This window comes from Trichomycterus rosablanca, chromosome 6 (assembly GCF_030014385.1).
Source record: "Trichomycterus rosablanca isolate fTriRos1 chromosome 6, fTriRos1.hap1, whole genome shotgun sequence".
Classification (NCBI taxonomy): domain Eukaryota; kingdom Metazoa; phylum Chordata; class Actinopteri; order Siluriformes; family Trichomycteridae; genus Trichomycterus; species Trichomycterus rosablanca.
Window position 1 is genome coordinate 40,247,009 of NC_085993.1, and position 288,358 is coordinate 40,535,366.

At 38.9% G+C, this 288,358-nt stretch overlaps 10 protein-coding genes, 1 long non-coding RNA gene and 3 pseudogenes across 16 annotated transcripts; 7 read left to right on the forward strand and 7 right to left on the reverse strand.

The window, feature by feature from the left end:
• Window positions 1-3,145: 3,145 nt before the first annotated feature.
• aanat1 (arylalkylamine N-acetyltransferase 1) lies at window positions 3,146-6,111 on the reverse strand. Its single transcript, XM_062996952.1, has 3 exons — window positions 5,964-6,111; window positions 4,040-4,194; window positions 3,146-3,451 (listed from the first exon to the last, which is right to left on the reverse strand). Exons 1-3 carry the CDS (start codon window positions 6,109-6,111, stop codon window positions 3,146-3,148), a joined length of 609 nt encoding a protein of 202 aa, XP_062853022.1.
• A 2,458-nt stretch (window positions 6,112-8,569) lies between these two features.
• On the forward strand, window positions 8,570-10,878 carry LOC134317309 (uncharacterized; annotated as a pseudogene).
• A 7,113-nt stretch (window positions 10,879-17,991) lies between these two features.
• Window positions 17,992-22,005, forward strand: LOC134317310 (ADP/ATP translocase 3-like). The gene is made up of 4 exons (XM_062998124.1): window positions 17,992-18,108; window positions 20,284-20,770; window positions 20,846-20,986; window positions 21,723-22,005. The coding sequence occupies exons 1-4, from the start codon at window positions 17,992-17,994 to the stop codon at window positions 21,878-21,880; spliced, it is 903 nt and encodes a 300-aa protein (XP_062854194.1). The 3' UTR covers window positions 21,881-22,005.
• Window positions 22,006-24,321: 2,316 nt separating this feature from the next.
• On the forward strand, window positions 24,322-78,367 carry ube2o (ubiquitin-conjugating enzyme E2O). Of its 3 annotated transcripts, none has more exons than XM_062997842.1 (21): window positions 24,322-24,388; window positions 28,393-28,856; window positions 53,079-53,138; window positions 53,387-53,497; window positions 54,851-54,948; window positions 56,741-56,804; window positions 57,080-57,223; window positions 58,227-58,336; window positions 60,070-60,220; window positions 61,186-61,288; window positions 63,665-64,007; window positions 66,529-66,683; window positions 68,166-68,278; window positions 68,536-68,658; window positions 68,917-69,006; window positions 69,129-69,393; window positions 70,877-71,335; window positions 74,344-74,480; window positions 74,979-75,182; window positions 76,055-76,112; window positions 76,206-78,367. In XM_062997842.1, exons 2-21 carry the CDS (start codon window positions 28,410-28,412, stop codon window positions 76,880-76,882), a joined length of 3,912 nt encoding a protein of 1,303 aa, XP_062853912.1. In that variant the 5' UTR covers window positions 24,322-24,388; window positions 28,393-28,409; the 3' UTR covers window positions 76,883-78,367. The 3 variants fall into 3 exon arrangements, with proteins under 3 accessions (XP_062853912.1, XP_062853913.1, XP_062853914.1); XM_062997843.1 differs by having other exon boundaries at window positions 63,668-64,007; XM_062997844.1 differs by having other exon boundaries at window positions 63,749-64,007.
• Window positions 46,214-50,955, forward strand: LOC134317129 (zinc finger MYM-type protein 1-like). Of its 2 annotated transcripts, XM_062997840.1 has the most exons (3): window positions 46,214-46,477; window positions 47,887-48,231; window positions 48,669-50,955. In XM_062997840.1, exons 2-3 carry the CDS (start codon window positions 47,889-47,891, stop codon window positions 50,828-50,830), a joined length of 2,505 nt encoding a protein of 834 aa, XP_062853910.1. In that variant the 5' UTR covers window positions 46,214-46,477; window positions 47,887-47,888; the 3' UTR covers window positions 50,831-50,955. The 2 variants fall into 2 exon arrangements, with proteins under 2 accessions (XP_062853910.1, XP_062853911.1); XM_062997841.1 differs by lacking the exon at window positions 47,887-48,231 and having other exon boundaries at window positions 46,216-46,477.
• A 12,863-nt stretch (window positions 78,368-91,230) lies between the features above and the next one.
• On the reverse strand, window positions 91,231-111,127 carry LOC134316557 (sphingosine kinase 1-like). Its single transcript, XM_062996953.1, has 5 exons — window positions 110,734-111,127; window positions 99,325-99,474; window positions 94,626-94,720; window positions 93,943-94,058; window positions 91,231-91,942 (listed from the first exon to the last, which is right to left on the reverse strand). The coding sequence occupies exons 1-5, from the start codon at window positions 111,104-111,106 to the stop codon at window positions 91,231-91,233; spliced, it is 1,446 nt and encodes a 481-aa protein (XP_062853023.1). The 5' UTR covers window positions 111,107-111,127.
• Window positions 111,128-147,128: 36,001 nt separating this feature from the next.
• Window positions 147,129-171,268, reverse strand: cygb2 (cytoglobin 2). The gene is made up of 4 exons (XM_062998126.1): window positions 171,083-171,268; window positions 162,685-163,043; window positions 150,197-150,428; window positions 147,129-147,378 (listed from the first exon to the last, which is right to left on the reverse strand). Exons 1-4 carry the CDS (start codon window positions 171,266-171,268, stop codon window positions 147,214-147,216), a joined length of 942 nt encoding a protein of 313 aa, XP_062854196.1. The 3' UTR covers window positions 147,129-147,213.
• A 4,887-nt stretch (window positions 171,269-176,155) lies between these two features.
• Window positions 176,156-179,513, forward strand: si:dkey-45d16.4 (uncharacterized). Its single transcript, XM_062998127.1, has 3 exons — window positions 176,156-176,160; window positions 176,199-176,311; window positions 178,490-179,513. Exons 1-3 carry the CDS (start codon window positions 176,156-176,158, stop codon window positions 178,828-178,830), a joined length of 459 nt encoding a protein of 152 aa, XP_062854197.1. The 3' UTR covers window positions 178,831-179,513.
• A 3,686-nt stretch (window positions 179,514-183,199) lies between these two features.
• LOC134317132 (phosphoribosyl pyrophosphate synthase-associated protein 1-like) lies at window positions 183,200-198,542 on the forward strand. 3 transcript variants are annotated; one of them, XM_062997846.1, is made up of 11 exons: window positions 183,200-183,654; window positions 183,902-184,059; window positions 187,844-187,896; window positions 188,492-188,558; window positions 189,699-189,871; window positions 190,507-190,619; window positions 192,186-192,241; window positions 192,450-192,592; window positions 195,385-195,455; window positions 195,990-196,136; window positions 197,545-198,542. In XM_062997846.1, the coding sequence occupies exons 2-11, from the start codon at window positions 183,977-183,979 to the stop codon at window positions 197,701-197,703; spliced, it is 1,065 nt and encodes a 354-aa protein (XP_062853916.1). In that variant the 5' UTR covers window positions 183,200-183,654; window positions 183,902-183,976; the 3' UTR covers window positions 197,704-198,542. The 3 variants fall into 3 exon arrangements, with proteins under 3 accessions (XP_062853916.1, XP_062853915.1, XP_062853917.1); XM_062997845.1 differs by lacking the exon at window positions 183,200-183,654 and having other exon boundaries at window positions 183,663-184,059; XM_062997847.1 differs by lacking the exons at window positions 183,200-183,654; window positions 183,902-184,059 and adding an exon at window positions 188,688-188,825 and having other exon boundaries at window positions 187,874-187,896.
• Window positions 198,543-207,276: 8,734 nt separating this feature from the next.
• On the reverse strand, window positions 207,277-208,369 carry LOC134316558 (ras-related protein Rap-1b-like). The gene has a single exon (XM_062996954.1). The coding sequence runs from the start codon at window positions 208,188-208,190 to the stop codon at window positions 207,564-207,566; it is 627 nt and encodes a 208-aa protein (XP_062853024.1). The 5' UTR covers window positions 208,191-208,369; the 3' UTR covers window positions 207,277-207,563.
• Window positions 208,370-245,471: 37,102 nt separating this feature from the next.
• Window positions 245,472-247,199, forward strand: LOC134316559 (uncharacterized). The gene is made up of 2 exons (XR_010013107.1): window positions 245,472-245,521; window positions 246,747-247,199. It is a non-coding gene; the product is annotated as an uncharacterized LOC134316559 (long non-coding RNA).
• A 3,530-nt stretch (window positions 247,200-250,729) lies between these two features.
• Window positions 250,730-255,248, reverse strand: LOC134317313 (tubulin monoglycylase TTLL3-like; annotated as a pseudogene).
• A 2,937-nt stretch (window positions 255,249-258,185) lies between these two features.
• On the reverse strand, window positions 258,186-265,087 carry LOC134317314 (tubulin monoglycylase TTLL3-like; annotated as a pseudogene).
• A 6,517-nt stretch (window positions 265,088-271,604) lies between these two features.
• On the reverse strand, window positions 271,605-283,733 carry LOC134316560 (V-set and transmembrane domain-containing protein 2-like protein). Its single transcript, XM_062996955.1, has 4 exons — window positions 283,550-283,733; window positions 274,472-274,641; window positions 273,714-273,758; window positions 271,605-272,150 (listed from the first exon to the last, which is right to left on the reverse strand). The coding sequence occupies exons 1-4, from the start codon at window positions 283,653-283,655 to the stop codon at window positions 271,623-271,625; spliced, it is 849 nt and encodes a 282-aa protein (XP_062853025.1). The 5' UTR covers window positions 283,656-283,733; the 3' UTR covers window positions 271,605-271,622.
• Between the last annotated feature and the right edge of the window lie 4,625 nt (window positions 283,734-288,358).

Consider the following 288,358-nt stretch of genomic DNA (forward strand, 5'->3'; position numbering starts at 1 on the left):
GAGAATATAAACGCCACTACTTACAGACGATGCTTTGGTATTATACTGAAAGATAATTGTTTATATTTATTATTATTGTTTACATTACTACCCGCGTTCTTTTGCCGTAAAAGTCACATGGCTTCACAGAAGGTCAAAGTTAGTTGCCATGACTACGATGTCACCGGTTGCCGTTTAAAGGCGCAGGTGTCTCATTAAATTATAACTGCGTCTCTGTAACGACTCGAACCATCACAACAATCCTACAGTCGTTTAAGCTCTCGCGGGCCACATAAAATGACGTGGCGGGCCGGATCTGGCCCGCGGGCTGTGAGTTTGACACCCCTGGTCTAGAAGATGACCAATTCAAACAGCAGCAATAGATGAGCGATCGTCTCTGACTTTACATCTACAAGGTGGACCAACTAGGTAGGAGTGTCTAATAGAGTGGGCAGTGAGTGGACACGGTATTTAAAAACTCCAGCAGTGCTGCTGTGTCTGATCCACTCATACCAGCACAACACACACTAACACACCACCAGCATGTCAGTGTCACTGCAGTGCTGAGAATCATCCACCACCTAAATAATACCTGCTCTGTGGGGGGTCCTGACCATTGGTGAACAAGGTGAAATCAGGTTAAAAGTGTGCAGAGAAACAGATGGACTACAGTCAGTAATTGTAGAACTACAAAGTGTTTCTATATGGTCAGTGGAGCTGATAAAATGGACAGTGAGTGCAGAAACAAGGAGGTGGTTTTAATGTTATGACTGATCAGTGTAAATGAATCGTTCTTGATTTTTTTTTTAGTTACAAAATATGTGCAAAATGAAAGATGTCTTGATTCAAGACTTAATAGAGGCAGAGGTGGTTGGTGGATTTGTTTCTACTAGGCAGGGCTGTTTAATGTTACCTGATGGGACCACAGGAACAGATTTTGAAGAGCTTATTTAAGGTAAACAGGTGCTCAGTTAAACCCAACTGTGTTTCCATCCTGTAATGCTTCTTAATGCTGATAAAGCCGTCTATGACTGCATGATCCTGTACCAGAGTCCTTCACCTGAGCGTCAACTAATGTGGCTTACCGTAACTCATTGTTAGCAGTTAGCATGTGTACATTGCTAGAACTTTATTTAGTTCACTGTCTTGTTAAAAAGGAATGTAATGCACTGAAATATGTTCTGTCCTTCACAAGACTTTGAGTAACAGGATTTGTCTTGTCCATGTGTTGTCTTTTACTGAGATCTTGTTAGACTTGCTTTGTGAAAATCAGTGTTTCTGGGCATTTGATCATATAACAACACAGTAACAGGGTGTTTAATTGATGATGGTTTAATGTACAAACATGATCAGCCACAAGACACTTAAAAAAACAATAGAGCTTAAGTATGACATACAGCTGAAGTCAAACGTTTACATACACTTAGGAACATAGGATGCATGAAATGGCAGTATTGGGATTTCAGTGATTTTGTATACTTTATACAAAGTACTTAATACTTTAACACAGCATTTTAACATAGTACATGGCTATGGTGGCACAGAAGCTCTATGATGCCATTTAACTTTATGATAAGCTAAGTTTGCATGAATGTGTACTTTATGAGGTTTGTGTTTTAATCATACTACCAAAAAACTACAGTAACAGACATTATTGAAATCCTAAGACCATGTTTTGTACAACTATAGTAAACTTCTGACTTTAAGTGTAAATAGCCTAACAACTGGCCAATCCACCACTTTATAACCTTACAGCACAGAATTGATTCTTTATTTATAGTAAAATAAAATAGATCCCCTACCCCTCAACTAAAAGATTGATAAAAAAAATTAATGATAGAAAAATAAAGCAAACATGTTTAATTGAGATCAATAAATAAAGTTTTTCAATATAAACAATGTACAGATAAATACTCTGTTTGAATAACTAAACATAGAATGAGATTAAAAGTCTAACTTGGTTCTGATGTCATTTAAAGTGCAGTGTTCTCAGAGTGGAATGATTACACACGGTGGCTAAGTGGGTAGCACTGTCACCTCACAGCAAGAAGGTCCTGGGTTCGATCCCCAAGTGGGGCAGTCCGGGTCCTTTCTGTGTGGAGTTTGCATGTTCTTCCCGCGTCCGCGTGGGTTTCCTCCGGAGCTCCGGATTCCTCCCACAGACTACAGATATGCAAGTGAGGTGAACTGGAGACACTAAATTGTCCATGACTGTGTTTAATACTGTATAACCTTGTGACCTGATGAATCTTGTAACCAAAGTGTAAAACATGACGTTAAAATCCTAATAAACAAACAGAATGATTACATGGTGTTGGAACAAACCTTACAGTGCTTACTGTTTAGCACAGGAGTCTGCAATGTTTGTGTTTGAGGAATGCAGGGCCCTTGGGGACGTGCATAAAATGTGACTGTAAACAGAACATGGATTCAGCACGAATTCAACATTCAACCTGTAATTTCAGGTGCTATTCTCTGACCGATTTATCTTGGTCTGGGTCGCACTGCCATCTGGAAACACATGGCATTATCCAGGAATAAACCCAGGCCAAAAAGCCAATCCACCAAAGGGTACACCACACTCACTTAAATCTGGGGGTAATTCAAAACACCACTTTACATTATAAAAACAGGTGAACATTACAACCTCGTTACACACAGTGGTTCACATATTTTCACATTAGTTGTGATAGTAATAACAAAACAATAGTGATCAGTGTCCCTCTAACTGAAAGATAACATGAAAATGTGGATGGTTTCTTAATGTTTCCATTCATTTCTTCTTTATTTTAATGCTATCTTAAGGACACAAACCAACAAAACATTGTTTAGTTTAGTTTTTTGTTAAGCAATTTTAAATATGGAATATTGGGATAGTTGCACTAGTTTTATACCATATGAAAATCAGAAGTGTTTTATAATTTCGGAGCATATCAGGATGTATAGAAGGCTACGTATCAGATATCCTCTTATACCATGGGGCCAAAAAAGGGCAAATCAGAGAAAATCGTGTTATGTACACCCAGCTTCACAAAAGGCAAAAAACCCTGCAAAGTGCCACAATGTTACCTACACCAAACGCTGACACAAAATATGGCCACACATTAACCCCCTCCCTCTACTGCCTGCTTTGGCCTTTGGGGTAACAAAAAAACCCCCAGAGAATTCAGCAGCCGCTGTTACGGCGCATGAAGGCGTGCCCACGGACAGCGTAGTGCATCTCCATGAAGGTCAGTGGCCCCACTGTGATCTCACAAGGGCCCTGCACCTTAAAACCGGACTTCTGGTAGAAGGGTACGAGGAAGTCCTCACACATGAGGACGGCACGGCGCACGTATGGTAGGCAGCGCAGGTACTGCAGGTAGCGCCACATCAGGATGGAGCCACGGCCCTGCTGTCGGAAGGTACGGTGCACGGCAAGGACATGGATGTGGACTGTTGTTCCATTTGGCTTGTGTAGAGTTAGGGCTTCCTAAAAAGAGACAATTGAGGGTGTTGGTACATTTCATACCTTATATGATCTCAAGCTGAGAAATGTTGACTACACATGTCAACAATATTAGAATTTTGAATGCTTTAAAAGGACCTTTAATTTTGAAGGAGGCTGTCTAGTTATGAGCAAATCAGTCAAGCAAAGCACTGAGAGATATAAGGTGTGATATAGTGTGTTCTTTACATTAGAGTTTCATACAGCTGAACTTTATCAATAAGTTTTGTAATAATTATATACATATCAATGAAATAAATTACACTGCGTATTGTGTCTACATGTGTCAAGTTAACTTTAATATAAAACTCAATAATATAGACATTGAAGTAAGGTCGCAGTCATTAATTGAACAATGGAGGGAAGACCCTGACTCCAGCCTCACTGCCCAGCAATACAAAAGCTATTTTGACCAAACAGGCACAAATTTCCACAGACATATGATTATTACACGTTAATAGTTAGAAGTAATGTCTACATACTTTTGGCTGAATAGTGTATATGATAAAATAACATGACAGCTCTGTGACTGTAAAGTTTGTTTTTAACTGTTAAATGTGAGTGTGTTCTTACATTGGTGAGGCGCTCCTGGTCCCACAGTGAGCCGATGATGAAGGCGACCAGCCGACCCTCCACAAACCAGCCGAGGGAGAGCTCAGGGCACAGTGTGAGGAAGTGGCGCACCTCGTCCAGGTGTAGTGGGCACTCACCGGACACAGAGATAAATGCTAAGAGGATACAGAAAATGGTCAGGGTTACATATCTGTTTGTGGCTTAGAATTTTCTCACACTGGATAGGCTCCACATCCCACAAACTTTTGAGGAGAAATTGTGTTTGGTTTTATTGTTACGTTTATAAACAAACTGTTATTTCAGTGGCGTCGTAAACTTTTAATTTCTTCTTAAAATCTAAACCTGGGACCTTCTTTCTGTGAGGCGACAGGGCTACCCACCAAGCCACATTGCCGCCCTGACAAAAACTTACTGGTAAAAAATTAACAAAAAGCAGTGGTTAGCTTATTTATTTTGTGATATGTTGTGGTCTGTTTGTGGTAAGTTTTGTAGTATTATGTAGTATTACTAATGTGCTGATTCCTCATGGGTGATTATAAATAACTACACCTGGTAATTCTTTGTCTATGTAAATAAGGATAGTTTGACAAAATCTATTAAAAAGTACATGGAACTGTGCTCTCCTGCCAAGGATTCAATCCAAGGAACACAAAGCTCAGGTGACTGTGTTCACAGTCAGACGTGAATGGGAGTAGATCCTGATCCTGCTTTTTCTCTGTCCATGTGATCAGCAGCAAATTTCAGTTAATCTTATATGTGTTGTGCCAATGTCCCTGCATGACAGATCTTAAGCCCATAGTAATGTAAAGCTTATTTAAATGTTGACAGTCACATGTTGTCCAACAATTCTAATTTACATTTTAGGTGGTTCTGTATGTATATTTTGGATAAATAAGTTGCTGTGTGTATAGGGCTATTTTTCCCAGCAAATTTAGCCATTAAAAGCCCACAATAAATGTATAAAAGTGAAGTTTATGCAAGTATTTTTAACAAATGTGCTTTAGTCATTTAGTTAATCTTATATGTGCTGTGCCAATGTCCCTGTATGACAGCTCTTAAGCCCATGGTAATGTAAAGCTCACTTGAATGTTGACAGTCACTTGTGTTCCAACAGCTTCTAATTCATGTTTAAGGAGGTTCTGTATGTATAGCTTGTGTGGAAAAAGTTGCTATGTGTATAGGCTCATTTTTTCCCAGCAAACCTAGCCATTAGAAGTCCCCACTTTGTGGTGGTTCACACTGTCGCCTCACAGCAAGAAGGTCCTTGGTTCGATCACCAGGTGGGGCTCCAGTTTCCTCCCACAGTCCATAAACATGCAGTCAAGTTAACTGGAGATTAACCTTGTGAAATGATGAATTTCACATTAAACTTGTGAAACGAGTAACTACGGTTTCTGTCATGAATGTAACCAAAGTGTAAAACATGACGTTAAAATCCTAATAAATAAATAAATAAAATCCTAATAAATAAATAAATAAAATCCTAATAAATAAATAAAATTCTGATAAATAAATAAATAAAATCCTAATAAATAAATAAATAGAATTCTAATAAATAAATAAATAAAATCCTAATAAATAAATAAAATCCTAATAAATAAATAAATAAAATCCTGATAAATAAATAAATGAAATCCTAATAAATAAATAAATAAATAAATAAAATCCTGATAAATAAATAAATAAAATACTAATAAATAAATAAATAAATAAAATCCTAATAAATAAATAAATAAATAAATAAAATCCTGATAAATAAATAAATAAAATCCTAATAAATAAATAAATAAATAAATAAATAAATAAATAAATAAATAAATAAATAAATAAATAAAATCCTGATAAATAAATAAATGTTTCTACAGGTGTGTATAAACGTTTGACTTAAGTAAATGTGCATGTAGAATGTAGGTGTGTAACTCACCCTCTCTCTCGATCTCGAACACACTGATTGCATCCTCGGTATTTAGGGATCGGAACTCGCTGGCCGGCAGGGTGTGTCGCCGCTGGCGCCCGGGCAGCACCGGGGTGTGGAGAGGCTTCAGGAACGGTAGCGCGCTCATAACCGACATGATTTATTATTCTCCAAAAACACAAAAACTGGTTTTAAACGACACTGGTCTAACCTTCACTTTCACTACACTGATCACAGATGAGATAGATTAAGTTTAGCTCTTATATGGTACAGGCTGGATGAGCGCGTGATGACCCGGTCGGTGCGCGTGAGCAGAATGAACGCGCTGCTGCAGGTGAATTTATATCCTGATCTGATTAAGCACCGTTAGTCACCCGTGATAACAGCCTGATGCCTTTTAGAAAAACGTGCCTGGGTTGCCAGATTTTTTCCATTATGTTTTGTCTGTTTTGCTTTTAACTGCTGTCTTATGTTAATTTACACTAGAAGTATTAATACATAATCAATTACTACTTAGAAAATAAATGTAGATATGCTTAGGGCATTTTTGCCAGTAGTCATATTCCAAGAATACTGCTACATTAGAATGTTACTGAATGTATACATGGTGTATGTGATAAGAAGTGCTTAAATTACATTGTATGACCTCCAAAACCCAGTTCTAGCTGATTTAGACCAGCTCCTATGTTAACTGTGGAATCTTCTTATACATCTCTTTCAGTGGCGGCTCCTGCCAAATCTCTCAGGGGGGGCAATTGTTGCGATGATGGCCAAGGTGACCCATTCAATGTGTAAATTAAAGCTTAAATAATTAACATCTTAAGTCATGTTAGTTTGCCCTTACAAATAACTTTGAACATGGAGAGAGACCAGCTTTACCATTAATCATAAAATGAAGTAAAGCCTTCACACTAACAATTTAAGTCTTAATCAGATAGCATTTTATTTTAGGTGCAGCAGATCCAGAATAAAGATTGGCATCGGGGCTGATGTGCAATGAATAAAGAAGTACAATTAAACAATTGGGGAGATACAATAAGTGCAATCACAATTCACAATTTAAAAATTACATTACATACTTGTAATTTACTTGTAACTTATATGATTTTTCCCCTTTGTAGATACTTGATGTTTAAATTTGGTCTGGGTGGCCCTAATTCTTAAGTTGCTACTTTATCCTGATTACACGATGGAGTTGCTCCAAACTGAGGTGATGGTAGTCATGGTGACGAGATCGCGACACCAGGTTACGTGTGACGCAAGCACGTAAGTGCGAGCCCTCCCGGAACCCATTCAGAATGTATTGCAGCGCCTGCAGTTTGAAAAAAAGAGCCTAACATATGAGTCTATGAGAGCAATCTGGGGCGATTTTCAGTTAGGCTGAAGTCGCCCCGAAAGGAGCGGTACTGTACGGAACACAACTCGACGCTGATTGGACTACGATATTCTGAGGCAGGACTGACTCTAGAACAGTCACAGCTGTGATAGAAAAATTTCTTCCCTTTCGTCCTTTGGTGGTGCGTCGCCCGATCGCCCTAAGGAACGAGCCGCCCCTGATCTCTTTATACAACAGTATAAAAAGATGTTTAGTTTATTATTTGTTATCACATACACAGAACCTCTGTGTGAGAGTCTGTCTGTGTGATCCTTCTCTGCAGACAAGATTAAAACTCTTTACTACTTACAATCCAGTCTTTTAGGTATTTTATTAAGGGGTTTTCCACCACACTGCTTCAAAAACGTTTATAACATTTATAAACTGCATTTTAATTAAACCATGATAATAAATATTCATTTATACTCAAAATGAAGAGTTTTTGCATTGTTGTGCTGGAGACTATAGTGATTAAATGCGCAAACACCAAAAATTACTATATCAGTGTCTATTAATATATTGGATTAAACTGATTCACTAAAGTGAATACAAAGAAAATAGTAAAATCTTAAAATGTAATTGAATGTAGTAAATGTAATTGAAAATAAAGACTAATAAAATTACAAAAATGTGTAAATTTTTTTATTTTAAAGTCAAGTTTTACACACTGTGGTTACATTCATGGTAGAAATGGTAGTTACTCACCACACCGGATTCATCATTCCACAAGTTTAACGTCAAACACAGTCATGGACAATTTTGTATCTTTAGTTCATCTTACTTGCGTGTCTTTGGACTGTGGGAGGAAACCGGAGCTCCCAGAGGAAACCCACACAGAAAGGACCCAGACTGCCCCATCTGGGGATCGAACCCAAGACCTTCTTGCTGTGAGGCGACAGTGCTATACCCACTAAACCATCGTGCCGCCCAAAATGCGTAAAAATAATAAAAATGCAAGGCAAGACTTCTGATTCACTAGGGTTAAGTGATCCGATTTTTTCTAACTGTTTAAGTGAATCTCACAACTTTATTCATTTTGTTTACTTCTCAATTGTTGTTAACATAAGACAGTCAGCAGAAAATATAAACAATGCCTCCATAAAAGATCCAAGTTTGGTTCCATAAAGAACGTTTAAATTAATTTTTCCTTTGTTCCACTTTCTGTGTGTTTGTGCACATGTTCTTGATGTGTTTGTGTAGGTTTCCTCTAGATAGTCCTGTTTCAGCCTACCACGCAAAAATGATGGGTGGAGTGATTGAGTAGTAAATGTTATAGTGTGTGCTGCAAAGAATTGGTGTACTGACCCACCAAGAATCTGACCAAGATTGGACAATCAGTGAAAATAAATGAATAAATATACAATGTCATTTACAATTTTGCAAACAGATGTAGCCTGTTGAGTCTCAAGCTTCATTACATGAAGCATTCATTACAAGTATTACTATATTATAATAATAATATAATTGGAATGTATTTTTATAATATTATATTATATTATATATTCCTAGGAGGTGTAGAGACCTCATCGCTGATTACTACAACAACTTCAGGATGAGGGTGTCTTCTGGAGCAACTACATCTAGTTGGCACAAGGTGGAGATCGGTATTATCACAGGGTGTACTATCTCTGTGACACTGTTCTCCCTGGCCATGAATATGCTCACCAAGTCCGCTGAGCCAGAGTGTAGAGGGCCCTGAACGAATTCCGGTCAACGGCAGCCACCGATCAGGGCGTTCATGGATGACCTTACAGTCACGACAGAATCAGTCCCAGGCTGCCGGTGGATTCTGAAGGGACTCGAGAAATTGATGGAGTGGGCACGGATAAAGGACGTTTAAATTAATTTTAAACCTGCAAAATCAAGATCAATGGTGCTGAGGAAAGGAAAGGTAGAGGACAAGTTCCGGTTTAACATTGCAGGCATAGCCATCCCAACGATCACAGAGAAGCCAGTCAAGAGTTTGGGTAAGGTTTTTGACAGCTCTCTGAGAGACACAACATCTATTCAGTTAACTTGCGCTGAGCTGGAGGGCTGGCTGAAATCCGTGGACAAGTCCGGTCTACCTGGAAAGTTCAAAGCCTGGGTCTACCAGCATGGCGTTCTTCCCAGGATCCTGTGGCCCCTCCTCGCCTATGCTGTCCCAATCTCTACAGTTGAGATCTTAGAGAGGAAGGTCAGCAACCACCTACGGAGATGGCTCGGGTTACCAAAGAGCCTGAGCAGCATCGCACTCTATGGGCGTAACAACAAATTGCAGCTGCCCATCAAATCCTTGGAAGAGGAATTTAAGGTTACAAGAGCTAGAGAAGTGATGCAGTACAGGGATTCTAGTGATCCGAAGGTGGCCAAAGCTGGAATCCAAGTGAGGACGGGCAGGAAGTGGAGGGCGGAGGAAGCTGTTTAAGAGGCTGAGGCAAGACTGCGTCACAGGAGCCTGGTGGGAGTGGTCACAAGAGGCAGAGCCGGGGTAGGATCCTTTCCAACTCCCCAACTGAACATCAGAGGGAAGGAAAGACGGCGCCTTGTTCAAGAGGAAGTGAGAGCAGCTGTGGAGGAAGTAAGAAGGCAGTGGGAATGAGGCAACAGGGGGCTTGGACAAGATGGGAGAACGCGGTTGAGAGGAAAGTGACCTGGACTGAGATTTGGAAAGCCGAGCCTCACCGCATTAAGTTCCTCATTGAAGCGGTGTATGATGTGCTTCCAAGCCCATCTAACCTGCACACATGGGGTATAGCAGAAACACCAGCATGTCCTTTGTGTTCTAAGAGAGGTACCCTAGAGCACATCCTCAGCTGCTGTACGATGGCACTTGGAGAAGGACGATACCGATGGAGGCATGACCAAGTCCTTAAGCCCATCACGGAAGCCATCAGCACTGGACTTGTGTGGGCAAAGCAGTTTCGTTCCTCCAAGAAAACCATGGCCTTCGTTAGAGCTGGGGAGCAGGCAGCTCCGGTCAAAAGATCACCGGCAGGCATCTTGACTTCTGCTGGAGACTGGCAGCTGTTGGTGGACCTCGAACGACAGCTGAAGTTCCCCAGCCACATTGCTGTTACCACCCTTCGACCAGACATTGTCCTCGTGTCTGAATCGACAAAGCAAGCTGTGCTGCTGGAGCTGACAGTCCCATGGGAAGATCGCTTGGAAGAAGCATCTGAGAGGAAGCTTTCCAAGTATGCGGGACTGGTCAGCGACTGTCAGCAGGCTGGATGGAGAGTGAGGTGCCTCCCAGTGGAGGTTGGATGCAGAGGATTTGCGGCCCGTTCCTTGGTCAGAGCCTTAAGTAGTTTAGGCATCGAGGGAGTGCGGAAGAGGAGAGCCATCCGCAATACCACCAAAGCGGCAGAGAGGGCCTCAAGATGGCTGTGGCTCAAGAGAGGAGAACCATGGACTTGTGGTAGCTAGTAAGCCTTCTGGACACAAGCTGGGGTCTGATCAACCCCGGCTGGGTGACCTGGAGGAGGGTGTATGATGTTGAAAGACCCGAAACACCCAGTGATTCCAGGAACATCACTGATGATGTGTCCATATGCATCTGCAGATGTATTTATACAGTATAATAATAATATAATTATTAATATTACTGTATAATTAATTATAATATTATCATTAGTAATACTATTATTATTAATATTATTATAATTATTATAATGTATTATAAAATAATTAATAAAGTATTATATTCATTACATTAAGTATTATAACCATGCCTACTTAATCTATCAGTGCGTCCTGCGTCACTGAGCAAGCTCTCTCTCTCTCTCTTTTACATTGATTAAGAGACAGTGGTAGCCTAGTGGGTAGAGCTTTGGGCTATCAACCGGAAGATTGGCGGTTCAAATCCAGGCTCTGCTATGCAGCCACTGTTGGGTCCTTGAGCAAGGCCCTTAACCCTGTCTGCTCCAGGGGCTCCGTACGATGGCTGACCCTGCGCTCTGACCCCAGCTTCCAAACAAGCTGGGATATGTGAAGAAAGAATTACATTGTACTGTACATGTATATATGACAAATGAAGTATATCTTCTTCTTCTTCTTAACTTTAGTCTACACATCAGTATTTAGCCTTATCAGCTTGAACTAGAACATGTGTATATGTATTTGTGGAAAAGTATGTGTGTATGTGTGTGTGTAAAAGCTACGTTTAAGAGTCTACACAAACACACACACACAGACACTACACAAACACACACAGACCCCAAACAAACACACACAGACACTACACAAACACACACAGACCCCACACAAACACACACAGACACTACACAAACACACACAGACCCCACACAAACACACATTACACAAACACACACAGACACAAACACATAGACCCCACACAAAAACACACAGACACTACACAAACACACATTACACAAACACACAGACACAAACACACACAGACACTACACAAACACACACCGACACACATTACACAAACACACAAAGACTCTACACAAACAGACACTACACAAACACACAGACACTACACAAACACACATTACACAAACACACAAAGACTCTACACAAACAGACACTACACAAACAAACAGACTCCACACAAACACACACAGACATTACACAAACACACACAGACACCACACAAACACACACAAACACACATGGACACCACACAAACACTACACAAACACACACAGACACTACACAACCACACACATTACACAAACACACATTACACAAACACACACAGACACCACACAAACACACACAAACACACACACACAGACACCACACAAACACACACACACAAACACTACACAAACACACAGACACTACACAAACATACACATTACTCAAACACACACAGACACCACACAAACACACATAGGCACCACACAAACACACACATACAAACACAACACAAACACACACAGACACTACACAAACACACACAAACACTACACAAACCCACATTACACAAACACACACAGACACCATACAAACCCACAGACACCACACAAACACACACAGACACTACACAAACACACATTACACAAACACACAGACACAAACACACACAGACACTACACAAACACACACCGACACACATTACACAAACACACAAAGACTCTACACAAACAGACACTACACAAACACACAGACACTACACAAACACACATTACACAAACACACAAAGACTCTACACAAACAGACACTACACAAACAAACAGACTCCACACAAACACACACAGACATTACACAAACACACACAGACACCACACAAACACACACAAACACACATGGACACCACACAAACACACACACACACAAACACTACACAAACACACACAGACACTACACAACCACACACATTACACAAACACACATTACACAAACATACATTACACAAACACACACAGACACCACACAAACACACACAAACACACACACAGACACCACACAAACACACACACACAAACACTACACAAACACACAGACACAACACAAACATACACATTACACAAACACACACAGACACCACACACACACATAGACACCACACAAACACACACATACAAACACAACACAAACACACACAGACACTACACAAACACACACAAACACTACACAAACCCACATTACACAAACACACACAGACACCATACAAACACACATAGACACCACACAAACACACACAGACACTACACAAACACACTTTACACAAACACACACAGACCCCACACAAACAGACACTACACAAACACACACAGACATTACACAAACACACATTACACAAACACACACAGACACCACACAAACACACACAAACACACATGGACATCACACAAACACACACACACAAACACTATACAAACACACACAGACACTACACAAACACACACATTACACAAACACACATTACACAAACACACACAGACACCACACAAACACACACAAACACACACACAGACACCACACAAACACACACACACAAACACTACACAAACACACACAAACACTACTTAAACATACACATTACACAAACACACACAGACACCACACAAACACACACATACAAACACAACACAAACACACACAGACACTACACAAACACACACAGACACTACACAAACACACACAAACACTACACAAACACACATTACACAAACACACACAGACACCATACAAACACACATAGACACCACACAAACACACACAGACACTACACAAACACACACAGACCCCACACAAACACACACTACACAAACACACACACAAACACACATAGACACCACACAAACACACACAAACACACATTACACAAACACACACAGACACCATACAAACACAAATAGACACCACACAAACACACACAGACACTACACAAACACACTTTACACAAACACACACAAACCCCACACATACAAACACTACACAAACACACACTACACAAACACACACACAAACACACATAGACACCACACAAACACACACAAACACTACACAAACACACATTACACAAACACACACAGACACCATACAAACACACATAGACACCACACAAACACACACAGAAACTACACAAACACACTTTACACAAACACACACAGACCCCACACAAACAGACACTACACAAACACACACAGACACTACACAAACACACATTACACAAACACACACAGACTCTACACAAACACACATTACACAAACACACACAGACTCTACACAAACACACACAGACACTACACAACAAACACAGACTTCACACAAGAACACACAGACTCCACACACAGACTCTACACAAACACACACAGACACTACACAAACAAACACAGACTTCACACAAACACACACAGACTCCACACACAGACACTACACAAACACACACAGACACCACACAAACACACACATTACACAAACACACACAGACACCACACAAACACACATAGACACCACACAAACACTACACAAACACACACTACACAAACACACACAGACACTACACAAACACACACACAAACACTACCCAAACACACATAGACACCACACAAACACTACACAAACACACATTACACAAACACACACAGACACCATACAAAAACACATAGACACCACACAAACACACACAGACACTACACAAACACACTTTACACAAACACACACAGACCCCACACAAACAGACACTACACAAACACACACAGACACTACACAAACACACAGACACTACACAAACACACACAGACACTACACAAACAAACAGACTCCACACAAACACACACAGACTCCACACACAGACACTACACAAACACACACAGACACCACACAAACACACATTACACAAACACACACAGACACCACAAACACACATAGACACCACACAAACACACACATACAAACACTACACAAACACACACAGACACTACACAAACACACACAGACACTACACAAACACACAAACACTACACAAACACACATTACACAAACACACACAGACACCATACAAACACACATAGACACTACACAAACACACACAGACACTACACAAACACACAAACACTACACAAACACACATTACACAAACACACACAGACACCATACAAACACACATAGACACCACACAAACACACACAGACACTACACAAACACACTTTACACAAACACACTTTACACACACACACACATACCCCACACAAACAGACACTTCACAAACACACACAGACACTACACAAACACACATTACACAAACACACATTACACAGACTCTACACAAACACACATTACACAAACAGACTCTACACAAACAAACACAGACTCCACACAAACACACACAGACTCCACACACAGACACTACACAAACACACACAGACACCACACAAACACACACATTACACAAACACACACAGACACCACACAAACACACATAGACACCACACAAACACACACACACAAACACACAGACACTACACAAACACACACACACAAACACTACACAAACACACAGAGACACCCCACAAACACACACAAACACACATTACACAAACACACACAGACACTACACAAACACACTTTACACAAACACACACAGACCCCACACAGACACTACACAAACACACTTTACACAAACACACACAGACCCCACACAAACAGACACTACACAAACACACACAGACACTACACAAACACACACAGACTCTACACAAACACACACAGGCACTACACAAACAAACACAGATTCCACACAAACACACACAGACTCCACACACAGACACTACACAAACACACACAGACTCTACACAAACACACACAGACACTACACAAACACACACAGACTCTACACAAACACACACAGACACTACACAAACAAACACAGATTCCACACAAACACACACAGACTCCACACACAGACACTACACAAACACACACAGACTCTACACAAACACACACAGACACTACACAAACAAACACAGATTCCACACAAACACACACAGACACCACACAAACACACATTACACAAACACACACACACACACCACACAAACACACAGACACCACACAAACACAAACATACAAACACTACACAAACACACACAGACACTACACAAACACACAGACACTACACAAACACACTAACACCACACAAACACACAGACACCACACACACAAACACTACACAAACACACATTACACAAACACACAGACACCATACAAACACACATAGACACCACACAAACACACAAAGACACTACACAAACACACTTTACACAAACAGACCCCACACAAACAGATACTACACAAACACACACAAACACTACACAAACACACACAGACACTACACAAACAAACACAGACTCCACACAAACACACAGACTCCACACACAGACACTACACAAACACACACACAGACACCACACAAACACACATTACACAAACACACACACACCACACAAACACACATAGACACCACACAAACACACACATACAAACACTACACAAACACACAGACACTACACAAACACACACAGACACTACACAAACACACAAACACTACACAAACACACATAGACACTACACAAACACACAAACACTACACAAACACACATAGACACCACACAAACACACACAAACACACATTACACAAACACACACAGACACCATACAAACACACAGACACCCCACAAACACACACAGACACTACACAAACACACATTACACAAACACACACAGACTCTACACAAACACACACACACAGACACTACACAAACACAGACACCACACAAACACTGCACAAACACACACAGTCACCGCACCGCATCACTGTAGCTGATTACCTGAGTACAGGGACTGACATCAAACACAGAACCACACTGACAAAGTACAGACTCAGTGCTCACAAGCTGGCCATCGAGACCGGACGCTACAAGAACTCCTGGCTCCCCACACAACAAAGAGTGTGTACACAGTGCAACACCAACACCACAGAGACTGAGCTGCACTTCTTAACTGAGTGTCCAAAATACACTCACATATGGGAGGTGTACTACAAAACATTTCAGAAACTTCACACTTCACTCAGCCAAAACTGTTCATCATGTTGGAGGAGGAGAAGAAGAGCAGCACTGTAGCAGCTCAGTATGTATCTGCCTGCAACAATCTGAGAGACACGGACTGATCCACCCAAACACAAGAACAGCCCTGATGGACCTTTGATTTGTACATCTGTTTTTATTCTATTTTTAATTTATGTTTCTTTTTTAAATTTTATATTTTCCTAAAATTCTTTATATATATATATATATATATATATATATATATATATATATATATATATATATATATATATATATATATATACAGTATATATATTAGGGCTGTCAAACGATTAAAATTTTTTATCGCGATTAATCTCAGAATTTCATATAGTTAATCGCGATTAATCGCATTAAAAGAAAACAAGGATTTTTAAGTGAAATGTTACAATTAAAATGGTGAACACATTTTATGCTAAATGTACTTATGTTAAAAACTGCTGTGAATATACCGTGTATTTATTTCTTTATTAAAAAAGTGCATTACTACGACGCTCGGTTACATTATGTTAACAAACCCCAAATGAAAAACGGTGGCAAGTCTCAACATGAACTACGGATGACTCGCAGGGCCAAATAGAATTTGCGTTTTTGTACTTTTTTGGTGATGTGAAATGTACCCCAAATTATAGAATGACCCATATATATATATATTATAAGCCATGGGTAAATAATTTATGTGTAAATATGAACAAAATAGCACTTAAATTTGGATAAAAAAAGACAGACAGTGCTGTAATGAAATAATGCTTAAATTTTCCTGCAGGTACAACATGCCAGTAAATATATTCCAGCAAACAAGCGCTACAATGGCTTCATCGACTGCTTCATGCGTATATATATATATATATATACATATATATATATATATATGTCTTTTCAATGCTTTGGCAACACTGTAACCACTACAACAGTCATGCTAATAAAGCTCCTTGAATTGAATTGGGTGTGTGTGCGTGCGCGTGCGCGTCTGTGTGTGAATGTGCGCGTGCATGCGATATGGACTCTCTCTCTCTCTCTCTGTTTTGGGAGGTTCTTGCACCACCGTATCCAGGTGATCGTGCTGGTGTGTGGTCTGGGAGTGAGATGATCCTCACTGTGATATCTGTAGCTGAAGATGAGTGGGTCGGGTGAGGGTCGATCAGTGGTGAAGGACTTTGCGGCGGTGTGTATCGCAGCAGTGGTATCTGAGACCGCTGTAGCTCCATTAGAGAGAGTCAAACTGCTGCTGCAGGTAAGTAGAGCTCTTCTAAAACTCACACCCTCATGCTAAACCATGTCTACAAATCACAGGACTATTTGCTTAGGGATTAATGACTTGGATCAACAGAGGAGAAGGAAGTCTATAGAGGGTAAAGCAGTGTTTATGGTTACGATGTGCACGTGACTGTAGAACTGGTCAGGTGACGTGCAGCGCATTCAAAAGTAAAGTCATCACAGCAGCACCTGTGTAAGTGGCGCATGATCATACATAATTAAGCGGCCCAAACCTTGTGTGGCTATAAAATAGGTTTACTGTATACTGGTTTCCAAAAAAAAGAGGACACTTGTAGAGGAAAATAGGCAGCACTAGGCAGACACATTAGTCCATGGTGGCGTGTAGGTTGGGGCTAACTGGTGGCACCATGGCAATGTGAACATTTACATTTTTGGCATTTAGCAGACGCTTTTATCCAAAGTACTGTGACAGTATATTGTCTAAGCAATTGAGCCTTGCTCAAGGGCCCAACAGTGGCAACCTGGCAACCAGTAACCTTTTGATTACTAGTCCAGTTCCTTAACTGCTAGGCCACAAATGCCCTATTGCCAACTGCCCTGCATGTATGTGGCTGGTTAAATGGATTGTGACCTGGACTAGTGTTCAGAATGTGGTAGTCTAAGCCCCATCACAGTCAAGATGCTACCTTTGGGCCCCTGAGCAAGGCCCCAAACCGTCAATTGATTTGATTGGGGTTGGTCACTTTGTCTATGTCGACACACGGCCAGCTGATATCCCCATTGAGATTAAGGCTGTGCCACCTCTGCGTCCTGAACTGAAGTAATAAATATGCATTAAGATGAGGATTAGTTTTGATATAGAGGTCACACTACATTTTACACAAGTTACACATTGACAGAATTTGTATTGTAAACTTTTTTTGTTAGAATCTGCTGATTGATAAGACCTGTGGTTTTAGATGTTGAACCAATCAGGTTATAGCCACCTATAGTTATTTGTGAGTATACGTAGTGCCTGTGACAGGGCAGATTAACAAAAATCCTTAAATTAGTAAACCAAAAAGATGTTTTAGTGTTGATGTATAGTAATTGTACTATAAATGTGCTGTCATTGTGGTATAAAAAGGCTTAGGACCGTTTGAAATGGTTAGGACAGAAAGATTTAGGCAGAAAATGACTGTAGATGTTTAACTGAATATAGTAAATGCATAACTTTAACTGAGCACTGTACACATATAGCTTTATGAAATTCAAGACAGAAATAAAAATAAGGTTTTGACTTTACACCTGTAAAAGGTGTGTGTATGTAGTAGTAGTAGTAGTAGTAGTAGTAGTAGTAGTAGTAGTAGTAGTTGTAATGGTTGTAGTAGGGTTTTAGTGTCTGAGGCACTAGTTTAATAATCCATGCACAGAAATTGGAAACCAGGCTAAAGTATTAATGACAACAGTAAATGCTTATCTTCATGTAAACACCTTAACTCAGCAGATTGTGCAGTCATGACCTTGCACAGAAAGTCTCCTTTCTTTTGATTTTGGAAAGAAATTGGCTTGTAATAATAATATTGTATATTATATATATACACATTTATATATGATGTTATTAGGTCATTTCCAGATTTACTGGTATTTAGGTGTTTTCTATGCTTGAACACAGGGGTAGGGATATGTTTGCATGTACACAACCTTTCTTAGAAAAGCTTAAAAAGCTTTTTTTTAAATAAAATTTTACTCATCTTTTTTCATCAATATTTTTGGAGATCAGAGTCTAACCTGTTGTGCATCCATCATACAAGATATCACTGGTAGATTATAACAAACATCATGCTTGCTAAATTGTCCACAGCTCATACTAGCCAGTACACTGATCAGGTTACTGTGCGTCATGAATAGGGCAGAGGAACAAAGCTGACGTACTAGTTACCATGGCAGCCAGGGATGGGCACTATAGACATTGATACACCTCAACAGGTGCAGACAGTGAAAGAATGATTGAATGCTTATAACTAGTTTTCTTACTGCTGTTAGAATGTTAATTATTTAACTAAATTTATGTAAAGGCCCAATTGTATCTTGTCATTTAAGCCATGGGTAAATAATTTATAATGTGTAAATATGAACAAAATAGCACTTAAATTTGGATAAATAAAGACAGGCAGTGCTGTAATGAAATAATGCTTAAACTTTCCTGCAGGTACAACATGCCAGTAAATATATTCCAGCAAACAAGCACTACAATGGCTTCATCGACTGCTTCATGCGTATCCCGAAAGAGCAGGGTGTCCTCTCATACTGGAGAGGCAATCTGGCCAACGTGATTCGATACCTTCCCACCCAGGCCCTCAACTTCACCTTTAAAGACAGATACAAGATGCTTTTTCTGAATGGCGTGGACCAGCACACACAATTCTGGCGCTACTTTGCAGGGAACCTGGCATCACGGGGTGCAGCTGGTGCCACCTCGCTTTGCTTTGTCTACCCGCTTGACTTTGCTCGTACCCGTCTGGCAGCCGATATTGGCAAGGCAAGAGCGGAGAGAGAGTTCACGGGTCTGTATGACTGTTTTAGAAAAATACTAAAGGCTGACGGGCCCAGAGGTGTTTACAGAGGTTTCAGTGCGTCGATACAGGGCATCATCATCTACAGAGCTGCCTACTTTGGACTCTACGATACAGTTAAAAGTGAGTTAAATAAAAGATTGGAGAAGTTACAGCTAGCTTTAGATGTGTGGTACTAAATGCCCTGTTTTGTTGCAGGTAGGTTACCAGATCCAGAGAATATCCAGTTTGTAGTAAGCTGGATGATCGCGCAGAGCGTGACCACATTTGCTGGATTCATTGCATACCCATTTGATACAGTACGCCGCCGTATGATGATGCAGTCTGGACTTAACAGTGGTAAGTCAATACAATATATATCCGATACCGATACTGCAATTTGAGTATCTGCCGGTACCGATATCAATCCGATACTGTCATTTCTCCTCTCAAACAACTAAGCAGTAATAATACATGTCTCAATGCACCATGGTTAAAGTAGCTATCTAAATAACAATGCTCAGCCTGTGAAACAAATATTCTAAAGGAATAAATACAAAACCTACAACATCACACTTATACAAAACTGCTGTTTTTATTTTAACTTTTACACACAGAACATTTAGCAGCATTTTTGTCTTGTTTAACAAAAGTGTCTACAATTGGATGATGTGGATGTCAATCAAACGCGATGGACCAATTAGAACCTGGACAGACCATGGCTTTTAGACTTGTTCCTTTAACGGTCTGGATGGTCCTTTCGTCTTTGGTCCGGAGCACATGGTGTTTATGGCGCACCTATCCCAACTTTTTTCAAAATGTTTTGCAGACCTGAAATGCAGGAATGGATGTATAGTAACAAATTAAATGACGTTGACCACACAGAACATAAAATATCCTGGGTTTGTACTGTGAGCAATGAAATAAAAGTCAAAGTACATGTCAGAAACACTGACACATTTTTCTTTTATTTGCATTGTCCATACTGTCCCAAACTTTATGATTTGGTGTTGTAAAATCATGTATGCTTTTGCTAATCAACTATATTTTAAATAAACCTTTTTAATCAATGGCTTTTGTGTTTTTGGAATCGCAGCGGATGTCCTGTATTCAAGTACGATGGAATGCTGGAGGAGGATTGCTCGTGATGAAGGAATGAGTGCCTTTTTCAAAGGAACTTGGTCTAACGTCCTCAGAGGAATAGGGGGTGCACTAGTCCTGGTCTTGTATGATGAAATGAGGAAGATCCTGTGAAGGCAATCCTACTACTGATGTTATGGGAAACAAGACTTAACAATAGAGACCAAAAACACTAAAATGCAGACAAAAATACAGATGTTGACCTGAGTAATGTCTACACTCGGAACTGTAATGTACAAGCTGACCTCTCAGTTTTATTTAGATTGTTGAATACTTGATACAAGAAAAATACTTGATACAAGAAAACTACTTGAAAAGTTTATGAAATATGCTTAACTTTTAACTATTATGCTTAGTTATAGTAGATACACATTTAAGAATAAAATCTTTATATATACCTGAATAGGACAGCCCAAATTCTGAGACCACTAGTACAATTTTGTTTCAATTTTGCACTTTAATAGAATGTTTTACATGAAAACTCATATAATCAGTATAACAATTTAAATGCAATATTAAATCTTTGAAAAAATTAGCATGAATTTCAGAAATTCTTAGTATTTGGTATGTCCATATTAATAATGGGTGAAAATGCCTCTGCATACTTAATACACAAGGTTCTTCAATGGAAATTAAATCTGAACTTTTGTACAAAGGAATCAACATGGTCAGTGCCAAATTCTAAGAAAATCAGTTTTTTTTTCCATAAAGATTTAACTTTTTAACATTTTTATGGATTCACTTGAATAAAAATGCAAAAGCATTTTATAAGTGGTCTTAGACTTTTGGCACCCACAATGTGTCATAGCAGTCTAGAAATTTGAATGACTTTGGAATTGTTCTTTGTTTGTGACAGAATAGTTGGAACACATATTGTGTGCAGTGATATAACTTGTAACTTCTAAGTGTACCTAATCTTAATATTGTCAATGTTGTGAACATTTATTGCTGTTTGTAATAATGACAGGCATGGTCTTCCTAGGAAATATGAACAAAATAGGCTGTAAAAACATCTATCTTTTTTGCTTATCCTTTTAATTGTTCATTCAAATACAAACACAAATCTCTTTTTATTAGAAGTGCAATTATTGTAAGAAAAAAATCTTATAATAAAAAAATTATATATATACATTTAATATAAAATACATAGTATAAAATATATTTCTCTAATCTATCTTCCACACTTGTTGGCATTCCTAGACATGTTTGAGGTGTTTAAAGACAATCTAAGGTATATTCGTATATAAGTTTTATGTTTTGTAGTTTCTGTTTTACTGTGGTAAAAATATGAGGTGACTCCACCCGATCAACTGGCACAGCCTGCACTCAGCATGTACAAATGTGGGGCCCTTTTTCTTTAACTCTTTGCTGGATGTTGGCCAGTCAAAGAAAGACATATCATTTCCACACCCTGTGAAGCTGTTAGTGACTTAACATAGGTCACACTAACACCATTTTGCGTATACAATTGGAAAGATTACTAAAAGTGGAAAGTCAAAATTAAAAAGGACAAAATAATGAATGTGCCTTTAAGTGAACAAAGACAAGCTGTGTTTTTAAAATATCTGGTGCAATTTAAATGATGTTAAAAAACTTTGTGTGACTAAAAGAGACCAGAATATTTTTTATTAAAAATATCTGGTCTGTTTTGGTGGCTTAATTGCTGTATTAGGCTCATGTTATCTATATTATATTTATATTATTTTATATCAGACTAATATTATTTTCATTTTTTCTAACTGTTTCTTTATTTCTTTACCATTTAAGGTATCTTTAAAAATACATTGTGATTTATTTGAAACAACTGTGATTATTTAAAAATAAAAAATAAAAACACCTGTTACTTCTTTCTCTCTTTATTGAGTTGCTTCAAGTGACACCAACTTTTTTCAAGTGACACTTGCTTTTTAAGTGACACCAACACTACCTGCAGACCACCTCAAAAACTACATGCTCATTACTCATTTATTCGGTTTAATAACCGCTGTATCCGGTCAGGGTCGCGGTGGGCTATATGCCATCTTCAAACACTGGCGCAAGGCAGGAACACACCCTAAGTGTGATTCATGTAGCCATCAGATGGGCAAATCTGAATATCTGCTGATTGTTTTAAATTTAAAAAATATCAGTATTTTAAGTCCCTTCTTAAATTTCTACCACCTGCAACGGAAAAGGAGTCGAAACATTTAATATTTTTAAATCGACTCTGAAGCATAGAATCAACTTCTAAGAAAACACCCTTAAATTTGCCGTTACTGACGCCTGGTGGAATGTCGGTGAAAAACAACATATTTACACTTTGCTATATTCACACTTACACAACAGTTAGTTCCGACCTTACAATCTGATTGGTTGAGCGCTGCTCCGTGCTGCTCTTACAGACAGAGGAGATACTTCCATACTCAATAGTACGCGAAATGAGGACGCGAGAGCGGTTAGTATGTCCGAATACATAGTATACACAAAGAGGTATGCGAGAAGTACCCGGATGACCTACTTATTGGGCAGCCATGTTTGAGTATGCAAGCGGTCCGCTAATGTATCCCATAATGCAACTGGAGCTGCGTAGGCGTTCGAAGCGTAATAAGAAACAAGAAAGACAGCGGTCCTCTGTTTACAAGTGTAAGTAAGATAAATAAAATAAAACATTTTAAAGACGAATTAATAACAAAAACACGATAAATATCCAAAAGTTTGGCGAGTGGGGTTTGTAATGAGTCTGTAACCATGGTGATATTACGTCATCACGTCCCACGTCATCACTTGATGTTGGAAAGATGGCGGATGTAGTGCGTAGCAGTGTTGTGTGCATACTGCATACTTCTGTACTGGAAGTATGTACTTTTTTACCGGCAGAGTAGTGCATACTTCCTCCAATCTAGTACATACTCTCTAAGTATGCGATTCCGGACGCAGCTAGAGAGTAGACTTTGATGAATCCGTGTGCGCAGCAGTCAGTGCGTGCGGGAGAGAAAAAAAGCTTGAGTATCGATCTTTTTACACGAGTATTGCTCAATATCAATACCAGCGTTGGTATCGATATTATCGATATTTGGATCGATCCGCCCACCTCTAGTTGAGAAGCGTTCTAACCGTGCTGATATTTGTGATAACAGCACGGCCTTTTCACACCACAACTGTATTACTCCGCTGACGCGTTGCCAGTAACAACAAGCTTCATGCACACAAACGCTCACGCAGGGACACAGACCGTATTCCAGATCGCGTTTTAAATCCGTTATCTGATACACAATCTAGTGCACTATATAGGGAACTTTAATGTGTTTGTAACGCGAACAGTTAGCTTAATAGCCCAGTTAGCAGCTCCTAAGAGTTCTGTTATCACCCATATCTTTTGGTGTGAGTGAGAGGTTTTTTATTTCTTTTTTACCCTTCGGAGGTTCTTGACTTTTTCTTCTTGTTGTTCTTACCTCCCTGAAATGAGTTTTTGCAACTTGGGATGTCTGCTTTGTAGTGTTAAACTTTATATTCGTTGTGGAACTACTTTTTGGCGGAAGGTATTGTCAATATTAAAGCATATATTCAGGGATTCTTTGATTTATTTTCTTTCTTTATTTTGTAAAAACTGTTGTATAAAAGCAATAGAACACTTGAGGTCGTGTGTTATATTGCTTAATTAGCCTTAAATTATAAAATATGAGGTTGATATTTTATTGACAATACAGTTTGGATTTTTAAGATGTATTAAAATAACGGTTTAGAGTAAGTTAACAGCGATTAGCAGATTAGCTAGCTAGGATTAGAGAAGAACATGCAGGTTTGATATTTTATTTAAGCTTTATTTAACCAGGCAAGTCATTAAGAACTGCGTCTTATTTACAATGGCGGCCTGGCAAAAGGCAAAGCCTCTTGAGGAACAATCATACAAACAAATTTACATAATCACAATACAATACACAACACATAGTCGAATCACCCAGCAACAGTATAAAAGAAGAATCAATTTGTCATACAGCTGCATGTATCTCTTAAGACATCTGTAATTTGTTTTTTAAAAGATGTCTTAGAAATAAATGTATCCAGCCTTAGAGTTTCTTGCAGTTTGTTCCAGTCTATGGCTGCAGCCACTTGAAATGATGACTTACCAAAAATGGTGTTCGTTTTAGGAACCTTCAGTGAAATACGATGAGCAGCACGAGTATAATAAACTGAAGACGAGGTTTGCAATAAATGACACAAATAGGGAGGAGACAAACCAAGCAGGGTTTTGTATATGAGCATAAACCAATTAATAGCACGACGAGTGTGTCAAGATGGCCAGTTCACAGTAGAATAAAGGGTACAGTGATGTGTTTTATATGGAGCATTTATCGCAAACCGAATGGCAGAGTGATAAAGTACGTCAAGTTTCAGAAGATCACTTTTTCGAGCTGACCTGTATATAACATCACCAAAATCTAACAAGGGAAGGATGGTCATTTGTACAAGTTTCAGTTTAGCAGACCGGCTAAGAGAGGCCCGCATTGATATGATGAGTATCATACTCTAATAATTGCATGTAAAATACTAATAAGAAAGATGTGTAAATCATTATGTATATTTAAATGCGTAAAATTCATTCAGACAATTGTTGAGACTAGAGGTGAAAAAACATCTAAAGTGCAGGGTACTCTTGTGATTTTTGCAGACGAATTGACTCTTTAAAATGAATCTTTTAACTGAACACTGGGAGTCGACTCACATATTTGATTTGGTTACTAGGGTAAATAAAGCATGAATTCGTTTTGATTCACAGTTTCATCCACACACTTATTTACGTAACTACTTATACTTAGGGGCAATTTAGAGCAGCCAGACTACCTTCTGCATGTTTTGGAAAGTGAAAGGAAATCGGATTACCCATGGCAAATCCTCACAGGCACTAAAAGGATATGTGAAACTCCTCAGACAAACCTGACCAGAGACAGATCTTAAAGTTGGATGATACTGTAGCATATGTCAAAATAAATGAAGGTTTAATACAGGCTACCTAATGTTATTTTTATAATAGTGTTTTTAATCAGACAACCAGTTCACCTGCAGTCTTCTGACAAATTCGTCTTTCTCCCAACACTATTCCCCTGTAAGGAGGATGTAAATAATTAATATAAGCTATAATATAATGATCATTAATAAAATTGCCAAGGTTTGTTCTGGGAGATTCTTAGGAAACAGCCATGTTTGGCTGTTAAAACAGCAAATAATGTTGTATAATACAAGAGCGTTAGAGAGCCATTAGATTAGATTAGATAGATAACTTTTTATATATACTTATTATTATAATATACTTTTTAAATAACTATTTGTCATACATACATATACAGGTGTACAGTACAATGAAATTCTTTCTTCGCATATCCCAGCTTGTTTGGAAGCTGGGGTCAGAGCGCAGGGTCAGCCATCATACGGCGCCCCTGGAGCAGACAGGGTTAAGGGCCTTGCTCAAGGACCCAACAGTGGCTGCATAGCAGAGCCTGGATTTGAACCGCCAATCCTCTGGTTGATAGCCCAAAGCTCTACCCACTAGGCTACCCTAGTCTGTTATACACCCTATTATACATCCTATATACCTCAAATATATTTTACAGATGTAATTATGTCTGTGTGAAGCAGTGCAAGACCCTAAATCCCATAAAACAATACAAAGTTGCATGGTTTTCAATGTGGTATTGAGTCTTTAGAAACAACAACAAAAAACAGTACAGTACCTTAAAAGTAATTACAAAGATTCCAGTCATTCCGATCATTTTGACCCTGCGCTCTGACCCCAGCTTCCAAAACAAGCTGGGATATGCAAAGAGATAATTTTGTTGTACTGTTTACCTGTATATGTATAACAATGGCATTGTGTGTGTGTGTATATATATATATATATATATATATATATATACACACACACACACACACCGATCAACCATAACATCAAAACCACTTCATGGTTTCTACACTCACTGTCCATTTTATCAGCTCCACTTACCATATAGAAGCACTTTGTAGTTCTACAGTTACTGACTGTAGTCCATCTGTTTCTCTGCATACTTTTTAGCCCCCTTTCACCCTGTTCTTCAATGGTCAGGACCACCACAGAGCAGGAATTATTTAGGTGGTGGAGCACTGCAGTGACAATGACATGGTGGTGGTGTGTTAGTGTGCGTTGTGCTGGTATGAGTGGATAAGACACAGCAGCACTGATGGGGTTTTTAAACACCTCACCGTCACTGCTGGACTGAAAATAGTCCACCAACCAGAACAGCATGAAAGGGGGCTAACAAAGCATGCAGAGAAACAGATGGACTACAGTCAGTAATAGTAGAACTACAAAGTGCTTCTATATGGTAAGTATATGTATAATTTAAAAGACATTTCTGAATCAAATCTGTCTATAATAAACAACATAAATGTAACAGAGATGAGATGTTATATCCTGCAGGTGCGGCCGGTGGCGCTGTGTCGCTGTGCGGTGTTAATGAGGCGGGTCGGTGCGGTGCGCTCCCAACGCTCAGCACTACGTACAGACGTAAACACGTGTCGGTGCCCCGGTTACGGGTTTCTTTTAGCATTATTCTCCTCATCCATCCGTCCATACCCTTTTATCTCCGCTTCTCTTTATTCTCTGCCTGTAGCAGCAGTAACGGCAGTAGTGATGGCGGACTCTGAACCTGTAGCAGCAGCAGAAGCAGCATCCTCTCCGTGCCCGACACCGGGCCTTTCTCCGGCAATGAGCCCAGGCTCGGAGCCTCCCTCCGCGGCTCTGTCTCCGTCTGCGGGCGGCGCACAGCGGCTCCTCTTTTCGCATGACCTGGTCTCTGGTCGGCACCGGGGTTCGCTGCGCTTCGGCCTCGTGCGGATGATCCACGGCGAGGAAGATTTTGAGGACGAGGATGAGGATGATGATCTCGGCGGAGGTAGAGACAGCGGCGGCGGCGGTGGTGGTGATGGCGGAGGAGGAGGAGGCGGCGGAGGGCGCGTCCCAGGCAGCTTGGACACCGAAAACGGTGCACCTGATTCCCGGACGTGGCCTCTCGGTAGGGGATTCGTGCGTGTCCAGTGGTATCCCGAGGGGACCAAGCAGGATGTTCGGGAAACGAAGGTGATTACATTAAATAAGCCGCGATTATTTCAGGAAGCGTTTGTTTCATTGTTTGCATCATCGATGCTTCGTTGTTGGTTGATGTGTTTGTATCAAGGCCAGTTTAAATGGCTTTGTCGCATTATTTTTGATATGAACATTTATATATGTATATATATATATTTATATATTTAATTCTGTGCTATATTTATAGCCTTCTGAGGATGAATAAATAATTCGATTAATTCGAAGGCAGCATCCATTCGCAGTTTATTCGACCCGCCCGAGGATGACGTTTTCTTACCTTAACCCACGTCTCAATTGGATTTAAGGGTGTCATTAAACATCTTGGCTTCTCTTTGGGTCCCAACGTGAATTTCTTTTTTTTTTTAAATTTTTTTATTGTGAACCATTTTAAACTGATTTAGGTACATTTTATGAACAATTCGAGTAGACTAAATTTCCAATTTGCAATTTATTCACCCACCCTAAAGCTGATGTTTCCAACCTTTACTGCCTGACTTAAATAATTTAGGATTGTCGTTATATAACAGCTTACCTGCTTTTTTTTTTTTTTTAAACAAACAGTTTATCTTGGTTATAACCATAGCTAGCTAACGATTGTTTATTGATTCAATTAATTCCAGACCACCTATCAGTTTGTAATTTTTCGACCCGCCCTAAACAGTTCTTTTTCACCCTACAATTTGACTCAAACTATTTAAACATTCGGATTGTTTGCCTAAATTAACAATTTGCTTGATTTTGTAATTATTCATAACATTTGATTATTTTGAGATTTATTTATTCGACACGCCCTAAGATGTCTCCTAAGATGTTTCCTTCCTTGCTGCATAATGATAAGCATTTAAGCAGCCATAGAAATGGTCAGTCTGTTTCTTTTTCTTTGCTTATTACATTATTTACTTCACAAATCATTTATTAAATTAATTATTCCACTAGTTTACAAATTATTCAGCCAACCTACGATGACTCAAAGCATTCAGTAGCACCCTTGCTGTTGAATACAATTTACTTACTGCATTTAAAATTTATGTTTGTTTTTGCTCTTACCATGTAAGTTTAGGTAGCCAACAATTTATCAAGTTTAATTCATTAGTAGTTCATTTATCACAGCCCATGGCTGACATTTTTTATCTTACTGTCTTAAGTCATTACTTACTTAAGTCATTCAATCATATAATCGAACCTCACATCAATGGACCACCTTTGCCCCTTTTTGCTTTCTAAATGAAGCCTTGAAGATTTCATTCTTGCATATGTTAATTTAATTGATTTGCCATTTACTCAGCATACCCACCCTAACCTTGTCTTACAGTGTACATAGACAGTACTTCACTTGTAATTGCTTTCCATATGTATATACTATATATATATATATATATATATATATATATATATATATATATATATATATATATATATATATATATATATATATATATGGTGCATAATTTTTCCATCAGTGACCAATGTGCAATTCAACCAACCCTACTGCCTAAGCATTCTGCCCCATCATATGTAATTTGCTCATTAATATGGAGAAGCATATGGTAGCATTTGGCATTGGTGATTATAAGATTAACCACAACATGTTTTCCCTTTGCAAACATAGTACCATGATTTTATTTGTGAGTAGTTAAGATTATTGTGGAGTAAAGGAATCTAGTGCCTTTTTCTGTATTGTGACTTGCAGTAGTAATGTAAACATGCTTTTAGATGCTGTTTTCTCTGTGATATTGTACTCTTGCTTTAAGGTGCTAGGCTGGCACAGTGGCAAAATACACTAGCCCACTACTGCTAAGATCCAGAGTTAAGCAACCTTCTGATTAGTAGTCCAGTACCTCAACCACTGAGCTACCAAAAGAATTAGTCACCTAAAATATGCATTTATTCTTGCTAATGCAGTTAAATGCTTTAGGCAGCGGGTCTTTAAATCTTAACTTAGTATTTACTTTTATACTCAACAAGTCTAAATTAAAGCAAACAAAACCTGGTGGCTTGTTTTAGTAGACCTATTACTATAGAAAATTGGCATTTGCTGATTTCATTGTTAGTGTTGTTAAAGCTAAGCTGTTTTGGTTATAAAATCATAATTTCTGTTTTTGGCCATGTATGGCAATGTTACTTTTAAATAATGAATTAATTCAATGATGATGATTATTTCAAGATTCACAGTCAAACTGCTTTTTATTTGACCTGCCCAAAGCAGACATTTCCATTGCAGGCTAATCCTGGTTACTTAGCTAATAATAATTGATTAATGTAGAACTGATCTGAGCTCTCTTTAGATGACCATTTACACCCTTCCACCTGACTCCAATGCAAAATAATATGAAAATGCCAAATTTAAATCTTTTTGCAATATTCTTTGTTTTCACGCTGCTTAATTGAAAGCATTTAAAAATAAAATTTTTATATTTTATATTTTAACCAATGCAAATCTAAGTTATAAATCTAATCAATGTGCCTCTCTGAGGTGACAATTCTTACCTTGCTGACTCGTGCTTGCTGACCTTTACTATTTTGTATGCCTCGTGATTACATTTAATTAAGCCAGTCATCAAATAATTGGCAGTTCATTTGACACCCTTAGTTAACGTTTACAACCTTACTGCCTTACTGACTGTAAACTTATATATTGCAATACACTGTTGCTACCCAATAATGCATTTGATGCTCAGCTATGTAGTTAATAAAACATACTGGATTCAGCAAGTGACTAAATGAATGGTGTGAATTGATGACCCTCGTAAAAGCAAATGCGTTCTTGTTTGTTTGGTTCTGGTTTGTTATATTGTGTTTAATAATTCTAAAGAATTGGCTGTAGGCAGAGAACCCCCTTTAGGCCTATTGTTAGAGGAAATGCTCATGATGTCAGCGGGTTACAGCCCATCCCCACTGAGAGACCTGGTATTGATGTCTTTCTCTATGCCATTCTACCCCCAGTTCAGTCTGAAATGATCTAGAGAGTGTAGAATAGTATGTTTAGACAATGTGCATTAACATGTGCATGTGTCCAGTTTTTTTTTTTGTATGCAGTGCACAAAACAATGATTATTCCAGACCAGGCTTAACCAGAAATCACCAGGTTGCAAAGCCCATCAGAGCTCATTATGACCCATATTGCTTGGTGTTAAAACTAAGGCAGTGGTATGGTAGTAGAGCAGGTTATAGGACAACCATCCTATAGTACCAAATTCTTGGTACAGATTGAATGCCACAGCCTAGTTTTTATTTGTATTTTTCTAAACACATTTGCGAGTACTGCTAAGATAATGCAGTGTCTGTAATGGTTTTAATTTCTATGTCCCAGAGAACATGTCTGTTATTTTAAAAATGTCAGGCAAAGTCACTCTCTAACTAGAAGTGCCTTAAACAGCATCCAGCCACTGAGTGCTGCTTGGTGAGGAAAGATGTATAAATGAATGTGGGTGGTATTCCAGTGTCACCCAGATCAGAGATATGCCTGGCATGACTGTGTTGGAAGCAGATACAGATGTCCAATCTACTTTACATATAAGGCTAATGATGTAAAATGTGCAGAATGTAGCTAGACATTGTCTTGCTGAAACAAGCCTGGGTGTCCCTGAAAAAGACATGTTCTAGATGGAATATGCTACTTTTAAATATGTATGTCCCCTTTAGCTTTAATGGTGTGTGTATATACTGTATATACAGTGTATCACAAAAGTGAGTACACCCCTCACATTTCTGCAGATATTTAAGTATATCTTTTCATGGGACAACACTGACAAAATGACACTTTGACACAACGAAAAGTAGTCTGTGTGCAGCTTATATAACAGTGTAAATTTATTCTTCCCTCAAAATAACTCAATATACAGCCATTAATGTCGAAACCACCGGCAACAAAAGTGAGTACACCCCTAAGAGACTAAACCCCTAAATGTCCAAATTGAGCACTGCTTGTCATTTTCCCTCCAAAATGTCATGTGACTCGTTAGTGTTACTAGGTCTCAGGTGTGCATAGGGAGCAGGTGTGTTCAATTTAGTAGTACAGCTCTCACACTCTCTCATACTGGTCACTGAAAGTTCCAACATGGCACCTCATGGCAAAGAACTCTCTGAGGATCTTAAAAGACGAATTGTTGCGCTACATGAAGATGGCCAAGGCTACAAGAAGATTGCCAACACCCTGAAACTGAGCTGCAGCACAGTGGCCAAGATCATCCAGCGTTTTAAAAGAGCAGGGTCCACTCAGAACAGACCTCGCGTTGGTCGTCCAAAGAAGCTGAGTGCACGTGCTCAGCGTCACATCCAACTGCTGTCTTTGAAAGATAGGCGCAGGAGTGCTGTCAGCATTGCTGCAGAGATTGAAAAGGTGGGGGGTCAGCCTGTCAGTGCTCAGACCATACGCTGCACACTACATCAAATTAGTCTTCATGGCTGTCACCCCAGAAGGAAGCCTCTTCTGAAGTCTCTACACAAGAAAGCCCGCAAACAGTTTGCTGAAGACATGTCAACAAAGGGCATGGATTACTGGAACCATGTCCTATGGTCTGATGAGACCAAGATTAATTTGTTTGGTTCAGATGGTCTCAAGCATGTGTGGCGGCAATCAGGTGAGGAGTACAAAGATAAGTGTGTCATGCCTACAGTCAAGCATGGTGGTGGGAATGCCATGGTCTGGGGCTGCATGAGTGCAGCAGGTGTTGGGGAGTTACATTTCATTGAGGGACACATGAACTCCAATATGTACTGTGAAATACTGAAGCAGAGCATGATCCCCTCCCTCCGGAAACTGGGTCGCAGGGCAGTGTTCCAGCATGATAATGACCCCAAACACACCTCTAAGACGACCACTGCTTTATTGAAGAGGCTGAGGGTAAAGGTGATGGACTGGCCAAGCATGTCTCCAGACCTAAACCCAATAGAACATCTTTGGGGCATCCTCAAGCGGAAGGTGGAGGAGCGCAAAGTCTCGAATATCCGCCAGCTCCGTGGTGTCGTCATGGAGGAGTGGAAAAGCATTCCAGTGGCAACCTGTGAAGCTCTGGTAAACTCCATGCCCAGGAGAGTTAAGGCAGTTTTGGGAAATAATGGTGGCCACACAAAATATTGACACTTCAGGAACTTTCACTAAGGGGTGTACTCACTTTTGTTGCCGGTGGTTTAGACATTAATGGCTGTATATTGAGTTATTTTGAGGGAAGAATAAATTTACACTGTTATATAAGCTGCACACAGACTACTTTTCGTTATATACAGTGTATCACAAAAGTGAGTACACCCCTCACATTTCTGCAGATATTTAAGTATATCTTTTCATGGGACAACACTGACAAAATGACACTTTGACACAATGAAAAGTAGTCTGTGTGCAGCTTATATAACAGTGTAAATTTATTCTTCCCTCAAAATAACTCAATATACAGCCATTAATGTCTAAACCACCGGCAACAAAAGTGAGTACACCCCTTAGTGAAAGTTCCTGAAGTGTCAATATTTTGTGTGGCCACCATTATTTCCCAGAACTGCCTTAACTCTCCTGGGCATGGAGTTTACCAGAGCTTCACAGGTTGCCACTGGAATGCTTTTCCACTCCTCCATGACGACATCACGGAGCTGGCGGATATTCGAGACTTTGCGCTCCTCCACCTTCCGCTTGAGGATGCCCCAAAGATGTTCTATTGGGTTTAGGTCTGGAGACATGCTTGGCCAGTCCATCACCTTTACCCTCAGCCTCTTCAATAAAGCAGTGGTCGTCTTAGAGGTGTGTTTGGGGTCATTATCATGCTGGAACACTGCCCTGCGACCCAGTTTCCGGAGGTAGGGGATCATGCTCTGCTTCAGTATTTCACAGTACATATTGGAGTTCATGTGTCCCTCAATGAAATGTAACTCCCCAACACCTGCTGCACTCATGCAGCCCCAGACCATGGCATTCCCACCACCATGCTTGACTGTAGGCATGACACACTTACCTTTGTACTCCTCACCTGATTGCCGCCACACATGCTTGAGACCATCTGAACCAAACAAATTAATCTTGGTCTCATCAGACCATAGGACATGGTTCCAGTAATCCATGTCCTTTGTTGACATGTCTTCAGCAAACTGTTTGTGGGCTTTCTTGTGTAGAGACTTCAGAAGAGGCTTCCTTCTGGGGTGACAGCCATGCAGACCAATTTGATGTAGTGTGCGGCGTATGGTCTGAGCACTGACAGGCTGACCCCCCACCTTTTCAATCTCTGCACCAATGCTGACAGCACTCCTGTGCCTATCTTTCAAAGACAGCAGTTGGATGTGATGCTGAGCACGTGCACTCAGCTTCTTTGGACGACCAACGCGAGGTCTGTTCTGAGTGGACCCTGCTCTTTTAAAACGCTGGATGATCTTGGCCACTGTGCTGCAGCTCAGTTTCAGGGTGTTGGCAATCTTCTTGTAGCCTTGGCCATCTTCATGTAGCGCAACAATTCGTCTTTTAAGATCCTCAGAGAGTTCTTTGCCATGAGGTGCCATATTGGAACTTTCAGTTACCAGTATGAGAGAGTGTGAGAGCTGTACTACAAAATTGAACACACCTGCTCCCTATGCACACCTGAGACCTAGTAACACTAACAAATCACATGACATTTTGGAGGGAAAATGACAAGCAGTGCTCAATTTGGACATTTAGGGGTGTAGTCTCTTAGGGGTGTACTCACTTTTGTTGCCGGTGGTTTAGACATTAATGGCTGGATATTGAGTTATTTTGAGGGAAGAATAAATTTACACTGTTATATAAGCTGCACACAGACTACTTTTCATTGTGTCAAAGTGTCATTTTGTCAGTGTTGTCCCATGAAAAGATATACTTAAATATCTGCAGAAATGTGAGGGGTGTACTCACTTTTGTGATACACTGTATATATATATATATATATATATAATTTATCCACTCCTATACACTGGCTTTTGAATTTATTTCACTAAAAATCTGGATGGTCCCGTTCCTCTTTGGCCAGAAATCATAACGTCCATTATTTCCAAAAACTACAGGCAACCTACTGCTAACTGGTCTAGTACCTTAATCGCTAAGCTACCACTGCCCCAAAGAGGGTCCTGGGTTCGATCCCCAGGTGGGGCGGTCCGGGTCCTTTCTGTGTGGAGTTTGTATGTTCTCCCCGTGTCTGCGTGGGTTTACTCCGGGTACTCCGGTTTCCTCCCACAGTCCAAAGACAAAAATGCAAGTGAGGTGAATTGGAGACACTAAATTGTCCATGACTGTGTTCGATATAACCTTGTGTGAACTGATGAATCTTGTGTAATGAGTAACTACCGTTCCTGTCATGAATGTGACCAAAGTGTAAAACATGATGTTAAAATCCTAATAAACAAACACCACTGCCCCAAGTTTACCAATTGTGTATGTTTTTTAGTTGAGCTTGAGCCCAGATAAATCAGCATCATTTCCAGATGTTGTTCTAGATGGTTTCTGCTGTATGTGATGGAGCCTTAATTTGTATTTGCAAATACAGCAATCTGCTGTATTTGCAAAGTTTTTTCAAAAGTGTTTCCCATCCCATGGGTTTATATGAAGTTATATTTATAACAGAAGCTTGTCTGTTTTAATGCAGTGCCATCTTAGATAGTTGAAGGTCACTGCCATTGTTTAATTTTTTATTTTTGTCTTGTGTCGGTTGTTTATGCACAGGGATTTCTTAGAATGTTTAGAATTTTGACAGTGGATCAAAATATGGAAATGAAATAAGATTAGTTATTGTATACATTTGTAATTCTGATTAAAGATTAAGCATGACATTCATAAGTCAAGTAATTCAGCAGGTGAAAAGAAGCGTTCGGTGGCAGTGTACGTATCTGAGGGGGTGAGTGAATGGTCGAAGGTGGGGGTGGCAGCAGCAGGAGCCTGGTGGCAATTGAATATGATTAGATTAAGTGGAAAAGGTAAAATGAGTAAATAAAAATCAGCTCAGTAATTAAGGTACTAGGCTAGTAATCAGAAAGTCCCTGGTTCAAGCTCCACAGTAATCAGGTTACCATGGTTGGGCCCTTAAGCAAGATCCTTAACGTTTGATTGCCTGCCTTATATAAGTTGCAATTTGGATAAAAGCATCTGTCAGTAGTGTTGTTCTTTACATCAGCGTAGTCTTACCAGTACTCTTACTGTCAAATATTGTTGGCTAGTTTTTAAGGCTCTGACAAAACATCATGTTTGAAATTTGGCAATGCCCCATCTGTTGAGTTACGTGGTAGACAGCTCCTTTCTTATTGTTGTTGCTTTTTGCATCTCATTCTCAAAGTTAAATATAATCATACTCATCATAAATATTCATCACTTTTATTTATGGTCCTTTTAGAGTCTTGTATTTAGTCTTTGGTTTTCCATGTAGACGAAGATGTAAAGTCAGGATTTCAACACTGTAGACTGATAAGAAGTGGCTTTAGATTGGATGACTTTTTTGCTTCACCGGTTAATCATTAACATCAATAATGCAAAGTGGTGAATGGTTTTTGTACTTTACCAAATAAAAGCAGTTCTACCAGTTTTACTACATTTTGGAAAGGAAATTGCTGTTTTTACTCCAAAGTTGGCAAGCTGAATAGGACACTCTGACAACAAACAAACTTAAGAGTCATCCGATCATTAACAATAAACCATGGACACAATAAAGAAGACAGGCGTACCAAGTTATATACACAAGGTGTAGAATTGGTCATACCAAAATAACTCATAAATACACAATAATCCACCAACCTGTGAAAGTTTTAAAAACAGATCACGATAAAATACATCTTGATAGAATGTCCCAAATATATTGCAGAGAGAGACAGCAATTATGCATACCTGAAACTATAAAAGAAACCTTTACCCAGGAAAACCCTAGAAAATCCTAAATTTTAAATTGCAATTATTAAAATAAAAATAAAAATATAAAATTGATAGTGACCAGCAGTAATAAAATAGACTGACTACTGTTCTAAACACTGGTCATGTCATAATGACACAGTCATGTGAATAAGTTGGTGTAAAACCCAAACAAAAAAAATTTACTCCAAAATGCAATAATTCTAACAATTAAATTATAATTTTTAGGTACAGTGATACATTTCACACATCATAAATGTTTAGACAGCCTTCTAGCCAGATAGTAAGTTTGGGCTTTTTATATATGTGGTCAGAAATGAGTACAATAAGCTGTGCAGTCTGTCCAGTATGTTTGTACAGTAAGATAAGGTTACATAATTTGGGCCACCTTCAGCCAACCAAGTATGTGAGTAGTGTGATCCGAGACAAACTTGGCACTTTTGGCAGGTGTAATCAGCATTGTACGTCATGATTCGGGAGCCAGTAGTGAGCTCAGGGTCAGTGGTTGCTGTGTCATCACCTGCTGAGCTGGACGTGTGTTGAATTATGGAGCGCTGAAGGCTGGCGATTTAGCTATTAACCTAGCAGCAGTGTGTCATCAGTCCTGCGCCCTTAATGAGATGCGGGTCTGACATCAGCCTCATGTTTCCTCTTTCAGCAGCTTTAATTAATGGTTTAAATATTAGATTAAAATAATTGAACAGGCTTAAATGTGCTTTTAAAGGTGGCTTCAAATTAAGGTAGCTCAGCATGTTTTAAGAAGCCTAAGCTCTGGTGCGCTATAGATTTTTAATGATATAAAATTAGATTTTTTTTTTGTGACAATTCAAATGGTTTAGTTTTTGTCATTTAATGTACCACTGATGCAGATATTCACTTTACATTTACATGTATGATCTCTTTTGGCATATTTATAAATATAGCCATATGCTAAAGTTTGCACACCTCTTGTCTAAATCAATATTTTGTTAACTTGTAAGTGAAAATAAGTTACCACATCTTGAAAGCTTTTTTTTATTGTGCAACGTCTGTTTATTTTCTGAATTTATTAACTAAATGTAGCATGTCAAATTAGTTTTTATAAACTTGTTAAATTCAGCACTTCCCTATTGATGTTATTTATACGTAAAAATTAACAGAACATAAAAATTGACTGCAGTGTCCAAACCTTTTGCTTAAAATTGTCCGGCTGGGCCCGGCTGGGCTGAGCAACCACATGAACAACGATTGGCCTGTTGTTCAGATAGGGGTGGGTTATTTAACCCGGATAGGGACTCTCTCATAACTAATGCAATTACAACCTCTGCTGGCTGATTGATGGTGCCTGCACAGGGTGTGTCTCTCCGTACACAGTCCTGATCCGCATTGCACTCGTCAAAGTGTAGGTGACAAAATGCATACGGCTGCTGCCCACGTGTCGGTGGGGGCATGGGTTAGCTTCGTTCTCCTCAATCAGAGCGGAGATCGGCATTGGTGGCGAGGAAGCATGACGCAATCGGGCAATTGGATGCACTAAAAGGGGAGAAAAAGGAGAGAAAATGCATAAACAAGATATAAGAAATAATAATAATAATATGCAATACACTGCAACGCATTCATCTCCACTTTATAAGCATTACATTGGAGCTAGACTAATGTATCATACAAAATTGAATGCCAAATCTTTTGTATTGGTTGGCCATTTTGTAGCAATTACATTTTTAGCATTTTTATTTATGGCCATTACGCATATTAAAACTGAATCCTGACTTTGAATAATAAACATCCAACAGAAGAATGAATGTATGACAGTATGGCGCAGCGGTAAAACGCACTAGCACACCAGAGCTGACATTTTGAACTCATCAGTTCGAAACTCAGTTCTGCCATCCAGCTGGGCTGGGCATCTACATGAACAACGATTGGCTGCTGTTCATACAGATGGGATAGGGACTCTCTCATAACTGATGCAATTACGACCTCTGCTGGCTGGTCGATGGCGCCTGCACAGAATCGAGAAAGAATGTGTTGATCAGGGTGTGGCTCTCTGTACACAAAGCTGATCCGCATATGAACTCGCTGTCGGCTACTGCACACACGTGTCGGAGGGGGCATGTGTTAGTTTCATTCTCATTAATCAGAGCGGGGATCGGCATCAGTGTGGAGGAAGCACAATGCAACTGGACACGCTAAAAGTCAGGTGAAAAAGGGAGAAAATGCATAAACAAAATATAATAAAAGAAACAAAAAAGATAACCCACATCTACCATTGGGCTGCAATTTCAGTTATTGTTTCCAAAGGGCCTGCTACCAAATATAGAGTTGAGGGTATCAATAAATTTTGTCCACTCCATTTCTGATGTGCACGGTTGTATGTGCTATAGCTGTATGTACACCAAAGGCCACAAAGACTACATTGAATTTGGGGACAGAACATACATAATAACCATGATGTGTGACAACCATGACCCAAAAAGTACTGTGAATCAGTTTAGTTTACAGGTAATCAGCTAAAGCTAGCCACTTCTCACATAGCTTGCCATGTTCACTTCCCCTATAGTTATGACTGGCATAATAATTTACGGTGTGTGGAACAGTCACAGCCTGTATTAGCTGCGATTCTGTAAGTTACTTGCAATAACATATTTTGACCAGAGGGGTCTCTAACCTTGATTGATACTACTTTGAAAACCATGGGGTCCAGCTGTCCCTAATATACATTTGCTGAGTTCTGGACATCCTTTCCGATGGACTACAGTCTACCATGTTTTACACATGAAAAATTGAAGATTAAATATACAGTATTGCACAGAGGGTCTAAGTGATTTGTCGTCTTTGTAGAGGCTGGGTTTTGTAGGTGTGCATGTCGTGTGTGGGTGTGGTGCCAGCATAAGGTGTGGCTCTGTCTGTGCTGCAGTCCACTGCTGCAGTCCCTTTCTGTGCCATTCTCTTGCTCTGAGAAGTGTGTAGCGTGTACCTCATTAGCGCAGCAAGGGAAAACAAACAGAACTGCCAAGCATTTTCTGTAATCAATCCCTACGTCCTAATTTTGAGCTCAGTCAGGCCAAAAATATTTTAGTTTCTTTCTCTCACCAGGGTTTTCAACATTATCTGTGTTGAAAAGAATGGCAAATGATGACTGGATTGAGTGCTTCTCTTTTATTTGTTTGGTTTAAAACATTATTGTATTGTAGTGAAGCTGCTGATTTATTAGTAATGGACCTCAAGGCGTCAAATTGCTTATAGTGCTTCATCAGTTTTCCGGTGTGTGTGACTGTAATGCAAGGTGTTCAGTGCTATGCAACTGAAATTCTGTTACATCAACATATTGCATGTGCAGTATGTTGTCTAATCGGTTCAGACTCCAGCAGTAAAGCCTTGTTGATCGTGCTTTAAAGCTTGTCTGCATTATTTAGACTGGGGCAGTGCATTATTTAAGAAAATAATTGAAACAAATTATTCCTGCAGAATTGAAGGTTATTCAGCTTATGTGCATTTTGTTGCTTTATAGAAAGCTGTTGGCTGTTTGCATTAGAGCCTTTATTGATACCAGTAAAAATGATTAACCAGTTGGGAGTATTTCATTCCTATTGTGTTTCATGTGTTTTTTTTTTATCCCTCCTTTTTTTTATCTTTTGTGAATTAGGCTGTAAACTGCAGCCCCTATATAAAGTCACAAGTGCCTAACATGTTTATGATTGGTATTAATTGTTTTTTTTTTTATTATAAACAGATATTAAGCTTAGTAACTTATATTTACTAAATTTAAATTATGTTGGATACAGGCTGGACAGGTGCACTAAGAGTGCACTGATATGTGTCCTCCCAATGGCAAGGTTCATGTAATGCCATGCACCTTCAGTACTTGTGGCTTTTAGGGATTTGAGTCCTGAACTAGGCTCTCATTAGCTCACTACCCAATATATATAATTATTTATATATGTGTAAGTATTTTAAAGACTTTGGCACAGTGTAAGAAGAAACACTAATTGAAATGCTGCATCTAGCACCTATTGTCTGTGACTGCAGTTTGGGGCGTATTTCAAGTTATGACTAATCCTTTTTTATTGAATGGCACAGGGGCACCATCAGCCCTCACCTACTTCACTATCACCTGATTACGATGTGATAAAATCCAGAAGGCATTGCTGGATGGAGCTTCCCTAAGGCATCAAAGCAGATTTTACCTTTGCTTTTAGGAATCTGGACCTTTAGCAAAAATGCTGACACACATTTATTTAAGATGCAGCCAGGCTGAAGATAGCCATATGAGCTAAATTTAGAGTTAATGCCATTTTACAGGCTACAGAGAGCAATCACACACACACACACACACCCCAAGCATTATCTTTCTCCATCCATACTCGCACTGGGAGACAGATCAATCAGAGCCAGGCCATTTCTAAAGTGGAGGATGTGTCACTATTAATAGCCTCCAGAGGACCAGGCAACACCCTAAATCTCATCAACATACTCTAGCCTCAGCTCTGGCTGGGACAAGATGATTGGATGGAGATGATGTCATTCATGCAGCCCAGCTGATGAGGGGTGAGGCGTTGCTCTGCTTATTGCCTGGATACAATGGATGGAGCTCTGTTATCAGTGCATCAGGCATCGTTAAGCTAACCTTTTTATTCATTTGCTTTTACAGATTTATACACATTTAACAAATTCTTTCAACATCTGCAGGACTTGCTAAATTGTCCAATTGCAGCACTGTTTGTGCAGTAAATGCTTTTATTATTGCAAAAGTGCAACTAGGCCAGGAATAATGCTGAGAATATAACAAAGAAACACATCAATTTAAGCCACGTCATGAAAGATGTATAAGTACCATGTTTTATTTTACTACTTATCTTGACTTTTGCAGGGTGTAATCAATAACTGCAAACACAATTATGTTTACTCAAGCATATCATTACAGTGGTACCTTATAACTAAACGTCCCCTAAACTTGAAATCTTTGAAGCTGGACGCCCGTTGTTGAGAAATTTGTACCCTTAAACTCAGCGTTTACCTTAAACTCGACATGTGTGCGACCGTCGCTTTGTTCAGCGCTTAGCTTGGGTGGTGTGGTAAAACATCAAGTCAATGCCATTATTTTACATAAGCCTAAAATATATGCAATTCCATGGGACCAGGTTTCACCATACATCCTAATGGGAAAAAATACCTTGAAACTCAACACTTGACGCCAGTTTCGACACGCGATGCCAGTTTCAAAACCAATTGACGTCAAGTTTCAAGGTAACACTAGTATTATTATTGTACTGTAAATAACATAACATAAGCCAGTGTCCTTTACTGGACCACTGATCACACCAGTATGTAGCTCAGTGGACTAGTAATAGGAAGGTTGCTGATTCAAACCCCACGTCTGCCAGGTCGCCACTGTTGGACTGTAAAGCAAGGCCCTTAATTCTCCATTGCTTAAATTGTATAGAATGACAATTGTATGTCACTTTGGATGAAAGTGTCTGCTAAATGATGTCAATAAATGATAGTAATAATAAGGTGCTTTGCAGCCCACTTGTTCTAGTATGTTATTTTGGTTCAAAGGATGCAACTGGCTTTTTTCAGCACAAAGTTGCCACGCAGACTTATGATACAGCAGTAAATGTAATTTTCTTTGAATGCTCTTACAGTTCACATTTGCATTTTATATAATAATAAGATTACATATGTTTAAATATAGTGCTTGTTTTAAATATAGTGGTGTATTACTCTAGTCCAGGGGTCACCAACCTTTTCAAGACCGAGAGCTACTTTAAGGGTACTGAATAATACGAAAGGCTACTTGTTTGATACAAACTTCCAGATTAACATAACGTTGCATGGTTCACCTTTAATGATATTATTATTAGTATTATTATTATCAAATCAATATTCATATGTGTATATGTGTATATGTTTGTGTATATATATACAGTCCTGCTCACCATTATTGGCACCCCTTAATTTTTTGCATAACCTGTACAATATCTTCAGAAATAAATGGAAATGTACCAAATTTATATTATCAGGATTTTTTAATTGGAGGTCCAAAGTAATATAACGAAGAACATTGTTTTTCAGCTTACATGTTGTCATTTCAAAGAAGAAACAGAAAAAAACAGCATGTGCAGTAATAAAGGCACCTCTCCTTAATATTTGGTTGCACACCCTTTGGCAGTGATGACAGCCTCCAAACGTTTCTTGTAGCCATCTATAAGCTTCTTGCACTTCTCAGCTGGTATTTTCTCCCACTCTTCCTTTGCAGTTTGTTCGAGCTCTTGAATGTTTGCAGGGTTCTTTTTCCCAATGGCAGATTTCAGCTGAGCCCACAGATTTTCAATGGGATTGAGATCAGGACTCATTGCTGGCCATTTTAAAACAGTCCATTTCTTCCTTTTCAACCATTCCTGCGTGCTTTTGGATGTGTGCTTTGGGTCTTTGTCTTGCTGGAGGACCCATGATCTTCGACTCAAACCAAGTTTTCTTACACTGGGTAGGACATTTTGCTCTAAAATCTCTTGGTAATTCTCCGATTTCATGATTCCTGTGATACGGTCGAGGCCCCCAGTACCAGACGCAGCAAAACAGCCCCACAGCATTATGGATCCTCCACCATGCTTAACTGTAGGTAGGGTGTTCTTTTCCTTATACGCTTCATTGCGCCGTCTGTAAACAAACTGTTGGTGTGCATTGCCAAAAAGCTCTATTTTTGTTTCATCGGTCCACAGAACATTTTCCCAGAAGGATTGTGGTTTGTCCAGGTACTCTTTGGCAAAGTTGAGTCGTTCCTTTTTATGTCTTTTCTTCAGCAATGGTTTCTTTCTTGGCCTTCGCCCATAAAGCTCTGCTTGGTTTAGTGTGCGCCGTATGGTACTTGTTGAAACCAAGACCCCAGACTGTTCCAGGTTGGCCTTCAGGTCTTTGGATGTTTGACATGGTGTTTTTTCCACCATTCGCACCAACCTTCGAAGACATCTCTCATCAATTTTCCTCTTCCCTCCACGTCCAGGGAGGTTCTTGACTGTTCCATGCTTGGCAAACTTCTTAATAACATTGCGCACTGTTGAAACAGGGATACCAAGGTCTTTGGAGATGGCCTTATACCCTTTGGAGGTCTTGTGTTTGCTAATAATAGCACTTCTGATGTCCTCAGACAGCTCCTTTGTCTTCACCATTGTGACAAAGGAACAGGGAATAACTTGTGGCTTTTTAAAACACTGAAGTCATCATTCATTGGGTAATTAATGTCACATGGGCACTGACAATTTATCACAGGTGATTCTCATTTGTGATTTAGCACAGGTGAGTCAAAATGTGTTTCCATACTGATTTACTGTAAAGGGTGCCAATACCAGTGCCACAGCAAGCTTTAGGTTTTTCTATTTTTTCTCTCCCATTGTTTTTAGTTTTAAATGTTGTTTATCATTTGCTCTCTTGTATCAAACACAAGTTCTCTATAGAAAAAAGCTGTTACACTTGATTCATTTTTTTCCAGGAGATATTCCACATTATGTACTTAAACTTCATGGGTGCCAATAATGGTGAGCAGGACTATATATATATATGATCATATGTTAATGATTCCTCAGAAAAACTTAACAATGATTTACCATGGTAGGAAACATATATTTCAACATGTAACATTATTTATCTCTATTAATCAAAATCTGTTTCAATATTTGAAAGATATTTTTGTAAATATCTTTCTTGACAGTTTTGTATGAATGAACACATGTAGCATGTTGATCAAAATCACACTTGAGATCTTTATAGATGTGTTCATCTGCATTATAAATTTTTGACGAATGTTTTTATACTTTATTGATACTTTAAAATTAATGGAAAATAAATGTTATTTTTTTTAAAATATGGTTTATAGTATTTAATGTGTTTGTATAAAATAGTTTGACATTAATCCATCAATACATTACAAAACTTGAATGGATTTATTTCTCTGTAATAAGTGCAGAATAAATGTTTCCTACGTTTTTCTGTTAGTTTGATGACGCTCCCTAACGCCTTAGCTGACGTGGGAGCTTGATTAACGGTTTTATTTTAAGCTTTCTTTAAATAAATGTCATCTTAGAATTATCATAAGTATGTTGTAGTATGTTGCCTATTTTTATCTGTGTAAGAAATTATAAATGAAGTAGGTTAGGTGTATTTTCAACCATTTTTATAGATCGGAATGGCGAATGTCAAACGAATGTTGAATATTAAACTTTACCGCAGTCAAATACTGTCCTGTTTGTACTTATCACCTTTACAACATTTTAGAACAAATCATGTTTATTATCAGTTATGCACGATTTAAAAAAGCTGTGATGTACAGGGAAGTTTTAGTGACACGCACTGAAGCGTCTCTGCACGTTCCTCTCAATCACTGAAAATATGAAGTTTTCTTTCTCTTGTGTGTTTTTTCATTATTATTATTTCGGGGTAAAACCCGCATCTCGCTCAGTGTAGTAGCTGCGCATGCGTAGCTCGCTTGTCTCAGCATTATGCGCACTGAAACTCCGCACCCAGACAAGATCAGAGCTCATATAACCATCCAACCATGGGCGGATCTACCGGGGTGGCATAGGGTGGCACATGCCACCCTAAAAGAAAGCCTTGCCACCCCTGCTGCCACCCCAGTTGGCAGCAACGAATTAAAAGAAAAGTTATGGCCAATTTGACATTTACGAGCGCGAATCTCCAATGTCCGACTGCAGTGAACGCTGCACGAGATAACGTCAGAGAGGCGCGGTGCGTCAGATTGGCGCGAAGCGAGGGAGCCAGGAGTCGCGAGGAAAGGAGACACGGGAGGAAAGAGGTAAAAACTGAGTAACTGTCTATCAAGAAATTAAATTATAATTAAAGCACAGTGCTAGTATAGTTGCGATGCTGATTTTGAGATGATAAAAATCAGGTTGAAGAACGTTATTTCGCTAACTATACACAGACATCCCAAGTTGCAAAAACTAATTTCAGTGAGGTACCCCCGGACCTCGACCCCGACCCCCCAAGCCCCCCAAAAAAAAGCTAAAAAAGCCTCTGCACACATGAAAGTATATGGGTGATAACAGAACTTTTAGGAGCTGCTAACTGAGCTACTAAGCTAACTGTTCGCGTCACAAACACATTAATGTGTACTGTAGTGCACTAGATTGTGTGAAAGATAATAGATTTATGTTCCCTACATAGTGCACTAGATTGTATAGCAGATCACGGATTTATGTTCCCTACATAGTGCACTAGATAGTGTATTAGATAACGCATTCATGTTCACTACATAGTGCACTAGAAAGTATAACTAGATAATGATTTGTGTTCCTTACATAGTGCACTAGATAGTGTATTACATAATTAATTATGTTCCCTACATAGTGCACTAGATTGTATATCAGATAGCGGATTTATGTTCCCTACTTAGTGCACTAGACAGTATATTAGACAATTGATTTATGTTCCCTACACAGTGCGCTAGATTGTGTATTATAAAACGGATAGTTCCGGTCCTAAAATCTGATTGGCTGAGCCGCGCTCTAAGCCGTTGTAAAATCCCCGATAAACGCACACCTAGGACCACCTTACATCATTCCATATTAATACGCCACTGAATAGAAAAAGTTAATGTTATTTTCGCCCTCATGTTGCCTAGCAACACTGTTAATCGAACTATTTTGCGTCGCGGAAGAATGCTTTATTGTAAGTTTATACACAATAAATACATTTATGAATTAAACATTGTTGTATTTATTGTATTTTATGTTGACCGCCGTTTTATAAAAGCAATAAGCCACTCGAGACCGTGCGTTACTGCTATGATTTTAGCACGGGAAAGAAGTTTTAGGCACTCTGCTTCGCGTCGTGCCAAAACGTCATCCCCGTGCTAAAATCACAGTAACGCACGGCCTCTCGTGGCTTATTGCTTTATCAGATAACGGATTTAATACGCGATCGGGGAAAAAAGTTTGTCGCCTGCATGCACGTGTGTGTTTGTGTGTGCGTGCTCTTGGCCGCTCGTTCTGGATTCCGGGAGATTTTATCTGACTTGCGGGCATCAGGGAGCCGCTATGTATATACGGGAGACTCCCGGAACTTCCAGGAGACTTGGGATGTCTGTTAACATGTAATGTTAGCTAGGTCTGACGTTAGTTCTGTGTAAAGTAGGCTATAAAAGCTAATATTGATTCAACGTCTGTCAAGGAAAACATTGTAAAGTTACTTTGAATCTTACAGAAATGAAGAGGAAGGGTAGCATACATAGTTTTTTCTCACCAAAGAGAGAGGTGACCGAAATAGAAAATGAACAACTGAGCAAGGTAAACAGTAAAGATGAGGTGGAAGGAGAGAGAGAAGAGAAGGATAAGGTGGAAGGAGAGAGAGGAGGGCAACAGAAACGTGACAGAGATAGAATAGGCCAAGGCAACCAGGGACAGGAGGAGGTAGGAGAACACCATAGCGGTGAAGATATGGAGGAGGGAGAAAGCGAGAGACAAGATAACACACAGGGCTCAGACAGTGAAAGGGAAAGGAGAGTGCCTGAGCCATCACCAACGATCTCCAGTCGAGTTGGTCCACATGGTATGGAAATTGTTGCTGCATAGTTTACTAAGTTACATATGAATAAGAACAACAAATGACAAAAACGGACATTTTGCTGTAAGGTGTATTTAAGAGACATTGCTTAGACTTCTTCAAATAAATATAAATATTCATGTTTGCTTAAATATGAATAATTGGGGAAACTTGTAAGTGTGAAAGTGTGATGAGATGGGGACAGAGTTTTAATATTTTGTGTACAATGTATTTTAGATCTATTGCTAAGGTTAAATTCCAAAATTACACAAATAAACCTAAAAATACTCTCCAGGCAAAAATGTTAGTGTGTGCTAACACAGTCTGATAGTTATAACTAATCAATGACAGTTCCAAATTGATTATGTTTTTACTAGTTGTTATATTGTATTATTAGTTCAGATGTAATGCAGTTTGAATCTTTCCTCCCCTCCATCTTCTAGACGTATCCAAGTCCAGGTGTGAGGTGCCAGTGCAGCCAATGCGAGAGAGTTTCCCTAAGACCCTTCAGGGAGGAGCCAGGAGAAGCTTCCGTAGCGACTGGTACAAATCTCATCCCTGGTTAGAATACTCGCAATCCAAAGATGCAGCTTACTGTTTTGCTTGTAGGCATTTTTCCCTCCCCGATGCTCCAAGGACTGTTTTCACCTCATTCGAGGGTTATCGTAACTGGAAAAAGGCTACAATGAAAGACAGTGGTTTCTGTTCTCATGCCAGATCTGAAGGCCATGTAAATGCAATGTTTGCATGGACAGAGAACAAGAAAATTATGGATAAAAATACCTCAATGTTTGGACTAATGGATGAGCAAAAAAAGAAGCAGGTGGCTGAAAATCAATACTACATTAAAACATTAGCTGAAATTTTAGTTCTAACAGCCACAGAAAACATAGCACAGCGGGGTCACAGGGAGTCTCTCGACTCAGAAAAAAAGGGTGTTTTTCTGTCTATGTTAGACTTGCTGGGTAACCATAACCCCATCATTAAAAAAAGACTTGAACAACAAGTTAAAAATGCAAAATACACCAGTAAAACAATACAGAATGAAATACTTGAGTGCTTGGCTGCAATGGTCAAAGAGGAAATCATCCAGGAAGTTAAAACGAGCAAGCAGTTTTCAGTTATTGTTGATGAAACTAAAGATGTTAAGAAAAAAGAGCAAATATCATTTGTTCTGAGATATTTTTACAACGGTGTGGTTCATGAGAGTTTTCTGGAGTTTGAAGTGGCAGAACACCTGGATGCTGCCAGCTTAAGTGACAAGATTATATGCTTCCTTGAGAAGCATGGGCTGGAGTACAAGAAAAACCTTGTAGGCCAGGGCTATGATGGCGCGGCAGTGATGCGCGGGGCACATGCAGGTGTTCAAGCAAAAATAAAAGAAGTAGCCAAACATGCCTTCTATGTTCACTGTAGTGCACACTGCTTGAACTTAGTTATAGTAGACGCTGTAAAAAGTGTGGCAGATGCAGGAAACTTCTTCTCATTATTGGAACGACTGTATGTATTCATGTCTGGGTCTTATGTACATAACAAATGGCTGGAAGTGCAGCGGGAGATGTTTGATGGTGCACCAAGGGAACTCCAACAGCTAAGTGATACACGTTGGGCCTGTAGGCACATAGCATGTCGCAATGTTATGGACAGGTTGCCTGCAATAGTACAGGTGCTTGAAGAGATCGCATCTGAGAACCATCCACAAAGAGCTGTTGAAGCAAGAGGGATATTGGCTCAAATTGATCTGAATTTTGCTGGATCTCTTGTTCTGTTCAAAAAGGTCCTGAGTGACTCCAAATTTTTATCAGACATGCTCCAGTCTAAAACAGTGGACTATGCCAAGGCTGTTGAACTTATTGAAGCACTTAAAGAGACACTGATCCAGTACCGTAGTCAAGCGTCTTTTGAGGAAATGTGGAGTGAAACACTAGATTTATGTCAGCGAAGTAACATTGATACAACTCAGCGAAAACCAAAGAGGCCAAGACAGACAGCAAAGGTGCTTCAGGATACTGTCATCCACTCCACCTTGGGACAGCATGTAGTTCCAGATAGCAAACACACCTTTTGTGTCTCTGTGTACTATCCAGTTCTGGATAACATGATTGGAGAAATAGGAAGAAGATTTTCTAACACAAATTGTCAAATTATGCAGGGTGTCCAGGCACTAAATCCGTCAAGTCCAACTTTTTTGAGGGAGGAGGCTGTTCTGTTATTGGCTGAAGCTTATGATTCAAATATTGAGGATCTCAAACACGAGTTACATCAGACAAAAAGAGTACTAGACAGAAAAAAGGGGGAAAAGGAGAGTCCTACCACTTTAATGGAGTTCACTCAGTTTTTGGACCCATACCAGGATGTTTTTTATGAGTTGTTCAGGTTGTGTAAAATAGCAGTTGTTTTACCTGTGAGCAGTGCATCCTGTGAACGAAGTTTTTCATCTCTCAGGCTCATAAAGACTTATTTGCGGTCTACTATGACAGAAAAGAGACTATCAAGTTTGGCTGTACTCAGCATTGAATCAAAACGCACAAAAGCATTAGACCTAGATAAATTTGTTAAGCGTTTTGCTGAGCAAAATGGAAATCGCCGCATTCAGCTGTTATAGTGTTGTTGTTATTGTTGTTGTTTTTAATGTCTCTTTCGTATATACAGTATAAATCTGTTCAAGCTACTAAGGGACAAATGGGGAGAATGTGTGTTTCGAGTAAAAAATAAAAGCAATGTCCAGTACCTTGTTTGAGTGCCATGACCCATTTATTTCCACAGTGTATTTATGCTCACCTTAGTACAGCTCAGTCCATAGATCTTCATGGGTACGTTTTTCTTTGGATAGTTTCTTCTTGTACAAATGCTGGCTGCAACGCTGCCACTCTGACCCTTTTGAAGTGTGTACATACTATTTCTCATCAAACTGTGATTAAATTCAGTATAAATACGTCTGCCATATGTTGCCACCCCTCAAAAATTCCTGCCCCCCTCTCGCCACCCCATGAATATTTTTCTAGATCCGCCCCTGCATCCAACATTTCTGTTTTTAACATTTTATATTCAGTTTTATCATTTTCAAATCGACCACAATGCAAGTGCCATTGATTCAAAAAGATCAGCAACACAAATGTATATTTTTAGACGGAGCACTAAAGTCATTATAGTACTATTTAAGAACATGCCCTGCGGGTGACTCACGTGGTCCCTGCCGGCGACCAGGTGCCCGCGGGCACCGTGTTGGTGACCCCTGCTCTAGTCGGTTCTTAATCTCATCTGTGCTATTGACCGACTGGGCATCTACACAGCTGTGATTGGCTATGTCTAAATCTTCTTGAAAATAACATGAATATGTATTAAATGCTGCTCAAAATGAAGATAAAAAACCAGCAGCACATTTATACTTCATACTCGTTGTGTTAATGTAACAACTCCTTAGCAACATCATGGACAGTGAGAATAAAAATTTGCACTAAATAAAAATGAGTTCACCTTTACTCTGTAACAGTCTGTTTCTGTGATGGAAGGTTTTGATGATGTAAATAGCAGAGCTGCTTCGCTGAGTTGACTGTGTGCTTATTGTGGCTGAGTCAAACCAGAGCCTAGTGGTTAAGGTACTGGACTAGTAATCACAAGGTCACTGGTTCTAGCCCAACCACTGCCAGGTTGCTGCTGTTGGGCCCTTGAGCAAGGCCCTTAACCCTCAATTGCTCAGACTGTATACTGTAACTGTAATGTAAGTCGCTTTGGATAAAGGTGTCTGCTAAATGTCGAATATGTAAGTGTAATGTAAATGAGTCAGCTTAGTTTGGCATCAACTGACTGACTGGTTTTCAAATTCCTAAAGATGCATGTTGGACAGATTCTTCAGATTTAATCTCAGAAAGCTAATTTGCATTTAAGAAGCAGACAAAAATGAAATGAACTCCTAAATTCTAAGTTAGCTACAGGTAGCTATGCTGGTTGACACTTGTATTCATGCCATACATATTTTTTGTGTTTTAAAGAGCAAAATGTTTGCAATTTTGGAGTTTTTTTTTTACATTATTGTTTATGCATTTTCTCCTCTTTATCCAATTACCCAATAGCATTACACTTCCTCTTTACTGACACTGATCCCCGCTGATTGAGGAAAGCGAGATTGACACACACCCCCTCTGACACATATGCAGAAGCCGACTGCATCCTTTAACCTGCACAAGGCGAGTTTATATGTGGATCAGCTTTGTGAGCGGAGAGCCACACCCTGATCAATGCATTATCCCTCGACTCTGTGCAGACGACATCAATCAGCCATCAGAGGTCGTAATTGCATCAGCTATCCGGTTCCCACCCTGTATGAACAACAGCCAATCATTGTTCATGTAGGAACCCAGCCCAGTCGGATGGCAGAGCTGAGTTTTGAACCAACGAGTTTGAAATGTCAGTTCTGGTGTGCTTGCATGTTTTAATGCTGTGCCACCTGAGTAAATTTTTTTTTTTGCTGGATTAAATTCTGCCTTTTGTAAAAGCCTTTGTCCCCTAATAATTCTGACCTTCACTCCGTCATCCTTTTAACTCTTTCTATCCCTGTTCATTGATTTTCTTGTGCACTGTTTCCCATGGCAACAAGCAGTTCCCATATGTAAATCAAAATTCTGGTCATTTTTCACATTGTTAAAACAAAACCACTTCTGGACTTGGCAGTAAATTCTGATGTTTGAGCTCCATTGTACGTTTATTTCTTCTGTAGACACTACAGTGAAGATAAAATAGTCTAATATGGCCTTGATTCCAGTCGTACCTCACAGTTTAATCTGATAAAAACTGCATAATGCAATAAACGGTGACTATATGTATCTCTCTCTCTTTCTCTCGCTCACATACAGCTGAAACTTGAGGATCGATCCATTGTGCCTCGAGACTTTGTCCGTCGAATGGATTCAAATGTAAGTCACTTAGTTATCACCTCTGATTGTTAATTACATCGTTCAGGGCTCTCCGACTCCATGTCGACTCTACTCTCAGTTCACGCTTTATTAATCAAGCTATTGGCTTTTCAGATGTTAATAGAGCTTATTGAATCCACTTCGGCTAACGGATAGAAATGCTCTGAACTCATTTGTGCACAGCTATTAACGTGCAAGTGCGAAAGGTTCCAGTTATGGATAATCCTGCAATCTTTCTGTCCTTGCAGGATAAGCAGTGTGGTATAGTCACCAACATTAACACTGAGTGTGCGGTAAAGCTGGTGGGGACCAACTGCTGTCTTTATCCTGTAAACAGTCGAGACCTTCAGCACATCTGGGTACGTTTTCTATGTTGACGAAATATACACTGCTTAGATTTTATGGACTAGGACACTTTATAGCGAAGACACTTTCTCAGCATACACAAATGTTTATATCAGCAGGCATCTTTATTTTTTCTAATGTTTAGGAAAGATCACAATGTTGGCTAGAGAACAGTACTCAGGTTGCTTAAAAGTAATAGAGTATTCATTGTTAAAACAGTAACTACATCATGAACTCAACTGAACCTTCCACAGGACTTTTGTATCCATGAATAAAATGTTAAAAAGCTTGATATATACTGATCAGCCATAACATTAAAACCACCTCCTTGTTTCAACACTCACTGTCCACTTTATCAGCTCCACTTACCATATAGAAGCACTTTGTAGTTCTACAATTACTGACTGTAGTCCATCTGTTTCTCTGCATGCTTTGTTAGCCCCCTTTCATGCTGTTCTTCAGTGGCCAGGACTCTCCCAAGACCACTATAGAGCAGGTGTTATTTAGGTGGTGGATCATTCTCAGCACTGCAGTAACACTGACATGGTGGTGGTGTGTTAGTGTGTGTTGTGCTGGTATGAGTGGATCAGACACAGCAGCGCTGCTGGAGTTTTTAAACACTTCACTGTCACTGCTGGACTGAGAATAGTCCACCAACCAAAAATATTCAGCCAACAGCGCCCTGTGGGCAGCGTCCTATGACCACTGATGAAGGTCTAGAAGATGACCAACTCAAACAGCAGCAATAGATGAGTGATCGTCTCTGACTTTACATCTACAAGGTGAACCAACTAGGTAGGAGTGTCTAATAGAGTGGACAGTGAGTGGACACGGTATTTAAAAATTTCTGATCCACTCATACCAGCACAACACACACTAACACACCACCACCATGTCATTGTCACTGCAGTGCTGAGAATCACACCACCACCTAAATAATACCTACTCTGTAGTGGTCCTGTAAAAGCAGGGTAAAAAAGTATGTAGAGAAACAGATGGACAGTGGGTAATTGTAGAACTACAAAGTGCTTCTATATGGTATGTGGAGCTGATAAAATGGACAGTGAGTGTAGCAATAAGGAGGTGGTTTAAATGTTATGGCTGATCAGTGTATAACTGGAACACATAATGCATTAGTACACAAGCTAAAATTTAGAGTAATGTTTTTCCATTATCTGCATTTTAGAGTCTACGCATTTTAAAATACAGTGCTTGTTGTACATTTAAACAAGGTTTAAACAATTAACAAGGTTTTTTTCAGAGCTCTTCAGAATTGCAGCATCTCTTAGAGACCAACAACATACTGGTAATGCTGTAATCACTGACCTGGATTTTTTTTTCTTTCTGTTTTTTTTTTTCTCCTGTAGTCTTTTATGTATGGTGATTACATTGTTTATGACTTCTGGTTGGGGAAGGTGTATGACCTCAGCAATCGCATTATCCTGAAGCTGTCCAACGGAGCACGGTATTCATCTATTTATCTTCATAAACACATTGTGAATTTATGCCTAGATGGCTACAGGAATTAAAAAACACAGAACAACCTGTACTGTTTTATAAATACATATTGAACTGTACACCTCCACCTCAAGGCCCTACAGTACATCAGGACCCACAGTGAAACCAACTTAAACTGTTTTGCTTTATTTTTAAGTATTAATATTTTACTGGTGCTGACACTAAATGCTGTATTGCATGTCCTAAGCAACAAAATAGAATGTAAACATGAATTTCTTTGTCTTGGCTATGACTGTCAACAGGTTTTAGTTTTGGCTAAGCTGGCCTTTGTGCTCCTTTGGCCCACCAAAACAATCCTAGCCCATCGTCAAGACCTTAGTTTTGAGTTTCTGGTTCAGTTTTGCTGGTGCCTTCCAGTCTGACCAGGCGTCCATCAGACACAATCAACCGTGTTTGAGGGAGAGAATGTTGGATAGGGAATTGCCTTCCTTCTGCAACAGTGACTCCCTAGGGTCTGTTTGAAAACCTAGTGAGCTGTCTTACTGCCTACATAGGCAGATGCCTAAGTAGAGAGGATTCTAATAAGTCATTGACTTATTTATGAGGTGGCACAACGCACTAGCATGTCAACTAGTCATCTCCCTCCGTATACCAAAAACGCTTACATTCGCTGACAAGCCCGAATTTGCAAATACATGACACTTGTGCACATTTTTACTTAATAAAAATCAATGATCATTTATTTACATTTGAAAATAACTCGTTAATAAGTTAAAATAAGTTCGTTGCTCCACATCCGTCCACAATATTTTTTAATTTTTCTGTGAGAAAAGTTGTGCTGCACTGAATGCTGGGATTGCCTTTACCCCTAAGGCAGCTTCAGATGCTCCCTAGTTATTCTGTCAAAATACCGTTCAGATTTAAGGTGCCTTACTAGGCAGCATTTTAAGGTATCTAAGAATTCAAACAGCCTCCTTCTCGAGAGCATGCGTAGGATGACGTTAAATGCTGCCTTTGTAGAGAGCTCACTAGGTTTTCGAAGGCCCTGGCTTGAGCGGCAGAATGAGGAGAAAGTAGACGTATACTTTGAACCTGTCATTAAAAATCCACCTGTTTAAAGATGCGATCAGTGGCTGGAGGAGGTGTGTGCCTGCCTGTCTCCCTCCTCGGCCTTGAGAGTGTTGTGCAACCCACTAAAAGAAGGAATTGAGCCAAATTTAATTAAATATAAAATGCACTGTTTGCTCTTTTTAAAAATGTTTGTTTTTCTGTCAAAAAATGTAAAAAGCAGTTATCTGCTGACACTGTTACACAGTTATGTTTTGATGCTTTTACAATTAGTGCTGTGTGGCATAAGTAAAACTGTTAATTTCGACAACCAGGCTAGAGCCTCCACATGGCATGTGCCAGCTGCATGGCAGGAGGTGCACCTAGAATCTAGTCCAAAAGACCCTACGCTGTGTCTGTTTTCTTGTGTGCCTTTCTGTCCCAGTTACCGTCGGTGCACTTGCAACACCGGCAGGAATTTTTCATTATAGATTGATTTTCCCATGCATGTGGGACAACAGATGCAACACTTACATGCTCCATCTGGTGTAAATCCAATTATTCCAAGCTGTATTGGCTTGATTACACTGGCTTGATTGTCTGTATGTCTGTTTTTTCCTCAAGTCCTCACTATGTTTGTGTCTGTAACACTCACTGATATTCCTCTGTAGTTTGATAGCTGGTGGGTCACGGATGTTCTTGTCTTTGGCTTTCACTTCATGTGTGATGAACTTTTTATCATCTCTGTGCAGATGTTCTATGAGCGAAGAAGATGGTTCAAAACTCTATGATGTTTACCCACATGTCAGTGATTCGGTAAGATGTTATGAAAATCTCTTTGAATGGTATTTCACACCTGTGACTTTGATGTGAGGAAGTGAAAACTGCTGTTAGTGAAACGACAGATGCAGTCGTTACATATAGCATTAACACATAAAATGCAACTTTTCAGATGAAAACAGATGGTTTATCAGCATTGTAAAACTCACCAACTTGAAACTCTACTATACAGAGAAGAGGATGAAGTTTTAGGTTTTGAATGTCTCCTTGCCCTAGTTCCAACATTCTTTTTCTCCTTCTATGTCCATTAGGGGCTGTTCTTTGATGAGGCATACGGCTTTTACCCTGGTCAGGTCCTTATTGGGCCGGCTAAAGTCTTCTCCAGTGTGCAGTGGCTGTATGGAGTGAAACCTGTGCTCAGCAAGAAGAGCAAATTCAGGGTGGTGGTGGAGGAGGTAGGTCTTACATCTAGGTTAATATTAAACATTTCAGTGGCCATTATACATTTTCATTGGTTTATTATCATTAATTAAAGTTATGCACCAATCCTGTCTGTAGGAACACTGACCACATAAGCTTTACATGCAGGGACTATCCTGAATACAGTTAACAAACTAGTCAACTGGTAAAAATATGGTTAGACTTACAGACTGACAGAATGAACAATTAATGATTGTTTAATCAAGGTTGCTTACCTTTTGTTAAATGCTCGATTCTGTATAAAAATATAAGTAAAAATACATCTGAATAAATAAATTTATAAATTAGTCATGACCGCATGACTAATTTCTAATAATCCTGGTGCCTGCATGAAAGGGGAGGTGGGCAATGTGGGGATGGACTAGAGTTGCATGGAGCTTAGCCTGGCTCTGTGTGGGAACCCAACACTGGCAGATGATCAGAAGGCTCAGCAGGTTGGACACATTCACAGTTGGGATTTGGAAATGAGTAGATTGGGAGATAAAAGTTCCAAATAAAGTCCAGAAAAATAAAAAAAAAGGTCTGGGCTGACTTGTTTACATGCCTTCTGTCATTCTTCTTACAGACAGTGTTAATGCATTTCTGTGCTACCCAAACCATGAGAGAAATTTTAGAGTTAGAAGTTAGTTAGCGAGTTAAAGTTAGAACAGTACTCGAACTCTTCATGAATTTAAAACTAAGGACACACATATGAAGATAGACAAAACAAAAACAGGACAAAAAGACTGACTTAATCTTAAAAAAAAAAAAAAAGAATTATCCTGCCATGAATGTAACCAATGTGTTGGCATGGCGTTAAACCAATAAATAAAAAAAACATTCCTGTGCTAAATGCCCAGTATTTGTAGATAGTATCAGATCTGATATTACATATAAGAAAGTATTACTTATTATTGATGAATATGAATGTGGCATGGCAAACACTACTGTGGAGTTAGTGTTGACTAATCACTCAAATGTTGCTTATTGTATTTCTAGGTGCAGGTTGTGGAACTGAAAGTGACATGGATCACTAAGAGTTATTCTTTTCAAGGCTCGGACAGCGTCTTCCCTCCGCCATCCACCATCGCGCAGGAGAACCTCTGCAGGTCCTACACATATAGTACCTCTTCCAAGTGATGTAAAATTTCACACACAGTGTATCCAGCAGTGGCCAAATTCTATGGACACCCCTTATCATCTGGTTTCAGTGTTTGAGCATTGCTAATCGCTAACAAGTTTGTCAAATGGATTTCTTCAAATAAATCTCTGTGAACAAAGTAAGGTTCATAAAGACATGGTTTAATGAGGAACTCTGCAACAGTTACTACACAACAGTAACTCATACTGTCTGGAGAAATACAGAGGGCATAGCATGTTTCTTTGAATCTGCACTTACATGTGTCGAAGGAGGCATGCTCTAGCTCTGCTGACTTCCACGGCTGACGAGGGCATCATCGAAATTGCATAGAGGAGCTGGATATATCCAAACGTGTGTTACACATTGGGGAAAAATGTGAAGAAAAAAAGGGAAAACAATATGTTTTGTAAAAAAATTACTTATTAAAGGAACAAAGTTCAATAAATATAATACATTTTATATGATTGACATATTTAGGTATTACTTAGTCAAACAATGTTTGAGGATTTGGGCAGGTAGTTTATACAGTGCTTAACATCCTGTCTAAGCCTTCATAACTTGAAGCCAGCTAAAGTCACCAGTCACACTGGATGATCAATATTTGGTGCAGAAGAAACATTACCATAATTTATTGCTTTTTATTTACTAAGTGAGCTTCACATAAACTTTTATACCCAATTATGATTCCCTTACCTGTTACCAATTCACTTTCTTATTGTGGAACACAGTAACTTGAACATTCTGTAAATGTTTCACTCTTATTTTGCCTCTGTCCCAACTTTTTTGGAGTGTGTTGCATGCATCGGATTCCTGATGTGTTTCTATTTCCAAAACACAATGAAAAATACAATGAGGTTGCTCAGTGAAAACATTGGAAATCTTTACTGACTAAAAAATCAGTTAAATTAAATAAATACAAATCATCAAAGCTTGTCAACTGAGCTTGTGTGGCATAATCCACAGAAGCCACTGAGTCCCAGGGGTTTGAATCCCAGGCTGGGCTCACAAATACAAAGGAGCATAGTGGTATGTGAACCTAGCTATTGAAAGGATATAACAGTGACCCTTAGTGTTGGTCCCAAACCTTGGATAAATAGGAGGGTTGCGTCAGGAAGGCCACCCGGTGTAAAAATCTAATATAGCGACAAATGATCCGCTGTGGTGACCCCTAACAGGAGCAGTCGAAAATGATCATTCAGTCATTATTTTATTTACCACATTGTGAATCCAAATGAGGTCTTTACTCTAAATTCCACCTACACTAGAAGCAAGTTTTATATGCTGTGTGCTCTGACACACTAAAGTTGAGATGCACTAACGCTCATAATTGGTGATTGTGATTCAAATCAGCGATGACCTTCATCACAGGTGCTACACTGTGTACTGTTATATTCATCCATTAAACATGACAACACCTTGGGTGCATTGCAGATATCTTCAGCACAGTTCAGGTGATGTTTTGCTAGACATTCCTCTCTGCAGCACTGCAGTAATACAGGATCTTCTCTTTTATATAAATTAAAGCTATTAGAGATTTAGCTGTGCAGAGATTTGCAGTCTGATCCTCTGATGCTGAGCTTTAACAATATTTCAGAGTGCAGCATTGTCTGATCTAGACTGGTGAGAACAGATCACTGTTAGAGCTGAGCTTTTCCTCTGTGGTAACTCTAATCACTTTATTATTTGATCTCTCTTGCTTAGAGTAAAGCGCCTGGGATATTTTGACCACACGCAGAGGCAGCTGGGTGAGAGAGCTCTCTATGTCTTTCCTGCCAAAGGAGACGCAACCCGAATCACTTGCGAAGGGCCAGAGGGGGCGCCAGTACTGCCTGAGGACCCAGTCATTCGCAAGGTGGGGGTTTCAGCACTTTTACATTAATTCCTTTTGATTGCATGTTTTCTTCCAAATGCATCTGGCCAAATGAGCCCAATGAGCACTGTGCTTAAAACATAATTAATAAATGTAAATACCAGAAAGCTGTACCTAATACAAAGTGGTGATCCACCACCTATTACTGCTTATACAGACTGAGCGTTTGGTGGATCCTCCTTGTAGACCCAATCATGATTCACTCTCCTGCTAATAATTCACCTTAACAGTCTAGTCTAGGCGTCGTTGTGAGCGGCAGCCTCTCCAGTAGCTCCGTCAGTGTTATGTTTCTGTAGTGTTTATACTTTTATTCTTCATTTTGTGTAAATATAGTACATTAACTTTTACTTAGCTTAAACTTGGTTTTGAGCTAAACCTCTAATGCCATGGACATAGCCTAATTGAGCTGGAATGGCAATAAACGCAAACAAACAAACAAACACAAAATTATTGTGTCGCTTTTTCTATCAATATTTTCCCTCTGGATATCTGTCTGTCTATGTTGGAACACAGTAACTTGAACATTCTATAAATGTTTCACTCTTATTTCACCTCTGTCCCAGGTTTTTACAGATGCTGTTTCAGGCATCATATTCAAAATTTTATCCTATTTCCAAAACACAATGAAGTTGTTCATTAAAAACATTAGAAATATTTTCTTTCTACTTTTGTCAGTTAAGTAAAGATTCAAGAGGACAACAGCGAACAGATTCTTCTTTTTACTGCATTTTACACAGTGCCCCAATTATTTTGGAAATAGGGGTTCTATTTCCCTAAACATTTGAAATTTGTTCATTAAATTAAAATAGAAAGTCTGCCCAGTTACAGATCTGATACTGATCCTACACCTTTTCTAGTGTGAGTATGATGTGAGGATGATTAACACTTCTTGTTAGCAGCCCTGCTAAGAGTCAGTGACATCATTCTTCTTCTTTCTCTTTTTTTAGGTTAAACGAATGTTTAAAAAGCATCCTGGAAAGAAAGCTGCAGAGAGCGCAGACGTGCATTCCAACAGCATACAGCTGGCCATGAAAGCAGATGAGGCTGAAGGTGCAGTACTGACTGGATGCTGCTGACCTAACTTGATGTTTAATTTATTGAGAAAAAAATTCAGGGCAGAACAGCATTTGCACTGTAAACATTTAAAACACAACCATAAAACATTCACACATTTTAACATGCGTGTATAAACTATAGGTGTAAATCATTATTGACAGAAAATGTATTTTGTGGCTTCAACCTTTTGGCAACAGATTGAGGAAGGTCCTTTGACTGTGCACAAAGCAAGATGTAGTAAAGACATGGTTTAATGAGTTTGGTGTGAAGGAGCTTCGGTGGATTTAATAAAGCCCTGACCTCAGTGCTGCTGAACACCATAGGAGAAAATCAAACCATCAGTTGTGGGCCAAACCCTTTTGTCCAGCATCAATGCTTGACTTCACAGGTGCTCTTACCTCATGGACACAATTCTTACAGACACACTTTATGATGTTGTGTAAAGCTTTCTTAGAATAGAGTAAGCTGTAACATCTGCAGAACATCTGGGGGACAATACTATACGTATGCCCATGATTTTAGAATGGGATGGACATGGTTTTGTGTTTGTGTGTTTGTGTGTGTTTGTGTGTGTTTGTGTGTGTTTGTGTGTGTTTGTGTGTGTGTGTGTGTGTGTGTGTGTGTGTGTGTGTGTGTGTGTGTGTGTGTGTGTGTGTGATAGAAAGAGAGAGAACATACAGGGGTTGGACAAAATAACTGAAACACCTGTCATTTTAGTGTGGGAGGTTTCATGGCTAAATTGGACCAGTCTGGTGGCCAATCTTCATTAATTGCACATTGCACCAGTAAGAGCAGAGTGCGAAGGTTCAATTAGCAGGGTAAGAGCACAGTTTTGCTCAAAATATTGCAATGCACACAACATTATGGGTGACATACCAGAGTTCAAAAGATGACAAATTGTTGGTGCACGTCTTGCTGGCACATCTGTGACCAAGACAGCAAGTCTTTGTGATGTATCAAGAGCCACGGTATCCAGGGTAATGTCAGCATACCACCAAGAAGGACAAACCACATCCAACAGGATTAACTGTGGACGCAAGAGGAAGCTGTCTGAAAGGAATGTTCGGGTGCTAACCCGGATTGTATCCAAAAAACATAAAACCACGGCTGCCCAAATTACGGCAGAATTAAATGTGCACCTCAACTCTCCTGTTTCCACCAGAACTGTCCGTCGGGAGCTCCACAGGGTCAATATACACGGCCGGGCTGCTATAGCCAAACCTTTGGTCACTCGTGCCAATGCCAAACGTCGGTTTCAATGGTGCAAGGAGCGCAAATCTTGGGCTGTGGACAATGTGAAACATGTATTGTTCTCTGATGAGTGCACCTTTACTGTTTTCCCCACATCCGGGAGAGTTACGGTGTGGAGAAGCCGCAAAGAAGCGTACCACCCAGACTGTTGCATGCCCAGAGTGAAGCATGGGGGTGGATCAGTGATGGTTTGGGCTGCCATATCATGGCATTCCCTTGGCCCAATACTTGTGCTAGATGGGCGCGTCACTGCCAAGGACTACCGAACCATTCTGGAGGACCATGTGCATCCAATGGTTCAAACATTGTATCCTGAAGGCGGTGCCGTGTATCAGGATGACAATGCACCAATACACACAGCAAGACTGGTGAAAGATTGGTTTGATGAACATGAAAGTGAAGTTGAACATCTCCCATGGCCTGCACAGTCACCAGATCTAAATATTATTGAGCCACTTTGGGGTGTTTTGGAGAAGCGAGTCAGGAAACGTTTTCCTCCACCAGCATCACGTAGTGACCTGGCCACTATCCTGCAAGAAGAATGGCTTAAAATCCCTCTGACCACTGTGCAGGACTTGTATATGTCATTTCCAAGACGAATTGACGCTGTATTGGCCGCAAAAGGAGGCCCTACACCATACTAATAAATTATTGTGGTCTAAAACCAGGTGTTTCAGTTATTTTGTCCAACCCCTGTATATGTGTATGTATATATGTGTGTAGAACTCAATTGAGTCCACCTGTTTCAATTTCTATTGATTGGAGATAATATCCAAGGAATTGTGGATCTCCACGATCAAATTGAGGCAATGCACAAATCGGGCCAATTATATAAAACAAAATTTAAGATTTTAAATGTTCCAAGGACCACAGATTTTCCAATGATTTCTAAAAAGTTTTTACTTTGTCATTATAGGTGACTATGTGTACATTGATCGGTAAAATGCTAATTAGATACCTTTAAAATGCAATCCAGAACACCAGTGATGTTGAGATTCTGTTAATATATATATATATATTTCTGGAATGATTTTCAGATTAGGTGTTAAATTGTGCTGGAAAATATTTGAATATCACATTTTTTAAAAACTGAATGTAACTGTTGCTGTCATTATCCAGTAGAGCAGCAGACGGAGGAACGTCAGGATAACACGGAGGAGGATGTGGCACCATGTTCCAATAATGGCTCTGTTTCAAACTCAGAGACAGCGGAGGAGGAAAAGGAGCAGGTGGCAGAAGTTCCCCAGAGTCAATGGCCTGTTCTTGGTGACCTCGAATCAGACGAGGATGCGGCAGAGGACACGGATGACACCAGCTCCATCACATCGTCGGCCAGCTCCACGGCATCGTTGCAAAGTGGCCCAACCAGAAAGAAGAGCATTCCATTGTCTATCCGCAACCTGAAGAGAAAACACAAAAAGAAGAAAACCAAGTTCTCCAGAGAGTTCAAACCAGGAGATAGGTACGTGACATTTAATCTTATTAGTGGATTTCAAAATATGAACGTACCCAAATAAGGACAAACTTAATTTAAAAAAAATTTGGGACAATTATAGCAGAAAGTAATAATCTGTAAACTAATTTAATTTCTGCAACTCCTACATTAGGACAGAAGTGAATTAAGACCATATTAATGTTTAAAAAAAAAGTCATGAATGGCTACGAAAGGAGTTTTAAGCTCAGGCTCATTTGTTTATGTGTGGGTTGAATGGGTTCAATTTTCTCACACAGTTTTTCACCAATGTTTTTCAATGCACAAATGCGAGGAATTTGGGGATTTCACCATTTATACTAACAATATTAAACAAAACAAGAACAAATACATTTTTGAAATGTCAATTACATTTGGAAATACTATTAATAAACCCTTGTCTGTTAACTTGCATTTGTAGACGCAGCATCGAACAGTGTTAAGTCTACTAGTCTACAAGTCTGTTGTGCTAAGTAAAAGTCATTGATCAACAACATCCAGAAACGCCCAAAATTTCTATGGGCTCATGTTGATCTGTTCATTAATTTATTCATTTTCATATTTTACCACTATTTCACCTGGTCAGGGTCACAATGGGTCCAATCCATTGTAGAGCCTCAGCCAAAACATAGCCAATCATGATTTTTTGTAGATGCCTGTCCAACCAAAAGCACCACAGGGAATTCGAACCCTGAATCCTGGTGGAAGTGGGTTAGTGTAATTTACCATGGCACCACTTGGAGAGCACCTGCATTGCTCTCCAAATGGTTCCTGTACTCGTGGTAAGATTTATTACAGAAGCCGGATGGGACGGTGGCTCAGTGGGTAGCACTGTCGTCTCACAGCAAGAAGGTCCTGGGTTTGATCATCCCATATGGGGGAGTTTGCATGTTCTCCCGGTGTCTGCGTGGGTTTCCTCCAGGAGCTCCAGTTTCCTCCCACAGGCCAAAGACGTGCAGGGGAGGTTAATTGTAGTTACAAAATTGTCCATGACTGTGTTTGACATTAAACTTGTGAATTGATGAATCTTGTGTAACAGGTGGCTACCGTTTCTGTCATGAATGTAACCAAGGTGTGTAAAACATGACGTTAAAATCCTAATAAAATAAATAAATAATTTAATCACCACTATTTTATTATATCTTTATTATGGGGATCCTATCAGGGTCACAGTGGGTCTAAGCCTTGGCCAAAACATAGCCTATCATGATTGTATGTAGTCGCCTGTCCGGGCAATAGCACCATTGTGGATTTGAGCCGTGGATCCTAGTGGTAGTGGGCTAGTGTAATTTACCACTGCACCACCCAAGTGCCTGCACTGCTCTCCAAATGGTTTACAGAAGCTTTACAGAACACTTTCTTTTTGGGTGTCAGATGCCTTTATCTAAAGTGACTTACAGTAATGGGACAGTATACAGTCTAAGCAATTGAGGGTAAAGGGCCTTGCTCAAGGGCCCAACAGCAGCAACCTGGCAGTGGTGGTGCTTGAACCAGAAATCTTCTGATTATTAGTTCAGTACAAATCAATGCTTGTTTTATGTGTTTTATTTGCTTTATACCTAATGCCCAACTGTCCCAGCATTTTTAAAATTGGGTTTGTACAGAGGGAAAGCAGCTAATTATAATTTTAGTGCTGATGTGTTAAAACTCCAACACAGTTCCTTCAGTTCATTCCCTGAGGGAAAATATATTGCTGTCAACATCAGTACCTGACCTCCACTCAACTTGCTGATGAGAATAGTTGCCTGCTGCAGCATTATTCTTAAAATTACATCAAATGCAATATCCAACAAACCCCATCTTTGCTTATTTGTGTCTGGATTTATATTTGGAGCTAGAGAAGATGGGGTTGGGGTGTTTGAATATCATGCACTATAAATGGTCTATTTTCTCATTATATCATTTTAATAATTTTTATAATGTTTGCATATTTTTAGTACCATTAATACATTTAGATGCTGAAGGTAACTGCGCACACTTAGCTTGAACCCGGTGTGTTAATCATCCTGGTTTTTCTAGCTGGTGCAGAATCTTCTGATCTGCTGCAGTATGGGACTATAACACCCAGTGCGCGCGCGCGCACACACACACACACACACACACACACACACACACACACTTACACACACCCTGTTGTGTTTATTGACCACTTGCTCTTGCTCTCTTTGTGGCTTACAACATCTCTGCTATTGTCTGACATCTTAGTAAGTGTCTCGACACAGAATATACTGTACCTGTTGGAGTGCTGCTACATGACAGTACAGCATGTTTTCATAGGTTTGCATTTCATGGTTCTGATGCATTAGATACATGAAAATCCAAAGCACTGAGCACTTAAGGGGGGGGGTGTTAAAAAAAAGAAAACATTTAGGATGATAACAGCCGAGCCGAAGCTTGTCTTTTGGCTGTATTTTATATACAGTAATAAGGTAACACTTTAACCAGCCATCTGAATATATGGCTGATTCAAAGCAAACAGATAAAAACCCAAATCTGATGTGTTTGTGTGTAGGGTGGCTGTCGAGGTGGTTTCCACGGTAACCTCAGCTGATGTTATGTGGAAGGATGGCAGGTTGGAGACAGGAATACGTTCTAATGACCTCATCCCCATCCAGCACCTTGACAACCACGAGTTCTGCCCCGGAGACTACGTAGTGGACAAACGCTGTGAGTGTCCACAACTCATTTTTCAGAGATGACCTTTTGCGATATAGAGAGGGCTTGATGCATAGGACAGGGGGTTTTTATCTTGCACCCTCCTTCATTTTTCTGATTTAAAGTTGCACTCCCTAATTGCCATCCCAGACCTTTTAGATAAAATATGCTAAAAAGAGTAAACTAATAAAACTAGGTTTTAGCAGCTGCACTAACAAAGTAAGTCATGTAAATTAGGTTATGTATGCTATTTATGCTAATGCATTTTATTATTATTTTTTTTAGCTTTAATACAGGACATAGCAACTCTTAGGATTTTTCCCCCTTTCTGCATTTCCATCTCTCTCTAAGCTGAAGCTCAGCCAAAATTGACTGATACACTGAATTGTAGTCTGAAGAGTCAACCTTTATAGAATCTATTTTTATGACATTATATTACTGTGTCAGGCCACATTCTGCAAATGTTACAACTGGCTGCTTGGTGTTCTGATCTGTCTCTTTATAAAATGTGTAATGCATTTTTAAGTGTAAAATATAAAAATTAAAGTCCTGCAGACTTCCATAATGAAAGAATGGTAGTAAAATTGTCTGATTGATCATTTCTTTAATTGTCGAGAAAATTATTAGTGATGAGTGAAGTACAAGAAAATGTTGTTCATTTGGTAAATCATTAAATATTGTCTGTTATATTTCCAATGTATTAAGAAAATAATTTACAAATCACTCTTAACCATAAAAGAACTCACAGAGGAAAAAGTTCAATAGTAGACTATGCTGGATACCTGGACATTGTAGACATTGCCGAATATCAGGAAATGAAGAAGCTGACCAGTTGGCAAGAGGAAGAACACTACAAAAAAAAATCATCAACCTCAAACTTTCACCAGCAGACATCAAACCCCTTATAAATGACTACATTTAAAAACAAATGGCAACTTTAATGGAACACACAAACAAACAATAAACTGCATGAGGATTAGACAAAAAAAATACATTATGGAAAACGTACAGATCGTTATATACACTAATAGACCATTCCAAATTGACACACAAACACTTAATACTAGGAGAAGACCCCACACTTTGCGAGAACTGTCACATACCAATCACCATAAAACACATCTTGATCGAATGGCCAAAGTACAACAGTGAAAGACAAAGTCTACATATGCTCAATACATTAAAAGAAACGCTCACACAGAATAATACCAAAATAATCATCAATTTCTTTAATAATATAAGTCTGAAAACATATATATAATACAAGATAATAAAACTAGCATAAATCACTGATTCCTGCAGAGAATAAAACTAGCATAAATCACTGATATCATAAATATGACAACATGGCGTTATGAAAACAAACAAATCACTCTTTACTTTTATCAGCACTTTTCCATACTGTTGTATAATGGTCGTAAAAGGTGTCAATACAGTTTGTAATTCATTAAAATGAAAATTATTTTATTAAATGTTGTTGTGATTGTTTGGTAGCTCAAGCTCTGCAGGACCCGAATGTGTATGGCGTGATCCAAAGAGGAGATCACAAAGCAAGGACGTGTGTGGTAAAGTGGATCAAACTAAACGCTGCAGGAGACGACGTAGAGGTGAGAGAACCCGGCTGAAATGTAGCCTTATTGTAAATGGGGACAAGAAAATAGAAACAGGAGAGCCTCTGTAGAGGATGTGCAGTCACGTGAGAATTAAGTTATTTACTTTGACAGTATGGATGGTTAAACAAAAGGCAAGAATGTATTAGACCACAAGATCTGTTGATTGCACCTCACCTGAGTCTCATCTGTGTATGTCTCTTTAATTAAGGGCAGAGATAGCTTGAACCCATGTTCTTTATTGCTTTGCTCAGGTAATTGGCGAAGAAGAAGACGTCAGTGTTTACGATATCTCTGATCATCCAGACTTTCACTTTCACACCACAGACATTGTGATCCGGATTGGAAACTCTGATTCAGAGGACTTTAGTGATGAGGTACATTTTTTGTTTACTTTCTTAGTGTGTTTTTAGTGCTATCTTGAAGCTCACTGGAAATTTAAAGTAGGGTTTTTTTATCATATCAAACATGAAAATGTAAGGTACAAGACCAGGACAACTATAATATCACTGACTTCTTAATCTTCAGTGAGCTCACAGCATCCTTCCAAACAAAGAAAGCTATTACTCAACCAAGTTTATTGATATCACTCACTGAAAATAGAACGTTTGTAATTTGTGTGATTGTGTGTGCAGAGGACGGTGGGTCAGGTCTGCAGAGTCGACGTCAGCAGTAAGGTGGAGGTGGTGTGGGCCGATAACTCCAAATCTGTCGTCTTGCCTCAGGTATTTATTGTGTCCATGTATCAAATACATTTATTACTTTATCTGTATTATCATTCATATCATGTCATGTTATAGTTAGAAAATAGAATAACATGATATTTGTTGGAACATGTTCTCTTTAGCACCTCTATAATGTAGAGTCAGAGATTGAGGAGACTTATTACGACTCGGGTGAAGGCAGCACCAGCGGCTCGTCCTCAGAGGAATGGGAGGATGAGAGTGATAGCTGGGAGACCGATAACGGCCAGGCGGAAGAGGAGGGAGGGCCAGGTGGAGTAGGCTCCGCCCCTAAAACGGAAGCAGTGCCTGAGGGTAAAGCTGCAACTCCCAATGCCATAGCTGGCACAGATGCACAGGTGGTGCCATCCATGCCTGACCAGCCTTCAGGTATGAAAAAGAGAATACTTTCAGTGGTTCTGCTTAAATGAGTAATGAAATAAAATGTGCAGTGTACTCAATAATGTAGAAAGCAGTAAAAACACTAAGTATACTAACTAGTGGAATAGCTTTCCTGTATACAGTATACAATGACTATAATAATTTGTTTACATAAAATAAACCACCTCCATTGATGTGAGTGACTGTTCAAACAACTTTAGTGGAATCAGTACATTTTAAACAGATATTGTCTGATTTAAATGCAGTGGAAGTCATTTGTTCAGGGTCCGAGTATTTCCGAAGCCACCCTGTGTACAACACTGTGTACAAGGCATGAATAAACTTTGTTGCCAATCCGTAGCATGATATTACTCACTTATACTGAGGGCCAATTTGCTGTAGCAGATTTACCAACTGGCACCCACTTGGTGAGAGAAAACCTTAGTACCTAGAGGAAGCCCACATGGACACAGAATATTCCAAACATAGTGGCAGTGGCTGACCGCTCCAGGGTTCTGGATACAGTGTGGCATGCACACTTCCTCCTGTGCCACAGTCCCGCTTTTATAGAAATCTGTAAACATTGCTTACAGCAATGAAGAACATAGCAATGCGCTAAGTGTTTTCAGGAAGACAGCTAATCGTAAATGCCATCTCATTACCAGAAGCAGGTCTGACCAAATGACCAAATTATGAAAATCCACCCATTTAATATAATTATACAATTCCAGTCATTGCTTGCAGGATGGTGCTAATAGTTTTAAGGTGAAGGGTCTAAAAGAATTAAAAAATTCCTGTCATATATGGTACCAGGACATTACCAGCAGGGCCTTCAGTTTCTGTATGTCGCAAAATGAATAATCATACAGTGCATCCTATGCCAGGTCATCCACGTGATCTTGAAGGAAACTCTTTATGAAAACTTTATGAATTAATCACACCACTTGTCCAGTTCGAATGTCTGCGTGTCCACTGTAGGTGCTTTTGACAGTGGACGGGTGATCCCATTAACAGATGGGTTCAAGCAGTGTGTGAGACTTTCATCCCTACAGTATTATAATTAGAAGTTTGAGCTGCAGATTCCTTTCCGTTGATTTGTACCAGATGCTACAGCCTTCATGCTCACTGTTGGTGGGTAACCACCATGGTTGCCTATGAGCAACCGTTGGCGTTTCATTTACAGAGTTACACTGGCCATAATGATTTGGCCCTTTTAGAATTCACCACATTGTTTATGCCTGATTAGATCTGCTGCATTTAACACAATAATTACCATCAAACCAACATTTAAAACATCCCTGACTGTGACATGCACATATTTTGAAAGGGGAGGTTCCTAATGTTTTGGCTCATCAGTGTATGCAACAACATATGGAATCGTCTTCTGTTCTATATGTAAGTTCTTAAATACTGGAATTGCACTAAGATGAATTATTTTTCAGCTTAATTCTTAATAAAAATATTAACCTTTGAGGATCTTCAATTCTTTCAGGTGGGATCGGGATGCCGGGGTCCGAGGATAAACCCAGCAAGGAGACCCCACGACTGGCCTTCCGCGAGCTAAAGGAAGCCCTGAAGATCCTGGAGAGCCTGAAGAACATGACTGTAGAGCAGCTGTGGACTGGCTCACCCACCTCGCCGACTGCAGAACCTTCAGGCGCCACAGGCCCGACTACACCAGCCGACGCCAAGCCCACGAAGGAGAAGCGCTTTTTGGATGATATTAAAAAGTTGCAGGAGAACCTGAAAAAGACGCTAGACAACGTGGCCATCGCCGAGGAGGAGAAGATGGAGGAGGAGCGGGCGACGGCGCTGCCTGAGCCACAGACGCCTGTACGCTCAGAGTGGCCTAGTGATACGCCTGTCTTGTGCCAACAGAGCGGTGGCAAACCCGGCGTCACTTTTACCAGTGCCAAGGGGGAGGTGTTCTCCGTTCTAGAGTGGGCACCAGGTAAGATTTTGCAAAGTCTATTAATTATAAAATATAACAGATTCAAATGTAGTCTCTAAAGGCTGTGTTGCTTTTGCGCTGGCTGTGCCGTTGTTTCCGATGGAGTAAGGTGGTGCCGCTTATGCTGGGTTCACACTACACGACTTTCAAGGTGTTCAGATTGCTGTATAGTTCACACTACACTACTTGATCTCTTGTAATCGAGAGTATTTATGTCGGTGTGGTTTTCACACTACACGATTGATCGGTGATATGGGGTCACACACTACACAATCTATCACCAGGAGGACTTGCAGATGAGTTTGTTTGGTCTCCCAAACTATGTTTTGTCACAAAAACACATGCAAGAAGTGACAAGGGGTGTAATGATACCATGTCCAAAAATGCACGTCAACAAGAAGCGAGCGATCAAAGTTGTTTGAGCACTGATGTGTAGCGTAAAAGTAAGTAGGAAAAAGAAAAGAATCTGGGTGGATTTGGCAACACAGCCAGCAGGGATTGTCTGTTCTGCAGAGAGATTTGGAGATAAATAAATATTTTGCAATGAAAACGTTGGTATTATGGTTTGACGTGGACTATAAGGTCACACAATACTGTAAAGCTTGTGTGTGAGCTGATATATTCTGATAGAAACTATATACAGGTGCTGGTCATAAAATTAGAATATCATGAAAAAGTTGATTTATTTCAGTAATTCCATTCAAAAAGTGAAACTTGTATATTATATTCATTCATTACAAATAGACTGATATATTTCAAATGTTTATTTCTTTTAATGTTGATGATTATAACTGACAACTAATGAAAACCCCAAATTCAGTATCTCAGAAAATTAGAATATTGTGACAAGGTACAATATTGAAGACACCTGGTGCCACACTCTAATCAGCTAATTAACTCAAAACACCTGCAAAGGCCTTTAAATGGTCTCTCAGTCTAGTTCTGTAGGCTACACAATCATGGGGAAGACTGCTGACTTGACAGTTGTCCAAAAGACGACCATTGACACCTTGCACAAGGAGGGCAAGACACAAAAGGTCATTGCTAAAGAGGCTGGCTGTTCACAGAGCTCTGTGTCCAAGCACATTAATAGAGAGGCAAAGGGAAGGAAAAGTTGTGGTAGAAAAAAGTGTACAAGCAATAGGGATAACCGCACCCTGGAGAGGATTGTGAAACAAAACCCATTCAAAAATGTGGGGGAGATTCACAAAGAGTGGCACAGAATCCACGTTGCTTGAGGTCCAGTGTAAAGTTTCCACAGTCAGTGATGGTTTGGAGTGCCATGTTATCTGCTGGTGTTGGTCCACTGTGTTTTCTGAGGTCCAAGGTCAACGCAGCCGTCTACCAGGAAGTTTTAGAGCACTTCATGCTTCCTGCTGCTGACCAACTTTATGGAGATGCAGATTTCATTTTCCAACAGGACTTGGCACCTGCACACAGTGCCAAAGTTACCAGTACCTGGTTTAAGGACCATGGTATCCCTGTTCTTAATTGGCCAGCAAACTCGCCTGACCTTAACCCCATAGAAAATCTATGGGGTATTGTGAAGAGGAAGATGCGATATGCCAGACACAACAATTCAGAAGAGCTGAAGGCCACTATCAGAGCAACCTGGGCTCTCATAACACCTGAGCAGTGCCACAGACTGATGGACTCCATGCCACGCCGCATTGCTGCAGTAATCCAGGCAAAAGGAGCCCCAACTAAGTATTGAGTGCTGTACATGCTCATACTTTTCATGTTCATACTTTTCAGTTGGCCAACATTTCTAAAAATCCTTTTTTTGTATTGGTCTTAAGTAATATTCAAATTTTCTGAGATACTGAATTTGGGGTTTTCATTAGTTGTCAGTTCTAATCATCAACATTAAAAGAAATAAACATTTGAAACAATCAGTCTGTGTGTAATGAATGAATATAATATACAAGTTTCACTGTTTGAATGGAATTACTGAAAAAAATTAACTTTTTCATGATATTCTAATTTTATGACCAGCACCTGTATACCCCTGCCCACAAATTTACAACTCCTCCCCCAGGTTTCCCCTTACTCTGAATCTTGCATTGTCATTGGTTGTAGTTCGACACTGCACTCACCACCAATCACAACCTGATCGCAACACTTTTCATACTTCCTGATTTAAATTTGCTGACAGGTCCAGATATTTAACACGCTAGATATTTTCCTTGAGTCTGCAAGTGATCGACGAGCTGCTTGGATCGAGCTGTTGAACAGTTTACACATAGCGATGGAGAGCTGGTTTTCGAGCCCTGCTGACGTTTTTTTTTTTTTAATCCCTTGCCACTGCTCTTAAAGTTCACTCTGATTTAAAGAGCCAACCATGCAAGGTCTTCACACAAGGAAAAATGTATGCAGTCGGGGACATAATTATATGTAGTGCATTTTATATAACATCAGTGGCATAAGGAGCTCAAAATAAAATGCACCCTGTGGAACTCTACATGCCTGCACATAACCCTTATCTTAACACTATTAACCATCTCTGGGATAAATTGGAAGGTCAACTGTGAGCCAGACCTACATGTCCAACATATGTACCTGACCCCACAAGTGCTCCTCTTTCTGGGCACACATCCCTACAGACACGCTCAAAAATCATGTGGAACACTATCCCACAAGAGTAGAGACTCAAAGATTTATTGGCTTAAAGAGTGGCCAGTCATTGACATACTACAGAGTCACATTATTGCATGCTGACAGTTAAATATGTCTATATCGGATCCCGAGGCATTTAAATCTGTCACTTTCTTCACCAGTGCTGAATTTGTTCGGCTGTGTGGCAAGTTGACGTTTATGTTTTTGATGAGAAATGTGTTCTGTAGGTGTCTGGCCCTGACAGTTTTTTATATGCACAAGTACATCCATTAAACCAGAAGCCTCTGCATGTTCCTGTAACTATAATGGAAGATTTAAAACAGATATGAAATACATTTAAGCCTGGTGGTGAACATTTGCCCTGAGTATTAATGTGTTGTTCTGTTTTCCAGACACCCACACATTCAAAAAGATGGAGTTCCAGCCGGCTGAAGCTAAGAAGTTCTTCAGCACAGTAAGGAAGGAGATGGCTTTGCTGGCTACATCATTACCTGATGGCATCATGGTCAAGACATTTGAGGACCGCATGGTGAGTGCATGACAGCTTTATTCCTCCAGGGGTTCAACACCAAGTGTTTGGGTGCTTGGGTGGTGTAGCTTTTGAGCTCTCGGGTATAAATCTGAGCAGTACTGTTGACATGGACAGGCATCCATCCGGCACACTTGACCATGTTGATGCAGAAAGGCAATCTTTACTTTCTGATTGGTATGCAATATGATTCAGTGGGAATCCATTGCGGCCAGGTAGTGGTGTAACAGATCGGGGATAATCTGTGATTCGTACAGATCTACCCTACAGTTCAGGATGTATGTGAACCGCAGATTGTTCACCAAAGTTTAACCAAATCAGTGTGAAGTACAGTATGTATACAACCAGGTTTCCAGGACATACATATTTCAGTTGGAAACTTGTCTTTTACTGTATATAAACTTTTTATGAATCTCCAAAATGTGTTTTTCTCAGTTGTGTGTTTGAGTTTTTATTTCTACTTTAAAACATTTTTATATTTTGCTCGATCTCTTGCAGGACCTGTTCTCAGCTCTAATCAAGGGTCCTACACGTACACCCTATGAAGATGGGCTCTTCCTGTTTGACATCCAGCTACCCAATATTTACCCTGCTGTACCTCCTTTGTTCCGGTATCTGTCACAATGCAGTGGCCGCCTCAACCCAAACCTGTATGACAATGGAAAAGTGTGCGTAAGTCTGCTGGGCACCTGGATTGGCAAGGTATCGGCACTACCACTCTTTCTGCTCCTGCCGGCTTTTTTTGTTTGTGACGGGTACAGACCAGTTTAAAGACCAGTTTAAAAAAAACAAAAACATTTAGCACCACATTGATCACCTTTTAACATTAAGCCTTTAATGTTTACCGTGCTGCTAAAAATCTTCACTTGGCTGATGGTTAAGTAGATCTATGTTTCTGTATATACTAATATCTAAGTTTGAAGTAGCCTAGTCAAGGTCCTGACTTAAACCCAAAATGCACAGTTTCAGTGCCTAACAACCAACAGTGTGCAAAGCAGTTCTTCAAAGAAGTGAAATTTAACAATCGTTCATGTGTTTATTTGCAGTAAGTGCTGCTAAAGTTAGTGTAGCCACTTAAGTAAACTCCGACACCTATGCAATACCGACTGCATCTTTTCACCTACATGAGGCGAGTCCATATGAGGATCAGCTTTTTTGTGTATGGAGAGCCACACCCTGATCAACGCATTTCTCGACTTAGCAGAGGCCATAACTGCATCAGTTTTGAGGAGTCCCTGGTCCGGCTTCCCACCCTGTATGAACAACAGCCAATTGTTGTTCATGTAGGTGCCCAGCCGGATGGCCGAGCTGAGATTTGAAACAACATGTTCGAAATCCCAGCTATGGTGTGCTAGTGTGTTTTACCGCTGCACCACCTGAGCGCCCCAATTTAAACTGAACCACATGTGCAAAAGTGACAGAGTTGCACTGCTAAGACATTTTGCAGACCAATTCTGTTTATTTAAAATAATGTAGTATTTTATGTGATTATTGCTCCAATTCTGTTTTAATCAGATTTATTTAAAAAGTATAGCTTCACTCAGCTTCACATTTTGTGTGCTTTGTAACCTCAGGGAACAGAGCGATGGACGAGTAAGTCGAGTCTCCTGCAGGTGCTCATCTCAATCCAAGGTCTGTTAATTCTCCTGAGTTAAATGTTTTTACAGAGCACTGATCTAAATCCAGAACCTTTAAAACATTAGATGCTTGGTTTCTGTGCTGTAGGCCTGATTCTGGTCAACGAGCCCTACTACAACGAGGCGGGCTTCGACAGCGACCGCGGCCTTCAGGAGGGCTATGAGAACAGCCGCTGCTATAACGAGATGGCCCTAATCAAGATGGTGCAGTCCATGACGCAGATGTTGGCACAACCAGTCGAGGTCTTTCAGCAGGAGATCCGTGAGCACTTCTGCTCCAGTGGCTGGAGGCTCGTTCACCGCCTGGAGTCGTGGCTGGAACTGGACTCTGCCGCTTCGGAACGCAGCTCTCGATCCTCCGGCTCCATGCGTGCCGAGCCTCTGGACGAGGAGGCCCCCGAGGCTTTGGCACACAGCAGCCCTACAGGTAAACCAGAGTCAAGAGGTGAGGGCGAGCTGGAGGATTCAGGGCTCGGTGCTTCTAAGGACCTGAACCACAGCTCAGATTTGGATGTCTCTAAAGTGGCGGAATCAGCACCTCAGCCGCAGCAGCAGGGTGGAAAAGCGGCACAGGAGTCTCAAATATCCGTCAGGCCAAAGAAGCGGAGACGGAGCTATCGTAGTTTCCTTCCTGAGCGTAGCGGCTACCCGGACATCGGATTCCCACTCTTTCCCCTCTCGAAGGGATTTGTGAAGAGCGTACGTGGTGTTTTGCTGCAGTATCGCGCTGCACTGAATGCCGCCGGCATAATCGAGGACAAATGAAATCTTACTAATTATACCTTCATCTTTCATCTTTTTTCCACCATCAACTTGAGAGCTGCACTCGACCCCTTAAAGTCAAAGCTACGCTCGCTCTGCTAGCTAGTGCTAATCATGTCTTGTCTTTAGATGTTCTGGATCAGCTTTTTGTTCTGTCCTGTTAGTTCGACCATTCCACTTTCGTTACAACTGGTCTCTCAGGGAGATATAGATGCCTGAAGCTTGGAGGATAATTAAGATTATGGGGACTTTTCAAAGCATGTTTGGACATTTTGCTTAAAAACACATTTAGTGACCCATACGGTGGAGATGGTTTCTAAAACCTGGGTCAGTTTTGCCACCCTAGTGCCACCTTTGTGCCGTGAGACCAAATCTAACCATTTGTTACACTACTGACACCAAAACCAAGGGTTTTAAACAAACAGTGGCTGGATGATCTGGTAAACATATATATTTTGATGCACCCAAACCCTTCCAATGTTTGGAGAGTGCTAATTTCTGGAAAGCGACATCTATTGTGCATTGTTTTTGATGGTAAGTTTTGTGTTCCAAATCTAGACTTGAAAATTAAGATAATGCTCTGTAGACCCTTTAAAACACTTATAGACTGTTAGTGATCTGAAGGGTAGAATCTGTGCCAAAAAGCTGGGTCAGATATGACAACCAGGCACCGTCTTTGTGTTGTGAAACCAAACCTCAGCCGTTATCACACTGCTGACACCCTATTAAGGATTTACTACAAACCAAACAAAAATGATACATAATGATAAATCTGAACCCCACTCTTTCATATGTGATCTATTACCTAATGAGATCTGTCACCATCCTTGTGGTATATGTTCAAACCTAAGCTCTCATAGGATAAACTGGCAAAAACCCTGATCAAATCTATTCCATAATACTAAATCTATTGGGAATTTAAGAAGTAGGGGTCTGCTACTGAAAACATTCTATGGAAAAGATTATAATGTGTTCCAAACCTATCTGGACTTACTAGAATATCTAAAATAGTCCTAAAACACCAAAATATTGATAAAATGCACTAATAATAGTAGTAGGAATAATCATAGATGCTCTCAGATTGATTTTGGTCACTTTAATTTTAACCTAACCCTTTGCATTCATTTTTCAGTCTTTTTGGGAATCTGTTTACAATATCACAATACATTCCTCACCTCCCACTTATCATGCTTTCCTTTCAGTACTGTACTTTAGTTTTTTAGTGAGTGAGTGAATGAATGCATTATTATGTTGCACTGTGATGTACTAGCACCATGTCTAGGCTGTATTTTGCCTCTGGATCATTACAATCCTGACCAAGAAACTCTGGTCAGCCATGGTGGTGGTACATTAGTGCCATCTGGAGGTCAAGTTCACTTAATATGCCTTGAACAGTGGATGTTTGCAGTTTTCATCTTATCCTAAGACACTAGAACTATGTATAAGTAATTTAATTAACCTAAAATAAAATAAATGTAATATTTCTGTGATGGGACCTTTTATTTCATGGTCAGTACAGCTATCATCAGTTGAATCATGCTGAACTTACTGTTTACTGCTTTATCAAGTTTGAACCGATAATGCTATCAGCCGACCAGGCGCCTACACAGACGCACGATTGGCTAAAACGGGGTTTCTTGTTACTGTGACAATTACCATGTATGATGACCAGTCGAGGCACTAGGGAAGAAACTAATAAATATAAAATAATTTTTTTTTTTAATTCCTGATACAGACTTGTAGCATACAGAACGTTTTACAAAACTACATTAATTTGTTTAAAATCCTGACCGCTCAATTCAGAACAGCAGATACCAAGTTACTATGCAAAAGCAAACAAAACACAGCTTTTGATTTTTATCAGAAAAGTAAAACTCAATTCTTGTTACCCAATTAGTTTATTGTAACTTGAGGTATTTGTGATTTTTACAGTCCTTGTGTTGGGAAAGAAATGGTGTGTAACGGCAGAAAATAAGTTAGTGTTGTTAAACTACATTACCCAGCATGCTTTGCTTTGGGGTCCTTGATTTCATCGTACTGCTTAATTTTAACTTTTGAGCTGATGACTTGGTGTTTTTCAACTTAATATTTCTAAATGTTGAATAGTGAAATGTGGGAATTTGCAAATTCACAATATAGACTAATGTTTTTTTGCACATTTGCATATTATTCTCCAGACTCCAGTACTTTGTTGCTTTCCCATCTCTTGTTCATTTTGTCCTATACATTGCTGCTCTGTTTTATCATAACATTCGAGCATTTGAGCCAATCACGCCACTATGCTACTTTTTAAAAAAATTGATGTTGATAAATACAGTTTTTTACACCCCCACACACATCCCAAAATAAAGATGTGAAACTGCCCAAATGTGGTTGCGGGCCTGTAGTCCTGCTGGTTACCAAGTTTACATTCAAACAAAGAAGACACATTAAAAATATTGATTAGTGATTATTAGAATGTCTGTGAATACATGACTACAGTTATGCACTTTTTCACCTCTACCTAGCTGTACCTTGTACACTTTTTTTCATTTAAATACAGTGTTTTGATACATGAGGTCTTGGTAACTCGTGAGCATATGTCCATACAGGTGCTAAATGTTTCGGCATTAAGTTACATGACGTGATATTTCACAATTTTGATGGAGGACAGACAGATTTATTCCTGTTCATGGTTCGAAGACACAATCTTTCCCTGTCTAAGTGTCTGAGCCGTTTTCCCTTCCTCTGTATAAAGCTGTACACTCTCAACACCTTATCCTGTATCATGTTTCTATAATGCTACACTGCCCTACTTTAAGCTTGTTATTGGACAGTAAAAGGTTCATACACTGGATCTTTTCAGAAGCACAATAGAAATGTTTTCTCAACTGTGAAACATCTGATTTGAGTGTATTTTAGTTATGTTAGTTCATTCAACACTTTCACTCATTGTGTATGGAAGTGTTAATTAGATACAACTAGTTTTGTGTTGGCATTTCAAACTCCTGGCATGCACTGAAAAGACACTGCTGCAGACGTGAGCAATTCTGAACCATAAATTGCCTGCTGTATTTACAGTTAAGGTCAAACGTTTGCAGAAACTTGTAATGGACAAGTATGCCATGTCAGTCCTGGAAATTTTGACAGCACTATGTATTCCAATCATTCAGTAAAAGAAAGAGAACTGTTGTCATACTTATTCCTTACATGTCAATGTGAACTTTGAACCTTAACCATATAATTATTAAACTACTGTCACAGGGTAAAATCTGATAATATAGGATAATATAGGACATGGGTTAAAAAAAACGTATCTGTGCCAACTAATTTACATGAGATGGTATAGTATCACCATACATTTTATCAATAAACACTGTCTGGATTAAACACGCATGGAGACAGCTTTCATTCTTCTCTTTATAGTTTCAATTTCTGTCCTTGTTTTCTTGCTGATCTGAATGTACACTTAACTGATCTCTGCTTGCTGGTTAAATTATTTTTTATTTTGAATCAGTGCTAAGTGCCATGTATCCATACTTAAGTTCATTAAACAAAGAAGTATTAGATTAAACTAACTTTTCCCTCTTTGATATTATTTAGGATGTGTTTATATGTCAGGATTTCAGTTTATCATGTTTAACTATTCTGACTTATGTTTAAGGCTTCATAATTCATTATTCATTAGTCCTAAATGGTCAGAAACTCACACTGCCTGCTCTTATGCACTAAAATAATTAATATTGGGTTTATTGTCCCTAAATCTGGTCTGGTAGACTGTAAAAACACCAGGCTGTGCACCCCAGTGTCCTCCAAGACTTAATTAGGGTGTGCCTCTTATTGTGAATGCCTTTGTCCTCTAATTATATCTGATTATTGAACTTCTTAACAATGTTAATTTAAGCTCTGCATGTGCAGCAGCTTTGAATATCAAGCAGATTCTTAAGAGGTTTGTGATTTTTTTGTTTGTTTGTTTGTTTGTTTGTTTGTTTGTTTAACATTTGTTGTGTGAAACTTTGGGGTCTGTTTCGTATGCACCTTTTGTGTTTCTGCTGTAAAAAACAAATGTGAAGCTGAACCTTTGGTGAAACTAGTCGAACACTAAGTACATGAAGCTCGGCTCATTTTCCACTGTGTAAAATATCCAGCGCTTAGTCCCTTCCACTGGACACAACAGCCAAAGCATGTACCATTACGCTTTAAGCCTTACCGGCTGCTCACAGACTTTACTGTATGATGTGTAAACCAGTTCCACAGTGGCCTGAACTGGTAAATGATTTGTAGCTTGATTTGCTCTGTACAGAAGTCATGACTATATATAAATATTATAGATAATATATATATTTAACTATCATGAGTTAAAGTGGTAATGAGAATGCTTGGGGCATATTAACTGCTGATTGTGTACTGTATTTTCTTTTGGTTTCTTTGTATTTTTTTTTAACTTTTTGTTTTGGTTGCATTAAAAAGACATGTATAAAGTAAAACATTAAACTCTTGGTGAGTAAAACCGGTAAACTGTCCATCATTATTTGTTATTAATATTATTAGTTATTGTTACTTTTCTTCTATCATGTTAACAAATGCACAACTTCAGTACATATATTGCATCTAAACAAACTAAACTTGTATTCAAACTTAAAAGAACTACATACAAATACTTCTGCAATCTAAACTATGTATAAAGCAAGTTGAAAAATAACACTTCGGTTTTAAATGTTTATTTATTTTAACTGTTCAAAACAGTTTTTATTAAGAAAAGTTAGCAATGAGAAAAAAATCAATTCTTATTTGTTAAAAATTTTTTTAAAGTGCAAAATTATGTATACAGTATAAAAATGCTAAAAAAAAAAAAAAAAAAAAAGTCGATTTACAAAGTCAACAATTGTGGACCGTTTTTTAAATTAATTGGTTAATTTTACTTCTCTTCTTTAAGTTGTCTATAAGCACATGCACTTGCAGTTAGCAATACTATGGGAAAGAATGCACACACAGTATGGGTACATTTTGTGTTTCACAAATTCATTTACATTTATTCAAGGTGATGACCCTGTGTCAAAAAAAGTAACTGACACCACAGCCTAACCCTCCCAAACTGGTTGTGTCACCTTTAGCAGCAACAACTGCAACCAATTGCATTCAATAACTTAAGATCAGCCTTTAATATCCCTGTAAAAAATTTTCATCTTACATTAAATTTAGCTTGAAAACCCCTCAGCTATTAAGTGTGACATTGAAAAACAAAAAGAGTGAGGGGTCAGAGTACTGTGAAATGACATTAAATAACTACCAAAACTACAGAGCTGATTGATGGTGCCTGCACAGAGTCGAGGAATAATGTGTTAATCAGGGTGTGTCTCTCCGTACACAAAGCTGATCCGCATATGAACTCGCCTCGTGCAAGTGAAAAGATGCAGTCGGCTACTGCACACGTGTCGGAGGGGGCGTGTGTCAGTCTTGCTCTCCTCAATCAGGGCGGGGATTGGCATCAGTAGAGAGGAAGCGTAATGCAATTGGGTAACTGGATAGTATACGCTAAAAACGGGCGCAACGAAAGAGTGAAGTGTTTATAAGATATTAAGTTACATCACTTTGGAACACTCCTACCTCATCCAAAACATAATACTTAACATCTTACAATTTTCCCTTTTTGCCCTCAACTAATAACACATGGAACACCAAATCTCGACAATTATTTATGTTCCTCTAATTCATAATGCAGCTCATCCATGGTAACTGTTTTAAAACGGATCCTTCACAGCTTGCAATATCAAGTAGTCATTATTTATAAATGTACCATGCCAAAAGATTTAAATGATTTTATTCAAATAATAAAATCTCAATATGTATTTTATTAAAACACGTATACGTCTCACAGCGAAGGTTGTCGGGAATCCGTGTAACCTTCGTTATTTGGCCAATAGAGTGTCAGACAGCTCAATATAACGAATATTTACTGCAGTAATGTAAAGTTAAATGCTCGGGTGGATTTTTGATGAACAGTGTTGTGAACTGAGTGGTAACAGTGAAGATGCTGAAAAAAAACAAGCACAAAAAACGGAGCTTAGAAGCAAAAAATAAGAACAACTGGAAGAATAAGCAAACTTCCTAAACTGGATAGTTACTTCCGAGGCCAATGTAACCAGTGAAGTACTGGCGTTGTGAACTGTTCATTTAACTGAATCAATAAAGAAGAATAAAGAGGCAGTGACTCTCCAAATCAGTTCATTATGCAATTCTGAATCTGACGATTGTTTTCTTTAAGCTCATGGGTCAGGAAAGACTTAATGGTTTGGCTGTTCTGTCCACTGAAAATGCCAGAGCCAGGAATTTGGACTTGAAGGCGATTGTGGATTGTTTTGCTGAGCACGTCGCATGAACATCTGAGTACTGAGTGAGTTTCTTTACCTTTAACTCTCAGCTGTATTCTGTAGATCTTTATGGTTTAAGATGAGGTGGAGTGAATTAAGTGCATCAACTTGGTTAAGACACAGAACGAATAAAATTGTCATTAATAGGAGAGGTGATGTAACAGTGGTAAATATGCCGTTGTTCCAACTTTTCTGTGTTGCATGCATGCATCCAATGCATTAATGATTTGTGTTTTACTGCATCTTAAAAAATGTCCCAATTTTTCAGAAATGTAGTTTGTAGTCCTCTCAATTCCCAATTATGCCTAAATTAAATACTTAGCAGAATAATAGATTCATTTAATCGTATGGATCAGTAAACGCTTTGTGTACTGTCAGTTGCAATTCTCACGTTTTACCACTTGAGGTCGCTGTCACAACATTTATGTAGTTACAGTTCTTTGAGTGTGTATAGACAACTTTGCGTATTTTTTTATTTATATATTTCTACCAAACAGGGTAGAAATATTATATTAAATATTATGTTAACATGTTAAATATTGGATTATAAAGTGAAACTACATTGAATACCAAACAAACATAAAAAATGTGATGGAACATTTTGTAAACTGGGTCTGCATATCGATTAAACTAAAGTAGTCGTATGCAATGGTTTTAACACTTCAAGTTAGGCCTATTTATTTGCTAAAGTAACATACTGTGAAAATAAAATAAAAAGCATATAATATTAAATTTATCGTAACTATACAAACATATTTTTCACTATATTAAGTTTTGAGTCAAATTAAATTCACAATTTTTTTCATTTTTTGCTAATTTATTCCAAGTTTTAGTTGGTGTACTTAGTTTGCCCTAAAGCTACAGTACAAGGCTAATGTAGCTAATAAATAACTACCCAGGATCTTCAAGTAAATCAATGACGACACATTAATTTATTTGCTTTAATCAACATTGTTGATACATAAGATACATAATTTGGTTTTGGGCCCCTACTTGCTTCTTAAGAAAGAAGTGGTAAAAATGTGCTGTTAAACTGTTCAAAATTATATGGAACCTGTGGTGGTCCCTTAAAAGGATTAAATAAATAAACAACTCATTTTTGTTATGAATACAAATTTTCATAACATCCCACCTTTTCTGGGAAATGGGTTTGTAGAAAGCCATGCCATTAAGAGACATTAAATAGGGTGACCATACGTCCTCTTTTTCCCGGACATGTCCTCTTTTTGAGACCTAAAAAATGCGTTCGGCCGGGATTTTTAAATCACCAAAAATGTCAGCTTTTCTAGTCTGCACTCGCTGTTCTGTGTGTATGTTTTTGCATTGGTTTGTTTTTAGGTCTTTTTAGGAGTGCATGTGTTTTGTTAAAATAAGTCTGATTTTCTAACACAGAGGCGCTTGTCAACGCCGTGATGAGTCGTTCGTGAACGATCCGATTCTATTGAACGGCTCGTTGAAATGAACGAAAGGATATATACGTATATATCAGTGGCGATTTCTCTAAGACTGCAAGGGAAGCTCAGCTTCCCCTAAAATGTCAAAAATTAAATGGTCAAATATGTACAGTTGTGTTAACATTTCATCGACTACAAATGCGTTAGAACACGTTCATCTCGAAGACGAGTTCGTTCAGAATCAGCTACTTATCATACTTTCCCTTAGCGTCAATGCATTTGCCCGCAGAAGCTGAGCGTCTCTTCACTTCTATGGGGCTGCATGGTTTTTTTTTTCTTCATTGCTTCGAAACTCGCCAGTCATTGGATAAATGCCGTGATTTTGTCCCGCCCCCGGACGCTGAGCGTTTCTGGGGGTGAATGGAGCTGTGGGTGGGTCTGGACGCTGAGCTTCTGCAAGATGATTGGAGGATCAGTCGAAAGGCTAAATCCCGTTTTGATTTACAGCTATCACTTAAAGCTTCAGTCCCATCGTGGATTTTGTGAGTGAAGTCGAAAGACAAACTGCATCCCATTTCAGGACATTTTCTTGAAAAGGAACGGAGGGCAGAATTTATGTATAAATAAATTGACAAATTTTATAATGTAAGCCGACAATGAGCTTCCCCTCTTTGAAAGACCAGCAGCCGCCACTGATATATATATATTATAACGGCTCCCTGAGGCGCGACTCGGTTCCTTTCGTTCATTTCAAAGAGCCGTTCAATAGAATCGGCAGAAATAAAATATATTTCTGCTTAGTTCTTATCGGCTGTAATCCACGCATTCCGCTTCCATCAGTAGAGGGAATTAATCAGTCATAATGAGAGCTGTTTATTACTTTCAGTATCGCGGAGAGTGAGCGAGACACACACACACACACACACACACAGAACGCTAGTAGTATTATGACAAGTATAGTAGTATTATGACATTGAGAAATGAAGTATAAACTTGTTTAATTATGTTAAATCTGATTATTTCATGGCACTTATGTTTTAAAGCAGAAACAAACACAGACACATCTCTGCACAAGAGAGGATTTTTCTGAAACTTAATGCAATGCAACCAAGGACGGATTAAGGATAGTCTGGGCCCCTGGGCAAAGACTGGGACCCAGTGAGCTCACTGTTGGACATATTGTCAGGCATGAAAAGAACATCAAATAGCTCAGTTAAGTGTGTGTATGCATTCAAACTTAATTAACAAAATGTAAATAATTGCAAAATTGCTAAATTAATTTGTGTCTCTGTGCTTAAGAGAAATTGAACATAATAATTTTGAAACAATACAAATTCAGAAACATTAAGTAAGGGCCTGAATCGCATATTTGCAACAAAACGTCTGTTATGAAATATGGTAGCTTGCCTGGCAATTTGTAGGTCCCTAGAAAGTCAAGGAGCCATGGTAAACGACTTCTATGGAAGTCAAGGGCCCCATAGCAGGGGCCCTCGTGATCAAGGGCCCTCTAATGGTATGCCCTGCTCTTCTCTAGGGCCCCCTGGTAGGGGCTCTCATAACCAGGGCCCTCTAAAAATATGCCCCCCTCTTTCCTAGGACCCCTAATAGCCAGAAGTCGAAGTCAGAGCAGTGCCACAACGCCTCATCCATTTTCATAAGGGGCCCAAAAGCATAGCTAGGGCCCAAAAGCATGGCTAGGGGCCCCAAAAGCATGGCTAGGGGCCCCAAAAGCATGGCTAGGGGCCCCAAGAGGCCCTGGGGTCAAAGTCCCTAATAGTCAGAGGATCCTTAAAATGGAGGTCCCTCGGAAATAAAAATATATTGTATCATAAATGTTGATAGGCATCGCAGAATGTTTTGGGCCAGGGCCCCCCCGGGGCCCCCTGACCTCAAGGGCCCCTGGGCGCTGGCCCCACTGGCCCGGTCAGTAATCCAGCCATGAATGCAACCACAGTATGTCTCTTCCCTGTAGTTTTTACTCAGTAGCGCCTCCCGAAGAACGAAGAGCCATTTTTTTCTCTTTAAAAGGAACCGAGCCAAAAGATCCAACTCCCTTCAAGGAGCCATATATATCATCAATATTGTCAACACCGTGATGGCACTGTATTCTGTGGAAATTGCTCAGCAAGCTCTAGAAGACACATCTTACTGCTGGGTTTCTACTGATGGGAGCAAGTTAAATCAAATTAAAGTTAAAAACCCTCCTAATAAGTCGGCTGATACGATTGTACAGTACATCAAAGAAACTAAAAAATAAAGGGATTTTTATTTATAGGTGACAACTGTTTTTTTAATTTGTTGTTATTATTGTTTAGGGCTTAACGCTGAATGTGAAGGAATAAGATTATCTGACCATAAAGGTCCTTGTTAACGAGCAGCTGTACATTTATTAAAGTTCAGTAACACAGCTGGATGGTTATTGACTCGTCAACTATTTAAACCTCTACCCCATACACATTGCCATGGTGTCACCAACGACATGAAATAACCCCCCCCCCCCTTCCTTCCCCGAACCAGGCGTCCTCTTTTTTAAAAACCCAAATATGGTCACCCTACATTAAATAACTTTTTGTTGTTAAGCTGCTGTTAACCACACACATTTTAATAAAACCCAGAATAAATTTAAACTTATTTGTCATTTAATCAGAGAAAAAAGAACAGTTGCAAAAATGTACCATGGCAATGTACTGTATTTTCACTTTTAACCTTATTTTTTAATTGTAAACTTTACAATTAAAAGTATTTGTCCAATGGAATTTAAAGGGACTATCAGCCAAACATTCCACATAGAGTTTTCTATTGACTCATCAACTGTAACAAAAGCTACACCATTGTTGGCTCAGGTACACGTACACCCATCAAAACTGAGATGTGATATTCTGAGTTTGATATGTAGCCGAAAACTGATTTGTAATATTGCACAAACAAATAAACCCCCTCACTTTCTGCTGAAAGGATTAGATAATTCCCAAAGGAATATCTTAGGCCGTGACCTCTGATCGATCCCATGATGAAGTGCATCAATATGTCCTCATCTTCCTTTCTCAGTGAATGTAGCTGTGTTTCAGTCCTTAATACAAACAGACTTAGCCAGATAGCCTGTTTCTTTACATGAAAACAATTGTAATAAATGTGGTAGAAAAGCTAGAACGCATTACAAGTCTATAGTGTTGTAAACTATATTTTTTTGTAGCATAGTGCATAACCAGTGCACTGCTAGCATATGTCAGTTTAACAAAAAAGACATCTGTCACCTAACACGAGGATTAAAGCTGAGATAAACCTTGATTGCCATGACTCCCATTTTCAACTATAGGGGCTAAAAAAACAAGGGAGAAAAAGTCAGTGCAGCACTTATGAATGAATTTAAAACTACCATTGTGTGCATTAGCAGATGAACTGTTTATCAGGAACCTCAGGCATTTGGTTTCCATGTCTGAGTGGCTGCACACAAGCCTAATTATCATTTTGGACAATGCCAAGTGTCTGCTAAAGAGGTATTGAGCAGTCTATCTTTGGATTTTGGATCTGGGTTTGGCATATTCTAAAAAAAAATACTTAGCAAGTTACCATAGTAAAATCTTTAATATGTATCAGAGGAGGATGAGCTAGGTCTAGGCCTAGTTGTTATGATTTGTGCCCATTGGTTCCACTAAAAGAAAACTATTTGAAGTGGAACAACTTCAGGTGTGTGCATTAACTGTAAAACTGTAAACCACACCATGCTTAATATCAGTGCCTTCACTCGTGTCTTAAGTAAATCCCTGGAGTCATATTTTAAAATAGTAGATAGTTTGGAGAAATAATAAACGCTCAAAACAATGTTGTTTGAGCCAGGATTCAGTTTCTATTCTCTTATTAAGAACTTAGTGGATGGTGGTTTCTTATGGTAGCCTTTATTGAGTCCTCCTCCCATGTGAGGTGACCAGCTGCCTCCATGTTCAGTCGTTCTTTTGAGATCTAATATAAAAATGATCAGCAAACATCCCAGCTGCATGAGAGGATGTGCATCCCACCAGCAAAACTGATTCCCAAATCCTTTTAAACAACAACAAAAAAATAACAATGTTTCTAATGATATTATGTATTGTTAATAAATTACTATCTTATCTTTTAGAACAGAAGGTGCATGCTGGGATCAATGTTTGGGAAAGTGGGGTTTTAATCAGTACCAAGCAGCTGGGTCTCCAGACAGGGTGGAGCTGTTTGGGGGAGTAAACATGGACTGCTGCAGTGCAGAGTGCTGGCTAAGAGAACGTGAATCAATACAAGCATCCTACAACATTTTTTAAAATGCGTAATAGAAAATAACTATCCAGATTTCCAAGAAATTAACGCATGTGTGTAATCACTGTGGAATGTGGGTTTATATATGAGCATAAACAGTGAATTAGTAATGTTGGCAGCCTTGACCAATCGAAAACTGACCTTGTATGGAGAAATTAATGGGATGACAGCAGGCCTCTCAGTGCTGACTCACGTGGAGTTAATGCTAATCGTTAACCAGCTTTAAGTGGTTGTTCTACAATTACCTCTTTTACTCACCTTACATTCACACTGGTACTGCTCTAATCTTTGCCCTCATTATACATAACAGTTATAATTATACAAACTGTTCCAAAATAGCATGTTCATTTTACTCCTTGATATACACAATATTGCCAAAAGTATATAGACATCTGAGCATAAGCTTGTTAGACGTTCCATTACAAATCAATTGTGTCTAAGAGGAATGTCTGTGATTAACCGGTTAAGCAATAATTTGATTGTTGTTTGATTAATGGTGTCGTTTAAAAATGCCATTCAAATTTATTTCCGACAGCTGAGGCTGGATTCAAATTGAGAGTGGAGCTACAGCCTGTACAGAGAAACAGTGCTGATTTGAAACACTATTACCCACTGCGTGAGCATGTGCCAGCTCTGTGCCAGAACTCAACCTACTTTTGTGCAAAGAGACAGTAGCACATTGGTACAGTACAGAAAGTTATTCATTTGGATGTGTACAGCAGTGTACTGTAAGGTAACATGCAATGGAAAAGGGGCTTCATATTGGTCTGTTGATTTGTTCTTACAAGTTGTTTTAGTAAAAATATACTATACTATAATATACTATATATATAATATTTTGAGCATTTTAGTAGATGGTGTCATAGCTCAGCTTGAAATATTGTGCTTCTGCATAGTATCCCTACAACTTTTGGGACATGAGCATATAATTTGCATTTTTAGGCAACTGTCAGTCAGAAAGGAAACTTATAATAACACTATTAGAACGGGGAAATCTGATTTCTACTTGTATTTCTACACTTCGACTGGATAGCAATAAAAAGGTTGTTAACCACTGTAAAATGAACAAATGAATATTGTTACAAATATTCAAATATACAAATAAGTCACGAATACAATCACTGTATGTTTCCTTTTATTACAATTTGCTGTGTAAGCCTGAGGCATCTTGTATGCTGTCCAGAAAAGGCGGGATTACCTGTATACTGAGATAATCATTTAGTTCACTTTTCACATCAGCCAATCAGCAGTGCAGAAACTCTGCTCTTAGGGTAGCAAGAAATTTGACCTTTAGCCAACTGAGTTCTGTTGTCTGACTTGTTTTGAAATCAAGCAACGAGCAAACCAATGTTAAAAGAAGCTACACACCATGCAGCACAGGCTTTAAGTATTAACACACTGCATAGAAGTTCAAAGAAACAAATTTAGAAATTCACAGCACACACTGTATTGTGTAAAAACACAGTCTGCATATTAATATGAATGTGAAAGTACCCACGCTGGTAGACATCTCATTGCTTGTCCACATTTTTCAAAGAAGAAATTAAAACCTTAAAATTAAATGTGAAAAATTAACAAACCAGTATTACTGTGATTAAGAAAAGGAATCAGAACTGCCAGAATCACAGGGATTTGTCGATCTCCACTGTCTTTCTGTACAAAACCCAGTATGAAAGAGCCTCAAGCAGATATGAAAATAAGATTCTCTATTTGTATAATACAATATGTAGCACTTCAAATACAGCAGCAGTTGTTAATCACAGATAAACCCATTAGTACCACTAAACAGTACCAGTTCTTCATTCTCTGAATGCTTCGATAAGTTGCTAATAAAAAATCTATTAATATTATTAAATAGACTATTATATTAGTCTATCATAAAATTCTCACCAAAGAAGAAGACAGCAAATCTAGCAAGTAATAACGGCTAAAAGCTAACAAGTCATGTTACAGAAGAATTAGCAAAATGCTAACTAATTCCTCTAACTTTCATTCACTGCATTAGCACACCTGGTCTAGCCTTTTATGTAATAATCAAAGATAGACAGTATAGTGTTAACCAAAATCAGCCTTATCCTTCCTGGCATCAATTGATATAATCTGAGAATTTAAATTATGCTTACTAAATTTGCTAGCTATCATTTAGTCTACTTTTGAACCAATTCTGGTCAACCTATCATTTATGTATAATCCTACCTAACTATGGTTCTGACTAAAAAGCAAGGCATGAAATCTACCAAACAGCATTATGATAACTGTTACTGATCTTATATAAATTCTGTATCAGCTATAAAAACAACCTGACCTTCTATGTCTAATCCTATCCAGCTATAATTCTGGCCAGACTATGATATATCTGTGCTTGTACTGGCCCGTATTCCACCAGCTCCCCATCCACAGTGATAGTCCCTTGTGGTGAGTAGGGTTCCAGTCGTAGTGCCCGCACTTTGACGTACACCACAAATGGGCAGTTTGTATTTAGGTGGGTGCCCTTCTTCATTGCCAGGAAGAGGCGCAAGAGAGATGTCCGTGAGATGCCTGCTTTCACGTAGATTAAATGTATATTTCCATCATCAAGTCTCGAATCAGGGGCACCAATCAAGTCTTCTGCAAGATGTGACTGGTACAAAGCCAGAACCAGAACAAAGTCCTCCTCCCTTACCACAGTCCAGTGTGCAGGAACTGGATGGTCAGATGAGTTAAATAATGTATAATTATCACTTAAGGATGTTCTTGAGGGCTCTTGATTTTGGGATTCCTCAACTGGAAGGTATGCCAGCTTCCCTTGGTATACCCTAAGTGAGGCAAGGCGCACTAGTGTACCCATAGTGAAACGGGCACCTCCTATGTGGCGATACTTCTCACTCTCGATGTCCACATCAGCCACGAAGCCCCAGGCGAGGGACAGAAAGGAGAACAGGCGCTGGTTGGATGCTATGCAGACTGAGGTCAGGTCCAGACGTGACACCAGTCCTTTACACAGCATAAAGCCACAGCTCATTAGCAAGTCCTCACCTGACACTGGCTGTGCCCTGAGAAAGAAATTAACAGATGGTGACTTCTCCAGGTCTATATAAACAAGACTGGTTTGACTGCACTTATTACACAGTATGTAACAGTAAAAAAAAATGTCCAGATTGATCTCCAAAGGAAAAATGCAGAGTTACAGCAGCAATTCACAAACATCACAAGTATCACACAAAAACATGTCGATGTAGTGCAAGGAAATAAACTTTTGGATTATCTCTAGACATTAGACAATTACATCCCCAGCATAAAGTGATGGATTTAATTTCAATCTCAGCAAGAGACCACTGTTCCATTAACTTTTTAAGAGGGTGCAATCAGATTAGAACTATTTATTTATTTAGCTGGCTCATTATTTGTGTACTACTGTATATCCATTTTTGTTTTCTACAAAGAATCTCCATGTTTTTGATTTTCATAATCTAGAACCATCTTTTGGCACACGGAAAAGCCCAAGATCAAAGCAACTGTGTACACATGGTGGAGGAGGGCAAGTTAAAATCTTCCTTCCCCCTCATATGTCCATTACATGTGCTCATGGGGCGATTAGACCATTGTCCTCAGGGTTTCACTTAAACTGTCATCACAATGTCGTCAACTGATTCTGAGATCCAGACTATGATTAAAGGATTAAAGGATGTTTATTTGTCATTGTATTTCTACAACGAAATTTAGTATGAGGCCTCATTTAATATGAGGCTATTATGTAATGTTCTGCTCTATATATTTCTAATTAATAATATATCTGCCCGTTTAGTACATTAGTGTTTGTTCCCTTGTGTTTTTAAGCAAAGGCAAAATATTAAATATATAAATGTCATTAATTAATAAATTATGCTTCTCTATTTTTATCTAAAAACTTAAAACATGCTTAAAACAGTGTGGTTAACATCTAATCATGCATAACTGACATATTTGTATTAGCATCCTTAAAAGTCTCAAGAAGAATACCCCAATATTTTAATCCATTCACTGTACCAGTACTAAAAAATTTTAATGGTTTTATTGAAATGTAATAATAATAATTCTCCGAAACACATTTTAAATGCTTTTAATAATGTATCTGAAAAATGACCATTGCAAAACCATTCACCACCCCACCTTTGCAGCTATTACAACCTTCTCTCTTGTGAAAAGGCTTTGCCCAATATTTTGTTGTCTGTGGGAAATTGTGCCTATTTTGTTACAGATAACTAACTTTAATGGCTTGCAATTAAAGTTCCAATTCATCCCAAAGTTATTAATGGGGGTAAGGTCTGGCCCTTATGCAGACCTCTGGAGGTTCTTCAAATGTAACTCATTAAATCAGGTATTTTTTGAACCTTGGAATGACCATGCTGAAACAAAGAAGGGGCCATTCCCAAATTATTGCCAGCATACTATTTATTTAGTATTACTGATTTTACACACCTGCCAATAGGTGAAACAACTGAAGTTAATAATTAGGGGTGTCCATATACATTTGCCATTTATTGTTATGCCAGTACAAATAGTCAGAATTTTTGTTTTTTGACCTTGGGATTCTGTCTCTCCCAGTAGGTCTCTTGGATGTTTTATTTTACTGTCGAATCTTAAAAGATATTATAAATAATCTAAATATTCTATAAACATTTGGCTTACATAAATACAACTAAAATTTCCAACTGTGGAAATTTGTTCTGACAATGAATAAGGGTTACTAGTGTTTTTAGAATACACAGATAAACCATCATTGAGTTCTAGCTTAAAACAAAAGTTGAGTTTATTTCCAATTTCCAAAACAGACTATATTGCCATGTCCATCCATTATGTAAGCATTATTAGAATCAGAGTGGGAATAGATCTGGTTCTTTATTCTTTTATGTGCCATTTTCTAGAAAAGCTAGAGACTGGATTGCCATCTGCTTAAATATTTTAATATAGTAGAATTTGTAGTTTTGTGAGATTATTACATAATCCAGATTTATTGATCTTGCAGTCCCATTTGCTTATCTGAAGTGAGCCAGAGGTTCTGTCTATATCTTACCCAGTGTAGTAGTGAATGGAAGCAGCTACTGCATTTCCAGAACCTCCAGGCAGGACCCCGAGCGGAGTCCGAATAGCTTTCTCCCAATCCTCCCTTTCCATAAGACCATTCACCACCTGTGGACATACTACAATTATACTGGGATAGTACTCTTAATGGTGTCTATTGAAATGTTCAAGGTATTGGAAATCTTCTTATACCCACTGCCCTTTGGTGCAATTAAATAATTTCTCTCAGCTTTTGTGACAGCTCCATAGTTTTCACTATAGTCCCTATACTGTGCTGTAGCTTTCCATAGTACATTGCAGCTGAAGCAAATTAAGGGTGGTTAATAAGTTCCAAATGGTTTAATCATGTTGTAACCCAACTTGTAAGATCAGCAATATAATGTAGTGGTTGAATTATTGTGACATGGCAGTATGAACAAAATATCCAGCTACTCAAATACTACATCTTTCATTTTGTTCATTTAAAGCAAAACAATTACTCCTGATTGCAACTTGATCTGCCTATATGTATGTACAGACAGACACACACATTTTGAAACGTTGTTCCTTAAGCTTGACCTGTTCATTTTTGGATATTCAGACATTTGCTAGCAAAAAATGCAGCAGTTAGCTCACTGCAAGATGAGGAATGTACTGAATTACATTCACGGGCTTTGAGAATAACAATGATCTGACCTCAAACAGCAGCCCGTCTCCAGACATGATCACCAGGGCATCCAACTGAGACAAATCTGCCTTCTGAACAATCTCACGGGCATGGTTCTGAAACTCTGCAAAAAGAGGAGAGAAACATCAGAAAAGCAGAATAAAAAATTGGTAACCGTAGGTCTGCTGCACCATTGCGGCCAGTTAAAAGTACACAATATATTTAATATCAATCTTTACTGGTCTAGCTGGGCCCAAGTGCAGAAATTGGCTTTATCTTCCATACCAGTTATGGCACACAGAGGGAGCAAGGAGACACATGATTGACTTGTCAGTGCCTCTTAACAGGTCGGAATGTTTCTATGTGTCACAGTTTCACTCTCACCGGCTCGCCAGTACATAATACTGGCAGCCTAGTTTTTCCTGGAACTATGATGCCAAGCAAATTTTTTTCATCTTGTCATGGGAACCTGGTCATGGTCACAGTGTTTTCGTTTCTTACTAATTGCCCCGGGAAAACAAATTGCCCCAGAGGCAGTGTGACGTCCCTTTTCCTGAGAGGAACCACCTTTAAATCTACAGTACATCGCTTGGCTGTGGTTGTGGTACAGCTTTTGCATTGACAGCCCTAGTTTGTTTGGTGGGTTCCGAGAACTGGTTTGTTACAAATGGCCAGAAAAGCCTGGCATAGTTCTCATCTCTTTGCTATTCCCTTTTTATCCACTTTTTCATTTCGGACTGATACAAATGTTTTTCTGTGCTTTTTCTGTTGTTTCCATTATTTTAGCTACTTTATTTATTTGCATTAATCCCTTTTTTAGTGTCTATTCTAACTAGGTTAAGCATCCTGCACTTGGGTTTATTTTCATTTTTTGCTAGTGCAGGGTTTTACCTTGAGCTTTAGTAGTGAGACGCGACCTACCCTGTTACAATAAATTATAAATATAAATTTTTTTTGACTGTGTGCTTTTGTTTGCAATGGGTATGACTAAAACACTTAAACTCAATAATTAGAAACATGTTTCACATATTTTGGCCAAATTATGTATTTTACATTGTCTGTAACTGTTCTGTATAACTATAAAACAAAAGTAATAACATAATAATACTATTTGTATTATTACAATTAATGACAATTTGTCCATACAGGTTTCAGCTGGCAGCTATCTACTCTTAGCTAAACTTTCTTCAGCTCTGTCTCATACTGAAGTCTGACTTTCAAAGCATCTTATGTCAGGTCAGGGTATGTTTCCGCTTGTTATGTCTAAGAGGGTTCGGTTCGGTGGTGAGGGAGATTGTGTTTTTCCATGAGTCCCTGAGGGAGGCATCGGATTTTCCTGTCTTTTCAAGACTATGTCTCTCCAAGCAGGAGGGGAAGTGATACAGCCTTTATCAGGTCTCATCACATTTTCTGATGCTGAGAAGCTACTAAATACCAGACTGTGAGAAACTCAATTTGAAGCAAGACAAGTATTGTAAACTGGCTATTGAAAGTAGGTTGTACAGTATTAAAAGCTGTGTTCTCTGTAGTATCAGTTACGGGGTAAGTTACATGGTAACCTGAATTTGTGTCCAGCAGTTTTATGGCCCCTGTCACACTAGGCACTAGAGCTACTATAGCAGCTCTCAGAAAAGTATGGATGGTCAGTTCAGTACTAGTGCTTGATAATGAACTATATAGTAAGTGCTTCTACCAATCGGGTGACACGGTGGGTAGCACTGTTGCCTCAAAGCAAGAAGGTCCTGGGTTTGATCCCCAAGTGGGTTGGTCCGGGTCCTTTCTGTGTGGAGTTTGCATGTTCTCCTCGTGTCTGTGTGGGTTACTCCGGGTGCTCCGGTTTCCTCCCCACAGTCCAAAGACATGCAAGTGAGGTGAATTGGAGACACTAAATTGTCCATGACTGTGTTCGATATAACCTTGTGAACTGATGAACCTTGTGTAATGAGTGGCTATTGTTTCTGTTATATAGTAACCAAAGTGTGTAGAGCTTGACATTAAAATCCTAATAAAACAAACTACCAATTTGGATCAAAAGTTTTTAAAAAATGTAAAACACCACTTTCTCAGAGGTCAACACAGCAGACCAGTTGTCACTGATTCGAATTTGTGAAAAAATGCTAATCAGATTTGAACATTTATTATTATGGATGCATGTAAATGTATCCTGTTTGCCTAAATGTAAACAGAGTAGTCACCACCCACAAAAAAATTACAGTATAGAACATTTACACCACCAATTTTTTTTATTCTGCTGATTGAAGTATGCATATTTTCCCGAACATATTTTTAGAACCGCTATATATCCAATATACCCACAAATATTACATTAAAACACTTGTTTTTAGATGTTTTAATCTTTTAGTTATAGAAAAAAGACAATTATGCCAAACCACACCGTCATATGGTACATGTCCCTTACAGATGTATGTACACTTTTACTATACCACTATAACGTGAGCAAGCCTGCTCTGTTAATCCACATTCAACATTTCTCTTTATTGGTAGATAACAAGCGTTTTGCTAGCTAAACAAATGTTAAGATCTCTTAAGCTAAAGCACATGCTGTATTTTAAAAGGAACTTTTTTTAGTTTGCTCCAGTCAAATGTTTAATTTTCAGTCAGACACTAGGACACTAGAAAATGTTTTCTGGAGGTTTAGAAATTCCTGCTTGTCTGGCGCCAAGCGAAGCTGACCAAAAATGTCACAGTATTATATCAATTTACTGTTTGATAGCAAACACTGAAATAGCGAGTGTGCTCAGAGTTAGCCTAATGAGATTAAATAATTCAGACCATGCCTTGTGGTATGTACTTTATTTCAATGATGGTTTGGTGGTGTGAATTACATATTTATATAAGAACTGTCATTAAACTTGAATGTAAATACTGCACAGAAGTGTCTGATTCACACATCTTGTTTTACCTCTAGTGTTTGTCTCTTATATTTCAAACCTTGTGGCTCAGTGCACTAATAAGACTCACATACTTAAGCTTGTGGGTAATTTAACCAGTAGTGAATAGTCAATTCACCATCTGCCAGGTTTTTATGAAGTGGAACAAGGAGTACTTAAATAAAACTTATGTAGACACAGACGGTCACCAGAAGTGGGACTCAAAACCATGACCTCAGGAAAAATGCCTCTGTACACTTATTTACTAGCTTCGCCACTGCGCCACCCTTATTTATTTTGTCTGCATTATTAAAAAAAATCTTACTTTACTAATTAGCTTGTGGTCCATTGCAGGGCATCACTCACTCAATCACCCATCCAATCACTTTCTCTCTCTCTCTCACTCACTCATTAAACAAGAGGCATTTAAGATTTGTCAGTCCATTGATTTTTGGGAGATGGGAGGAAACCAGAATACTTAAAAAAAAAAAACCACAAATGTGAAGGTGGTGATCCTAAGTCCTCAAAACCCAGATGCTATTTAGTATCTACTTTGCCAGCTGTACCGCCATACCATCCATATTTAGCTTTTATGGCGGCACAGTGGCTCAGTGGGTAGCACTGTCGCCTCACAGCAAGAAGGTCCTGGGTTCTGTCCTGGGTCCGGGTCCTTTCTGTGTGGAGTTTGCACTTTCTCCCAGTGTCTGTGTGGGTTTCCTCCAGGAGCTCCGGTTTCCTCCCACAGTCCAAAGACGTGCAAGTGAGGTGAATTGGAGGTCTTGTGTAACGAGTAACTCACATTTCTGTCATGAATGTAACCAAAGTGTGTAAAACATGTTGTTAAAAAATAAATAAATAAATTTAGCTTTTATAATTATAGACGTCAAACCCCTTGCCTTAACTCCACTGTCAACCATGCTGGCCAAATAAGATCACACACTAAGACCACTCTCTGACAAGGATGAAGCCATCAGGTCCTTCTTTTTACCAGCCAGTAAAGCCTTAACACAAACAAAGATTAAGCTAAGCTCAAGCATTGCTCACCTACAATGTCTACACCTAAACCAGACAGTAGGTGTTGCTCTTGTGGTGGCAGAGCAGCGGTTTTTGCAAAGCACCGGTCAAACTAGTCCAGGTCTCAATGTTGGTGGGCTAGCCTGATGTGCCAAGCGAGCACCATTTCCTTCTTAATATCATTCTGTATTAAACCATTTGACATCACCCAACATACACCCAAAGACTTGATGAAGTGACTTTGAAAACAACCCATCAGTAAAACTAGGGGCTGTATTAAACAAAGTGGTGCTTCAGTTTGCAATGGCTCTGTGCAGTTACTGTGCAGTATTATGTAACGGAGCGAGGACGAGCTCTGATTACATTCATTCTTCCCAGTGAAAGAAAAGACCTAAAGTGTGAATGCGGGATATGTTACTTACTGTTTATTCCAAAACAGCAGAACAAAGCCTTTACTGTTTGACTGATTCCAGGTAAATAACTGAAACCTCACAACTGGCAACCTGTTTTAAACTGATCTATATTTGTATGGATTTTGTTTGGTTTGTTAGATTTTAAATATTGATGGACCTAAATAAGTGACCTTTTTAGCACAAAACAGGTGTGGCAAAACTACAGTTATGCTACATTTCTCTAAAAATGAAGATCATACATACAGTATATAGCCCCCATTACCAGCATTACATATTGGTTTTGTGATAGAAGACTCCAGGCATGTGGGTATGAATTTAGAGGAACTACTAAAAAACTACAAGTAAATAAACCAATATGGCATCATTTTAAGCCTAGTAAATTTAAAACAAAGTATGTTACTGGTTCTTACCTGTAACAACGAGTGTGTAGGTGATACCAGCTTCCTGTAGCATGTGCTGCACATGGTTGTTGAAGAGAGAGAGGGCCTGACCTTTACCACTGTGAGGATTTAAGAGGACCAGAAGTCTACGCAGCCTCCTAATTTCACCAACCACAACACCTGAAACAATCAGAGGGACTGTCATTATGTCATGTCTTATGAAATGTATATTACCTAATATATATTATCTAATAATACATCCAATACAATGTTCTGATGTGCAAAAGCAAAATGCTTGTGATACTCACTAATAAAAATATGTACCTGAACAAAAACACAATGCTGCATAGCTCCTACTTACATTGAGGGAAGACAAGTATTTAACCTTTGTTTTTAATATTTTATATTCACTATATGTCCGAAAGCATATGGATGTCAAAGGTGTTTTAGCCACATTGTTTTAGCCACTAATTTGTGTATAATCACTTATGAAGGCCCGTTAAGGTCAATAAAAACATGGTATTACAAATGTAGTGTGGCCTGCACTGAGCACTAACCTCAACCCCAATGAACTCTTTGGGAAGAATTGGAACGGTGATTGTGATTAAGTGTGAGATCACTAACTTTTTTTTGCTTTTTTGTGACTGAATAGGAACAAATTCCCACAAAAGCCAGTCTTCACAGAAGAGTGAGGGCAACTTTTAAAGTCTATGGTTTTAGAACAACAAGTCTGAAATGCTAATGGTCAGGTGTCCACATACTTTTAGCCATATAATTTATACATCAAAACAAAAGATGATGTGTTTATTAGTGGAGACAGTTGCCAACAAGGTATTAAAATTAGTACTTTGTGGCATCTTACCCTATGATATGTCACATTTAATGACTCCCAGATTAAAAATCACTAATAGAGTTTAAATGTGATCACTGTCAGCATTTTTTCAAAGCCAGTCTTGAGTTTTTCTAAGTTTTTGGCTCAAATGCTGCCAAAGTTCCGGCTAGTGTTACAGCTTTACTAACCTTTTAATTCACAGAGACTCTAATTTACTACGGTGTTACACTGAATCTTTTAAAACTGCTTAGCGCTTTCATAATAGAACTGACATAAATAACTTACAATTACAAAGCTATAGATTTTATTAAAATAAATAAAAGTTAAATAAAACATACTTGAATGCAATGCCAAAACCGTATGCATCATGCTTTAATGTTAAACTGTGTAATGTGTATAGGTATTGTGTGGGTCCTGTTGTGATTGAATGATAAACTGTGTTATGTGTATAGGTATTGTGTGGGTCCTGTCATGCTTTAATGTTAAACTGTGTAATGTGTATAGGTATTGTGTAGGCCCTGTTGTGATTGAATGTTAAACTGTGTTATGTGTACAGGTATTGTGTAGGCCCTGTTGTGATTGAATGTTAAACTGTGTTATGTGTACAGGTATTGTGTAGGCCCTGTTGTGATTGAATGTTAAACTGTGTAATGTGTACAGTAATCCCTCGCTATATCGCGCCTCGACTTTTGCGGCTTCACTCTATCGCGGATTTTATTTGCAAGCATGTCTAAATATAAATCGCGGATTTTTCGCTGGTTCGCGGATTTCTGCAGACAAGGGGTGTGTTTGAAAAGCTAGCTCTCTCTCTACATAGACGCATTTTACATCATCCTGTGCGCGCTCCTGATTAGGATGCTGTTCCAAATCCTAGATGCCTTAATATCCTCACTTCTTAACGTTTCAACGTTATTTTCACTCAAAAATGAGTGTGCATCCGACGCTTCCTTAGTGATCAAGACAATCCCAGAATTCATTGCGGGTCAGGTGCTCCTCTCTCGCAGAAAAATAAACATGGCTGAAGGTACGGACAAACGAATGGAGTTCTTTTCAAACGTAAAATAAAATATTACTGATTTTTAACTTGTATAAACTTGTACCGAGTGTTTTTATTTGCAAGTTCGGACTTGTCAGGAAATGTAACTGTTATCGTTACATGAAGAGAGATGTTATATTGACGTTAGCATGCTGTGCTACCTCAATCCATTGGTTTTAATGACAAGATGCTAAATGCTAAAGCCGATGGAATCGGGTTATAAAAATAACCATATAAACACATGTTTTTACTTTGCGGATTTTCACCTTTCGCGGAGGGTTCTGGAACGCAACCCCCGCGATCGAGGAGGGATTACTGTATAGGTATTGTGTGGGTCCTGTCATGCTTTAATGTTAAACTGTGTAATGTGTATAGGTATTGTGTAGGCCCTGTTGTGATTGAATATTAAACTGTGTTATGTGTATAGGTATTGTGTAGGCCCTGTTGTGATTGAATATTAAACTGTGTTATGTGTATAGGTATTGTGTAGGTCCTGTTGGGCTGGTTTGTTGAACTGAATTATGGGTATAATTATTGTGTAGGTTTTGTCATGCTTGAATATTATGTTTATGCACACAATCACTCCCTTAAAACCAACACAAATAAAAATAAAATCAAACCAGAAACCCATTATTCATTTTGTCTAGAATGATTCTCACCCCATGTCCAGTATTGTTTCAACACCCACAATAGCCATTTTGTGTGGTACAGGAAGGATCTATGCTATGTTCTGCAGTAAGAGCAGATGAAACCAGTAAGTGCTGTGTGAAAATATTTCCCCTCCTCTCTGTTTCATAATATGGAAGTTTTCACTGTGTTTCTGTGGGTCCAGGTCTTTCTACACCAACTGATTTTTTTGTTTCTAGTTGGCACCAAACACACCACAGCTTTGACCAGTATAATTAATGCTGATATTAATTTACACTAAATGCCAGCCAGGTTTCTACACAGACATGAGTGGTATGCCTGAGGATAGGGTATGGCTGAAACCGTGCAATAGATTGGCACCCTGTCTAGGTTATTCCTGCCTTGTGCTCAGTATTTTCCGATGGAACTGGATCTGCCAGTGGCTGATTAAAATAAAATAAAATAAAAAAAATCCTAAAAGAAAGATTTATTTAAATTAGCATTAATAATAGTGTAATATGTTTATTTAATGCAATGTGTTTTAAAATATTTGCTCAGTATTTTGGAAGAATGTATGATTTTATACATAAACCCCATTTCCAGAAAGTTGGGATGTTACAATAAAAAAATACAATAAAAAGAAGGATCTGTAATTTGTTAATTTTCTTAAATCTTTAACTGATAAAAGTAGAAAGAAAAGATTGTCAATGTTTTCACTGATCAATTAATATAAACACATTAGAACTAAATCCCTTTTTTCTTTTTTACTGTAACGTCCCAACTTTTTTGGAAAAAGGTTTTGTACCCGTCACCTCTTTTGATTTGAGTGACTTCAAATTCCACCCACACTTGTTGGTGAATATGTGACATTTATACACTATTACGACATCACAGTAACTGCACTGGTGGGGTTGTTTTATTTATTATACACAATATATAACTTATACATAATTTATAAGACACTGCAGAAGAAACCAAAAAAACAATTTTTTTAACTTGCTGAATTAAACATTTAGCAGTAATTCTGATTCAGGAACACCAAACCACAGTGAAGTCTGAATGAAAAATGTGTGGCTTATCCTAATTAATACAGAATAACATGTGTTTTACAGCACTGAACCTTCGACCTGTAGCTGTTCTAAATCTTATCTAGTTTATTAATCTTATTGGAGCTGGCAGCTGCTGCTGTTTTACAGAGTTATAGAGTTAAATAACACACACAACCTAATCCGCATTAAGTTACATGATTGCACCTGAAACTTAAGTAAGACTTTATTGTATCACTTTCACTTTATCAAACCCTGAAGCTTGAAACTAAGTACATCAATATTTCATCAGCTGTTCTTATAAATGTCAGATACTGGAATAACTAAATGCATAATTAATATAAAAACATTTATACCTGTGTTTTCTTTCTGTAAAAGAGCAGCATTACCCTCCCCATGTCTTCTGTCTGTGTATATATATATACACCGATTAGCCATAACATAACCTGCTTTCACCCTGTTCTTCAATGGTCAGGATCCCCACAGGACCACCACAGAGCAGGTATTATTTAGGTGGTGGATGATTCTCAGCACTGCAGTGACAATGACATGGTGGTGGTGTGTTAGTGTGTGTTGTGCTGGTCTGTCTTCTAGACCTTCATCAGTGGTCACAGGACGCTTCCACATAGGCGCTGTTGGCTGGACATATTTGGTTGGTGGACTATTCTCAGTCCAGCAATGACAGTGAGGTGTTGTAAAACTCCACCAGCATTGCTGTGTCTTATCCACTCATACCAGCACAACACACACTAACACACCACCACCATGTCAGTGTCACTGAAGTGCTAAGAATGATCCACCACCCAAATAATACCTACTCTGTGGTGGTCCTGTGGGGTCCTGACCATTGAAGAACTGCACCAAAGGGGGCTAACAAAGCATGCAGAGAAACTGATGGACTACAGTCAATAATTGTAGAATTACAAAGTGCTTCTATATGGTAAGTGGAGCTGATAAAATGGACAGTGTGTGTAGAAACAAGGAGGTGGTTTTAATGTTACGGCTGATCGGTGTGTGTGTGTGTTAAAAAGATTTTGAGACGATACCTTTAAAATGTATATTTTTTCATGAGAAAGTACATTGTGCATTTAAGTTTATTACAATGCAAAGTTAAAAGCTGTACACTTAGGAGTTACAGTATATTCCAAATAGTGAAGTGAAAAAAAATCTGGGAGAGTAAAGGCTGTTATAGCAAAAGTGGACCAACTTGTCCATGGTTTCACAGGTTCCATTTGCCACAGTAAAGCCATTGCAATTCAAAACAAAGACACAATATAGGCGTTTTAATGAATTGAGAATATTCGTTACATTCCTTTCAGGGAAGAAAACTGATACTCTGGAATGTACACACAGACACACACCCCTGTTGGCTTTATGCACTCAGTTATGCAGCATTACAGGTTTTTAGTAGCCTTGAAAAAACCTCATATAACGTCAGGAATTACTAATTACAATTATTCAGAAGAATTTATGTTTTATACACACACGATTACACACACTCCCACTTAAGGAAAGCCTGCCTGCTCCTTTTATCTTAACGTCAAATATCATGCAGTGATAATCCACAAATGTTCTGCCCAACAATGAGGCAAAGAAAACCGTATCTCTTTCAGCTTCTTCTGCAGTAAACTAAACCTCTGATTCTTACAGCTCAAATAATCTTTACTGATACCCGGAAATTAAGTTCCACTTAAAGGCCACTGCAACAAGCCTGTAAAGCTTAAAAGAGTATTTTTTAGAAACCGTAAGATTTTGTTTACATAATAATGTTTTTTATGCTATTTTATCAGTACATTGCAATAAATGCCAACCAATGCAGGAATTAAGCTATTCCAAGACCACTGGTGTTTTTAGTTCCCACCCCTCTCCCCGTGCAGCTGTAACAACCTCTGTTCTTCTGAGAAGGCTTTTCACAAGACTTGAAGTGTGTTTGTGGGAATTTGTGCCCATTCAGACATCAGGCAGTGATGCTGAACAAGGCCTTAATCACTATCGACTTTCCTATTTCTTTTTGAGGTGTTTATTAAAGTCAGAGCTCTCTGAAGGCGATCTGAGATCCTGTTCGGCACCCACTTTACCAGCTGCACCACCTTGTTTTCCACTACATTTATATTTTCAGCATTTAGCAGACACTTTTTTTTATCCAAAGCAATTGTGGGTTGAGAGCCTTGCTCAGGGGCCCAATAGTGGCAACTTGGTGGTGATGGGGCAGAAAAAAGTGTTCTAAAAACCTAACCTTTAATTTGGGGTTGTCCATCATTTGCAGTTATAACAAACATCTCAAGATTTACAGTGTGACGGAATTTGTGCTCGTTTAGTCTGTTCCAATTCATCCCAAGGATGCTGGTTTCAGGGCTTTCAGGAGGCTACTGGAGTTTTCCTCACAAGAAACTCTATAAACCATATCTGTATGGCTTTGTGCATAGACACAGTCATGCTGAAACAGCAAGTGTCTTGGCTGTGTCTGTAGGGAGACTTTACTGCTGCGATCTAGGCCTCTGCAGGCTGGACAAAGGTGGCTGCGAAGAGATTGTTAATAATGGAGGAGAGTGTGACTATCTGTAACTGATACTACCCTCTGTGTGAGTATATCATTTGCAGGTTTAAAGAAGCTATAGGCTACTGCTTATACATACTAGGTACACTGCTAGGTACAATGTTAGCTACTATTACTTTTTTGGTAAGGGAAGTGCAACATTGGATGAAAGACACAACTTGGTAAATTGGAAAACTTTGAGAGAAAAATAGAGAAAACACAAATGAAGATAGTTTGTATTATGTTGAGGTAATGGGTTTTATATCTGCAGTGTAAAAGTGAAGTGTTTTTATTATTTTATGAGCTGGTGGAAATCACACATGAAAATGAATATTGTATAACCAGCTAGAGTACAACAGCGGCACATCTGTTCTGCTCAGCCAGTGTAAGCAGTCTGGGGTTTCACTCTGAATTTGGATCAAAGAAACCTCAACGCGAGAGAGGCAGATGTAAACACACCGAGATATTTCCATCCTCACTAAACTGTGATATTTTTATCCTCTGCAACACTGCAGCATTTCATTCAGTAAAAAGGGAGTGGAAGGAAGATCATTTACTGTTTCTAAGCCGAGTCTCACCCTGTAGTGTGAAAATCAAAAGCTTATTAATTCATTAATTCATTCATTTACCGTTTTATCAACTCTTTATCCCGGTCAGGGTTGCCGTAGGTCTAAATCATTGGACGAAAGGCAGGGAAATGAGATTCAGTTATAACACAGCATTAAGAGCAAAGCTAATAAAGTGGATCTGCTTTCCTACAAAAGGGTTAGCCAATGCCTAGTTTACACGACACGATTTTTGCCCTGATTTTCGCTCGCCGACTGGTCGGCACTAGATTTGTCGGCTCGGGAGCAACTCGGTGTTGGCTCTCAATTGCTATGCGTGAACTACTCAACAACTCCATCTGAGCGGCTGAAGAAATATATCTAGCTTGTCAAATATCTGGATCTGAGTTGCCCGACTGGCAATGAGTGCTATGTTGAACAGCCAATGAGGACGCAAGACATGGTGTGAGGGGAAGCGCAGGGGAGGAGTTGTAAAAAGGTAGGACAGGGCATAATATAGTTTCTATCAGAATACATCAGCACACACACAAGTTTTACAGTATTTCTGACCTTATTGTTCTGTACAAAACATAACACCAACGTTGCATTGCAAAAATATTTATTAACCTCCAACTTACTATATCCATGTAGCTCGCGTAGCCAAATCCACTCAGATTCATTTACTTTTCTCTTTGTTTTTACACTGTACATCAGCGCACAAACTTTGATTGCTCGCTACTCGTTGACGTGCATTTTTGGACGTGGTGTCATTAAACGCGTTTGTTTTCGTGAGAAGCTCGTCTGCGATTCCAGTTGGTGATAGATGGTGTGGTGTGAAACCCCCTTATCGCCGATCAGTCGTGTAGTGTGAAATACACACTGACTTGAAAGACTCCCGATTACAAGAGATCCAGTCATGTAGTGTGAACTGTACAGTGACCTGACGACTTGGAAAGTGGTGTAGTGTGAACTTGGCATAAGCTGATCTCACTGATGTCTGGAGTTTCTGATGTTGGCGAGTCATTTCCTCTTGTGCAGGTAAGTGCATACTTGTATGCAAAAAACACCTTTTAAAACCATTCATTCATGTCATAGGCAAATAAAAGGTAGACTGTTGGAAAGGGAAGGGACCATGGCACAATGGCACAGCTGTTAGAACATAGGTTTAATCCTCAGGTCAGGTCATTGTCTGTGAGACAACACACAGACAACATGATAGATAGAACATGCACCTCAAAGTTCTCAGTTTTCCTTTCATCTTCCAAAAATGACATGCAGTAGATGGATTTGCTGTTGTAAATTGGCCCTTAGCGTGAGAACACAAGTCAGTCATTAATTGTGTGTGTGTTGCACTGGGATGGATTAGATTCCATATGAATATACACTATATGGCTAAAATTACATAGACACCACAACTTGTTTTTGCTAACAGGTGTGTAAAACATTATATACAGCTAATTATATGCTTGCAACTTTGTGTCCATAGTTTAGGAATTGCCCATGACTGGGTCTTTGCGCATAAAATTTGTTTGTTTGTTTGTTTATTAGGATTTTAACGTCATGTTTTACACTTTGGTTACATTCATGACAGGAATGGTAGTCACTCATTACACAACATTCATCAGTGCACAAGGTTATATCAAACACAGTCATGGACAATTTAGTGTCTCCAATTCACCTCACTTGCATGTCTTTGGACTGTGGGAGGAAACCGGAGCTCCCGGAGGAAACCCACGCGGACACGGGGAGAACATGCAAACTCCACACAGAAAGGACCTGGACCGCCCCACCTGGGGAATGAATCAAGGACCTTCTTGCTGTGAGGCGACAGTGCTACCCACTTAGCCACCGTGCCGCCCTTGCGCATAAAGAAAGCTCCGTATAGACATGGTTTAAACAGATTGGTGTGGAGGAACCACAGTGGCCTGCAGAGACCTAATCTGAATCTCACTGAACATCTTGGTAAAAACTGTATTGTCAGTGCTCAACCATACAAATACTGTTCATTAAATGGACAAAAATAAAATCCACACACACTTTAAAGTCAGGAGAAAAGCCTTCCCAGATGAGTGCAGGCTGTTACAGTCACAAGTAAGGGGTCTGACTCTATTCTAATGTCCATGGGATATTCAAACAAGCTTATAATTACAGTGGATATAAAAAGTCTAGACAGCCTTGCAAAAATGCCAGATTTTTGTAACCAAAAATCAGACCAATACGAATCATTTAAGAACCCTTTCCGCCTTTGTGACCCATAATCTGTACAATTAAATTAAAAAACAAACTGAAATCTTTTAGAACACTGGTTACATTAATATACAAACCCTTAAACTAATACTTTGTCGAGGCACATTTTAATCATATGACAGCGTTCAGTATTTTTGGGTAGGAGTCTATCAGCATGGCACATCTTGACTTGGCAATCTTTGCCCACTCTTCTTTGCAAAAGTGCTCCAAATACGTCAGATTGCAAGGACATCTCCTGTACACAGCCCTCATCAGGTCACCTCGCAGATTTTGAATTGTGTTCAGGTCTGGGCTCTGGCTGGGCCATCCCAAAACTTTCATCTTCTTTTAATCAAGTTATTCTTTTGTTGATGTAGAGGTATGCTTCGGGTCATTATTGTGCTAAAAGGTGAACTTCATCTGAAGGCCTGAATACCTTGTGTCAAAACTAACTGATATTTGGAGCTGTTTAAAATTCCCTCTACCTTGACTAAAGGCCCAGTTTCTGCTGAGAAAAAACAGCCCCAAAGCATAATGCTGCCAACCCCAGGGATGTAATCCAAAGACCACCAAATGTAAGTCTGCCATGTATTAGAAGTTTCTGGAGCATATTTCACCATGGGTCTGTCCGACAACCTAGTGAGCTCTCTACACAGACAGCATTTTACATCATCCTATGCTCACTAGCAAAGAGAAGATTGTCTAAATTCTTAGATGTCTTAAATTCTGAATGACATTCTGACTGATTATGATGAATATTATGACTGAATGGATGCTCCCTTAGCGGCATTTAGTGCGGCACAACTTTTCTCAGAAAAAAATTCAAATGCGGAGCAAAGAACAGAGGTCTTTTTAAATGTAAATACATTCTAAATGATTTTAAATTTGTATAAAGGTGCAGAAGTGTAATTTATTTGCAAATCTGGGCGTGTCAGTGAGAATGTAATTGTTTTTGGTGCACTGAGGGACACGCTGGCATGCTAGTGGGTCGTGTCTCCTCAACCCATTGGTTTGAAAGGCCTGAGGCTAACTATATTAGCTGTCTAATTAGTAATCCTCTTTACTTAAGCAAATGCCTAGGTGGGCAGCAAGGCAGCTCACTAAGCTTTCAGACAGACCCCGTAAGTGTAGTGGCTGTTTAACAAGAAACCCAGAGCCAGCAACCAACAAAAACATTTAAAACAACACAGAAAACACTTAAGTCTCTTGATAAGCATGTATGTAAAGTTTGGGCATTTACCAGTCAGCTCTGACTTAACACACGCTCTCTGTTTTTCCACTAAAGCACTGTGATTATTCAGCAACCACAAACCATAAAACAACGTGGCATGGTGACCTCAGCACTAAAATCAGTACCACTCAGTGACTTCCGATCCACTCTCTCAGACTAATCATGGCAAAGTTTGTGAACACCACATAATAACTTGTTTTCATTCTGTAAAACCCCATGGCTTGTATTTTTAGATCTACTGGGTGTTGTACCTTGACGCAATGGGATGCAATGCTTCAACGTCTCTGTTTCGAATACAGATTCATTTTACCTGCATTTCAAATTGATAGATGACTTGATAGATAATGAAATAAGTTCAGGAGAAAACAACATGGCTGAAACTCCTCCTGACTTATAATTGACTGTCTGTATATTAACCCATCATCTACTACTTAATGAGGTTTTGCACCGACCTCCGCGCTGTCAAGCCAAGCTGTCATCCATCCTGGACATCACCACACATCCACTACATGAGTCTGTAGGGGACCTAACAAGCTCCTTCAGTACCAGACTCCTCCACCCCATGTGTAAGAAGGAGCGCTACCGCAGGTCCTTCATTCCAGCAGCCATCAGGGCTTACAACAGTAATAATATGTAATATCTCACTCATACCTAATCTTACATGTTCATGGTGGAATAAGAGGTGCAATATGTAACTTATTTTACAATAAGTGCAATACTTAATATATTTTGCATATCTGAATGTATATATTATTATTTTTTTTTTTTAGATATTTTTAGAGTAAATTACTACACACTATGTGTGCAATATTTTAACTTTGTTGTATTTCTTTCTGTTTTTTCCTGTCTTCATACTGCTGTAACAAGTTAATTTCCCAAAGGGGATCAATAAAGTCTTATCTTATCTTATCTTATGGTCTGCAGTCAATGTTTTATTCATCTTAAAGGTGTTCAGTGAGGTTGGTGTCTGGGTTCTATGTCACTGGTGTTTTTTCCACACCAAACTCATTTATTTAGGGACCTTGCTAGAACTTAAAAGAACTTTCCCTTAACTGTTGCCTCAAAGTTGGAAGTGTATAATTTATTTTATATAATTAGCAACTGATGTCCCTGAAACACCTGAACTTAATAATTAGGAGGTGTTCATATATCCTTTTGGCTGTATAGTATACTTCAAACATCAACTTAGATTAATACATATGGTGATGTCGAAAGTATTTGGACAATAATAATGACTCTCACGATTCTATGGTAACTTTTGACTACAATAACCCCCAACAGCTTTTGACGTGTGTAGAGTAAATAGGAAGAATAATATGATTGGTATGGAAGTAAGCAAAAACAATGTAAGAGCGCTCACCTGTTCTTCCATTTCGGTACGACCCTTCTCTAATAGCTTGTGCCCACCGGTGCGCCACCTCCAGGTTACCCCGTGGGTCGGTGCTCTGTGTGACCCGAAACCGACGCTCCACTCTGCGGCGGCTCGGTGCGGCTGAACAAGTCCAGCGGCTTCGCACCGGGTACAAGTACACCGAGAAACAAGCACCAGCGTCCGGCGCGTCCTCAGCACCGTGTACGCGGCACCCGATACAGTCTGCTAGACCAATCACAGTGACCGCGCGCGCTCCTGAATTCCGTCTCCCCGCGAGCCTCTGTACGGTCAGTTCGCGCTCCGTCAGTTCCAGCGCGTACCGGACCCTGGAGTCTCGCGCCGCTGTAAACTCACCGCGCATCGGGAGCGCGCGCGCGGTTGTTTCCAGTCCCAGTCCCGCGCCTCCTTCCATCAGCTCCGCGGCCGCAGGTGAAGCACTACAACCGAGAGTCCTGCATAGAGCTCGAGCTCGTGTGTTTAAAGAGTGGACAAAAGTGTACGCATGTGTGCGCGCGCGTTTATTAAGCGCACTTCGGGACTATTAAGGCTTCACTTGCGGAAGGTATCGTGACGCCACCTAGTGACCATTTGTTGCAATTACATAATATATGAAGTGAGTTTTTAGACATGTTTTCATTTACATTTTCGACATTTAGCAGACGCTTTTATCCAAAGCGACTTACAATGGTGTGACAGTATACACTGCCTGGCCAAAAAAAAGGTCACCACCTGGATTTAACTAAGCAAATAGGTAAGAGCCTCTCATTGCATAAATACTGCATGGGTGATTATGTTTCAGCTGGCAACAAGTTATTTAACCCTAACTGATGCAGTGAGTAGCTTCTCATTTGTTAAACAACCATGTTGAAAGACACATCCTGTGGTCGTGGAAAAGATGTTAATCTGTTTCAGAAGGGTCAAATTATTGGCATGCATCAAGCAGAGAAAACATCTAAGAAGATTGCCAAAACTACTAAAATCGGGTTAAGTGTCCAACGCATTATTAAAAAGTGGAAGGACAGTGGGGAAACATCATCTTCGAGGAAGGAATGTGGTCAGAAAAAAATCTTGAATGATCGGCGTAATCGGCGATCACTTAAACGTTTGGTGAAATCAAATGGTAGAAAAACTACAGTAGAACTCAGGGAAATGTTTAATAGTGAAAGTAAGAGCATTTCCACACGCACAATGCGAAGGGAACTTAAGGGATTGGGACTAAACAGCTGTGTAGCCTTAAGAAAACCACTTGTCAGTGAGGCTAACCAGCAAAAATGGCTTCAATTTGCTAGGGAGCATAAAGATTGGACTCTGGAGCAATGGAAGAAGGTCATGTGGTCTGATGAGTCCAGATTTACCCTGTTCCAGAGGGATGGGCGCATCAGGGTAAGAAGAAAGGAGTGGGGGCAGTGCTATGATCTGGGGTTGCTGAAGTTGGTCAGGTCTAGGTTCAGCAACGTTATTTGCCCAAAGAATGAGGTCAGCTGACTACCTGAATATACTGAACAACCAGGTTATTCCATCAATGGATTTTTTTTTCCCTGATGGCACGGGCATATTCCAAGATGACAATGCCAGGATTCATCAGGCTTCAACTGTGAAAGAGTGGTTCAGGGTGCATGAGACATCATTTTCACACATGGATTGGCCACCACAGAGTCCAGACCTGAACCCCATTGAGAATCTTTGGGATGTGCTGGAGAAGACTTTGCGCAGTGGTCCAAATCTCCCATCATCAATACAAGATCTTGGGGAAAAGTTAATGCAACTCTGGGCAGAAATAAATGTTGTGACATTGCAGAAGCTTGTGGAAATGATGCCACAGCGAATGCGTGCCGTAATCAAAGCTAAAGGCGGTCCAACGAAATATTAGTGTGTGACCTTTTTTTTGGCTAGGCAGTGTATTTTCTAAGCAATTGAGGGTTAAGGGTCTTGCTTAGAGGCCCAATAGCAACCTGGCAGTGGTGGGGCTTGAACCAGCGACCTTTCCATTACGAGTCCAGTACCGTAACTACTTGGCTACAACTGCCCCATGGTTCATCCTGTAACTGCTTCATTTTAATTAGCTAGTTTACATACTGGCATATTTTAATTGTGGGAGTGAACTCAGACACGTAGAGAACTTTATTAAGAGTAGACAGTCCACATACTAGCATGTTTTGCAAAATGGGAAAAATATTTGCACAATTCTGAAATAAACATTTGGGGATGAAACATTGTAACTGGAGCTGTACAGAATCAACACTGTTACTGTATTGCTGCATCACTGTCAGAGATGCAGTGGGTCCAGAGCCTATTCTTGACACATTGACCCAGTATATGGAAAATGTCCCTCTTTGCCAATGTCCTCGTGTCTGTGTTGCTCTAATTTGATTATTCAATTTAAGTAAGCACTTTATCTTAGTCAGGGTCATCACAAGTCAGGAGCCTCTCCTGAAAACACTATGCATTAGGCATAAATACACTCATTCAAAACACTGGCCGATTGCAGGGCATTACACACTTACTTATATACTATGATCACACTCACGCAAACACACACAGTACCCAAAGGTGAGGCTTGAACTTAAAAATGAGCATTTAGTTAAATCAGTTGAAGTGGTCTGATGATAGAGATAAGACCTGCCAGAAATGAGTTTTAGTAGTCCAGTTTGAGGTGACAGATGACTGGATAAGCATCTGTGTGGCCTCCTTGGACGCCCCCTAATGGAAATGTACATACTCTTACCCACGTGGTAAGAGACATTCTTGACACATTGACCCAGTAAATGGAAAATGTCCCTCTTTGCCAATGTCCTCGTGTCTGTGTTGCTCTAATTTGATTATTCAATTTAAGTAAGCACTTTATCTTAGTCAGGGTCATCACAAGTCAGGAGCCTCTCCTGAAAACACTATGCATTAGGCATAAATACACTCATTTAGAACACTGGCCGATTGCAGGACATTACACATATACATAAGACCTATCAGAAATGAGTATCAGTAGTTCAGTCTGAGGTGACAGATGACTGGATAAGCATCTGTGTGGCTTCATTGGACGCTCCGTAATGGAAATGTACATACAATTACCCACGGGATGTTCTGTGATTTCCTGTGGTCTGGGGCTTAGATTCCACAGCCACTCTGAAAAATCAATTTATGATCCATGTCTGACTGTCCTAATTACATGCTATTACTACATAAATAGTTGGTGGTGGGGTATGCTGAGGATGGCATCATGTTTTTTAAAAAGTTGGGACAGTGGACAAAAAAACAGAAAGCCTCAATTTGTAAACTGTCCATTATGGGTTCAGCACAAAGAAGAGATATTTAATGTTATATATTATTGACATCATTGATTTTATAAAAAGTAGTGGCAGGGACGGTGTAAGAATGAGATGTTTGTTGAATGACTAATTCTGGAACTTTCCACAGGTAAATACGTAAAAGAAGATGTTATCATTATTGGCAGTAAGAGAATCAAATCATGTGTATATTTGCAAACAACTGTGTAAGCGAATAGTCTAGCAGTTTAAGAACAATGCATGATTGCTTGTAATCTTGAAAAAATCTATGTGCATAAAGGGCAAGACTGAAAAACATTATTACATGTCTGTAATCCTCAATGACTCAATAATAACCAGCATATGTGTAAAATAACTTAACCACATGGGCTCTGTTCCAAAAACAGTTCATCACTGTGTAAACAGGGCGGCACGGTGGCTAAGTGGGTAGCACTATCGCCTCACAGCAAGAAGGTCCTGGGTTCGATCCCCAGATGGGGCAGTCTGGGTCCTTTCTGTGTGGAGTTTGCATGTTCACCCCGTGTCTGCGTGAGTTTACTCCGGGTGCTCCGGTTTCCTCCCACAGTCCAAAGACATGCAAGTGAGGTGAATTGGAGACATTAAATTGTCTATGACTGTGCTCGATATAACCTTGTGTAATGAGTAACTACCGTTTCTGTCATGAACAGTGGCGGTTCCTGCCAAATCTCTCAGGGGGGGCAATTGTTGCGATGATGGCCGAGGTGACCCATTCAATGGGTAAATTAAAGCTTAAATAATTAACATCTTAAGTCATCTGTCAGTTTGCCCTCACAAATAACTTTGAACATGGAGAGAGACCAGCTTTACCATTAATCATAAAATTAAGTAAAGCCTTCACACTAACAATTTAATTCAGTCTTCCTCAGCATTTTATTTTAGGTGCTAGCTGCTCCAATTAGGGATGTCAACTTTCAGAACTGGAAATAAGGAACACCCTGGGCTGACGGGCTGACGGAAGGCAGTTAGGGTTGCACCTATAAAAAATATAACGGGTCTTACACAGTCATGGGAACATTATCAAAATGTTTTATTTAGGCTGTTTAACATTTATTATTTTCATTCTTTTTAATAATAAATCAGAACCATATTTTAGACAAAACAACATAAAGAACATCATGTAAAATTTTTTCTCAATAGTGCAAACAATATTTTTACATAATCCATCTTCACACTGACATGCAGCCCCGGTTCTGGACTGCGTTGCTTAGGGGGCAGTGAGAAAAGTGCCGGCCCTGCTTGTGTTACTTTACTTTCGCCCTACACACGGTGTTACTAAGACTAAAAGTGAATACTACTTAAAATAATAACCAAACGCTTTCTAATTCCCACGGTAGCAGCAGTTTCCTTCTGTTTCATGTATATACTGTATATATATCGCCCTGTCTCAGTCTCTCCCATTGATTAAAATACGAAACATCACGCTTAGTTTCCAAATAAGGAACGATTACGTGTGATGCAGGCACGTAAGTGCGTGCCCCTCCGGAAGTCATTCAAAATGCATTGCAGTGCCTAAAGTACGAAAAAAAGAGCTTTAACATGAGAGTCTATGAGAGCGATCTGGGGCGATTTTCAGTTAGACTACAGTTGCCCCAAAAGAGGCGGTACTGTACGGAACACAGCTCGACGCTGATTGGACTACGATATTCCGAGGCAAGACAGACTCCAGAACAGTCACAGCTAGTTTAACACCGGTTAAAAATTTCTTCCCTTTCGCCCTTTGGTGGTGCGTCGCCCGATCCCCCTAATGAACGAGCCGCCCCTGGTCATGAATGTAACCAAAGTGTAAAACATGACGTTAAAATCCTAATAAACAAACAAACACTGTGTATACAAATGCAAGTTACGTCTTCTCTGAACTTCATCTTTTTTTATTTATATTTTTCCCCTCTTTTTCCCCCTCTTTTTTCCCCCAATTTTTATCCCCCAATTTTTATCCTCCAGTCTAGTCGTGTCCAGAGCCGTAGAGAGAGAGTTGCGACACTCCTTGATCTCGCTGCCATGCGGTCACGTGGTTCATGTAACCCTCCAATAGTTCCAAACAAACCCCGCGCTGTCATGTTCTCATATGGGACCGGCAGCAGTGAATGAAATATTCAACAGTAAATAATATACATTTGTAACATTTCTGGGTATTTTCAACTGCGTTTACATTTACTGCATCTTCTTTAATGTCAATTTGGTATATGAAGTGGAAGATTGATGTTTATAATGACTTGTTAATAGGTCGTTCTTGTTAACACACAGTACATTATATTAGCATACAATACATAATGCCATATCATTAAGTAGTAGAGACAATATACAGTACAGAGATTAAAGAGTTTTTTTGTATTGTTTTTAGCATAAACTAATCTCCCTTCACTTTCCTGAGGATTCATAATAATAATCATTTTGGCTAAACACTAAGCCATGTGGCTGGATTCATAAGGTTTACCTGCACTGAATGAACAGATTGATAAACACACTACTGTACCTTTAACATTATAGGGCCAGTGATAGCTCAGTGGTTAAGGTACTGGACTAGTAAACAGAAGGTTGCCGGTTCAAGCCCCGCCACCACCAAGTTGCCACTGTTGGGTCCTTGAGCAAGGCCCTTAACCCTTAATTGCTCATTGTGTAAGTCGCTTTGGATAAAAGCGTCTGCTAAATGCTGAAAATGTAAATGTAGTGCAGGTACATGAAATAACATGAATTAATGTCTTATTTCATGAGTGATTATTGATTCCTACATGTAATACATTAATGAATTCATTATGAATATGCACAAGTTCATTTTGTCTAATGTAATTGGTGGACAAGGTACACAAACCATGTAGTTAAGTTAAGGTAGAGATATCCAAGGTAAAATATTACTCCAGTAAAAGTAGTAGTAAAAGTAAAATACTCTAGTAAAGTACTTACCTTAAAATACTTAAAGTATTTACCTTCAAATGTACTTAAGTATGAAAGTCAAAGTAGCATGATTTTTTATGGCTCTAATGTTTTATTATCATTTCTGTAACAAGATTCTTGATTAATCAACTCATTTTAGGTGAAAAGACTCTAGTGTCATTAATTTTGCTTAACTGACCAAGCTAAATTCGGTTATACCTATTAATTAAGATAAACATGTAACATTTAGTGCTGAGCAAATGCTAAACAATAACTGTTAAGTATATTAATGACATCAAATTCATTATTTATTTTTAAACAAAGCAACATACAGCTGAAAATGCTTGCTAAGTAGTGGAAATGAATGGGGCTCTATGGGATGTTTGGAACTTTTCAGAGCTCCACAACCCGGAAGCTGCGCAAAAAAATGTCCCGCCCCCGTTACAACGGTTCCCTATGGGAGTGTCACCACTCTGTTCTCTCTACCGCTCTGGTCATGTCCAATTACCCTGAATGTGTCCTCTATACTGATTCGACTCTTCACCGCTGACTGAGGACGCCTCTCAACTGACATGCGCCCCCTCCGGTACGTACAGTCAGTACAGACTGCATTTTTCACCTGCACGAGTCAAGTTCATATACTTGACAGGCACTGTGTACGGAGGGCCACACCCCCATCAGCATTATTACTCAGCCCTGTGCAGGTGCCATCAGTCAGCCAGCAGGGGCCGCAGTCACACCAGTTATGAGGACCTATGATCCGACTTTCTTACCCCTAACCCTGAACAACAGCCAAACGTTGTTCATACTGCCGCCCAGCCTAGTCGGAGAGGCAGAGCTGAGGTTCGATATGATGTATTCGAAACCCCTGAACTGCAAGTTTATCTAATTATACAAGGCTAATTTGGCTAATAAGCAAGGGAAGCTAAAGTGTCCAGTTTAGCACCCTGCAAAATCATCACAAACCCATCTCAAAGGACAAAAGATTTTAAATTGTAAGAATTTTAATAATTAAACATAATTGTTAAACATATTATTCAAGCCAGTATAAGCTTAAAATAGAGAAACAACGTTTTTTTTTTTACATTCACACATTTACTCATAAATTCTGACTTAGATGCAGTTTATAACACCATATTCCCTTCTGCATTTTAGAGGTGGGTATAAAAGTACTAAAAAAACAGACAGACACAAATCCTGCCATTTTTTAGACAGTGTCCAATGACCAAGTCGCCATGACCCATGCTGCTGCGCTACACCCGCACTACCTGTATGTGCACCTTTACTGTCCAAACAGCATCATGAAACAATGAGAACCAGGCTTGTCACATGGTGGTTTCTAGTGCCACCCAGTGGACAAAAAGTTAATCAGACACCTAAATGTTTTACCATCTTTGGGCTGCTCCTGTATTAGGGGTCGCCTCAGCCGATACCTGATTAGGGACTAGTGGTGTGCGATACTGCAAAATTTGGTATCGATCCGATAGCAAGTAAATACAAGGCCAGTATCGCCGATATCGATCCGATACGATACTTTTTAATAATTAAGGTAGATGCATCATCAAATTGCTAAATCTGAATGAATTTTCATGACCTTTAGGTGTATTATTTTAATACATATTTTTTGTAAGTAGCTGCTCTCAGTAAAGTTGTAAGTAAATTCAGTTGTTTAAAGGGGTCTGATTTCTTGTTTCTTGTGCTTTACTTTCTCACAACATTACCATCATGGTGTATCACCACAAAGCGGCAAACTCATACCACATAATTCTGTTTGCTGGGTTAATACATTTGTAAATTTTTAATAGTGACCGAATACATGTGTCCTTGTTAATTTAAAATAAAAAATCGATGCTATTCTGTTTACATTCATAAGCACAAAGTCAACAGAAAAGAGCTCTCCTTCACCAAAACATGGAATAAGAGCCTCACTGCGCATGCTCCGATTCATTTGCGTATGGTGCGCAAAGTGCCTAAGGTGCGCCCGTACTTTACGTACGTATTGTTTACACTATTATTTCCATAACATTGCCCCAATTTCTGTATCTGCAAAGCACAGTATTCAAAAACTTACAATCTTCCAATGCCTACCAGTGTACTGATGTCTGTTAGGATTATCACAACAGAACTTGACGGTGCCACAACAAAACACAGCAGAGCAGGAAGGGAGGAGCAAGGTGAGCATGTAAGATGTGAGAGGAGCGGAGTCTGTACACACATGGTCTTTACTTTCTGGCGACATGGAAGAAACGTGCTGAATGTAGCGGAGAAAAAGTAAAACTAAAGTATGGATCCCATCACACTAGTATCGATCCGATACCAATACCAACGTTGGTATCGATAATATCGATATTTGGATCAATCCGCCCACCACTATTAGGGACAGTTTTTCGCCGGATGTTTTTCCTCACGCAACCCTTCTTATTTTATCAGGGATAGGGACTGGCATGGAGCACACTTGCAAATGCACCTTCCAATGGCTAGGCTGTTTGGCCACCTCTACTGCCAATCATTTGTGTTGACACCTGGCACATATAGCGTGAGCTAGCGTGTTTTAGCACTGCACCATTCGAGCTTCTAAATTACACCAAAATAAGCAATTTAAACCAACTGTAGTGTCGTCTGATTAAAATGCGATATTTCAGATCAAAGAAACAAAGCAGTTAGTTAGCTTTTGTCTTGCTTGAAGTCAGACTTACTTTTCTGCTACTAAATCACCTCACATTACTGATGATACCACCACCACAGTTTGCCAAGCTAATGGAGTATCCTGAGTCTAACATCAGAACTTGTTAGATAAAAAATTATTGGTCTCCAAGTGACATTCTTTACATGAAAAGTAAAAGCTTTAGTCACAGTCACTGACTTATCCAGCTCGGAGTGATGGCTAGTTTCACAGGGTCTATGTAGTTTCAAATAATATAGACTTGTGTATCTTTTTGTACCCAGTCGAGGGAATGAGAACTGAAAGTAGTAAAATGTCAAGACGAGGTCATAAGAATGAAAGGGAGCGGATGCAGACAAGGAAGTGTGCATATAGAGACAGACATACTTAGATCAGCAAAAATGTGTGTGTGTCTGGTAATCTACAGTTTATTAGTAAACCTAAAAGATGACCATACAAGGAGCTGAGACTGATAGAGCTAGAATCAGAAAGATGGTTACAGGGAAGGGTGGAGAGGAAGTATAAATACCTGAGTCCCGATCTCAGATCTGGGCCTTTTCTTATTGCTCAGATAGCTGACTGTGACAGGGAAAAGGTCCCTGGCCGGGTTTATCCTGTTCGATCTTCTTACTATCTTTGTAATAAATACTTGTGTTTGAACTCACTAATTGAGTTGCTCATTTCTTTCATAAAAGAATGTGACACTAGCGTCACAATAGACTTTCTCTTCACTTACTATTTAGTACTGGCGAGGGTCATGGAGGGTCCAGTGCCACCTTGATACACTAAGCACAAGACAGCAAAACACGATGGATAGGGTAATTTATTTCACATATCAATTTCTTCATTATTAAGGTGGGAGCAAAGTACTATGATAAACCCCATGCAAACACAGGGACTGCAGGCAAGGATTCTCGAGACCTATGTTGCTGTGTGGCATCCACTCCAGCAGCTGTCGCACTGTGCATTCAAGTCTTAGACAGTTCAGTATAGTAGTTAAGAGGTTAAATACTTTTTAAGGCACTGTATGTCTATGCTAGTTTATGCATAAGAGAGATATAGATATGTAGCGGAAGGCAGGATGGTGAGAGTAAGAAAGGAAAAAATGGCCTGGCATGGTGGCCCAAAGGCTAATGTGGGTGCCACAAAACTGCAGAATCTTGAGGACCTGAAAACCTACTTTCTATGTCCTGTTGTGCCTGTCTGGTAAGTTCAGTGTCTTGCTATCTGAGTGCATACTAATAGAAGGATTGGCCACTCTAAATAGCTATTAGGTGTAAGTAAGTGAATAGGTGAGTGTGATATGCTCTGTGTTGGAATGCCACCCTGTCCAGACTTTATACCTGTTTTGCTTCCAGTTTTTTTCATGTAGGCTCTGGACTTAACCACGATGATGAGACAATAATTAATGAATGATTAAATGACTAAATTAATGAATAAGTAATAAGAAAAGGAAGATAGACAGTAGCTGTCTAATTACAATTGTCTGATGACGCCCCCAATCAGAGTGAACTAATAAAGCAGTGCTACATTGGGGTGAGGTCTAATAAAGACTGGGTTCTGCAGTCTATTAAAGTTGTTTGTGTGCAGCCTTAGGCTTGTTCAGCATCAGTGCACACCTGGATTAAATTGTTAGCCTAATCAGTTAATGCAGAGAATTGAGTTTAAATTAGTAAATTATAAAAGTGGCTGCTATAACTGAAAATATCACATAAAGGTCACTCTATTTTAGTACCCCTTGCATATGCCCAACTGGTTAATAGCACTGCTCAGATTCAAACCCTGGATCCCACTCTGGTGACTATATAGAGAGCGTTTCTCCAGAATATCATGTTAGCACCTTTATAATGGTGTGCTGTTATGAGTCTAGTTTGTTTAGTCACCTCTACCTATCACAGAACTATAGTGCTACCGATGCCCAGAAGTTGTACATCAACACAGAGAAAACTCAATTGCACTTCTTTCCACTAGATGGCATCTAATGATTTAAAATATATCCAGAGGGGTCTATTGTATGAATCTTTAATACCGTTACTGATACGCACATGAGCACACATATACAGCAAACATCAGTGATGTATAAAGTACCGGAAGGCCATACTTGAGTAAAAGTACAAGCATCTTACCAGAAATTTACTTTGATAGAAGTAAAAGTCACCTTTTAAAATATTACTTAAGCAAAAGTCTAAAAGTATCTGATGTTTAATGTACTTAAGTATCAAAAGTAATTTAATATTAAATGTACTTAAGTATTAAAAGTAGAAGTAAAAGTAAATGCTGTTAGTATAAATGGAAGCGGTCATTTTAAATATAAAGATTGTTCTTTTAAGCCTGTAAACCACCTTAACAATTAACCTGTTTTCTCCCTCCCATCTGAACATGATTTGTGCCAATTCATGATCATAATCAACTGTTGACATCACCTGTTTGAAATCATGACATTATTTAGTTGTTTTTTTTTAACTTATTACTAGCCCTAAATGTTCCTGTTCCAACGTTTTTAGAATGTGAGTCGATGTAAATGTAAGAAACACTGCATCTATTTTATTTGCATTTTCTACACTGTCCCATTTTTGTATTTGGGTAGTATATTTCAATAACAAAAAATAATTTTGGCATAATTAATTTAAAGCAAAACTCAAGAGAGTTTAACAAAACGTGTGGCACTTTTATGATCTGTTCAACCATTAATTTAAATCAAAATATTTGAGTAAAATAAGCTGTATTTAAATAATATTCTTTGGGGCTGTATCTACTCACTGAATGGCATGTGTTAAACTAAAAAAAATATTGGTATTCTTACTTTAAGAAAACACCATTTCTAACTTGAAGCCAACAGCTGAAAAATCATTAATAATAAGTTGGATAAGTTGAGTTCTTGTTGAGATCATTAAAGGGTTAAAGACGTGCTGCATGTTCCTCAGCACCATGAATCTCTCCTCTGTCAGTGTGATACAGAAGTATCAGGAAATATTTAGTAGGAGGAAATATTTGTCCGCAGGTGAGTTTTTAAAAATAATGGACGTGTGTTCATGAGTTTTGCAGTCAATGAATTCCAAACAAATTTAATGCTTTATGAAACGTTTTATTTGTGGTTCGAACGTAATTGGTAAAAATGGTAGGTAGATAGCCTATCTGAACAATGTTAATGCTAATAATATAATAAAAACGCTGATGCTGCAGCTTTACTTTGTTAATCACTGTTAACTTACAGTACATCATTGTGTTGGAGCTTCTGAAATCTCCATATTTGCGTGTCTTTGGGTGAACGACGCACTCTGATAGCTTTTAGAGAACGTTTGCACATGCGCATTAATGTGTTTAACCACCGTCTAACTCAGGGGTCTTCAACCTGTGGGGCGCGCCCCCCTGGGGGGGGTGCGAGTACTTGCCCGAGGGGGCGCGAGCGGCTGTCCGGGGGGGGCGTGGCACTACGAGATTATTATTATGAACCGGTGGCACACGAGACTGGCGGAGGACGCGGCAGGCATCCGCGATTGAGCCGTGGTCCACTAAGGGGAGGGGCGCGTGGCGAAAGCCGTGCTTGGCATCCGTGCTCGAGCCGTGCCCCTTATCCAGGGGAGGGGGGCGTGGCGGAAGAAGCGCTTGGTACACGCGACCGAGTGCTGGTCCACCAAGGGGAGGGGGGCGTGATGTGAGGGGGGGCGTAAGTCATGCTCGGCACACGAAGGGGGGCGCATGCCTAAAAAGGTTGAAAACCCCTGGTCTAACTTACAAGCGCAGATTCAGCAAACCAGCGTGCAGTCTGTCACACATCTCACATCATTTAACTTTCATTCTGTAGTAACGAGTAACGAATTTACAGCGAATGTATCGGAGTAAAAGTACACAATTTCTTTAAAAAATGTAGTGGAGTAAAAGTCAAAGTTGCCGAAAATGTTTATACTCCAGTAAAGTACAAATACTTCAAAAACTACTTCGTAACTATACACCACTGGCAAACATATATAACCAAAAGTACGCTTTAAGCTTGTTGAACATCCCACACAATGGAACTGTATCTCTTTGGGGCTACAACAGACTCAACTCTTTTGGGTTAGACTTTTTATACAAGTTTTTAAAAGTGTGTCTGTGGGAATTAGTGCCCATTCAGTAAAATACCCCAAGTACTGATGTTGAATAATTTGGCCTAGCTTGCCATTGATGTTCCAGTTCATGTCAAAGGTGGTCAGTGGGGTCAGTGAAGTCGGGGCTTTGTGTCGGCCTCTGCCTCCACCCAAATCTTTCCAAACAAATTTTTATGGACCTTTTTTTTTGTGCACAAGACCACAGCCATGATGGTAAACAAAAGAGCTTTCTCCTAACTGTTGCTATGAACCTTCTGTTATAAAGTTTATTATAATTATAAATGGTTATGTATCAGCAGGATCCTTGTCCAGCAAGGCCCCAAGCATGTAATACAATTTGGGGAACTTACTTAGTCAAAAAATATTAACACTTTTCATTCCAGTTAACAGGTTACTGTTGAAGTGCAATTAACTATTAAAGTAATTAAAACTATTCTATAAAACTCATGCAAAATAGAAAGAGTGACAACAAAAAGGCATGCTGTATATCACAAATTAAATTCTCTAAGGAAATGCAAAGTAATTGTGCAAATTTTCTGATTTTCCCCTCATAATTTCTTGGTATTTTTAGAGTGTTGCTAGATCGTTGCTAGCTCTTGGAAGCAAAATCATTTGGCAGAAAGAAATCAGCCAGCCAGACTATGTTTTCAGATGCATTTCTATTGTTAGATACAAGACTTTAGCTGCTCAAAAGTCTGCAGTTGCCGTTGTCTGATTCTCTTCTGCAGGATGTACCATACATTTCAACAGTATTAAGTGACAATAATTTTCTGAAGTACTCTCAAATCTAGAAGTACCCTTAAAGACTAGAAGGTCATGCACATTTAACAACGGTTTTTCTCTGAATTCCATGAATCTTTCCACAATGTCACATATGGCAGATGGTGAAACCTAAATTATTTGCGATCTTGCATTGAGATATGTTCTTTTTAAACTCACTGACGATTTTCTCATGAACTGTGGCACAAATTGGTGAGCTTGTGGTTTATGGTATTGGAATGACATGGAATGCTAATGGTTTTGTATTGGCATATCCAACAAGCACATGGTCAGGTGTCCGCTTACATTTGGCATCAGCATCCTACCAGCTTAATGGAGGTTTTTTTTTTGCCCCATAGTGTAAATGTTCTATATGTGGAACCTTCACTGTGCACATTTGAGCCTACTACAACCTAGTAAACAACCTTTCCACACATGTATTCATCTGTGCTCATCTATTCATCTGTCCCTGTTGTGCATCTTCATGTTAAAAGGTCAGGATAATTTACCTTGGGCTAATGAAGAGCTCTCCAAGAGCTGAGGAGCCTCAGAGGCCTTCAGATAGCACTGAGAAGACAGCTTATGTTTCATTAAAGAAAGCATCGGCTTTTATATTTTTAAACATTTTATTTCTTAATTCATTCAGTCCTCTGTTCTCATCTGATCTCACCAAAAGTCAGCCAAAAACCTCCCCTTGACAGACTGATTGTGTTTGAAACCTTGTCATCAGCCCACGTCTGATTATTCTGGGATCATTACTCTCAGAGCTTGAGATCCTACTCCGGGATATACCACATCACTGACGCCTTAATTAACTGCTCACCTCTTCACAGTTTAAAAACCATGCACTGAATTATTCATAGACTAATCCACTCATACTAAAAAGATGAAGATAAAATTTCAACATAGATATGCTATATGGCCAAAAGTATGTAGACACCACTCTATAATTAAGTTCATGTGTTTTAGCCACACCTGTTGCTAACAGCTGTATAAAACCAATCCTATAAAACATAAACAGTAAGGCACTATCATGCTTGAACAAGAAAAGGCCTTCCACAAACTTCAGATAAAAAAAAACACATTCTGACAAGTTTACAGTGGAGAAACCTCAGTAGCCTACACAGAGCCCTGACCTCTAACCCACTAAAACACATTTGGGATGAATTGGAATATCATCTCTGAGCCATAACTGTCTGCCAGCACCTGTATCTGCAACCACACATGCTATTTTGACTAAATGGGCACAAATTTTGACCACACACTTACAATTTTCTGCATTTAGTGGACACTTTTATCCAAAGCGACTAACAGAACTGTGACAGTATACAATCTAAGCAACTGAGTGTTAAGGGCCTTGCCTAAGCGCCCAACAGTGGCAACCTGGCAGTGGTGGGGTTTGAACCAGTATTACTAATTCCAATTACTAATTCAGTACCTTAAACTGTAGGCTACAACCACCACACACTTTCAGTGAAAGCCTGCCAAGGCTCTCTCATTAAATTAACTTAGCACTCTGCAGGGCCTTGGGCTAGATGACAGAGGCAGCATCACTAATGACTAAGCCTCACTTCACTCACAAAACAAGGGTTTTATCACGACATCGGGGCTTTGATCGGAAACCAGAGAATGTCCTCTTTGCATCAGTCTCTATCTTCAGCACTTCAGACATTTAAACTCTTTATCTTTATGGTTGCTGGAGTGCACAACCACATCATGTGCATTCCACATCAAATCACCAATCAGATGAACAGTGTTTTGACTGTAATAGCTTCAGCACTGTTTTCTGAGAATACTGGGTACAACAAGTTTATCCGATTTCTAACCAAATGCATTTAATACTGGTTTCCATCAGAACTCTCATCTCCATCCCAAACGACATAAACAAAACTCAAATAAAATCAATGGCCATGGCAATATGGTAAACATCAACCTCAGGGACCACACAGATCAGATCAGTTTTAAATTTAATCAGCCATTGTCTCATTTGTGGTGCAATGAAAAAGAGAGAGCAGTCAGTAATGTCCAAAACTCAAAGGTCATGTCTTAATCCTGTAATATCATTTCATTTTTAGAATAAAGATGTCCTGGATCAAGAGTAAAACTTGGTATTTGAAGTACAGACATTCGGCCAAGTAAATATTGCTTAACCAACCTCAAGACGATGTCACAGACATCAGTATGTAGTTTTTAGGATGAAGCAGCATCATCACAAGTTTATTGACAAACTATAGAGCAACACTTAGAAATTATTTAAAATCTAACAAAAATATTAACTAAGTCACCAGTAATAAATCACACTGAGATTTGTTGAATGGATATGTCAGGCTAACTTGTAGAACTGCTGTAAACTGTTGGCATTGATGATTTTGGAAGGTCGTTGAAGCGTTGAAGCCCTTAAATGAGAAGGCAGTCTCTGTCTGATGTAAGAGGATGAAAATCTGTCATGATGCTCTTGTCTTGGGTATTTCTCCAAAGAATCATGCTGTGGAACATTTGTATTAAAGAATAAAAAATCAAATCCTGCATTTTAGACTGATAATCAAGTCATCAGGGATTTATGGTGTGCTGGATAACCAGCAGTTAGGAATAATAAGCAAATTAATATTTGATAATTCAATCAGTTCCGGTGTAGAACAAACGTGATTTGAAACAGATGTGAACATTAGTGCTCATTAGTGATATTTAATGGGCAATTAGCAATGTAATGGACTTGCCAGCTGTCTGGCTATAGAGTCGAGGACATTCTCTGCGTCTAATACCCACATCTGCAACAAGAAAAAGAGAAAAGAAAAGAAAGACTTTATCAAACTATCTAATACTACTGATCATCATAATGTTTGTAATGTTTGTTTTTACTGCATTTTATAAAATGTCCCAACTTTTCTGTAAATGAGATTAATAATAATAAACTTTATATACTAAAAATAATATATATTTTTTAATATTTTTTAAATAATAAATCTAATATAAATAATGTCTGATTATAATAACACCAACAATAATTATACATTTAATATAATATTTATAATGATGTTTAAAGGGTTTATAAGGGTTGCATGTTAATACAATTTATTAAGGGTTTATGAAAATTACTACTAATTAATGCAACAAGAAAAATACAAAATAAAAACAAAATAATTTATTAATTTATTAATATTACTACTACTTCTAATGGACGGCTCGGTGGGTAGCACTGTCGCCTCACAGCAAGAAGGCCCTGGGTTCGATCCCCAGGGGTGGTCAGGGTCCTTTCTGTGCGGAGTTTGCATGTTCTTCCCGTGTCTGCGTGGGTTTCCTCCCACAGTTCAAAAATACGCAGTTAGGTTAATTGGAGACACTGAATTGCCCTATAGGTGAATGGGTGTGTGTGTGTGTGTGTCTGCCCTGCGATGTTATTGTGTGCCTTGCGCCCATTGAAAAGCTGGGATAGGCTCCAGCACCCCAACCACCTCTACTTCTAATACTTCTACTACTACTACTACTACTACTACTACTACTACTAATAATAATAATAATAATAATAATGATGATGACTGATGCTACAGTATCTTACCCACTACTTTTGTAAAGAACATAGCTTCAACCAAGCAGAAACAAAGCTACATCATGCCTCAGACACCAGAACATGCTGTTTTCATGTTTTCTATTGTTTCACACTGATCAAATCATATTCATATATTTACATTTCAGTATGAACAAAAACTTTTGAAAAATGCACTGAAATTGCTGCTGTGGTCGAAGCATTTAAAAGCTGGTGTTAATGTGAAATACGCTAAACACAAAGGTAACTGTGGTAACAAACACTTGAGAGCATAAATCATTTAGAAGGAAATGGATCCTCAACCCCCTGTGAGTCACTGCACATACTGTTTACTCTGTACTAACATGCTTAGTCACGTCCCTGCAATTCCCTTAAACCCCTTCACTCAAATAAACAACCAGACTAGGAAAACTGCAGAGAGAGCTCCTTAAAATGTTTTTGACTTTTTAATATTGTAATTACACACACACACACACAAAAACCCTTAAAGCATTAGATTTAAGTGAGTGATTTAGCAGGAAATCTCACTTTTAAAATGTTACTATTACCTCCAAATGTCTGCTTGCCACTGTTTGTCTTCTGATCACCACCACTATGTTTAGTTGCCTGGATTGTGTCTGTCGCTCTGGGAGTGTAATGAATTTTATGAAGGTCCAGTTGGTCAAGTGAATTTGTCACGACTTGCTCCAAATATTTAGTTTTCCTTGAAATTTATGCCCCCCCCCCAAAAAAAAAAGTTCTTATCAGCACTCAAATTGAAGCATCCGCCAAATGTAATTGAAACACATATTTCAAGGTAAATTAAATATTTGGTGCAAGTTGTGTCAAATTCACATCTCCACATCGACCTTTATACAGTTCATTACACTCTTAATGAAGGGACAGATTTTCTAAAAGCACTTTGGAATAATAAGAAATTTTCAAGTGTTTCCCAGTGCTCACTTGAGTGTTAAACTCATTGTTGAATCAAGTAGCTTTTCATTAGTTGAAAGTGGATGTGTGGACCAGTGGTAACACTAGACAGTGCACACAAGAACTGCAGGACTGAGAATCTTTATAATCTATGCAGAGTAATGTTTTTTAATGCATTTTCCCCTTTTCTCCTGATCTTTAGCGTGTCCAATTTTTATTCAATTGAATTATGCTTTCTCTCTACTGGTGCTGACCCCCGCCCCGATTGAGGAGAGTGAACTAACACACGCCCCCTTCGACACGTGTGCAGTAGCCGACTGCATCTTTTCACCTGCATGAGGCGAGTTCATATGCAGATCAGTGTTGTGTACGGAGAGCCACACCCTGATCGCATTATTCCTCAACTCTCAGAGGTCGTAATTGCATCAGTTATGAGGTTCCTATCCAGCTATTCCCTCCCTGTATGAACAACAAGCCAATCGTTGCTTATATTGCCGCCCAGCCCAGCTGGATGGCAGAGCTGAGTTTCGAACCGATGAGTCCGAAATGTCAGCTCTGGTGTGCTAGTGTGTTTTTACCACTGTGCCACCTGAGCGGCAGAGTAATGTTAAGATGCAAGCAGCAAAAGCTTTATTTAGCTAACAGAAATTAGCATCGACACAATAAGAATGACAAGAAATGACATATTTTACACTTGTAAAACTAAATGGATTTCACTGAATTCTTGGGTTTTTAATGTTTTTTTTTACAACTGTTCATTTTCTGTGACGCCAAACAAACATGTTTTACATAGCTTTGATTATTTTTAGATTATTATATATCCTTTAATCTGTAGACAACATTAGACATTACCATTACCTAAATCCCATGATGTGGGATGTCCAACAAGCTTAAAGTCTGGTATCCACATATGTATTTTTTTTTAAATCTCATCATAGTCTAACAACACCAACCCATCTGAGCCTAAATAATTTGACACATCCTGTTCTGTCACAATGCATCTGTGCATGTTTGGCTGAAAAAAAAGCATGATACCTTGTCACACACTTATGCTTATCCATTGCAGTCTTTCTCTGCTTGATGTGCTGCTAATTGCAAACCTAGGAGATAAAAAAAATCACAACAGATTTTAAATGTATTAAGAGATGTCCTTGCTAACCTCTGTATGCAGAGGTGTGGTCTTACAAAACGCCAGAGTATGGCAGCATGATGCAACAACATTTGTATAGTTTATACCCTAACTTAAAATCCTGCATCATACTAAAACACGGTAATGACATCATATATCCATGTACCACTTTATTGTCCAATTCCAAAAACTTTGTGGTGTTTAAATTAATTTTTAGTAACCGCTTCATGGGATCATGGCCACTTGGACAGGAATACATCCAACACAAGACGGCAATCCATTGCAGGACGACACACTTGTACCTGGGTAAATTAGATAAACCACTCCACCCTCTGCATGTTTTTTTATGGTAGAAGGAAATTAAAAAGAAAATGTGTAAGAAAGTGTAAACAGTAGATTATAAGAACCAGAACAGGATCTAAGGGTTAAGTTGTGTTAAGTTAGCCCTAGCAGCGTGAGGCTCGGTAGTGGGTACCTGTTCCTGGCACACACACACACACAGAGTGCATGCCAGGGCTCATACATCACCATGGCAACTCCAGCGATGGTTAGAGAGACAGGTCTGTTCAGAGCCTGTCTGTCTACAAAAAGCAATAGGCACATTGCAGCGGCATGTTTCTTATATATGATATACATACATGGTGTAAAGTAATTGCTCCTTATTGCATATTACACAAAAGAAGCTTTACCAACTCACATCACCGCTGTGAGACAAGAAAAGTCTGCAGTTTATTAGATCTTTCATGACTTTCTGAGTAAGTTGTTGATTAGCCCTTTAACTGGCTGGTTAGACTCATCACTTTTTTAATGCATTTTCTCTCTTTTTTTCCCCGATTTTAATCACGTCCAATTTTTACCCTATTGCATTATGCTTCCTCTCTACTGGTGCTGACTCCCGCCCCGATTGAGGAGAGCGAACTAACACACGCCCCCTTCGACACGTTTGCAGTAGCCGACTGCATCTTTTCACCTGCACGAGGCGAGTTCATATGCGGATCAGTTTACGGAGAGCCACACCCCGATCAATGCATTATTCCTCTGTGAAGACGCCATCAATCAGGCAGCAGAGGTTGTAATTGCATCAGTTATGACGTCCCTATCCGGCTATTCACTCCCTGTATGAACAACAGCCAAAAGTTGTTCATATTGCTTCCCAGCCCAGCCGGATGGCAGAGCTTGATTTTATACTATGTATTCGATATCCCAGCTCTGGTGTGCTAGCATATTTTAGTCTCATCACTTTTGGAGATAATAGTGCTCATCATGGTTGGGTGCTTATAATGAGAGTTTTTCTTGGCATAGTGTTCCTGTAGAAACTTTAAGTGGATGATATCACCCACATGTAAGCATAAATTGATTAGGATTACGAAGCATTAACATGTTTAATGACATTGCACATCTATTTATATTAATGTATTTTTATCATTTTAGATTATTTAATTTGTATAGAAAATTTTCCAGTGCAATTATGGAATGTACGAGGGTTCTTCAAAAAGTTTTTGCACTTTTAAAAAAAAACTCTATTTATTAAGAATTTCAAAAACAAATGACATCACTTTTTTACATTGTCACCTTCTGATGCATTTTTCCCAGCATTGTACCAACTTTTTAATGCCATCAGCAAAAATGTTTTTGGTTGAGCGTGTAGCCACTGATGCACCACTGTTTTTACTTTATCATCACATGAAAATCTTCTTCCCCTTAAAGCTTCGAGCGTCCAAAAAGGTGGAAATCAGATGGTGCTAATTCCGGACTATAAGCTCTTTCTCAGTCTCTCAGACATGACCAATTACTACTCCTCCCACCCTCACCATTTCCAACCAAAATATAAAAGTGTGGAAACTTTTTAAAAATCTCTCATATTAATTAATGTGACAGTAAATGTTAGGAATGGTGTTTGGCAAGAAAATGAAACACAAATGCAATTACACAGCATGGACAACATATTGCAAAACATATTGCTTGGGAATGTGCTATATATATGGGTACCTTACAACACTTGGTGCTGAAACAGGGAAGGGCCTCCTCTAAACTGTTGCAATAATGTTAAAAATATATTTAATAGAGTTGATTTTTTGTATGTATACACCTGTTAGTAACTAGGCAAATCATCTGAACAAATCATTAGCAGGGGTGTCTACATACTTTTTGGGGCAGCACGGTGGTAGTGTCGCCTCACAGCAAAAAGGTCCTGGGTTTGATCCCCAGGTGGGGTGGTCCGGGTCCTTTCTGTGTGGAGTTTGCATGTTCTCCCCGTGTCTGCGTAAGTTTACTCCAGGTGCTCCGGTTTCCTTCCACAGGTAAATGGGAGATACTAAATTGTCCATGACTGTGTTTGATATAACCTTGTGAACTGCTGAATCTTGTGTAATGAGTAACTACAGTTCCTGTCATGACTGTAACCAAAGTGTAAAACATGACATTAAAATCCTAATAAACAAATATACTTTTGGGTAGGTAGTGTATATGTCACAATCTCTGTGCCATATGTGGACGATTGACAATTTGCATTCTTTTTGAGTACTTGACTTGAGGTTAAAGTTCTAAATAATTTAAACATTTTTCATTTGATGATGTTTATTTCCCCGTCTCAGCTCTTTTAAAAATACAAAAAGAAATCAATACAATGAAAACATGAACTGCAAGTTCAGTCGAGAAACATACATAATGAAAAGACGTTCACTTGTTTACAGCTGTGCTGTTACTCTGTATGTATGCCGTGTCCTTTTCGTGATGCTCCTCTTGAAGCCTGGCAGGGAAAAGAAAAAGGGATGAAAACAGAGAGAAAATAGAGTATGTCAAAATGGATTAGTCAAATAATGAATAAAAGTTACTGACAGGTCGTTATGGATTTTAGTGCAGCGTCTGTGAGGATGATGAAAAATCGTGGGGGTGTCTCTCACCCCAAGGAAGAATGATTTCAGCATCATTCTATCTTTATCAGCTGTTTTCTCATTCGTGAAAATCTGCTTTACATAACGCATGCACGCACAGGCTGAAGAAACTACAAAATTTTTCATATTTCTAATTTTTAATAATCTAGTTTTTTATAGACTGATGCACTGATGTGATTATTGAATTTATTGAGCTTGGGGTGGATGTTTACCCTTTTTTCTTCTGTAACACAGAGATTTTCTTGCCATCATAACTTGTGGCAAGAAATTGTAAACATAGAGTTTGAATCTGATAAATCTGCCCTTTCCAGATGTTTTGCTTATGTGAGGAAATTGTGATAGAAATTAATATGAGTAAGGGACTTTTTATAATCATATACTGTATTTTCACATATTTAGTAATCATTAAGTGTAGGATGTAAAACACATATTCAGTTAGATGGTTTTTAGAGCGCTGCGACCTAGGTCACAAAGAGAACAGAACAATCAGATAGAACGTGCAAACATAAACATAACAAGGAGGAAAAAATAAAGTAAATCTAAGAAAGACAAGCTATCACATCACAAGACCAGAATTTTTTTGAGCATAGCAGATTCTATGGTGCCAGATGTATTTTCTTATTTTGATGTTTCATGCCATCTTCCTGATTCTCTTTGTGTGTCCGACTCTGGGGGGGTGGGGGGGGGGGGGGGCTGTTGTTGGCGATGAGGTATATAAGACCTATGTAAAATTACTAGTTGTTCTTGCGGTATGCTTCTATGCTGTATGTAAGAATCCACAATTGTGCTTTCATTAAACTTCAATCCAGAAAAGAATCTTGTGTCTGAGTTTGCTTTCTGACAGAAAGTTCCACTACAAAATAATCAGTGAGTAATTGGGTTTGGAAAATATAGTTATACAGAAATGTTCTTAGAGGAAACTAGGTTTTAGTATTTACAGAACAGATAGGTAGCCAGCTGCACCAGTGGAAGGTTTATTGCTGCTCACGCCTCCTTCGACGTGTGCGCAGTCCTAGTGGACCCCTTCTTTTCCGGTTATCCCGCCATAGGAGACACAGTGGCCAATTAGTGTCTGCTGCAGGCACTGCCAATTATGCCCGCTAGATGGCGCCCAGCCGGCTGAGTTTTGAACTGAGGAGTTCAGAATCTCGGCGCTGGTGCGCTAGTGGAATATCCTGCTGTGCCACCTGGGCGCCAGCCTGTGTTTTTAATATTTACTTAGATTTTTTGTGTGCCAAGTTTCAGTGTGACAAGTTTGCTGGGCCCAGACCCAACTCATAAATGTGTGTTGTGGCCAGATAAGTCCACTGAACTGGTCAGATCCAAGATCCACCAAAACTGGTCTACCATGAATTAAGCTGTTAAAACACAGGATCAAACACGATTTACATGGGCTTGACTCTGCCATGCAAAAACAAGCATCTAATATTTATAAGCCCACATTTAAACCCAACATCACTGTAATTACTGTAAAGCATAGTAGTAGAACTACCAGGGGCTGTCTTGCTGCCAGTAGAACATTTGTAGTGAAACAGTGCTAAAATGACCCGAAACGCATGGAAACTGCTAATTCAAGCTAGAATTAAACCTTACCAAAGTCCTGATCTTAACCCTCTCTTAAGATTTTCGGACTGTTCTAAAAAATCAACAACAACTAAAACGTTGCTCAGCCATTCACAGTTGCCATGCACAGCATTTGCTTTATTGTGGCTGCATAAGAACCCGCATAGAAGAGCCGTTTATGTAGCACATTAAACATAACATATTAAAAGCCATTAGCTAAAATCAGACCTTAATTAATCTGAACTCCTAACCTGCCACCACTAACAGGAATGTAAAATCCTCCGGTCTGTGTCAGGTACAGACTGGCTCTACACACTCTACACACAAACCCTGATATTAAAAGCAGCCAGCCGGATGTTTGCACATTCCCAAAATATTATCAGAAATGCCACCAGCATGCTCTCTGCTCCCTCAAAGCAAAAAAGAATGTTAAAGGTGGTTACGGGAGTTAAGGCACCAGAGCTTGAGCAGAACCCTGATTCATGTTGATGATGCCAGTGCTGTGAGCATGAATATTTAGCATCTTATTCATTGCTCACTGTTTAACCTTTTGATTTGCATGGAGCCAGTGGTGGGTCCAAAATGTTATCATACATTATTTAATATATATAAGAATATTTAAAGAACTATATATGACATATAGATACATGGGCCATTGTTTTAAAGCCTAGTATATTTATCAAGCATTTAAGCCTTTATTATATTTGGATTACAAATATCTTATTAAAAATATGGTTATTATGAATATTAAGGCATGGTAGTGTAAGCAGTGTAAAAATGTAAATGTAAATATTTATTGTACAAAAAAAATGGGAATTATTAAAAAGAAGCTATAAATACAATAATAATAATAATAATAATAATAATAATAATAATAATAATAATAATAATAAAAAAACAAAATTAAGGAAGAAGAAAAGAAGTTAAGATTAATAAATTAAAACAATTAGAGAAATATAGAAAAGAAAGAAGGAAATCAAGTAATTAGGAAAAGTTACAAGACTATTGTAGGAAAAAAAGGTGAACAAAACTTTAGGAATAATAGAGGGCATAAAAGAAAAAAAGAAGAAAAGCAAAAAGAAAAAATACAGTTAAGAACATAAAGTAAAAATAAACAAATCACCAACACACTTCACAAACCGCAATATTAGAAATACAGTGGTACCTTGTAACTCAACGTCCCCTAAACTCGAAATTTTTGAAACTCAACACCTTTGTTCAGTTTGTTTTTTAAAAATGTATTCATTTAATTTTAAATTAACAATGAACAGTTGTTTTGTTCAGCGCTTGGTTTGAGCGGTGTGGTAAAACGTCATCAAAGTGTGAATATGAGACGAAACTGCATTTGTGTGAAATAACCGTCAAATTTACTCTAAAAGCTCCACATGTATCTGTGTTTAGCTGGATTGTCCTTACTGTTTCACTTTTAAACTTGTGTTACAGCTCAGAGGTTCTGAGAAACTGTAAGAATCAGCTTTTTATTTCAGTGTTTTTATATTATATTTGAGTTATTTTCAGTGTATAAGTGTCAAAAACAACCCCATTACTTTACATTAGCCTAAAATATATGCAAGTCCATGGGACCATGGAACGCATTAACAGGTTTTCCATGCATCCTAATGTGAAAAAAATACCTTGAAACACAATGGCTTTTAAACTCAACGCCACTCCCAGAACCAATCACCATTGAATTTCAAGGTACCACTGTAATAAAATGCAGATTTAATAAATAGATGAAATCGGTGCTACTCACGGTTTGACCTTGTTGGAAAAGCGTCTATGCAGTATAACGGCCACTGTGGTAAGCACCATGATGGTAGTGCACATGATGTTGTGCCCCTGGGACCCTGTCCACCGTTCTTTCTGGTCACCTACTCACAGTCATTATACACAGCGACCAAACTAGCAGCATCTTAGTTGACCAATACACTACATGGTACTTTTTGTTCAAGATCCCAGATTAGCAGTGAGATTAACTCTATGTGTGTGTGTGTGTGTGTGTGTGTGTGTGTGTGTGTGTGTGTGTGTGTGTGTGTGTGATATAACAGTAAGCTTGAGTAATAATCAGCCTGATTTACGTTACAGGTATGGTCTTATTGATGATAGCTTAAATGCTGCAGTGTGGCTGTGTGTTGAACAGTGAGCAGTCTTATTCTGTACTAAAAATAAATGTGAGAAAAATAAAAAACAAAACATACATTGTCCCTTACTGTTGTTCTAACCAAACGAGCAGTTAAAAACACCTTTCAATAAAGAGCTGTGGGGCACAGTCATGTTGGCCCCATACTGAGAGCAGCCAATACATTGTCCAAAATTGTCCATTATGGTGTTTGACTTTGAACTTGAACTGATGAATCTTGAGTAACCAGTAATTACCTGTTCTCTCATAAATTTAACCAAAGTGTGTAAAAAATAATGTTAAAAATCCTAATAAAAATTTAAAAAATACTCAGCTAACCATAATCATCACACTTCTGTTAGCCCTTACTAATAGCAAGGCAATACAATCAAGTCGATCAATTTATCATTTTAAAATGAATTCATTCATGGATTGGTGGACTTCGACAGACAAGTTATCAACAAGTTTTCCCAGATGAAAGATCGTCATGCATCTTCTCTTTTTAAGCAATGAACATCATTGGTGAGTGTTTTGCATTATTACAAGCCATGTTATTTTAAATGTAGAATTGTGTTTCCCTGCTCTAAATTGTAGATGTGTTATGGACATGTTATTGCAGACCACATAACTGTTAGTGCTTGACAACTTTGGATTTGTAATGTTTGTTTGTTTATTAGGACTTTAACGTCATGTTTTACACTTTGGTTACATTCATGACAGGAGGGGTAGTTACTCATTACACAATATTCATCAGTTCACAAGGTTATATCCAACACAGTCATGAACAATTTAGCATCTTCAATTCACCTCACCTGCATGTCTTTGGACTGTGGGATGAAACCGGAGCACCCAGAGGAAACCCACGCGGACACGGGGAGAACATACAAACTCCACACAGAAAGGACCCGGACCGCCCCACCTGGGGATCGAACCCAGGACCTTCTTGCTGTGAGGCGACAGTGCTACCCACTTAGCCACCGTGCCGCAGATTTGTAATGTGATGCTCTATAGCAAGGTAATACACCAGTTGTGTGAGATGAAATGCTGTTATGGTGATGTCACTCATATTTCAGTCTTTATGTGTGCATTTGTGACTTCTCTAATGAGGTGGGATTGTGTTTGGATTCACTGAGCAAGTAGATTCAAGTGTAGTTTCACTGATGAGTCTGATACTGCTCAATGAGACACTGTCCTACAGAATTTATTGTGCTCCACCAGGCCTTCTGTGCCAGAGATGTAACTGCTTACAAAAGTAATATCTATTTACACAAAAGTCTACATATGAGCCTTTGAGCATGGTCTAGCTGCTATTTTACATTTTATAACTTGCCCACTGTTTTTAGTTTTTGTGGAAGATGGAAAAATAAGTGTGACATTCCATTATGTTGTATTAGTTTATAACTCAGCCTCATGTTACACTCATCCAATTCCAATTAAAACCAGGATTACAACAAATAGTGACCTAGCTTTAGGTGCTCAGGTGGCTCAGCGGTGGAACATGCTAGCACACCAGAGCTGACATCTCCAACTCGTTGGTTCGAATCTCAGCTCTGCCACCCAGCAGACTGGGTACCTACATGAACAACAATTGGCTTGTTTGAGGGAGATTTCTCATAAGTGATGCAATTATGACCGATGCTGGCTAATTGATTGCACCTGCACAGAGACGAGAGATAATCAGGGTGAGGGTGTGTGTCTCTGTTCACAAAGCTAATCCACACATGAACTCACCTCAAGCAGGTGAAAAGATGCAGTTGGCTACTGCACATGTGTTAGAGGGGGCATGTGTTAGTCACTGCTCTTCTCAGTCAGAGTGGAGATCAACATCAGTAGAAGGAAGCGTAATACAATTGGATAATTAGATACGACTACATTGGGAGGAAAATTGGAAAAAATGCAAGAAAAGTGACCTGTCTTTCTACATTGTGGGAGATTTGTCAGAACAATAATAAGAATAATAATAATAACAAAGAAGATGTCATGCTCTATATCCATATAAAGCTTTACATAGACCTTGGCATCCATGCTAAAAAAACATCGAATAACAACATATAAACAAATCAATGTATTTCAGCTCTTTGGTATAGCTAATGTTTAATTGGCTGATAGAAATGCAGAAAATACATCCAAATCATATAATATATAATAAGATAATAACAACAACAACAATAATTAATTATCCAGGTTACAATCACAGTAGGCCATAGGCACACTTTTTTTATTTAAATGTATATGTCTTATTCATTGTTCTAGCTAATAATAATTTATTTGGAATGTAAATTTAGGGAGTTCTCATGGTGCTAAGGCGTAGAAGTCCAGTACACACAAAAATGACCACGTTCACTTCATGCTTTGAGACTGCAGGCAGATAAGGCATGATGATCCTTAGCTAATGTCTTCAGCTAATCTTGAAGTCTTGCTTTAATTTATTCTCTCAGTGCACATAAAGGGACAGGAAACAGAATTAGGAAGGAGAGGATGTAAAAGCCTGGATCTTCAGCTCTTTGTCTGCAGCTTCCAGACTCTCATTAGCAACATTAGCTGGCAGGGTCTTGTTAGCAATGGGATGCCACTCATTAAACGACACTGTGAGACACAATTACTGATAAATGTATTCTTTTATTCTTTAGGCACCCTCAGGTTAAATAACCCAAATTCCTCGCTAGTCTGTGTCTCACTTTAGTAGAAATGTCTTATTATGTCGGAAGATGTCTCATTATGACGTGCCTCTTGCTGTTCAAACAACTTTGAAGATTTTGAAAAGCACAAAGGGTTGTGTGGCAACAAAAGCCTAAAGATTTGGTAAAGGTTAAGGGATTTAAAAAATAGCACACTGATATTGTTTAATATGGAATAGGAAACCTGTGTTTGCCACTCTACTTTGTGTTCAATATGTCAAGTAGCCATCTCAAAGTAAAATGACAAGTGATCCAGAAACTGAACTTTTATTCTATTTTTATTGTTCAAAAATATCACATTGCTGTATATATATATATATATACTGTTTATGCATTTTTCCCCTTTTTCTCCCTTTTTAGCGCGTCCAATTGCCTGACTGCGTCATGCTTCCTCTCCACCAATGCCAATCCCTGCTCTGATTGAGGAGAACGAAGCTAAACCATGCCCCCTCCAGACACGTGGGCAGCATGCCGTATGCATCTTGTCACCTACACTTTGACGAGTGCAATGCGGATCAGCACTGTGTACGGAGAGACACACCCTGACAGCACTCTTTTCCCATCTCTGTGCAGGTGCCATCAATCAGCCAGCAGAGGTCGTAATTGCATCAGTTATGAGAGAGTCTCTATACGGCTTTTTTAAAAATATCCCACCCCTATCTAAAAAACAGGCCAGTCGTTGTTCATGTGGCTGCTCAGCCCAGCCGGCAGGCAGAGCTGAGACTCAATACGATGTGTTTTTACCACTGCGCCACCTGAGCGGCCTTTACATTGCTTTTTTTTAATAGTTTTGATACTACTACTACTACTACTTAATTGTCGCTTCATCCAGGTTATATGTATCTCAAATATACAGTTATGGCAATAATGAAAAACTTCCAATCAACTGGAACTGTGACAAAATCCCCAACGATCACTGTTGCAGAGTTGCAAAAATGCATTCTGGGGTCACCAGTTATCCTACCAAGCTATCAACAGACACCACCAATGTGTCATCAGATTATTTGGAAGGCTTGCCAAGAAAAAAAGCCTTTTCCATCATCTAACCACAAACATAAATGTCTGGCGTATGCTGGACACTACTGGGACTTGGAATGTAACCATGTTCTATAATCAGATGAAGCAAAAATGTAACTTTTGCCAAAAAGCTCAATGTGAGTTTGGCAGAAAAAGGAAAAGAATTGAAAATTGAAAAGAACCTGATGCCCACTATTAAATACGGTGTCATGTTGTTGGACTGTTTTTCCTCCAAATGCCATGGGAACTTTGTTAGGGTTTTTTTAAACAAAAAAATTGGTCATCAGTGGATCTTCCAGCAGGACAGTGATCCAAAACTTATGTTCAGATCAATAAAAAATGCTAATAAATAAATAAATATATTACAGGGGATCGGGTGGCTCAGCAGTCTATTATGTTAGCCCACCAGCACTACATGACTGATTGTGTCGTGTGTCAGTAACCAGAGATAATTCTAGTCTATGTGCTTACAATATTAATAGTACTGGTGCTAATCTCTGTACCACTTCAGTCAGCAGTAATGCGTAGGTGGCACTGCAGGTCATGTACAGTAGATGAGGACTTGGTCTGAGCAGTGTGTGTTTGTGATGCACTTTGCTTAATTATTTAAGAATCATCTATTTGTGTTGTTACATACACTAAATTACCAAAAGTATGTGGACACTCTTCATAATTATTGAATTTGAGTGCTTTTGTCACACCCATTGATTATTAAAGCTGCAAAGGAGCTGCAGAGGAGGCAAGAACTCCATATTATTGCCCATGTTCAACAACCAAACAAGGGTATTTAATAAATTGTTAAACATTCTTGCACCCTGTGATTTGTTGATTTTCTGGAACCGTTTTTAACTGACAGATGTACTGTGACCCATATGGATATATTTATAATAGTAGCATAATGATTTCTGATGCAGTGCCTTCTAAGGGCTTGAAGGTTACACACAAAAGTGGTTTCTGGTCCTGTGATTTACAGTACTGTGGCAGTATATAGATTTATAAATGTTTACAAGTATTTGGTATGTTCTTATTTTGCTGTAATAATAAGATATACCCAGGCCGGTATGGACTTAGGTATAGATTGTAATGACCCAACAATTGCAACCCAAACCAGTGCATCTGTAGGTGGTGTACTCCAAGTTTTTCATCCCTAAAAATATGCACAAGATGGATTAGCTGCTCTAAATTGCACATAGGAGTGAGAAAGGGTTCCCCTATAATGCTGTTGGTAGTAATTGTTTATACACTAGAGACATGATGGATGTAAATCCCATCAGGCTTTCGGCACAGTCCTTAAAGCTGGTTTGTTAAATTATTTACAATGCCATTTATTATATGACTTATAAAATTTTCCCTGTAAACTATATGAAGTGACTTTGTATTTAAATTAGAAACTAATATCAACTTTAATCTTTGTATTAATATCAAACAGAAAGAATGACATAATTCAGAGATTAATGAGACACTACACAGTCATGGAGATTGTGTTATAACTTTATCATATTTTATATTTATTTAGCACTAGGCATTACTGTATTCAACATCAGCATTGTACATACAAAGAAAACAACAGTTAAATTCATAACCAATATTCAAGGACATTAATTCACAATTTGCTTAGATGTTCAAAGATCCAAGCTTTGAAAAGACAAGAATTGTGTGTGTGTGTGTGTGTGTGTGTGTGTGTGTGTGTGTGTGTGTGCGTGTGTGTTTGTGATTGATTTCTGGTACAAGATGTTTCTCACAGACAGCACTTAAGTCCACCAGCAGGTGGGCATTTCCTGTTCATGAATCATTTGTCAAAAAACATAAAACATAGCACATAGCTACAGATATAGAGAAAGATGAAGCTATAGATGAAGAGATTGGGAAATATATATGCTCAGATAGTTAAGATATAGGTATAAATGAAGGTATAGATGGAGAGAAATAAAGGTATAAATGAAGGTATAGATGGAGAGAAATAAAGGTATAAATAAAGGTATAAATTAAGGTATAGATGGAGAGAAATTAAGGTATAAATGAAGGTATAAATGAAGGTATAGATGGAGAGAAATAAAGGTATAAATAAAGGTATAAATTAAGGTATAGATGGAGAGAAATTAAGGTATAAATGAAGGTATAAATGAAGGTATAGATGGAGAGAAATAAAGGTATAAATGAAGGTATAGATGGACAGAAATAAAGGTATAAATGAAGGTAAAGATGGAGAGAAATAAAGGTATGAATGAAGGTATAAATGAAGGTATAGATGGAGAGAAATAACGGTATAGATGAAGGTATAGATGGAGAGAAATAAAGGTATAAATGAAGGTATAAATGAAGGTATAGATGGAGAGCAATGAAGGTATAAATGAAGGTCTAGATGGGGAGAAATGAAGGTATAAGTGGAGGTATAGATGGAGAGAAATAAAGGTATAAATGAAGGTATAAATGAAGGTATAGATGGAGAGCAATGAAGGTATAAATGAAGGTCTAGATGGGGAGAAATGAAGGTATAAGTGGAGGTATAGATGGAGAGAAATAAAGGTATAAATAAAGGTATAGATGGAGAGAAATAAAGGTATAAATGAAAGTATAAATGGAGGTATAGATAGAGAGAAATAAAGGTATAAATGAAGGTATAGATGGAGGTATAGATAGAGAGAAATAAAGGTATAAATGAAAGTATAAATGGAGAGAAATAAAGGTATAAATGAAGGTATAGATGGAGAGAAATAAAGGTATAAATGGAGGTATAGCTAAAAAAAAATTTAGGTATTATAGAAAGACATAAATAGAGGTATAACAATAGATATGGAGGCATTGATAGAAAGATGTGAAGATATAAATAGAGGTATAACTGGAGAGAAATGGAGGTATTGATAAAAATATATGAAGCTATAGAAAGATGTATAGATGGAGGGTGTAGATAAAGAGAGTTGGAGTTATTGATGAAGGTACAGATGGCTGAAGAACAGTACGTTGCCAGATTATAAGTTGTGGATAGAAAAGAGGTATTTAATAAACAAGCTGTCAGGAGAAGCTCACTATTAAGACACACACACACACATTCACAGAGAAAAAGCAAGTAACACAAAGAGCCGCCACACATAATACACCAGGGATGTTACACACAGCTATACATAACAGTAAAACAGTCCATCAACAGGGCTAACACCCCGTCTACACAAATATGATATCACACCAAACTGTTTTCAAAAATGTCTCAATCTGCACAAAAACTCCAGAACGCTGATATAAACCCTAAATAATAATGATACATAATCATATTTTATATAAAACTTACAAAACATTCTGAGCATGCTAACTGTGAAATATACACTACATGGCTAAAAGTATGTGGACACCTGACCTGGAAACATAAGCTTGTTTTACTTTCCATTCCAAAACCATGGTAAAATGGAGTTGACCCCAATTTGCAGCATTAACAGCCTTTTGAAATGTCTTTCTACAAGATTTTGGAATGTGTCAGTGGGAATTTAAGTCCCTTTAATTAAACAAACATTTGTGATGTCGGGTACTAAAGGTGCACAAAAAGGTTCTTACAATCAACACTCCAGTTGACCCCAGGTCGTTCAAAGGGGTTTAAGGGCAGGGCTCTGTGCAGACCACTTGTGTACGTACACACCTGGTGTGTTTGCACCAAAAATGTCAAGAACTCACAACGGACTTTATCACAGACTGGACTGAATTATGAAGAACTCCAATTGTTTACATTATTATTATTATTTTGCTAGTTATAACATTTGGCTCAATTTAATTTTGTGTATGTATGATTTGTGTAAATCCTATTCATTCAGATTATTCTCCAGGCCACCCAAGGACGATGGGGGCCCTTACGATGGGGGCCCTTGCTGAGTCTGGTTCCTCTTAGGGTTTTTTCTTGCTCAACAGGGGTTTTTGGTCTGTCGGTCATGGATTCTGTAAAGCTGCTTGAAGACAACGTCTATTATAAAAAGCGCTATACAAATAAATTTGACTTGACTTGTTAAACCATGTCATTACGAACTTCAATCTGTGCACTGAGGCAATGTCAACCTAAGTTGTAAGCATGTAATCTGTTTTATTTAACTGATACGCCTGCAGTTGTTGGGTCTAAAACACCTGAGCTATATAATTTGGAGGGGTGTCCACATTTCTTTAGCCGTAAAGTGTATGAACCTGCACACATACAACAAAGACGTGTTAAAATGTACGTGTGATATTAAAATTAAAATGTATGATCATAAAAAATATATATATATATATACACTGACCAGGCATAACATTATGACCACTGACAGGTGAAGCGAATAACACTGATTATCTCTTCATCACGGCACCTGTTAGTGAGTGGGATATATTAGGCAGCAAGTGAACATTTTATCCTCAAAGTTGATGTGCTAGAAGCAGGAAAAATTATCAAGCGTAAGGATTTGAGTGAGTTTGACAAGGGCCAAATTGTAATAGCTAGACGACTGGGTCAGAGCATCTCCAAAACTGCAGCTCTTGTGGGGTGTTCCTGGTTTGCCGTGGTCAGTATCTATTAAAAGTGGTCCAAGGAAGGAACAGTGGTAAACCGGTGACAGGGTCATGGGCGGCCAAGGCTCATTGATGCACGAGGGGAGCGAAGGCTGGCCTGTGTGGCCAACAGATAAGGTACTGTAGCTCGAATTGCTGAAGAAGTTAATGCTGGTTCTGATAGAAAGGTGTCAGAATACACAGTGCATCACAGTTTGTTGCGTATGGGGAAGCAAAAGGGGGACCAACACAATATTTGGAAGGTAGTCATAATGTTATGCCTGATCGGTGTATTCATGTGGACTGGCCTATATTTGTTATTGCTCTACTGATGACACTAACATTTTAATGTCAGCTTCTTAGGTGGAAATTTTTTGTGGGCTAATTAACACTGGTGTCACTGAAGTCTTTTGCTGTGTCTTATGCTTGTTTATTACATAGTGAACTGTTTTAGGAGTCTGCCGCCTTGTGGTCTGGTGTACAACCAGTGTGCAACAGAGGGCACATAATTCACTGAAGTATTTTCATTATTTTTTATTTATTTATTTATTTTGCATTTTAACCCCCTTTTTCTTCCAATTTAACGTAGCCAAATCGCTGCTGGGGACCCCAACGTTGTCCAAGGAGGGGGTGTCTTGACTGACACACACTCCCTCTGATGTGTGTGCAGTCTTACTGATCCCTTCTTATTCACCCACACTTCGGTGAATTTGTGCACGAGGTCAGCTTCGCGCATGCAGAGCCACGCCCCAACCTCCACATTCTTCCACTTCTGTGCAGGCGCCCTGGGCAACCAGGGTCTTTACACAGCCCCACCCCTCTTTCCCACACAGCAGACTGGATGCCAATTTTGTCTGCTGCAGGCATTAGCCAATTATGCCTGCTCGAGGACGCCCAGCCGACTAGTAGCAGTTTATTGTTTTTTAATATGGCCTTTATATTAAATAGATGTGGTTTGGGTCTGTGGTTTGTGAGTGTATCACAGTGTGCAACTGGTGAGATGTGGGACTGGTGGGCAATTGTGATCATGAAATAAAAAGTGACTGTCATTTTAATTTACAAATATCTGTGTTGGTGTGTCCTGTATAATCCCATATTAACCCTTTTTCCTATAACATTGTGTTATGTAGTGCTAATAATTCAACCTACACATTGAGGACACACAGTATTGAGAGCCAGAGGGCTGCTTTTTTGGACACAGCTTCAGTTTTCTAATTGTTGTTTCTAATGTATGCTAGTCTTGCAAAGCTAGCCATCATCTCTAACAAGATTAGATGTTTGAAAAAACACAGTCGCAATAGCAGCACTGACACACAACACACAAAACAACATCTCAAGCTGTAGTAAACAAGTAAAGTCTCCAATATTAACGTTTCAAAATTAGGCTCATCATTTAATCAGGTCTCTTGAAGGTGTTTCTGTGCATTGTTGGATTTTTCATTAGTGACAGTACACAGTTTAGCTACAATGCAAAGAACTCTAGTTACTTTCACCTCAAACACAAAGATTTCCACTGATGCTACAGTACAGACTGATTTACTAAAACAGGCTATGCTTCATTTGTGAGACACAATTTTAAATGACATTACCTACTTATCTAGTGATTTTAATCATGCCAGCTAACATCCGTGATGACAGGCACACAATGATTACACAGATCACAAAGGTGAATTCTGTATTGCGTCCCGAACAACATGTGTGCTACATAGTGTGTAACTATACCATTTCTAGAACACATACTATTAAGTAGTGTGCAATTTGGGATACAACCCACATTAACTGTTTTTACAAATATTATTAGAGAAAATGTCTGGCCCTACATGTCTACATTTATCTAAATAAAGAACATTAATAACTTGTGCTGCAATATTGCACCATTTTGCTGACTGAATAATTAGGTTATTATTTTATACATTATTATATTAATGTACAGTATAAATGTTCATGTTAACATTTTCTTTCCATCCATCTGCTTTAAGTTTGTATATTGAAACTGGCATGATTAATTAATGTCTACAAGTGGTAAAATAACCAATGATAGTAAGTGTGTGGGGTGGCATGGTAGCACAGTGAGTAGCGCTGTTGCCTTACAGCAAAAAGGGCCTGGGTGCGAGTCCTTTCTGTGTGGAGTTTGCATGTTTTCACCATGTCCATGTGGGTTTCCTCTGTGTTCTCTGCTTTCCTTCCATAGTTCAAAGACATTCAGTCCAAATCAGCCCAATCGGAGTCACTAAAATTGCCCTAAGTGTGAATGTGTGTGTGTCTCTGCCCTTTGATGGACTGGCGACCTATCTTGGGTGTTTCCTGTTTTTCGCCCAAAAGAGCAGACCAACTGTGATCCCGACCAAGATAAAACGGCAGTAAAACAAACAATGAATAAATAAAGCTTCTCTTTAGAATGTGTAGATGGAAATGCACTTTCTTGGTTCTTTAGACAGCTGAGCTGGACAGTTTGACCCAGCCCACCTCTTGGTATGCTCCAGTGATGTGCCAGTAAAGCAGTGCCATGAGTTTGGTCCAGGCAGTCTGTACCTCAGTGGTGAAACAGTCACCCAAGTCCTCAGACAGGACCTCCAGAATCACACCACTCAGAATCTGAAACAGAAAGTGGAAAAAAGAAGATAAATTGTCTTAATCATATTGTAGAGTTTTAAAGCTTGGAATTTTCACTTACAACTTTTTAAAAAAAATAAGCAAAATAAATAAAGACTTTTTTGAAAAGCACTATTAAACCTAAAGTGCTGCACATACAGTAAAAAAAACTACAGAAACAGATACATTATGAAAATAAAAACGAGATACAAAGAACAGTGATCTCTAACAGTCGATTTTCCTCAAGGTCTGGGAGAAAACACAAATCTTAAACAATGCCAGTTTACATTAATAGGAAATGTATTGTATGCAATCCTTGAACAGCCCAAAACAGGTCTGCATAAATTAGAAGCTTCAGTCACACAGATGTTTCTGTCTACATTAAAGCAAGCTTGACATCAAACATAAAGACAGCCATGCAGAAAAGGAAATTAGCATGGACTTTTCTTGCACAACAGCCTCTTAGCCTGTGGTGATGTTTGACTTTATAAAGTGACAACTGTGATTAAATTATAGTATATCTTACCATCCAGACATTTTTTTTCCTTTTTAATCACGGTTACAGTCCAGACATTATCAAAGAGACAGCTGTTCTAGGTATTTGGTTCTTAAGGACAATACGTTTATCCAGATTATCTAAAAAACGAAACTTTTTAAAAGTAAATGCAGGGGGCACGGTGGCTCGCGGACAGCAAGAAGGTCCTGGGTTTGATTCCCAGGAGGAGCATTCCGGGTCCTTTCTATGTGGAGTTGTGTGGACTGTGTTTGACATTAAATTTGTGAACTGATGAATCTTGAGTAACGAGTAATTACCTGTCCTGTCATGAATGTAACCAAACTGTGTAAAACATGACATTAAAATTCTAATAAATAAATAAATTAATAATTCCTAATCAACTATCTGAGATCTGTACAGAGCTTCCTAGTTTATAGATTATGGCTAATTGTGATAAATATAATTAAACTAGCCCTAATTCTATGAACACAAGGAAATCTGCAGCTCAAACAAGAATTAAGAATCCATGTCACATTAATTAACCTTCATAAAACCCTCAATAGGCTTCAACAATAAACTTTTAGAAGAACCTAAATTGAAGGAAATTGTTTTGATCCAATTAAAACAGCAGATGCAAGAATTCTTGTAATCTCAAAACTGCTATAACATACAGTGTATCACAAAAGTGAGTACACCCCTCACATTTCTGCAAATATTTTATTATATCTTTTCATGAGACAACACTATAGAAATAAAACTTGGATATAACTTAGAGTAGTCAGTGTACAACTTGTATAGCAGTGTAGATTTACTGTCTTCTGAAAATAACTCAACACACAGCCATTAATGTCTAAATGGCTGGCAACATAAGTGAGTACACCCCACAGTGAACATGTCCAAATTGTGCCCAAAGTGTCAATATTTTGTGTGACCACCATTATTATCCAGCACTGCCTTAACCCTCCTGGGCATGGAATTCACCAGAGCTGCACTGGTTGCTACTGGAATCCTCTTCCACTCCTCCATGATGACATCACGGAGCTGGTGGATGTTAGACACCTTGAACTCCTCCACCTTCCACTTGAGGATGCGCCACAGGTGCTCAATTGGGTTTAGTCCATCACCTTTACCTTCAGCTTCCTCAGCAAGGCAGTTGTCATCTTGGAGGTTGTGTTTGGGGTCGTTATCCTGTTGGAAAACTGCCATGAGGCCCAGTTTTCGAAGGGAGGGGATCATGCTCTGTTTCAGAATGTCACAGTACATGTTGGAATTCATGTTTCCCTCAATGAACCGCAGCTCCCCAGTGCCAGCAACACTCATGCAGCCCCAGACCATGATGCTACCACCACCATGCTTGACTGTAGGCAAGATACAGTTGTCTTGGTACTTCTCACCAGGGCGCCGCCACACATGCTGGACACCATCTGAGCCAAACAAGTTTATCTTGGTCTCGTCAGACCACAGGGCATTCCAGTAATCCATGTTCTTGGACTGCTTGTCTTCAGAAAACTGTTTGCGGGCTTTCTTGTGCGTCAGCTTCCTTCTGGGATGACGACCATGCAGACCGAGTCGATGCAGTGTGCGGCGTATGGTCTGAGCACTGACAGGCTGACCTCCCACGTCTTCAACCTCTGCAGCAATGCTGGCAGCACTCATGTGTCTATTTTTTAAAGCCAACCTCTGGATATGACGCCGAACACGTGGACTCGACTTCTTTGGTCGACCCTGGCGAAGCCTGTTCCGAGTGGAACCTGTCCTGGAAAACCGCTGTATGACCTTGGCCACCATGCTGTAGCTCAGTTTCAGGGTGTTAGCAATCTTCTTATAGCCCAGGCCATCTTTGTGGAGAGCAACAATTCTATTTCTCACATCCTCAGAGAGTTCTTTGCCATGAGGTGCCATGTTGAATATCCAGTGGCCAGTATGAGAGAATTGTACCCAAAACACCAAATTTAACAGCCCTGCTCCCCATTTACACCTGGGACCTTGACACATGACACCAGGGAGGGACATCGACACATTTGGGCACAATTTGAACATGTTCACTGTGGGGTGTACTCACTTATGTTGCAGCTATTTAGACATTAATGGCTGTGTGTTGAGTTATTTTCAGAAGACAGTAAATCTACACTGCTATACAAGCTGTACACTGACTACTCTAAGTTATATCCAAGTTTCATGTCTATAGTGTTGTCCCATGAAAAGATATAATGAAATATTTGCAGAAATGTGAGGGGTGTACTCACTTTCGTGATACACTGTACATTCACTTATAGGTGTATGTTAACTTTTGCCTACGACAGGAACTTTAAATTAATATCTTACCTTAAAGTACATGGGCTCCACTTTGTGTTTGACAGCGTGAGCTTTGCCTACCAGCTCCAGCACAGACGACACTTTTTCTGAGTCATGGAGGTTCTCCACTACTGTGTTGATGGCGTTCATGACGCGACATGCGTGCTTCCTCAGCTGGGAGCTTTTCTCCATCTCCTCAGGGTCATCCATGTCACGAAACTGACTAAAGTACTGCTTCGCTGATGGAAAGTTCACAAAGAACCTGAAGAGGAAAAGACAACAGATTTAATTTATCTTGTCTTTCTAGCAGAATGGAAATCGGAAAAGGATTAACTAATATTTGGCTAGTCCTTTATTAATAGGTTTAATATTAATTAATATTATATATACGTACACACATATGTCTACATTTATCAAGGGATCTTTAAAAACTTTTATATTTTGGCTGGAAACAGTGAGGGCGAGAGGAGTAGTAATTGGTTGTGTCTGAGAGACTGAGAGATGCTTATAGTCCGGATTTAGCACCATCTGATTTCCACCTTTTTGGACCACTTAAAGAAGCTTTAAGGGGAAGAAAATGTTCATGTGATGATGATGTGAAAGCAGTGGCGCATCAGTGGCTACACGCTCAACCAAAAACATTATTCCTGATGGCTTTAGTTTGTAAGATGCTGGAAAAAATGCATCGGAAGGTGACTATGTAGAAAAGTGATGTCATTTGTTTTTAAAAATATATATAAATCGTTTTCAAAAGTGTGAAAACTTTTTGAAGAACCCTTCAAACAGGAATCAGGAAACTGGAACCAGGAAGCACACATAGAACTAGGCTGAACTATCTTATGTCAGTAAGTACATAAAAAATTCTGTCGCATAAGATGTAAAGGGAATGTAAACTTTTGAGCTTAGCCATAATCTAGGCCATGCTGTGCAAAGGATTTAGATCTGCTTTCTGAAGGAGGAAATGTGGAATGGTACCAAAGTACCAGAGGCAAATATAAACTAATTAATATGCATGCACGGTTCGGATGGACGGAAAAAGATGGCAGAGAGAAAGACCACTCAGTCTGAGAAAGTGCGGGTATAAGAGAGGTAAAGAGGGGTAGAAGAAACAGAAAGATAAAGGGCAAAGTGCTGAATGATCGCACTGCATATCTAAAGTGGATTTGCTGCTCGGATGAGAGGGATGTCATTAAACCACAGCAGGGAAAATGAGAGGCAGGTGCAGAAAGACAGAAAGAAAGAAAAAACAGAGAGAGAGAGAGACATGAAACTGCCAACATTTCACTCTGTCTTTCTGCCTGCCAGAATGCCTTAGCCTTGATTATGAACATCCCATAATAAGCACGGCGAGCGGGAACTGAACTAATAAAGCACAAATTGTGTATCCCTGTTTCTCTGCCAGATTTAGCATGGTGCGTTCTGGTTTTTTTTTTGGATTTACGTTCATCATGCTAATTATTCTGCTCTTATCAAAAGGAGACAGGAATCAGCAGGAAGCAGACGCAGAACTAGTCTCTCTATTAGAACCAATTTATATCAACAGTGACTTTTGAAGACCTATTCCCTGCGTATTACTCAGGGATTAAACGCTTTCAAGTTGTTTACATGAAAGACTCTCTGACAAAATGAAATCCTACAGGAATGTTTACGTTTATACCAACTGTGCCAACGCTTAAGCCTTTCAACCTGTCTCCTGTAAATGGAGTTTACACGAACCTCTAACTGAACTCTTTTCCTGAAACACTGTTTATGTGGGAAGTTATTTAAGTGTCATCTTAACATGCCTGCTCTTCAGAAAGCTTAATGAGCCCCAAGTGATCCACTTCCAGGATTCACTTCACCATGCCATGCCATGCCAGGTTCACGTGTTCAAGCTTAAATGACCGATACAGGAAAAAGTCCATGAATCTAAATGACAGGTTTATAAAGCTTTGATGAATCCATAAATCAGTTCTGTTTAAAAACATTCAACTCAAAAACTGACTTAAATAAATAATCTGTGACCAAAAGTATATGGATGTCTGACCATAAGCTTATTAAACATCCTCCTTTTAGGGAAAGGCTTTACACAAAAGTTTGGAGAGTGTCTGTGGAAATTTGTGCCTATTAACATTTGTGTAGTCGGAATGTCAAAATAACCCAGAATACCTATTTGATAATCCATGTGGAAATGGATTGGTGAGAACATATAAAACTCCTTAAATGCAATAAACAAAGATGAAGATCTGATCTTACCCATTTGCCAAAGACCCACAATGATGTGTTGTCCATTTATTGTTTAAAGAGCTGTGATACTCAAAATCCAACCTGTGTGCAAACATGTGTGCTAAGCTAAGCTAGTTCATACTTACATTTATATTTTCAACATTTAGCAGACACTTTTATCCAAAGCGACTTCCAGTACTGTGACAGTATATTGTCTAAGCAATTGAAGATTAAGGGCCTTGCTCAAGGGCCCAACAGCAGCAACCTGGCAATGGTGGGGCTTGAAACAGTGACTTTTCAATTACTAGTCCCGTACCTAACCCGATAGGCTACAACTGCCTTTTTAATTTTAGTATTGAATAGTGGTAATAATATTTAGGTATATTTGTCTACTTTTAAATATAGTGTTAGAAATGAAATGAACATGTCTAGGTGATAAACTTCTGTGGGAGCTCTGGTTTCCTCCCACAGTACAAAGACATGTAAGTTAGGTGAACTGAAGATACAAAATTGTCCATCATGGTGTTTGACATTGAACTTGAACTGATGAATCTTGTGTAACCAGTAATTACCTGTCATGCCATGAATGTAACCAAAGTGTGTAAAACATGACGCTGAAATTCTAATAAATACTAAAATAATAAAGGTAGATGCTAAAGGCAAATAATATGAACACTGTTTGCTTGTGTTATGGATTAAACTCCACCAGTGTTTAAAAGTGGGTTTTCAAAAGCATGTGGGTAAGTCCTTGCTTGAAGTTGTTCAAGATCCTTAATTAAAGTGCAAAACTTTGATGAATTTTAAAACTCACGTTGTTTTCATTTAAGACTAAAGCACTGTTGTAAGGTCATGTTAACACTTTTGTCTTTTATTGCTTTAGTAATATAGAACATCATGTGCATCCCTCATAATAACTTTTCCAAATATGAGCGATCTTCAAAAAGTTTCTGCACTTTTATATATTATTTATATATTTTGGTAATGGTGAGGGTGGGAGGAGTAGTAATTGGTTGTGTCTGAGAGACTGAGAGAGAGCTTATAGTCCAGATTTAGCACCATCTGATTTTCACCTTTTTGGATGCTCAAAAAAGCTTTAAGGAGAAAAAGATTTTCGTGTGATAATGATGTGAAAGCAGTGGTGCATCAGTGGCTACGCGCTCAATCAAAAACCTTTTTTTGCTGATGGCATTAAAAAGTTGGTAGACGCTGGGAAAAATGCATCGGAATGTGACTAGGTAGAAAAGTGATGTCATAACTCTTTAAAATTCTTAATAAATAGAGTTAGAAAAGTGCAAAAACTTTTTAAAGAACCCTCGTATAATAAATATTTCTCCCCAAAGATGGCAAAGAACAGAATTTTCAGTTTTGTTCTCATGGGTTTTATTGCCGCAAGTGGTCTAATTGCATTTACATGCTTTGATGACCAGCAGTTCAGTCACTTGTATGAACATAATGAGTTCTTATATTTGGTTCTTTTCATTTGTGCATTTTCAATTTAGGCACATTTTCACTATTAGGCACATGTCTAATCATTTAACGTGTGTTAATGTTTTTTTATATAATTGATGCTTTTCAGAAAAGAAAATTAACAGGAAACGTTTGGCAGGTTAGTCATTTTGGGTTTTTTTTAAATATGAGAAATGGGAGCACAGTTCCCTACAGGCTGCTAAAATGCTTCACAGCAGCAAACTGAGCAGCACAGTAATTTAGATGATTACATTAGGAGCACATTTTTTCCAAAACCCAGTCACAGAATGCATCAAATGAACAAAATGACTTTCTACGATTTGAATTATTCATCCGCAAGTCTATTGTTTTGTTTTAGGTCCTATTACATACATTTGGTTGAACTTATCAACATCTTCAAGAAAGACGTTGTGACTTTGCATGTACATTTACATTTTAATTTACTCCACTTATCCAGAGCGACTTACAGAAGTGCTTCCATAGTAAACATTACCTTACTCTAGTTTAAGTAGACAACAGTCCAATAATATAAATCTGCTGAAACCTAGTCTGAATTCCAAAAGCAAGGCTGTTGGGGCAGCAAAGAGGTCTGACTCCATATTAATGACCATATTTTTGTTTAATTTCTGTAGGGTTTTCCTGATGCGTGGTCAGTGGATGGCACTTCAAATGAGTAAAACTAAACATTTTAATAAAAAAAAAACTTTCATTATTATTATTTTTATCCAGAGAAATCCATATACTTCCTATAAAGCTAAAAAGTTATTGTACAGTATGTAAAAAATATATATGTTTCCTACAGCATGGTGTTAAAATTCATAGCTATAAGGAGTGGGTGTATATATGAGTGCGATGCATGAAAAGCCTGCTGTCTGGACCGACGTGTTTCTGTAGTAACCACCCACGCTTGATGGTACAGATACTTTAGGCTGTGGCTAGATTCAGTGCTTTCAAAAATGCCTTATGCCTACATTACAAACCAAACAGATTTATTGCTATACAGGTACAACTTACATATACTGCACTCCGTACACTTGCTTATTGGTGTAATTATCCAATCAGGCATTCAAGAGCTTCAGTTAATGTTCATAATGATTCATTTCAGTCTTGACAGACAAATACAGCAAAAACTGACTGTAACATCTGTATATCATATATTATTTAATTCATAGTTAGCTATAAATTAGCAATTTTAAGTTATACTGGGTAACCTTTACACACTGTACTTTCAAATTACTGTTGTTGACTGACAGGAGTGGAACCCAGGGGTCTTGTGTCGTTAAAGCCCACTCACATCAGGACTAGATGTGCATTCTGCCTAACTGTTTTTTTCTTTTATTCTAATGTTTGATATGAACATTAATTAAAGCTCTTAGCTTATGTCTGTATGAATTAATGTCTGTATGAATTGTGCTACTGCCACATGACTGGCTAATTGGATAATTACACGACTAAGCAGGTTAAATAGATGTAGAATAGCAAGTATGCTATTAAGTGTGTGTGTTTGTGTGTGTAAAATTTAATAGGCATGGTGATTCATTTAAACTGAGATGAGCATTAAATTATTCATTCACTCTTCTTTGATGAGCTTTATTTTGTGCAGGGTCAGAGTTGGTCAGATGTCTATTCTGCAAAAGCTTGGTACATGTTGAGAACACCAGACCATTTCAGGGCATCGTACACTCAGTTATTTACTTGCATATTTTTTAGGAACTGTAAAGAAACCACCAAACATGGCTCAGACAGTTAATTAGAGCAGGGCTTAAAACCTGTGTAGCAAGGGCTACAGCACCAACCCTAAAATAACCTTTTATTTGTCCTTCTAGATTATTAAGTATTAAGACATATAACCACTTATACTCCCTTTTTAACTCACAAAGAGCTAATACAGTGATCAGCCATAACATTAAAACCACCTCCTTGTTTCTACACAAATTGTCCATTTTATCAGCTCCACTTACCATATAGAAGCCCTTTGTAGTTCTACAATTACTGACTGTAGTTCATCTGTTTCTCTGCATGCTTTGTTAGCCACCTTTCATGCTGTTCTTCAATGGTCAGGACTCTCCCAGAAACACTACAGAGTAGCTATTATTTGGGTGGTGGATCATTCTCAGCACTGCAGTGACACTGACATGGTGGTGGTGTGTTAGTGTGTGTTGTGCTGGTATGAGTGGATCAGACACAGCAATGCTGATGGAGTTTTTAAACACCTCACTGTCACTGCTGCACTGAGAATAGTCCACCAACCAAAAATATATCCAGCCAACAGCGCCCCGTGGGCAGCGTCCTGTGACCACTGATGAAGGTCTGATGAAGATGACCAACTCAAACAGCATCAATAGATGAGTGATCATCTCTGACTTTACATCTACAAGGTGGAGCAATAAGGTAGGTGTGTCTAATAGAATAGACAGTAAGTGGACACGGTATTTAAAAACTCCAGCAGCGCTGCTGTGTCTGATCCACTCATACCAGCACAACACACACTAACACACCACCACCATGTCAGAGTCACTGCAGTGCTGAGAATGATCCACCATATAATAATACCTGCTCTGTAGTGGTCCTGGGAGAGTCCTGACCATTGAAGAACAGCATGAAAGGAGGCTAACAAAGCATGCAGAGAAACAGATGGACTACAGTCAGTAATTGTAGAACAACAAATTGCTCGTATATGGTAAGTGAGCTGATAAAATGGACAGTGAGTATAGAAACAAGGAGGTTGTTTTAATGTTATGGCTGATTGATGTAAGCTACAACATGGACAACAACATGTTTAACTACTATTGTTCACCATAGATCACCCACAGAAAACCCAAATAATAGATCTCATATAGTTTGATAACAGTTAAAAAGAAGACGATTAAAAGTTGTTTTTTTTTTACATTTAAAGTACTTTAAAGTTTTAAGTTTAGTACTGGTCAAATTATGAGTTAATAAAATACATTTGATCTATTATATTATATTATATACTGGCGGTTCCACTCATGTTAGCAGTGAAGGGGGCGGCACGGTGGCTCAGTGGGTAGCACTGTCGCCTCACAGCAAGAAGGTCCTGGGTTCGACCCCCAGGTGGGACGGTCCGGGTCCTTTCTGTGTGGAGTTTGCATGTTCTCCCTGTGTCTGCGTGGGTTTCCTCCAGGAGCTCCGGTTTCCTTCCACAGTCCAAAGACATGCAAGCAAGGTGAATTGGAAATATAAAATTGTCCATGACTGTGTTTGACAATAAACTTGTAAACTTGTGTGACAAATAACTACCATTTCTGTCATGAATGTAACCAAAGTGTGTAAAACATGATGTAAAAATCCAAATAAATAAATAAATAGCAGTGAAGGCAAATCAAAGCCTTGAACAATGATATATTTTTGTATTCATTTATTAGGATTTTAACGTCATGTTTTACACACTTTGGTTACATTCATGACAGAAACAGTAGTTACAAGATTGATCATTTCACAAGTTTTAATGTTAATTTGTCTCCAATTTACCTCACTTGCATGTCTTTGGACTGCGGGAGGAAACCCACACAGACACGGGGAAAACATGCAAACTCTACACATGGGGATCGAACCCAGGACCTTTTTGCTGTAAGGCGACAGTGCTACCCACTGAGCCACCGTGCCACCCGAAAACGATATATTTCAACACCTCCCTCTCGAGGGAAAGCACATCCATGGTACCATTCCAGATGCCTGGAGACACCATAAACACAAACACATTATGATTTAACACACCAGATCAAAACACCTCTGATGGTGCCAACGCAGACTACTGCCATGCACAGATAAGACACACAAGACACAGTGAAGAGACCACAAGGATTTGCTTATCACCTCTAATCCAAAATCACACCATTGTTCCTGACAGTTGTCCTGGCAACCCAAAGATTTCTATTTTAACAAGTCCTCTGTGTTTTACTCATTTAGAATGGATGTATGTGTGTTTTTAATGTCCAGTGGTGTTATCACCCTCCAGACCATAATACACAGGATCTTCAATAAGTTTCTACACTTTTATATTTTGATTGAAAACGGTGAGGGAGGGAGGAGTAGTAATTGGTCGTGTCTGAGAGACTGAGAGAGACGCTTATAGTCCGGATTTAACAAAATCTGATTTCCACCTTTTTGGACGCTCAAAGAAGCTTTAAGGGAAAGAAGATTTTCATGTGATGATGTGAAAGCAGTGGTGCATCAGTGACTACACACTCAACCAAAAAATTTTTTTGCTGATGCCATTAAAAAGTTGGTACGACGCTGGGAAAAATGCATCGGAAAGTGACTGTAGAAAAGTGATGTCATTTGTTTTTGAAATTCTTAATAAATAGAGTTAAATAAAAGTGCGGAAACTTAAAGAACTCTTGTATATTATTTTAGAGGAGTAAACCAACTTTTATTTATTTCTTTTCACTAGCCGCTTAATCCTGGTCAGTATTTTGATATCTCCAGTCCACCCAGGTATACACTCTGGACAGGGTGGCAGTACTTTACATCTCACACCTAGAGGCAACTATTGTATGTTTTGAGAGGAGTACCCAGAGGAAACTCACATGAACATGGAATGAACATGTCAAACTACTAACAGACAGTGACTGGAGTGACTTTGGTGCCAAATAAACTGGGTAGGCAATTGCCACAGGAATACTACATGACCAAATTAATAAACCAAGTGTTATGTTTGGTGGGGGAGTAATAGTGGTCTTGTATTGTTGCTGTAGTCAGAGACTATTAGTTTTAGACAAGGGTACAACATTAAACAAAAGTAAAATTCTATAGAATTGTGTACTTCCAACCTTTTGGCAGTGTAGGAAAACCAGTTTCTGTTTTACTTTGGTAATGCTGCTGTGCAATAAAATGAGGTCCATAAAGGACTGGTTTGACTATGGTGTAGAATAACTTGAGAACTGACCTCATCCTAATTCATCACTGTTGGAATTAATTGGAACACCAATTGTGAGCTCTTACTTAGGCCAACAGCAGTCAGAACACAGCAGGACTTGCTAACTGGAAGAGAATCTCCATAATCATATTCCAAAATTACTTTAAAACCTTTACTGAAAAGTGGAGGCTGTTATAGCACCAAAAGAAACGTTCCTATATAAATGCACGTTTTTGAAAATTGAAATTCTCATATAGATTTGACTTTTGAAAAGTAGTATTTTTTTTCTTTCTCAACTTTAGTTCTGACTTTTGATTACATGTGGTTCCTGTGTTGGAAAACAATCATGCATTGTGTCTTCCCTCTACCTACAGCGCAACGTTCAGTCAGACGAGCATTAAAAACAGCGTGAGACATGATGAGTTTTTGGCATGGCACTCCACGCTACCCGAAATTGTGTGGAAATTTTCTCTAGAGAGCTGAGAGAAAATGTGTGATGGCACATCCCTCTTTGACGGGCACATTTTTTTCCTGATTAAACTATTTCAGGAAGCTATACTGCAAGGGAAAACTTGCATGCTTCGTTTTTAATACTGTACCTCTATTAGTTTGGGAGTTCTTACACTCTAAAATAGACAAAGTATAAATTCAAAATGATTTTGGATATAGAATTGTACCTTATTGTACTGTTGAAGCTTTAATGATTTTTAAAGGTAGACCATTTGCACTTTCCCAGCTAAAGTTTTAAAAATATATTTTAATGGTTTCATCGCACTGACAAAATAATGGCAGATAGTGCATTATTTTATTAATTTATATGGCTGAAGATTTATTTTTGGATAATAATTTATTTTGTTTATTTATTTATTTATTTTTTCCCCAGTTTTTTCCCCCTAATCTAGTCGTGTCTAATTACCCTGATTGCGTCCTCTATGCTGATTCGACCCTTCACCGCTGACTGAGGATGCCTCTCAACTGACATACGCCCCCTCCGGCAAGTACAGTCATTTTTCACCTGCACAAGTCAAGTTCATACACTTGACGGGCACTGTGTATGGAGGGCCTCACCCCCATCAGCATTATTCCTCAGCCCTGTGCAAGCGCCATCAGTCAGCCAGAAGGGGCCGCAGTTGCACCAGTTATGAGGACCTATGATCCGACTTTCTTACCCTCTAACCCTGAACAACAGCCAATCGTTGTTCATGCTGCCGCCCAGCCTAGTCGGAAAGGCAGAGCTGAGGTTCGATACGATGTATTCAAAACCCCAACGCTGGTGCGCTAGCGTACTTTACTGCTGCGCCACCTGCTATTTTAATTATATGTGCAAATGTATCTGTGCCCAAAATGCATCTACAGTGTATCACGAAAGTGAGTACACCCCTCACATTTCTGCAAATATTTCATTATATCTTTTCATGGGACAACACTATAGACATGAAACTTGGATATAACTAAGAGTAGTCAGTGTACAACTTGTATAGCAGTGTAGATTTACTGTCTTCTGAAAATAACTCAACACACAGCCATTAATGTCTAAATAGCTGGCAACATAAGTGAGTACACCCCACAGTGAACATGTCCAAATTGTGCCTAAAGTGTCAATATTTTGTGTGACCACCATTATTATCACTGCCTTAACCCTCCTGGGCATGGAATTCACCAGAGCTGCACAGGTTGCTACTGGAATCCTCTTCCACTCCTCCGTGATGACATCACGGAGCTGGTGGATGTTAGACACCTTAAACTCCTCCACCTTCCACTTGAGGATGCGCCACAGGTGCTCAATTGGGTTTAGTCCATCACCTTTACCTTCAGCTTCCTCAGCAAGGCAGTTGTCATCTTGGAGGTTGTGTTTGGGGTCGTTATCCTGTTGGAAAACTGCCATGAGGCCCAGTTTTCGAAGGGAGGGGATCATGCTCTGTTTCAGAATGTCACAGTACATGTTGGAATTCATGTTTCCCTCAATGAACTGCAGCTCCCCAGTGCCAGCAACACTCATGCAGCCCAAGACCATGATGCTACCACCACCATGCTTGACTGTAGGCAAGATACAGTTGTCTTGGTACTTCTCACCAGGGCGCCGCCACACATGCTGGACACCATCTGAGCCAAACAAGTTTATCTTGGTCTCGTCAGACCACAGGGCATTCCAGTAATCCATGTTCTTGGACTGCTTGTCTTCAGCAAACTGTTTGCTGGCTTTCTTGTGCGTCAGCTTCCTTCTGGGATGACGACCATGCAGACCGAGTTGATGCAGTGTGCGGCGTATGGTCTGAGCACTGACAGGCTGACCTCCCACGTCTTCAACCTCTGCAGCAATGCTGGCAGCACTCATGTGTCTATTTTTTAAAGCCAACCTCTGGATATGACGCCGAACACGTGGACTCAACTTCTTTGGTCGACCCTGGCGAAGCCTGTTCCGAGTGGAACCTGTCCTGGAAAACCGCTGTATGACCTTGGCCACCATGCTGTAGCTCAGTTTCAGGGTGTTAGCAATCTTCTTATAGCCCAGGCCATCTTTGTGGAGAGCAACAATTATATTTCTCACATCCTCAGAGAGTTCTTTGCCATGAGGTGCCATGTTGAATATCCAGTGGCCAGTATGAGAAAATTGTACCCAAAACACCAAATTTAACAGCCCTGCTCCCCATTTACACCTGGGACCTTGACACATGACACCAGGGAGGGACAACGACACATTTGGGCACAATTTGGACATGTTCACTGTGGGGTGTACTCACTTATGTTGCCAGCTATTTAGACATTAATGGCTGTGTGTTGAGTTATTTTCAGAAGACAGTAAATCTACACTGCTATACAAGCTGTACACTGACTACTCTAAGTTATATCCAAGTTTCATGTCTATAGTGTTGTCCCATGAAAAGATATAATGAAATATTTGCAGAAATGTGAGGGGTGTACTCACTTTCGTGATACACTGTATACATACAACAATTGGCTCAACCGAGGGGTGAGGATGCCGGAGAGTATTCCTCATAACTGCTGTAATTACGACCTCTGCTGGCTGAGGCACTTGCACACAGACAGGGGATAATATAGATCAGTGCATGACTCTCTATGCACGATTCATATATTCACATAAACTCGCCTCATGCAGGTAAAAGAAAAATGGTTGGCTACCGCACACGTGTCAGAGGGCATGTGGATCTTAATTTAATCTACAAAAGTAGCATGAAAAGATTTCCGATGTTTTTACTGCACTTTATTTTAGTTTGATAGCAACACATTTAGGATTTGATGTCTGCAACACACTCCAAAAAAGTTGGGACAGAGGCATGCTGAAAAAAACATGAACTTCCCGGGAAAAGACATAACCTTGACCACATGTGTCAATCAAAATCCCAATATACACCCCCTGAGATTTTTGATACCGCGACAGATGTTGGTTTTGCATCTTTGGATGGTTCCTTTCATTTTTGGCAAGTTGTCTAAGGGTTTAAAGGTAACACACTTTCAACAGTGGTTTCAAAGCGTCTTTTAACAATATTTTGTACAGTAAATGGTAAAAAATAGCTCTCTCATATGTTTGGTACAAAGTGTTACCGACCCATCATTGCTTATAATAGAAGAGCCTTTGATGGATCCTCCTTTTAAACACAATCATAATTCCTTCACTTTACCAGTTCACCTTCTTATTGTGGAATGTTTCAGAACATTGTAACTTTTTACTCTTTTTTTTCCCATTAAATTCTACATATGTTTACAAAATTCAATGAAGTTGATAAGTGAAAAACATTTTTCAAACCTTTTCTTTCTGCTTTTGTCAGTTAAATAAAGATTTAGGAAAATTAACAAATCACAGATTCTTCTTTTTACTGCATTTTACAAAACGTCCCAACTGTGTAAAAGCCTTAGTTGTAAGAGAACATTTGTGTGACAGGTGTGTGACAGATGTTTGAGGAACAGGTGCGTGTGTGTGAGACGGATGTTTGAAAGGTGGGCGTACCTGATTAGCACGGCCACGCCCACGTCCTCACAGCTCCCATACACACGTGCCCAGGTGTTCTGCACGATGGCGCGCTCCATGCTACTTAATGGCTCGGCCCGCTCCCGTTGTTCCGGCTGGTCCAGGTCACGCTCCGACTCCATGCTGCACACGCACCACGGTGTGGTGGCCAGTGAAGGGGAGCAGAGGAGGGCTGCTTGGGGTGGTGGAGAGGGGCAGATGAGTGGGACAGGGGGAGGAGAAGAGCGGCGGAGGGGGCAACAGAAGCGCAGGGCGAGAGAGCAGAGAGCGTTGAGCCACCCCGCTCTCAGCCCTCGCCCCTCGCGACCCCCACGGGGAGGCAGTGTGCCCTCCGGGTCCTACTCACAAGTACACCCTGGCACTCACACTTGTACACTGGCACTCAAACACTCATGGGTATTTGCTATAAAGTCCTGTATGTCTGTCTGTCTGTCTGTCTTGTGGTCTGTCTGTCTGTCTGTGTATCCTGTTCTTGCTGATGCTCTGTTATGCTGTCCTCTCTCTGTTCCTTGTGCTCCGCTCACACGTCTGCTCTCGCGCAGATGTTGTTGCCTCTCTGAAGTTGAAGCTGCAGAGAGGAACTGAAATATGGAGGAGGAGGAGGAGAAAGATGGAGATGAGTGGGCGTGCAAGAGAGAAATAGTGTGTGTGTGTGAGAGAGAGAGATGGTAGGATGAGAATTCCTATGTTACTAATGAATCTTTTTTCCTCTGTTCTTTGTCATGAATATTTTTTCACTCTTTCATCATCAGTACAACACATTTTTCAGGGAAACTGGAAAATACTGCACAATACTGCTGAGCATCTTACTTCATGGAAAAAGTCACAATGGAAAATGAAGAGGACACAGAGGTGCACATGTGAATACTTAATCGCATGTGTCATGGCTGTAATTACAAATCATGCTTCAAGTCAGCCTTCTGTCAGGAGCCAAAGTTGCACAGGTGATGCCAACACTTCCAACACACACTCTATGCCAGATATATAGTGTAAAAAAATCCACTTGCCTGTAGGTACAAAAGGTTATCAGATGCTGGTGGGACCAGTTTGATAAGTAGCAAACTGGATCACCCAGCAAGATGTTGGGGTGAATTAATGGGTGTGTTCCAAAACCTAGTGAGCTCTTTACATAGAAAGCATTTTACGTCATCCTACGCATGCTCCCGACAAGGAGGCTGTTCGAATTCTTAGATTACTTAAAATGCTGTCTAATAAGACACCTTAAATCTGAACGGTATTTTGACAGAATAACGAGGGAGCATCCAATGCTACAATCCCAGCATTCAGTGCGGCACAACTTTTCTCACAGAAAAATAAAAAATATGGCAGACGGTGCAGAGAAAGGAACGGAGTTATTTTCAAACGTAAATAAATTATTATTGATTTTTAATTTGTATAAACGTGTACAAGTGTCATTTATTTGCAAATTCAGGCTTGTCAGCGAATTTAACCGTTTTCGGTACACGCAGGGCGATGTTAGTTGACATGTTAGCTCGTTGTGCCACCCCATCCCATTGGTTTGAATGGCATGAGGCTAACTGCGTTAGCTTAGTAAGCGAAAACTGATGGAATCGCTGTCTAAGTAGTGCGTTCCAATAATCTGCCTTATAAGTCAATGACTTATTAGAATCCTCTCTACTAAGGCAGCTGCCTATGTAGGCAGATAGACAGCAAGGCAGCTCACTAGGTTTTCAAACACACTCATTCTAAGCAAAATAAGTTATTAGAAAGATGCGCTGCTATCAGAGCATCTTTTGCTGGAAAGTCGGTGGTTATTTCATTAAGGCCTCATTCTGTATGCACTACAAGAGCATGGCTTCATAGACACAGACTGCATGTGCTTGACTGGCCTGACTGCAGTCCAGATCTGTCTTCTATTGTAAATGTATAGTGCAGCATAAAGTGAAGAATCAGACAGTGGCGACTACAGACTGTTGAGTAGCTGAAGTCTCGTAACAAGCAAGAATGGAAAAAATTTGCACTCACAAAACTGCAACAATTAGTGTCCTTAGTTCCCTAACTATTTAAAATATCATAAATAGAAAAGCTGATGGTGTGAACACAGTGTGAATGTGTTGCAGGCATTACATTTGTGGCTGAATGTGGTTCTGGTCAAAATTTACCAACGAGTTTAACTACCGGCTGAAGTTTTACAGGTTAGTCAAGTCCTAGTGGATAAAAACCAAAGAGTCCAGTCAGATTTGTTTTTCACAATCAGGAAACTGATCAGACTGCTGTGAACAAAAAAAACGTTTAGTGAGCTAATGCTACCAGAAAGCACACAAACGGGGTAATAAATTAACAGGTAAGTGTTATATGACACGCCGAACCCTAATCTATTTTCTGTGTACAGAAGGTCATACTTGGAAATGAGAACATATTCCAGCTACCCCTGTTAGTCACCACAGTACACAGAACACAGCACATTTAGAATTAAAGAACTGAGCATACCTGTTTAACTGCACACATAGAAATTAATTTAGTCTCAACTCACAAATCAGTGGCTGGTGGGGCTGTGCTTTAATTATTTATTATTGTGGGATATGTAATTATTGATATAGTTTTGGTATAGTTTTATGCATATTGTGGACGACCCTGGTCAAATTCCATGTTCCCGTATATTTAAAATCCATCCACAATAAATAGAAATTGTGCATTCTAATGTAACAAGGTTGATAAAAAAGATAACTGTTATATTTACATTTGTTTTTGTAGAATATTTATTTACTGATTCCACTAAGAGATCAAAATATGGCATTTGATTACTGGTCAATTTAAATTAAAACATTGGCAGTGCACAACATGAACCCCCACCCAAAGTACAATGAATTGGGGTTAATTTACAAATCAGTGACCTGTGGTTCAATTTCTGTTCTCTTAATTAAACCTTATATATATATTTAAGGTTTTAATTCATTCACAGTTTCAAAAGTCAAACAATGCCGTTATGGACCTCACTTTCCCCAAACTGTTGCCACAAAGTTGAAAGAAGCACTGTCGCCTCACAGCAAGAAGGTCCTGGGTTCGATCCCCAGGTGGGGCAGTCCGGGTCCTTTCTGTGTGGAGTTTGCATGTTCTCCCCGTGTTTGCGTGGGTTTCCTCTGGGAGCTCCGGTTTCCTCCCCCAGTCCAAAGACATGCAAGTGAGTAAATATAAACTTATTAAGTAAATATAAACATTTAATTGTTACTAGGTTGTTATGGTATAAATAAAAAAAAATCTCAAATAAAGGGGGCATATTTATTTAAAAAATCATAAATTTTAAGTATTTAGCTCATCACACCATCCTGTTGTACAATATTTTTATAGCAGCATGCACAGTAATGATCAGTTTAACTGGTGTGTATGAATAAAGCTTTACATGACAGGATTTTATTTCAACGCAGTTAAAAAGCAGTAGCAGACATTCATATCCAGCAGCATAAACAGTTCCTGTCCACTGTTTGGTTGGCATGGTGTTTTATTATTAGAGTCCAGCAGTCTGGCAAACAAGAGTCAGTGCCATCTCTGGGGAAAATTTCAATTGCCGTGCATAGATGTGCATGAGCTTCGGCTTGTGTGTCTTCTGTGCTTGTCTAGGTATGTTCTTTCCATATTTGCATCTCTGTGGGAGTTGAGGGTTATTAAATTGTAAATTCAAATGACAGGAAGTTGTGTGTGTAAGCGATAGTTATAAAAGTGCATTTGCATGCAGGTTCTCTTTAATATAGTCACTACTTCAAGTAGAATTCCGAAATGTGTCTTTTATGCTAATAATTCAGCTCTTGTACTGCCTTAAGTGTTCAGGAATGTGCCATTTATGTTCATGTGTTTCATCTTTTTACTTTCTACTAAGAGAAAAAAATATTATGGGTTAAAATATGCATATAGCAAATCTTCATTTATAATTCCTTGTGTGTGATTACAATTAACAACAGTTGTGATTTCTCTGTGCCCATATTAGCAGGTGTAGATTGACTATCTGTATTAACATTGCTCACAAGTGTGAGGTACTTAGAACAGTGTCTCTTTGCCAAGGTAAGGAAGAAAATTAGTCCAGATAGTCAGGCCTGTTAAGAAAAAAAATATGCTGGTTTACCGGTGTCACTGTTCGCAGTCAAGTGAGCATCACGTCACCATCGGTTTTAAAGAGTGTCATGCAAGAAATAAGAAGAATGCCTTAATTTGTCTATGTGCATATACACATGTACAGTACAGTGAAATTATTTTTCTGCATTTCCTACTTTTTGTGCCCCTGGAGCAGACAGGGTTGAGGGCTTTTCTTAAGGGCCCAACAGTGGCTGCATAGCAGAGGCAGGATTTGAACCAACAATCTTCCACTTGATAGCCCAAAACTCTACCCACTAGGCTACTACTGTCCCACTAGGCTACCATAAGCCCCTGCTCCAGTTTTTTCTTTGTCCAAGTGTTAAGCCCCAAAGCTCAGTTTAGCTTCAAGGTGCCAGTTTTGTAGGAAAGTGTTTTTGCCCTGCTGCCTCTACTTCCATAGTAATGTCAAGCTTGCTAGACTCGGGGCTGTGACATCTGTGTTTCAGCTTTTTTAAATTTATGGCAGACATTTATGTTGTTTTTCCAGCCATTCAGGCAAATTTTTCATAAGGTGACAGTTTGGGACTTTGTAATGACTGAAGTCTACATAATAGAACTTTCTACACCACTAAATCAATCGACTAAATGGCATATTTTGTCATATTTTAAAAAACTTAACATAATAAAATGTACCTAACCCCCCAACTGTTTTCTCCCCAGTATACTTGTATCCAATTTGTAATGGGGCAGGTCGCCAGATGGAACCCAGTACTTGCAGGATGTTTAATCAATGCAAAACAATACTGTAGCCACATAAGAACAACATACAAAATGGTCAAACTAAAAGTTTCAAAAGAAAACCAAATTAAAATCTGCAGGCCGAAGTGTAGAGAGGACAGGAAAAGAGTAGACAGAGAAATGGTCGTCACAAATGTAACAGCTACTCAGTCCACCAGTGTGTGACAAGCCAAGTTCTTTTAAAACGAATAAAGAGAGAAAACGTATTAAAAGCCAGCAGCATCTATAAAATATTCTGAGAAGAAGTGGAGCAGCAACTCCACCAACTCTATCTCAGTTTGTGTCCAGCGTGAAATTATTTGGTGTTGCATCCTCTGAACGAAAAAGCAGACCAGCCTGAGCTGAGCCTGGCATCTCAGTGATAGTAGTGCAGGACACACAGAGAAACCCTGAGGCCACTATTATAAAAAGGAACTACTCCAGCTGCAGCAAATTACTGTCTAATGAAGCACAGAGACTGCTGATTAAAGGAAATGACCCTGTCAGGAATCTGCGCCTGCTGGTCATTTAGGGCATGGCAGTTGAGCCTTATTTTTTAATCTGTGCCCTCCTGCTGGTGAGCCTGTTACACAATTTCTCCAGATGGCCTTTTGCCTGCTTCAAGACACACGTGACTCTATCAACCGCTTCTTTTCACCTGCTCTGGTCCCACACAGCGGAGTACACATGATTTATCATCACTTATGCAGGCACCTCACCCAGAGGCTGTAATTGTAGCATCAACAGTGAACGCCTGCTCGACCATTTTCCTCCCACAGTGCTTGTTCAGAGGGTGTTATATATTCCATACATGTCTGTGAATTTTATTAGGTAATTATGTGTGCTTTGCCTCTCCAAAAATACTTTTCAAAATGCTATCACATGCCTAAGTGCTTGTCGCAAACCCCATGATGATGAGCCCTCACTGTTGTTTTAGTTGTCAATCAAATCTGCAGGAGGTTCAAACCCATCCAGCACTAGGTCTCTGAACCTTTTTGTTTTTTCTAGATTGTCTCAGTTGCACAAAGATTCATACTGGTTAAGCTAATATTACATTGCAACATGACTTTATATCAATAACATTTTTCTCCTGTTCTGTTTATAAACCAGGAGTTGAAAGACATCTCTTTTACAGGTTTCATATCTTAATTAAAGCAGTTCTAGATGGACATGTTCATGATGCTCAATTAAATTTTTAATACATATACAGTGAACTATTTAACTACTTTTGTTTTTTATTTCATGTTCACGTTTTAACACTGCTTTATCCCGTTATCCACTAGGGGCAAGACAATAACACACTCTGGACTGGACAGAAATCCTTGTACATCCCCTCCTCAGACATAGTGAATCATGTGTGTATGTAGGCACCTGACCACACCACTGGGGATTTGAACCCTGTATCCCTAGAGTAATTTATGGCTTGCACCACCTGAGCACCCTTACTTTTGTTTTTGTTAGTTAATATAGTTCCAGTGCATTTATTAATTTAAATAAATAATGTATTTTACTTGTGTATAGTGTAAAAATACCACAGATAGCTTATAGTTGGCTTTCTACAAAATATTGGAGTGTTTGTGGGAATTTGTGCCCATTCAGTAAAAACAGCAATTGTGATGTTGGTGGTGGATGGTGGCATGGAAGAAAAGGGCTAGGATAGCTCGCAGTTGACGTTCCCATGTTTCCAAAAAGTGTTTTAGTGGGTTGTGGCCGGATAGGGGTCTCTCTCTGTAGGACTAGTGCAAACCGACCTCTGCTGGCTGATTAGAGGCGCCTACACAAAGATGAGGAAAGATTGCTCTTAGGGTGTGTCTCCCCGTACACAACGCTAGGTGGCACAACACTCATCAATGTGTGGGTGATAAGATGCATACGGCTTGCTGCCCACATGTCGGAGGGGGCGTGTGTTAGCTTTGATCTCCTTGGTCAGAGCAGGGATTGGCATAGGCGGAGAGGAAGCATGATGCAATTGGGCAATTGGACGCGCTAAAGGGGGAGAAAAAGGGGAGAAAATGCATTAAAAAATTTTACATTTGGCAGGATGGCAGCATGGGCCCGACGGACACCTGCAGTGGATGAAAGGTTTGATTTGGAGAAAGAGGGGGCATCAATAACCATGCAATTATGTTAATAAACTTAATAAATAAGCAGCTACTTACTAACAAATTCATTAATGGTCAGATAATCTTTCAATTTAGCATTTATTCATTTCATGTTCAGCATACGCTTTTATCCAAAGCGACTTACAATACTACGACAGTATAGAGTCTAGGCAATTGAGGGTTAAGGACCTTGATCAAGGGCCCAACAGTGGCAACCTGGCAGTGGTGGGGTTTGAACCAACAACCTTTTGCTTACTAGTCCAGTACCTTAACTGCTAGGCTACAACTACCCATTTTTTAGCCCTAAACAATAATAATAACAAATAAAATAGTCCATCAGTAGAGCTATTTAGACAAAATGCATCTTACCCGGTCTTTACCTGACGGACTTTTTGCTTTAGCTGCAGTTTTGTGTTTTGCTGAACTGGCACCTTTATTTGACACCAACACATACTGTACATGCCAGCTTTGCAGGTCATGAATTCTGCTTCCCAAGGATACCAACCAAGACAATTCATCTGTAATTTCTGTAATTCCTCTGTAAATTTTTATTTGCGCTTGGGCATTTTCAAGAGAAGTTTAAGATCCTTAAAGAGAAAGGTTAAATTGGTGCAAAAACACACAAAGAATACCGCACACAGGCTACAAAAGCCTTTTAGGTCCAAAAAAGCGGACATGTCTGGGTAAAAGAATTTGGAATTGTGTGGTACTGCTTCTCATCAAAAAGCACATTTATGGACCATGCTTTGTGCACAGGGGCATATCTATGCTGCGTCAGACAAATGCCACTATGTTAGAAGCATATATTTAATTTGATATAATTGAGTTAATACACCTTTTAGCAATGGATATGGCAAACAACGCATAAGCTCAATTATTAAAAGGGTTGTCCACATTTTATGGCCATATGGTGTATCACTGCAGTGGTATAACTACTTATAGGCTTCCTAAAAACCTAATGGTGGTTACATTTATGGATTTTTTTATTCTGGAATGCCCAGTGTGGTTGACCCATCCAGTTCCCCTTGCACTTCTAAAAAGGAGCTGCCAGGACAGTCGGATCTTAACCAGAAAACCCCAGGTTAGCAACATGGCTCATATCTGGTTTGATCCTCTATTGCCATCTTGTGGTCATTCACTCATTGATCAGCAGTATGGTGGCCAGAAGTTGAGCTACACGTCAGAGAGCAGTCGGTACTGCTGACAGGACGTGTGCGGTGACCTCAGCAGTTTGTGTGCATCAGCTGACGCTCTTTAACACCGGAAGACATGCAGAGGAAGGTGGAGGCGCAGATTAGCGAAGGTAAATCATTAAACGCTCACATCTCACAAAGCTACACGCTCAGATGGGTCTCCATACGTGTTAATGAGCTAACGGCTACGTCCAGCGCGCTCTCCTCCTAGCGTGTCTCTAACGGTCGCTCCTTATTGGTCGCCATGGTTACACCTCAGTTCTCATACTATACTACCGTACTAAGCAGTATACCGCCGCTGGAGTTGTTAAGTATACTATGTAGTAAGCTAGTGTGAAAGATGAGGCGTTGGGATTGCTGGCTCATCATGGACAGATGTGCGGTTGCGTAGTAACGGGACGGCACGCGCACGTGGATCAGGTGCCTGCATTCCCACGCCTCGCGCAACAGCGTGTCCGTCATACTTATTATTTAGTATAACATATTGATACATTTTCATTATTCTGGTAGGGGTTGTGGTGGGTCCGTATTTGGAACATGGCAGGAACACACACACATAAGGCCCCATTCCATCGTAAGGCACTCCACAGTCCCGCTCTTAAGTGCAACCAATCCACCTTCTGCATGTTATTAGGACGTAAAAAGGAACCAGAGTTGCTAAAACTTCTCCACAGATTGCTGATGTCCCGAGGACCTGGATAAGATTTTCACATATGGGTTCTTTTTGTGCAGAGTTTAGTATGTTCTCCCTATTTCCTGGGGTGCTATGTTCAGTATTTGCAAATTGTAAATTCGGATTGTTAAGTGTTGCAGGTTTGTCCAGTATTACTACTGCCTACTATCTCTACAGAGTTTTTGGCATGTCCTTGGAGCCCTGGTGACCAGAGTTTGGCATGTTCTTCCAGTGGCATGTTCTTCCAGTGTGCTGGGTAGTTTGGGGTCCTAAGTTTCCAGGTACTTCTGTATATGGTTTGGCATGTTCTTTTAATGCACCTAGCGACAAGGGTACGATATTTGCCCCTGGTTACTCTCTGTAGAGTTTGGCATGTTCTTCTAGAGCTATAGAGTCCTGGTGGTCCTGGATTAATCCTTCCTTCATTTGCTTTAGTGTTCAGGGACCCAGATTTAATTCTGGTCTTCAGTCACTGAGTTTAGCACGTTCTTTGCATGTTCTGACAGAGGATCAGACCTCTGGTTACTATATGTGTGATATTTAGCTTGTTCATTTTCTAAAGTTTGGTTATTCCTTTGCTTTAGGGCCCTGAGGACCTGGAATTAATATTCATTAACTATCTGTGCAGTGTTTGGTGTTTTCTCCCTACGTCTGGGTGACCCTAATTGAAAAATGGGTCCAAAAAACTTGTTTGACCTCGTTTACACTTCTATTTTTGCATTGAAATGTTTCCACATCTTCATGAGCTTCTGTAAAGCTCTTCTTCTAGCTCCTAAAACACACCAGTAGATATATTATTACTTTATATGTATAACCCCTAATTGTGAGTGTGTGTAAACGAGAGTAATACTATGTGACGGACTGGTACCATTTTAGACTCAATTCCCGCTTTGTACCCAGCTTTTCTGAGGAAGGCTCTGGACCCACTATGACCCTGAACATGAGTTAGAGATCAATGGTGTAATTTAGCCTGCGACAACAGAATGAATCAACATAATTAAAATGTTATTGGCTATTATATAGAACATCATTGTAAATAACCCACCTGTTTGTTTATAAGTAAACATTGACTGCATTCACACTGCATGATTCAGCATTTGGTTCAGAATTTCGCTTAGATCTGATTTTGTTGTAGATTGTTTATATGCTCTAGATGTGCTCTAGATGGACAATAATCTAAACAGATCTTAACACTTATAAATTTACCCAAACATGCAGACCAACATCCAACAGAAACTATACAGGCTCTTCATTCATTTTCACCATGGGTTTTATTATTTTCCTAATACAATATATTTAATCATACTTCCTCTTATTCCCATTTTTTGTCCCATTTTTTGTCCCATTTTTTGATTACGGGGTCGGCATTTCCGGCTTCTTCCCGTTAGGGGTCACCGGCGGGATTTGGCACAGTTTTTATGCCAGATGCCCTTCCTGACACAACCCTCCCTATTAATCCGGGCTTGGGACCGGCATTACAGTGCACTGGTTTGTGCATCTAGTGGCTAGGTATCTATAGGACAATTCAGTGTTTCCAATTAGCCTGGTGGCACGTTTTTGAACTGTGGGAGGAAACCAGAGCACCCGGAGGAAACCCACGCGGACACGGGGAGAACATGCAAACTCCGCACAGAAAGGACCTGGACCGCCCCACCTGGGGATCGAACCCAGGACCTTCTTGCTGTGAGGCGACAGTGCTACCATTAAGCCACCGTGCCGCCTACAATATATTTAATCATACATATAGTATATAATAAATAGCAAAAAAAGAAATAGTAATAAGGGATTTTGGCTATAACACTCAGCTTTAGGGATGTCCCGATCACGTTTTTTTGTTCCCGATACCGATCCCGATTATTAATTTTGATCCCGATCCGATACCGATTCTCAAACCGATACTTGTATTTTCTAGATATTGTCTAGATAAGAACTGGATAATACTGTTCACACAGTGCACACTTCAAGTATATTACAATTATTCAAATTAATCCAGTGTATATGTTTAACAACTAAATAGCTCTGCAGTGCTGAAGGGAAAAATGCTGCATCCAAACTATTGGCTTAATGTTTTTGTATTTTTACAAAATCAATCAAAATGAGTGAGATAATTAGTTTTACTTTAAACTTTACATTCAAAGAAAAAAATGTTTAATGCAGTGATGCACTAAAAATAAACAGAAATCTGTGTAGCAGCTTAACTTGAATATAAGAAAAAAAGTTACTTAAAAGCATTAAAACCAGTAAAACCTGAATACCAAAATAAAATGGAAAGCCTCTTTTCTTATGAAGAAAAGCCAGTTCTTAAAGTGCTTGTATTGTGACAATGGTTTGATGGACGTTTGTACACGAAGTGAGTGTGTTTTGACCCTTTAGGCCTTCCATAGAACATGAAATAGCGTGCTTGACTCAACTGTCGGCTATTCGGTACCGTAACAGAAGAAGTTCTGCTCCCGACAATATGTGAATATACCGTGCATTTATTTCTTTATTAAACGAGTGCATCACTACGTTGTTTTGTAAACCGGTGTGATCCTTAACTCACACACACTCTCACACGTGAACGCAGCTCTGCTCCCACCGCCTCGTGAAACGCTCACACTGCAGACGTTACACTTCACTGTTGGACTTGTTTTACTTTTCAATTTAAACAATTTCCACACAGCGGACATGCTGATGTAACACAAAAGATCGGGATTAAGATCGGGTTTAGTAAAGCCGATTCCGATCAATTAAAAAATGCCTTGATCGGCCCCGATCCCGATCCTTGAGATCGGATCGGGACATCCCTACTCAGCTTTGCTAAATTATAACATAAAAAGTTGTATAGCTGTGTGTATTTTCTATTTATATTAGTGTGCACTTACAGTGATATAATTAAATTATTTTCATTAAGAATTTTGAAATTGCCAGTACTCATAGCACTGACCTTTCTTTATTCTATTAGGGTACTCCATTGCTGGTCCTTCTACTGTTCCACGAAAACGACAGGTTCGTTTCTCCGCTCGCCATGACATTCTACTGCTGCGGGAAGTTATCGCTCAGAATCCCTTTATCTCCAAAGAGTCGGGTCGCATTTGGGGTAAGGTGGGTGAGATCGTCACAGCTGCATTGCAGGACGAGAACTTTGAGGTGGACGGACGGAGATGCAGGGAACGAACCATGCTGTTACTAGACTACTACAAAAAGCAGGACTTTCCCAGTCTGCGCAGGTTATAATCTTTTAATAATAATCTTTGTTTATGAAGCAACTTTCATACAGCAGCAGTTTAAAATGCTTCACTAGACATAAGATTATGCAGATACAACAATTAAAAAAAAAGAATAAAAAAAATCAAATTAAAAGAAATTCTGCTCAGGTGGCGCTGCGGTAAAGCGCACGCTGTTCACCAGAGCTAAGATCTCGAATACATCGTATCGAATCTCGCCTCTGCCTTGCCGGCTGAGGCTGAGTGGCTACATGAACAATGATTGGCCTGTTGTTCAGATAAGGGGCGGGACTAAAAGCCGGATGGGGACTCTCTCTCTCAGACTAGTGCGATTACGACCTCTGCTGGCTGGTTGGTGGCGCCTGCACGGAGATGGGGAAGGAGTGCAGTAGGGGGTGTGGCCCTCTGCCCACTGACCGCACTGCGCTCATCAAGTGTGGGTGGTAAGATGTTCGATTGCTGTGCATGTTTCGGAGGGGGCGTGGAGCAGCCTCGTCCTCCCTAATCAGGAGCGGGGACCAGCATTTGTGAGAGGATGATTGACGGGTAGAAATTGGATGCGCCAAAAGTGGGAGAAAAAGGGGTAAAAAAAAATTTCTTTTTAAGAAATGCTTGATTAAAATGGAAAGAAAGAAAGAAAGAAAGAAAGAAAGAAAGAAAGAAAGAAAGAAAGAAAGAAAGAAAGAAAGAAAGAAAGAAAGAAAGAAAGAAAGAATAGACTGTGCTCCACAGAGCAGCAGGGTTCAGTTCAGTTTGGTCTAGGGCAGAGGTTTTAAACTCAATAACAGAAACCAGGACTATGTCAATTGCCAAACAGGTTCAAAATTATTTAAACAGGATAAACAGGATATTGGATAAAGTGCAAAAGGAAAATATATTTAGCTAAGCTACATTAGCGTAATTAACTTCTGACCTCAAATAAATGTGAAACAGAGTGGGGAAAAGGTGCAGCTGGGCGTGCAGATCTTGGCATGCTCGCTGTTGCAATGCATTCTGGAACTTGTAGTGTGCATCCAATATACTGGCAGGCCGGATAAAGTTGTACCTCGGGTTGGATGTGGCCTGCGAGCCTTAAATTTGACATGTCTGGTCTAGGGTATGCTCACGCTTATGAGTGGGTCCTGACACATACTGTATAAGATCAAAAGACTTCCTAAGATCAAAAGCAACCTAATATATTTAGCAGGTTAGCATTAACAGGTTAGCTAATAATGATAACAACTATGACAACAACAACAACAACAACAATAATAATAATAATAATAATAATAATAATAACTGATACACGGTAGCTACAATGCAGGCTGTGTGTTTGAACATGCAAAATTGACATTTTAGGCAATCATATTTCTATATGACTAAAAACCTTTTATTGCTTGACAGGAGTTTGAACAGAAGCTAACTGATATTGTGTAAATATGTGGAGGTTTGGCACAGAGAGGCTCTACGCTCAGAAGGAGGATTTGCTGCATGAGGTTTTGGAGCTTGAGGCTGAGAAGAACCTGATTGCCAGTGGTGAAGGCAAATACCAGGATGGAGAAATTAAGAAAAGAACATTGGAGGAGCTGGCACTGCCTGAGCCAGACAAACCATCTGTGCTGCTGGTGACAGCAGCGCCTACTGCAGGTAAGGAGTGGTACTATTTATTTATTTTGTTAAGGCTAGGCATTTCACATGCTTTCTTAAAAGTATGTTTGTATTGTAGTAGCAAACTAATAGCCTGACAGCTAACTGGATGGTGATTCATGAGCTGCAAGTGAATTGAAAGGGCATTGGGTACAATTTTCTATTGTGGTTAGAAGGTGAACTACAGCAGTAGATGTAGTAGTGTGATTTCGCGAAGGAACATTGAGGGAACGTTCGTGTGGAAACGTTGAGGGAACGTTCGTGTGGAAACGTTGAGGGAACGTTCGTGAAGGAACGTTGAGGAACGTTCGTGGGGAAACGTTTTGGGAACGTTTGTGAAGGAACATTGCGGGAACGTTCGTGGGGGAACGTTGAGGGAACGTTCGTGGGGAAACGTTGGGGGAACATTTGTGAAGGAACGTTGCGGGAACGTTCGTGGGGGAACGTTGAGGGAACGTTCGTGGGGGAACGTTGAGGGAACGTTCGTGGGGAAACGTTGGGGGAACGTTCGCGAAAGAACGTTGAGGGAACGTTCGGGGGGAACGTTCGCGAAGGAACGTTGAGAGAACTTTCAGGGGGAACATTGGGGGAACGTTCGTGGAACGTTCGGGGGGGAACGTTGAGGGAACGTTCGTGGGGGAACGTTGAGGGAACGTTCGGGGGGAACATTGGGGGAACGTTCGTGGGGGAACGTTCGTGGGGGAACGTTCGGGTGGAACGTTGAGGGAACGTTCGTGGTGAAACGTTGGGGGAATGTTCATGAAGGAACGTTGAGGGAACGTTCGTGTGGAAACGTTTGGGGAACGTTCAGGGGAACGTTTGGGGGGAATGTTGAAGGAACGTGAGGGGGAAACGTGAGGGGGAACCTTGAGGGAACGTTTGGGTAGATTGTTGGGAATGGTTGGGTGAATTGTTGAGGTAATGGTTGGGTGGATCGTTGAGAAAACGTTTGGGTTTTCAACAATTCACCCAAACATTCCCTTAACAATCCACCCAAATGTTCCCTCAACAATCCACCCAAACGTTCCCTCAACAATTCACCCAAACGTTCCCTTAACGATCCACCCAAACGTTCCCTCAACGATCCACCCAAACGTTCCCTCAACAATCCACCCAAACGTTCCCTCAACGATTCACCCAAACGTTCCCAATTCACCCAAACGTTCCCTCAACAATCCACCCAAACGTTCCCTCAACAATTCACCCAAACGTTCCCTCAACAATTCACCCAAACGTTCCCTCAACAATTCACCCAAACGTTCCCTCAACAATCCACCCAAACGTTCCCTCAACAATTCACCCAAACGTTCCCTCAACAATTCACCCAAACGTTCCCTCAACAATTCACCCAAACGTTCCCTCAACAATTCACCCAAACGTTCCCTCAACAATTCACCCAAACGTTCCCTCAACAATTCACCCAAACGTTCCCTTAACAATCCACCCAAATGTTCCCTCAACTGTTGAGAAAACGTTTGGATGGATTTTTGAGAAAACGTTTACATTACACAACAGGAGATACCTTAGAAACAACTTTCTTTTTCTTAGAATAGCTCTTTTTTTTTTTTTTTAAGTAAAAATAGTTTTGTGTGAAGCTTCCCCAGCATGAATTTTAATAAAAGTGCCTGTAAAAAATTTGGAACGTGTAGCTTTGTCTCAGAAGTGTCTTTTTGTTATTACCTTATGGGATAAAAAAATATCGAGATATATTGTATATCGCCGTTCAGCGAAAAAATATCGAGATATAATTTTTTATCCATATCGCCCAGCCCTATTTAGCAGGATGAATGTAAACAAAGCAGTCAGAGTATGTGTAATTTATAGTTATTTCTATATTTACATATACATATTTGGCATTTAGCAGACGCTTTTATCCAAAGCGACTTACAGTACTGTAACAGTATATTGTCTAAGCAATTGAGGGTTAGAGGCCTTGCCCAAGGGCCCATCAGCGACAACCTGGCAGTGGTGGGGCTTGAACCAGTGATCTTTTGATTACTAGTCTTGCAACTTAACCATTAGGCTACAACTGCCCACACTTTGTCACTTTATGTGACTAAACAATCCAAAATAGTCTGGAATGGCCTTTTTCTGAACAACCTTTCTGCACTACATAATATTTTCAACATCTACAGTATATGATTAAGATTATATAATACAACATCCTCTCTCTTACAGTGTCCACCTCGTTGGAACCGGAGGAGCATGAGGACCTGACTGAGCTTTCTGCACCCACAGCTAAGCGTCCATGCCAGTGCTGCTGCCAGACGTACTCTGAAATCCTTAGCTTCCTAGAAAAGCGATCAGAAGCCGAGCAGCGCCTGCGGGAGGAGGAGATGGCTCTCCGTCGGGAGGAGCTGGAGATCCAGAGAAGCAAAATCGCTTTGGAGCGTGAGCGGCTCGGGGCTGAGAAGAAGGAGCGGGAAAGGCGGTTTGAACTGGAGAGCCAAGAGAGGCAGGTCATCCTTGACTTGCTCAAGGAGAAAGTTCTTAAAAGTGAGAAGAACTCAGAGTGCTGACCCATCCTGTCAGAAAATGACCACATTTTAGTCTTATGATGGAGTGTTGACTGACGTTTCTGACAACCTGTCCTTTTTTGGACTCATCTTAAACACTAGTGATTGAGAGAAGAGTTTGTAAAATTTATTTTATTAGGTAATAGCCCAATATTTGGGACAGTGTACAGAGTCACAATGAAGAAGTGACTACAAATGTAAACATTACATCTTTTCACAGTTGTAACTACAGTCTAGTTGACTAGTGAAATATGCTTAGAGTTGCCAGTTAATTTAAAGTGTTTGCGGTAGAAGTTTAGCTTTAGTGGTCACAAGGTGAATTACAGCAACAGGTATTGCTGCACTCATAATTTAATAATATAGTAACCATTTAGATAGACAGTCTACCATGTTTCCATTTGTGAGCAGCAAAGATTATGGTAATGGCTCATAGGGATGTGTCTATAATGTGACCAGTAGAGGAAATGTGAACAAATGTGAACAAATTCTGATTTTTAGTCTTAAGATACACTTGTTTTAAGTGTTGATAAACTTTTTTCTGTTTTATTGTGTTATCCATGTATTATATGTAACAGAACCTTTAAGTACCTACTTAGTGCCTAATAACTTTACGACATATTTTGCAAGATACACCATATGACCAAAATTGTATATACATTGTATAAAACAAATCTAAGCAAATTAAATACTCCTAATTCTAAGCAATAAAAGTGCATTTGTCGTACAAGGCACTTTTTGTTTAAGATTCTTCTGCTTTTTCTGCTTTTAACTCCACCACATAAACTCACATGCAATATAGACCACACAAAGGCATACTGTACAAGGTGTAAAGTACTTTAAGGTAATGTATTAAACAGAGTGCAGCAATTTCATTTATCATGTTACTATGTAAGTTCATTGAGTGGGTGCCTTATAACACCTCTGGGCACCTATCTCGCCTTCAGTCATTGTCTGTAGGGAGTTTGGCATGTTATACTTCACAAACACATGTATGACGATGACTCTTTACAAGAGAACAATATGGACATGGAAACAATTATCATGAATCAGAATTATCTGTTCATGAAGGTCGGCAACTTTTTTAATACATGGAGCAGGTTTGTGTAGAGCTAAATGCTGTAAATTTAAATATGTAAACAGAAGTGGGGAGCAGCTGCAAGAGCTGGTCTGGGGAGGAAGGGGGACATATGTCTGATCAAATCTGTCGAGGAAGGTGTTATGGTCATTTGCACAAGCTCTCCTCAGATCAATGCAAACAGCTGTCTCCAAAACAGCTAAAAAAAAAAGTGTATATGTCTATGATTCACTAACAGATAAAAGGTAAGTGAATTTTTTTTATTATTTTAGTAGCTTTAGCAGTCTTCCTCCATTCAGAACAACCAGATCCTTTATGAGAAAAAGTTAAACATGACATCTGTACATGAATTTTGCTCCTCCTCCCCAGCCAATTAATATATAGGGAGTTTTTGCTCGCCACAGTTGCCATTGGCTCTCTCATCAGGGATTTTGGAACCTGAAATCTGTTGCTTCAAGACTATTTAAAAGAAAGACCACAAGATGAGATTTGACATTTAGTTTGACCATTTGCATGTTTTTTGGTAGAAATTAGGAAACTGAAGTACCTGCAGGAAATCCACATGAACACAGAGAGAACAAGCAAAACCCCTAACAAGGCAGTAACAAGGGACAAGGATTGTATCTGGATTCACTTAGTTCACACTACATGATTTTAGCCCCGATTTTCTGCTCGTCGACAGATTTTGGAGGTCGCTGACTGGTGTCAGCTATGAGGCAAATCATCCTTTGCTTGGGGCTTGAAAATTGACTCTTGATTGCTATGTGTAAATTGTTTAAAGAGACTACTGAAAAATATCTAGCATGCTAAATATCTGGACCTGTAGTGTCAAAAAGTGTTGTGACAGGTTATGACTGGCAGTAAGTGTGGTGTTAAGCTACAGCCAATGAGAATGCAAGATACAGAGTGAGAGGAAATCCATGGAAAAGAGTTGTATAAATGTCAACAAGTTTATCGTCAATGCCAAACTATAACTATATTAACTATAACTATATTACAAACTGTATTCATTATCATACTCCTTCCCGTAGCCTTTGCTCTTCTGACGCTAATCTACTGTCCATACCCACTAGGACTAAGCACCGGACCTGGGGAGACAGGGCCTTTTCTATAGCTGCTCCCTCCCTATGGAACTCTCTCCCTAAACACATACGAGACTGTCCTGATATGTCCAATTTTAAGTCACTTCTCAAAACCCACCTGTTTAGAGCTGCATTTAACAATGTAATTGTTTTTATTTATACATTTTCTATTCTTTTTGATATGTTTTAGTGTTTGTTTTACTGCTGTTTGTTTTTCTACTCTCCCCCACTTCTATCTATACCGCTCATATTCTTGCTTATATGTTTTAATGAAATGTCTTAATGCTGTTTTTTCTTTTTTCTCCTAGTATGTTTTAATTATTATCTTGATGCTGATTAATGTGGTGTGTGAATTTTGTACTATGATTTGTACGGTTTGTGTTGTTTTTATGATTATTTGCTTTTTATGTAAAATGTAAAGTGTCTTTGAGTATCTTGGAATCCGCTTTATAAATAAAATGTATTATTATTATTCATAACACCCACGTATTCATTGCAAAAATGTATTTATCTCCAACTTTCTTTGCAGAACAGACAATCCAAGCTGGTCATGTATCCCAATCCACTAATGAATCTCTTTTGTCCTTGAGGACAACTGGTTTTTGCAAATGCACTTCATGTTTAGGCAGAGTAGGCAGATTTATTATTTTATTTTCTTCATCAGTGTTAAGAATTCATAATGAAAATAAGTCGTGATGACGCCATGCAGCATCTACACTACCAGTTCGCTACCATGCTTCTCTCTTTCAAGCATGGACGTCACGAAATCATTGAGATGAATCGACTCTTTGACTAGACTCCTTTGGATTCAGAATTAGAGCTGACTCCAAAATTCTGGACGTGACCAGAGCGGTAGAGAGAACAGAGTGGCGACACTCTCATAGGGAACCGTTGGAAAGGGGGCGGGACATATTTTCTGCGCAGCTTCCGGGTTGTGGAGCTCTGAATAGTTCCAAACATCCCATAGAGCCTCATTCATTTCCACTACTTATCAAGCATTTTTAGCTGTATGTTGCTTTGTTTTAAAAAAATAATGAATTTAATGTCATTAATATACTTAATACTGTTATTGTTTAGCATTTGCTCAGCACTAAATGTTACATGTTTATCTTAATTAATAGGTATAACCCAATTTAGCTCAGTCAGTTAAGATTAATTAATGACACTAGAGTCTTTTCACCTAAAATTAGTTGATTAATCAAGAGTCTTGTTACAGAAATGATCATAAAACATTAGAACCACAATAAATCATTATACTTTTACTTTCATACTTAAGTACATTTGAAGGTAAATTTAGTTTAGTACTTTAGTGGAGGTAAAGAGTATTTTTACTTTTACTACTACTTTTGCTGGAGTAATATGTTACCTTGGATATCTCTACTTTAACTCAACTACATGGTTTGTGTTCCTTCTCCACCACTTACATTAGACAAAATGAACTAGTGCATATTCATAATGAATTCATTAATGTATTACATGTAGGAATCAATGATTAATCACTCATGAAATAAGAGATGAATGAAGCTTTTTCATGTACCTGCACTATAATGTTAAAGGTACGGTAGTGTGTTTATCAATCTGTTCATTCAGTGCAGGTAAACCTTATGAATCCAGCACATGACTTAGTGTTTAGCCAAAATGATTATTATTATGAATCCTCAGGAAAGTGAAGGGAGATTAGTTTATGCAAAAAACAAAACATAAAAAACTCTTTAATCCCTGTACTGTATATTGTCTCTACTACTTGATGATATGGCATTATGTAATGTATGCTAATATAATGTACTGTGTGTTAACAAGAACGACCTATTAACAAGTCATTATAAACATCAATCTTCCACTTCATATACCAAATTGACATTAAAGCAGATGCAGTAAATGTAAACGCAGTTGAAAATCCCCAGAAATTGTACAAATGTTTATTATTTAGCGTTTAATATTTAATTCACTGCTGCCTGTCCCATATGAGAACATGACAGCGCCGGGTTTGTTTGGAACTATTGGAGGGTTACATGAACCACGTGACCGCGTGGCGGCGAGATCAAGGAGTGTCGCAACTCTCTCTATCTACGGCTCTGGACGTGACTAAAGCAACGACCCAAATCAACACAAGGCGGATATGATTGGTTAAAAATCCAATCGAGCACCGCCTTTGTTCTGTAATGCTCAGATCGGATTGGTCGCTCGAAATGTCATTTATGGGAATAAGGGCAGTACGTTGAACAATCCGCGGCTCGATGTGTCTCTTTAGGACCTGCATTGCAACGAAGTTTACAGTGATACAAATAGTTTTATTGATATAGAGCTGCTTTATTGATATGGTGCTGTTTATGAGTTATATGAATGGCTTTAATATTTTAGATAGCTCAAATTTAGTCGGTTGGCATTGAAACTAGTATGTCGGAGAGAATCGACGTCCTGAATGAAAACACAGCCAGCGGCTAATAGTCTGTTTTTGCCGTTAAATTTTGAATTTTTGAGTCTGAGACACGTGCGATAAAGATAAAACATTACCGTCACAGTCAGGCTGCTCTTTATATACGTTTTTGTATAAATAGTACGGTTGGCACTGTATTGCTATATGTATTTTGATATTGTTTGCTACAAGTAATAGTGTAATACAAGATATTATTACACCTTTTCATTCTTTCTTTTTTAACTCATCTGCCGGTAAGTCCGTATGTGTTTGGTTTGTCACTGTTTTGTTAACAAATAAACTAGATTAAAACAGCTGCTGGGTGTTAAATCCTGCAAACCTTTCCTTTGTGTTGGGCTTTTACTAAACCTTACCTGGCTTATTCCTCTGTTTGGATTGTTATTGTTTGTATCACTGTATACTGTGTTGCCTGTTGCTAGTGAAAGAACCACATTTAGCCTAAAAAGCACCCTTTTGAACTTGTGTGTAAACATGCCAAAGAGTCGAGCAGGAATCCAGAAGTTCTCTCTGGCTCGCCCCCAAATCTCGAAGCTGTCCTATGGTTATAACTTCAACATGAACGCTGGAAAAGGTGGATACAGAGTCTTCTCAGCTAATTCAAACCCAGCATGCACTGAACTGGCTAGGAAGATCACCGAGTGAGTATCAACATCATTTTGCTCGCATTCATATATGGGGTTGGGATGGTATGACAACCATCAACACAATTTTACGTTTTCATCATGTCTTGGTTTCTTCTTATGCTGACATCTCGGCAAAATCTGTTCTAGGTAAACAGTTAAAAATTAAAGACATAATTCATTTATTTTCATAACCTAATTAGAACTGAAGGTTTGGAAACACCTGAAAATGAGTCATAAGGCAGGAATAAACTGATCAGATCAACAGTTTAAAATAGTCCTTTCTAAGAAGTAACTATTTTTCATAAGAAAGACTTTGTATGTAATGTAGTCATAGTCAACAACATTTTTTAGCCATTTGCCCTGTGGATTTTCTCTGTGGACTAACATGAAGCAATGCTGGACAGGCTAGCACATTTCTTGTACTTTTGAACAGTTACAAGTACATTAAATGTACAAGTACAAGAAAAGTACAAGTTGTCTTTAATAAATAATAACCATGTTTAAAAACACTCTAGAGTTTTTGCTCTCATGTTTAACATGTAAAACCAGCAACATTACACAATAATTCATTATTTACCCCAACATTGCTAACTAATAAACACAAAATAAAAAAAAAAAAATCATTTTTATCACCTGCTTAATCCTGGTCAGGGTTGCATCGGGTCTGGTTCCACCAGGAAACACCGGGTGCAAGGCAGTACCCACCAAAGTCAGGTCTGTGTAGACACCTGGCCAACCAATAGTACTGCTGAGATTCAAACCCAGATCTCAGTGGAAGTGATCTAGTGTAATAGGCACTGCACCACTTGGGCACTCTAATAATATAATAATAATAATAATAATAATAATAATAATAATAAATACACTCGTTTAAAAAAAACCTTCAGATTATGGTCTTGGCTCATTCTGATTGATTTCTGGTACTGTTTGTTACATGGTGTGTCCAATTACTATTACAATGCATTTGTAACCTGTTTTCTTTCCTATAAATATTCGTTCACTTTTTCCTAAACATTTAAGACAATCATCCTGTTGGTGATGAAGTATTGCACCACAGCTGTGTACTTGTAAGCTGCTTATAAAACAACTCTTGTCATAGTGATCTGGTTCAACTGTCAGCACTATTTAATATCACAGTAGGCCTGGCACATAGCAGAAAATAATAGATGCACACACCACTGCTTAACATCTTGAGTTCATGTGAGGACGTTAGTACTGTGACTAAAATGGCTGATGTAGCGAAATGATGTGAACAATTTCATAATATCGTTACTACAATATGTAGGTTTGATAGCAATGAAGTAGTCAAAAAATGATAAATATTTTATTTAAACATAACAAATAAATAACATGCAAATATATCATGACAATTTATTGACACATGAGTGTTATCATACTGGCTTGTTGTACCTATGACCAGGATGACAACAAAAAGTGATGCCTATTAGCCTTTCCTATGTAGTCAATAGAGTTGTCATGGCATCAACATTTTAAAGATGATTGTTGTTTGCTCCCAGTCCAATCATCTTCAATCTATCCACCCTAACACCTCACGCCCCCACGGGCCCCCAAATTGGAGTCTTGCCACAGGTACCACTCTCCCTGCACTGGCCAAAGAGTTCTAAGACTTATGCACCCTCTCTGACACGTACATAGTCGGTCAGGTCGATAGCACTGCCTGGAATTCGACCTAACCATTCTGAGATTTGCAAACTCATTATGCATATTTAAGTGAACAGTTTTTTGTTAACAAATTGACCAAATGAAGTATCAGCAATATAATATGCCTAATTTGCCACCCTTTTTTCTGTTTTACTATTTGTGTAAATGCTAAAGAGCTGTAGGGGTTCAGAGTAAACATAGCTGATGTTACTTCAATGTTGTTGATGTTTGCAGTTCTGTGTGGTGATCTCAAACAGTGTGTGGGTGGTCTCTTCACATGCTGTTACAGAATACCAATGGAGGTTTTCTACAAACACAGGCTTTGTGAGCTGAACTAATTACAAATTGTCCTATAGCTTTAAGAAGATTTGGAACTTAGCTGCTCAGGAACTGCTGCAGTACCGACTGAGAGAAAAGAAATACCCTGAATAGTTGACCTTGATAAAGGATAAAGTAAATTACAGCTGTCTGCGTATAACTTCTTTTAATAAGAGAACATAAAATGCAGCATAATTTAATTGAGTTTGGTGCCATTTCTCATGTGTTTAGGTGTTTTTCAGCCAATTACTATTATAATGCATTTGTAACCTGTTTTCTTTCCTATAAATGTTCATTTACTTTTTCCTAAACATTTAAGACAATCATCCTGTTGGTGATGAAGTATTGAACCACAGCTGTGTACTTGTAAGTTAGTTATAAAACAACTCTTGTCATAGTGATCTGGTTCAACTGTCAGCACTATTTAATATCACAGTAGGCCTGGCACATAGCAGAAAATAATAGATGCACACACCACTGCTTAACATCTTGAGTTCATAAGAGTTAATAAGAGAACATAAATAAGAGAACATAAAATGCAGCATAATTTAATTGAGTTCGGTGCCATTTCTCATGTGTTTAGGTGTTTTTCAGCCTTCACCTAAATGAAGTCTATATTTGTCATGAAATGTCAACAGTTTCTTTAGTGACTTGATAATAAACACGCACTTCTTTGCTCAGCCCCCCATACCCAATGAAATTTGAGTTCTCTCATTATTATTGTCAGTGCTTTTTTGCAAATCTAATCGGCCAAAATATCACATAGATCAATAGATTTTTTTGTCTGTGTGGATTATTATTTGTAGGTCTAACAAGTTCTATAATGTAATTGAACTTTGTGGCATAAACCTAATTGCCTTTTGACTTTGAATGATAATTGTATGAAGTGCGGTTTGTGCCTATTTGGTACGAAGCCTGGAGCCACCCCACCCCATTGTGGGTTTGTGACCCTTGTGCTTGTTAAATTTAGCACAACCAGGTCTGTAGTGCTGTTGTTCACACAGGTAAAGTAGTTTGATATGGAGAGTTTGATATGTGATCCAGTCCTCTCAGCTGAAGAGAGTGAAGTGTAATTGTACAAAACCTCTTACTCTTTACTCTATGTTGTGTGTGTGCACGTGTGTGTGTGTTCATAAAGTAAAGGAAGGTTCAGTCCATATCAGTGTGTCCCAAGTGAAACATTTGTCATTATAGGTGCTATAATGTCCAACATTGCTCTTACAGTTTCAACCCTAATAACAGACACACCTAATCCAGTTAATCAAGGTCTTCTGGGACATTAAAATATTATATCGAAGTCAGATCTTTGCTTATTTAATTTAAGTCCACATATTTTTGCAGAGGAGTTTAATCCAAAGATCATTAACTCTTCGTTAGGCTGGTACTGCTTCACTGTTCTGTTGTATTGTGGACACTTGCGCAGCAGTCTGGTTCAAGAGAGTTTAAGAGTGGCTTTATTGTCATTTCAGCTATATACAAGTACATATTGAAACGAAACAACGTTCCTCCAGGACCAGGGTGTAACATAGAACAAAACGTGCAAAACAATACAATACACAATACAATATGCAGATAAACAACAGTACAATAAATACAAAAATACATTTCTAATCTAAAAAAAGTAATTAAGGGAGACAAGACCGTGGTGCAACCGTGAAACACTGTGAGCATAAGGCAGGAATACCCTGGTCATACCCCAATCCATTGCAGAGCTTTGGCCTGAATATAATAATGTGAATATAGTTATGTGTGGACAGTTATAAACTGATGCGTTTAAAAGTAAAAATAATTCTTCTACTTATGCCTTTTTTCTTCCTAGGCGACTTGGTGTAGAGTTGGGCAAATCAGTGGTGTATCAAGAGGCAAACACAGGTGAGTTTAATATCAGCTACTGTTTTTCTATTTTACTGTTGCATATGCACTTTAATCTGTGCTCTGGGTTCACTGAGCATATGAGTTCAAAGTTCAAACCCACTCAAAACCCACACTTCAAATCTCACTGTTCAAATGTTTCTTAAAATAATCTAATAACAAAGTCATGCAATAGAGTTTGTCATAGTATATACTTTACTGTGATTACAAAATGTTAAACCACAAAGTTTCTACGCATTTACAAAGTTGTTTAGTGTGCATTGGGTTTTATATTACTTAAGATCATAAATGTGGAAAAATTTGTGCAGTCTATGTGACTTGCTGCCATATTTTGAGACAAATGCTATTCCTATTAGCCAGAGAGCAGGGCCATTCATATTCAAGCTCCTTGCCATTAACAGTTAGACAGAGTTAAAGTCTGGGTCTCAGCTGGTGAGCTCTGGATTATAAAGCAAGCTTTATTTTGCTGCGCAATCCTGAATGGGAGGTTTGCCTCTTAAATGAAAAATATTGTCAGGATGTATATTAAAATTTCTTTCTAATTTTTCTACTATCAACTGTTTATTGCATGATTGATGTCTGTCTGTTTTTACAGAGACCAGAGTGGAGGTGAAGGAGTCCGTGAGAGGACAGGACATCTTCATCATTCAGACCATGCACAGGTAGATGTCTGTAATTTATTACTACAGTTAAAGCCCCTGTCTGGTGTAACATACATGTATGTGCGCCTTAGGGTGTGTTTGCAGTTCATCAGTTCTTTATCAGTTCTTTTGCTGCTTGTTTTTTTCTAGTTGTGTGACCTGACCAAGTTGGCATAAAGCACAGCTATAAACAAAACAAGCCTGACATTTTCTATGATTGACTCATGGTTCCATGAAGGTGTGGCAAAAAATGGGCAATTCTACTCGTGTGTCATTCCTGCCAATCAGGTTTGCTCAGAGCTAATCAGGTTTTTTTGTATGACTCCAGCATATCACATAATTGCATCTTTCAGGCCTAAAAACTATTGTGTTTTCCAGCTAGTAAATACAACTTGATTACAGAACTGTATAGAATATCTAGAAGCCTAGCGATTCTAGCAATCCCTTCTTTAGCTGCTGGCACTTGATAAATTAGCACAATTTCAAAACAATTACACTAGGTTTTAACTAAAGAACGAGCAGTAATTTGTGAATATATGGAATGCATTTGTGCAGGATTCTGTGAGCAGGAGCAGGGCTTTATATGCATTTCCACCAAATTCATCCGCCGGGTGGTATAGTTCTCAGGCACTACATATTTTGTGTCTTTCAGAATACCTTTACTAAGATAAAATACAGAATTATAAAACGGATAGTTCCGGTCCTAAAATCTGATTGGCTGAGCCGCGTTCGAAGCCGTTGTAAAATCCCCGATAAACGCACACCTAGGACCACCTCACATCATTCCATATTAATACGCCACTGAATACAAAAGTTAATGTTATTTTCGCCCTCATGTTGACTAGCAACACTGTTAATCGAACTATTTTGCGTCGCGGAAGAATGCTTTATTGTTAGTTTATACACAATAAATACATTTATGAATTAAACATTGTTGTATTTATTATATTTTATGTTGACCGCCGTTTTATAAAAGCAATAAGCCACTCGAGACCGTGCATTACTGCTATGATTTTAGCACGGGGAAAGAAGTTTTAGGCACTCCGCTTCACGTCGTGCCAAAAACGTCATCCCCGTGCTAAAATCACAGTAATGCACGGCCTCTCGTGGCTTATTGCTTTAATCGATAATCTGTGCTTTTGTTTGTCTTTCTTGTTTCAGAGACGTGAACACAGCGATCATGGAGCTGCTGGTGATGGCGTATGCATTGAAGACATCCTGCGCTAAGAACATCATTGGTGTCATTCCGTATTTCCCCTACAGCAAGCAGTGCAAGATGAGGAAGAGAGGATCTATTGTCTGCAAGCTGCTGGCATCCATGCTGGCTAAAGCAGGTAAAAACATACACACATTGCATATATTCACCCAATCACAGCAATAATGGATTGAAATTAGATTTTGAGTACAGGAAGGCACAGTTCTCATTGCAAGAACATTGGCTCAATAATGTTTGGTTTGCTAGTACTTATAAGCCAGACAAGCAATGCAAATACCTTTTGGTGCACTGGTCAATAATTTTTTAATGGACAACTTAAATAAACAAAAGAACCCACGTTGGTAACATTATGCATCACATACTTTTGCTGATTTGACATGCTGGTTTGTAAAAAAAATAATTAGAGGGTGGTTTCAAATGTTACTATTAATAATTGTGATAAATAAATAATGCTACTATATTTTGAGGATACTAGTTTAAAAATCTAACCTGAGAGTAATTAATACAGGGTTACATACACACCTTAATCCACCAGCTCTAAGGACAGTGCCACAATACAGAAACTGCATTCCTGTTTTACTACCTGCACCTCAGGTTTACAGCCAGATTTATTCTAAACACAAGGAGCACAATTATACCTTTCCAATCAATATATAGTTTACTTGTGTTAAAACTAGTTAAACTTGTCTGTCTGGCTGTGTGTGTGTGTGTGGGGGTGTTTTTTTGTTTGTTTGTTTTTTTTTTTTTTAACAGGACTTACTCACATCATTACTATGGATCTGCACCAGAAAGAGATCCAAGGCTTCTTTAACTTTCCTGTGGACAACTTGCGCGCTTCACCCTTCTTGCTGCAGTACATCCAAGAGGTTGTAATTTGAGCACACACATAGAGGCACTCTAAAATTAAAAGATAATATGGACAAAACTGGGCATAACATGATTTCTATATTGTTGGAGGTGTCAAGTCACATGTGGCTAGTCACATTGTAATGAAAATGTGAAACACCAAGAAAGAACTATTAGCTCTAGTGAGGTACTCACAGTTATTAGTATGCTAGATATTTATCATTAAAAAATTCATGTTTTTGACCAGCCTTTGCTCTGCTTTGGAGAACGAGGCAAAGGCCTATGAATAAGAAAAGGCCGCAAGTTAAAGTTAATGCAAAACCTTGCCTGTAAGATTTTTGCTATCATACATTTGCAATGCAAAGCCCTTGTCACAGCAATTTTTATGTAAATGAATGTATTGCTGGCTGCAAATATTTTTCAAAAACTGGTGTGGCCACAGGCTTTATTTGATTTATGTTTTATAATCAAGCCTCCAGCTGCTCCTAAGGGTCTAGAGCAGGGGTGTCAAACTCATTTTCACCGAGGGCCACATCAGCATTATTGTGGCCCTCAAAGGGCCGGTTGTAACGTATCCTGCTGTGATTGCAGTCTGTTGTTTTTCTTGGAGGCCGAATTCTGCATTTATATTGTCCTCCTTTACCACAGACACAGCCTCGTAACACAAGAGACGCACCGGTTTCTCTTCCTGAAGCACAAACTTGTTTTCACTTTCATTACATTACCTCCTTATGCTTAATTTTCTTACTTATATTCTTGTACATTTTAGGATCATGTGTAAATATGTGTAACATCATCTACTGGCGGGATGCGTCACTTTGCAAATCACAAAATCAGCCTGCATTTTGAAAGATGCAGTTTATTTAGGATTTTACAGTGTATTTTTAAGACAATTGTTCTGCCCTCACTAATAGTTTATCCCCCTTGCTCAGCTAGACAGACAGACAGACAGCTCCCTTCAGAATACAGTCGGTTTTATTTGCTTCCCAGCTGTGTGATACACTGTGTGCATCAAAATGAAGTAAAAATACAAACAATAAAAACAATAAAGAACTTATTAAAAGCACACAGCTGTAGTCAGGTGTTACATCTGGTACAATATGAGATTTAACCAAACGTAAAATAGCGCTAACGAGTTTGTAACTAAGCGCTGTGATATACTCACTAAACAATTACAAACAACTGAGAATATAAACGCCACTACTTACAGACGATGCTTTGGTATTATACTGCAAGATAATTATTTGTATTTATTTATTATTGTTTACGTTACTGACTACGCTACCCCGCGTTCTTTTGCCGTAAAAGTCACATGGCTACTCGGCGAGGTCAAAGTTAGTTGCCATGATTACGAAGTCACCAGTTGAATTTAAAGGCGCAGGAGTCCCATTAAATTATAAGCGCGTCTCTGTAACGACTCGAACCATCACAACAATCGTACAGTCGTTTAAGCTCTCGCGGGCCGGATCAAATGACATGGCGGGCCGGATCTGGCTCGCGCGCCTTGAGTTTGACACCTCTGGTCTAGAGAGATGACTTTAAAAAGTGAAGCTGTAAAAATGCTTTATTTTTTCTATCTTCTTTAGATTCCTGACTTCAGAAATGCTGTTATTGTGGCAAAGTCCCCCTCGGCTGCTAAGAGGTAAAACAAAGGTTGGCAATTGTTTGGCATTGCAGACCTAGATTTTATTTCCCTTTTTTTGGGGGAGTGTAAAAGTACGCTTTTGTAGAAACATTGTTTTGTTAAAAACTCTTACTGTGACCTTTAACATGTTTATATGTACATATTTGTGTTTTGTGTATTTGTTATGTGTGTTTGATATGTTTGTTTTTTTCTCAAACTCTTTTAGAGCTCAGTCATACGCAGAACGCCTGAGGCTCGGTTTGGCCGTAATTCATGGTGAAGCTCAGGCTGAGTCCGATTTGGCCGACGGTCGTCAATCTCCTCCTGCATTCAAACCTTTGTGTGGGCCTTCAGGTCTTGAGCTGCCCTGTAAGAATGTCTCCACACACACACACATACACACAAACTGAGTGGAATTACGTGTACACTAAGTAAAACAGGCTCAACATTATCAAATGTTACAGACTGTTTGTGTTGCACAGTTTTGGCAAAAATTTTCTAACCTTCTATTTTGCCAATTTTTGTGTACATACTCCTCTCTCTCACTCTCACTCTCTCTCTCTCTCTCTCTCTCTCTCTCTCTCTATCATTGTGTGAGTGAAACGTCTGGATGCACAGTTATATAAAACCTCTAAATCAGTATATTTTAGATTGTGCACTGGCTGAATACATTTACTGTCTGCACATGCTTTTTTTAAACCAGTCCTTTTTTTGTCGGCGACACAGGGAGACAAGTTTCGTTTCCTGGAATTGAGCTTCCAAGTACGGCAGCTATTCTCTTGCTTATTTGTGCTGTGCTAAACTCCTGGTCCTGGTGCTTTAACCTATGGGTTTTATTTAATAATGCATTTGGTTCCTTTTCACTAAACCAGGATTGTTGCTGTTCCTAATGAATAGTTATTTATACTGTAGTACAATTTAAAGTAGTTCATTTATTTTTAATATAGGCTAAATTGCATTTTCATTGTAATGATAAAATATGAGTACCGTATTTTCCGCACTATAAGGCGCACCTAAAAGCCTTAAATTTTCTCAAAAATCTGCCGTGCGCCTAATAATCCGGTGCGCCTTATGTGTGCACTGAGTTCCAAAATCTGTAAAAATGTTGTTGTTGACTTTGGTAAGCGCTCCTCTTGATTGACTATCGGACCATTTCCCGCTGACACAGGGACGTAATACGTACACTACAAACGCTGGCAGCGATAAACCAATCAGAGAACATTACGTAATACGTACAGTACGTACGCTTACCTCCGCCACGCCACCTTTGCTTCCGTTACCTTTTTTTTGTAGACCGTATGTTTTAGCATGCGCCTTATAATACGGTGCGCCTTATGTATGTGTTAAGTACAGAAATAGACCCCGTAATTGAGACTGCGCCTTATAATCCGGTGCGCCTTATAGTGCGGAAAATACGGTAGCTGTTACAATTTATTTATTTATTAGATTTGGTTTAAAAGCATGATAAAAAATGTGATTGGAGATGGCATGAAACAATATGGCATGTATCTGGCTTTAAATATAAATTGTAAATATTTAACTATAGTTTTGAATACTATTTTTGTTAGCTAACTTGTTAGTATAATCAGATAACTATGTTTGGACCAGATACTCGGGACTATACAAATTTTTTAGATGTCTTAGTTTGTATAAATAAACCAGCGTTTGTGCCTCCTTTTTAACCTTTGGGTTTTTTCTTTACTAATTTTTCTTTTACTAATTCCTAGCAATACTGTTTTGGTAGGACTGGTATTTTGGGATTCTCAGTGATGGTTGTATGGAAATGGGGCTTGTGTTTATATATGTTTATGTATTTATGTTAGCCCAGTGAATCTTGGCATTGTTGTCCTGGAAAATGCCCATACCATTAAGAAACAAAAAAAACCCCCAGTGATGGGATAACCTGGTCAATTAGTGCGTTTAGGTAGTCAGCGGACTTCAGCAAGTAAATTAACCCAAGAGACTTTCAGTGGGCACTATGCATGATGGGTGCATCATTTAATTATGCTGTTCCATTCTTACCTTGATATTCCCTTTACTCTGGAATCTGGTCTTATTAGATCACATGACCATTTTCCATTGCTCCAGAAGCTTTATGTTCCATAGCAAACTGACACATTTTTCCGTAGAGTAACACATTTTCCACATCCATAGGATATGTTTGACAATATGGTTAACAAATAAAAAGCTGCTTTCTACACCAGTTAGGGTTTAATGAATTGTTGCCAGCTGAAACAGATCAGTCACTGCAATAAATATCCAATCCAAAGCTCTTAAGTATTTGCTTATTCAAGTCCAAATGGCCACTTTTTTGGCCAGGCAAATATGACATACACTGTTGTGAGAAAGTTGTATTAACACATTCTTTCCTGTATCAAATATGTTATTTATTTTTATTTATCAGTGTCCAAACATTTGCATAAGACTACATAAACATCTGCTTATTTGCCCTTATTATTGTTTAAAGAGACAATCATTTTTGTTTCTTATTGACCATGATATATGTTGATCTTAAAGTGCATGCTTGAGTGTATGGTATGGTTTGGTTTCAGTTCTTGGCATGGTTTGGCAAGGTGTGAGTTTCTTGATGCTGATTGCTTTGTTTATAAAGCAGGTGTTAGCTTGTTAAGGCCTAATCCACACAGCTCAAAATGCACACCTCTCTACCAGAACTCTTTTCTTACACGTGTTTATTAGTTTATTTAGTGCACCAACCACTATACAGGTATAATTTGTCTGGTGGATTGTTCAGAGCAGAGCAATGGTAATGTGTGTTCCTGTTATAGAAGAGGTGTAACACGTTGTACATTTACAGCTTGCTATAAGACACACCTACTTTTTTGGAGTTAACAGCTTGTAGGAATAAAGTCCATCTGTATAGCTGGTTTATCTGATAATCAGTCAAGATACAAGGTGGGAGGTACTTAAACTGGCAACCAGGTGTATATTGACATGTTGCATTATATTCATTGTCATTCAAATACAGTTGGCATTTATCCACAAATTAATAAACAAAGTTCCTGGGTATTTATTAAAAGGAAGACTGCTGGAGCAGTAGCGAGTGTGAGCAGCTGAGCTGTGTGGTTAAGGCAGCTTAAATCTGTTTATTTTGTTGCATCAGTGTGAGACATGTTTAATCTCTGTTTGATGTTTTCACACAGTGATGATGGCCAAGGAAAAACCTCCCATTACTGTAGTTGGAGATGTTGGGGGTCGAATTGCCATAATTATTGTAAGTACTATATACTTCCCACACAAACGACAGCATTATTAGTGTTTTGTTAAATTAGTTTATCAATTTTAATGTACGGAATTGTGTGTTTAACTAAAATACATGCGTTTCACACTGTTGGTAAATGCTAAATCACATTTTCAATCACAATCACGTTCAAAGATTTTTATGCCCAAATCACCAATATACTAGATGGGTTTTCCTGGTCAGGCTACACCATGATAAAACAGTGAGTTTGATCATGTTGATGTATGTTAGTTTTATCAGTTAGTTATTAAAGGGGTGCTGATGATCAGTTATTAAAGGGCTACTGATGTATATTTAATTGCTTTTACTTTTGCAGATTTGCTAAAAATGTGCCACAGACTCAGTAAGACTGAATTGTTCAAACGGTTTGATTAAATCAAGAGTATCATAAGCTGAGAGAACAGCACCTGCAAAACTGGAACAGGTCTGTTTAATTAGACTTGTAAAACAGGACAGAAGAGCACATTTACGCAGTGATTTTGTTATGTTTTTGTGTTCCTGTTGTAGGATGACATTATTGATGATGTTGGAGAATTTGTAGCAGCTGCTGAAGGTCTGAAGGAAAGAGGAGCATATAAGATCTATGTCATGGCCACTCATGGCTTGCTTTCGGCTGATGCTCCACGCCTCATAGAGGACTCTGTCATTGATGAGGTGAGGACATTTGATCAGTTCTACAAAATTATTAAGGATTAGTGAAGCTAGCCATTTCAGGGACACATTAGTCCACCTTTAGTGCAGGTCCCAAGTCTGGGTAAATAGGGGGGTTGCAAAAGGTAGAGCATCTGGTAGGTCAACCTGTTAGGACAAACTGTGCCAAATCAAATATGTGGTCAAATGACCTGATGTGGTGACCCCCTAACAGGAGCAGCCAAAAGGAATCATTCAAAGGTAATAATTTCTTGTGAAACATGTGCCTGACCTCATGAATGCTTTTTTGACTGTCATAGGCCATCTGTAAATAAATAAATAACAGGTTGCACTCATCTAGCGCTGATGCTTTTATATATACTGTAGTTTAGTGTTGTACTGACACCTAGTGCTCAATGCAGGAATTCCTTTTAATTTTATAGCAGAGGTACTGTACATTTCAATAGCTGTACCAATAAGGGGTAATATAAAGTTAGAAAATTATGGAATAATTGATCAGTAAGCATTATTGAAACAATCTTTATTAATAATTCAATCATTATCACCTCTTTATCCTGGTCTGAGTTGTGGTGGGCCTGGTTTCCTCCGAATCAATGGTCACAATGCAGTAATACACTTCGGTCAGGACACCAAACCATTGAGGGTCCTCAGCCACCTGCACCCTCCCTTCCCTCAGACACAGCCAATTAATTATTATTAGGGTTACCCATTGAAAAGACAGATTTTTGATTGTTTTAAGTGCATTTGTGTGATGAAGTAAGGGTAGCTTACCCATCACTATAACATGTACTTATGTTAATCTTACCTCGTTTGAACCATCCTCTGTTAAAGACCAGTAAGAGAGAGAAAAGCGTACACTTAAATGTAATGTAAATAATAGTTTGTAGGTTGAGGTGCCAAGGCCAGGAATGTGGTTAAATAAGTCAATATATTGATATATTTAACATTGTAAAATATTGAAATGTGTTTGTATATTGTACCCTAGGTTTCCCTGTAAATATATCGGCTCAGCCGAGGGGGAGGGGCTACGAGGATGAAAGCAATGTGCAGGTAGACAATGGGGAGTTCAGTCTTTCAATTAGAGAGAGATACCACAACAGCATTAATGACCTAGTAGTCAGAGTTGTATGTACATTCCCAGGAGTGTCTAGAGTATGTTTGTGTACTTTTCCTTTTGTTTTCATCCAGTATACGCGCGTTTGTATGTTTGTAAATAGCGTTGTGTTTGTATGTGTAAATAAATGAGGGGGGAAAAGAAGCACACGTGTCCTCAACTTTTATTCTGGTTTCCAGACCAGTCCCCCGACACTACCCACGGGGTTCGCCCCATCACAATTTGCATTTTATATGTAATGAATTAAAAACTCTGAACTTCTGAATTTCTTACTTAAGTCTTTTTTTTATGTTTTAGGTGGTCGTGACCAACACCATCCCTCATGAGGTCCAAAAGCTTCAGTGTCCCAAGATTAAGACGGTGGATGTCAGTATGATTCTAGCCGAGGCCATTCGACGCATCCATAACGGGGAGTCCATGGCCTACCTTTTCCGAAACATCACTGTGGACGACTAGTAAAACGTCATTGTCGCTTTGTCTTTAGGCTGATTAGGACCAGTCTGACACCTTTTCCTGTGGTGGTTGGCATTTTTATGGTGGTTTTGGGCCTGTTTTTTAAGCATGGGAATCTTAAGATCCTTGTTGATGAGAACTCATGCTTGTAATCCCAATAGAAAACAGCTCAAATATAAAATTAAAAACAATCTTGGCATGCCGGATAGTGGTCTTGATAAAAGCAGCTCAAAATAATGCATCATTTCTTTTTGTTTAGGAGAATGACCTTGCAGTGTTATACACATTAGAGAACATGAAACATCTGCATGTGTTCTGTTTGTTTTCAAAGAGGAATATACACACTTGCGACAACACTAAGTTACTACACACTGCCTCTAGCAGTATTCAGTTTCCTTTTGTCTGTCTGACATTGTATAAAAAAGTGGACCAATAAAGAAAACTGACAAATATGTTCTGCATTTGCTTTGTAATGTGACCACCAACTTAAAGGTGACAGATTTGACCTCTACTGACACATTAGCTAATTTGCTTGCTGATATACTCACTGCAAATGTGTGACCCACCCCCACTTATGGTATGTTTAAGGTAATAATCTTGGCCAATGTTAATGTTTAAGGTAATAATCTTGGCCAGCGCATGTTATTAAGTTTATCAAAGAGATCCTTTTAACCTGACAAGACTGGTCTGTCTGTGCATGATTTTGCCTACAAAGATCATATCTTGCCTTACAAGAAGGCACTTAAGAACGCCAAGACTGACCTCTACACCACTGTCATTAATCGGTTAGGGTGATTGTAGAGCTCTTTTCTCCACTGTTAATAAACTGCTGCAATCTGCTATCAGTTTTCTGCTAACTCCTTTGCCAGAATTTGAATTTAATGAAAAAAATTTAAGAAATTTATATGCATCTTTATCAACCCCTGCAAATGGGACAGATTTCCTTTTACCTTAGATCAACAAACATTTTCTGCTTTTAGACTCCTGGAGCAGAGTTCAGTTGAAAAGCTAATCAAGTCAACAACTTGATCCCATGTCTACTTACTCCTCTTGTTAAAGCATGTGTTTCCTCATTATGCCCACTTGTAATATGGACTCTCAATGCATCTCTTAGCTCTGGTGTCCCTCCCACAAACTTGAAACTGGCAGCAATTGTTCCAGTTTTGAAGTAGCCTGGATTTGACGTTGAAAATCTCAGCGACTATTAGAATTTTTGAAACCCTGGGTGAGCCGAAAAAATGGGTCATGGAGAAAAATAATAATAATTAAATAAACTTGTATGTGAATGTCCCCTTGTGGAGGCCTTGTTAAATTGTATATTGCCTGGGTCGTGTAAAAATATCATGGACAAAATGTGGGTCTCCTAAAAAAAAAAGTTTGAAAACCTTGTATTGGACTAATAATTTGCTGGAAGAGTTGCAGTCTGGGTTTGTGAGAAATTGCTGTTGAAAGTAGTTTTTATAACTATTCTAGATTTACTGTATTTAATGTGCTGTTATTTATATGTACAGTGCCCTTGAATTTCAAAAGAGCACTTATGAACAAGGTTTATTATTATTCTTTCGTAGTTTTGTTAAGAGAAATGGACCAAAATCCAATACTGCAAAAAAGCAGAAATGCATAGTTTGCTGTAAAAAGCACAAAATGTTTAGCCTGGAGTCTTGAGCATTGGAAAACACAAATGAAATGATTTGTGCAGCAATTATTGCTCTACACGGTTGTTTAAAGGCAACCAATCAAGAGGCAATTTTACAGGAGCAGCTGCCGCTCACTAATGATGATGACATATTCCAGGATGATATTGACCTTTTATTTACTGCTTTACTATAGAGTGGTCTAATAAACAATGATAAGTTTGTGTTTTTTCCCCACACCCATCTTACCCAGTAACCAGATTAAAACGTGACCTTTCCTTGACGGTGAGTAATGATTAGCAGACTGTAAAGTAGATCTCCAGCTCTTTAAATCCAAAAATAACTGAAATATATTTATTCTTTATGATGCACAAATATACCACCACAAACCATCCAGGACTTAAATGATATTATTTGGAGAAAGACCAAAGCGGTTCTGGAGAATGAGCTTAGTACTCCCTTCAGTCTGATTCATGTTTTATAAATGCCAGAAATGCATTATGGGTAGATTGTAGCTGCTTCAGAGACTCTGTACTTGTTCAAAACTCCGCAGGTTTAATATAAGCTGCTGTGGAGCTTAGACCAAGTCCAGAGTCAATGACTAACAACAGTGTGGTAAGTAGGTCATGATTATCAAAATTTACTCACACATATATTTTATTGCAAAAGGCATTTGTTTATTACTAATTGTACAGATGTACTCTGATATATCCACTTGCAAGATATTACATTAAATGATTTACTAATTTAACTAATCATTTATTTGTTTGTCCAGCAACAATAATCACTTCTATTGGATTTAAGTCACAGTGGGTTTAGGGCTACCTAAAAACTCTGGGTATGGGATAGAAAAACACCTTGAACATGCAATCAGGTCAGCTGGATTTCCCTTGGTTTAAGTGTTTGTGTAAATGTGTGTGTGTATGTGAGAGTGTGTGCACTGTGGTGAACTGGAATCAGTAAGACAGGAATACACCCTGAACATGCAGTCGGGCTAATTGGATATGTTGGAAATTGCCCTGTGGTGGACTGGAGACCTGTCAGGGGTGTTTCCTGTCTTTTGCCTGGTGAATCGGACCCACTATATCTTTGTATGTATGTACGTACGTACGTATGTATGCATGTATTTATGTATGTATGTACATATTAAAATATAAAAAGATTTTCTTTTGGGACAAATAAGTATATTTTCAATCATTTGAATTTGGGTAGCACTGTTGCCTCACAGCAAGAAGGTCCTGGGTTTGATTCCAAGATTGAGCGGTCTGGGTCTTTTCTGTGTGGAGTTTGCATGTTCTCCCCGTGTCTGCGTGGGTTTCCTCCAGGTGCTCCGGTTTTCTTTCACAGTTCAAAAACATGCAAGTGAAGTGAATTGGAGATACTAAATTGTCTGTGACTGTTTTCCAATTTGTGAAATGATGAATTTTGTGTAACCAGTAACTACAGTTCCTGTCATGAAGGTAACCAAAGTGTGTACATCATGATGATAATAAATAAATACATAAATACAAGGCCCATTGTGGCAGCTGACTGATGTGTCATAATGAGAATAAATATGAAAGCAAACAGGTGTTCCATCTGGCAGTCAGACTGTGAGTAGGAGGTGCACATGGTGGCATTGCTTTTTTTTTCTAGTGGCAGAATCATACATGCTACTGCACTGAATATATAGAGGAAGCTTAAATATATACACACTGTACTATATGTTATTTATGGACATTTTCAAAGTAACAGTATAGTACAGTTACATTACACTAGCAATGTGTAGTATGATGTTTAACGGTGACATATTCATTCATGATGTGTATAAATTTAGTATTACAGTTAACTTTTATACAGTTTTTATTCTTTTGTTAAAGTGTGTATACATTTTGCCCCCCTCTGTATATTACCCAACTGACTTAACTTTTCGATTATGCATTCAGAAACCATGCTAAATGGGCATAAAAATGCAGATGGTGATTTAAATATAGCCAAAGGATTTAAACAGATCTCAACTGACATGCAGTCATATGGGAAATGCAACTGCAAACACATAACAGAATTAGCATTTGCTAATGGGAATGTACATTTGCATAAGGACTTAACCACCTCAACAATCTGTGGCTTAGTGCTTGAGATTTGCAGCAGCTGACATTACAATCAGTATCACAATATTATACTGGGCCCACTTCACGTTTAGGTGTCAAGGCAATCTACAGCTGCACAACCTACACAGTTTACCTCTGGGACGAATACATATTTTATTGAAGTTTGAGCTAAAAAGAAGTAAACAATAGTTTCTGTTAAATATCAAGAAAGAAGAAAGTATCAGTTTCTTATTAAGGTTAGAAAGTAAAAGAATACTGTGACGTGTAGAAGTGTGGACAATAATTCAGCTGTAAAATAATAGAACTTAATTAACTCTTATGGGTGGCACGGTGGCTAAGTGGGTAGCGCTGTCGCCTCACATCAAGAAGGTCCTGGGTTCGATCCCCAGGTGAGGCGGTCCAGGTCCTTTCTGTGTGGAGTTTGCATGTTCTCCCCGTGTCTGCGTGGTGTGCTCCGGTTTCCTCCCACAGTCCAAAGACATGCAAGTGAGGTGAACTGGAAACACTAAATTGTCCATGACTGTGTTTGACATTAAAATTGTGAACTGATGAACCTTGTGTAACAAGTATATACCGTTCCTGTCATGAATGTAACCAAAGAGTAAAACATGACATTAAAATCCTAATAAACAAATTTATGGGCCCTTATGATTATTTCTAATATACTTGTTAGGACTAGTCTTGTAGACAGGAACCAAATGTGATCATGCCAGTTTCAGGTTGATGCAAGAACTCATTTCACTAAATATCAGCAAATTCTGATAGCATATTTAATATACAGTAGTAAATGTATTTATTCATTAGGACTTTAACGTCATGTTTTACACAATTTGGTTACATTCAGGACAGGACAGGTCAAAACATGCTTTTACTGTTATATTCACATGAACTCCCTCAAGAAAATGCAAGTTGAAGCATTTGGAATAGCCCTTTTCATCCCCTGTCTTTAACATAAAACAAAATCTGTGGGAGTTTTAGCATGCTGTGCATACGAGATCAACAAAATAATATCTTTTTATACTGTTTCTTGGGTATAGTTGTCAAAAACAAGACTGAGTCCTCCTAGCTGACTTATAGTGGTGGTAGGTTGTAACATCTGTAAAGTCCTCTCAGTGACTTGTAAACCCTAATAAACGTTTTGAGACTGGAAACCTGTTTGATGTTACAAAAACATTTAACACATTAGTTATGATCTGTACCACTCTAATGTGCAAATTAATCTCATGAGCACTTCTTGAATGCTGATTAAAAAGTAGGGCATCATGATAGTAAATTTTTTTTCTTACTGTAAATTTAAATCTAAAGTAACGTGCACCTACCTGACGAGAGTTGAGGTTGTCTGTATCAGCTCTGTGCTGTGCACTGCATTATGCATTTGTACGTACACTAAAGATGAAGTGAGTATATGCATTAGCCAAAGAGGAACTAGACAGCAACTGCCTTTCGGCCACTTCCTCATGTCAGACAATGCTCTTCTTTTATAGATGAGAGAGGAAATGGGAAACACACAGACAGTGTACGCTTTGCTTGTAGGTATCTGCTTGTATTAAAATTAATGGCCGATTCAGATACTACAGATACACATTAAGCTACAACTTAATATAAATGTATGTTGTATGATGGTATGCTCTTATGGTTTCCATGTGGTATGCAGTTTAAAACTATTAAAATATTTAATGTGTGATTTGAAATATGTACTGAACAACCAAAATGTCCCACAAACACCTCTATATCTTTGGCTTAATTAAAATACCAGGAACTAATGTTTAAGAACATGCAGAGCTGTGTTAAACACTTTACATACACATCTGACAATGTCTTGCTGAAATAACTATAGAATCCCCAGGAAATTCCCAATAAATGCTTCCACATCAATTATAACTTCACACTCAGATTCAAAGGGAAGACAATCAGAAAGCAACTTCAAATCAGAAGACAAGGAAAATGAAGAAAAAGCTGGATTGATATCATCACAACATGGATTGTGTTATCAGGGACTAATCTGATATAGACAACACAAGACAGAAGGTACTGTAGAAAGCTGACCTATTTGTGCAGCCAACCATTGCAAAGAGATGGTGGCGTAGTGACATGACAAGTCATTCATAGAGAATTGTATGGTGTTTTTAGAATTGATGGATGGCTTTTTTTTAGGGCTGTCAAACGATTAAATTTTTTAATCGCGATTAATCTCAGAATTTCATATAGTTAATCGCGATTAATCTCATTAAAAAAAATCTGTGTAAATGATATAGAAAACAAGGATTTTTAAGTGAAATGTTACAATTAAAATGATGAACACATTTTATGCTAAATGTACTTATGTTAAAAACTGCTGGGACAAGAGAAAACTGTAAGGGAGTTTATTCACTCACATACTAGGCAGTAAATGTCAGATTGTAGGTTAGAATTTCTCCATCAGCAAACATTGTAGATCAGCGGTGCTTTAGGTGGGATAAGGCGTAGTTATTGTATCAGACTTGTCTGTGGTTGTATCGTGACGATGGTTTGATGGACGTTTCTACACGAAGTGAGTGTGTTTTGACCCTTTGGGGCTTCCATAGTTCATGAACTAACGTGCTCGACTCAGCTTTCCGGTATTCGGTACAGAAGAAGAAGTTAATTAAGTGTAATAAAGTGTTCTGCTCCCGACAACTTGTGAATATAGCGTGTATTTATTTCTTTATTATGCAAGTGCATCACTACCACGATCGGTTACATTATGTTAACAAACCGCAAATGAAAAACGGTGGCAAGTCCGACATTAAAACGTTTGTTCTACCAGTCAAGTGTCAACATGAACTAGAATTTGCGTTAATGGCACAAATTTTTTTAATCGCGTTAAATTGAGGTCGCGTTAATGCGTTATTATCGCGTTAACTTCGACAGCCCTACTTTTTTTGCATAACTTGGTTTTGCATTGCACTTGATGCGGTAGATTTAGCTTTTCACAATGATTTTCCGAAGTACACTTGAGCCTGTGTGGCTATAATTAATCACAGTAGCATGACAGTTTCTAATGCAATACAGTCTGAGGGCTCTAAGATCACACACATTCACTTTCATGAGCCATTGGTAGATTACCCTTTTATACTCAATCAAGTGAGTGTTTTTCAGGCATCATATTCCAAACCTGTTTATATTTTAAAAATACAGGCAGGTTGGTCAACCGAAACATTTCTTTGTACTGTGTGCTTAAAGAAAGTATAAATCACATATACTTGATTTGTATTGCATTGTACATGTCCCAACTTTTCTGGAAATGGGGTTTATATATAAAAAAATATGAATCTTTTATTTGATTTTAAAATGAAATGACAGTCCATAACTTTCATGAATTAAATATAATTTAAAAGCTGTCAGTTTACATGCTTGGTTTTTTAAAATCTTTATTTGTATTTGCACAATATGACCAGTAGAGGGCAGTACTAATTAAACAAAATTGTTGGTGCTGAAACATACGTGCACTATCTAAACCTGGTTATTTCACTTATCAAAACATTTCACCTAGATGATTAGAAAAATTAACAATTACACAATTTCCAGCCACTGTGTTACCTTCACCTACTTTAAACATACACTTATTTGTCATTTACAATTACCACATTAACAAACATTATGTAAATATACTGTAGTTGGTGACTGCTGCCCACCTGTTGCTCTGTCCACTTGGTCACACCCTACATTTAGCCTATCCAAATGCAGAACCTTTACTGACAAGATATGATTTGGGTGGTGGAGAATTTTTTGCACTGAAATGACAACGTGATAATGACATGGTATTGTGTGTTGTTCTGGATTGTGTTTTTCAGTATAGCGTAATCTTTCTGACCTCCCAAATAGGAATACATTTTTAACTAAGAACTCTTTTAGTACTTGTTGTAGCTCAGTTAAAGACTAGAGCTTTTTCATTGCTCAAATTACGTCAATTGTTTTCTAGCCTTTTATTAGTGGACAGTTTTTTTTAATCTCAGGACAATGTTGGCTGTATATTTTTGGCTGGAGCAATAATTCTCTCCCAGAATTAATACTAAGGTGTTTAAAAATCCTGCTGCACCGAATGCACTCGTACCAATACCAAACACATTATCATATCATTCCCAAGGTCTGATGTTGTGTGTTCTATGATAGTTTTCTGCTCACAATGGTTGTAAAGAGTGGTTACCATAAACTTTCTGTCTGCCCAAACCAATCTGGCCATTTTAATCTGACCTCTCTCATTACAAGGTGTATTCATCTGGCACTACCAACCATGACATGATCAAAGTCAAGCAGTGGTGGCTCAGTGGTTAAAGTGGTGTACTAGCAGATAAAAGGTTGTAGGTTTAAGCCCTTCCACTGCCAAGATGCCACTGCTGGGCCCCTAACCTGACTGACCTATTGAATAATTACATTAGTTAGTAGGTAGATGTTTTAATAAAGAAGCCCATAAGTGTGATCAGATTTTTATTATTATCATTATTATTATTTTAAAGACATTTCATACAATGATTGTAAAAAAAACAAATACATAAAATGTAGAAAGTGTAAATACTGAAGAAATAATGGTAAAAAACTAAAAATAAAAAAGTGCATGAGAATAAATACAACTCACTAGTAAGTATTGAAGTAAATTCTTCACATTTTGTATACAAATACATAAACCCCTGTGTTGTGTGTATGTTAACATGGAGGATTCTTTTCTTATCATTGAGTGATGGTGCTTCTATACCCTGTACTAATAAATGCTAAAATGATTAAATGTCAAAGTTCATAATCACTCTTTAATTTACATAAAATAGAAAATTGCAACTATACAACTTACTCTTACAGTTTCCTAGTCTGAAAATAATTTTTCAGCAACATAAGACAAAATTCCTTTTTTTTTGCTTTTATTAGAGCTTTATTCTATTATGGTGTTGCTGTCTGAAGACTATCCCGAAAACACTAGACACTGACCAGGTTTTTACCCTAAACTTGGCACCAGTTCAAAGAAGGTAAATTTCTAACACATAGTTGGTTCCAAAAAACTGTATTTGTTAAGTTAACAGTATATAACCATAGGCCAAAAGCAAATTGGTTTGAATGGTCTGATGTTAATAAAGAACTACCCTAAAGAAGGTTTGTATTAATTAAAAGCAGTTGGAAAGTTGTGACAGTGTCCACAGTCAAGCAACCTTCACATTGCTATGGGCTTAAGACACTGCCACTGTGAAAAAAAACCTCTGTTCTAAAATTGCCACCTTAGAGCTCAACTGAAGCTTGTTGCTGAAGCAGGAGCTTCTTTCTAGCATGACAGTCCATGGCAAGGTCATAGCTATGAATTAAACATTTGGGAGGACCAAATTCACTGTGGGAAGGAACATTTCTGCCATATCAACATCTGATGGGAACACTGAGTGGAATATGTTTATTTATAATGTTACATTCATACATTAGAGGATGGTGGCACATTTTGATCTGGATATTGTAATTACAGCCGTTGTCCATTGCAATGTACAGCTGGTTTGACTGTAAACAGCGCCAACCATATATTAGCAGCTTTTACCATTCAGATCAATTTCCTCCAAGCATAAAGTAACATTTTGGGTTTTTCTGAACATCTTAAGCTATTTCTGAGAACACTGGACACAAGTCAAGAACACATTCTGAACAATACAGACCCTTATACAATATACACGTTTTTAAATAATAGAGTTCTGTGTTATACAATTTATATATGTATGTAAATCCACTTGTGTTTAAATATTTTGACAGATATTCACATTGGTCCATACATTTAATGATTCTAATATATATTTATACCATTTTACAATATGGATTTTATTTCTTCAAGTAACATAAATGTTTTTTAGCACAATATATGGTACAAGTTTTTCTCAGTTCTTTACATCTAAATATATAAATTCATAAATTAATTTGATGTTGATTTACTCATTCACTAGTGCTTACAGTCTCACCTGCAGTCCATAAGCAAATGTTTGCTCAATATTGTAAATATATATGGTCTAGGCTCTTTTTCATGTTTTCTTCTTCTCACATGGTACACAGCAACGAAAGTGAGAGGTAAAGAAGTTCTCATCCATCCTTTCGGATCAACATTCTCTATTTTATTCATCAGTACCGCTGACCTCAGGTTGAAGGTTCATCCTTATCTGTTCTAGGACACGGTACAGCTGTTTGTTTTATTCATGGGAGGCCTGAATCCTGTGTCTTTGGGAAATGTCTCTCGGCGACGTCTCAGTGCAGGGCTTAGTCGTCTGGGTAGGTTGGTCTGCTGTAGAAGCTCTTTGAATACCTCCAGGACATTGTCATTGTCTTTTGCTGAAGCCTCCAAGAACAAGTTGTTCCAATCCAACTCTACCATAGCCAGCACGTCTTCAGAATTCACCTTCCTCTGATCTTCAAGATCACTCTTGTTCCCAATTACCACAATAGGTGTGAACTTGTCCTCCTTGACCTCCAGGATTTCCTCTCGCAGGTTTTTGACCGTCTCGAGTGACTCAGAGTCATCAACAGCGTAGACAAGCGCAAAGGCATCACTGTTTTGGATGGAAAGCTTGCGCATGGCTGGGAATGAGTAACTCCCGCTGGTGTCCAATATCTCAACGGTCACCTTAACACCAGAGAACTCGTACTCTTTGCTGTGCATCTCCTCCACAGTGCGCTTGTGTTTGGATTCAAATGAGTCATGAAGGAAGCGGTGGATCAGCGACGTCTTGCCCACACCGGCTGCTCCCATGAATACCAAACGCACCTGGGTTTTCTCCTTTACTTCCAGAGACATAGCTGTGCTTTTTCGTATGGATCTTCGTCTGCTTGCTTTTTCTGATGCTCCTGAAGCCTCTTCTGATTGCACAGTGCACTTCAGTCTGACTTCACTTCTCCTCCTCTTTTGTCAACACACAATTTATGTATTTAACACATTCTGCTCCGATGCTCTGATTCTGGGTAGTGCTAGCAATACAGCTCGTGGATGCCTGCGTCTCCTAGCAGCAGGTGCTCAGTTTTATATGCACTTTACTCTCTTGGAAGCCACGCCCCCTATATCCATCAGCCAATCAGGCACCTACATGAAGTCAAAGAGAAAGGTCTGTAAGGTTCATGCAGACTGCTTGCAGAATGTGTACAAGGAGTGTGTGCATGAGTGTGTCTGTGTGTAGATATGAGTCAAAAGAAACACAGCAGCATTTTTTGATTTGCTGCTTCTATAAATAAAAAATATAAAGAAATAAAAAGAATCTACCACCCAACAAGCCATCTACTTTCTGCAAGGCACCAGTTCCACTGACAACGAATCAGTAGCAGAGCTTAATACTGCAACCAACATTTATCTATTAATTCCTTGTCTGTTTTACCACTGTTTATGACTGGGTGAAAGGAAGGAAATATGTACAGTGGGGTCAAAAAGTATTTAGTCAGCCACTGATTGTGCAAGTTCTCCTACTTAGAAAGATGAGAGAGGTCTGTAATTTTCATCATAGGTACACTTCAACTATGAGAGACAAAATGAGAAAAAAAAAAATCCAGGAAATCACATTGTAGGATTTTTCAAGAATTTATTTGTAAATTATGGTGGAAAATAAGTATTTGGTCAATAACAAACAAGCAAGATTTCTGGCTCTCACAGACCTGTAACTTCTTCTTTAAGAGGCTCTTCTGTCCTCCACTCGTTACATGTATTAATGGCACCTGTTTGACCTCGTTATCTGTAAAAAAGACACCTGTCCACAGCCTCAAACAGTCAGACTCCAAACTCAACCATGGCCAAGACCAAAGAGCTGTCGAAGGACACCAGGAAGAAAATTGTAGACCTGCACCAGGCTGGGAAGAGTGAATCTACTGTACAATAGGCAAGCAGGTTGGTGTGAATACATCAACTGTGGGAGCAATTGTAAGAAAATGGAAGACATACAAGACCATTGATAATCTCCCTTGGGGTCAAGATCTCATCCTGTGGGGTCAAAATGATCATGAGAACGGTGAGCAAAAATCCCAGAACTACACGGAGGGACCTGATGAATGACCTGCAGAGAGCTGGGACCAAAGTAACAAAGGCTACCATCAGTAAACACACTACGCCGAGAGGGACTCAAATCCTGCAGTGCCAGGCGTGTCCCCCTGCTTAATCCAGTACATGTCCAGGCCCGTCTGAAGTTTGCCAGAGAGCATATGGATGATCCAGAAGAGGATTGGGAGAATATCATGTGGTCAGATGAAACCAAAATGGAACTTTTTGGTAAAAACTCAACTCGTCGTGTTTGGAGGAAGAAGAAAAACCCAAGAACACCATACCTACTGTGAAGCATGGGGGTGGAAACATCATGCTTTGGGGCTGTTTTTCTGCAAAGGGGACAGGACGACTGATCCGTGTTAAGGCAAAAATGAACGGGGCCATGTATCGTGAGATTTTAAGCCAAAACCTCCTTCCATCAGTGAGAGCATTGAAGATGGAACGTGGCTGGGTCTTCCAGCATGACAATGATCCCAAACACACCGCTCGGGCAACGAAGGAGTGGCTCCGTAAAAAGCATTTCAAGGTCCTGGAGTGGCCTAGCCAGTCTCCAGACCTCAACCCCATAGAAAATTTGTGGAGTCCGTGTTGCCCAGCGACAGCCCCAAAACATCACTGCTCTAGAGGAGATCTGCATGGAGGAATGGGCCAAAATACCAGCTACAGTGTGTGCAAACCTGGTGAAGACTTACAGGAAACGTTTGACCTCTGTCATTGCCAACAAAGGTTATGTTACAAAGTATTGAGTTGAACTTTTGTTATTGACCAAATACTTATTTTCCACCATAATTTACAAATAAATTCTTTAAAAATCCTACAATGTGATTTCCTGGATTTTTTTTCTCATTTTGTCTCTCATAGTTGAAGTGTACCTATGATGAAAATTACAGACCTTTCTCATCTTTCTAAATAGGAGAACTTGCACAATCAGTGGCTGACTAAATACTTTTTGGCCCCACTGTATGTAATGTAATCTAAGATTAATCACTTTTATCTCAAATGGTTAATGTTATAACCCTACTTTAGGACCATCCAGAGTAGCACTAGAAATAATGACTAGCACAGAAATAATGTTTGTTTGTTGATTAGGATTTTAACGTCATGTTTTACACTTTGGTTACCTTCATGACAGGACAGGTAGTTACTCATTACACAAGGTTCATCAGTACACAAGGTTATATCACACAGTCATGGACAATTTAGTATCTCCACTTCACCTCACTTGCATGTCATTGGACTGTAGGAGGAAACTGGAGCACCCGGAGTAAACCCACACAGACATGGGGACAACATGCAAACTTCACACAGAAAGGGCCCGGACCGCCCCACCTGGGGATCGAACCCAGGACGTTCTTGCTGTGAGGTGACAGTGCTACCCACTTAGCCACCATGCCGCCCAGATCAGAAATAATAACTGAATAATTGTGAAAGAGCAGTACCAACTAAATGTCCTAAATGTGCAAATACTACATAGGTCATTTTTTGTTTATTTGCCCTTTCAACTATTAAAGACTTCATTTAAAGCAAAATCTATCTCTGCAGTAAAATTTGAGGATGACTAGTAGCATGGTTGCACTGCTGGTAGAGTGGGTTCTGGACAGCAACTAAGTTATTCAAAACTTCCATTTATCAATTCCCTTTTGTCACGGTCTGTGAGAAGTTTAGCATGATTTGACTGTGTCTATGTAGATTTTAGAGCACTCTGTTGTTCACCTACTTCAAGATGCTACAGATGACTAGACTGTTTTTATATGTTCCTTGGCATGTATATGCATTGACTAATCTAGAATGTTTAAACTGATCCTTGACAAATCATCTTCATATGACTTTGGGGTGCTGATGAAGTCTGGATATTAATGTCTAAACACATAAAATGCACGAACTGAGTGGGAGTGAATGTTATTTAGAATCGTTTTGGTCTTGCTGTGACCCAGATCTCAGAGAACATGAGTTCATCTCTGAGTCAGATTTCCCCCGAGATACCAGCTGAAATGCAGCAAAAATGTTTTTGTATCTGTACTCTGCTGGAATTGTAGTTGTATTTATATTCCAGGTATAACAGGTATTTTATTTATTAATTTTAATAATTAGCAATTTAATTTTTACTGTAAATACGTAATGCATATGTTATGGCCAAAAGTATGTGGACACTTGTCCATGGGTTTGTTGGACATCCCAGAGGACCGTGGTTTAAGAGTCATGGTTTGCTACTGAGCTAAATATTGTTACATGTGATTTAATGAAATGTTTCTATCTGATACATTGCACCATTACAAACAAGTTTTTATGTTTTCTTACAGAAAATCTCATCTGTAGTTGGGGTCTTGCTTCTCTCAGCTGTAACACTAAACTGGAGACTACTGCAGGATAAAAATCTATACCATTTTGGTTAAATATGGGCAGTTGTAGCCTAGCGGTTAAGGTACTGGACTAGTAACCGAAAGCTTGCCGGTTCAAGCCCCACCACTGCCAGGTTGCCACTGTTGGGAGCTTGAGCAAGGCCCTTAACCCTCAATTGCTCAGACTGTATACTGTCACAATACTGTAAGTTACTTTGGATAAAAGCATCTGCTAAATGCCGTAAATGTAAATAAAAACAAACATTATGAAAAATATGAATATTTTCTTCTGATGTGTTGCTAAATTATCAATCCTAATAGCACCCAGCTGGCACAGCGGGACATTCCGCTAGCACACCAGCACCGAGATTTTGAACACCTCGGTTCGAAACTCAGCGTTGCCATCGGTCAGCTGGACGCCATCTAGCGGGCATAATTGGCAGTGCCTGCAGCAGACAGGTTTCTGCCAGGGCAGGATGACCAGACTATGTGGGTGGGGTCTTCAAACGCTGTGTAAGGACCCTGATTAGCAGATAGAGAGGCGCCTGTGCAGAATGCATGGGTGAAAAAGGGTTCCACTAAGGGCTGTGTGCAGGTCGACTGCAATCAGGGATCCCCCAGCAGCGGAAGACAAATCGACTATGCTAAATTGGGGGAAAGTAGGAGAAAATGCATAAATAAAATAGACAAAATAAAATTATTAACCCTTGTGTGGTGTTCAGTCTGTTTCCATTTTCAGTGTCTACCAAAATAAATATTATAAGATTTATTATTATTTAAACTTTAGACTCCTTGGCCTTGGCTAATTTTCTGTAAAAAAAAACATATAAATTAACACATTTTTAATGATTTCACACTACATCTCATCTACACATTTAAATTAATCACACCTTATCAACACATTAATGTAATAAAAGAAGGGAGGTGTCCTGTCACTCCGTCTTCCTCCTACATGTCCTGCTGTTGGTGTGTGTTATATTTCCAGCACAGAAACCTGTCTGCTCCCACACTCTTGCACATTTTACCCTCGGTCTTGAGGGAACCATTCTCTATTTTCTTGCACTATCCTACCTGCAAACTGGGCTGAAACACAACAAATAAATAGCTTTGCCGCGGCCCTGCATTGCAGTCAGTCAAGATGATAAAAAGGATATGTGCTCAGAGGGCCTTAGAGATTATTTCCGATGAGAGAGAAGCTTGGGAAGATAATGAACAGGAAGAATTTGAAGATCACATTTCTGTCAATTGTTCAGTCTGACTGTGAGTTAAAAAAAAAAGGATGAAATTGATCTTTTGCCAGCTGAAAACGACCCCTCAGCAGCAAGACACACAACCAACTAATCAGCAGCCAGATACAGGATCGGATCAGCAGCCAGTCAGAGAATCAGCCCATTAGCAGCCCACCACAGCACCAGTGAATCAGCACAGTCGCTCAGCAGCCAGCAAGTAGAGAAATATGAATGTGAAAAATGGTGAAATTGAATGGTCTCATTAACCAAGGAAAGAGCCACCTGACAGGGCTACCAATGTGATAGATGCAACCAGGGCCATCCTGGATGGCAGTTACTCACATGCAGGACATTTTTGAACTTTTCATCCTAGATGAAATCATTCTGGATTGCCCAAGTTTAGATAGAAGGCATGTTTTTGGAAAGGTGTGAAAGCAGTTGGAACAAACCCATCTACATGCATACCTTGGGTTTCCTAACCTTGCTGGAGTTTCCAGATCCACAGAAAGGGGGACCCACAAAATGCCTTTGGGGTGTTGAAACTGGCAGAGAACTTTTCTGTGCCACAATGTCCCTGAAAAACGTTTACATTTTTTCCAGGATAATTTGGTTTGGTGACCAGATAACAAACTAGTTTGCTTGCAGAAAGACAGGCTAGCTGCCATCAAGACCTGATCAAATCCTGATCTAAGTATTTATCATTCTAGGTTGCGGACAGTGGCAACAAAAAGAAGTGCTGTGAAGTGTGTGGACCCAAGATGAATAGAAAGACACAGCATACATTCATCAAGTGCAAGAAATACACATGTAACACACACACACAGTAAAACTATGGCATGAATAGACTGTGTTCAGTGAAGCTGGTGTGTAGACTAATATTGTGATGGAAAAAAAACCTTAAATGATTACCTCGAAGATTTGGTTGTAAGTAGAAAAGAGGTTTATTCTCATCTTGAACAGCACAATTCAAGGAAAGGAAACAATCACTTATATATACAAGGTAATAATTGACATTGTGGGATGGTAGGAAATTTCACTGGTAACAAATATTTCTTAGGAAACAGGAACTGTTTGAGGAAAGCTAGAACAGGATCTGGGTCTGAGTCATATAATTGCAAGAAAAGCACCTTTTGTTATATATGAATTAACATTCTCTCACACAATATGAATACATTGTTTCAGTTACATTTGTTTAAAATAAACATTTTTACCTATAAATGCCACGATGAAGAGTTAATCAGTGTTATTCACTTCACCTGTTAGTGGTCATAATTTTATGTATTTCCATCCAACCTGTAAATGGCTACAATTATGATTGTTAGTTTACAATTCCATCTAATTAATAATAATTCTTTGCAACAATGTATGTTTTATTAATTCAACCACCTTCTATACAAACTTCTGTTAATTACTCATCACCACAAATCATATCAATGTAAGCTTTCTAAAAAAATAATTTTTCATATATTCATTCATTCATTTATAAAAATGTCTATTTATCTATCATGTTTACTAACTATTTTTTAGCTTATTTACCCAGCAGTCATTACACCATGTGACTTTCTGTCAAAATCTACACGACCAGCTGTAATGTCTGCAGATGTTGACATGGAAATTGTATTTAATCCCCATAATGACATGTGATATGTGGTGTTTCCTATAATGACCATCTCTAAAGAACACATCTAAATGCTCCATTTCCCATTCTTATCAGTCCATTGACCCAGGGCTTTCCTAATATGGAAACCAGTGTGTTTTTACTAGCCGATACTGTGATAGCCGATAATCAAACAAGCTGGAGTGTCTTATTTGTTAGGGGAATCAAATTGGTTCTCGTAAAAGAGGAATGAAAAATACTTCAGCCATTTGAGGGCTGTGTTTACTGGAGGTGCCAGGATGTTTAAGTATACAGCCAAGCTAAAAACAAAACATAGATACCCGGAGTATACACAGATGAGCAAGAGCAAACAGTGATTCTTAAACCTCTGCCCCCCCCACTGCATCATAAAAGCTTAGAATGCCTACTTGTCAGCAACATAAATACTTTTTAATTTTTATTTATTTTATTTATATTATCTAACAAAAAAGGACATTGTGCTACATTACAGTATTTACATTTTATAATATTTCAAGGCTGTATTTGTATTAGTATTGGCAATATTTACATCAAACTAATCACATTTAAATTGGCCATTATGCTTCAACCAATCCTTTAACTATCACAAAAGCTTAAAGTTCAGTATTTCATAATGATATTTCATAAAGCAAGCAGCAAATCACAGCACCAAAATAAAATGAAAAGAAGTACAAGAGCTTATCGTAGCTTATGTTTCTTAAGATGAGAATTTATATCCTTGTCTCATTTCATTAGGAATATAAAAGGACAAAAATTATGGTTAAAGTTCAGCCCTAGACGTGGAACGATCACACAAGTTCTGTTTTGGGCCAAAGTTCAGAACACATTACAGTCACGCTTACATGGTTAATCAGACAGATACTACTGCAGCTGGCACTGTGGGCGAAACTTGTCATAAAGTTTGCAAAAAGAAAGCCAATATGATTGGTCAATATTACTGTTATTGGCCTTTAATTAAATTCCTTGATTTATGTTTAATGATTATGGTAAATGATCATTTTGATTTATGAAGATTTTGTTCTAAATGGGCAATGATTGGAAAGTCATTGGTTCAGACCCTGCCACTGCTGGGATCTTGAGCAAGGCCCTTAACCCTCAGTTGCTTGCACTGAATTCAGTCACAATTTTACATCGCTTTGGATAAAAAAACATCTACTAGACAAAACAAATCCAAACCAAATCTATTCATCTTGTTCATCATGTTATAATTAAAATTTTGTTTTCTGTCTGAAATCTAATTGCAGTGACTTATCTTTTCCATTTTTGTTTACACATAAAATATCACATCCTTATCCATTGTTTGTGGTTTACAGATAAGACCTTTAGCTCTGATAAAGCTTCACTGAATCATATCAAATTCTAAACTAAGTATGTTTCACTATACTTGGCTGATCATTTTGCATAAGTAATAGTGAAACTGAAAACTGATACACACTACATAGCCAAAAGTATTTGTACATCTGAGCAGCAGCTTGTTGTGCTGAATCATAGAACTAGAACTGTTCCTACAAAATTAAAAGCATTTATTTCTATAATTGTATGTCTTTTAGAAATAGGCCTGGCTATAGCAATACACAGATCATGGTGTCTGAGGGTGACCTTTCTGAATAAGCCAGACTGATGGGCTAATGGAGGGGACTAAAGATAGGATGACATCCTTTTCATGAAGAAGAACAAAAGTGCAAGATATGCTTGCAGTAAAAGAACTGAAATGGGCTGTCATCCTCCATCAGCCATTAGTAGATGACAGAATGATTAAAAGGGCAGAGGAAAGAGACTGGAGCTGCAAGTATTCCAGTTTGATTTTATTTAGGGCACTTACAGCTGGTTAATGGCCAGAATGCAAAAAAATCTTAAATGAAAAAGTTGTGTAAGCACTATTATGGGCAAAATATACAAAATATTTAAGTTTAGTTGTCTTTATATAAAATACTTCAAACAGGTTATTTTCAGAACAGTCCATAAAATCTCCTAATTGTGACAACAGGCTCAACTGGATAACTGGAAAAAGTCAAGAGGCAGATGTACACATGTAGACATTCTACACACAGTTAATTTGTAGGTACAAGAAACAAGACAAAGCAGAACAGAACAGCAACACACTAATAAACTTATGGTAATGGATAAATGCTAAACTAATATCAGGTATAACAATGATCACTGCAATAACCTTTACAGACTAGGAATTGGAACAGTGGCGGCTCCTGCCAAATCTCTCAGGGAGGGCAATTGTTGCGATGATGGCCAAGGTGACCCTTTCAATGGGTAAATTAAAGCTTAAATAATTAACATCTTTAGTCATCTGTCAGTTTGCCCTCACAAATAACTTTGAACATGGAGAGAGACCAGCTTTACCATTAATCATAAAATTAAGTAAAGCCTTCACACTAACAATTTAATTCAGTCTTCATCAGATAGCATTTTATTTTAGGTGCAGCAGATCCAATTAGGGTTGTCAACTTTCAGAACTGTAAATAAGGAACACCCTGGGCTGACAGGCTGACGGAAGGCATAGGGTGGGGGTGGTATGGGGGGTGTTTACCTGAGCGGGAGGGGGGGGGGGTAGGCGGTTAGGGTTGCACCTATAAAAAATATAACGGGTCTTACACCGTCATGGGAACATTATCAAAATGTTTTATTTAGGCTGTTTAACATTTATTATTTTCATTCTTTATAATAATAAATCAGAACCATATTTTAGACAAAACAACATAAAGAACATCATGTCACATTTTTTCTCAATAGTGCAAACAATATTTTTACATAATCCATCTTCACACATGCAGCACCGGTTCTGGACTGCGGTGCTTAGGGGGCAGTGAGAAAAGTGCCGGCCCTGCTTGTGTTACTTTACTTTTACTTTAAAAGTGAACACTACTTAAAATAATTAACCAAACGCTTTCTAATTCCCACGGTAGCAGCAGTTTCCTTCTGTTTCATACACATCACCCTGTCTCAGTCTACTCTGCAGCATTTCTCTCCCATTGATTAAAATACGAAACATCACGCTTAGTTTCCAAATAAGGAACGATTACGTGTGACGCAGGCATGTAAGTGCGTGCCCCTCCGGAAGTCATTCAAAATGCATTACAGTGCCTAAAGTACGAAAAAAGAGCTTTAACATGAGTCTATGAGAGCGATCTGGGGTGATTTTCAGTTAGACTGCAGTTGCCCCAAAAGGGGCGGTACTGTACGGAACACAGCTCGACGCTGATTGGACTACGATATTCCGAGGCAAGACAGACTCCAGAACAGTCACAGCTAGTTTAACACTGGTTGAATGTGATAGAAAAATTTCTTCCCTTTTGCCCTTTGGTGGTAGGTTGCCCGATCGCCCGAATGAACAAGCCGCCCCTGAATTGGAACAAACAGAAAAGCTAACTATGATGCTAATTGCTATGCTAAGCTAACTCTAAACAAGGACAAGGACTGGATAATACTCACACATGCAAACAGACTAACTAGGGAACCGGATTACAAGAGAGCTAGATCACTACCAAGACTACCAAAGAACTATGTATTACTACCCAGAAATGAGAATCTAAGCCAGTATATCTGCAAACACAGGGGTATTTATACAATGAGTGCTAATGAGCCCACAAGGATCAGCTGGGCTGATTGATGCAGGGGCAAATCACAGAGAGGGGGCGGAGACTAGAAGTCATGCATTGCTGTTATTATAACAAAAAAGTTAAAAAAAGAAAAGGTTGCCAAAAAAGCTTTGACCCAAGAGCCACCAAAAACAGATGCTATGCTGTAAAAGGGCTGGAACATGGTTAAAAGTGGACCAACCTGAATGTTTTACACTGAATCTGACCTGAGAGCTTAAACTTTGAATTAAAATCTAACGACTTCCAAGGTGACTCAACACACAGAGAACCTGATTTATATTCATATATATGTATGTATATGATGACCACTGTACTTATGTGATGGATGCATTTGACAAGCATGTTTACATTTACTTAGCGCCTAAGGTTGTGAGACCAATCTCAGTATTTTACACAATCTTACCTGGCAGCTCCATCTTTTAATTAAAATTTAATGACTTTCAAGGTGACTCAACACACAGAGAACCAGATTTATATATGTGTGATGGCCACTGTACTTATGTAATGGATGCATTTGACAAGCATGTTTACATTTACTTAGCGCCTAAGGTTGTGAGGCCAATCTCAGTATTTTACACAATCTGACCTGGCAGCTCCATCTTTTAATTAAGATGTAATGTCTTCCATGGTGACTCAACACACAAGATCTGTTTTTCTGTTTCTGGCCTATCTTTTTATTTTTTAATCAGTATCTCTGGTTATCTGTGTTATACAAACCTGACCAACACTCTTTTGAGTGATGTGGGTGGATGTGTGCCTACATTCTCAGGTTTTTTTCTCTTTATTAGAAATAAGAAACACATATCGATGTGCTTAAAATATTTATCTTGGGAGTGTTTGGAATACAGCTCAAAACTGATGCCTACTTAAACAGTCTTATCTAAAAATGTTGTAAAAGTGTTATGAAGAATCTGTAGGGGTATTGTCAAAAGAAAGATGAACACACTCAACCTAGAAATACAGATCAGAGCTAAGGGCCACTGTCAAAGCAAGCTGGGCTTCAATAACATCTCAGCAGTGCTACAAGATGATTGGCTCCATGCCATGCCGCAGTGATGAAGTAATTCATGGTAAAATAGCCCCAACCGAGTGTATAAATGAACATACCTGTCACTTGTTGGACATTTCTGTACTGTACAGCCTTTTCAATTTGATGTAATGAAATATTCTAATAATTTGAGATACTGGATTTCTGCTATAAGCAGATAAGCCATACTGATTAACATTAAAGCCAAAAGGGATTGAAATATGTCACTTTACATGTAATGAATGTAATGAATATAAAATATACATTTTAAAAATTAAATGATGAACACAAATTTTAAATGTATGGACTTTGAATGCAGCAGGGAGTTTAAAATGCAGATATATAATGTCATATTTAATGAAATACAGTGTTTGGTGATTGCAGTTGAGAAGATAAAATTTATTTACATATACGTATACATCAGCCAGGCATAACATTATGACCACTGACAGGTGACGTAAATAACACTGATTATCTCTTCATCACGGCACCTGTTAGTGGGTGGGATATATTAGGCAGCAAGTGAACATTTTATCCTCAAAGTTGATGTGTTAGAAGGAAAAATGGGCGAGTGTAAGGATTTGAGTGAGTTTGACAAGGGCCAAATTGTGATGGCTACATGACTGGGTCAAAGCATCTCCAAAACTGCAGCTCTTGTGGGGTGTTCCCGGTCTGCAGTGGTCAGTATCTATCAAAAGTGGTCCAAGAAAGGAACAGTGGTAAACCAGTGACAGGGTCATGGCGGCCAAGGCTCATTGATGCACGTGGGGATCGAAGGCTGGCCTGTGTGGTCAGATCCAACAGACGAGCTACTGCAGCTCAAATTGCTGAAAAAGGTAATGCTGGTTCTGGTAGAAAGGTGTCAGAATACACAGTGCATCACAGTTGCAGGGCTGCAGGGGCACCAACACAGTATTAGGAGGGGGGTCATAATGTTATGTCGGTGTAGAAAGTATTAAATCCTTTTTGCATGCTGTATTGTGTTGTGCAAAGGATCTAATTGCCACTCTCACCCATCAATCTACACTTATTCCCCCATAATGCAGTGAAAACATGTTCTTAGAGTTTTAAATAATAAAAACATCGTTAACTGAAATCTTTTATTCGCAAATGTTTTACACCCTTTGTTCATTACTTTGTAGCAACCCCTTCGGCAGAAACTACTGGTGAGTGATTTGGTCAGTTTATCCCATTCTTTATGACAAATCCTCTAAATTGGGTGGCAAGTATCTGTCAGCTTTCAACTGCGAACATCAGGTCTCTCCACAGATGTTTGCTAAGTTTTAAGACAAAGATGCTTCAATGCTTGACTGCATTAATTCATCCCTTAATTCTTACTACCAGTCTCCCTGTCCCTTCTACTGAGAAGTACCCCATAGCATGATGCTGTTACCACCATGTTCCAATGTAGGGTGACTGCTATGCTAAGGTGGCCATAAAGTGTATATACACCCACTGGTCACTTAATAAGGAACACCTGTACACCTGTTTATTCACATAAGTATACAAGCAGCTGCTCATGTGTCAGCAGAACAATGCATGAAATCACACAGACAGGTCAAGAGCTTCATTCACAGTAGTAAATAAATGTTGTGGTCTGAGTGACTGTGGTATGGTTGTTGGCAGAATCTTTGGAAATCGTACTAGGCAGCAATTCTGTTAGAAGAAATATGTTTTTAAATAACAGTGGTCAAATTGTTGAAAAATAAGCACACGACTACAGTTACTCAGATAATCACTCTTTACAACCATGACAATCACAGAAGCAGCTTAAAATGAACAACATGATGAACGTTAGGGCGGATGGGCTACAACAGCATTAGAACACATTGTGTTTCACTTCTGTTAGCCAAGACCAGAAATCAGTGGTTGCCGTATGCACAGTCTCAACAAACCCTGATTTTACTGGCTGTGTTCCAAACCGCATCCTATGTCTTACATAGTAAAACTAAAGCAAAGTAAGCTTATTAGACATACTACAGTGTGGCATACCTTTGAGCTCTGCCTTAAAGCCTTAAAGCATTAACTGTTTTTTCTACATTCATAATGAGTGCAACATACATACATAAATTAAAATTAGCCAACACATTCTCCAGGCTATAATTCTGAGTAAAAGTCAGACCCTGCAAGACTAGAATGTTTTAGCCAATCTGAGTTATTGCTGCTCACAAAGTCCATTCATTTTCTGACTTTAATTTTCTATCTAATAATGTCTATATTAAAAATGCTGGTGGTCATGTTTACACCCAACACTGTTTACCAAGCATTTCATAAGTCATGAGTAAATACCAGTACCAGCTATAATTAGTGCTGGTGGATTGATGAGTTGAACTAATATCTGTGTTGACTTTACTGGACGAGGATCAAGTGTCATCATTAATCCACTAACAACAGGGTGAATATTTACCCTTTTACCCCTTGCTTTTTTCAAGCTGATATGAAGCTCACTTTTTGTCTAAGGGTTTAATGACCTGTTCTGAAAAATAAATAAAAAAGCACAGCAATTAAACGAGTCCTAAAATCATGTATTGTTAGTGTTCAGCATGGTTAATAAATGAAGAACTTTACTTTTATGTTTTTAATATGCAAGAATTAAGTAAAATAATGAATTTATTTCACAAAGTAAATAGACCACATTTGAAATTATTCAAATAATTAAACAAGGTGTTCTCAGCTAGTTAGTGACCCCCTTCGAAGGGTTTAAACTTTTTGCAGTCCCACCACAATCAGTCACAGCACTTGCAGCATGCATTAAAGGAATGTTAATTCAGAAAAAATCATGTTCACCACCATGGATAACATGCTTAGGACATTGACTGATCATGGATACTCGGTGGTTTGGGTTGGATTTACATTTTCGGCACTTAGCAGACGCTTTTATCCAAATTGACCTACAGTATACTGTCTAAGCAATTAAGGGTTAAGAGCCTTGCTCAAGGGCCCAACAGTGGCAACCTGGCAGTGGTGGGGCTTAAACCAGTGACCTTTCAATTACTAGTCCAGTACCTTAACCGCTAGGGTACAGCTGCCAAACAGTGTTGGGACTGAGGAAACCTAAATGAGTTTACACAAACTGTTCAACACTACAGACTGTACTAATAGAAAGGTTTTAGCAGTTAGTATTATTAAAAGCATTTTTTTTTTAAATGCTCTAAAGGCTGCTTAGTTGGCGCAGTGGTAAAATACGCTAGCACACCAGAGCTGGGATTTCAGATACATCGTATCGAATCTCAGCTCTGCCATCTGGCTGGGTGGCCACATGAACAACAATTGGCTGTTGTTCAGGGATTGGAAAACCGGACAGGGTTCCTCATAATTGGTGCAATTATGACCTCTGCTGGCTGGTTGATGGCGGCTGCACAGAGTTGAGAAATAATGCGTTGATCAGGGTGTGGCTCTCCGTGCACAAAGCTGATCCACATATGAACTTGTCTCCTGCAGGTGAAAAGAGGCAGTCGGTACTGCACATGTGTCGGAGGGGGCATGTGTCAGTTGCAAAGCTCCTCAGTCAGCAGTGGGGGGTTGTATCGGTAGAGGTGAAGCGTAACACAACCAGGGTAATTGAATACGACTAGATTAGGGAAGAAAATTGGTGGAAAAAATCAGAGAAAAAGAGAAAAAAATGATCGAAATTAGTCATACTGTTACCTATTTCGACCCAGCATATTTTTTTTTTAACATTTTTAGAAAGCTTACAATAAACATATGTAAGAAATCAAATGTTTTTTATATTAAATTTAATAAACAAATGCTATTACGAATTACCTAATTACTAATCATTATGAACATTATGTCATTGTTTGCATTTCAAAATAATCAAAACATTTAGCAGTATTTAATTACAGCTATTGTACTTTTTTTTTTACTTTATTACAATTTCAGTTGACAGATAAACTGGTACAGCAGATACAAACTGGAGCAGGCAGTCAGCGTTAGGTTTTGTCAATGCCTTTAAATTCCTCTCAGTGAGATAAGAACAAGTACTTGTTACTGATTAAAATTAAATCACCTCTCAGATCAGCGAGCCTTTTGCAGTAAAAACACTCACAATCTCCTAAACGTTACTTTATTAGAGTTCTATAATCCTGCATTGTTTTGGGTTGCATTTAAACAACCACTTATTAAAGTCAGTGTATATTGGTTATAGAGTGAGTTGGCAGTATTGCTAAATGTTCATTAATTTTATTTTAACTGAGGAAAAGCATCCTGTTCTGAAACCACCAAGTACCCAGCATTAGTGACAGTCATTGCAGGTAAATATCCCATTAGCTCTGCATGGACACTTTGTATCTTCTAAATCGTGAGTACATGACGCATCAGTGACACAATAAACACTAGACTAAACTGGCTAATCACAAGTCTGCAGCTATGGACATTGCATGAATTATCCAGCTCAAACTGGCTTTTAAAGGAAGGCTGGTAAAACAAAGTTACATTCCTTTTTTTTTTAATGAATTTACTCCCTTTTTCTTCCAATTTTTAGCACGTCCAATATACATACAGTGTATCACAAAAGTGAGTACACCCCTCACATTTCTGCAAATATTTTATTATATCTTTTCATGGGACAACACTATAGAAATAAAACTTGGATATAACTTAGAGTAGTCAGTGTACAACTTGTATAGCAGTGTAGATTTACTGTCTTCTGAAAATAACTCAACACACAGCCATTAATGTCTAAATAGCTGGCAACATAAGTGAGTACACCCCACAGTGAACATGTACAAATTGTGCCCAAAGTGTCAATATTTTGTGTGACCACCATTGTTATCCAGCACTGCCTTAACCCTCCTGGGCATGGAATTCACCAGAGCTGCACAGGTTGCTACTGGAATCCTCTTCCACTCCTCCATGATGACATCACGGAGCTGGTGGATGTTAGACACCTTGAACTCCTCCACCTTCCACTTGAGGATGCGCCACAGGTGCTCAATTGGGTTTAGTCCATCACCTTTACCTTCAGCTTCCTCAGCAAGGCAGTTGTCATCTTGGAGGTTGTGTTTGGGGTCGTTATCCTGTTGGAAAACTGCCATGAGGCCCAGTTTTCGAAGGGAGGGGATCATGCTCTGTTTCAGAATGTCACAGTACATGTTGGAATTCATGTTTCCCTCAATGAACTGCAGCTCCCCAGTGCCAGCAACACTCATGCAGCCCAAGACCATGATGCTACCACCACCATGCTTGACTGTAGACAAGATACAGTTGTCTTGGTACTTCTCACCAGGGCGCCGCCACACATGCTGGACACCATCTGAGCCAAACAAGTTTATCTTGGTCTCGTCAGACCACAGGACGTTCCAGTAATCCATGTTCTTGGACTGCTTGTCTTCAGCAAACTGTTTGCGGGCTTTCTTGTGCGTCAGCTTCCTTCTGGGATGACGACCATGCAGACCGAGTTGATGCAGTGTGCGGCGTATGGTCTGAGCACTGACAGGCTGACCTCCCACGTCTTCAACCTCTGCAGCAATGCTGGCAGCACTCATGTGTCTATTTTTTAAAGCCAACCTCTGGATATGACGCCGAACACGTGGACTCAACTTCTTTGGTCGACCCTGGCGAAACCTGTTCCGAGTGGAACCTGTCCTGGAAAACCGCTGTATGACCTTGGCCACCATGCTGTAGCTCAGTTTCAGGGTGTTAGCAATCTTCTTATAGCCCAGGCCATCTTTGTGGAGAGCAACAACTCTATTTCTCACATCCTCAGAGAGTTCTTTGCCATGAGGTGCCATGTTGAATATCCAGTGGCCAGTATGAGAGAATTGTACCCAAAACACCAAATTTAACAGCCCTGCTCCCCATTTACACCTGGGACCTTGACACATGACACCAGGGAGGGACAACAACACATTTGGGCACAATTTGGACATGTTCACTGTGGGGTGTACTCACTTATGTTGCCAGCTATTTAGACATTAATGGCTGTGTGTTGAGTTATTTTCAGAAGACAGTAAATCTACACTGCTATACAAGCTGTACACTGACTACTCTAACTTATATCCAAGTTTCATGTCTATAGTGTTGTCCCATGAAAAGATATAATGAAATATTTGCAGAAATGTGAGGGGTGTACTCACTTTTGTGATACACTGTATATATATTTTTTTTAATGCATTTTTCCCCCTTTTCTCCCTTTTTTTAGCGCGTCCAATTGCCCGATTGCATCATGCTGCCTCTCCACCAATGCCGATGCCCACTCTGATTGACAAAAACTAAGCTAACCCACGCCCCCTCCGACATGTGGGCAGCATGCTGTATGCATTTTATCACCTGCACTTTAAAGTGTGCAGTGCAGCTCAGCGTTGTGTATGGAGAGACACACCCTATCTAAACAACAGGCCAATCGTTGTTCATGTGGCCTCTCAGCCTTAGCCGGTAGGCAGAGCTGAGATGCGATACGATGTATTCGCGATCCCAGCTCTGGTTCCAGCGGCATTAGGACGTCCAATTTTTACCCGATTGCATTATGCTTCCTATCTACTGATGCTGACCTCCACCCGACTGAGGAGAGCAAACTGACACACGCCCCCTCTGACACAAGTGCAGTAGCCAACTGCGACTCGAGGTGAGTTCATATGTGATCAGCTTTGTGCACGGAGAGCCACACCCTGATCAGCATTATTCCTCTGCTCTGTGCAGATGCCATCAATCAGCCAGCAGAGGTCGTAATTGCATCAGTTATGAGGTCCCTCTCCGGCTCCCTCCCTGGATGAACAACAGCCAATTGTCTGTCTGAAAATGGTTCAGATTTTTATGGTTTAAATAATTGTGTGCAAATTTTTGTTTAGTTTAGTTAAAGGAGTTTAGTTGGGGTGTAGAAACAGAGATGACCGTAGTGTTGTTAATGTCTTGTTTTGTGTATAACTGTTGTTGTATAACTGCTGCTTTAAGGTAGACTGCTGACTTCTCTAAGTGCTGACCTGTCTATTGTTAATCTGAGACATGTTGTAAAATCTTGTGTGCACCCAAAGCGATTTGTGCTTTTATAAATTTTCCGCTCACGGATTATCAAACCAGACGTACTGACAGGGATGTTTAAGGTGTTTGCTGTGGCTCTATAGCTTTTTCATTAAAGTGTGGTTTAATTATTTTGTCAATGAGAAATTGAGTGAAATGATTGCTACACGCTGTGCAGAATCTTCCCAACCACCCAACCACTGGTGATGTCTTTTAAAATTAGACCAAAAGCAATTTGCATAAAATTAAATTGCTGCCATAAGTGCAAAATATAATAAGAATGTGACATTTAGGTATGAAGCAAAATATGAATTTATTTTATTTAATAAAGCTCCGTGAGTACTTGTGTTAGTCTGCTAATCTTATTTCTCTTGTTTTATTATTTCAATTTCTTTGTTACAGTGTCCACCCATAAATAGCATGGACAGAAGAGAGCTGAAAGCTTTCCTTTATTTTCTTTGATCAGTTTTTACTGTCTTTTCGTTTATTAATATTTAGTATAAAACCTAAATCATATCATAAAAATAATAATAATAAACAAAACATTTTTTAAGTCTATGGGTGCCAACATTGTTATCACCTTAAAACTATCAAAATTATATTTCCATTCTTATTATCTGTCTTAAAGGTTACAGTCAGTAGGAACACATCACTGGCCAGCTATGACTTCCTTTTGCACTAGGGTATAAATATGAGATGACACACAGTTCCTTTACTCCACTGACGACTATACACCATAATTATTTACGATTATACATATATCAGCCATAACATTAAAACCACCTTCTGGTTTTTACACACACTGTCTATTTTATCAGCTCCACTTACAATATAGAAGCACTGTGTAGTTCTACAATTACTAAATGTAGTCCATCTGTTTCTCTACATACCTTTTTAGCCTGCTTTCACCCTGTTCTTTAATGGTCAGGACCTCAGAGCAGGTATTATTATTAAGGTGGTGGATCATTCTCAGCACTGCAGAGACAGTGACATGGTGGTGGTGTGTTAGTGTGTGTTGTGCTGGTATGAGTGGATCAGACACAGCAGCGCTGCTGGAGTTTTTAAATACCGTGTCCACTCACTGTCCACTCTATTAGACACTCCTACCTAGTTGGTCCACCTTGTAGATGTAAAGTCAGAGACGATCGCTCATCTATTGCTGCTGTTCGAGTTGGTCATCTTTTAGACCTTCATCAGTGGTCACAGGACGCTGCCCATAGGGCGCTATTGGCTGGATATTTTTGGTTGGTGGACTATTCTCAGTCCAGCAGTGACAGTGAGGTGTTTAAAAACTCCAGCAGCATTGCTGTGTCTTATCCACTCATACCAGCACAACACACACTAACACACCACCACCATGTCACTGTCTCTGCAGTGCTGAGAATGATCCACCACCCAAATAATACCTACTCTGTGGTGGTCCTGTGGGGTCCTGACCATTGAAGAACAGGCTGAAAGCAGGCTAAAAAAGTATGTAGAGAAACAGATGGACTACAGTCAGTAATTGTAGAACTACAAAGTGCTTCTATATAGTAAGTGGAGCTGATAAAATGGACAGTGAGTGTAGAAACAAGGAGGTGGTCAAAAAGTTATGCCTGTTCGGTGTATGTCACAGCAGTAATTTGTGACAGAAGGCTGTTGAGCTTCACAAATCAAGAAATGGCTATACAAGAAAATAGGTAAATCTCAAACATATACATTCAAAGATGCCAATTTCCCTCATTAGGGCAACAATGAGAAAGAAGATAAAGCCACTGGGGAGTTAAGAATCTACTTGAAAGGGACATATCTACAGTATATTGACCGTACATGCAGTGAGGGGGATGGTTTAAGTGGTAGATAATAAGGATAATGATAAGAATCACAGCTGTAAACTGTCTCCATACATAACGGAAAGAAATCTGGCAAGGTTGCAGGAGGAAAGACTGTTTCTGTCAAGGACCAATAAATTGAAGCACCTACAGTTTGCTAGGTGTAAAGTAAGTGTTATGGATGCCTGACAAAAAGGAATTTAAGGAATTGATATTCAGACCCTCACTCACTTCCTTAACAGCTTATCCAAGTCGTGGGGGTTGGGGGTGGTGGCTGTAGCCTATCACAGCATTTCAATGGGTGCAATGCACACAGGAGCACCCTGGACGGGGCGCCAGTCCATCGCAGGGCAGACACACATACACACACATATACACACCCATTCATCTATAGGGCAATTCAGTATCTCCAATTAACCTGACTGCATGTTTTTGGACTGTGGGAGGAAACCGGAGCTCCCAGAGGAAACCCACGCAGACACGGGGAGAACATGCAAACTCTGCACAGAAAGGACCTAGACCACCCCGCCTGGGGATCGAACCCAGGACCTTCTTGCTATTAGGAGACAGTGCTACCCACCGAGCCACTGTGCCACCCATATTCAGACCCTTTATTTAATATCCACAGAAAGACAAACTAAAGCTTTCTTATTTTGGAAACATTACGAGAAGAACCAGTTTGTTGTAAGAGTTAAAGGTAAAAGAAGAAGACGGAAAGTAGCAAAACAGATGGATACAAGTAAAGAAACAATGAAAAACCCATTAAGAAGCCTAAATATGCAGACCAAATACAGGATCCTCTGGAGAAACACTAATCATATGATCGCCATGAGTTAGAATCAACCTGACAGCTCTTAATAATAACCAGAACCAACACACAGATGGTGGATGGGGGGTGGATGGGGGGGGTGATGGGGGGGCTCCACAACATGAACTCAACCCCACGCAGCAAAAGACCCGTAGCATCCCCGCCGGACGAGCAGTACTCGCAGCGGCTACGTGAGGCGACTCTCTACAGTAGCAAGTGGCTAATGCTAGCAGTAAAGTACGGCGATAACGAAAGTAAAAACACGACAATATTTTCGTTAAGTAAAGGTATAGGTATATATATATACTGTATATATATATACAGTGTATCACAAAAGTGAGTACACCCCTCACATTTCTGCAAATATTTTATTATATCTTTTCATGGGACAACACTATAGAAATAAAACTTGGATATAACTTAGAGTAGTCAGTGTACAGCTTGTATAGGAGTGTAGATTTACTGTCTTCTGAAAATAACTCAACACACAGCCATTAATGTCTAAATAGCTGGCAACATAAGTGAGTACACCCCACAGTGAACATGTCCAAATTGTGCCCAAAGTGTCAATATTTTGTGTGACCACCATTATTATCCAGCACTGCCTTAACCCTCCTGGGCATGGAATTCACCAGAGCTGCACAGGTTGCTACTGGAATCCTCTTCCACTCCTCCATGATGACATCACGGAGCTGGTGGATGTTAGACACCTTGAACTCCTCCACCTTCCACTTGAGGATGCGCCACAGGTGCTCAATTGGGTTTAGTCCATCACCTTTACCTTCAGCTTCCTCAGCAAGGCAGTTGTCATCTTGGAGGTTGTGTTTGGGGTCGTTATCCTGTTGGAAAACTGCCCTGAGGCCCAGTTTTCGAAGGGAGGGGATCATGCTCTGTTTCAGAATGTCACAGTACATGTTGGAATTCATGTTTCCCTCAATGAACTGCAGCTCCCCAGTGCCAGCAACACTCATGCAGCCCAAGACCATGATGCTACCACCACCATGCTTGACTGTAGGCAAGATACAGTTGTCTTGGTACTTCTCACCATGGCGCCGCCACACATGCTGGACACCATCTGAGCCAAACAAGTTTATCTTGGTCTCGTCAGACCACAGGGCATTCCAGTAATCCATGTTCTTGGACTGCTTGTCTTCAGCAAACTGTTTGCGGGCTTTCTTGTGCGTCAGCTTCCTTCTGGGATGACGACCATGCAGACCGAGTTGATGCAGTGTGCGGCGTATGGTCTGAGCACTGACAGGCTGACCTCCCACGTCTTCAACCTCTGCAGCAATGCTGGCAGCACTCATGTGTCTATTTTTTAAAGCCAACCTCTGGATATGACGTCGAACACGTGGACTCAACTTCTTTGGTCGACCCTGGCGAAGCCTGTTCCGAGTGGAACCTGTCCTGGAAAACCGCTGTATGACCTTGGCCACCATGCTGTAGCTCAGTTTCAGGGTGTTAGCAATCTTCTTATAGCCCAGGCCATCTTTGTGGAGAGCAACAATTCTATTTCTCACATCCTCAGAGAGTTCTTTGCCATGAGGTGCCATGTTGAATATCCAGTGGCCAGTATGAGAGAATTGTACCCAAAACACCAAATTTAACAGCCCTGCTCCCCATTCACACCTGGGACCTTGACACATGACACCAGGGAGGGACAACGACACATTTGGGCACAATTTGGACATGTTCACTGTGGGGTGTACTCACTTATGTTGCCAGCTATTTAGACATTAATGGCTGTGTGTTGAGTTATTTTCAGAAGACAGTAAATCTACACTGCTATACAAGCTGTACACTGACTACTCTAAGTTATATCCAAGTTTCATGTCTATAGTGTTGTCCCATGAAAAGATATAATGAAATATTTGCAGAAATGTGAGGGGTGTACTCACTTTTGTGATACACTGTATATATATATATAAAATTTGTTGAGGGGCCCGAAATTTTTTTTTGCATTGGGGCCCATGACCTCCTAGTTACGCCACTGGAGGTGGGGCTTGAACCAGCAATCTTTTGATTACTAGTCTAGTACCTCAACCACTGAGCTGCTACTTTCCTTGGTTTGGACTCAATGTGGTCTGTCTATAGTCTTATAGTGCAACAGAATATTGTTAGAATTCTTTACTCTTTAAGTGGGTACATAGTTTGTTAAGATCACAGAAAATCGTAAGTTTGGAGCTCATTATAATTTTTTATAATTTATTTATTTATTATTTGGTTTATTCTGATAATCCAGATAACTGTCTATGTACTTACAGCAAGGGATAAAAATAGATGCCCAGTGCATTATCTGACTCACAGTGAATGTTCTGATGCAGAGGTCCTGCTGGCCTGTGGCTATAAATAGGAATCTCTGTGAGTAAGACAGTTTAGATAACACATGTCCTGCAGGGAAGGGGGGGGGGGGGGGGGGGGGGGGTTTGGATGGTTGGGGGGTGAGAGAGAAATCCATTGTTTAGAATTCATGTGTGTGTGTGTGTGTTTGAGATTAGGCTTGCATGGAATAGATTAGACCCCAAAGGGGTGTAATGGTTTTCTGTAGACAATGTATGTGATGACCATCTTTGAATGTCAATTATTTCTGCAACTGGAATGTTGTTATTTGCAAAAGACAAACAGACAAACTAATACAAATATTCTATTCAGTAGCTATTCAGAAAAATGACCACCAGTGAAAGCAACCAAATGGGTTTAATAATAAAGCAAATTACAGAGTAATTGTATCATTCCTAAAAGAAAATCTATAGCAAGCTGTGCTTTGTATGTGGCATATTGAATTATCTTATCTGCACACACACACACACACACACACACATACATGTCTCATTCTAATCTCTCCCATTAGGAGCATTGGTGTCAGCTGTTGGTGCTGCAGTTCCTCAGAAAGAGAATTTGCCACCCATAATAGCAGCAGCCTATTAACTATAACTGTTGAATTGATTTGTTATTATAATATTAAAACTTAAGTAACTTAAGAAATAATATAAATATGTTTTCTGTCCCTGGTGTGGTGTGGGTGCAGTTTATTACTTAATTAGTTCTCATCTTTGCTATGAAATGCTGTTTAAATTTGTACTTTTGTAAAGACTCACCATGCACTTTATTAGGTACACCTATCAGGTACAGTGGTACCTTGTAACTCATCGTCCCATTAACTCAAAATCTTTGAAACTCATTGCACTTCATCGAGAAATTTGTACCCTTAAACTCAACATGTTCAGTTTGTTTTTTAAAAAATGATTTATTTCATTTCAAATTAACAATTAACAGTCACTTTGTTCAGCGCTCGGCTTGAGCGGTGCGGGCACTACGTCATCAAAGTGTGCATATGAGACGAAACTGCATTTGTGTGGAATAACCGTCAGATTCACTCTGAAAGCGTCCACATGTATCTGTGTTTAGCTGGATTTTCCTCACTGTTTCACTTTTAAACTTGTGTTATTACTCTGGGTTCTGAGAAATTGTAAGAATCAGCTTTTTATTTCAGTGTTTTTATATTATATTTGTATTATTTTCAGTGTATATGTGTTAAAAACAACCCCGATATTTTACATATGCCTAAAATATGTGCAAGTCCACGGGACCATGGAACGCATTAACAGGTTTCCCATACATCCTTATAGGAAAAAAATACCATGAAACTCAACACCTTTTAAACTCAATACCAGTCCCAGAACCAATTGACGTTGAGTTTTAAGGTACCACTGTATATTGATTATTTTCTAAGCTACAGCCACTATACAAAGCTTGTCTGAAACTGCATTCTGAAAAAAAAACCTGACCATTAATATGGAGTTGTTCCCCCGCCCCCTTAAATGGCAGCAATTTGAATTACTATTACAGAGGGGATGTATTAGCACATTCTCATTCTGATTCTAATTACAGTGTTATTGTGGTGTTTTTTAGAATTTTAGATTTTAGAATTTGTGAGGCTTTTTATACCTCTCAGCACTTGCTGTTCAAGGACTTGGCCAGAAAGGACGAGCTTGCAAAATTACAATTACAGTGGAGCATGACACAATAGCACTGCCTTAGTCATCAGTCTGGTTTTACATTTATTTGGTGCATAATCTTTTTATGCTGAAATCTCAGCTCTGAAAAGTTCAGCACTGATAAAAGATAAAGTTTTAACATCAAAGAAAATCAAGGGTCAAGAACAAACATTACATTCAAAACACTTTGACAAGAGTGTTTAAGGACATAGTCTGAGTTCTGCACAGGTACAGTGTACAAAAAAATACAAAAATTACCATTGCTTCATTCTTGTCAGGGTTATGCTGGGTCTGGCAAACACTGAACATAAGGCAGGAATACACCCTTTACAGGTATTACACTTCAAGTGCATATATTCATTTCAAATTTACTAATAGACATAAACCAATACAATTATTTTTGGTTTAAGTTTGTTAAAAGAGAAGATTAATACAGATACAAAAATCCAGAAATCCAGAAAAAATAAGAAATAATAATTATGTTAGCGGGCGGCACGGTGGCTCAGTGGGTAGCACTGTCGCCTCACAGCAAGGACATCCGGTTTGATCCCCAGGCGGGCAGTCCGGGTCCTTTCTGTGCAGAGTTTGCATGTTCTCCCCGTGTCTGTGTGGGTTTCCTCCCACAGTTCAAAAACATGCAGTCAGGTTAATTGGAGATACTAAATTGCCCTGTAGGTGAATGGGTGTGTGTATGTGTGTCTGCCCTACGATGGACTGGCATCCTGTCCAGAGTGTAACTGGGTGCCTTGCGCCTATTGAAAAGCTGGGATAGGCTTCAGCACCCCCCAGTGACCCTAACTGGTGAAAGTGAGTGAGTGTACATTTAGCAGATGCTTTTATCCAAAGCAGCTTATAATTATGTGAGAATCCATTGCAGTTTTTTGAGGGTTGAGTGCTTTCTTTCACATAATTCTCTAAAATCTTTCTCATATTTTTAAGTGAAATTCAACTCAGAAGATTGGCTAAGTCATGCAACCCACTTCATTTTCTGTTTTAAAAATCAGTAAGTTACTTGTTGCCTGTATGTTTGGGGTTGTTGTCTTGTTAAAATATCCATGTTTATTTTCTTGACTGATGAGACTAGGTTATCCTTTAAGACTTCAAGCTACTATAGAAAAAAATATGCCACTGTCTATGAAATATTCTGGAACAGCTGAGAAAGAGAAATAAGTTTAAAAAAATAAGTTGTTTGAAAACATAATAATTACTATGGCTCTTGGACTCCACTGAACCACATTGAGAGCCATTATGTAAACATGCAGGAAACTTGGAATAGTAGTAGATTTACCCAGAAGTTCAGCAAGAACTTTCGAGGGTTTCAAGAAAAAAACATTGCTAACCAGAAAAAAATGTGTTGGCAAAAACACCCAAATGATTCCCAAACCTTTTGGTTTAATGTTCTACTGACAGAGAAATTATTACAGTTTGGTCATTACTTGTTAAATGGGTAGTGTTGGAGTCTGGTTGTCCTAAGCTTTTGTTTGTGTGTGTGTGTGTGTGTGTGTGTGTGTATGTTTTAATTGACAGGAAACATTGTTCCCCTTGATACATTATCAGGCTAGAAATTGAAGTGTAATCAAGCAAATGGATTTGTGAGTTTTGACCCTTACTTAAATTAGGATTTTTAACGTCTTACACGTCTTAATGTTTTACACACCTTGGTTACATTCATGACAGAAATGGTAAATACTCACACAAGATTAATCAGTTCACAAGTTTAAAGTCAAACACAGTCATGAACAATTTTGTATCTCCAATTAGCCTGACTGCATGTCTTTGGACTGTGGGAGGAAACCGGAGCTCCCGGAGGAAATCCACGCAGACACAAATTCTGACTTGATCTCAATAAAGATTCTGTGGTGTGTGTTTGACTTGAATCACTTGTACAAGTAAAGTTTGTTTTGTTCATTTATCTTAAATTATTAAAGATAAAATGTATACAATTTCTGATGTAGTTACTTTTCGCAAGACTGTAGATAATATTACAGTTTGGTCATTACTTGGTAAATGGGTGGTGTTGGAGCCTGGTTGTCCTAAGCCTTTGTTTGAGCACTGGTGTCCACACCTAAAATAACTCTCTTTCTCTGTCTTATACACACACACATGCACACACACACTCTGTCTCTTTGTTTGCTCAGTGTGACTCAACCAGGTAGGTGTTTTAAAAGGCATGTAAACCTATTTTTACAGACACAGATCTTTTGAGGTCAGTCTTACAGTCTTTAGCAAGCTTTAATAAACACACATCATCTCAGCTCATTCACAGGGGATACGTTATTTTTAAGAATTCTAAAAAAAGTAAAAATTAAAAGTTCCACTAAACAAAAATTACTGCTCAGTGTTTTTAATGTAATAAGTGATTATTTCTATGAATTAAACTAAGGTGACTTTGGTCTAATGCGGTAGCCCATTCCAATTCATCCCAAAGGTTATCAGGGGAGTTAGTGCCTTCTAAAAGCACAATGATCTACTTAAGATATGCAAAACTTTAGATAAGAAGAAGTTGTTGTCTAGCTTCATGAGTCATGGAGGATAATAAGGGAGGTTTTTACAAAAATGCATTTGTTCTGATTCTGATTTCAGGAAGCATAGTAATTGGTAAACAATAATTGACCCACAGTCCTAGTGTAAAACAAAAAGATGACTTGCTTATGTGTGAATGTATTAATGAAGGAATTTTAGAGATACATATGCTGCCATCAGGGTGACATATTTTCCTGCGAAGCAAGACAATGTCAGGCCTTATACACTGATCAGCCATAACATTAAAACCACCTCCTTGTTTCTACACTCACTGTCCATTTTATCAGCTCCACTTATCATATAGAAGCACTTTGTAGTTCTACAATTACTGACTGTAGTCAATCTGTTTCGGGAAGAAGCCGGAAATGCCGACCCCCTTTCATGCTGTTCTTCAATGGTCAGGACCCCCACAGGACCACTACAGAGCAGGTATTATTTGGGTAGTGGATCATTCTCAGCACTGCAGTGACAATGACATGGTGGTGGTGTGTTAGTGTGTGTTGTGCTGGTATGAGTGGATAAGACACAGCAGCGCTGCTGGAGTTTTTAAACATAATGACTTATAACAGTCCACCAACCAAAAATAAATCCAGCCCCCCCCCCGATCATCTCTGACTTTACTGACAGTGAGTGGACATGGCATTTTAAAACTCCAGCAGCACTGCTGTGTCTGATCCACTCATACCAGTACAACACGCACTAACACTCCACCACCATGTCATTGTCACTGCAGTGCTGAGAATGATTCCCCACCTAAATAATACCTACTCTATGGTGGTCCTGGGGGGGTCCTGACCATTGAAGAACAGGGTGAAAGCAGGTTAAAAATGTGTAAGTAGTAATAGCAGATCTACAAAGTGCTTCTATATGGTAAGTGGAGCTGATAAAATTGACAGTGAGTGTAGAAACAAGGAGGTGGTGTTAATGTTATGGCTGATCAGTGTAGCTGTGTGTGTGGGGGGCAATACTGTAAACTATAGCATGCATTGACAGTTACCTTTAAATACATTAGAAAAATAAGTTTTAATTGACAGGAAACATTGTTCCCCTTGATACATTATCAGGCTAGAAAGTGCAGTGCAATCAAGCAAATGCATTTGTGAGTTTTGACCCTTACTTAAATGTTTATTTATTTATTAGGATTTTAACGTCATATTGTACACACCTTGGTAACATTCATGACAAAAAGTACTCACACAAGATTCATCAGTTCACAAGTTTAATGTCAAACACAGTCACGAACAATTTTGTATCTCCAATTAACCTTACTGCATGTCTTTGGACTGTGAGAAGAAACCGGAGCTTCCTAGGAAACCCACACAGACATGGGGAGAACATGCAAACTCCCCACAGAAAGGACCCAGACCTCTCCACCTGGGTATCAACCCACAACCTTCTTGCTGTGCAGCAACGGTGCTACACACTGAGCCACTGTGTCCCCCAAATGTTTAAATTATCTTATTTGGCGAGACAGGGAAGGAGGGTGGATTTTATAGCACCTAACTATATGGCCTAAAGTCAGACAAGGAGCGATTATGGAGATAAGAAAATCTTATGTATCGATTCTTCAGCAGTCCTGCTAAAAAAATGTAAATTCCACTGATAAGCCTTTAACACAACAACAACAACAACAACAACAACAACACACACACACACACAACTGCACAAAGTCTTTCATGCTGAGATGCTCTGCAGGCAAAGATAAGCTACTTTTAGATAAAAATCTATTGCAGTCCTGGCTAAAGTTTTCAGATTATCACAGTTCCATATTTGTTTCCTAACTAAAGAAAATTGTTTTTATTTTTTTGTGCAGGCGCCATCAGTCAGCCAGCAGGGGCTGCAGTTGCACCAGTTATGAGGATCTATGATCCGACTTTCTTACCCTCTAACCCTGAACAACAGCCAATCGTTGTTCATGCTGCCGCCCAGCCCAGTCGGAAAGGCAGAGCTGAGATTCGATACGATGTATTCCAAACCCCAACTCTGCGCTAGCGTACTTTACTGCTGCGCCACCTGAGCGGCTAACTGAAGACAATTGACTTTTGATGTTTTTACAGATATCCAATTCTGTGCTTCCAAAATGCGAACATATATTTCTAAAGAGAGGGCTCTCTATGATTTTTTCAAGGCTTGTTAGAAGATTTTGGAGTGTGTATGTGTAAATTTGTGTCCATTTAGTGTTTACTTTGTCCAAAGTAAGTCTGGAACAGGTTGCCAATCATGTTATATGGCATGGAGGTGCAGATGATCAACAGTGACAGTTTTTACAATGAGCAATCTCTACGCCAAGCAATTACTCCACCTCAGGTAAAGGAGCGTCTTTGTAATAATGTCTTCTTTGTTAACTGGTTGCTGGCTTTTATATAATATATAAAATAGTATACACACACATATATACATTTTATTAAGTTACATAAATGAACTATAGCCTTAGGGCCATAATCTCGTTGTTTTCCCATGGTGACAGGGTCCTACTTCAGCTTTTCGGAGAAAGCATGATCATGTGATTTTCTCAGCTCATTTCACCATAGCAACTAGATGTAACACTCTCTTTTTTTGCAGAGAGATGTTCAGACTGCAGGCTTTGAAGCTGTGATTGAATCACCTTTGTGGGTTTGTGTTCAACCTGTTCAAAGCAGAAAAAAGGTAGATGCTTAAAAAGGCAAGCAGGGGTTCAGGGAACATTCTGTACTGAACGCAGCTTCACTTTCTCCATAGACCACTGAAGTCATGCGTCATTCTGTAGTCCTCGTTATGCCCATATTTGGAGACCCAGGTCTAACTCAGATTTCCTCTGGGAAAAATGAACGGGGTTTTTAAAAAATCGGCTCTAACGCATCCTGTGCTAAATAAACATTTTCAGAACCCTGTACGTTTTGTCCTGTGTAAATTTTTCTCCTGTACATCACTGGATCCTCTGAATTACGAGGTTGTTAAAGGGTCGTAATACTAATAATGCTACACGAAAGCTAATGCTACTGCACATTAATTAGATGTCACTGAACTACACCAATCAAATCAACGGAACGAGCGGCTCGCTTTTGGTAAGTACAACCAAAGGCGTAACACCCGACCATCCTTGCTTTCTACTTTAATGTAGCTACCTACTAAAAATATAAAGTACAACTTGTGAATATCACTCCACTGTTACACTGGTGAATCGCGCTGCTTCGTGCGCTCATTTAAGAGGCTTATAAAAGAAAAAAAAAAGAAAACATTAAGAGGCTTCCAGTCTAGTGACATCAATTCAGTGCGCAGTAGCATTAGCTTACATGTAGCAATATTCATATTTTGACTCTTTAACGACTTTATAATTCAGAGGATCCAGTGATAATAGACAGAAGAATCTCCATAAAACAAAACAGAACAGCTTTGAAACATTTTTTATGACTACAGGATGCGAGAGAGGCAATTTGCGAAATCTCTATTCATATTTCCCATTCAAAATTTCTCTTAGACCCGGGTTACCAAATATGGGCATAACAACATGGCGTGGCCTACAAAATGACGACACGACTTCAGTGGTCTATTTAGCTTGTACAATCGCTAATGTATGTAAAAGCTCTTTATATCCATTAATTCATTTGTTCATTCAATGTCTATTTTTACCATCACTTAATCTTTTCAGGGTCAGGGTGGGTCTGATTCACAGGGTGAAGAAAAAGAAAACATACCGGTCAGGTCATCAGTCCATCACATACACATACACACACACAAACACGGGGCAATTTAAGCAGCTCCAATTAACCTGGCTGCTTGTCTTTGGACTGTGAGAGAAAACCAGAGCCAGTATGGTTTTCTAGTGACGGCTACACTCAGAAATGCAGACAACATTACACAATTACGAAAAGCCTTCTGCATGGCAGGTGATTCCACCCACCCACTACACAGCTTCTTCAGTCTGCTGCCATCAGGAAGGAGACTGCGGAGTCTCCGGGCCAAGACCAGCCGACTGAGGGACAGCACCATCCACCAGGCGGTCAGGATCCTCAACTCGCTTCCTGTTCTGCCCCCCCTCTCACGAACCTAACCCCCCCCCCCCCCCCCCCCCCCATCAATACCAAAACTTACATCCTTTTATCTTCCCAACGCATATATCACTTTAAACATAATCTATAATATAACAAAATCGTTTTTGAACTGCCGTCGTAATTAAACTGGTTTCTAACAAAGTCTTCATAATCTGCACTGCCACTTTAAATGCCTTTTTATTTATGGAACTTCTATTTTTTTAATAATTTTTTTATAATTCTTCAGGTGGTCATTTTTACCTCTATATTTTCATATTTGTCAGTGTATATATTTTGCGCTTCAGAGTGTGTTTATTCTTATTCCATTTTTATTCTTTTATTATAGGTTTATTGTTAATTAATGTGAAATGTTGCACCATGGGTCAGAGAGTAACGTAATTTCAATCCTCTATATGTCCTGTACATATTGCAGTTTTTGACAATAAAGCAATTTTGACTTTTTTTTTGACAAGGGTACCAAATCAAAATGATGCCGGAATAAAGACCAGCAGGAAAATCTGTATAACAAACCAGCAGTGAGACACACAAACAAACAAGCAGCAACCAGGTAAGAACCCAGCACTAAGCTGAGTTTAAGCTAAGCACATGAGGAGCTTATAAAATGACACCCCCAGCTGAAGTGAATCACTTTGCTCAAACCGAATCAACAACTCAAACATACAGGTGTATTGCCACTTCCAGGACTACATATTCATTACTTACATTCTATCCTTTAATCCATTCATCCATCCATCCATCTGTCCTTTAATCCATCCATCCATCCATCCTTTAATCCGTCTATCCTTTAATCCATTTTTCCATCCATCTTTCCATCCAAACATTCATCCATCCATCCATGTCCATCCTTTAATCCATCCATCCTTTAATCCAACCATTTATCCATCCATCCATCCTTCAATCCATCCATTAATCCATCCATCCATCCTTTAATTCCTTCATCCATCCATTTATCCTTTAATCCATCCATTCATTCATCCTATAATCCATCCATCTATCCTTTAATTCGTTCATCCATCCATCCTTTAATCCATTTATCCATCCATTCATCCATCTTTCCATCCATCCATCCATTAATCCATCCATCCGTGTCCATCCTTTAATCCATCCATCCTTTAATGCATCCATTTATCCATCCATCCTTCAATCCATCCTTTAATTCATTCATCCATCCATTTATCCTTTAATCCATCCATCCATTCATTCATCCATCCTATAATCCATCCATCTATTCTTTAATCTGTTCATCCATCCATCCATCCATCCTTTAATCCATTAATCCGTCCATCCTTTAATCCATTTATCCATCCATCCATCTTTCCATCCAAACGTTCATCCATCCATCCATGTCCATCCTTTAATCCATCCATCCTTTAATCCATCCATCCATCCTTCAATCCATCCATCCATTAATCCATCCATACATCCATCCTTTAATTCATTCATCCATCCATTTATCCTTTAATCCATCCATCCATTAATTCATCCATCCTATAATCCATCCATCTATCCTTTAATCCATTCATCCATCCATCCGTCCATCCGTCCATCCATCCATCCATCCATCCAACCCATGGTTTATTAGTAGTTCAGAAATAAAATTTACTTTTATTAGTTTGTTGATTTATTAGAGGACACACATAGGTCCTTTAAACCAGATGTTAGATTTTTTTTTTTTTTTTTTTTTTTTTTTGGTATTTTTACAGTTGGTGCATTAATCCAGTTTGAAGTAGTTTGATAATTTAAAAGTGGTTTTAGAGTAGGTGTGCTACCACAGTTACAGCAGTTTGCTGTTTTTTTGTGGTTTTCCAGTGGGTGCATTACTCCAGAGGTTATGGTATTTTTATTACTTGTTAGTGTGTTTACAATAGGAATGATACTTCAGTCGTAACTGTAGTTTAACTGTTTGTTAGCATTTTTTAACAGAGTTGGTAAAATAGCATTTACATTTTGCTCCTTAACCATAGAATAAAAGAAATGTATCTATAGTTTGCTGTTTTTTTCTGTGAGTTCTTGTTGTTGAACTTGTTGGCATTGATATTCTGACTGGTGATATTGGTTATAAAGAAAATAGTAGCCCATGTCAGTCTATGCTTTTAACTACACATACAGATTTTATTCATGATTCTTAGAAGTAAAAAGAGTCAGTGGGTACAACCAACCTCCCCTGATCTGTGTGCTTCAGATTATCACCTGCTGTAACATGTGTGTCGCCTGTTCTTTATTACTCATATGTACCATAGCCATCTGATTTATCCATTCTCTTAATCATCTATCACATACATATTCAAAACCATGGGCATTAATCATTTTTTAGCTATGAAAAGCTATTATTTTTCTGAGAAGCCCTTTCACAAGATAAAGTGTGTATGTGGGAATTTAAAAAGTAAAATTTTAAATACACTTCAAAAGAGTACAGGCTGTACAGGATACTAATTACTGCACAACACATTCATTAAATAGTCTTTATGCACATCACTTTGTGCAGAGAGGAACAGAATAAACCATCTTCAAACTGTAGCTGGAAACGTCTTCTTTATATTAATTGTCTTTTACCTGTTGTCAACTGATTTAGCTGAAACACGTGAAAAAGAACTTTATTCCTCATATATACATATATACCTATACAGTAATATGAACATGTCAGAACACAGGATCAGCCATTGTGCTTATTTTTAAAATAAGTTTAAAAATCAAATTATGATGCTATGTACTAGTTCCTGGTATGTGCTAAGAAATCTCAGGCAGTTAGGTGGCCTCCTGCGCCCTCTTCTGTCTCATTGATTTTGGTTCTAGGTTATTCAGTGTTTCTCAGGCTTTTATCTGCTTGGACTGAATCTATGCATCAAGAAGCCTTTCATTTATAAAGCTTTTTGAAAGTCTTCTCAATAACAGTGTATGTAAGATTCTTTATAGTTTAGCATTAGATCATTAAATTTTAATGACATCCATTGTCTATTTTACCCCCACTTTATCCTATTTAGGGTAGCGGTGGGTCCAATTAATTTGACAAAAGGAAGGAAACACCCTGGACAGGTCCATCACAGGGCAAACACACACACTGGGAAAACTGTATCTCCAGTTAACCTGACTGCATGTCTTTGGTCTGTGGGAGGGCAACCGGAGCTCCCAGATGAAATCCACATGCATACGAGGAGAGCATGCAAACTCAGATGGCTATACCTGGGAATCAAACCAATGACCTTCTTGCTGTGAGGCAACTGGGCTTTCCACTGAGCTGCCCATATTAATACAGCTGTTAAAATGATTAATTATTATGCCATAATTACAGTTTTTCTGAGTAGCTAAAACACATTTCCTGAAAGCTCCTCTCCTTTTCTCAAAACAGTAAACAAAAAACTCAAAATGTAAGCTACTTTCACAAAACCTCTGACTTGTCTTGCAAAATCAAAGAATCAACTCAAAACAATTTTATCTTTGCTCAAAACCAAACACTGCCGTCAAAATACACACAAAGCCAGTCAATGCATGAACGCTACACATCAGTTATTACACACTACACAAAACAATACAAAACACTGTACTTTTATCATAGCAAAACCAAACATTTTACTTTAACTTTATTCAGTAATTCTGGATTTTGTCTTTTGTATACATGAAAACATTACTGACGTGTTTATATATTTATATACTAGAGAACCAGCAAAGAAATACAGTATCTGAACTGCAATATATTTATTTATTGTATATACAGTTTGCAATGTCAATCATTTATTCTGCCTCAGGATCATGTCTCTGGGCTCGGTCAGGCCAAAGGACTTCATCTACATCACAGGCAATATTCTCCCTATCTAGACAGTGGGAAAAAATTTGCATCAATGCCTTTTGCATGCAGAATCCAGGCTTGAGAAGAATCCACTCTAATGTCATCACATATGACAAGCACATACATTTTACATTTTCAGCAATAAGCAGACGCTTTTATCCAAAGCAACTTACAGTATACAGTCTGGGCAACTGAGGATTAAGGGTCTTGCTCAAAGGCCCAACAGTGGCAACCTGGCATTTGAACCTGCAACCTTCTGCTTATTAGTCCAGTACTTACACCGCTAGACTACATGTTCACATTGCCACCATGATGGTCAGGCATTTCTATAATTGCATGTTGATCAGTGAGGTGATCAGGGCAGTGATAGCTCAGTGATTAAGGTACTGGACTAGTAATCAGAAGATCGCTGGTTCAAGCCTCACTACCACCAAGTTGCCACTGTTGGGCCCCTGTGTGTGCCATTTTGCATCAAGTGCACTACCATGAGAAATGTGTGTTAGTCAGTGAGAATGTGTTTAGAGTTTTGCAAAAAGGTTGAATCAGGTATGAAAAAACTAGGAAAAAACGCAGTCAAACTAGGAAAGTTTTTTTGTCATTCTTTTTCTTGATGTTTGTGTGTAGACTAAAGCTGGATGACAGTTGCAATAATATTTTGTTGTGTGTAGGAGCAAAAGAAGCTCCAAGGTAAACAAATGCGCCACATGACTAAAAGTATGTGGTCAGAGTTTCAGTAAGAATAGCCACTGCAGTGTGGGTGTCATGCAGCAAGCAGAGGTCAACAGAGTGCACAGAGAAGTTGAGTGGATCCAAACTGGGACCATGCAAAAAAAGGAGAAATCCCAGAAAAAAAGTATAGTATATACTTATAGTAGGATCACCTGCACAAATATTGACACCCCTGGAAAACAATGGTATATACAGTATAACTCTGTGTGTACCACAACCATTGGCACCCTTAGAAATTGTAATAAGAAAAATCAAACGGAAGTATATTACCATTCTTATGTTCACCTGATTACTTAGAAACACTTTAAAGGTCCGCCATGACTACCTGTTTTACTGGAGTATAAATATGAGGTGACACACAGGCCTAAAACTCTTACTCATTAATCACAAAGAATAACCTTGTTAAAGCAACTGCAAAAAGACAGTACAGTTATAAAATGGCTACATGCCTTGTAACTCTTGTTGGCACTATGCAGAACAATTTTGAAAAGGTTTCTCAAAGAACATGTGTTTTATAGAACACAAGTTACAATTATGAAATTATTTCAAAACAGCTATAATGATATTGTAAAGAATTATCATTAAACTAAATAAACATGTACTTACTTATGCTATTGATACTTATGATACTCATGATATTATCAACAGATGGCAGCATTTAAAAACAAAAAATCACACACACACACACACACACACATATTTGTATGACCTGAACGTGCAAGCCAAATCAGACAAAATTTGGGACAGTATAAAAAATGCAAATAAAATAGACGTAGTGTTTCTTACATTTACATTGACTCTTATTCCATCTTATATGATGAACCCAGTATATTTCATGTTTTGTCTGGTCAACTTCATTTGAACTTTTAACACACATAAACATGCATTTTAGGCCTACAACACATTTCAAAAAAGTTGGAACAGGGCAATTTAGGGCTAATAATAAATTAAATAAACAAACTAAATAAGGACATGATTTCAATAATGTCAACAGCTGATTCTAATCATGATTTGGCACAAATCATGTTCAAAGGGAAGGAAGCAAATGTATTTTGTTTTATAAATTCTTTTGATGTGAAGACCTTATTTTTCTGTAGGTGGAAGGTCGGCTCCATTGTTAAGGTGGTTTACATGCTTAAAAGAACAATCTTCATATTTTTATTTAAATTCTGTTCAAAATGTATTAAGAGAATTTACTTGTACTTCTACTTTTAATATTTAAGTACATTTAATATCAGAAAATTACTTTTTATACTTATGTACATTAAACATTAGATACTTTTACGTTTACCCAAGTAATATTCCAAAAGGTTACTTTTACTTCTATTAAAGTAAACTTTTGTTAAAATACTTGTACTTTTACTCAAGTATGGCTTTCAGGTACTTTAACTACCACTATTATATATATACTATATATTATAATATAATATTTTGTAATAAATATTGTAGCAATAACCCATACAAATGGATTAAAATGTTCTTATGTATATTAGTCAGCATGTGAAATAAATAAGTATGAGTAAATCAGGAACCTTAAACACTACTGGTCCTGCACTGCGTTGTGCGCGCGCACCTGACCCGGGAAGTTTCGCGCTTCTTTTTCTGTGGTGTTAAATATAAGGTTCGTATTTAACATCGTCTTATTCTGTTTATCGCATCAAGGATGTAAATATTAACTTATTTAAGGTTCACCACAAGATATGTAGTCGGCTGTGAGTGACAGGAGTTTAATTAATGTGATGTATTGAGCTCAGGTTTAACCTGCCGACGGCAGTGAGTGGAAGGAACTCCTCGGGCGCCATCTTTACTGTTATAGTGTACTGAGTAAAACTAGGGAGAACTTCGGAGAATATGTTTAATTTTACAATCACGTTAAACGTAACGTAAAAACAGGATATGGTGACCCTAAGTTTTTAACTGAGGTTTTTTAGGGATGAAACCGGATATAAGCAGACGTGCTTGTAAAAGATTTGAATGCATTCATCTCTTTTAGGTAGAAAAGGGGGGTTTTTGTGGACGAAGTTCTGGCAACACAACTCACGCAAAAAGAAACAAAAATATATTGAGAGAAAACAGCTGGATTGAAGCCACTCTTTTGTCTGTGATTTTACTTTGTGTTGGTTAGAAAAAACTTGTAAGTTGAAGATACTTTCTGAGGAGCAGTTTTAAACAAGTATTGATTCCTGAGTGTAATGAGCAGTGCAATGGGGTAAAGGACTAAGTAAACAACAGCCTGATGTAAAGAAAATACAGAAACTACTGATAAACTAAGCAGTGAGACTATTCGCCCGTCAACTAGTACTGACATAACACATGTGCCAAGCACACACCATGTGACTAAGAGAGATCTTAGCTCTCATATGCCAGAATGGTACATGAACCACAGATTGTGGGATCCATGGACTCTGGGAAAAGCAGTGGGTTTATCACTGCTAATGGGAGCAGGTACCACTGCAGCACTAAACAAAATAAATGGATGAACATGGTCCGTTTTGTCTTTAGCAAATGAAACAGAGGACGCTGTTAAATTGTTTAATGTAGAACTGACAGCGATTAGGACAGCAGTAATACAACACAGGTTAGCCTTATATGTTCTACTAGCCGAACCGAAAGCGGTTTGTAAATTACTGAATACATCATGTTGCATAACAACATTACTTAAATTACTGAACATATGAGAAGTGCCATTAAAGTACCGCTAGTAGGAGATAATTCATGGGTTCCATGGTTTAGTCAGCTGGGAAAGGGTTTAGTGGATTTTGCAGACAATTCCTATATTAGTTATTATTGTATTGTGCATTTTACTTTTACCCTGTATTATGCAATGTTTCGTTTCTGCCCTACAGAAAACAATGTCCAGCCTAGCACCACGACTTCTGAGTGGAGAGTTAGCTACAGTGACTGTACAACACAAAGATGGCAAAGAAGAAGCTGAATTTGAATGGATTGACATTTTTCCTAGTTCCTGAACAACAATAAAACTTTTGTGTGTTTTTTGATTGTTGCAGGAAGAAAATGTTGTAGATTAGATAACCTATAGAGGAAGGGTGTTTCTAAGCCTCGGTGAGGTGGGACGAGTGCTGATTGGGCGTGCCCGCACTCCGAGCACCAACAAACGTCAAGAATGGCAAGGTTTCACCTAACCTAGATAGGTGTTACAAAGTGTGATTAAAATGGAAGCCTATTGTTTAACAAATGATGCCTAAGATTGGATGTGGCTTAGCTAGGTGTTCAAGAATTTAGGTATCAGTATTACTGTTTATTCAAAGAACTAAAGTGTTAAATAACTGATAACTTCATTTTTGAGTTTTGTCTTGATTTTAATCATCTTTATGTGAGTCATCCTGTGCTGAACTCAGGTGTTGGGTACACTATCGCATCAGGTAGGTTGGTTGGTAAGATGGGTAGGGTGTGGAATTTTCTCCCAATTAAAATTGGTTAATAATTAGCTCATGAGGATTTTCTCGTGAGCCTGAGTTTTTTTTTGCCAACCCCTGGGGGATGACAGGATGAACAAGCAGATAGCATGTAATATTTATATTAATTAATCATGTTAATCATTTATATATATTCAGACTTTATTAATCCATTATGGGTTATTTGCAAACTACCTATGATGTGCAACAGTAAAGCTTTTGAAGCTGTTATGACTAAAATATTTAATGTTTTGTCTTTTCACATCTGATATATTAAAATGATATGAGTATACCGTAGAAACATCTAACAAAAAGATCTAAAAATACTGAAGCAGTAAACCTTGTGAAAACCTAAATTTGTCAGTCTCAAAATGTGTGGTGTGTGTGTTTAATATATAGTCACTACATTCTTTTTTTTCTTACAATATAAGGTTCTATCTATTTGTATAAATTATTTTGGCACCTAAAATGTTGCACTACAAGGTGCTGCTGCTACTTGCTCATTTGAGCTGTGCACTAGTTATGTCTTACAATGTTATACTGCTTTTATCCATTGTTATGGATTGCTCACGTAGTTTTAGCCCTCGATTTTAACCTGAATGCCTATACTTTTATTTTATGTTCTATACTATGTATAGCATCAAATAGAGAATTGCAGCTGAATTTGGTGTACTTGTACAATGACAAGATACTGAGAGGATAATCATTCATTCCCACTCCCAAAAACATGCAGATAGTGGATAGATTGCTCTGCTAAGTTGTTGCCCCTTTCAGGGTGTAATTCTGTCACAGCATTGACCACAATTAACCACTAAGTAAAAATAATATGATTTATTTATTGTTGGTTTATACAGTAATTTGTTATTTTGTTGATGTTATATTGATGAGATCATTCCACGTAGCACCCGTTTCGTCTTCCTCTTCTTGCCAGCCATCCTCAGCTGTCTTATGTGGTTTGTGTCTATTTTCCAGGGTCGTTTTCAGATATTTTTTTTTATTGATGTTGAAGCCAGCTTCTGTTGCCATATGATGAGTGCACTTGGTTTGAGGATGCTCCAGCCTTGCATATCGTCTATGTTACCTCCATGTTTTCTGTCCTCTACCAGTCAGCAGTCAACAGACATGTCTGCCTACATTCTTGTTTCCTTCACCCCTTGGTGTTTTTCATATTCGTTGCATTAAAATAAATCTAACACAACAGTTTATTTAAAGTGTAATAAAGAATTCACTTTGTTTAAGAGATTTTCTTCTTAAGTGCATATGGACCATCCCCCTAAATAATATCTTGTCCAACCCATTAACTTCAAAAGTCACACAGGGAGTTAAGTAAGATCCACCTGTGTACAATAAAAGTGTAACATGATCTACCACATTATGTCAGTATAAATACACCTGTACTGAAGGGACCTCGAGTCCGTACCACCACAAAGCAAGCAACATGAAGGAGCTCACTACACAAGGAGCTCTATAAACAAGGAGCTCTATAAACAAGGTAATGACTTGAAGATTGCTGTGCACCAACACACTCCATCTAACTTGAAGGAGCTGGAGGAGTTTTGCTTTTGGGAACAGTGGCTAGATCCCAGTGGCTAGATGTTCTAACCTAATAAATACGTAAGTCCAGAAGACTTGCAGCAACAGGTGGATTTGGTATAGACTTAATGGAGATAACTATGCACATTAATGTCTGTTACCATGTTGTGTAAATCAAATTGTATAAACACCACAAAAATCAATTTTAATTTAAATTGTGATGCAAGAAAATAAGAAAAACACCAAGGATGGTGTAATCACGTTTACAGGGCACTGTATTTGTCCCCTTTAAGTTACAATGCTTCCTGAGTGTGTTTACACCTGTGCTTTGTTTTTTACAACAAGTACACAGACATGTGAACAATGTTGGCAGACCTTAAATCTTATGACTTCTGGAGAGAGGAGATGTTGAGGCAAGATGAACTAAGTGGCCTCATTTTCGCTGTATTCAGGTCTTCTGGCCTTTTAGTATAAACAGTCTTACTCTCAGAGATCCAGGATGCAGCATTTATGTAGCTGATGGTTGCATTTTTATCCAGCATCCTGTTGCAGCATTTAGGTGGAGGGCAGGGTATTATGGCAGCAGCCACTTGTTGGTTGTCTAAATGGCGCTGTCTGAAAGTGCACTTGGGGAGTTTGCTGGGCCCTGTAAACAACATGGGGTTGATGGAGGTTCGGCCAAGAAGCGTTTAAGTGGAGGGCAGGGTATTTTGCCTTCAGCTATATTCTGAACACCTGATTAGTGTTGTCTCTGAGGCACTTGATGCTTTAGTCTTTTTCTGTAGGCAGCAGGGATGGTACTCTGAGCTCCACAAAACCACCTCGTTCATGCAGTGTTTGGATGAAAGGACAGTCTTCTTGACTGCAGCATCCTTTTTCTTTTCATGATGGAGCTGAGTGACAGTCACACAGCGTCAGGGCTCTAGACTAACTTTTTGCACTTGTTGCACTGGTGCGCCTAACTTTTTTTGTTAGGTGCACCAACACAAAAGTTAGGTGCACCCAAATTTTTGACCGCATCGCATTTAACATTGCAGTTTTACAGTTTTTTTTTTTTTTTTTTTTTTTTTTTTTTTTAAATCACTGTCCAGATAGGCAATATTGACTTGTAAATGATTAATTAACAATCTGGTCAACATGACCTCGTCTGATGATGTGTTTGCTGCTGCCTGCCGCTGAAAGGCAGCAAAGAGAGGGGACACTTGGGCAGTGCATTTATCGCGGCATGTAATGTGTTTTATAGATGCATTGTGCTTTTTAATGTATTAGAACCAGTCACAAATGCACTATTGCCGGCCATGGTCTTCCCACACTCTTTACAGTAAATGCAGTGCATTATATTATCGGCTTTACTGTATCTTAGCCAGGGAAACTGGTCAAGCCACTCGCCTCGAAATGTATACACTTTACCCCTTTTAATTTCAGTGGGCTCTGGCTCGGAGTCGATCGTATGTGGCTCATTATCCTGTGTATATATATATATATATAGCTACGCATCTTTTGCTGCGAGCGGTGGTGAAGGTGTGGGAATAAAGGCACACGACAAAGTAGAGTCACTTTAACTGTTTAGTCAGGACTTCAATGAGCGTTACAACACTTTATGGACTGCCTAGCGCCAGAACCCGAACTTCAATTCTGGGGCCGTACAGCGAGTCTCATATACAAAACTAAACTAACTGCAAAATGTCCGAACGCACATGTATAAACCGGGTGCTGCATTCTGATTGGCTGAGCTGAATGTCGCTGACATATCGCCGCTACAATACTGTAACATAATAATAACAACCTGGCGAATGCAGCCAATTTTTTCCCCTCGAACGGCTGGTCGCACCGGTGCAACTTCAGATTTTTTTTAGTCCATTGACAAATTAGGTCGCACTCTAGAGCCCTGAGCGTTTAGGTGGAGGTCTGGGAATTTTGACTGCTGCTGTATTTTCCTCCACCAAAAGTTGCTGTCTGGGAGTGGTTGGTACATGAGGCTTTAATCTCCACCCATAAACAGGGTTGGCACACCTCTTCACCGGTGAAACAGTTAAATCAGACACTGGTTTCTTGTTAATTATGGCTGCTTGCTTAACTGGCGTGTTAAGGCATTGTTTAGGCAGAAAGCTGGCTCTCTCTGCAGCACTTTCACTTTTCTTTTCATTCTGGACCTGAGTGATTTTTCTTGATAGAGACGAGTGAGGCTTAGCCATGCTTGATGGTTTCTTGATGGGATTAGAAGGTCGCTTTATACCAGCACCGTTAATGAGCATGTTGATGCCACGGTATTGTCGCATTTTAATTTCATCCTACAAAAAAGTGATCATTAGTATTTAATGAAAAGAAAATCTAGCTTTTGAAAATCAACAGTATATTTCTGCTTTCACAAACCTGTTTGTATATAAGTTCAAATGCTCCAGTGTGAGGTATTTTGTTCTCCTTTCTGCTTGGCTGTAACAGAGGTAGATGGATCCATGGCTGGACTGGAATTAATCTCAATGAGCCAGGGACACAGGTCCTCTCCAAGCATGAAGTCGGCCCCGTACAACTCAAAACTCCCGTTCTTGGCTTGCACCTGATCCTGAGCCGTCTCCAGTGCATTTTACATGCCTGGAATTACTATGCTTCTCCATTGGTCTGCTTTGCCTTGACTGAAACTGGTGACAACACCACATGCTGTCCTTAGGAATCTCAGGGTGGAGCAGCTTAGGGGGATTAACATGCTTCTGGATAGAATTACTTTACTTTTGGCCCATTTTTATCATAGGTGGGAAGGAGGGTCTTACTAAATTACAACTTTCTTTACTGATCAATATGAGGTGAATGTTTCTGCTCATTTTAATAAGCAAACATTTGAGCATAACATTAAACACACACTTCTTTGTGCTCGTACCTGTCAGGTTTATCCAGTGAATAGGGCTGGGTGGAGAAACGCAGGTAGCAGTTGTTATAGAACCACAGTGTAAGAGGGTTCCAGTTAGTCACCAGGAACCACTGGAGTATATCAAACTTGGTGCTATGGATTAGAAGGGGGCACTCTATATATTTTTGCACTACCAGTTTGTTCATTTCTTTCATTTTATGCACCATTCTCAAGATCTCATCCAGTTGTTTACTGCACATGATGCCTAAAAAAATTCAAAGTATCATATCATAACTGCAAGCTTGATTTTTCATACATGGCTACTTCATATGTATCTATAAGATTGCTGATCAGATACTGACCTCTTCCACGAGACATAGCTGCTGGTTTGATGATCCACAGGTTTTGGGTCCCGTCGATTTTCATCTGTGGACTGAACTCGCGTAGCCTATCCAACATGGCCTGACAGCTTTTTATGTAACGAGTACTGTTCTCGATCTTAGCCCTTTTTACTGAAATACAGAGACACTGACACATCAAGCATGCTGTTAAACAACAAAACATCAAATGACTAGGAAGGAGCTTTACAGACATGTAAATCCTTGCAACGCCTTGCAACATCTGAGGCATTTTAATATATTCTCACACCTCCAGACATTTACACTGATAGAATTAATAGAATAGAAGAAAATTGAGAAGTGAATAAGACTCTAGTCCAAAGTTGCCCAGTACAGCACTAAATTCTAAATTAATAAAGGCAAATGAAAGGTGGAACTTACTGGACAGCCAGGTAATAGTGGTGAATGAACTCGGACCACTGCTCCTCGGTCAATGTGAAATCCAAGACGTTGTCAATGTCCTTGTGTTCATAACTGTCCAAGACGTCCTGGCACACCTTTAAAGCAGTGTCAGTTATTTTGGAAGGGACCACTGTTCAGGCTTGGCAGACTGTTGATCCATTCTTTTGGCCTGCAGAAAGAAATACCCTCACTTGTAATTGATTTTTGTAAATGTAGGTACAAGCCCCCTGTAGCTGAATTTAGTAAAATATTTGACATAAGAAAACCTACCAATGTACTTTATTTCTACTATGTTTGTGTAACACATGAATAATAGGCCTTTTGCCACTCTTTCCAAGAACTAAACGACGATAAATTCTCATAGGCTAAATATGTTAAATCCAATATGAAAAGAGTTTTTCTGATAAATGTAGCCATTTTGTGGTTAAATGGGACCAGTCATCATTTTCATTTCCCCTTTCCACAATAAACTGAAGGAGGCTGATACACGCTGTTCTTCTGAAGTCCTCTACAACAGAACAACATGAAGAGGGTTGGATACTCTTTGAAAGCACAATCTGACATGTGCTTTTACACATATAGCAAATTTAAGGACTGGAATCAGGGGGAGCGCTTACCAATGAATGCTTGCTTCTCATTTTCAGTCTCAAGGTCGTGGAAAGAATGTGTCTGGGTCAGCCGCATCAAACCAACACAGATCAGCTAACGTCAGATAACACTGTTAGTGCTAATGTTAAGGATTAGCTAGCATCCAAAGTAACTAATTTGAAGACACAGAATGCTAACCTGTGTTATTTTCGTCTTTCTAAAATGGCCACTTATTTTAATAACATTTCAGGCATAGTTTAGATATTCCTGTTTATTATTATAAACTTTTTAGGTTCATGACTTACCATTAGCAGGGCACCGCTTCACCAACGTCTTTTATTTTTCCATTTCTTACTTTCCAAATCAGTCATCAAGTGCTTGTGTCCTTTAATGAGCTCTGACTCAATAACACATGTGGCAGGAACTTCACCTTTAAGCAAATACACAGCGCGTACTTTGACAGACTTATTTCTGAGACTGATATAACTAAAAACTGACACTAAATTTGTATTTCGCGCGGTTCACCTGACTCGAAGCTCTGTGTGTGGAGGCCAGTGTTGCCAACTCCTCAGTAAGGAAAGTAGCTATTGGCTGTCCTAAAAGTAGCTAGAAGTCGCTAAATGACGTCATCGCCTAATTATGCATAAGGTCAATTTGCGTGTAATTGACGGTGTAGAAGAGAGGAATAACATCGTGGGAGAGACAAAAAGTGGGTAAAAACACCCTAAATATGTTTAGAACTACAGATGAACGTTCTTCTGTTGATTCGTGGTTTGTTTTTGTTTTTTAAGACAACACTGAGCTACTCTGAGCAGGGTTGCCAGATTGCGACAGTAATTTTCAGCCAAAATGCATGAAAAAACGCCCAAAACACAGGATAAGCAGATGATGTTTAGCATTTCACAAATAATAAACCAGTTAAACCATCATGACCTACAAATTAATATCTTAAAATGTACAGATCAGTAATTATACATTATAAAGGACAAATTATTTTTGCTTGCATGTCTTTAAAGTAGCCTGCCAAGTTTGTAAAATGCATTATTTGTTGGGACACACAACACTTTGCATGTAAATAAGAATAAACTTGCAAGCAATGAAAGTTTGCCCTCTCGTACATATGAGAGGTTGTATGTACGAGACTTGCTTACCTTCATATTCAACTCAAATCACACATATTTAACATTAATCAGTGTATTGATGGGTGTGGCAACAGTGTCTTGGACTGGAAAGAATAACCTGTCAATCAAAAAGGTTGGATGTGGTGGGAGAGGGTAGACCTATTTATATTCCACCTGCTTTAGCAATAGCTTTTTTTAAATTAATATTTTAAGCTGCCAAAATGATTACAAACCAGCCCAAATTTTGTTCACCCGCCAAATTGTGTTTTCCCCTGCCAATTTCCAACAAAATCCGCTCATTTTGGTGGAAAACCGCCCATTCTGGCAACACAGACTGTGGTACTGACCGCCCGTGAGTGCTTTGGGACGACGGAGGGGCGCAGGGCAGCACCCGCTGCTCACTGAGGACAGTAACTGCAGAACAATATGTTTTCACGTTCGAGTCTCCAAAAGTCTCCAGTAACACCAGAAAAAGTCGCTAGATTTGTCGCTAGTCGCTTTTTTGAAAAAATATAAATATCGCTAAGTCGCTAAGTTGGCAACACTGGTGGAGGCAGAGACGGTAGGTTGTAGAGCTGGGCGGTTCCTGAATCACCCGGGTTAATGATTCGAGTCTACCCATACTTGTACTGAATCAGGAATCACGACTCCGAGGTCTCAATTAACCCGGATCCTATGAGTCCTCAGACTGGCTCAGATGATTCGGCTGAACCGGCTTCACTCCAGTCTGTGAATCTAAGTAATAAGTTAAATATTCCAATAAACAAGCAGTTAAACACACTGGTGTTCGTTATGTGGCTACTTTAGGACTGTACCACTTAAGGAGTATCATAGCCCTTCCCCCATGGTAGTGCGTGAGTTGGTATTTTTAAATGGCAACATGTAGGTGGAAGCACTTGCATCATTTATGCATAAATCATGTGTAGTTTTTGCACATTTTGTATGCATTTTAACACAAAAAAAGTTTGGTTCACTTTTTTCTCATCTTACCAGCAGTGTGGTGGATGTTCGCCACAACAGCAGGTGCTGGATGATGTCTATTCATGGTCAGTAGGTCCCAAACAAAGAAACAATACCAAATAAACAGTACAAAAGCCTTTTATTAATACACTACAACACTACTACTACTAATAGTACTACTAGTACTACCAATTACAGTACTAATACGGCCGGTGATAGCTTAGTGGTTAAGGTACTGGACTAGTAAACAGAAGGTTGCCGGTTCAAGCTCCGCCACCACCAAGTTGCCACTGTTGGGTCCCTGAGCAAGGCCCTTAACCCTCAATTGCTCATTGTGTTCTGCTGAAAATGTAAATGTAATACTGCTAATTTCCACTAGTCCAGTTTTGACACTTTTTGATATTTTATGAGAGTGATAATGAAAGTTTTGTTTGATTTATAAAGTAAAACATTTTATTATATATTTGTGTGCTACTGAACTTGTGTGAGTGTATGTTATGAAACGTATTCCTTGTAGGCTTCTGTACAATCAAACTATCCCAGAACAAAACTGAGAGTTTCGTACTCTGCTTGCAGGAATCTGTTGTTCTGATGAATAATCAACTCTTTGCTGGTATAAATGTGTGAAAAATGATCAAATTTAATAAACAATAAGCTGTATGAACATGCATCTGCATTTTACCAAGAGATAACACTATCAGGAATTCTTTTAAATAAAAAGTTAACCAAAATGAATGAATTAATGGATGGATGGATGAATAAAAATACTAATATAACAAGAAAAAAATTACAGCTTGTATGTTCCAGTTTTGCAAAATGTATATTGTAAGCTTTACAAAATTAGAATTTATATCAGCACTGCTATTTGGAAACCTTTTGTATAAAAACTATTTTAATCTGGAACCCTAATAAAGGAAAAAGATCTACGTCTAATAAATCATGAATAAGTTATGTCTTTTTATTATATTTACTACTTCTGAATGGATTCTGCATGTTTGATTGCCAACCACCTACTAGAACAGTGGAGGATCTAGAATGAGAAAAAATATCTCAATCCAGTTGAGAACCTGTGGTCAATCCTCAAACAAGGGTAGACAAACAAGAAATTGTGATGAACTCCAAATACTGATTAGGAAAAAATAGGTTGCCATCAGTCAGGATTTGGCCCAGAAGCTGATATCCAGCACGCCAGGGTGAATTGCAGAAGTCTTAAAAAAGATTCAACACTGTCATTGCATATTTTGATGTAATTGACGGTTAAAACTTATGAAATGCTTATCATTGTACTTCAGTATACCATAGAAACATCTGAAAATACTGAAGCAGCAAACCTCGTAAAGACCACAATTTGTTTCAGTCACAAAGCTTTCGGCCAAACTGTAAGATTGTGGTAAAACGAGTGACAGCATAGCAAAGTAAGTTATATAATGTGTGTGTGTGTTTAATATATAATTACTATGTATATATTTAATTCAGTATCACCACAGTAATACAAACTGCTGTCTTTCCATGCTTACATTATACATTTCTCAACTATTTGTACAAATGCTATTGACACTTTACACCAAAAATGTTGCACTACAAGGTGCTGCTGCGACTTGCTCATTTGAGCTGTGCACTATTTCTATCTTACAATGTTATACTGCTTTTATTTATTTTTATAGATTGCTCACATAGTTTTAGCCGTAGATTTTAACCTGGAAGCTTACACTTTTGTGTTACTGTTATTTACTTTTCAATGTAAATACTTTATGTATTAATCTTGTATTATATATTATCTTTAGCATGGATATTTATTCATTCATTCATTCCCACTAACAAAAACATGCGGATAGTGCATAGATTGCTCTAAATTACCTCTACGTTCATGTAAGTAAATAAAAGTATAAAAGTGGTGCCAGTGCTACTTTGTTGCCCTGTTCTGGGTGTAATCCGGTCACAGCATTGACCACAATTACCCACTCAGTAAAAATAATTCATATAATTTATTAATTGTTGGTATGTACAGGTATTTGTTGGTATTTTGTTGATGTTATATTGATGAGATCTTGCTCTTTTCACATAGCACCCCTGTTTCATCTTCCTCTTCTTGCCAGCCATCCTCTGCTGTCTTGCGTGGTTAGTGTCCATTTTCCAGGGCCGTTTTCAGGTATTTCTTTATTATTGACGTTGAAGCCAGCTTCTGTTGCCATATGATGAGAGCACTTGGTTTGATGATGCTCCAGCCTTGCATATCGTCTATGTTATCTCCATGTTTTCTGTCCTCTACCAGTCAGCAGTCAACAGACATGTCTGCCTACATTCTTGTTCCCTACACCCCCTGGTGTTTTTCATATTCTGTTGCATTAAAATCAATTTGGATTTTATGCAATGACCCTAACAAAACAGTCTAATTAAAGTGTAATAAAGAAACTACTTTGTTTAAGAGATTTTCTAATTAAGTGCATATGTATCATACCCCTAAATAATATCTTGTCCAACCCATTTACTTCAAAAGTCACACAGGTAGTTAAGTAAGATCCACCTGTGTACAATAAAAGTGTAACATGATCTACCACATTATGTCAGTATACGTAAATACATCTGTACTGAAAGGACCCTGAGTCTGTACCACCACTAAGCAAGCAACATAAAGGAGCTCACTAAACATGGGGCTCTTCAAACAAGGTAATGACTTGAAGATTGCTGTGCACCAACACACTTCATCTAACTTGAAGGAGCTGGAGGAGTTTTGCCTTTGGGTACAGGCAAACATCCCAGTGGCTAGCTGTTCTATTAAGTATTGACTTAATGGAAATAACTATGCACATTAATGTCTGTTACCATGTTGTGTAAATCAAATTGTATAAACCCCACAAAATTTTTAATTTAAACTGTGATGCAAGAAAATAAGAAAAACACCAAGGAGGGTTGTAAACACTTTTACAGGGCACTGTATTTGTCCCCTTAAGGTCACTGTGTTGTTGTTTTGTTTTGTTTTTTAACAAAAGTTTAGCAGACATGGGAACAATGTAGGCAGACCTTAAATCTTATAACTTCTGGAGGGAGGAGATGTTGAGGCAAGATTTAGACTAAGTGGCCTCTTTTTTGCTGCATTCAGGTCTTCTGGCCTTTTAGTATAAACAGTCTTACTCTCAGACATCCAGGATGCAGCATTTATGTAGCTGATGGTTGCTTTTTGATCCAGCATCCTGTTGTAGCATTTAGGTGGAGGGCAGGGTATCATGGCAGCAGCCAAATGTTGGTTGCCTGAATCTAGCTGTCTGTGGGTGAAAGGCACTTGAGGAGTTTGCTGGGCCCTGTAAACAACAGGCTTGGCTCTCTGACACATATCTCTTAATGTGGCTTGCTGAACCAGCTCACAGTATTGAGGCAAAGTGCTAGTCTTCTCAGCTGCCATTCCCTTTTCTCTCTCATGAAGATGAGTGTCAGTCCTTGACGGGGTTGATGGAGGTTCAGCCAAGCAGTGTTTAGGCGGAGGGCAGGGTATTTTGCCTTCAGCTATATTTTGAACACCTAAATTATGTTGTCTCAAAGGCACTTGGACCTTTAGTCTTCTTCTGTAGGCGGCAGGGACGGTACTCTGAGCTCCACAAAACTTTGCTGGAAAAACACTGCATTCAGACTCTGTATTGTTGTCACTTGAGGTTGCTTGATGAACCACCTCGTTCATGCAGTGTTTGGATGAAAGACCAGTCTTCTTGACTGCAGCATCCTTTTCCTTTTCATGGTGGAGCTGAGTGACAGTCGGTGATGAGGTCAAGCGAGGCTCAGTCACGCAGCGTTTAGGTGGAGGGCTGGGAATTTTGACTGCTGCTGTATTTTCCACCAAAAGTTGCTCTTTGGGAGTGGTTGGCACATGAGGCTTTAATCTCCGCCTATAAACAGGGTTGGCACACATCTTTATTGGCGAAACAGTGAAAGCAGATGCTGGTTTCTGGTGAATTATGGCTGCTTGCTTAACTACTGTCTTAATGCACTGTTTAGGCAGAAAGCTGGCCTTCTTTGCAGCACTTTCACTTTTCATTCCATTCTGGACCTGAGTGATTTTTCTTGATGGAGACGAATGAGGCTTAGCCATGCTTGATGGTTTCTTGGGGGGAGGAGAAGGTCGCTTTATACCAGCACCGTTAATGGGGATGTTGATTCCACTGTATTGTGGCATTTTAATTTCATCCTACAAAAAAAGTGATAATTAGTATTTAATGAAAAAAATCCAGCTTCTAAAAATCAACAGTATATTTCTGCTTTCACAAACCTGTTTGTATATAAGCTCAAATGCTCCAGTGTGAGCTCTTTTGTTCTCCTTTCGGTCCAGTACAACACGTAGGGTGTCCTCCAGCACTTCTGCACAAAGTTTGGCTGTTACAGCGGTAGATGGATCCATGGCTGGACTGGAATTAATCTCAATGAGCCAGGGACACAGGTCCTCTCCAAGCATGAAGTCGGCCCCGTACAACTCAAAACTCCCGTTCCTGGCTTGCACCTGATCCTGAGCCGTCTTCAGTGCATGAATTATTGCATTTTTCATGCCTGGAATGATTGTGCTCTTCCATTGGTCTGCTTTGCCCTGATTCGACAAAAATGACTGAAACTGGTGACAACACCACATGCTGTCCTTAGGAATCTCAGGGTGGAGCAGCTCAGAGGGATTAAAGTGCTTCTGGATGGAATTATTGCACAGATGTACTGATCTGAACCAGATAGAGTGAAAGAACAATACAGAGTTAATTTGTGGCAAATATAAACAATTCTATTTTTGCCTCTTACTTTTGGCATATTTTAATTATAGGTGGGAAGGAGGGGCTTACTAAACTTTCTTTACTAATGAATATAAGGTGAATGTTATGCTCCTCGTACCTGTCAAGTTTATCCAGTGAATAGGGCTGGGTGGAGAAACGCAGGTAGCAGTTGTTATAGAACCACACTGTAAGAGGGTTCCAGTTAGTCACCAGGAACCACTGTCGTATGTCAAACTTGGTGCCATGGATTAGAAGGGGGTGCTCTATATATTTCTGCACTACAAGTCTGTTACTTTTTTTCTTATTATGCACCATTTTTAAGATCTCATCCAGTTGTTTACTGCACATGATGCCTAAAAACAAACAAAAACACATTCATTTAAATAAAGAAAGAAAATCATTTTCTACCTTTTTAAATTCAAAGTATCATATATATCATAACTGCAATCCTGATTACTCATACATGGCTACTTCATATGTATCTATAAGATTGCTGATCAGATACTGACCTCTTCCACGAGACATAGCTGCAGGTTTGATAATCCACAGGTTTTGGGTCCCGTCGATTTTCAGCTGTGGACTGAACTCGCGTAACCTGTCCAACATGGCCCGACAGCTTTTCGTGTAATGAGTACAGTTCTCAATCTTAGCCCCTTTACTGAAATACAGAGACACTGACACATCAAGCTTGCTGTTCTACAACAAAACATCAAATGATTAGGAAGGGGCTTTGTAGACATGTAAATCCTTGTAACGCCTTGCAACATCTGAGGCATTTTAATATATTCTTCCACCTCCACTCATTTACATCGATAAAGAAAATTAAGGAGAATTGAATAAAACTCTAGTCTAAAGCTGCCCAGTACAGCACAAAATTCTAAATAAATAAAGGCAAATGAAAGGTAAAACTTACTGAAGAGCCAGGTAGTAGTGCTGAAGGAACTCGGACCACTGCTTCTCAGTTAAGGTGAAATCCAGGACGTTGTCAATGTCCTTGTGTTCATAACTGTCCAAGATGTCCTGGCACACCTTTAAAGCAGTGTCAATCATTTTGGAAGGGATCTTTGTCTGGGCTTGGTGAACCATTGATCCATTCTTTTGGCCTGCAGAAAGAAATACCCTCGCTTGTAATTGATTTTTGTAAATCTAGGTACGAGCCCCCTGTAGCTGCATTTAGTAAAATATTTGAGGTAAGAGAACCTACCAATGTACTTCATTTATACTATATTTGTGTAACACATGAATAATAGGCCTTTTGCTACTCTTTCTAAAAACTGAATAAAGTTCTAATTATATTAAACATAATATAAAAAAAAATTGTTTTTCTGATAAATGTAAGCCTTTATTGGTTGAATGGGATCACTCACCATTTTCATTTTCTCTCTCCACAATAAACTGAAGGAGGCTGATACACGCTGTTCTTCTGAAGTCCTCTACAACAGAACAACATAAAGAGGGTTGGATACTCTTTGAAAGCACAATCTGACATGCTTTTACATCTATACCAAGTTTAAGGACTGGCATCAGGGGGAGCGCTTACCAATGAATTCTTGCTTCTCATGTTCAGTCTCAAGGTTGTAGCATCGTGGAAAGAATGAATTTGGATCAGCCGCATCAAACCAACACAGATTCCTCAAGTTATTACACAAGCCTGCCTAAAGAAATAAAGGTAGGATGCAAACTTTAAAAAATGAATTTTAGTGGACTACTGTGCTGTTGCCTTTTAAGACTAGTTTAGAAATCAGTATGTCCACGAGGAATGTTACTTGGTCAAGAGAGAGCATGATATAAGCAGTTTAAATTAGTACAATTACAAAAATAAACTTCAGAGGTCACACCTTGGTAGTGATGGCTCCAGACTTTTCAAAATGGTTGATTAGCAGCTTCTTTGAGGGTGTGTTGGCATGAATGGATTTTGTCTTCACTTTCCAGTAAAAATTCGTTGGTACGTTTCTGACCATTTGAGACTAAAAAAGACAAAGGTAAATAAAGTGATTACAGAAAAAGTCTGAATAAGTCAAAGAAGATCTGCATTGCAAACATTGCATTCTTTTTAAACTAAATTAGAAAAAGTCAAATCAATTTAATTGATACAACAATGCATTTAGTGTATGTTTAGGACTGTTATTGTCACAATTATTCCAATTTCCTAAATATCTGGTCTATATCTTCCAGATTTTTTTTGTCATTATTCATTGATTCTTGTAGTAGATTAATAGATTCTGGTTGTGTTCTTTAAATCAGGACTGAAGATAAGGACACAGTAAAACTGTTATATTTAAGCACACAAATAGTTTACTGTCTTACCATGAGACTGTGGATCTCATCATGGTCTTGATTTCCTACTTCTTCTGCCATAAAAAATAATACATAGAACAAAACATTACATTTACAATTGTACTCTTACATGAACAGAACCGTGTCCACTGATAATAATTTACCTGTATTACCTGGTGTACTGTTTACTGTACAGTGAATAAAAGCTTTATTCTTACCTTCATTATTATCATTATCATTCTCATCATCACCATCTTCATCTCCATCATTACAACCCTTACCTGCCTTACCATGTTGTTGCAGCAAATGCTGGATTTGTTGAACAGATGATGGATTCTTAGATGTAGTCAAATACCTTTCAACCCATCCTCTTGTTCTCAGTCCAGCACGTATTGCAGGGTAGTGACCATGGATGGAGAATATCTTTTGTTGCTGATAGAGGGAGGGTTACAAGAGAAGTTAGGTGTACATGTTTAGTAAAAGAGGGCCTGTGAGGTATGTTCAGGACAGAGCAAAAGTATGAGAGTATGAGCAATACTACTCTTTACCTCAACCGCCTCTTCCACCAGCACTCTGGCTGTGTGAAACTTCTCCTGATTAATAAACTGAGAGTCCAAAAGAGTAGCTTGTTCCATTGCTTTGTTTTGAAAGCTGCAAATAACAAAATAGGATAACTAATTGGAAACATATGTCTTTATTAGTCGTATTAGTCTGTGTTTTATTTTACTGTAATACTTGAAGTAAATCATAACATCATTTTAAACATTTAAAATAGTTAAAAGGAAAATTAAACACACTAAAATTGCACTAAGAAATAAGTCCCATCTCATGAACTAATTAATAAATTAGATTTTCGTTTTCATATCTAGTCTAGTGAGATGTTACTACTTACTGAAGTGCATTAGATGTAGCAAATGTGTGGTTTGGCTGTAGTCAATAATAAACTTTCCTATTATAACTTTTTTTTTGAACCTATATTTCTTTTATTAAAACATGTTATACAATGTACAGCTGTTACTGTTTTAAGTTTTAGCAAAAATCATTAACGAAAAAGAGAAAAACTCACCGTCAAGTGAATCGCAGCTTGAAGTGAACGAAATGTGAAGCTGCTCTGCTGGTGACGGAGATACACTGATAGTGTGAACCCTAAATCTACAGTTACGTCATAATAAGGAGAAACTGAGTGACGCATCAACATTCCGAAGCAAGAAAGCGGATGATCAGTCTGATCTGGTCACCTGCATTTCTACAAGCAATAACAAAACAATATTAATACTACTACTACTACTACTACTACTACTAATAATAATAATAATTCACTATAGATGAAAATGAAGCTGCTGTACTATTATTATAATATCGTTCATTAAGATAAGATAAGATAAGATAAGATAAGACTTTATTGATCCCCTTTGGGAAATTAACTTGTTACAGCAGTAGGAAGACAGGAAAAATCAGAAAGAAATACAACGTTAAAATATTGCACACATAGTGTGTAGTTGTTTACTCTATGAAAAAATAATATATACATTAGAAATATGCAAAATATATTACGTATTGCACTTATTGTAATAAATTACATATTGCACTTCTTATTCCACCATGAACATGTAAGATTAGGTATGAGTGACATATTACATATTATTACTGTTGTAAGCCCTGATGGCTGCTGGAATGAAGGACCTGTGGTAGCGCTCCTTCTTACACATGGGGTGGAGGAGTCTGGTACTGAAGGAGCTTGTTAGGTCCCCTACAGACTCATGTAGTGGATGTGCGGTGTTGTCCAGGATGGATGACAGCTTGGCAGCTATTGGCATTTTAATAAGTCATGTTTGTAATATTCTCCGCTAGATGGCGTTCTAGACCTTTTTTTTTTTACTAGACATTGTATTAGCAGTGGGAGCTTAACTAAGCTTTTTGTCACCAAATTATGTTTGTATTTGTAATGCAAGCTGCACAAAGTAATGCAGGTAAACAACATGTCCTGTGTTCTATGTTATTATTGTCCTGTTTTTGTCTATGTGGGGTTTTGCATGTTCTCCCCGTGTCTGCACTGATATCCCTAGTGTAATTCAATTTATTGCATCTTACAAAACATATGGGGCGGCACGGTGGCTAAGTGGGTAGCACTGTTGCCTCACAGCAAGAAGGTCCTGGGTTTAATTCCCGGGTGGGGCGGTCCAGGTCCTCTCCCCGTGTCTGCGTGGGTGTCCTCCAGGTGCTCCGGTTTCCTCCCACAGTCCAAAAACATGCAAGTGAGGTGAATTGGAGATACTAAATTGTCCATGACTGTGTTCGATATAACCTTGTGAACTGATGAACCTTGTGTAATGAGTAACTACCGTTCCATTGCTCTCTGGTAAATTACAAGGGCATGAAAAAAGAGACCAGATCTGATATATGGCAGATCCCTCCCACTATGCTTAACAAGTGAACACAACAAACAAGTCACCGAACACCTTTAACAAAAATGATAACTTACAAATTCAACACAAACATGAACACAAAACTATTTACATAATCACCCCCCACCCTGTTCCAACCATTAAACCCGATATAACCCTTATTAATGTTCCAGCTGTGGGTGCACTGCCCGGACAGTGAGCCAGCCGCTTGTCACATAACCCCCTCCCCAAGGGCCAACCGACCCGATGGCCCCAACACGCAAAACATCCCAACAAATAACAGCTCAGCATACAATGTTATGGCACGATTTCACAACAACACTCTACAGCTGGTAGTCTGCAAAGCGTCCGGGCAGACGCAACTCCCACCAGGGCCGGGCAGGCTGTGGTGATGTATTGGAGCCCGCTGGAGTTGGTGGTGGCTTGGTCTCGGCCTCTGCCAATCGTGTCTGATATGGTGCTAGTCTACTGCAGTGGACAACCACTGTATGCCGTTGCATGTGGACACTATACACGACTTCTGAAAGTTGCTCAAGCACCGTTTGGGGGCCCTCCCAAGCATTCTAAAGCTTGGGGTTAAGCCCTTTATGCTGTGTGGGATTAAACAGACATACCTTGCCACCTGGCTAGAGCAATTCTCCCTGACACCTCACGTCATAGGGCCTCACAAACAGTAGCGCCCCTCTGCTGCTGCCAGCAGATCTTGTGTACACCATCCATCCTGGCACTCAGATCTTAAACATATAATGAACACCCTGGCAGCAACTCCACAGGCAAGCTTCAAGGGCAATGCACAGAAGAATGCCTTTATTTGTCATATATACATATTAAATATACAATTAAATTCTTTCTTTGCATATTCCAGCTTGTTCGGAAGCTGGAGTCAGAGCGCAGGGTCAGCCATTGCATGGCTCCCCTGAAGCTGAGAGGGTTAAGGACCTTGATCAAGGGCACCCTGCTATCCTCCTGCCCTGTACTGGCAAGCACCTATTGACTCCCACCGGGCCAAGACTCTCTTTTTGACTGACTAAATATACGGCCTGAGGAATGTTAGTGGGTCCGAGTACTCATCTACTCATCAAGCTGTTCCTATAGGAAGAGGTATTGTAATGTCCTGATCTGCCATGCTTGTTCTGACCGTCAGAGGGAGTTGCAGGACAATGCAAGTGTGGTTCTTGTATAAACTAAACTTGACTAGCATTTTCTACTTGATTGTGAAGGTATAAAGGGTGTACATTTTGTTTCTCCACCTGATTTCTGAATATTGATTTACTTTTGATAAAAATGACAACATAATAAAATTGGTTGTTTTTTGTGACTTGAGATTATTATTATTATTTAATAATAATATCTTACCACTCCTATGCAGATGATGCTCATTCTGTCATTTCCTCCCTCAGGCACACAAGTTTTCAGCTTGCATCTCTAGCATGTCTGCGAGATATCTCACAATGCATGCCAGCTCATCATCTAAAACTCAGTCCCAGCAAGACAGAGCTGTTACTCATTCCTGAAGATTAATCTCCAGCCCAGGACCTAGTCATCTTTCTTAATGACTCCCAGATCAGACCATCTGATAAGGTAAGAAGCCTTGGTGCCGTCCTGGATAACCAACTGACCTTCTCTCCTCATATAGCCAACATAACAAGATCGTGCCGGTTCCTCCTCTACAACATCAGGAAGATTCGGCCATTTCCCTCCATGGAAGCTACTCAGATTCTGGTCCAGTCACTTGTAATCTCACGGCTGGACTACTGCAACTCCCTCCTGGCAGGTGCTCCCATGTCCACTACTAAATCCTTGCAGCTCATTCAAAACATGGCTGCTCCAACCTAAACACTGCCACATCACCCCACTGCTGCATTCTCTACACTGGCTTCCTGTAGCTGCACGCATTCAGTTTAAAACACTGATGCTCGTCTCCAAAGCCAAAAATGGACCAGCCCCAAGCTACCTTTGAGGTCTAATCAAACCCCGCTCTGCACCACGCAACTTCCGAGCCGCTAGTCTCGCCCGACTTGATCCTCCACCCAGGACTAGAGGAAGACAAGCATCAAGGCTCTTCTCTGTTCTGGCACCCAAGTGGTGGAACGATCTGTCTGTATATCTGAGTCTCTTGCTTGTCTTTAAAAAACGATTAGAAACCCACCTTTACTAAACACTTAAGCTGACTTGTACTTACTAACACTCTTATTTATTTCTTTAAAAAAAAAAACAAAGAAAAAAACCACTTTGTTTTAACAGGGTTTTAGCAGATGTGTTCTTGGACTGTTGTTTTACTTAAACTAGAGTAATGAAATGTTTACTATGGAAGCACTTCTGTAAGTTGCTCTGGATAAGAGCGTCTGCTAAATGCTGAAAATGTAAATGTAAATTTTTTACTTACAGAATTTAGCCAGAGCTAAAAATTGTTTTTTGCTTTGGGCAGTACTTTTTAGGGGTCATCACAGTGGATTATTCTGGTTCCTTCTTTTTTTTTTTCTTCTTTTTTAACCTCTTCATGTTTCCTCTGTGGCTGTGGGAGGGCAGAAGTAAGCAGGGAATTAATCTTTCTTCAGGTGAAGCTGAATTGAAGCAGCAGGATCAGAATGTAACAATCATTGGGTGGAGAGGTGTGTCCGTGTGATCTGAGCCCTGCCAAGTCTGAGTGGTTTCATGCTGGCATTGTCACCATGGCTGTATAACAGCAGCCATGTCCTCCTAACATAGCAAGGTCATGATCTACTAAACACATTCAGATCAGAGATGGGTTTAAATGTTTTGGTTTACTTATTTTCTTAGTTGCTAACTGCCAGCAAAAATGCACCACCTTCATGACAAACAGAGATTATGTTAGTTTGACTCGTTTAACTTCGTAAAATACACATACACTGATCAGCATTAAAACCACCTCCTTGTTTCTACACACTGTCCATTTTATCAGCTCGACTTACCATGTAGAAGCACTTTGTAGTTCTACAATTACTGACTGTAGTCTATCTATTTCTCTACATATTTTTTCAACTTGCTTTTCCTCTGTTCTTTAATGGTCAGGACCCCCACAGAGCAGGTACTATTTAGGTGGTGGATGATTCTCAGCACTGCAGTGACAATGACATGGTGGTGGTGTGTTAGTGTGTGTTGTGCTGGTATGAGTGGATCAGACACAGCAGCACTGCTGGAGTTTTTAAATACCGTGTTTACTCACTGTCCACTCTATTAGACACTCCTATCTAGTTGGTCCACCTTGTAGATGTAAAGTCAGAGACGATCGCTCATCTATTGCTGCTGTTTGAGTTGGTCATCCTTGAAATCTTCATCAGTGGCCACAGGACGCTGCCCATAAGGCGCTGTTGGCTGGATATTTTTGGTTGGTGGACTATTCTCAATCCAGCAGTGACAGTGAGGTGTTTAAAAACTCCAGCAGCACTGCTGTGTCTTATCCACTCCTACCAGCACAACACACACTGACACACCACCACCATGTCAGTGTCACTGCAGTGCTGAGAATGATCCACCACCTAAATAATACCTGCTCTAAGGTGGTCCTGTCCATTTGAAGAACAGCATGAAAGGGGGCTAACAAAGCATGCGGAGAAACAGATGGACTACAGTCAGTAATTGTTGAACTACACAGTGCTTGTATGTACACCCTTCTGAGAACCTTACTATGTTATGACTGATTATGACCTTAAAAGGCTAGATGTGATAAAAAGATTGTATAGGACTGTGTTTGCCCTTAAAATATTTTTTAAAAGGTTGTGTGTTAATAATACAGTCTGTTTTAATTTACCCATTCTCGTTCAAAATTTATAACAATTAAAATTACTAAAAATGATGGGCATTACTACACTCACTAACTAACCCTAAGATTTAAATCATGCATCTTATAGATTAATAATTATGTTGTTTCTCTTAGTTAAGCATGACTGTGAAATTATACAAACATCCACCTTTAAACAGCAAGGAAGAATCAGAACACCACATGGTAGCACCCTTTTTTACAATGTCTATAATTCATAATTTTAGGAACCATAGCATTTTTCATTTCTACATTTCATTTGATGTAGAAATGTTTAAAAGTATCATAATGCTTGTGTTGAGGGCATTATGGTACAGTCTGTTTCCATTCCCTGTGCTTAACTAAATAACTAAGATAGGGTCTTACAGCACAGAGTAGGCTTTTCAAAGAGTTCAAAAGAACATTATGTTTTGAACATAACGTGAAATAGCTAATTATAATGATCTGTTTTAATATGTACCTTTGTTCCCCAAATCTGAATGTTCAGTTTAGGGTGTGAATTTTTATACCTAGATCTTGAGTTTATGCTTATATATTTAATATGAACGACACAAAAATGAAGGGCTGTGCAGGTTACATTAAAACTTGTAATGTTATATTGGTCACTGTAGGCAGCACGTTTGTCTGTTCCTTATGAAGCTGTGGTGTCATGTTGATATAACCTGGAAAATTCAGGTACTGTTACATGCAGAAGAACAGGGCATTAAAGGTATGTTTAACTGTTTTAACTGGACAGTTGATCCTTGAAGTCTTCCGAAACTGGGATTTGAACCTTTCAGTTAATAGCCCAAGGCTCTAAGCTCTAGGCTACCACTGGTACTCTAGTGTTTAACATTAGAAGTCACAGTGCCCCTATTGTCCTGTGGTGATGGTTTTTGATGATGATGATGATGGAGATGGTCTGTGTAAATAAGTATCTCACAATAATGTTCACATAGTGTGTTTTAGTGCGCTTGTTTGTTACACGTTAGCTAAGGTACAGCCTCAAATTCGAGAGATCTTCAAAAAGTTTACGCACTTTTATATTTTCATTAGGAACGGTCAGGGTGGGAGGAGTAGTAATTGTTCGTGTCTGAGAGACTGAGAGATGCTTATAGTCCAGATTAGCACCATCTGATTTCCACCTTTTTGGACGCTCAAAGAAGCCTTAAGGGGAAGAAGATTTTCATGTGATGATGATGTGAAAGCATGCAGCGGTGCATCAGTGGCTACGTGATCAACCAAAAAGTTGGTATGCTGGAAAAATTGATCGGAAGGTGACTGTAGAAAAGTGATGTAACTTGTTTTTGAAATTCTTAATGAATAGAGTGTTTAAAAAGTGCAGCAACCTTTTAAAGAACCCTTGTATATAATAATGTAAGACTTAATATAAAAATAGATATTACCCAGTCTCCTTAAAATGTCTTTTAAGGAGACATATGCTACCATTAAATTTATGTCAAGAAAATGCCTCACTGCTACATATTTTAATGACTAAAAATTTGGTAAGTGCATGAAAAGTTTAGAAACCCCAGCAGCTCTGCTAAATCTGATTGAAACTTTTTCATATAACAAAATAACATGTATAGTAAATTTCTATTTATGTTGTTTCTATATATTACATAAAAATGATATGGAGCTTGTTTTCCTTATATTGCATTTCCTTATATATATTCTCAAAAGGTTTATAAAACACTTTATAGCCATTGTTCATTGGCATCATTCCAGTACAAGTAGTCTACTTTTACATCAATGTTTCGATTAAGAAGATTTGACTGGATTTTTAGGCCCATACAACACTTCAACTATGACAGACCAAGTCATTTCACATGTGACAAATACAAACAGGACTAAATAAATGCTTGTCTTTTGTACTTTTTAAATAATATAAAAACAGCAAAGACACCCTTTGTGATTTAAAGTTTACCCACTTACCTAAGAGCAATCTTTTCACACAGATGGTACCTGATGAGGCAAATAGGTTTTGACAGGCACCCACTGAAGCACTTTGACCTTGACACACAGCTGATTTGTGACACACAACTGATATTTTTTTGCACAAGTGTATTAAACATTATGAAATGTTGCACTATTTCAAGTCAGTAAGATTTTGCTTTAAGGAGTCAGTGTAAGAAAACATGTAGGTAACCACTTTTGTTTTAATATTATATTTACAGTTCATATATCCACTTTTAAATTATACACATAATGGGTGTGTTCGAAAAGCTAGTGAGCTCTCTACATAGGCAGCATTTTACGTCATTCTACGAGCGCTCCCGAGAAGGAGGCTGTTCGAAATCCTTGATGCCTTAATATGCTCACTAGTAAGGCATCTTAAAATTTCAACGCTATTTTGACTCAATGCAGCACAACTTTTCTCACAGAAAAATAAAAAAACATGGCAGACGTTGCAAAAAGTTATTTTTAAACGTAAATAAATAATTCATTTTTAATTTGTATAAACTTGCACAAGTGTTTATTTGCAAATTCGGGCTTGTCGGCGAATTTAACTGTTTTCGGTACACGAAGGGGGATGTTAGTTGAGATGCTAGCGCGTTGTGCCACCCCATCCTATTGGTTTGAATGGCATGATGCTAACTGTGTTAACTTAGTAAGCGAAACCCGATGTTATCGCTGTCTAAGTAGTGCGTTCGATTTACCTGCCTTATAAGTCAATGATTAGAATCATCTCTACTGAGGCAGCTGCCTATGTAGGTAGTAAGACAGCAAGGCAGCTCACTAGGTTTTTGAACACAACCAATGTCTTTTATTTTCTTCTTTTAAAATATGAACAAAAAGTATGTATTTATAAGCATTAACAAACATACAGTAGCAAATAATTTTTGTAAGTTTATAGTCATATGCCTATTACCCAAAATTCGCCACTAATTAATATATTACAAAATGTGTAATTTTATTTCTATGTTTTAACATTGCTTTATACTTAATACTGGTCAGGGTCCATGTGGGCCTGGCACTTCCGAAATCCCTGGGCACCTTTGACAAGACGCCAGTCCGTTGTTGGGCCTGTATATAATCAGCGTTTTGCATTCGGTTGCGAGTTTGTAATGAGATCTGTGCCACCTGGATAAAATCAAAAATATATTACACATTTAACACTTACTCACTTCTACAGAGGAGTGTTTGATATTTATATTTTGCTGGTCCTGATTTTCTTATTTTTATACTTTGGGCATAGAGTAAATTCTGAACTTGTTTATTAGAAATGAACATTCATATGATGAAGCTGTTACATGCACTCCTTTCACACAGCTCTACAGCACACAGTCATGAGTTGAACAGTCTCTCTGATATTCTTTAGCATGTTCCTTGTCCTTTTCCACATTCGACTCATGGTTTTTAATTTGACTCTTCTTGCTTGACTGTGTGTGTTTGTTTTCCTGATGGTTTTTGCCCTCATGTAGATGATGATGCTCTATCTGATGATGATCTTCATGATAGAGAGTCGAGGGTGAGTCGTTCTGTGCTTCAGTAGCTTGAACCTCAGGATGTTTTTTGTGATGTGTCTGTCGATGAATCGGCTCCTGCTCTTTGTGATTTTGTTGCTGAGGATGTTTTATTGAGTGATGTAGAATTTGCTCTCCATGGTTTAGACTTTCCTCAGTGAGAAGCTGGGAATCAGGGTCCGGTGGCTGAACCTGCAGGTAGGCTCGAACCGTGTGGTGCTGTTCGTGGTTGTTGCTGAAGTCGATCACTCTGCACTCATAAATGCCTTCATCTGCAGGTTTAACACTTGACAGGCGAAGCCGGTGAGAGATGTTGCTGCCAGCCACTTTCACCACCTTTACATAAATGTAATACACAAACTGTAAAACCTTTTTATCAAAAGATATTTTACCAAAAAAATAATTTACATATATAATGGTACAACAAAACGATATGGTAAAAGTTTCAAGTGCAAAATTCAGGCAGATTCAACCAGCTTGTTATAATTATGTTTTTATTTTTGCCTGATTTACAGCTACAGCTAGATTTACAGTACAGCTAATTAACACCTGCACTCTTGTTACTGCAAAGCTGCCTCCAAAGGTGGTTTAATGTCCCCTATATGAGTAAGCCCCAAACATGGCCACTCTTTTTTATAGACAGAGTTCTATCTCTCTTTTTCAATTGTCACACAGTAGTTGTGTATCTGTCCCAATTTTGAAATCTAGTTGTCATTCTGATTTTATCCCCTATCTGTCCACTATTTTTTGGTGCATTTTCTTTTAATACTTTTGATAGTTTCTGATTTTTTGACCATCCCTTACATTCATCATTCCATTTTTTGGTTGTGGCTCCTTAGCCACAGTATTGCACTTCCCAGGTTAAGCAACCTGCATACAGGGTTTATTTTTACATCTAGCAGGTACAGTGTTTTACTTAGCGGCCCTTAATGAGGCGTAGCCTGCCCTGTTACAAAAAATGCAATCTCGTAGAAATAACCTGGATTTTTGCATTACTCATGAAATGTAGTTAGATTTTTGTTAGATTTTTGATGACCCACTACAAATATATATGGCCTAAACAGTAATGACAGATGTTGACTTCTCCATATTTTCATATCAGTACATTTGTACATCCATTTTTATTAATCAGATTAATTTTTATGCCCAACCCTAGTTAAAGCATTTGATTTCTCACTATTTGGCAAAATATCTCAAAATGTATTCTAAAATCTATGTGGGACTACAAAATAAGGCACCAACTCCAAACAAGTGTAGCTTAAGCTTACATACATTATTACTATTAATTATTACATGTTTAATAATGTAACAAAAGCATCAGCAAATAAGATCAGTAGTTAAATTTCAAAGCCTAATGGCAGTGATAGACAGCACTTTACAAAATAGTTGCTAAAAGCCCTAAAAGTATAACCACAAAAATTACTGACCATCTCTCTGTATTCTAAAAAAAAAGAATGAATAAAAAGTGTGCCATGACACATAAAAGGAGTAAAAAAAAAAACTCTGGAGAAACCCTATTACATTTAAATTTTTGGCATTTAGCAAACCCTTTTATCCAAAGCGACTTACAGTACAGTAACAGTTTATTGTCTAAGAAATTGAGGGTTAAGGGCCTTGCTCAAGGGCCTGACAGTCTGCAACCTGGCAGTGGTGGGGCTTGAACCCACAACCTTTTGATTAATAATCCAGTGCCTTAACCACCAAGCTACAACTGCCTACAACTATTGAGAAACAATATGTTTTACATACATTATTACTATTAATTATTACATGTTTAATAATGTAACAATGATTTTAAGTTACTCCAGACTCCATTAGATGATTGTATTTTATGCATTCATGACTATGATATAGTTTACAGTCACAGTATTATAAATAAAAAAGGTCTAAAGCACTCACACTTATCTTAGTGGCATCCCTTGTCATTTCCTCAATAGGTACAACCTGTATTTAAAAACAAGAGATTTTATTTTAAAATGATGAAGCATTTACTAATATACACCATGCAGCCAAAATTATGTAAACACTATAACCTTGTTATACAAGTTGGGACATTTTGTTTGATTAATTCTTTTAAACCTTTATTTAACTGAACTTAATTAAACTGAAGTTGACTTCTTGCTGCTTTTCTACTACTAGTTTCACCTTGGCAATGTACTGATTTTGAATGTTCTTACCAACAAACTCCAAGGCTACTTGCAGCTTTACTTTTTAAAAACCACCAGCCCTACTACCATCTTCACCTTGATATCTGGTGACTGCCAGAAGTGGTGGTGTTGGAGTACACTCGACCACAATAAGCTATTTGCTGAGCTGCTGTTAACCGGAACATGTAGGGTTACGATTAGCTGCTGATTAGCTGCATCCTAGCAGGCTTATTCTAATGGCAATTGCCACGCTTCTGTTAGCATTCTAATTGTCCTCATATGAATGACAACACTTTGGTGTAACAGGATTACATAATAAACATATCTGTATTTCTGTGGATATCGCCTAAATGTGCAGAGCAACATGATGGTAAATGTATATAGTAAATGTTTCATTACAAATTGCACACTTAATAAATACATTACCATAATGGGACAACTAACAGTATGTATTTTATCTAGTAAAAAACTATTTAAATCTATTAGTGCTTCTAAAAAGAAAAGACTTACTTGATTGGTTGTCCATGCAGGTTTCTTAGCCCATTTGTGGAGGTGCCTGAGATACCACCACTGGATTTCCAATAAGACAGAGGAAGAACCTGAACCCCTAAAAGAGCAAGCCATCTCCACATCCTGACCACTTTGAGTAATGACATCATGGGGGACCTCTGTGAAAAGAGCTGGGAAGGAGAGATGAATATTACAGCATCATACAAGGTAATACAGGGTGTCCCAAAAGGAACTGACATTTTAAATTTGCAGCCATTTTTTCGCGGCAAAACCTGAGTTAGAGATTTTTAAATTGCTGTCATTAGTAAACGTTGAGGTTAAATCATGAAAGGGTACACAACCGAACACATAGAAATTGTAAAAATTCACATTAAAATGGTGATGCGAATTGGCCGCCAAGATCATGTGACTTGACGCCGTTAGAATTCTTTCTTTGCGGTTATCTTAAGGATAAAGTGTACACCAACAAACCACAATCTATTGAGGACCTCAAAGAAGAAGTTCGACACAACATTGCTGAAATTTCTCAGCAATTATGTCAACGTGTCATGGAAAATTTCATCATATAAGAGTGAACATGTGCTGCCACGGTCAAGGGGGTCATTTGTCAGATGTTTTGTTTCATACATATCCTCCATGTCTTTACTTTTAAATAAAGCAAAAACATTATTAATGTTCAAATTAAAAATGTGTTTTATTAAAAATTTTAATGTCAGTTCATTTTGGGACACCCTGTAGAAACACCACATAAAAGAACCTTGACGTTAATGTGAGAATCACATATACACAATTACAGCTGAAGTCTGTAAAGTTGATGGTCTATTAACAACATGTATCAGCTATAAACAAGCTCTGAGTGTTAGCATGTTAATGTGTAGGATTTTACGCATTTCCAACAAAAAATATTTAACGTTTTAACTGAACTATTCTCAGTAATGTCAGTGTATGTCAAGCTGACAAAAAGCATCAGCAAAAAGGAACAGTAGTTAAATTTCAAAGCTTAATGGCAGTGATAGACAGCACTTTACAGAATAGTTGCTAAAAGCTCTAAAAGTATAACCAAGAAATTAATGACCATCTCTCTGATTTCTGAAAAAAGAAAAGATAAAAATGGAAAACAATGAATGAAAAGTGTGCAATGACACATAAAAGGAGTAAAAAAAAAAACTCTGGAGAAACTCTAATGAAAAACAATATGTTTTAATATGATAGTTTTAAACCAAAATCTGCTACAGTGAGGGATCCATAATAATTTAGAGAAGGTGACAGTCATGGTGTCCAATAATTGTTTTGCATGATCATATAACAGCCAACCAATTTATTATTTTAATGGTTCAGGTTTATGGTGTATACACATTTTTTGTTGATGATGTTCCTATATTCCAGGAATATAATGCTCTCATTAAATGTTGCTAACATACACCAGGATTCCATCTTTAATCATAATTACTTTTCCCCATTTCCTTCCAATCTAGCTGTCTCTATTTCCCTCCTACTGGAATCCTGCCACCAGTAATACTTCCCCCACACTGTCTGAGGAGGGCTGAGACTATCAGCCCCTCTGACAAGCACATAATTTTTACCTGCCCACAATGTTTTAGAGAGTGTTGCATCACATTTCATAGTGACACAAACTAAGCTCTCCAAATCATTTATCACTAGTGCAGTGTACTGAGGCAGTAAATTTTTGACCTTTTCTTTCCCTAACAGGCATAGCTAATTAAGCCTGTGTTGGTGCCCTGTTCGGCCGATAGCACAGCTGAGATTAAAACTCAAACTTTGATTGAAAGGTAGAGGTTGTTAAGACCTCTATAGCCTACTTTACATTGCTGGTAAGGTTCTATTTAAGTCATGTTTAGAATAAACAGGGCTGCCAGTATTTAAAGATACTTAAACCTGGGTGTGTCCAGTCTAGCTGAACCCAATACAAAGCTAGTGGTTTAAATATTATAGAATTTTAAGGGTACAAAAAAGGGTATGTATTGTTAATTCAGGTTGTTTTTGTCATGTTTGTTTATTTGTTTATTAGGATTTTAACGTCATGTTTTACACTTTGGTTACATTCATGACAGAAGATTCATCAGTTCACAAGGTTATATCGAACACAGTCGTGGACAATTTAGTATCTGCCATTCACCTCACTTGCATGTCTTTGGACTGTGGGAGGAAACCAGAGCACCCGGAGTAAACCCACGCAGACACGGGGAGAACATGCAAACTCCACACAGAAAGGACCCGGACCGCTTCACCTGGGGATCGAACCCAGGACCTTCTTGCCTTTGTCATGTTGTATTTTATCTATAACAATAAAGTGTGACAAATGTACTAAAATAAAAATCTGAAAATAAGAAGAAATCAAGGAGGGGAAAATACTTTTTACGGCTCTGTATACACTACAAGCTCTTTTTTACAACAGCTGACTCAACAGCTTGCTACACAGATTGGCAGTACCTGACATTTCTGCAAATTAAATCTTGCTTCAAGTCATAACCAAGAGCATTCAGTGATTCTTGTGTAGTTCTAGTGTAGCTAAGAATAAACTAATCTGATTTGAATTCATATTTTCCACACATCACTGAGTACATCATCTCTTACTGTAACACTGAGACTCTCATCGACTAGGCCTTTCCCAATATGGAGTTTGTATGATTCATAAGTAAACATAAAAGCAGTGGCATTATGATAAAAAAAACTCTCCTGACATCAGGCACATGAAAAAAAAAATTAACATCGCAGTTTGTTTAAATGATCAGTGATGCCACAACATCTACACAAACAACTAATCGTTAAGGTATTCCAACTCAGACAAATCCATTATAATGTGACACATGTTTTGCTTTTAATGTGATGTATTTGCCCAGCAGACTAAGATACAGTTAATTACAAATGCATCAGGATTGAGCTATTGTTATCTGAACAGTCATAACAACTAAACCATGTCCAGCAAAAAGTGTTTGTGTGCATGAAAGAGAGAATGCAGCTGTGTATGCATTAACAATAGAATAACTTGTTACTAGGGATGTACAATGCACTCTACCCACAATGCAATGCGATTCACGATACAATTTTTTCCCGATTTTTTAAACTGAAATTGAAGACAAATTATGACAAAGTTTCCTTTTATTATTTCTCTTAAGAAAATAAAATAAAATACTGTATTTGTGATTATCTTTTATTTAATAAATAATGAATGCCCTTTTATTTCTGAAGTAGGTACAAACTATGCAAAACTGTTTTGAATTAAGCCCAATTTGGCAAAAAAAAAAAAAAAAACCGAATCTGGCAACCAGGAGTATAGCACCAGTGACGTCAACCAGGCAAGGTGTATAGCGCCAGTGCCCTCTGCTGGTTAAATTGAATATCGATTCATTTTAAATGTCAAATCGATTTGAATCGGTTATTAACTGTCTTGTGGTGCATTGTTACATCCCTATTTGTTACTATAGTGTCAGTGTGAAACCATAGTTTGTTTACAATGTGTATAATGCTGTAAATATTGCAAATAAACTACATAAAATCACTTTACGTACAAAGATTAAGTCGTACAAAAAAATGGAAAATGACTCTAACCTGCTCCATATCTTTATTTTTTAGCCAAATGTTTGTGGACACCCATCCTGGTTATTAAGTTCACATGTTTTAATCACACACAATGCTAACAGGTAAATTTAATTAAATATATGAAATAAATTATACACTTTAAACTTTGTGGCAAGAGTTCAGGGAAGATCCGTAAACACAAGTATCTAAATCAAGAAGTAAGAGTTTAGAATTGAGGAAATCAAGGAATATGGTTTGCCTTTAGAAATCTGTGAGCAAAGGTCCACAGGTAACATTTCCACCAGTTTTGTACTACAATGTATTGTATTGTGATATGAAGTATTACTGTGATAGAAAATATATATATATACATATATATATATATAAAGGATTGTGACTTGATCACCCTCCTCTAGTCGTCATTGTATAAAGTATTAATAATGTAAAAATCTAATCTTTGTTCACCTTTGTCTTGAATAACATTACATTTTTGGCATTTAGCAGACGCCTTTATCCAAAGCGACTTACAGTAATGTGACAGTCTACAGTCTGAGCAATTCAGGGATAAGGGCCTTGCTCAAGGGCCCAACAGCAGCAACCTGGCAGTGGTGGTTCTTAAACCAGCAACCTTCTGATTACTAGTCCAGTACCTCAACGTCCCTTAAGCCATAAAACTTACATTCACACAAACAGCTTTTCAATTACTGCATTATAGAAGTCTTACGTAACACACACTCAAAAGTAATTATGTATTAATAATTTAGTTTGATACAGTGAGCTCTTGTGGAGTAATGGTAAGTGCCATGCTGCTGGTAACAACAGTGCCTGAGTTCTGGGGATTCACAAATACAGAAGGCGCATTGCCTTACATGAACTTAGCCATTGTGGGGACAAACATCACAGCGTCTTTAGTATCAGTCCCAAGCCTGGATAAAAAATATTAACAAAGAGTTGAGTCATTAAGTGTGTTTACTAGGATTTTAATGTCATGTTTTACACTTTGGTTACATTCATGACAGAAACGGTAGTTACTCAATACACAAGGTTATATCGAACACAGTCATCTCCAATTCACCTTACTTGCATGTCTTTGGACTGTGGGAGGAAACCGGAGCTCCCGGAGGAAATCCAAGCGGACACGGGGAGAACATGCAAAGGACACAGAAAGGACCCAGACCGCCCTGCCTGGGGATCAAACCCAGGACCTTCTTGCTGTGAGGCAACAGTGCTACCCACTTAGCCACCGTGCCGCCCGAGTCATTAAGTGTGTTCAGTAAAACATTGTGCTAAATCAAATATGTGGTCAAATGATCTGCTGTGGTGATCGCTAGCGGGGGCAGTCGAAAGGAATCATACATTCATTTTAGTTTGATTCATTTTACAGGCTTTGTTTGAGGTTATAAAATTTGCACACATCAGTTATGTGTTTTACACACACACACACACACACACACACACTGGCCTAAACACAGAGTCCGACAGGTGTTTATCGCCTAAGGGTGGTTGATAGTTGATGGAGGTGAAATGAGGAGTGAATTTTGTCATTCCAGCAAAAACATTTCACATCTAAATGTATCTTTTCTTCTCCCTTGAGCAAAAAGTCATTTCTTCAAAAAGCAAATAGCTTTTTGAAAGGTGCATGCATGATTCATGATAAAATCTTTGCTTGCAGTCTGAGTTACTCTCATATGCAAAATGACACACACTTCAAACACCAATGCAGTGTCTTTTAAATCAGCCACTTTTTATTTTAATGAACAATATGGTAATTGAAGCGACTATAATAAATCAGGAGGATCTGTGCATATAGCTCATCATATTAAAGGTTTTAAACAGCACTGCTACCTGTTATACAGAACATGCATAGTTGGTGCTGTAAGCATTATTGTTTGAAATTCATAATTCCAGTTTATAACTTCTCTAGTCCTCCCTTTTTTAATTTCATAATTTTTTTATTTGGGTCCATCCATCTCTTTTGGCAAGAGAGGTCTCAGACAAATTTATGAAAATGACAGTGACCAATGAAATCAAATAAAAAAAGACTGCATGTTATTGCACATCAATACAGCTGAGAGCTTTGTCAATGCATCAAACAGACAGAAGATGATGAAACATGAATAATAGGGTAAAATAACTAGAACACAATTCTGAATAAGATTTATATATGTATTTGAGCTTCTTCGCTGTTTATAAAGAATTAAAAATTATTCCTTAAAATATTATTTTAAATGGATGGCTCCTCTTGGATGGCTGAATGGGGGGGTATTGGTGGCCAGTGAAACATAGGAATAGAGTGATCGCAGACATTTAACAAAAATAAGATATTGGTTGGTGCTTATTTTACTATGTGTGTGTGTGTGTGTGTGTGTGTGTGTGTGAGGTTTTAGGGCCCAGAAGTAAAAGGGTGAGAGGGTTAGACATAAATAAGAATCCAGCCCCATCATCCGGATGCATTGTAGTCACATCGGCTGTCTGCTGTTTCCTTTATTTCACAATGTACATGTCTGACTTCCTTTAGTTTACAGTGAATGCATTTAAATGATAATTACTTTCAACCAGATAGCAGAGCTATCACGAGCCCCTGTTCGATAATAAATCAGCATCGCCTTGCTCGGCAAACAGTCAGACATGGATGCACATCCTAATTAGGAAAACAAAGACAAAAACAAAAAAAATGGTCTCTCCAGTGGTTCCACTGGTGCTTAATATGCTCAGCAGCTCTTGACTCGACAGACATTACAGAGTAATTAGGCGGAGCCGCTAATGCAATATTGTAATTGTATCAATACAGCCTGCTCCCTAATGCAAGCTGAACACACAGTCATGCCAACTAATCACTCACCATTTCATATTCCTCATTTATCTAATGCATCACTTAGATAAATGTTCAGTTCATATTCATTTGATTATTGTGCTATATTTTTGGTTGATATAAATGCTAATTTTAATAATTGAGATTTTTGTCTACTTACAATAAGTAAATTATCAGACCAAAAATATAATGTTATCCAACATATAAAATACTAATGAAGTAGTTCAGTAGGGAGCCACGTCATGCAATTTGGCTAGCACAGGGGGCACAGAGAAGCAGATTGTTGATGATAAATTGATACATTTTATGCTGTGAATGTGTGTCAACTGACAGATCACATGGACATGAACGTTTTTGTAAATTTTGTAACTGGACTTGTTTTGTAAAACTGTTTTATTTTGGTCAGAGTTGCAACGAGTCTGGTTCCACTGGGAAACAACGGGTACAAAGCAGGAACACCCTGGACAGGGCGACAATCCATTACAGGGCTGCCCCTCCAGATATGGCTAACATGTCTGTGTTGTTCGTTTTCTAAAGAAAACATGCTAAGGTTAAGTCTAGTAACATTAAAACTTGTCAATAAAACTAATTGTGGTCTAATTGTGCCCAAAATAACAGCCTAAAACAATATAAATATGCCATGTAAATACAGCAAAAAGCATGCTAAGCTAATGGTATTAAAAGACTAAATATGCTACTATTTAAGTCTTTTATATGGGTTATCAAATTAGGGCACTCAGGAAATCTGGGGTTTAAATCTCGGTCTGACCAGTCCCAAACCTGAATATAATAAGAAGGGTTGCATCAAAAAATGTGCCAAGTCAGGTATGCAAACCAGAATGATGCACTGCCAACCAGAATGACCCCTAATACTGGAGCAGCCGTAATAATACAAATAAAATGGGTTCTTAAGTTAGCTGGATCACTAAAATAAGGTAAGACTAGTCAAACGACAAAGTGCCTACTACTTAACTAAAATTAATATAAAAGAAGCTTATTCTGGCCAATAATTTAAATACTCAGCACACTAGAATGTTAGAAAAAAAAGGCAGAAGCCCTAAGATGAATTGGTGCCCTGTCTAGGGTATTCCTGCCTTGCACCCAGGGTTTCCCAGTGGACCTGGACAAAGCATTTGAAGCATTGAAAAAAATAAAATAGTAATGACTATAGTAGTATTGAAACATACCCTTTAATTTATTCATTCATTTATTTATTGTCTGTTTTACCACCGCTTTACCCGGATAGAGTCGCGGTGGGTCTGATCCATTGGGCAAGGGGGTCTTTCACAGGCCACACACACACACACACACACACACACACACACACACACATACAGACACACATACAGACACTTAAGGCTGTTTTTAGTATTTTCAGTTGGCCTGACTGCATGTATGTGGACCTGTGGGAGGAAACCAAAGCACACAGACACAGAGAAAATGCAGGCTACACAAAGAAAGGACCCTGGCCGCCCAGCTGGGGAATCGAACCAAGGCCCTTCTTGCTGTGAGCCCCTGGTTTGTTACATTTATCCTTATAAAAATTCTCAATAAAAATACACAGTGCTTAGTTTAATGTACAAATGAATAGCTAAAGCTTTATGTAAATCAAATTAGTTGCAGAGTAAGTTAAAAAGAGAACAAATACAGCACATTACATATAGAACCTAGAATCTAAATGAACCTTTAGGAAAGACATGAAAGCAACCAGAAAACTACTTTATATGATTAATAATTGACTGTAATTTGATTTTAATATTAGCACATACATGCAACAATAGAAGGTTATTAAGACCATGTGCTTGGTCATCAGTTCAGCAGTGTGAGTTTCTGTGGTGTTTTGTTTTCAGTAGACTATAAGTTGGGCTTTATCTTTGTTCTCTGGTATCTGGGGTGTATTGCATACAATAAGAAGAACATTTTGGGTCTGTTGGTCGAGTATAGACTAAAAGAAATAAAATATTTAGCAGGAGCGTAGAGCAAACTATACAATAGAAAAAACTATTTATATCTCCAATACATTTCGGTTTTGTGCAGCAACACGCCTACACTGGAAATAGTAGAGAATGATACCAAAGGATTGTGCATTAGTCTGCACTAAAAAAATTAATATAAATTGAGTAGAAGATTAAAACATAACATTAATATATTTGTATCGACAATTAACGAAATGTTATATTGACCCCTCCAATTGCGTTTTATATTCAAACCTGCGAAGGGCATTTCGGATCTTTTTAGTGAGTCATTTAAAAAGAGTCATTTCATTTGGCTTAGATTACTGATGTTAATATATATATACCAAAAATCAAACATTTATTTCAGCTTCTAACTAGCAAAATAGCTTTATATTACAGTGTTTTACAACTGTTACATGTAAAAATAGCAAGATGTGGGTATTTCATTAACAGTATTACAAATTATTTAACTGTCATTTTATGTGTATAGTATAAAATTAACCAAGAAATGGTTCTCACTACTGATTCCAACTTTTTCTGATTTACAAGCTGATTAAATATGCTAGTTATTTAATTTGAATAAAATAAATTGCCATTATAGGTTTATTTATAATATATATATATATATATATAACAGTTTAATGCCGTTTTTAGTATGTTTAATCTTAATTCAAAAGCATCAGAATTTGAAACGAAATTGACAAAAAGATCCGATTTAAAGAACCGACTCGTTCGCAAACGATTCATCACTATTCAAAGCGGATTGCTTACCGTTACCAGATATGTGATTGTCCAGCTCCACATCCCCACTGGCGTTCAGCGGAAGAAGAAGTCCTGCGTAATGTGAAATCCACAGCAGTGCTCCAAATGGCCCCATTTTTCCTCACTGGCTCTTCACCAAGTTGGCTGGTTCATCCACTGATGTGACACCAGATGTGTCGGATGCAGTCTGTGTATTCTCTCCAGCGGTATTAGATCTCACGCATGAAAACTGCCAAGCTAAAGTTAGGGCGAGGGGAAAAATATAAACACACACAAAAACACGTTTATGTCTGGCTGCTGTAGCCTGGTATGGCGTGCAAAAAAACTAAAACTCGGTTTGTATGCTCCTGTTTTCCTCTCAGGTTTCTCGTTACTTTAGCGCAGCCCTCACCAACCAGCGAGCGCGCCGAGTCTGTGGCGGAGGAACATTATTTATTAGAGGAGGGAGTTGTGTGTGGGCATGACTTTGCTTGGCAATGAGTTAGGCGGAGTGATACGAAGTGGTAATTAATTCATTAAAAATTTATGGCGCTGAGCAAATTCACGCGCAAAACTGGTAAACAGAAAAGCGTGTGATCTAGATAGTTCTTATCTGTAAAAGTGGAACAAATTAAAACATCTATCACATAGTATTGCAACAATAAATTACCCCTGTAATTAATATAAGGTAACACACTGGTGTACATCATAGAGTGAGTGCTGCATAGAAGCGTGGAGGTTAGGGGTCCTGGGTTTGATCCTCACCTCCAATGTCTTTGATTTTTGGCACCATGTTTAATTAGGCTGTCTTCAGCTATATTAGTTTTGTCCCACATTTGAAAACATGATGAATTTTGTACTAATTGAGAGCTAGGAACAGATGCACAGCCAAATTCAGCAGCTTGATTCCAGTGGCGGCTCCTGCCAAATCTCTCAGGGGGGGCAATTGTTGCGATGATGGCCAAGGTGATTTCAATGGGTAAATTAAAGCTTAAATAATTAACATCTTAAGTCATCTGTCAGTTTGCCCTCACAAATAACTTTAAACATGGAGAGAGACCAGCTTTACCATTAATCATAAAATGAAGTAAAGCCTTCACACTAACAATTTAATTCAGTCTTCATCAGATAGCATTTTATTTTAGGTGCAGCAGATCCAGAATAAAGATTGGCATCGGGGCTGATGTGCAATGAATAAAGAAGTACAATTAAACAATTGGGGAGACACAATAAGTGCAATCACAATTCACAATTTAAAAATTACATTACATACTTGTAATTTACTTGTAACTTATATGATTTTTCCCCTTTGTAGATACTTGATGTTTAAATTTGGTCTGGGTGGCTCTAATTCTTAAGTTGCTACTTTATCCTGATTACACGATGGAGTTGCTCCGAACTGAGGTAATGGTAGTCATGGTGACGAGATCGCGACACCAGGTTACGTGTGACACAAGCACGTAAGTGCGAGCCCTCCCGGAACCCATTCAGAATGTATTGCAGCGCCTGCAGTTCGAAAAAAAGAGCCTAACATATGAGTCTATGAGAGCAATCCGGGGCGATTTCAGCCTAACTGAAAGGGGCGGTACTGTACAAAACACAACTCGACGCTGATTGGACTACGATATTCCGAGGCAAGACAGACTCCAGAACAGTCACAGCTGTCATAGAAAAATTTCTTCCCTTTCGTCCTTTGGTGGTGCGTCGCCCGATCGCCCTAAGGAACGAGCCGCCCCTGCTTGATTCTTTCTTGCAACCTATCCTACATTAAAACCATTTCCATAAGATCACAAATGCTTTTATTCATTTACATTTCCAGCATTCAGCAGACGCCTTTTTTTGTAGTCAAGACCAAAGCCCTTCCTGCATTAATGCCCAATTTAGCCAGGTGTCCAAAAGTAAGAAGATGCAAGGTTATGCCAAGCACATTCCATTTGAAAGTCATTAGGTGATATTGCCAAATATTGTTTTATACTGTATCTTTATTCTGGTCAATGTGTCAAATGGTCTTAATACTTTTTGAAATGCACCACAAATAATCTTGTTTAACAATCTATCAGTCTATATACTACAATATAAATGCTTGATTTACCCACATGAACTGTAACCCCATTATTCTTGACCTTGTTTAAAAAAATACTGCACCAGTAGCTACATATCTGTCTCTGATTGTTCTGTTTTTATGCCGTGCCTACAGCAGCATCCCAGTTTAATAATTTACGAGTGTACTTGTGACTGTGTGGGCACACACACATTCTACTTTTCTCTCCCAGTAGGTTTTGCCTTGTGGCAGTAGCTGTCACTGCTGTGTTTTTAATAAAAACTGATTATGTGTAGTCAGGTGGTAATTGGACAGTGACACAATGTATGTATATTTGGCATTGTGCCTCAGCTTCTCTAAATTGTGAAAATGTGACTATTAGGTCAAATAAATGAATGTTAAGATTATTTAATAATACCTACAGCTATTCTAGGCAAACCATAAGGATATTGCATTGTTTATTTCAGTCTACGCTCTGTGTTAATACTGATTCCACTTATTTGTGAGGTCTAGCTCACAATGACTATTTAATTAATGCCAAAAGTGTTTAATACGATTGAGGTCTGTTTAAGTAACTGGAGTTCCTGCACACCAGATTGTCAGACTATATCTTTATGTGTACAGGGACACAGTCATTGACAGGGTTAAAGCACCTCCACAGTCATACGGGAACAGATGTGGCTAAACGTAATCATTTTTAGGAGTGTCCACATACTTTTGACTATGTTGCAAATTTGACGGGGAAAAAATAAGTATTTCAGGAACACTTTATATACAAGAGATCTAACAAATGGTGCAGATGTTGCAAACATTAAGCATTGAAATATCTGAATTCAAGGTCAAAATATCAGTTCCATCAATCAAATACACAACAAAATATCAATCATGTCGAAAAAAGGCTGAATGTGGCACCAACAAATTTGTTTTCTTAACTTTTTAGTAATTGTTGTTGGGAAAGCATTAAAACAGCATTTTTTGTTGTTTTAGCAATCATCATTTTAGTGCAATAACAACAGTAGCAACTCAGGTTATTGGCTGAAATTATTTAGGCAATAAGTGATGCCCTGCAATGGACTAGGGCCCTGTCCAGGTTATATTCCTGTCTTGTGTCTAGTGGTCCCAAGTGCCAGTTGACCCAGTGCAACTCTAACCAAGACAAACTGTTAAGCAGGAAAGCAGGAGTGAATAATAATACACTTGTAACATTTTTATTTTATTCATAAGCTGACAAATATATATATATATATACAGTGTATCACAAAAGTGAGTACACCCCTCACATTTCTGCAAATATTTCATTATATCTTTTCATGGGACAACACTATAGACATGAAACTTGGATATAACTTAGAGTAGTCAGTGTACAACTTGTATAGCAGTGTAGATTTACTGTCTTCTGAAAATAACTCAACACACAGCCATTAATGTCTAAATAGCTGGCAACATAAGTGAGTACACCCCACAGTGAACATGTCCAAATTGTGCCCAAATGTGTCGTTGTCCCTCCCTGGTGTCATGTGTCAAGGTCCCAGGTGTAAATGGGGAGCAGGGCTGTTAAATTTGGTGTTTTGGGTACAATTCTCTCATACTGGCCACTGGATATTCAACATGGCACCTCATGGCAAAGAACTCTCTGAGGATGTGAGAAATAGAATTGTTGCTCTCCACAAAGATGGCCTGGGCTATAAGAAGATTGCTAACACCCTGAAACTGAGCTACAGCATGGTGGCCAAGGTCATACAGCGGTTTTCCAGGACAGGTTCCACTCGGAACAGGCTTCGCCAGGGTCGACCAAAGAAGTTGAGTCCACGTGTTCGGCGTCATATCCAGAGGTTGGCTTTAAAAAATAGACACATGAGTGCTGCCAGCATTGCTGCAGAGGTTGAAGACGTGGGAGGTCAGCCTGTCAGTGCTCAGACCATACGCCGCACACTGCATCAACTCGGTCTGCATGGTCGTCATCCCAGAAGGAAGCTGACGCACAAGAAAGCCCGCAAACAGTTTGCTGAAGACAAGCAGTCCAAGAACATGGATTACTGGAATGCCCTGTGGTCTGACGAGACCAAGATAAACTTGTTTGGCTCAGATGGTGTCCAGCATGTGTGGCGGCGCCCTGGTGAGAAGTACCAAGACAACTGTATCTTGCCTACAGTCAAGCATGGTGGTGGTAGCATCATGGTATTGGGCTGCATGAGTGTTGCTGGCACTGGGGAGCTGCAGTTCATTGAGGGAAACATGAATTCCAACATGTACTGTGACATTCTGAAACAGAGCATGATCCCCTCCCTTCGAAAACTGGGCCTCATGGCAGTTTTCCAACCGGATAACGACCCCAAACACAACCTCCAAGATGACAACTGCCTTGCTGAGGAAGCTGAAGGTAAAGGTGATGGACTAAACCCAATTGAGCACCTGTGGCGCATCCTCAAGTGGAAGGTGGAGGAGTTCAAGGTGTCTAACATCCACCAGCTCCATGATGTCATCATGGAGGAGTGGAAGAGGATTCCAGTAGCAACCTGTGCAGCTCTGGTGAATTCCATGCCCAGGAGGGTTAAGGCAGTGCTGGATAATAATGGTGGTCACACAAAATATTGACACTTTGGGCACAATTTGGACATGTTCACTGTGGGGTGTACTCACTTATGTTGCCAGCCATTTAGACATTAATGGCTGTGTGTTGAGTTATTTTCAGAAGACAGTAAATCTACACTGCTATACAAGTTGTACACTGACTACTCTAAGTTATATCCAAGTTTTATTTCTATAGTGTTGTCCCATGAAAAGATATAATGAAATAT

Bases quoted from the DNA above. Each gene is read 5' to 3' on its own strand.
- LOC134317129 (XM_062997840.1), top strand. From the start codon at position 47,889: ATGAAGAGGAAGGGTAGCATACATAGTTTTTTCTCACCAAAGAGAGAG. The intron at 48,232-48,668 runs GTATGGAAATTG...TCCATCTTCTAG, and splicing joins CAGTCGAGTTGGTCCACATG to ACGTATCCAAGTCCAGGTGT.
- LOC134317132 (XM_062997845.1), top strand. From the start codon at position 183,893: ATGCCAAAGAGTCGAGCAGGAATCCAGAAGTTCTCTCTGGCTCGCCCC. The intron at 192,242-192,449 runs GTAAAACAAAGG...AAACTCTTTTAG, and splicing joins TCCCCCTCGGCTGCTAAGAG to AGCTCAGTCATACGCAGAAC. The intron at 196,137-197,544 runs GTGAGGACATTT...TTTATGTTTTAG, and splicing joins AGGACTCTGTCATTGATGAG to GTGGTCGTGACCAACACCAT.
- cygb2 (XM_062998126.1), bottom strand. From the start codon at position 171,268: ATGACGGACACGCTGTTGCGCGAGGCGTGGGAATGCAGGCACCTGATC. The intron at 150,429-162,684 runs GTACGCCCACCT...TTTCCTCTTCAG, and splicing joins GGCGTGGCCGTGCTAATCAG to GTTCTTTGTGAACTTTCCAT. The intron at 147,379-150,196 runs GTAAGATATTAA...TTTCTGTTTCAG, and splicing joins TGGAGCCCATGTACTTTAAG to ATTCTGAGTGGTGTGATTCT.
- LOC134316557 (XM_062996953.1), bottom strand. From the start codon at position 111,106: ATGCGCGGTGAGTTTACAGCGGCGCGAGACTCCAGGGTCCGGTACGCG. The intron at 94,721-99,324 runs GTAAGAACCAGT...CTCTTTTTGCAG, and splicing joins CTACACACTCGTTGTTACAG to AGTTTCAGAACCATGCCCGT. The intron at 91,943-93,942 runs GTAAGATATAGA...TTTCTTTCTCAG, and splicing joins TCCATTCACTACTACACTGG to GGCACAGCCAGTGTCAGGTG.
- LOC134316560 (XM_062996955.1), bottom strand. From the start codon at position 283,655: ATGGGGCCATTTGGAGCACTGCTGTGGATTTCACATTACGCAGGACTT. The intron at 274,642-283,549 runs GTAAGCAATCCG...TCTCCTTCCCAG, and splicing joins CAATCACATATCTGGTAACG to CTCTTTTCACAGAGGTCCCC. The intron at 272,151-273,713 runs GTGAGTGCTTTA...ATTTATGTAAAG, and splicing joins GGGATGCCACTAAGATAAGT to GTGGTGAAAGTGGCTGGCAG.
- si:dkey-45d16.4 (XM_062998127.1), top strand. The intron at 176,312-178,489 runs GTAAGGAGTGGT...TCTCTCTTACAG, and splicing joins GACAGCAGCGCCTACTGCAG to TGTCCACCTCGTTGGAACCG.
- aanat1 (XM_062996952.1), bottom strand. From the start codon at position 6,111: ATGTCGGTTATGAGCGCGCTACCGTTCCTGAAGCCTCTCCACACCCCG. The intron at 4,195-5,963 runs GTGAGTTACACA...GTATCCTCTTAG, and splicing joins GTTCGAGATCGAGAGAGAGG to CATTTATCTCTGTGTCCGGT. The intron at 3,452-4,039 runs GTAAGAACACAC...GTCTCTTTTTAG, and splicing joins ACCAGGAGCGCCTCACCAAT to GAAGCCCTAACTCTACACAA.
- LOC134317310 (XM_062998124.1), top strand. From the start codon at position 17,992: ATGAGTGGGTCGGGTGAGGGTCGATCAGTGGTGAAGGACTTTGCGGCG. The intron at 18,109-20,283 runs GTAAGTAGAGCT...ACTTTCCTGCAG, and splicing joins GAGTCAAACTGCTGCTGCAG to GTACAACATGCCAGTAAATA. The intron at 20,987-21,722 runs GTAAGTCAATAC...TTGGAATCGCAG, and splicing joins GCAGTCTGGACTTAACAGTG to CGGATGTCCTGTATTCAAGT.
- LOC134316558 (XM_062996954.1), bottom strand. From the start codon at position 208,190: ATGTCTCTGGAAGTAAAGGAGAAAACCCAGGTGCGTTTGGTATTCATG.
- ube2o (XM_062997842.1), top strand. From the start codon at position 28,410: ATGGCGGACTCTGAACCTGTAGCAGCAGCAGAAGCAGCATCCTCTCCG. The intron at 61,289-63,664 runs GTGCAGTACTGA...GTCATTATCCAG, and splicing joins GAAAGCAGATGAGGCTGAAG to TAGAGCAGCAGACGGAGGAA. The intron at 66,684-68,165 runs GTGAGTGTCCAC...ATTGTTTGGTAG, and splicing joins CTACGTAGTGGACAAACGCT to CTCAAGCTCTGCAGGACCCG.